This window comes from Xiphias gladius, chromosome 11 (genome assembly GCF_016859285.1).
Source record: "Xiphias gladius isolate SHS-SW01 ecotype Sanya breed wild chromosome 11, ASM1685928v1, whole genome shotgun sequence".
Lineage (NCBI taxonomy): Eukaryota > Metazoa > Chordata > Actinopteri > Istiophoriformes > Xiphiidae > Xiphias > Xiphias gladius.
In genome coordinates this window covers 12,434,650-12,677,851 of record NC_053410.1, presented here as the reverse complement: position 1 = coordinate 12,677,851, position 243,202 = coordinate 12,434,650, and the positions used below count along the sequence as shown (strand labels likewise).

The window sequence follows — 243,202 nt, the reverse complement described above, 5'->3', positions numbered from 1 at the left end:
AGGGAGCTGAGTCCCATTGTTTTCCACTGTGAGAACGGTGTCTTGTACTGACATGGAGAACATCCAAGCCATCAATGCCTCCATGCCAGTATAGTGCCAGGCAGTGCAGGAGGTCAAGAGGAGGGCTCATACTAAGTCCCACTATAGCGAAAAGTGGCATTCAGGAGGCCTGATAGGCTGCAGGGGCAGTTATCAAGACCAGACGCCTCTGCTGTGTGCTGGGTTACAGGTTATCAGGTTTTGTCATGTAGTGTAGTTGGATATGGATGACTGAAAGATGCACATAGAGGCCCATGCCTGTAACATCAAAAGTGTTGTTGTCCACTGAACAGATCAAAGACTATGATGCGTCATATGTCACTGTTACAGTATGTTGCATAATTTTTGTTAATCTATTTTATGCTGTCAAGGATGGATATAATAACTTATTTGCTGGGAATTATACTAGATAGATAATAAAATACTTATGGGGATGGGAGGTGGGTCTCAAGTCTTAATAATACATCAAAATTGCATTCAGCAATTTTTTTTTTTGTTTTTGTTTTTTTAAATAAAGTTGCAATATATGTTAATTTTTTTGGCTGCCTATCAGTTCAGGAAGAATTCAGGACATTGCTCTTGCGCATCACAGATAGGATTTGTTGGCACATTGTCATTGCGAGTTTGACATAGCAGTCTAATTAGTTTGGATGTGTTCTAGATATGATGGAAAAATTGATTATTTGATGGTGCTGAGTTGATCTACCTGACTCTGTCAAATATAATCTGCTGATAAATATACTGTCTTGTACAAAAAGTTTGTACATAGATTGTACATGGTTTCTTTTTGTATTTTCTCAAATTAAAATGGATGTATTTGTGTTCTAAAACTGGAAACTCTTTTTTTTATATTTTATTTATTTATTTTTTTTCCAGCTACAAAGAGAGGTTTACTTCTGTTATTCTAATCCCTCAGTCTCAGGAATAACTAGTGGCGGAAGGTGACTAAGAACATTTACTCAAGTAGTGTAATTAAGTACAAATTTGAGGTGTACTTTACTTGAGTATTTCAATTTTATGCTACCTCAGAGGGATGTATTATACTTTTTAGTTCACTAAATGTGTTTTACAACTATAGCTTCTAGCTGCAGATTAAGATTTTTAATCCAAAACTACTTGTCATACATGTAGCATTTTTAGAAATACCTGACATTATGTGAAGTAGTTACAGGTCGTACAACCCTGACCCTCCACAACAGCTGCAATTAAAATTTTTCTGAAATTTTATTAATAAGAGTAATTTTATTAATTGATTATTCATAATTATATGATAATTAATATAACTTTGAAAGAGCTGGTTCTTTTACTTCTGCTACTTAAGTTGATTTTACTGATATTACTTAAATTGCTTTTGATTAAGTAAGATTCTGAATCAAGGACTTAGTACTTGTAAAAGAGTATTTCTGCAGTGTGATATATGTTTACTTTTACTTGAAGCCCCTGAAAACTCAGTTTCAATAACAAGTCTTCCTCTATAACCTTAAACATTCAAGACTAAATAAGCAACAACTGACAGTAAAGTTCAGGAAAAAAAATCTTTAAGTATTATTTATTAAAGGGTTTAACAATCAAAAACTCCTACACAGGCAACATAAGCAAACAACCACACAACTGTCATCATGTTTTGATTCATGTGTTGCCAAATCTTGATTGGTGCAGGGACATACATGACATCACCTTTTTCCAACTGAGGCCTGCCCACTTTAAACTGGTGAACAGAGCACAGACAAAAGGGCACAGACAGAAATCTCTCAACTGAAATAACAATAACATGTTCTTATTTGGGAAGAAAATGGATGTCTATGAATTTACCCCAGTGTTCACAAGTAAGAAGCTGACTAAAAAAATATGTTTGCAAGGCCTTTCAGCAAAGAATCTGAGTACTTCTTCTTCTAAAGGGATTTAAGTTGATAATAGCTCACTATTTACTCAGTACTTTTGAAACACAACATCAAAAATCATGATAAACCTCTGTGCATTCCCTTGTCATGTCACCACTTTACAGTCTATATACAACAGACAAAATGCTCGACCTTGACTATCACCAGGGGAAACCTCAGATGAATATTGTATTTTACCAATTCCCATCCTGCGGAGGGGTTGGTGACCCCGTGGTCCAAGTCGCAACACCAATCCGCTTATCAATTGAGCCTGGCATTAGTCTTGATTTACGTTTACTGACATGCTATTAGCTGCTCCGTCACTTTCACCTGTCAGTGTGTCAATCAGTGGGGATCCACAGTGATGGGTGGGAATAGCATTCGAATCACATTCTGTCCACACTGGCTGGTTTATCTTCACGGAGACGGTGAAAGCGGATGAGCAAAGGACATCATACCAGGTATCCAGCTGTGCTGTCATGTCAGCGCTGTGAATGTTTGTGCATCACATCAGGATGTGTAGCATCTTAATGTGGATCGGGTTTACAGATACAGTTATTCCAGGGGCAAATGATATAGTGAGAAAGTAATCCTCTTTCCCCTGATGGAGCTTTAACATTTCTACGCAAAGCTGCCTGGACGGCGATAAGCATGTCATTAAACATTGCCGAAGTTAAAGGATTTTTAACCTTTATGTAACACAGCAATTTTCCAACTGAAATAATCGGCTGCTTGTTACACAGCACCTGTGTTGCCTGTGTCAAGGGTACTGAGATATCTCCTGAGAATCCTTCAAATATCATGAGCAGCACCAATTCTGAGGTGTTATGATGAGGCAGGATGACTTCTCAGACGACGACCCACTCCTCGATCATGGCAAGAAATCAGTGGACATCTCATAAGTCTCCGGGTCTCCTCCTCCCCCTCCTCCACGCTCCTCAGCTGAAGTGTGCAATTTCACACTCCAACGTCAAACAAGCTGGTCAGAAGGCGAATGTATGACCCACCCTGGCATTTGTCCTCATTTCTCTCTCAAATGTGCAAACACTATTACCCTTGGGTTATCCTAAGTGGTGTGGTGAAGATTCGCAGCCTCTCCTCTCTTCTCCTCGCCAGACACACCATCAAAACACGACAAGTAGTGGGGACTGAGCGGGGGTAAAAGACAGAGCGAGGCAGAGGGGGAAAGTGATGGAAATGGAGCAGATGTTTGTGTGGCTGTTGATTTGTGGCCTGATAAGGGTGCTACAGAGGCAGTTGGAATTGATGGCTTGTTAGTGAGGATGGGCCCCTCTGTGAGATGTTTTCAAAATGATTGATTTACAATAAAGTGGCTCCGGGTGTGTGCATGCAGGCAGAACTGATGCAGATCGATCCCAGTGAAATTGATTGATCAGCCATTTAGCTTGGCAGTGTGTTTACCGAACGAAACCGACCAGGACTCTCCTTTAAGCATCTCGCCCCCCATAAAGCAAAGGAGAAATGCCACCTCTGGGCCTGTCTCATTGCTCTGGCGGTGGCAGCAAAAACAAGCCATATCAGAATATGAACCATAAAAATGTAATCATACAGTGAGAAATACTGACATAAACGTTTACGATTGTGTACTTTATTCTGCTATCAACGTGTCCTTCTGTGCCTTGGAGATACTGTGCCTTTAAAAATAATGACTTACCTGCTCTAAGCAAGCAGGGGAATACTGTTTGCCTTATCACAGTGTCACATTGAGACTTTCAGGGGGAAGCATAGAAACAACTAATAACAGTGGATCTCAGTAAACAAGCAGCTTGTTTTCAGCCATACTTAAAGCTGATACCCCGACAACCTTTACCTGTTTTAGTATAGATGAGATGACTATCATACATAATGTAGGCTAGCCCTCAAGTGTTAAAGTGCCACGTCTATGGAAAGTGTCTTTGGCAATTTTTCCAAACAGTGCATACAAGGGTCTCCGTGTACATTTTACAAGGAGTTGTACAGATGGATAAAGCACAAGGACAATGTTTACCATGTGACTTCTGTGACTTTTCCTCGCTTCTTCCCTGCCAAAACACACCTCTCCACAACTCTGCTAAGGACGCAAATCACCTGTCCTCGGACGTCTCATCCTGTTATTTGGATAACTGCCAACAAGAGCCAGCTTTTCCTTTCTCGAGATGGCATGCAGTGGCCCCATCATGTTCCTTATTAACAATTTTACACACTTGGTCACAGCGAGAGGGTGTCAGAATGCCAATAATATTAACCGTCTGCTGTGCGGGCTATTCAGGGGAGGCTGAGTGTTTCTGATTGCCCTGACAGAAGCTGACAGCAGCCTGAACCTGAGATCCCTGCAAATCGACCCAGCGGAGTGTCGTCTTCTTAAGGCAGCAGGGTGTGCCTGTGGCCATGAACCAGGTGATGGAGCACCACACTGTTCATGCGCTAGTGACTGAACACAAACAAAGGCAATCTTTCCGTTAATCTTTAAAACATGCTCTGTCTGATATAAGATCATAATTCATATAAGAAATCCATGTCACTAAACTAAACTTCTAAGATTAGGGCTGACAACAGAAAGAGGACAATCATATAAAAAATATCATTTTATATAGAGACCTTTTTTCTAGAAGCTTAAAAATTGTTTTAATCTTCTTTAAATTACTGTATAGATATTTTTTGCTTCTTCATTTTTCCATTGAGAATAAAATGTCCATTCTAGATGTCAATATGGGTCATTTAGTAAATCAATGAGCTACAGCCTTTAAAATAATGTCCCGAAAGAGCTGGGAGGCAGGTAAATGAAATGGCTGTCATGGGATTATTGAGCCTTCTCAGTCAGTCCATCCAGTCTGTAAGGATTTCCATAACATTGATGTGAAAGATGTTGACACCAATTATAACATTTCCCTTTGACCCCTGACAATTTCGACTGGACGTTTTAAACATCACATTCAAGCACAAACACACACATACAGTAAACAGTGCACACAAACACATCTGGTTACACTGCCTCATATCAATACCAATACGTGTGGCTGCATGTGTGCGCAAGAGACAGTGTGTTTGTGTGTGTGTGTGACAGAGACGGAGAGAGACAGAGAGAGAAAAAGAGAGATCCGAAGACTGAGCCCCATCCGAATTCAGCCGTGATAATAGTTTCCATGACGATGAGGCATGCTCAGCGCATCAGTTGTGGCCCAGATAAACAGTGATCCTTTACGAAAACAAGAAGGTCATTACAGCAGCTTGTCAAATCAATGCCCAGTGTGTCCAAGTTGATTAAGACATCTCCCCTCAGCTCTGACACTCCGTCAATAGCAGCAGGCACACAATGCAGTGGCAGGTGGGGGGATGGTGATGTCTGTGGCGGAGGATTTGTGTGTGTGTGTGTCTGTGTGTGTTGGATGGTGGGGGGGGATGTACTCCCACTCTTTATCTCATTCTGCACGCACACATACACACACCTACGCAAACACACGCACAGTACTCAGATGATTGGAGTGAAATACCCATCAGTCAGGGAGCCGAGGTGGACTAATGATTCCCTGTGCTGCCTATTAGAACTACATGACAACTCAATCCTGCTCATGGAAAGAGAAATGGAGGAAAGAGGGGGGTGGGATGGGAGGGGGGCAGGCAAGGAGGGGTGAATAAAGAGACAGAGGAGGAGAGGAAGAAAAGAAAAAGTGACCTTGTAGCAGCATCATTTGAGGCTGAATTAAATTGGCAAGAGCAGCTAATCTTTACCTGGGGGCGATTAACAGAATTAAAGGAGAACAACAAAGGCACAGAGGTTGGCTTTTCTCTTTTTTTCTGCCTGCCACTGCCATTCGTAATTTGTGTCGAATGTCCTCTTCGGGAAAAGTTGGTGAGTCTTCCTCGCTAAGCTCGTTACTGACGGTTGGATTTTCTATCGGGCAAACAGCAGACTCCTCAATTTGTGGGAGGCTGTCATTGTTGGCTTATCATGAAATTAAGATAATGTTTCTCAAATCAGGCAGCTCGGGTTGCCAGGGTGCAAATCATCATTCTGATAGTACTAATAATACAGGGACATTCATTTCATCATTTGGTCCCAACCGGAAAATTTAGCTCTGCCATCTTCAAACTCATGTACAATGTCCTCAGAAATAAAAGTGTAAAACTTTTTTCCCTTATTGTGAAATAATGGGATGCTATTAGTAGGAAGTCAATTACTTCAAGTTTAGCCTCTGCACTCAGTCTCATAGCCCCTCTCTTCTCACAGGCTAATCAATATGTTTGGAAAAACAGACAAGGTTAGGCCTATCAGGCTGTCTGAGAGAGAAAAAAACATTACTAATACCCAAATGCAAAAGGTTCACGGCTGAACTTTACCCACACATAGAAGAGAAGAAGCATAACAACCAATAAACCTTTAGCTCAGGGACATTCAAACTAATTCTAGTGAGTAAATCAATATTTTGTGCTATTGGCATTAAATCACCATATGCATATTTGAAATGCTGAATGATTGGTATAGTTTGTTGTGAGAACTACTCTGCTTTGACTGAAGTAGCCTAATACTTAACTTCCAGAACATAAATTATTGTCCACACACAAAAACAAATAACTTTTCCCCCCAATTTCTGAAGAGGTTCACTGCTGTATTTGTTTAAACCATGTTAGCAGCGTGCCTCTTGGGATGGTACCATCGATCTGTCCTTCTGACACTTTGGTCTAGACTGAAACTACAACATCTCAACCACTGTCGAAGTCTCATGTAAAGTTTAACTGTCAAATTTTGGACAGACATTTATGGTCCTCAGAAGATGAACCCTAGTGACTTGGGTGTTATGTTTGATCCTTTCATTTTTTTTAGCTTCACATGTAGCCATGTTTATTCGACTTTTTTTTTGTTTGTTTAATGTGATGGTTGCTGGATTCCGTATTTACCTTTTTAGTTGCAGAAAGTCAACAGGCATAATGATGTGCTTTTCATCAATTCCATAAATTACTAATAGCCAAGTTGCTACACTACAGAACACAAATATAAGTCAGTAAGTTACCTTTAAATGCTATTCACAGAAGATGAAAACATACTTAAAACATGAGCTCCCTGCCATTGACCACCAGTATTACTTCCATAAAAGCAAGATCGGCTGAAGTAAATAGCTGCTCACCTGCCATCCTTGAATCACAAATACTGATAACTGCAGTATTCATGATTCAAGGATTTCATTTGTGCTAAGTTATAACCTTTGGAGATGGGCTGGATTTCCATGTCTTTAAGAATGGCCTCAGAACAGATCTCCCTCACCTTTTCCTCACCATTAGTCACTGTCGTGTGTCAAAAATCGACTGCTTCTGTATGTCACTGTCATCGGCCAAGGCCAGGCTGAGCTGTTTGAGAGGGCCCTCCAGACGACCCCAGAGATAGGATCAGAGCGCCACAGGAAATACCATCAAGTCTGACACGCAACACGACACACTCCTCCCTCAGGTCACACTGCGGTGGGGCCCATAATGTGTGTATTCATATGAAATGTATGAATATTGTCTGCAGTTCAAAGATGTTCATGGGAAATATTCCGTTCTGTTTTGAAGTGGGGAGTGTGATTTCTGCATCCACCAAGCTTCCCATGGTGATCCAGAAAGACAGTCACATATACTATAGCAGCCAGTTGCACGAAACAGTGTGATTACATGGGTACTGAAGGTGCTGGCTCTATGTACAGTACACTGTTTGTTCAAGTATTCTCTTGGGCCTCAATGGAGTAAAACAGAATTGCCCATGTGAGAAAACCATCCATCTCTCCTGAGGGCTTTTTCTGGTTCTTGTTCATGTCCAGTTGTAAGATAAACACACGCACACACACACACACATAATCAGCATCTCCACCCTAAGGGCCTTGTACTGTGGGGAAAAGTAGTAAATGCCAGTATTTCCAGGAATTTCCTTTGAAATGTTTGATTGTTCAAGTCAAGCATGTAAAATCAATGGCTGATGCCTTGTGTCATGTTAAGTATGGCTGTAGGGCCTGAGAGTGTGCACATTAAAATGCAAACATTACATGCCCTCTGCCATACCATGCTGTATAATTACTGTATGTTCTCTGCCAAATGAATGTGGTTGCTGTATAATGTTCCAGCTGAAGCAATAAAAGAGAAAGTGTCTGTTTTAATATTCATCTGATAACATGCAGCCATTGGAGAGTATTGTATTTTACATGTTTCTTCTATGTCAATGTGTTATTAAAAGAAAATTTAGAGAAAGTGATTGTAAATCAGGAACAAAGAGTCAAAATTTCACTCCAAAATTGCATCAAACAGTGTTTCACTTCAAAACAAAAACAAAACAAAAACGTGTTGCGTTGTTGTCGTACAATATTTAGCACTGACACTGACAATAATTAATATTCATGAGACTGAGACTTTGCAGCCCCTCAGGATGGTTAAATTAATTATGCTAACAGGGTCATTTAACTGCTTTATTCAAAGCAAGCAATTCTCGTGCAATAAATGACACAATAATTACGCACACAATCTAACAAGGGGACAGTGACAAGTGGAGGAGTGACACACTCATCTCCATAAAGTACAAAGAACACATTTACACGCATGCACACACAGAACAAACAAAAAAACTGAAGTAAAAGCTGTACAGGCAAGATGAAAGAATAACAAAAACCACTTAACGGCTCTACATCCGCTGCAGCTTTGCTCTCTGTGAGTAGTAAATATGATTTGTTACCACGTGTTATTATTTGGCGTTATTCATCTTCTCTGTCAGTACACACAGAGGGGTAATAGAAATGCCAGCAAGGTGGCTGATTTACTTAGTAAAATTTTCATCTCAAGGCTTGTGAGGCATGATTGGAGTCTAAGAGTAACGGGAAATCATGCATTATGTAGGCGAATCTGACACGACCTTGAGACTTCTCAGCACAGACCATATATTACCATCAGAGCGACCTTCCCATCCCGAAGATACATCTGATGTGTTTAAGGCTGTTTTACAATGCATTAGGAGGGCTTTACATGTGCTGAGCTCACTTTATTTGCTCATACATTTCACAGGAAGAGTTTAGTGTCAGGCTGATGGGGACCATTCACAGTGACTGAGTCACTTGTCGAGACAAATGAGCCCGTGAAAACAGGCAGAGGTGGTGGATAATAAGCATTTCAAAGCAAATTCCCACTTTTCCCTTTTTTATCCCTCCAATATAGAGCACATTTACTATTCAGTGAACCCTTGCTGGTTCCAGCTCATCAGGTATTCTCACCTGCCGCAATTGATTGACCTGCATCTTGAAGAAAGAGAATGGATGTAATTTTTCCCACCAAGTGATGGGGCGTCAGGATCAATATTCTCACTGTTGGTTAAGCTTTGGCAACCTTTAGAATATCATCTCCAATCGATCTCGCTCACATAATTGTCTGCATTTTCACATCAAAATTCTTTTTGGTTTTTTGTTCATACCAATGACATTTCAAATGTCTCACGGTCTTGCTATATGACCCACTGAAATACCCAAGGTAAAGGGCACAAAACACAGATTCATTAGCATATTATGTCTCCCACTTTCTACTTTTCACCCCTGTGCTACAAACATATGGAGAGAGTGAGGCCATGTTGTATTTCCATATAAAAAGCCCCATAATTATAGGGGGGATGAAGATGGTTGTTCCTCTTATCAGAGGAAATGATAAGGGAGTACCAGCCCCTGTGAAAGAACAGAGTCCATTTTGAAATAATTGGCAGAGGAATTATTTATGACATTAATTGCCACATTATCGACTGGCTGTCAGCTCCTGTGTCAGTCTGTCCATCTTTCCTAGCAGAAAGAGCCAGCTCAGCCTGGTGCCCACTGACAAGCTAATTACTACAGCACAACCCTGAATGACAAATGTTACTCATCTAAGACCGGGTCCGGAAATAAGGGCCAGCCCTCCCTTTGGGCTTCTCTGGATCTAGTGAGACAGCAGTGTGCTGCCAAATGTCTTCAGGTGCCGGAGCGAAAGACTTTGCATGTCACAGAGAGAGAGAGGGAGAGAAAGAGAGGGAGCGAGGGGGAGAGTTTTCTAGAGCCAGGGGGACAGTTAAATCTAAATCTCACCCCATCCTGTTTGCTGCTCTGCTATCAGTGGCCAGTTGTCACTCATAAAGACAAGTCCTTTTTTCCCTCCCTCTGCCTTCTTGTAAATTTGCATTAGCTCATGCCAATCAGTCATCGGGCTGTGGGCTGATATGTAGTGACGGGGAGATTGGTCCTTAGTTCTGCTGACAGTGACTCACAGGCTAGTGTGCCTTTTGGGGAGGTGAATTGTGGTGTGCCACCGATGTAATATAGAGCTCAGAGATTAAACAATGTGTAGATACATTTTAACAAACCCAAAATCTGAAATTGTTGCAATGTTGTGTCACATTACGGTACAAAATATAGTATGCATTATGTATAAATTTACATAGTATACTTTTCTACAGTTAGTATTAAAAACTCAGTGTACCTTATCATTGTGTACTAGCAAGAAATTAGTTAAAACTTTTATTTACAAACATAAAAGCAACATTTTTTTTAGATATCGCTAGTGCTGTGTCACATCATCATTTTTCAAAAGGTTTTTTATTTCATTTCCTTTACTCATTGCATTATCGGACAGCCGTGTCCATCACCAACAAGCTCAAAAATCAAGCACATTTAACATCTATACATCTCAAAATGTTCTTTCAACAATAACATCTATAAAATTATTGTTACTTTTCTTACTTTTCCAATGTGAGTGCGCTCAAAAACCTGATTATAATTAATATGCAGTATGAAATCAAAATACAATACGAGGTTTATGCAGGTTTTAAATGGTTAGTATTCTGTTTAGTATTTATGTTTACACTATCATAGTCACATTTAATTTCTAAGATATTACAAACAAATCAAAAGCAACAGCAAAAATTCACCACAGATACTGTGCACAGACATCCAGCTGTGGTTCACACAAGCATGGATACACGCTGAAAATATGCAGGTACAGAGTCGTACCTTGTTTTTGAGCGCACAAACACAGACACACACACTGTAGCTAGCAGAGGAGCCTGCAGGGCTACTATAGCAGAATGTCACTGATCTGCACTGATGAAGTGGCATGCCATTTGTTCAGCCAAGAAGTTCCCAAGGAGCAGCAGCAGTGACAGAGATGAGGGTCAAGGAAGGCATCGCCTACAGGTACATCTGTGGCTCATACCTTAATTAATCTACTATCCGTGATGCCAGGCATCCCATTCATCCCCTCGCATGCACAAAGGCGCATGTCAAGCATATGTCAACCTGCTCTGGCACTCCCCGCCCATCCCGTAATGCAGTTTGTGTTGGTGTGGCAGCCCGGGATGCGTCCCTGACGAGGATACGAAGTGACACACACCAAACTCGGTGTGTCCCCCAGCCAGCTCCGGTGGCTCGGGGCCTGTCAATTCCAGCTCCGTCAGTGGCACTGGCTCAATGGCAGTGCCTGTGACACATGTCACAAAGTTTTAAATGTCTGCTCTTTTCAGCAGGATGGCTGGGCGCGCGCCGCAGCCAGGGGAAGGATGACATTTTGTGTCGTGTGTGTGGGGGGGGGGGACTTGTTGTGGCTCCCCTCTTCCTGCCTCCTCCGGCTGTCAGCCCCAGTTTCCTCTGAGCATATCAAAACACAGACAAATAAACCTTGTCATTTTGAAACGCCGGCACTAGTGACCACGCTCCTGAATGGCATGTCAGCTGGAATATGGTGACACAGTCCTGTGGGAAGTGGTGGATAAGAACGTGCAAGCAAGCACGCATACTCTCACATTCACAGAGTCTTGTAAACTAGCACAAATGTTTAAAATAATAGAAATAAGAAATAAACAGATACAGACACAGTGAACAAACATTGCACGAGGCTATCTATGACCTTTCCTTCATCTGTTTGTGGATGATTGACGCACTTCACTGAAACTCATCATGGTTTATTTCAAATCCCAAATCCTCTTGATTTCATCACTGTTGTTTATTCAGCTACTCCACCTCTAAACAAGTAGCTGATGTAATCTTTGTGCCTCATGACTTGACATAGGACTTGTCAGGGAAATCTTTCTCAACCTGGTTGTAATGATGAGTAACACGGGGCTATTAAAATATTGTTTGGCTCTATACACTTAAAATGATAAAAATATTAATGTGATGGACGTTTGATTAGGAAACAGTGTATTGTGGTGGCAGAAGGAATTAATGTGAAAGCACCACAATACCTTAAGCGCTACATCAATCTGACTAGAGACACATGTTAAGTTAAACCCTTTTAATCACTTGAAGACATCCAGCTAATAGGATTTTACATCAGATCAGCTATATTATATCATTCGTTCAGCTCAGGATTTCAGATTGGAAAGTTGCCTGGAGAACCATGAAAAAGATATTAAAAAATGGCAGCACCTTACCTTAGGTTGTTGTGATAAGGTATTACAAATCACCATAAAAATACTACGAGTTCACCGTAAAACCAGGATGATTATAAAAGTATTATGAAAAATCTAAACATTTAAAAGACAGTGCATTTAAACACATTTGGGGCAATTGTATGGTCAATATTACACTGAATGCAATTTTCTGAAGATTATGCATTATAGTCAGTTTAAAATTCAACACAATGCAATGTAAATAATGAGGGGAATTCTCAGATTGAAGTAGTTCACTGGTTGAAGACACACAGTGGGACAGGTACAAACACATAGGCAAATGGCATCATAATACATAATGATATACCTGGTATGCACACCTGGTTACAATGCTAATTTTCATTAAAGCTGATATTGGAATGTTTTTGATTTTAAAAGTTGCTTTTCTAAGATAAAACAAATTGAATAAAATGAAAGAAGGAAAAGTACTCTGCACTCTGTCACAAGCTAAACAAGACTGATCATGCCTCATGTTTGGACTGAAAATCTTAGAGGAGTGTTTAACTAGGCTGTATGAACCTTGTTCTGTCAAACTCTTTCCAATGACTTAATATTTTAAACAGCAGTTATGTGTGTGTGTGTGTGTGTGTAAAAGGGAGAGCGAGAGAAAGAGAGAGAGAGAGATGAGCCCACGTCAGGCTCCAGGTGTGTGACCGTCACCCCTTTCACCCTTGATTAGTGGTGGTGGTGGACGGGTGATCCATCATAGCTGTCAAAGAAAAGGACGCAATTGGCTGGGTCTGTTTGTCACTTCCTGTATGTAAGAGAACAAGATGGAGAGAGAGAGACTGTCCTTTTGTGTGTGTGTGTGTGTGCGTGTCTGTAGTGTGCGGTTACTGATGTTTAGAGGCAATCATGTCAGTGGGAGTGTCATATCTGACTCTGACTCCGAGCTAGAAGCAGGGAGGCAGAAGCAGACCGAGCTCAGCAGAGGCGGCCGTAACTATGGCGCTGAAATATGATCTTGAAAAAAAAAACAAAAAACAAAAAACATTCACCTTACATACCCACAATACCTTTTGATAAAGTTTAAATCTTTTTCCAGTGGGAGATCCGGCGACTCAAATGTCACCAGTACTTTTAATAAATAAGAGATGGGTTTGATCATCTTTCCTTCTGTTAGCATCCATTGTCATTTGATGTCCCTCTTTATGTCTGACCAACTGTCCATCAGAGTTGGTCGTTTCGGATGAATCTGTTGCCTTCTGAGTGCTTGCCGTAGTAGACGTAGCGGCACTTGGCGAATACCCCTGTAAACATAATGAGGGAAGTCAGGTAAAGTGTAGGTCAAGCTTGTAGTTTTATAAATAAATAAGAAAAAAAATTCCTTTATCAAAAATTGAAGAAAAAAAAAACATTTAATGTATTCGCCTCCTTTTATAGCACTTAGCATTAGAGACTGAAGTATACTTAGACTGTCTGACTATGTTCACACGTGGCTATATTTATGTGCACGTAGCATCAATATGCAGTGACCCTTTGTGACAGAATTTATACTGTATCTCTTGGAATATTTCAGTGCCAGACAGACAAAACCCCATTTTGTCATTCGCCAATCAGTAATTACTGGATCATAAAAGTTTGGGCCATATCCGAAAATTTAATTGCAGTATTTGAGTTATAAATGAGCCGGAGTGGTTCCCAACCTGTGGGACAAGAACCTCACAATCATAAAAACCTTAAAAAAAAAAAAAACAGGAGGAGGAGAAGCAGAAGACCATAAATGGGTGTAAACACAGAATGAGTCAAAACAAGGCTTAACAGTTGTAGTTAGTGCATTCAATGTGTTCGTTAAACCTTTAGGATACACCCGATAAGTTTTATTGAGAAACACCGAACGTAAACAAAACCTTGTTTGTTTACTATCGAGCAAAAAGTCCACAGGAGGGCTTTAAATGGCAGGACCGAACAGGGTATGTATCTGCTCCTTGTTGGGGATGAGTGGTCATACTAGGAAGAATGAGCGTCTTGTTCCACAGAAAGGCAAGTGTGGCCTCGGGGCAAAGTCCTGACAGTAACAAGCTCACAGCCACCCACGTATACCCACACAGAAACAGACACACACACAGAACCATCACAGCAAGCAATTATTCAACTATCAGCAGGAAGGGGTATGGTACATCCGTGTGTATTTATTTATATGCATGTAATAGGCTAATGAAACACACCAGATAATGCAGATCAATTTTTGAGTTGAGAACTTGCTACTGTATACCATTTTTGCAATATCTTGCCATGGTACCACTGTTTCAATCAAATGTTTCATTAGATTTGCTCCCTGAAAAAGCCTGATCGAGAGCAGCCTGAAGCTTTGGAGAGGACTGGCGATAATAGGATTCTCCTATTATCGCCAGTCAATTGGGGGGAAACAAAGTCAAAACAGAATACTCTCCTCCTGATTTCAATTGAGATTAAACTGCTGAAAATAGTCATACTAGCCAGGAAGGTGACAGGAAAGTCAGTAAAAGTCCCTATGCTATTACAGTTGAACACAACAAAAAAAAACATCTTCAATTATTCGATCACAGATGTTTATATATGGCCTTTATCGATTTTACAGTATGAACAGTGTAAGTTCAGCAAAGGTAAGCTCTTTGAATTACATTTACAGAAATCATTTAACCAGAATTCTGAAAAAGGAGCCACATGCCATCTATGCATCTTGGAGGATGAATCCAAGATGGCCGGCAGTGCTCTCTTGTTATAACGAGAGGTGCTGCCATACAGGGAGAGGGCTGCCCAGAGCTCTGTTGCTTGTCTGCTCTGACTCTGATGTCACAGCGCTCCCTCTGCCACTTGATGAATGTGGCAGGCTGTGGCTAGGTGTCACCTCTCGCCAAATGAGGCAAGGACAAGTGGCATTAGTGCTGTCAATGATCCTCTGACAGGAGAACAGATACAGCTTTCGCCAGGCTTTTTAAATAGACATCAAGTGCATTATAGGAGGAGGGGGGCCAGGCCAGAGACTTATGGGAAAGGCGGTGTCGCAGAGGGATGAGGGATGCTCCGAGCGCTAAGTCCAATAACATAATCCAAAGAGACATTGTCACGGGCGGAGAGAGAATGGCAACTAAGTGACAGAAAGCAGAGACGGGGACAGAGATACTGGTGCCATATTAGTGCCAAGCATATTCTGATGCCACCCTCAATTCTAACCAAACCTGACACATCGCTCTCTTTACCCCACTCTCTCTGACTCTTCAAAGTAGGCTCTACCAAGTCTCACACACACACACACACACACACACACACACACACACACACACACACACACACACACACACACACACACACACACACACACACACACACACACAGACATACAGTACGAAGATGTACACACAAACGCACACATCAGTCCCTTGCAGCAGTAGTGGGTGTTCTGTCAGGCGGAGGAGCAGTATAGTAGCAGCAGCAGCATCAGCAGCAGCATTAGCAGCATTAGCAGCAGCAGCAGCAGCAGAAGCATCAGCAGCAGCATCAGCAGCATCAGCAGCATCAGCAGCAGCAGCCCACAGGCCCGAGGACAAGCACAGTCAATCTAAATCTGGACTTTGTAGCGGAGCAGTGCTCATTTCCCCTCATAGCCCAGCTACTTGAGGTGATCCAAACACTGAAGTGTGAGGAGCTGTCACCTCTGATAAAATCCGGGAACAGCTCCCTGCCTGCCTGCTCCCCTGGTGTGTGAGGGATACGTTTGTGTGTGTGCCTCTCTGACAGAGAGGAGGTTGGGGCAGGCGGGGGGGATGAATTCCAGCTGCTGTGATTTGCCTGGGGATATAGGTGCCACGGCTGGAGACTGGGCTTGACACCACAGGACTTGGGGTGTCTCACAGCGCTCTGATCACATGGATGCCGGGGCCTTTCACATATTCACAGCTTACCCGGCGAGAAACTCACTCTCTCCAGGAGTGGGGCCCTTAAAGAGATTACCCATTGAGGTACCAGTACCGAGGCTCCTATAAGACATTACCTAGAGGGGATATATTTGTCGGTTGCAACCAAAGCCTTTCAGAGATAACCTTCACAGATGAAGGAACTGAAGCTAAAGTCCTCCAAGCCTTCACACTCTGCTGAGCTTGTCACTAGCCCTTGGGGACTGAGAGGGATTGGAGGGAACACATTCTGTGATTCTACAGCACCAATCAGAAAGCTCTGGACGATGTGTGACTCGTGACTCTCCAACAGCGCTTAAAAAAAAAAAAAAAAAAAACTACATCTGTGATCAAGAGGAAGAGTAAATTAAGAAGGAGAGTATAACAAAGAGCAGGAAAGGGGATGTTTCCCAGGGGGTGAAAGAGTGTATGACTGTGTCTCTTCATTTTCTGTGCAATCTGGCTCAAGCTCCAGCTACATTCCAGTATTACATTAAGAAGTGTGTTTTATGCATAAACACATTCCAGTTTGCTGCCTTCCCTTCACAGCGAGAGCTTCCTCTTATTACGAGAGAAACCAGGAGAAAGATGGGGTGGTTGGAGACAGAGAAGGGAATCACTAAGCCAAACTTATTCTTACATAACGTGCTCCGAGGGCACGCTCATGACTGTGGGGATCCGCCTGATGAACTGATACTTAATAGCAAGTGGTACAGTGCCAAACCTAGTAGTCTACCATATCCTCTGTGTATCCTAAGCCATGGATGAGCACACTTGAATCAACACCCACACTCTCAACCATATAAAAATTGTCACCAACCCAAACACACTTTGATTTCAAGCACACAAACACAGCACACAGTGAGACCAATGGGAGCAAAGATTACAGTGGCAGATTAACAAAGTGATGTGGAGGCTAGGCCTTCCATCATGGCCTGGTGGAGGAACAATCAGGCCTCTATTCTGCAGAGGTCACGCAGCACCTTGTTGTTTTTAAGGGAAATAGCTAACCCTCTTGTCCTTATTAAGAGGCTGTGCAGTTGGACTTATCTTGTATCTTCCTCTTGGTGGATGTGGCAGTGTAGGTTCATTCTCAGACTGGTCTGGTTGTTTCTCCCGAGCTGATTACCCAAAGCATGTGACCTCTCTACAGGGGCTTAATGGGCCATTCTGCTACCGTACTTACTGTGAGTAAGCTAGCCATACAAAGCCTACTATGTACAGTGCTCCAGTTATCAAATCAACACATATGGTAACAAATTATTTGGCTACCGGTGTATTGTTTTTCCATATGAAGTATAATCAATAACGGTAGGACAGAAAACAGCTCTATAAATTAGACAACTAAACCAATACCTGCAGACAAACAACTGAGGACTCCTTACTGAAGTACTGTCAAAGTTGCCATCAGTTATACTTTATTGCCTTGTTGTACAAAATTACCATAGCATATATAAACAGAGGTTTACAAGTGCTGTTGATCAATACAGTATCAGTCACTCAGCAGTTCCTCAGATTTCAAGGTATCCAGCTGCAGCAGTCCAGCACATTCTCTTGGTTCTGGTGGGCAAGATCCTTTCCAAAGACATTTTGTTTTGTAAAAAAACGCCGGCCCTTGAACATGTTTCCACTGGATACTCTTTGACTCAATTTTCAAGGACACTTAATATTAAAATCATTTACAATTTAGTAGAAAGACTAATTTCATCCTACTGTATACACAGCAGAAGTCCTGTCCTTTTCCAAGCTAGCCTCTGTTTTACTAGCCACAGCTCCGCAGTGTATTTTTTTTTTAATAGAGGAATTCTTTCATTTGGTTATGGAAAGCTGAACTGATGTTGTGTATGTTCATACTAGGAGAAAACTCTAAGCCTCGATAGGGCTTAGAGTTCTGCCACCCGACTTGAAACTGACGGGTTCCAACAAATGATTAGGTTTCTGCTTCCATCTGTATTATGTGTTGCAAGTAAATTTGCAATGCTTAAAAGGCATTGCCCAAGAGAGTGTAGCCAATATGGTGCATTAGCCCGGTGAGTAAATGCCCAAACAGATGTTAGGCAAAATATACCTTTGGGTCTCAGGTCTGGTTTAAGTCTCCAATTTTGCAGTACTAGTCAGGTTCTGTTGGTGGGTATGAGTCGGGTTCAGCTCTCAGGTTTAGACCCATGTCAGGACCACACAGCAATATATATATATCATATGGCTACTATAATAATTTGGATTGGAGCTCTACGGCTCTAGCACTACTTCACCTGAAGTCCTTGCCTAAAAAGCTCATGACCCTAGCTATAACTCACTAGGCAATGTCTTTTTTTTGTATACATCATTTTACATCTTGATAATGCTAGGATTGTGGGTTGTGAGGATCCAGGTATTTTTTTCTACCTTAACATAAGTTTCACCTTGCAAGTAATAATAATAATGATCATGATAAAATGGTTGTGCATTCTGGGGTGTCAACACAAACATAGGACAGTGGCCTACTGCATTCTTTCACTAGTGGTGCCTAGGGGTACTAGTCAGGTGGTGACACTAAGATACTGTAAGCTCGTCAGTACTGTAGTTTATAATATTTACTTGTGAACATTATGGAGATCCTACAGTAAATTTTGTATATGTACTGCGCCTGTAAAAATAATTGAAAACATTTTTCTTTATCATTTCAATACCAGTTTTTTGGGTTATTTTTAAAAATTCCTCTCAACTACACTACACTACAACTAAGGCCTCTGTCTAAGTGTAGAGATTACTAGCCTACATTAACTCACATACTCTACTGCAAAACTCATTTAATCAGAACACACACAACTGTGTATGCATGCACGCACACACTTACAATGGAGAGAAAGAGAGAGAGTCAGAGAGAGGAGGGAGATGGAGTGGGTTTAATGATTGTTCCCTGCATACAATCAGCTTGACTCTTTTCAAGGGCCATCAATATGTCACAGAAAGACACATCCGACGGATGTAGCTTTTAACATCAAGGTTATCTATTCTCGGCATGAAATCACTCCCTCCACTTCTAGTTTCTCGTCCTTTCTCCTTTTCGCATATATCCTCCTCTCTCGTCTCAACTGCTTCCACTTTTTCTTTCCCCTTCTCTACACTCTTTACTCTTTGATTCCTCTCTTTCACCCTCTGATTCCTCGTTTGCTGTATTTTTTGCCCTCTCTCCTTCTCTGTCCCACCCTCTAGTTTCGCCACTTAGCCAACAATTCCGTCAGCGCTGCCATCCATTTGAGAAAAAATGCAATAAGAAGAGGCCAGTTAACAAGACAATTATACTTTCTGTATTATCTCCGAGCGTTGAAATAACACTACCTGGCAGGTGTGGGGGTGGGGTCAGATGGAGCTGGGGGCAGGCATCCAGAAGAGTTGGTGTGAGAGTGACTTATGAGCTTGGGGCATAGGCTGCTGTGAGCCAGGGCTATTATTGTGGACACGATCCATCTCCGACTGTCCTTTTATCAGTTCAGCCTAACGTCATGAGATGGAGTCGCCACCTCATCTCTATAGGGAAGCCTGTAGATCGATAACCCCCCTGCGTCCCATAAACCAACAGCCAGTGGACTGCGAATCTGAGTGTGCAGGCACACACAGCACAGTGCCATGGAGAGAACTGGAACTGTTTCAGTTAGGATTGGTATACTGCATATGTGTGTCAGTGTGTGAGCATTTTTCTAATTTGTATATTTTTTCTTAAGAGTATCTGATAAATGTTTCCAAAGATGAAAAGATTAAGAGTGATGGTACCAAACAAGTCAGGAGCCAGTATATCCAGTTGAAGCCTCTTATCTAATATGGGAATATACATTTGCTCTATGCTCGATTTCACAGAGTCAACATAGTGGAGGCCAATCAAATCTCCAATGAAATCAATTATGTAATTAAAGCTGGTCTCATTTTGGCCAAAAGATGCCAACAGGAATGGAATTGAAAGCTGTATTCTTGCCGGACTCGCTCCGGAACTGTATTTCTAAATGCCATCCAGCTGCTTCTCAACAGTAAAACGCACTATTGATTGCAGAAACACGGAAGTACACTGTAAAAAATGGCTGTATTTACTTTGTTCTCAGACAAAGCAACAACATCCAATGCTTCCCGAATGTTTTCTTTGTATAACAATGTTGACAGTTTATTGTACTTTTCCTCTTCTGGGATCAGCCAAATCAGTCAAAAAAAAAAAAGCCTCCTAATGTTTTTTGTTTCTTTTTTAAAAATATTTTTGACGTACTTCACTGTACTTTGCATGTAGCGAGCTGAGAAAAATCACACAAAGACAAAGTGAATTCATTGTTCAAAACTTATTAATAATTTCAAAAAACTGTAAGCACAAACTACAGATAAAATATGTTAACCAATAGAAACAAACGAGGACAGTATGCATGTATGTGTCTCTGTATGTGTGTGTCCGTGTGTGTGTGAATGAAGGAGCGTAATAGCAAGAACAATAAAGCAAGAGAGAGTGTCACTCAAGTAAAACATATTGATGACACTGACATGAGGATCATCATATTACCATTTTTATGTGCATTTCTCACAAAGAAGTGAAGGCTTAATATGACATGTTGAAACTAAATCTATCCTTACTCCATCTTTACTCTTATAATAGACTCTTTTGTCAATTAGTTAACCATTTTAACAGCTGAGTTGTCACTCATCTCTCACTCTCAAACAAAACTCCTGCATGTAACTTTGAGAATTAAAGTGACATTTGCCCTCTACCAATAAAAAAATATTTAGTCCATTAAACATAAATACCTGTCATTATGATGCATGCAATGGGATCAGGCCTTCCCTGTTCCCCTCCTGGCTGTTTATTGCAGCCAAACAACTGCAGTGCCTGCATGTTCTCAACTTCAGCGTATTGATTAAACTTTTAAATAGCTGCCATATAACCCTGGGACATCAGGAAGATTAATTTGCGTCAATGTTCATCTGTAATTCATTAGCCATTTATACTCTCCACATCCACACAGGCTATCAGGAAAATGCGCCCCATTTTTCACCCAGGCAGAGGCTGGGGAAAAGCCAGGGAGAACGAGGGATGGAGGGAGGGCAGGAGAGAAAGAAAGGAGGCGATTATACAGCCTATAACACGAGAAGTATTCTAACAAGCAAAGAGTGCAATGCAAGGCATGCAGGACTGTAAAACATCCAGCAGCTTTAAATGAAGAATAAAAAACACACATTTATAGACAGTACATGGTACCGTTTCATAGCAATATAAGGAAAGGTACCCACTATTAGCTATCAGTTGCTGAACTGAATATAATTTGCAGTAACAGTCTTGTCTTAACAAGCCCCCATAATGACACGCCTGTCTATCAAGCTGGAAAAATTAAGCATAACTGTTACTTTCTCTGTTGACATTTGATGAGGCTCTGCCGCAGCATTTCCAAACACTTCTAACCAGGCAGTGTGACATGTTGTATACTTTCTGTCAGTCAGTCAGTCAGTCAGTCAGTGGTTGATCTGTCAACCATTCAAAACATCACGTTTCTCCACCACGGTATATATATGCACAATGTATACAAACACACTCTTGACCTTGAATCCATTGTGAAGTATTGTATTTTTGCTTCCATTCTGCAGCACAAACTTTCATTAGGTGTGACCTGATAGTTACATGTGGAGAGTTCAACTATTGGGGGGGAAGAGTGCAAGACTGAAAAGAGACAAGAAAAGAGATTTAGGAACTGTGTGCATGACTCAGATAAAAACAACAGACACACAGAGGGCCAACAAAGCATAAAAAATAGGGAGTGTGTGTGTGTGTGCGTGTGCGTGTGTGTGTGTGTGTGTGTGTGTGTGTGTGTGTGTGTGTGTGTGTGTGTGTGTGTGTGTGTGCGGGAGATGGGGAGTTGAATGATTTGCTATTGCCACAGGCTGATAGGCTGTCAGGGGAAAGTTGCTCGGTCATGGCTCAACCAGCCCTAATCAATACCAGGTTGATTTTGCCACATGATTCTCCTTAAAGTGCAACAATAACATATTCTGTATATTTTCATATGCTTCAGGAACTGAGGGCTACTGTTATAGGAGATGCTGTGATTAGTTTCATTATTGACAAAATAAACAAAGGAATTTAATTAATATGTAGGATAAAACATAGTTTTTCAAAAATTGACATGTAATGCAGTGCACACTGTATGTATCAGTTATGTTCTGAGTTTATCGGCAACATTGGTTAATGTATGAAAAATTACACTCCATCACTGTCAGTTCACTAAATGGCTGTAATCAAACATTTTAAATTGGGGATGGCATTATTCATTGATGGGTGAATTACAGTTATAACCAGAGAAATGCCTATCAGTCTTTCTACTTACAACTTATGAGGATGAGAAGGAAATTGAATTCTGGGGCACATAAATTTTAACTGAAAACAGATTACCGTTGTGGGGGGTCTAATGAAAAAAAAATGGTGAAATTAATTTCAGTGACATTTATTCCACATAGAGCTAGGAGAGAACACTGGTTACAGTAGCTCTGGAGTCTGGAGATAAGAGGAGAGTGGTTTAAGGCAGGGGACTCAGCCAGTCCTAAGTCCTAAGTCCCCTTGGAGCGCCTTTCTCAAGGCACCTACTATCATCACACTGACACCACACACCTTGCATATGAAAAAACAAAAACTCTCCTGTAAGCATAAAAATGACAAGTTGGTTATTTACTGTTAGAGTTGTTGAAGGGGTTCGTCTACCCTTAAAGGTACATGAAACAACTAATGATCCCGGTAATTATAAGCGCTCATTTTCTCCATCAACATGTGGATCACAAATCACCACACATGCACAGCATGTGGCCTGACACTGATCGATTGTGTTCTTCATTACACCCAGGATTTCTAATTAAAAGAAAAGCACAGATAAGTGGTTCAAACCTCTGACCGAAATAGAAAGAAAAAGCGAAAATCGCAATTAGAGGTTTTGCTGTGTTCGGTAATGGTGCCGTTAATAAGACCGGCTGGTGAGTCACTCAATGAAGGTTTAATCACTGGGACAGGATTCAATAACAATAGAGCATAATATTAATCACCTGAGAGTGATAACTTCACTGTTCATCTCTTTGACATTGGAGGAAGGGATGAATTAATGATGCTCTCCATCCGAACACATTAAATAATAATTATCAGGCAAAACAGCATGAAAGGGACTGCATAATGAACCCCATTGTCAGGTCAATTACAACCACATAAAACTGTTCAAAGGGAAGTAGCTTGTTACTAGATAGGCAGACTAGAAAGGACAACGGTGGCTTTATTAGTGGAAGATGCTGGGCAACCTATTTCTTCTGATATCGGGGCTTTAAATGTGTTGAGCATTTGAATTACAGTTCACACTTAGAGGGCACTGAAACTATGTCTAGCTGCTGTAAAAAACTACTGTAAAAAACTAGAAGCGTTCAGCGAGGAACACGTCGAAAATTGGTTAGCAAAAGATAAATGACATGACAATGACAGTGTTTTTCTAGCTCTAAAGCAATGTCAGTCGCTAAGTGCCATGTTAACTAAACTCAACTGCACAGACAATGATGGACTTCACGCATCAGTGGACAAAATGGCACCTCGCTACCTGTCAGTGGCAATTTCCATCATATCAAAGATGGCCGAAAATTTAGCCAAGAGAGAAACTATGCTGGAGTTTTACACATGCTTATATGTTTATGTGCATGTGTAAAACTAGATAATATAGGCGCATTGTGCAGTAATTTCTTCGTTCATCACACCATTAAATTAACAATTGTTGTTTTATAAAGCTCTTGCCTTTAACTGCGCACAAGGCACATCAGGTTGTCCTCTAGCTTGTCTTTTTGAGCTAGACTTCAATTACCACATGGCTTCTACCACTCTGAGACCCTCTCTTAGACAAACAACCTGGCAACCTCCAGCTTGACACATATCAATACTAGTCTGACGTCCTGTTCCACAGTCGTCCCTCTAAAACCCATGCTGGACGCACCTGCCTGACCAGAGCGCCCAGGGTTGGCTGTACCCCTTCACACTTCTTTCCCCTGTACACATCAAACACTTATTACTCCCAATCCTGGCCCTGTTAACTGACTGGCCTGTCTGGGCCACACAGGGACCCCATTATTAGAGTCATTTCAGCGCCCATCCTGATGCCTGTTAGGCAGTTCTCTACCTGGGGCTCCTGCTCCCTGCCTGCCCGACTGAGTGCCTGGCCAGCCAAACAGTGATTGGACATGACATGGTGACAGAAAACAGGGGAGAAGGGCAATAGAAATAAAAGAACAGAGATGGCAGAGTGAGGCGGACAGAGATGGGGAGAGAGGAAGGTGGGTATGTTAGCTAGGGCCCTTGTGGCGTAGGGTGTGCCCATCAACACAGATGAGCGTTAGCCAAGAGCCGCATGTCACAATGATAGAGGGGCTAGATCACTCACATCTGAGCTTCATCTGACTGGAAGATATCAATCTCCAGGTCTAATCCAAAAGGACATGGTCAAATATCCTTTAATATTGCTCTCCCACCCTGCCTCTGTGTGTCCCTTGCTTCTATCTCTCTCACAGCTGAAAATGTGCATAACCTTCATTGTTGGACCTCAATCGACCACACTCATTTTCACATCCCATTTCCTCTGTCTCTAGCACTGACAGTCAAATTATGATGGATAAAATGGTACCTTGACATATGGCATTTAGCACAATTTGTCTTTATATGTGGCAAGAAAAAAGAAAAGAATCAAGTATAGATCACTACATCTGTGCACAGTCGAGGTCAGGGATTCTACCTTTATGTTGTGAAACAGGATACTGAGGAACATTTCTGTCTATACTGTGTGGTTGCTACTCGGTGGTCAAGCCAAGCAAAATCTATTTATGCCATTTTTTTTTACCTACCTAAACATAAGTGTGTCTTGTACTGTGGTAAGCTAAAATGGTCATCTGGAAATAAAGATTTTGTCTTCAAATCTTTAGAGTAAGGTGATATGATAGTTAATGTCTAGTATTTAAGACTCAACCCAAGTTTGGTTTCTTTTTAATAAAAAAAAAAACATGGTGGAGCATTTGGAAATTGTAAACATACACACACATATATATATATATATGTGTGTGTGTGTGTGTGTGTGTGTGTGTGTGTGTGTGTGTTTGTATGTGTATTTTATGTATACATATATATAGATTTATATATATAGAGATATATATAGATAGATAGATACTCAAAGGAATGCAGTTGAAAATTTGCCAATTGGCTAACAATGGCACATTTACAGAAATGTTGAGTAATGTGTACAGGTCTTATTAATATACAATATAATTTTTTTAATTACTATATTTTAGCTGAGCCTTATAAATAGTTCTAAATGATTTGTAGAAAAAGTCCTTAAAGCAATGTAATTGCTATAACAATTACAAAAGTGAGCATGCATTCACATTTAAACCAATAAATACTGTAAATATAAGGTTGAAGAAATAAAAAATTTATTGTTGGTGACATCACATGCTGCTCAAAATTATGGTTGTGTCAAATTACATGCCGTCATTTTCTGCCAGAATTTAAACTGATGAACCCACAGTAGCCAATCAGGTGTGTGGCAGAGGTGATGATAGGTTTGTGTTGTGTGGAATATTTCATGCCCCTCTGGCCTCCCCTGTGCCCCGTTCAGACGGATGGCTCCACTGAAACTCTACTCCTCTTAATTAATATGACATATCCCCTGTTCATATGCAGAGAGTGAGGGAGGGGACAGCGAGATGAAAGTATGAGGGAATGATTAAGTGTGGATCGGTCCCTCCTTGTAAGAAATGATCTCGCCGCTTCTGCTCTCCCCAGTCCTCCCTCCTTCTCTCTTCATTTCCGTCTCCCTCACTCTCCCTTTACCGTGTCTCTCTTTGGCCCACTTCATTTCTTTCTGCTCTTTCCCCTCTCTTTCTCCTCTCCCTTATCTCTGTCTCTCTCTCTCTTTCTCTCCCCTGCCCCTCTCTTCTCCTTTCCCCCTGACACTCTCGGACTGTCCTCAGCCCCCTGCACATCTCCTGACAGGTGGAATAATAACGCTCATACATCACTACCCTGAAAAGTCCAATAACCTAAATCTTCACTTGCCACACACCCCAGGACTCAATTACTTTATTGACATGTAATCTTCATAAGGGGAGAAATATTGAGCATGTAAGGTCAGGCGGTTATGAAGACATATTATCATATTATCTGCATGAGGGTTGTAGGGGCTAGGACCTGACAAAGCTAATTATAATGGTACATGTTTCAGAGCTCAGAGCGTATTATCTGCTTGGCTGCTTGGTTGAGCCACAGCTGAGGTATAGAGGAGAAGGGGATGAGATTTCAAACCTAATAGGGGCTGGATGTCATCTCAGGGCATAGAAATTAATGAAGCCAAATATTATCGACTGCACATCAGAGCACTAATATCCTTGATTTGTTCATTGTATTTGTCAGGATTACCTCACCATAGTCTAATGGCTAACAGCATATCAAAATACAAGATGACCAGCAGGGCAATTTCTAAAAGTGTACAATAACGAAAAAGCAGTTGCATCCTTTCAAGTACTGTATAAAAAGTGCAAATAAACTGTCATTGCTGTAGCTTGAGCCGTTCCTCGGCCAAAACGTCACAGTGGGTTAGTGATGGCAGGAAGGACAGATGCCCATGGCTGTGTTATCATTTCTCTCCCAAGGTTATCTTAATATCATCCTTTCAGCTCTGCTATTAACATCTACTGCCTGCTACATAAAGCAAAACAATAACACGGATGATGGTACAACATATTCTACAGTGGGTGTACTCTTACACAACAATGTATTTACTTCAAAATATATTTTTCTTGACCATGAAAGTACAATTCAAAGGAGAAAAAAATAGAACCAAGTTTGTTATTTTAGCCAGAACTACAAAGGGCACAAAAACAGTTGGCTAGCCCTGAGACACTGCATCTCAGGGTCACAGTGTGCAAACAAGAAATGGCACCCCCAGACATGAGAACATGTTCATTTCACTTTATCCAACTTTATGCCCTCTTCCCCTATCTCTGTTATCAAACTGTCCGAATCCTTAGCTCAGATTTGCAGCCGCAAAAGATGCCTAAAATGGTGCAGAGCTACCAAAGGTCATGTGTTAACACTTGTTAATGGTGTCAAATGGAGAGACATATTTAATCTTTCTTTCAAGGCTCTCCGGGCACTAGACACTCCACAAAATGGAAAATTTCTATTTATTTGCAGTAAAATAATTGTTTTTCAAGGTTTTCAATCTCTCAGTTTCTTAATGGAAATTTTACTGTACTGAGTCCTTATGTTCCCTTGCATTTTTTATGAAGCATGAATTACAGCAGCACATAACACTCATCACATGTGCTCAACAAATACCGCATTATACAAAGGTATAATCAAGGAATTACATCTTTTTGAACAAATATAATATGGTTTGATGGCTGCCAATTCTGAGGGTTTAGTTTTGAATGCATGTTTGTCCTGAGGGAGAGAAATGAAACAAACAGGCTTTTGAATCCCAACAATCTGGGATAATTCATGTGTTTGACCAAAAATGACTCAGTCAATCCAATCAGTTTGCGCTGCAGCGACAATACATGCCAGGAACTATCTACGATCAAATTATAATGGTGAAATAACTTGTCCACTCATATTATCATGTTTAAAGTGACTTAATCAGCAAATCAAAGTGACAGATTAGAAGTATCTTTTGGACTTACTAGCATTTCAGTGACCTCGATCATTTCATTCTGGTTGAGCTGGAATGTTGATGCCAATACAAACCATAAAAGACTCATAACCTCCTGTAAACAAGGCTCTCCATTATATTTTAATGGAGCTAAAATTCATGTCAGTTCAAAAAACAGCCCTGACACTCCTATCCAGTTGACCTTATGGACTTTAAGGCATGGCAAGACAGGCTGACCCACAAAATTTGCGACATTGATTCTGCATTTGGTTGAGCTCGGACACTGTTCATTTACTTGAATAGTGAATTTGCAGTAAACAGAAGCTCAGATCCATAGCACTGGAATCCCAGCCTATGGGATAATGGCCTTCACTTCTCTTTACATGCAGCAATTTCAAACGAGGCTTTCACACAGCCTGATGCAATGAATAATCTAAATGGCACTTAATGTGAGCTATGCTGAAACTCTGACAATAGTTTGTGTTCAGACATCACAGCTTAGTGTCTCCCAATTGTATATTGATGCCGAGGCAGTTGACAATAAATCACTGGATTCACCAGTGAGTGAGAAAACTGTTTAGACAATGGCCCAATGGAGCTTACCGTAATTGACAGATGGGTTCAGCTCTTTCCACCACAATAGCTTTGGAGCATTGAGGGTACCTGGGAATGAGTGTGTCAGTGTTTGTGTGTGTGTATGATATTTCAGGACCCACAATATTCTAGAGTAACACTGCCTGCAGTCATGCCCACTTTGCATGTTTGCACTATACTCTTGACATGTTCATATATTAGTAAATAGGCCCACATTGTAGTAATTTAGAAACATCTGCAGATTTGCATTGTTACCTTGAAAAAATAACTTCTGGTTTGATACTATGTGTTGTCAAACTCACTCGAGAAAATATTTATAGAGCTTATCAAGGCCCTCAGGAAATTTTCCAAGTATCCTAATTTCAACTGTTCTTTAAAAGAGTGAAGCAATATCAAAGAAAAATCCAGCACATTGGGCCCTGGGAATGCTGCAACAATGCCAAAAAGAAGTCAGATAGGGCAAGAAACACGAGCAGTCAGAATTTCAACCAGGTCTAGAAAAAAAACCTCCAGGTTACCCAAACTTATTTGGAGGGAAAAATGAGAGCAGCCAGTAAAATGATGAACCAAAGTACCCGTTGTAGACATCCATTACAGTTAAAAGACTGATTCCTGGTTCAGAATTCACCTACCATACTTGGCTTGGCTTTCCTGTACAGTGTTGTTAATGTTAATGTTAACAATGACCAACATTTTGGGAAAGTTCAATTTTGGTTTTATCTCCAGAAAAGGTGGTTTAGATTAGCTGGCTAAACTGTTGGTTTGTTTACAGGCTAAAATAAGACTAGGGTCTTATTTTTATTTTTATAATTCTTGAATGTATGTTAAATTCTGATCCAGGATCTGGAGTTGCTTATTTTTCCAAAGCAGATGTGTGCTGTCATTACTAAGCAGATAGTCATCACAGTGTGAAGATATCGTCTAATTCAAAAACACTAAATGGTGTCTTTGATAAGTCTATGTAAAAACAGCAGACCTTAGTATGTCATCATCACAGCTTTGGCACATGAATCTTGCATCTATGACTCTATAATGAGTTTCTACAAACTGTGGCATAAACCTTTTCTCAGTGTGATGCTATTTATAGATAAGAAGTGGTTCCACGTGGCATGCATACGTGGACGCATGTGTTCATGTCTGTCTATACAAACACATTCACCTGTATGTTTATCTTAATATTGTACTACATGGTTAACCAGGGAAGGTAGTTGTTTCAGTGTGTCATTACCACTTGGAGCCTGTCCTCTAAAAGGACTCTGGATCCCACTTTATGTTGCTGAGTAAATTATCACTATTGGCCCCTTTTCTCACTGCATATTAGTGATTCCATGGCATGTATAGCTCTGTTACGATCATGCCTGACAGAAAGGTTCAGTGATGTAGCACAGCTGTTAAGCCATACAGCATGTGTTGTCACATAGCATGATAAACTAGCCACCGAGTGAAGTGAAGTCTAATTTGTTGGAGCCATTAACCAGACTAGCATTAAGGCATGTTTTCATCTTGAATGATTACTGTGTGAGATAAGTTACCCTAGAATTACGATCTAAAGCTTACTCAAAATATAATTTATTAAAAACACCCTGATTAAGATATATGATCCTACATAAAACAAGACAAATATATTTAACAAGTACTGTGTCTAATTCTGTTAACTCACTGAATCACATAATGTAAAATATGAGACATTTTGTATCTGTGTAAACATCCTTGGTAATATACAATAATTACAAAGCTACAGTGAATTAATATGGTCTGATCCTGTCCCCTTTAGCGTGACAAGTTGTCCAGCATCTGCCAGCATGTTAGCAGCTATTCATCAGAATGAAGGGTAGCTAGCCCCCTCACACAGACCGACTCTGCCTGGCCACCAAGCAATTTGTTTCAAGGGGTACTGACACAGAAGAAAACTTGTGAACCCAACATCCATCCTGCTGTAAAAATATCCAAAACCATCTGGCAGCTAACCCCTATCCTAAATTACTATGATGGACTCCCACCTTTGGAAACCACGAAGGCTACAAAAAACCTGCTCCAACTTCAGACTGAAAGTACGACTGGAAAGCACAAACCGCATCTCAGTTGTCCCCAAACCACAACTACAAATCATGGTGGGAACGAATAATACTGTAGCTGCATTAGCAATACCAGAATATTAGAGCTGATTCTAGCAGTAAGACCAATCCATTTTGGGTGATTTATGTTCTGCTACTTTCCTGAGAATGACCAGTGCAAGTGGGAAGTAGACCAAGGTCCAGAGCACCAGCGGTATGTTTTTCCAAGAGGGCTGAGCCTGCTTGGCAGAAAGTCTAGTCCTTGTCTAACGGTCTGACACGATTGGAGAAGCAGCCAAGATATTGCTTCAAACTTATGTCTGTTTGTGCCGGAGCAAGTTTTAATGGGTGAGTCCATTTGGGTTTGTATCGTCATAAATAACAAAGGTTTGTCTGCAATGGTCACGGACGGTAAAGATTTAGGAGGCTAAATATTTTCCTGCTGCTGAGAAAAGTGGTCCAAAGTTTGTAATCATCATATTTCAGTGGTGATGGATGGAGGAGTTCAAAAGCATGAATGTAAGCTTTCAGGCTCAGTGTTCAAAATGCTAAATGTTCATCATATTGCATTAGTTTGTACAATGACTTTAGATTAATAATGTTCAGAGAGAAGATGTCTCATTTGATCTGTGAACTCTTTGTGGCATCGTAATGAAATTGCTTTGATCACTTCATTTGAAACAATTACAACATACTTTTAACTTGTCCCTTATCAAGGCAGAATATCACAGAAGAAAATATTTACTTTTATACCAACAGTCAGAAGAACTAACAAACAAATATCTTGGAAAATAACTCAGAAGCTGACGGTGCTATCTTTCTGGTTTAAGTTTTTGCTGTATACGTCCAACATCACTTTAGGAACTCAAGACAATCAGGAGACTCTCTCAGCAACATCAAACGGCAAGGTAAAAACAATAGTGTCACTGAAATTTCCCCAAACCCAGCACAAACAGAATTATTCACACACTGTGAGAGGAACGTCATCGGATAACGGAGAGATAATGACACTTGGTGGAAGGCAGCTTTCTCAAAGCAGTTTAGAGGTGGCATGTCAGGGTTTGGCAGTTAAGCCTGTCATGTAAGTTGAGGAGGTTATCCTGGCATTTTAATCTAGACTGCTACTGAAGGAGAAAACGTAGAGGTGATTTCCAGGGCTAGTAATAACAAGGACAGGGCTGCCTCCAAAAATGAGCTCTCATCACTTTGGATGCGGACAGCGCAGTTTTATGTGCAGCTGCGGTGAAGGATTGCAGGCCCAGTTTGCCTCGTCCCTTCTCCCTTCATCCATCTCCATAGGCTGGCTTTAATGGATATCCATGTTGCTGAGCCAATCCATTCCACGGAGGAATAATATCACATCATCTGACTCCGATAAAGGAAATAGAGCCTGTCCTCATACACCAGGAGTATATACCACTGTGATGTGCTGTGACATGCAGTAGGAGCTACCTCACCAAAGAATGGATCGATGTGACTGTTACTGAATTTTGAGGTTCTTGTTCATTCAATACAAGTCTGGCTTACAAAAATGTATTATGGAACAGGTAGCATTTAGTGTCCTGTTTTTGTCTGTAATGAGTACATTACACACACCTCATGTACAGGTGTGGGCACTGTCTACACTTGCACCCACACACAACAACATAATCCCCCCAAAAAAAAAAAAAAAAAAAAGCCAAATGATTGAACAGGGATCTCTGTATAATACTTTAACAAACCATGCTTACTCAGAGGATAGGGAAATATCTAAAACTGCTGCAAAGGACCTTAAAGTCTCAAAAGTAAAAGTACTTATCATGCAGTTAGGTCATCTTATTGGAATATTATTACTGATGCAATGACATGTAAGCAGCATTTTCATATTGTAAAACTGAGGCCAGTTTTAAATACTTTGGGTAGTTAGATCTAGAACTATGTTTCATATTCTATGAGCTTATCTTATGTTTAGATAAGCTATGTTTGTACATCAAATTGTAAGTACAGTACTCGAGTACATGTATATTGTTACTTTCCACCACTGAAATACATTAATTTAAACCCTGGAAAAATGTCTAAGTAGTGCCCTTCGGAGGAAAGTGTGTATGTTAATGCAAACAAAAAAAAAGACATCTTTTTGAGGTTTAAATTTCTGCGGTTGTATTGTGATTTACAGGACAATATCGGAGAGGGCAGCAAGACACTCAGTCATCAGAAACTGATCTTAAACACCTCATCAGCTCACAAACTGGCAAACACTGCAAAGAAATAAAACCTCCATGCAGTGACAAGTGCTTGGGAAACATTTTTATTAACTCAGTACCTGGGAAGAAAGCCATGTCTTTACTTTCTCAATTCACCTCATAGAGTTTGGTGCAGAGGCTCACTTAACACAAGCTCATGGTGTATAGCTGGCAGGGAGATCTGTATATATCATTCTCTGTGACAATATTTCATCTGTCATTTCTCAATGTTGAACACACGTATTGTATATAGTTTATTATTAAGGTTTACAGAAAGCAGCTCTGCCAAGGGGTATTCTGGACAAAGAGAAGGAAAAGCTTACACTCTGCCCTTTCCATATGCCTCATTTTAGTTGTGTGCGGGCCAGTGCAAGTCTTTGTGTTTAAGAGTGATGTTTATCAGGGGACAGATCCTGCTGGTATAATCATTACGAGGCTGAGTGAAATGTCTTGCAGAGCACGTACATGTGTCTGATGGGAAACGTCAAAGGTGCTCTGTCTTTTCTCACCGACTTCCAGAGAGGAAATTTCCATGCTCATGGAACATGCCAAGGCAGTCCAAAGCAGAATGGGAAGATTATCAGCCGAAAGATGAGAGTTTTCATTCTAACTACAGACTGACATCAAACAGAACTGAGGCATCACTCAAGATAAGCACGGAAAACAACTCGGGAGCAAAGAAACAGATGTCTGAGGTAATGTAGCAATTAATTTACCAAAGATATCCATAACCAATAGCACATGTGTTCACTTAAAATAACAGGGCTTCATGAAAAAGTTAATAATCATATTCACAACAGCATCTGAACCATGCAATTATAAATAATAAAATCAGCTCTGGTTATTATACAAGCAACAATAAACAGACATTGGGGAACTGTATATCTGTTTTGACGCATTAACATTTTTAAAGCCGTCAAACTCACTTTTAGTTTTGCTAAGTGCATTGTGCAAAGAACATTAAGTCATCAGTCAAACCAACAACCTTCCCCATCATAACGACAACAGCTAAGTTTCAACACTTGCAGTGTAGTCATTCATTAGTCATGTATCACATCCAGATGTCTTTTGGAGGAGAGGAGGGGAGGAGGAGATAGCAGCAGGTGTAGATCTCTCTGAGCCCAGCTGAGCTCTAAAAGACAGTGCTTAGCACCCACAGCTCCGTCATCTGGCCTCTCCCCTGTCTCCACCAGCCTCTCGACAGCCCATTCCTCATCATTTACCCCTTTTTGGCAAAGCCCAGAGCCCTTCTAATGGGCCGCTCTCAATGCTTCCAGATGTTTGCTTATTTGTTGTGCAGCAACTGTAAAACAGTTTACTCTTAGTTTGGATCTGTTCCCATTGCTCCATTTTGGGGGAGGATTGAGGGAGCTAGCGGGAGTGTAGTAAGAGTTGCAGTGCAGCTAACCCCAACGTGTAATGAAAGCGAACCGCCAAACAAATGTGTGGCGCCCCATGGGTGTCGTCAGGAGGGAGGAGGTTTTTTTTCTTTTCTTTGAAGGCTGCTTTCCTCCTGGGATTTTAATAACAGTTGTGCACCATTTAAGATACATACATACAAAGTAGCTGGAAGCAGGCCCAGAACAACAACATTAAAAGGGCCCAGGGCTCAAACTGTAAGGCAGATTTCAAGCATTCTTCCTTGTCTGTTTACTCTGCTTGTACAAAGATATCCCTTTCATTTACGGCTGTCACTGCTGAGGGATGGCCTACTCAAATTTAATCTGATGCTTGTTACTAGTGCCAGGCATATTTATTGAAATATACAGAGAAAATGAAAGGTATTTCATTAAAATGTCCTCTGTGCACACATGGATATATCAATCAAGTCTGAAGCATCTTTTCTTTTTTTTTTTTTTACATACTTCTGAACTACAGTTATAATTAGATCTATGAAATAAACTTGCGAATCTCACTTCAAAATGTGTCATCCTAAGAAAATGACAAGCTGGCAATAAATAACCCAGCACACTGTTTAGCATGCTGAAAGGATAAATTGTCATGGTAATGCATGAGACTGCAATATGTCATTGGTTGTGGCTTAATAGTGTGATATAGGCAGTCTTCATCAAAACACACAGTACTTTAGGCCAGGACTCCATTTTGGACTTTTCGATTTAGAGTTGAGTTGACACTGGACCAGCACTGAGAGTTAGAGCCAAGGTGACAGTACTGGAGGATCCTCAGGCCCCTCTGCCAGACTATATACTCCACTCGACTCTGTGTCACGCCTTCACCAAGACACAGTGGAGCCCCCACCACCCTCCTTCACTTTGTCTTTGTCTAGCTCTCTCTTATTTTTAGGTCTCATCTTCTTTCACTGTTTAATGCTGGTCCTCTTACTGTCTATTCCTCTCTCCTTTATCTTCCCCTCTGGTTCGGTCTATCTATCTGTTGTCAGATCGGGTCTATGGAATCTTGATTTAGATTTCACTACCACAACAGCACCTCTTTCCGCTTTCCTCCCTCTTCTCCCTCCTGCTCTTGTTTTCGCTCTATGTCCTCCAGGTTGACTCCCCCACCTACCAAGACAGAAACTTATCCTGGAGTTCTGTCCTTGGTTTCCATTGTTCACTCCCGGAGCAGTGACCTGCCAGCACTGCCCTCCTATGGGAGCTCCTAGCTGCTGTAATTACCTCTGGCACCCAGGCTCTGGGGCTTTCACACAGGTGACATGTTGGAGAGGGTGGGTGCAGAGGGCTGAAAGGGGGAAAAGGGAGGTTCTTTCTTTGCAGCCGACAGGGCTATGTCAGAACTGCTGCTGATCTGCCTTCTACCGCAGGAGTCAGGATAAAACTATACACCATCCCTTGTACCCCAATTAAAAAAGGCCACTTCATTAACCCTTACAACAAGTATTGTCACAATCACATACTATATAATGTGTACTCAAAAATGCATTAGCCATGTACTAAGGGTGTAACGATTCACTATGGTCTGGTTTTATATATTATGTCATAATTCAATATATTTTCGAGCTTTGAGTGGGTTTTCTCAACGCTCAACAATAGCACAAAACAAAAGCTGTACTTTACAGTACAGCAAAAACAAGCAGTTGTCATAACAAAAACAGGATATATAGTATCACCAAAACACTTCACTGTTAGAGCGCATGTTGAACAAAACGTGTTGTGAATTGTTTAAATTTACCATGCATACTGAAGCGAGACTGTTGCATTGAGCCACACAAAATCGTGCAGCCTATTGTTTCACTCCTATTGTTTACATCCTGAATTTAACTCAGTAAACACTCCGATGTTTGGAATTAATGTCTGAAAAAATTTGTTTGTTGTAGCACTGCTTTGCCACAGCTTTGTTCTCTGTGAATGAGGAGTTGCTGTGACTGTCTCCAGCACGTATAGAAAACTCAAGTATGTTTAAGAAGTATAAATAAAAGAAAAAACAAAAACAAAAAGCAGGGGTAGAGGCTGAAGGCAGAGACATGAAGAGGACATGAAGGGCGAAGATGAGGGCTGTGTTATCTAAGACTGCAGCGCGGCTTCATAAAAATAACAAATGGAGACTGTCACTGCTGCTCAGATCTTAGAGGGAGGAGAAGATATTTCATGTGTCAGATCCCCTCACCTTTAAATGGACTGTTCTTAGCTAGGTCTGATTTTGACAAAGCACGGGGCTCTTCCTGTCCTTACATTCAGTGAGAGTTGCCACTATCCAGGCTTTCATGACATAGATCTGTCCTTGGCACCATTAACGGAGGTCTGTGGGCCAGGGGTCTACACCACTGGATATACAGTGGAGGTGCTCATTGATGACTGGTTCAATTATCACAGTGGCGGTCACCCCATCCAACCTAACTGTTCTGCATTGTGAAGACAGTAATCAATGTCACATCCATAAGAACCGTTTGGGGGTTTGGCCATTTATTTCAGGACTGAGCATGAGAAAAGTGGGGCTTATTGTGAAAAGCCTGACTTCAGATACACTGTCAATTCAGGTTTGAGCCACTCCACAAGCCCAACTCAGTCAGTCAGGGTAAAAGAAGCCTAGTTACACTATAAAGTGCACATTTGAGTCAAAACAGACTCGAGATATCAAGCAATTTTAAATAGAGCACCCTGCTTAATGAATTTAGTTTTGCAAGATAGTATGTTAAAAGGCTCTACCGATTTGGTAATATGTGAAATTTGGTGAACTGTTTCATGAGTGAAATAATCTTTGTTAGCTTTATTTTTAATGCAATTCTAATTCTTAAGATAGCCAATAAAATGCATTTTGGTAGTCCAAAGACACAAAAGGTATAATAAAATGGAGTGCCAGGGCTTTTTACTAAAATCTCAGCTGAGAATCTGCTACTAATGCGGTAGGTGGCCTTCACAATTAATTTAGAACACTGTATCTTTTTAATGAATGTGATGAATTCCTCCTAGAGTGCAATGTTTGATGTGAAGAAGTTGCTACACAATTACATCAACTGACTAGATTGGGTCAATATGAGGCCTAATCAATGTCTAGTATCAACAGATCAAGGATGCCTCATCTTGTATATGTACTGTGTGCTCCCACGCATACATTCAGATCAGAGTTAACCTAGATTACTCAGATTTATCCCCACTATCAACACATCATACAGATGAGATGAGATCAGTAAGAATAGATAACATAACTTCAACTCACAAGTTCAATAGATTCCCACTCTCTGCAGATGTTAGGGTTATGACTTGTATTTACATAATCCATGGGCCTAGGTTTCGACTGAAAGTGTGATGATATATTGTGTTGCTTCTTGTTTATTTTGAGAATATCTGTACAGATGTACAAACCAACGGGGTGAGAAGATTATGAAGTGCAAAGGCTTTTCTATTTTACTTACCTTTGTGGTTCTTAGCATCTCTGGACCCTCGGGGTAGAGGAGTGTAGGGCAGTGGGTGACTCACAGATCCAGCCTCATTAGGTGGCTAGTAGAAATAAGACATACAAATAAAATTAAAATTCTGAGGAAAAAAAAGGTGTGACAAGTTTTAAAATGACAAACATCCCTGCAGCTGACTGTGAGTGTCATAAATCCTTTGGGATTGGTACAGGAAATGTTGGAAACGCTGCTCCAGTTTTATGACATAATGGGGCAGGTCATGTTTTATTACTTCTCCTGTATCAGTTCTGGCTTTGATGGTCTGATCTACAACCTGGTTAGGGAGGAGAAGTCTTAACCTTCACTCAGCCATGACCTCCTGCAGTGGTCAACTAAAGGGTAGATGTTAGTCACTCTTAACAGTCAAACATAGTGCAGCTATGTAAGGGAAGTCTGACAAATGGCACGAAATGACCTCTACACTGGTTTTTAACAAAGGAAACACAATTTGCAATTTAAATACTAATCTCTGTTTAACTGGCTATCTTATTTAATGTCACATAACTGAAAGGTGAGATGTGCATAGATACCTGGCTGTGCAACTATTATGAGCTACTGATTGTAAAAAGTCTGAGGTTCAGGTTAAACAAGTGTGACAAATACTGCTCTAAGGCGAAGAGAACAAAGAGGCCTGAATCTCAGAGCATGCTCCCAAACAGGTCAAGACTTTCTTGTGTTGTTGTTCTTCCATACACTTTCAAGGTCCTAAACATCCTCTTCCTTCCTTTAGCCTTTTAGCTAGCAGAGCAGGCAGTTTATCATGACACAGCGATATCTGATGCCTTTGCAGAAATACTTTCCTTTCCAGCAGGAAGGAATTCACTGGGCTTTTAATCATAGCGAGAGACTGAACTGACAAATACATATTAGAGATGGTTTGGAACAGCATTTTTCCCACTTTTATTGTTGTTCCTCTACATGCCCATGCATAACCTTGAGAAATGGAATGGTCTGCACTGTTAAATGGAACAATATTCTTCATGGGCAGAGAGAGCACAGTGAATTGAAAATGAACACATAATATGCTTTCAGATAGAATCTCTGAAAGGCATTAAGGTCTGGCCAGCATGTGTCTCATATTACACCAAGAAAAATGGCAAAATGAGCCAATTCTGAGACCTTACTACATACAGTTTGGTCCATAAGTATTTAGACAGTGACACAATTTTCCAAATTTTGCCTGTGTATACCACCACAATGGATTTGAAACAAAGCCATCAAGTTGTGGTTGAAGCGTAGACTCAGCTTTAATTCAAGGGGTTTAAAAAAAATATCGCATTAACCGTTTAGGAATTATAGCCATTTTTATACTTAGTACCACATTTTCTAAGGGTAATCAGTTTCATGGCCAGGTGTGGCCTGTTTCCTTGTTATTTCTTGACAAATTGAGCATATAAAAGGTCTGGAGTTGATTCGAGGTGTTGAACCTGCATTTGGTAGCTGTTCATGGGAATTCTCAATATGCGGTCCAGAGAGGTGTAAATGTAATTGAAGGAGGCCATTATTATGATGAAAAAACAAAACAAACCTATCAGAAAGTTGGCAGAAACTGAGTGGCCAAATCAACAATTTGGTACATTCTCAAAAAGAATGAATGCACTGGCGAGATCAGTAACACCAAAAGGCCTGGAAGACCATGGAAGACAACTAAAGTGGATAATCGCAGAATTCTTTGCTTGGTGAAAAAAAAACCTTCACACCATCTAGCCAGGTCATGACGCCTTCATGAAGGTAAAAACAGAGGATTTACCACAAGGTGCAAACCACTACTAACACTCAAGAACAGAAAGGCCCAATTAGACTTTGCCAGAAAACATCTAAAGAGGCCGCCCAGTTCTGAAACAAGATTCTTTGGACAGATGAAACCAAGATTGGCATGTACCAGAATGAATGGAAGAGAAGAGTATGGAGAAGGAAAGGAACGGCTCATGATCCAAAGCATAGCACATAACTGTCAAACATGGTAGAAGCAGTGTTTTGGCATGGGCATGTATGGCCGCCACTGGAACTGGGTCACTGGTGTTTATTGATGACGTGACTGCTGATAGAAGTAGCAGGATGAATTCTGAAGTGTATAGGGCTAGACTATCTGCTCAGATTCAGCCAAATGCTGCAAAACTGATAGGATAGTGCTTCACAGTACAGATGGATAATGACCCAAAACATAGCAACCCGAGGCAAAGAAATGAAATATTCTGCCAAATCATTCACCTTACCTTAACCCAATTGAGCATGCTTTTCACTTACGGAAGACAAAACTGAGGGCAGAAAGACCCACAAACAAGCAGCAACTGAAGGTGGCTGCAGTAAAGGCCTGACAAAGCATCTCAAGGGAGGAAACTCAGCATGTCCATGGGTTCCAGACTTCAGGCAGTCATAGACTGCAAAGGTTTTTCATCCAAGTTTTAAAAATAATCCTTATATTTATAATTATATTATATTATAATATAATTAATAATATTTATAATAAATAAACTTACTTTATAGCCTCTGAAAATGAGGGACTATGTAAATGGCTGTAATTCCTAAACGGTTAATGTGACATTTTTGTTAAAAAGATGTGCTTGAACTTCAATCACATCTTGATGGCTTTGTTTTAATATCCATTGTGGTGATATAAACAGGCAAAATTCAGAAAATTGTGTGACTGTGCAAATATTTATGGGCCTAACAGTATATGCTGAAGGAACACGCTTTTGAAAGAAACAGCTTGGAATAGAAATATTGTTTTGACAGCAAACCTGCTGCTCTCAGCCTCTGGAGTGGCTAAAACCTGTTAAAAATATCAAACATCACTCCCTGCTTATAAGCTGTACTTGTATGAAATATGTAATGCAAGAAGTAAAAAAACCCAAAATTAGAACATACTGTACTCAGTAAAAACTGCTACCCCCGTTTGATGAAAATCAAATATTTTTTTAATCTGAGTATCTCCAAATGGGATACTGAAATGGGCCAATGAGAGATCCTGAACCACAATTATGACCACCCATCCTATCTACAAATAACTCTCTCTACTCCATTAATTTGTATTTTGCAATTTGCTTTTGAGGTTATAATTGATATTGACTGTCATAACAAACACACAAAGAGTCAGTTTTTGACAATTATTATGAACTGACAGAGCAACTCGAGCATTAAAAAAGGAATAGTGAACCCTCTCTATTTGATTATCCTCCACGCTCTTCTGAGCCACCGTAGAGTTGCGCTCCTGCTTGCCTCATTTCCTGGCCTGCTTGAAAGATCACAAGCCTGGGCCTCTTCAGGCCTGCTTGGCCCCCCAAAAAGCCCCTTCTAATCCTGCTGCTTGCCTGCAATTAATCTTCCTAGTTGCCACATTATTAACAGCACCACCCACAAACTATGTTAGGGGGTTGTTGGAGGAGAAGAAGGAGAGGGAGGACTGCTGGGGCAAGCTTGATACTGGATAGAGCCTTTGGCTGCCTCCACACCCTGGATTTGGTCCTACGGGACATCATTCACCTTGCTTTGAGTATCACCGCCCACCCAGTCCATATGCAATGCATGATGCCATCACTTCACTTCCTCAGTACTATGCCTGCTGATCAAACACCCAACCCATTCACCATCTGTGGTTGTCACTTCCTGCCCTATCCAGCATAACCATTTTACCCCACCCACAGAACATCAATCAGCTTGCTTCCCAATGTCCTGATCCTCCCTTCTTTCCTCTCAGACCGTCCTCAATACCCCTCCACATCTGCACTCTTTCACTTTAGTCAATGACCCGTCCAGAAGAAGAGAAAGCAGCAATGCTTGTGATGAGAAAGCATGTGGAACAAATGAAGGAGAACATTAGGATTATCTCTTTTGTACTTGCTTTAAGATGACTAATGGAATGAAGACTTTTATTATTTTAATACTTTATAGAAACAATCAAAATCCAAAGGGGTGAGGCAAGTCTTGGATCAGTGTTTACAGACCAGCTATAAGACCAGTCCTCACTTTCAAAACATTACAACCACTAATACATGCATGACAGGCCTATTTGATTTTGCTGACATTTATGTTGTGAATTTTTAGAATAGGAGTTTAACTACTAGATAATAACTAGATAATACATTGTTGGGGACGCTGAATAGACACATGACACTGTATGATTACTCCTTGGACCTTGTAGGGCCTCAAATAATAAAAGTGAAACGAGTTCCTCCTTTCCTGCTTTAATGGCAGAATGTAGAGGCTTTATATTTGCTGAGCACAGTGCTTGTTCATACAAATATCAGCTCCCAGAGGTCTAGAATGACGAAAAAACTAAAATAAAACCAATGTTCATCTCATGATGTACTCACATATCATATCCCTTTCATGTTTTCAAAACAAGCACTACATCTATGCTCCTACTGTTTATTCCCCCCTTTCTGTATCCTTTCTTTCTCCCTCTGTGTCCCTCTCTTGTTTTCTCTGGTTGTACCTACACTGGACAGAGGGAGGTGCTGCTGTGTCGTCTATTTAAGATGCTCCTGAACCCCCTGTTTCGTCTCTCCCGCTCTCTCAGTCTCTCTGCTGTCCAGATTAGTCTGCTCATCAAGCTGAGCATTGTTTTAATTTGCTGGGCCCGGGGCATATGCTGAGTGTTCACATCATTATTGTCTCTGTGCAATGTGAGTTATCGCCACAGCTTATGATAATGTGGCACAAATTTACAGGCTGGAGAGCACCATGGATTCCGTGATAATAAAGGGTGGACATAGGGGAGTGGAAAGAGAGAGAGAGAAATGAATAAAGTGTGTATATGTCTGTGAGAGAGAGACAGAAAAATGGGTGGTGGCAGAGAGAGGAAGCTCTGTTGGATGTCATTATGAAAGATGATTCCCGTACAGGATAATGCATCAAACCAGTGCTGTCTGTCTTCTCCTTTTCTGTGTTGTTATGCGAATAAATGCTGATAAACCCAGAGGCAATAGTGATTATTACTTCCAACATATCACCATGAGAGAGGGGAGCTGGAAGAGAGGGACGAGGGAGGGATGGAAAGACAAGAAAAGCAAATCACAAAGAGAGCCACGTGGAGGACATAACCACCTCCACAGTGGGGTTTCTGAAAATGTGAGATACCAAAAAGTGAGTCGGGGAAGGTTGATGCATATCTAGGTATTTTTCCGATGCAACTGCAATAAAGTTTACAAAGTTTTGCAAGCTTGGCTGTAGCTTGCTGTGTGTTATACTACAGTACATTACGCTGACTGATCTAGATAGATTTCACTAGAATGTGACTATGATGTTGGGTGCCAAAGTATATAAACTATTTTGGACCATGTTATACACACTGCAGCCTGGCTCTGAGGTCTCGACCCTACCAGCTCATCCTGACACAGCTGGTTCCTGCCTTGCCTCACCTCACCTCCCTCCTTAAGACTGACCAGCAATACAATCTAATTACAGCCGCGCTACAGAGGGAGACCAGTGTAAACACCAGCGCTTTTTATCTCCTTATACATCTGGACAAGTAGACAAAGTGCTAAAAGGAAATAAATGTGGCCTGACAGCCACATCAAAGAGTTCAGCCAGAGGCTTACTGCTACTTAGGGCACAGGAATGTTGTTGCTAAGCATCAGCCCGCAACGTATCAGGGTGCAAAGAGGGTCCTGTCCTGCCTTAGAGAGGGAAAAGGGGAAAAGAGAGAAACGAAGAGGAGAGAGAGGGAGGAAGGGCGAGGGGAGGGGGGCTGACATTGAGGGGAAGCTAGGGACTCAAGGAGATTTTTGTAGCTTAAAGCAATTGTTGGAAGAAACAAGCCTTCTGTTTTGTTTTCTCATGACACCGTTTCTGCTTTTTGTGCTTCCAAAAGACATGTATAAAAATGTCTTTTGATATGTTTTCTCTTTGGGTCTATATCAAAATATTTCTTTTGTGTCTGTGCATGGAACTTTTTTCACGTCTTGTCTCTGTAAACTGGTGCTGCTTTCTGATCATGTTAGAGATCAGAGGAAACACAACTTGTGAACTTATTTGAGTCAACATTTAATGCTGGCATGACACGTTTATCTCTTCACTAGATAGAATTTTTTATGATTCATGTCTCATACTTCTGAAGTTAAGGGTTACGAACAATACAACACTTTTAGTATTAAACAATGAAAAACAAATAAGGAGCACCAGCTTGCAGTGTCTTGCAGCATGTAATGGGAACGATGAAATGAGAAATGCTCTAATTCACTACCAGAGATTGAATCCAGCTTTAATTTATATGCACACACACAACCTTTTTGCATAACTCAGGGTGTTTTCAAATAGAAGCCTAATATTATGGTGTACTAATATACAAAACATTATATTTAGATATTACTATATAGCCAGAGAAACTTAGTTTGGTTGAGGTGAAATCGCTTAAATGCATATTTTACCAGCAACAAACACAACTGGCATAGTGAAAGGTACAACACTGACGTATTAATTAAAATCTTTTCTTTTTTTTTTTAAAATGTCTGACTTTAATGATGGTGGCTTAGGGGAGCAGAGAAAAGACTATAATGTGTTATAAATCGCTTTTGTGTGCATGAAAAGTATTAATTCTGTTTTCTTAGGTAATGGCAGGGGGAAGAATGTTTGATGTAATGGTGCCTGTGACTGTGGGTAGTACAGCAGTCTTTTGCTCAGCAGGAAGACTGCTGAGCGTGTGTTTAATGATTTACCAGTTCTACTCCAATGAACTTGCTCTGAGTAAATGTATCATATGACCACTGATCACAAGAGCAACTGTTCTGATGTTTCGCTTGGGGCACGGGGCACACGGAGCGAACCAGCAACAGTGAACACCGCCGTTTTGTGTACGGCTAAGCGTTAGACAGGCAAAGGTTGAGTATTGCTGGACGTTAATCATCCATAGCGATGACTCAGAGATGATAATAAGGCTTTGTTTGTTTTTAGGTTGAAATTTAAAAAAGTCCTTCGACCTTTTCTTTGAGTGTCTTGCAGAATAAAGTATAGGTGATTTAAAGTGGAAATGTGAGCCTACATTACAGGTACGCAGTTAAATTAGCTTGAGGCTATTTCTTATTTTGGTCTAGTGTGACCTTTCCATGGCTACTGATTCTAAAGCTACAAAGTTACAAAGACTAAAAAAAAATAAAAAATAACAACTCAAAATAATATTTCAGTTAAAACAATGATTAAATGTGTTATTCAAACTTTTACACAAAAACATAACTGATTGTTTTATATATTTTCCTAAGTACACACAATTTCTTTTATCTCTAAAACAAGAGAAAAAAAAGGAAGATACGAATGTTCTGATCTACCTGTGACAAAAATAATTTTTTGTGTTTTGCCTTATTTAACTGATGTGAAAAGAAATATTTTCATCTTTCCTTGCTTAACCAAAACTACACAAACACACACACATACACAAAACCACAGCAGCTCAGGAGTGTGACATATCATGAGGTTTTCTGTTCCGATTAAGGGCTGTAGCTAACGTCAGGGCTGTTTTCTAGAGTGTAGGATGTTTAATAATTGAAGACTCTGGGAGCGGGCCTGTCACACCGGCTTGTCTAAAATGTTTCCTATGCAATTAGACGCCGAGAGACATTTGAAGAGGACCCACAAAAAGAGCCACAAAAAGTGACATGTGAACTTAAAGGAAATTAGCTCTTCACACGAGTGAAATGTGAAGGTTACTTAGCAATGCTTAACTCAGACTGCGGCTGTGTGAAGTGTGTGTTTGACTCAGCCTCGCTATGAAGACTGCGATTTTCTTTACTTTGAGCCAGCTTCAGTCAGTAAGATCACAGAGGGAATGAAAACTAATTTTGACTCAAGGCATACGGGAAGAAAAAAAGTAGGAAAAAAAACTGAGATGTGTCGAAATAATGAGATCTCTTGATGTTTTCTGGGAAGATATGGGATGATGCAGACAGATGCACAACTCACATCTTCACCCAAGGACACAGACACACACACACACACACCCATGGAACATTTAACCACAACTTCAAAACACACAAATTTGCATGTGTGCATGTACTCGCATTAAAAAGTGCACACATATCCTCTCACATTATTTGAATGCATAAAACACTAATGCACATGTACTTACGTGCTCACTTACATTCACACACAAACACAAACTGATTAGTTGATTAGTACAGATGCAGACTTGTATGATGTAAATACAGCACAACCTCAGTGATGTAAATTAAGGAACACTGACCTTAACTCAATGCAAAACAGTCAGAGGTATGAAATTTAAAAAAATAATTTTACTTATCTGTTTGTGTTTTTTATACCAGTTTTCAGTATGTTAAAGTAATTTTGATGTGCATACGCGTGTTATTTGGAATTTTGAACTGGTATTCAAATGTATTTCAAGACACATAAACAACAGTAAAAAAAACATATTAATGATAATCAGGCAATTGAAAATTAGATTCCTCTTTATTTCCATTTGAAAATATTACATGACAACCGGTAAACACAGATGATTAATATGCTTCCTATCCATCTCTACTCGCCTCCAATCCCTGACAGCCTTTTGCAAGAAATTTCCCCCATCCACATCTCTATGTTCCACGTCGCAATGATAACACTGTCATCTTCCACACCTATCATAAGTCACAGGCAAACGACCCCGATCCTCCGTCGTGAGACAGAACCCTCTGCAGGCCTGTAAGCTGTATCATTACACCATGTCATCTTTATGGCACGGAGCAAAGCCCAGCTCTCTAATTACACTCTGCCTTCTTCATTTACCCAGACAGGGACAGAGCAGCAGGCAAACATTGCATTAAAAATGAAGTGCTTTCCTCTGCTCTATGGATGCCCGTGTTGTTCTGCTGGTGGCCGTCATTGTCCCCTGGTTGTTGTTGTTGTTGTTACTCTAAAAGCTGTGGAGGAAAGATAGCAGAGGGCCCATGCCATGCCGTGCCTTCCTCTCCTTCCCTCCTTGACTTCCCCACCTCCTCTCTTCTTCAATCCTTCCCTCAGAAGGGCTTATGAAGGTGAGTGGCTGTGTGACAGGCCAGGAATAAAAAAGACAAACCAGGGATAAAAATTAAATAAAAAGTAGCTGTCTTAAACAGTAATTGCACTTCTTTGCTGAGCATGCTTTCAGATATATAAACCTGATTTACTGTCGGCGTTGCTGCCACAAATCAGAGGGCCCTCTGCGAAACACTCGTGCTATGAAATTGTTTAATCTCATCAAGTTCTGCTTTCACAGCAGGCCATAAATCACATGGTCTTTGTTATCATAGACCTCCATGAGCGCCTCTGAGGCAGGCAATGGATCGTGGGTATATATAATCTTGACTGCGCAAACAGCAGGGTCTGAGCAGCCTGAAATACTTTCATATTAGCCGCGGTGCAGCTGGCGGAACACAAGCACCCTGATGGATATCTCATTTCCTGCGCTCTGCATCTATTTCGAGCAAATTATTACTGCATAAATTTCTTGTCAACAGAAACGGCCAATTAATTAAGTTAAAAATGCACTCGTGATCACATTTACACACCAAACAGGAGAGCGGGGGCAATTTTCCACTAAGTGAATTTACCGCAGGGGTCACAGTAATGAATGATTTTAAACTTTGTCATAAAGTCGCAGACAGGCCAATATCTACACAGGAGCTGCGGTGCAGCCTAGCCCACGACATATTTGCATAAAGTATATTTATGCGAAAATGTTAGAGGACGACAGCTGGGGCAAGGAAATAAAGTTTACAACTACAAAACAAAATGTCCGCCAACCTCTGCCTCTCTAGTATTTCATCAAAGACATGCAAGAATGATTGGATAGAGATCATAGAAGCACCTTTGCCATTTAAGATACAAAATATACGCATTTAACGGAGGCCGCAATCTGAATGAATTATTCATAATGTATGAGGTTGGGTGTTGTGGGGTAGGGGGTTGATGGTGGTTGTTTATTCAGCTTGGGCCGTTTATCAGACGGCTAGGATCCCACGGCCAGGATGAGCTCGGAGATTTATCTGTGTTTGGGCTCCAAAGCAGATAAATCAAGGGGTGTAATCATGCTCTGAGTGGCCCAGCTATGACCCCGTAGTGAACTAATGACACAGGGATATCTAAGCCCCTTTTCCTGTTCCTGGGTTAGGCCCTTATGTTAGTCCCCTGTCAGACAAGAAGCTAAAGAAAGACACGGTTGCAGAGAAAAAACCAAGGGGAAACTTAAGGCCCTTCATGTCCCTTTGTCCTGTTTACACAACACCACCAAGCAGGATTGTTCACCCACTACTAAAAATAACAGTGTTGGAACAAAGCTAACAGCAGAGGGCTACTGTATAACAATGTTTGTTCAAACAATAGCGATGAGTATCGATTGCAAGTATACACATAGCAAGTTCCCAAGCTGCTATTCACAACAGTCCATGTAAAAGATACTGCTGTTTGGCTGAGGATGTCTCCCATTCCCTCCCAGAGCAAAGGCTTTCTCCTGGACTGAGCCTGCTCTGATTTATCATGTCTTCTGCTAGCAGGCTGTCCGCTGATTAAGCCAGTGGAACTTTGTTTCACTCTCCTCTCTCTTTAATCTGTCTCTCAGCGAGATAAATTAGCCAGTGCCATGCCAGCTCCTGCTCTCTTTACCTCCCTCCCTCTGTCTCTTCCTCTCTCTCTGCTTTTCTCTCTGTTTATCTTTTCTGTCTGTCACACATTGAGAAGAGAGCAGACACATCTGCTCCTATGCTGCTGCAGGAGATAGGGCTGGGCTACATCCCTGGTCAGACTTAGCTAAGAGTGTCTGTGGCTGAGAACGAGAGAATGAGTGTGTTTTTCCTCTCTCTTTCTCTCCTTGACAACATGCTGTCAAACAATCTCCCTCTCCTTGGCTGAGCTTATGCTCTTTGTTGTTAGCTAATAAATCAGAGAGTATTTATGATCTGCAATCCCTATTCTTAGTCTTTTAATGGTGACACGTTTGTGGGTGAATTAAAGCAGGGTTTTATTCACTAGGCTGTGGGCCAGAGTGAGGCCTGGATGCCTCTGCCTGTGAATGTTTTCCCTTCTCCGCTCTTGCTCGGTGGTAAATCACACTCATTGTCAGGCAGTGCTAAGTTAGTGTGCGTCATTGGGGAGAGCAGGAAGCACTGGGCATAATTCTGTCCATCAGTTTAATTTATTGTATCAGTAGCTTTGTAATCTCCGCCCCATAATTTATAGGGGCTGACAGACAAGAATTTGGTTTTAAAGGCGGTGTTCATAAGGATTTTGGCCAGCTATGGACCTTATTTCTCTCTTAGCTTTCCACTCTCATATCCAGCCATGAAAGAAATTAAAACCTCTCATTGCAAGGGTTAGGGTACTATGCTATCTCCTGTGCTATTTTCCCAATTAGACTGCAGATGTAATATTTTTGTCAGGTTATCATTTACATGAAAGATTATTAGGAATGTGAAAAAAAGTCAAAAAGTCAAAAGGCGGAAGAATCACAGAAAGAAAAAGAGAAAGACAGAGAAGAGGGGGTTGAGGACACGACCTTGCTCAGAGGTTTTATTTCAGGTGAAATATAAGGCCTTATACAAGGGCACTGCTGCAGCATCTGCTTTGCAGATAGTGCACTTGGCTCCCCTTCCATGCCACTGAATATAAATCAGATGAGGCATCTCAATGCTAGGTCTGACTTCTAGAGGCCAACAAATCTTTAACATGAGATTAAGGCCTCAGTGGAGTCATCTATCTTTGGGTGATGGCGGAAAATATCAGAGCTCTCTATGTGCAATATGGTTTCACTGAGTCAGGACTGATATGTACTAGAAATCTAGAGAATGCCATGTGTAATGGTCTAACAATTCATTATTCGAATACACAGTGAATTACTTTTTACAGCGAGGATGAATAGATGGTTACAGACAGAAAAAGCTGCCAAATCAAAAATGCCAAATCACCAATAGCTAATTATTCTGGAAATGCAACTAGAGATTTAATAACATTAAATAACCAAAAATCAACATGGAAATATAATAAATTTTCTTCATGGAAAATGAGGATAATACTCCTAGGAATAAAATTGCCCTCTTCTATTTTCTACAGTAAGCAAACAAGACAAAAAAACTGAACTCATAAGACGTGTTATGGGTATTTTCATTTAATTGTAGTAAATGTAAATGGTGTCAGCTGCTATGTGTCGACAACAAAGAAAGCAGACCAAAGCAAAGATGCCAATTACCCTATAAAACATGCATATCTTCCAAAGCATGGGTCTCCTTTGTGGGTTTAACCTACCAAAGGCAACGGGCGGTTTACAAGATGCTCACTCAGTGGATACAATTGTGCTTTACATAAAAGGGAACACAGACTGTGAAGACCTAACAATGAACCATATCTCCTTGTAGCCTTTTCAACGCGCCACATTTACATATCAAGCCACTAGCCTGATATGTAAACACATTCCATCAGATGCCGTCATCACAGCCAATGAGAGCCATTTCATTCCTCCTATAGCTCACACACTGTGTTGCATTAGACAAAGGAAAAGAGGCCTGAAAGAGACGTCTCATGTCATCACCCAAGAGAGATAATGGAATTGTTATACATCCTTTATCACAGACACTCTCACGGCATTTTGCTCTCTTTTTCACTCATTCTTTGTCTCTGTGCTCTTAAAGTCTCTCTATCGTTCTCCCTCTCTCACAGATTTGCGCGCAAACACACACACACACACACACACACACACACACACACACACACACACACACACACACACACACACACACACACACACACACACAGACATACACAGCACACGAGTAAAAATTCCAGCACACTTCAGTGCGATAGCTCCTCTTCTCTTTCAGGGTTTCATCTCAATAGCTTTTTATCTGAGCACTTCAATTTGCAATCCTAGCTGGAAGGCAGCTCCTCCTGATATGTTAATTGCAGGGTACTTAAGCGCTAAAAGATTAACATAAAACCCTTTGGAAACAAGCTAATAGTTTATGATAATTCGTGCATGGCCTTTGTCTGTCTATCATTACATTGCCTCTAGCGGTAATTTTATCAAGGGGCTGTAAAATATCATTTAAACAAGTTCACTTTCAGATAATTAATAGTAGAAACTGTATTATTCAATTGAGCCACAGTGGCACCATTAACAATATGGTAACTAAGCTATAATTAAAGTATTTTATTTTATTAACCTATTCATAACGTTGTGCAAATGATGACACAGAGACACAGAAAGGCTTTTTTCCTTGCCGAAGCACTGTCACCAGGGCAATTACAGGGACCCAGGGTTGTCTGCTCAGTTAGCCGAGCTGATTGTAGCTTTTCAATTAGCAGGTGGGTGCATGGCTAGCATGCTTGCTAAACAGAGAGACAGCACACATGCAGGAGACTTGCACACCAGCACGAGGAATCTGCTGAGCTGACAGGACCAAGAGATTTAGATTCAGACGAAGGTTTTAACCTGGATTTGAACCTGCACTGGGTGAGATGAAAAGATTCCAAGCGAAGAGAGGGAAAAGATCACAGCGGAATGATCCCACTCAAAAAACACCTTGCAGCTCAGAGACCGAAATAATGCCATGCTATAGGCCTATCAGTGGTGTGCACTGACAGTGGTTAGCTTGATGAAATAATAATAAAATAAATAATAATAATAATAATTTTAAAAAAAACAATCCAAAGCTGTGGCATCCCACCCCCCACCCCCACCCGAGTAGTTCACATCCATCACCGTCAGAAATTTTTAAGTATGACTTCGTAGGCATGCTTGTTCAATGCATGTACACTGTGAATGTATGTGTCTGTTAGCGACACATTGGCCCCTTCACACATTTGCGTGTGCTCGAACACACACAAAAACACACACAAAAACAAACACAAACACACACACACACACACACACACACACACACACACACACACACACACACACACACACACACACACACACACACACACACACACACACACACACTCTCACAGACACACCATCCCTCTCATGAATAATACAAAAAATCCTTTCACCAAACAGCTCAAATAGCTATTCATTCATCTGCATACCTGGAGCCTTGCAAAATGATTGGCCCGCCATTACCACTGGAAAAAAAAAAAAAAAAAAAGAAAAGGAGAGAGAGAAATGTTCCCCAAACAATTTGCCTCAAAATGAGACAGGAATGATTCTGTTCTTTTCAACGACAGAGACAGGCCCCTGTGCATAATGATGTTAGCGTAATGGGGTGACAGATAGACTGGGAGACCATGACATTAGCATGAGAAACGCACCAGTGAGTAGCCGCTCAACTGTGGTCTCAGAGGGCCCTCAGACATACACTATGAACATCGTTTGTCTCACAGCTCTACAAGCCTGACAAATGAAGACACACCACATTTTATGCCAGGCAATATACCATTCCACTTTAGCAAACAGATGACTTAATGACAGAGGGAAACCTGTCTCTGCATTATACAAACCCACTATCTCTTGTCTTATTAGTGAAGAATAACCTCATTCAAGGTTGGATGGAAAGCAGGGACACAGTCTCCGCCTTGAGGAGATGTGATGGCAATACTTGCAATCAAAAGATAAAGAGGATAGCCAAATTAAATAATGAGAAGAAATAAACATTAAGTATTATGTCTTTGGACAGAGCCTTTTCAATAGGTTACAAGCTGAGAGTAAAATAAAACCAAAGCTCACTCAGTAAAGATCTGACCTAAAGTAAAAGCTATTTCTAGGCCTAATAAACTTAAGGCAGGCGTGACAGTCAGGCAGAGAACACCACCGCAGGACTTTATATCTTTATCAATGTGACAAATTCACAATCTCACCTTTAGGGACTAAAATTACAATCACACATTTGTTTTACAGAGTGTGAAAAGACATAGGTAGACATTGGGGGGCCAATCAGCAGTACATGCGGACAAAAAGAGACCACGCTACTCCAAAATCTAATCTTAAAAACCGAAACATGCCAACATTTTTTTCACATGGCCTTTAGCAGTATAGCGATCTGTCAGAGTTTGTAAGGCTAACAATATCTTTTATCAAACTGTGGAAGTATCTCAAAGCTTGGGGAATATAATCATATGTTTATAAGAAGTGATATGCAACATATAACGTATTGTCAAAATCTAGATGCTACAGACATGAGCCACAGCCTAAAAATGGTCCAGCTCTGACAGCTCTGCCGTCCACAGCACGACACTGTCGAAGGGTGAATGCCTCCTGTAAACATTTATCTTCCCTGTGAGTGTGTGTCTGTGTGTGGTGCGGCCTGGCGACAGGAGCTTCTCTAAGGCTTTATCTGCGGCATGACAAGACAACCTGTAATATACGAGCATCTGGAGCTCCTCTTCAAACACAGTGTTATCTCACGCCAAACATTCCCCAAGGCCAGAGCGGAGCAAGAGTGGCCCAGACCAGACCAGACAAGACCTCACACTGTCTCACTGTATCCCACCCAACCCGTGAGCCGAGTGCTGGGCACACAAGCTGGGAACGGTTCATCAAAGTGCATGTGTGTGTTTACAGGGAGTGTTCAATGATCGCAGCCACGACAGCTGAGAACAACAGTGTGACATTACAGTGACGGAAATCATCTGCTCCGAGTTTTTCTTCCGTCCTGCTAATCGGGCTAGAGGTTAATGGTGTTGCACTCAACCCAAATGGACACAATCCCTCTTCATCCACTGACTAAAACATAACTGTTGAGACTAGAACTAAACACCCATCACTCTTGTTGCTGTTTGGGGGTATTTATTTTACACCAATCTTAAGATAAATAGCGAAGGCCATTACAGATCTTTCAGAGGGCGACTTGAATGCTATCACTTTCAAAGTGACTGATAGCACTGTTCATAGGTTGCTAGAAAATCTTTAAAACAACTTTATCAAACCACTGGGTTGTTAAAGAACCAGTAAAATCACACAGAACCACTCTCTAAAATCGTATATTATATCCTTAAAACATTGCAGACATTTAATGAAGTATGGTGAGTTTCATTGCCCTAAGCATGTTTTCTCTCAACAAAATCACTCTGGTGTGGATGAAGAAAGTGTGTGAAGAGAAAGCAGCTCAGTTAGGAAGCTCCATTCTTCTCTCTGTGTTGTGTGCTCCGCTCGGACCGCTGCCTTCAGCCAGCCTATGGGGGGGTGTAGACATGCCCCTCTCTGGGGCCTGCACATACGGCCTGTGCCTCACTTCAAAGAGAGGGCATAAGGGCACTGTACTCCCCCCAACTCAGATCCATTCAGCTCACAGCTGATTCTTCTATGTGTGTGTGAATGTTTGTGTGTGTGTGTCTCACTTTGACTCTCTCTAGGCCCCTCTAGCTTTCATTTCAGACTGATTTCTACCCTTTTGTTTTATTTTTTTCTTTTCTGGAAGATGGATAAAGGCATGGAAGTAGAATCCAAAGCTTGTGTGTGGGTGAGTGGGTCTTCCTTTTATGTCTGATAATGAAGTGCAATACTATGAAATCTCTAAAAATGCTGTCATACATGCCCTTATCATGATTCATGGCTAAATGCAAAGCATACTGATATTACTGTGAAACCGGAGCATTGAGCAAAAATCACAACAAAGGGCGAAACGCTGACCTCCAAATACCTTGTGAACAATGAAAAACACCAGTGAAAAAAGACTAAAAGAAACACGGAGGAAAAAGGAGTGCGTGAGAGAGAGGAAGTGCATTTGAAAAGGAGAATGAGTACTGGAGAGAGGAACTGAGCTCAGTGGCTGCGGCACAGGGAGGTCTGGCCTTTACAAATCCCTTCTTTTTTGATCTCTTCATCCAGATGAAAGAACAGCGGCAGGCAGGATTATGTGGGACAATTGCGCTTTCTCTCCAAACCCTGACTTGATCGGCTTTTACACGAGTCCTAATCATTTTCAATTAAGCACATTTTCTGACATCCTGTAATAGCTACAGTGCTGGTCTTAAACTCTCCAGCCGCCCCAGCGCTCCCCCGCAGCCTCTTTTTTTGCTAAGCCTCTCATTCCCAGACAACATGCCTGTAGTGTCTGCTGACAATCTGAATGGGCCTAAACTGCAATTTGTTGTTAAGGTACCAAGTAACCCATTTACCAGATGCTTGACAAGGATGTTATTTGGTGCTTTGACTGAATGTGCTTTTGTGTCAGTGAAGCGTTGAATTAGTGTTGTTTGTTTGTGGAAGCTCCTGGGATCCTCCTCAGTGTCAATGTTATTTTTGTGTTTTTCTCTTTTTTTGTTGGAGGGGGTTCCTTTTGGTATGATAATCAATAGCTAGTCCAACTAGTATTAGGCACACAAGGAATTATCCTATACTAACTTCCTTTTCACAAATTCACTGGTCTGCAAAATGATTAATCCTGACATTCAGTCTGGTAAAAGTGCAATGACAACATCTTCAAATACAGCCTCTAAAGACATAAACTGTATTTGTAATGTCACAATGATTTCATCCATGACAGCCTCTGCTCATTCACTAGGTGCTTAATTCCAGTCAAACTTTGGAGCTTGCTGTCTCTTGAGGGACTCAAGGTTTCAAGGACTTGACTGAGACAGAAAGCGCCATTAGTGGGCTCTGGACCAGCCCCAACCCTGACAACCACTCACAGCTGGCGATGGCAGACAGAGGAATGGGTCTCCTTTTCCTCAGTTTAGCCAGAGAAAAGTGAAACAAATGTCCATCACTCACTCGCTCAGTACCCAGCAGGATGGCTGGCTGTTTTTGAGGACGGACAAGTAGGGAGGAAGAGACGCAGGAAAAATGCCGTTCAGTCAGAAATGATAGGAAGATATAAAAAGTTAACAGACTTATGAGGATGATGCATGAATTCAGATGGAAGATAAAAATAATAGGCCAACCAAAATTATGTACATTTGAGTTTGTCACTTTTCCAGTGTGAACTCACTACATACTTAAAATCAGCGTACAATTAGTATGTACTATGCAACTGGGAATGCTACTGGCAAACTTGATAGATAGAAGGCAAATGTTTTCCAAAGATGTCGTACTTGATTAGGATCGACCACAATTAAATCATTTTTTCCACCTGTGAGGAGCTTCTCGTTGTTGTTTGGCATTGCATTATGGAACAACAGCACACTTAAAAATCAAGTGGATTTAGTGTACATACTGCCATTTTTGAATATATTGAATTTTATCTCTCTTTTAGTGGGAATGCACTCCATATTCAAAACCAGGGTTGTATTATATTATTATAATTATCTTTACTATTGGCACACAGCTTAAAACTTAGCCTAGCTATCCTATGTCAAAACTTACTCGTCCCTAATTTAAACTCCCCTGTCAGGACCAGCAAAAACATTTTTGGTTTTCCTTTACTGTTTATGAGTAAAGTTAATAAAAATGCACTCTCTCTCTTGCTTACTCTCTCTTTCTCTCTCTCTCTCTCTCACACACACACACACACACACACACACACACACACACACACACACACACACACACACACACACACACACACACAGACATCGATCTGGCATATTTTTGAGTCATGTCTGTCTGTCATCATCTGCTTTGATAATGTCTAACAGTGTCTTCAATAAAGAACCCCACCAGGATGAGTTTGTTTCCCCAGCTCTCTGCAACTCATTGGCTGGGGCCTCTTCTAATCACCTTTCATTACAGTCTTCTGATCCCCAGCTTTCCTTTGTTCACCGCACTTCATCGTCTTTATTTTCCGCTGTAATTGCATGTGAAAGATGCCCCCTTTGATTCTGCCTGCATGCCAAAGTGCTATCAGGGAGAGAGTGTCGAAAAGTATCATCTGTGTCTGTCTGCTTGGAAGATGAGGGGAGCCGCATATTCACCTGCTGAGGACAAACCCGTTTCTCTCCAAGATATGACGTATCTATCACCAGCTTAGAGATATCAGTGCTGTCTGTCAACATAATAGCAAAGGGCAGAGGGTAACAGGATTGGAGAAGGGAGGGGTGAAAGGAAAAACATGAAGATAGGTCCTTTGAATTGCACACTTCTAGCAAAGCACTCAGTTGTGTGTCCGTTTTATTTTCAGAGCAACGTGACCATGATGCACCAGCCAAGTGTGGCTTGTTTTTACCCATTTGCTTTTGATTCTTGTCTAAAATCAAAATAGAAAAACAAATGTTGAATTTTCTTACATTTCTTTCCTTTCTTTCTTTTTTTTTAATGCAATCATTTGCTGCTATTCAGCGGAGGTCGTGTACCCACCATGTTAGGCTTGTTCACTGTCACTGTTTAACCTTTTCAATATGATGTCTCTAAGACCTTTGGTGACCACTGTACGGTTATGGGAAGGCTTATTGTTGGCAGGTTTTATACCCTGATTCCTCTACAAGAACTTGTTAAATGCATGACCCCCTCAAAGCAAGAAAATATATAGCACACGTGGCACAATTAGATAATTTTATTGCTGACCCTTTGAAGAGGTAACACTCTAACAAGCTTCTTATTTTGGTAACAAATTCATGGAAGGGCTCTTGAGTGGCCTGATATCTGTTCATTGTTAAGCTAGTGTTCCAGGATTGTGATACCAGAGCAAGAGAGACACAGAGAGACCTCACTCTGACAGAATCTAATCAAGAGTTGTCCTACCATATTACAACTGACTTAAGCTCTATCTTTCCTCCCAGTTAAGTCTTACTCACTCAGAATCAAAATAACCAGGGAGACAGACACAAGGAGAGAAAGCGAGACAGAGAGGAAAGATTAGGAGATGGTGAGGAAAAAACCACACATCCCTGTCTGACTGAAATGGAAGACTACTTCCGGCTCCAATTTCGGCATATGCCAGGGCAAGCTGCAGAAAGATAAATGAGCTCTCCAGCACCAAGAGGAAACTGATTCTTTATCTGGCATGGCACTATTTACTGACATTAAGAATGATAATATCAATCAGCAAGCTGTCAGCAACCCAAGTGGGCTATGAGGAGAACAAAGGTGCCACTGTCGCTTTTTTGATAAGTTTACAAGGAGATGTTGATGTACCTGCCATTCAGGTGCAAATAATGTCATCACCACACACCCGGATTAGGGCCTGCAGCTCCACTTCAGTGATGAGTAAAACTGCCCAGGGCCCTTTCCCAAAGCTAGTGTTCATAGCCAGGAAAAATAAACCTGACGGGTTAATGACCTAGCAATCAACACAACAAGAAGAGCAGCAGAGCACCAACATGTCTGCACTCCTCATCTCCCTGTGAAATATAGCTGTGGGTAACAGATTTTTTTCTACCTTTATTGGTGATGAGCAGGAGAAAACACATGGCAACAGCATCAGGGAAGCGTCTGTGTAATTACTTTTGGCCATCTTTCAAACCTTTCTCTCTCAGGAGAGAGATGTGTGACAACATATGACAAGAAAGCCAACAGGCTTTCCATACAGAATAATGGAATCCATCATCACTGAGGCAGACACACCTGTCTGGCTTTGAGAACAATGCCACACTGCCTATTTATTAGGTGCCAGAAAAGTTTATGTTTGTGCGGTGACAGTGACAGCAACTTGATCCTTTTCATTTTTGGAAGGGGGATCTCAAGCTTTGGGAAAAGGAGGGAGGAGGGGAAAGTCTGACTCACATATTTTCTTCTCTCGGTGGTGCACCGTGAGTTCTCTTTCTTCCTGATAGCTGTCTGCTAAGGAGTCAGAAGACAAATAACAAAGACTGTCATTTTCCAGAAGGCTTTCACTAATTCTTTTTTCCCCATCACCACAAAAAGATACATATTATATCCTTTTGACACTTCAAGTCCAGCGCCATCTTATTCTTCCCTGGATCTGCAAGATATGGAATTGTGTAGCAAAGCAGGGAGTGATTGAATTATTCATGCTAGTTTGATACCTGTATCCAGCATGAACATAACTGATTAATAATAAGAAAACAGATTTCATGACTGGCAGCATCTGCCAGAACCATTCCATACAAGATTAGAAAGCACTGCCAATGAAATGTTGAGGTAACTCAACATTTTTTAAAAATTGAATTCTGCTACAAAATGATGCCTGCAATTTTCCTCAAAATCTAATCCAAATAATAATTTTGATTATATTAAAAAAGTGTATATATTTACTGCGAACATCTGATGGCTGTTTTGAGACAAATGCTTGATAGATGAAATGCTTGATAGATAATAGATGAAAAATTGTAGGTTTGTGCATATTGAAGAAAGACTTTGACATTTTCAGTGTTTCTTCATCAGGGAATTTTTATACAATGGGTAAAGATTAGTTGAAATATAAACATTTAAAAAAGGACAAAGGTGGGGACTGTTCACCAACTTTAATTCAAAGTGTCAGAACATACTTTTAAGATCAAGAAAACTAGATTGAGCCATACAGTGTTCTGTTGGTCCATGGCTGCGCAGTGGGCTATCACTTCAGTCTGACTGTCAGCCAGCCGTGTAGACGGAAAAGCGCTTGCTGTCATCTTAACAGTTAATAATTAGGCTTCCTCCTGCCACAAAACAGAGTGCCACAGTGACAAAAGCCAATGGCAACTGAGGTGGCGGCTTGGCTGCCACATTATAAATAGTCTGACCGGATGATTAATGAGAGGGGCCAGCGAGCTAAAGCAGCAATCTCACACACAGACAAAGGCTGCCTGCACAGCTGCCTGCACACAAAAAAAAATTAAACAAAACACAACAAGACAAGCCCTGTCCTCGGAAAGAAACAAGAATTGAGGCAGAGTGGCAGGGAAAGTGGAAACATGCCAAGTAAATAAATTATTGAATTTCGACTGACAGCTTATGAAGACTTTATTTAACCTCTAAGCGCTTTTAGGGGGATCCTCATTAACATTTTGACACACTCAGTTGAATGGTGGGGTCAGTCGGGTCCCAAATGCAGAGGAGGTTCAGGAGAGACATGCAAATTCTGTCAGCACGACAGAGAGCCTTCGATAATTCAATAATTTGCGAAGCGGGAGTTTTCGCCTATGCAAGCCATGCCAAAATCTCATTTGTTTAGAGGAGATATTTAGTAACCAAACAAAGGCTGGCCAAGGAAAGTTTCAGGAGCACCACAGGGGCTTCTCTACGCAGTCCTCAGATCCACATAGAAATAGTGGGAAGGGGCTACGTGTTTTCTACAGCATCCTATAAAAGCCCAAACACTGCACATATTATTTTTTTGGTAAAGTAGACACTTAATAATTAAATGTTAAATAATAGTAAAAGTTTAGTGCTGTTTGTTTAAATTAGGAAATTTTGTCTGCTTATTTCCCTTCTACATTTCACCTCTAAGTTTGGACAGTGAGTCATATTTTCCTCACTGTTTTCATCACCTACCTTTATGTCAACCCACAGTAATATGGGCTGAGCACTTCTACTGTTAATGTCACCCTTTACCATTTTCAAATTATACTTATCAACGCAGACATGTCAAACCAATCAAAGGATGACAGCAAATGGCTAACGACAGTGACAATAGTGACAAATATCAGTTTTTCTCTTGAAGGACAGTTCCACAAACAAACATGGATGTTGTATTTCTGCTACCAGTCAACAATTATCTTGAATATTTGGATGTACGGTTGCTCCAAGCAGGTTTTTCCATTTGAAGGGCCTTATTTTTCCCCTCCACTTTGCTGTGCTCAGCTGGCAGGGCTCTCAGTCGTCACAACATCTTCTTTTAATGCCCGTGACAGGGGGTTATTTGCTCCCATATATGTTTTCTCTCCAATTACACCATTGCAGGCTGGAGGCTGCCAAGTCACGCTGCTGAGATGCTGATGGTCACCTCTTTGACTAGTCCTTCCTGCCTCCTGCACTATATTTTTCATCTTTTTAGATTCTATTAGAGGAGGACTCTCACATTTGTCTGTCCTTGGTCCAAAGTGTTGTTTAACACCTGACACGCATCCGCACCACAATGCCAACTACTATTTGTTGAGAAAGGTAATATTGGACATCTATTCTCAATTTTCCTTCAAGCTGTATATCTGGTAAGAATACCGTATGAACATTTTAAAATAACAGTTCAGAAATATTCTAAAGAAAAAAAGATTCACTGCATTCAGTATGTGTGTAATATTTCATGAACAAATAATTGTCCAAACACACAAAGCAGCTGCAGTAGCCTGAGCAGTCATGGGGATTTGAATTACCACACACACTTTCTTAATTATCTCAAAACATTTCAACTTGAATATTTAATGCAAAGAACAATCCTAGTCTCCACCAAAACACATTAATTAGAATAATTTGCTTGATACTTTGTTGCTGTTTACTGCAATCAGGTTGATCAAAGAGTAAGTAAAATGATGCCAAGGGACTGATATCTCAAATATACAAGACGCAAACCCTCTGAATCAATAGAGCAAAACAGACAGCATTTGTGAGTATAGCTTTAAGCTAAGTGGGATGCCAAATGCAAAAGCTGCCATTGATACCACAATGAAAAATGCATGATTTCAGAGAGAGCACTCTTTTATCTACAAGGCAAGATCAATAGAGGGAAGGGGTTATGGAATCAAAGTTGTTTTTCTGGTGCAATAGTTAACTGACACTCTTAAAAACATCTGAACACAATTTGAGAGAACAAAACGTGCTAAAAGACAATTGGAGGAGAGTAAGGTGAAGTTCTGTGGGTTGATAAACTTTCTTTTCACATTCAGGAAGACAATATCAAACACTGAGTGTACAGGGCAACAGAAGTCAGATTTATTTACCACTGACAAGCTCTATGCAGGATCAGTGGTACATTTCTTTGTTTCTTGGCTTGAACAACAGTAAAATAAAAATCACAGTGGTTACAACAACAAATTCTAAATCACCAAGCGATGCATTTGTTTTTATCAGAGACAATGTGCTCCCCTTCTGTTCTTCTGAAACGCTGACCCTCTAATCATCCACATAGTTAGAGACTATTGTAGTACTCACAAAGAAATGCACCACAATCCAAAAAAAACCACGACAATTGCAAGTCCTTGCTTGTGCCCTAATTACAGTATATATGTTTTTTTTTTTTTTTTTTAAGGCAAGGCACTACAGGAAAAACCATTGTGTTTTCTTGCAATGGTCAATTTTGAGATTTTGAGCTATTTTGCTTCCATAACATTTCAGCCTAGTGGAAAGAAAATATCCCAAATTCACCAAGAGTTAGCATTCTAATGCCACATGCAGCACCTGATGTCTGCACCTTCATTACAGGTATCATTGCACAATGTTATCGGATCCAAACAGGGTCATATTCATTGTATCAGATACCAATTGTGAAAGTGAAAGCGACCTTCGTGAAATTTTGAAATTTTATAATACATATCTATAAAAGCCATTTTCTCAAAATGAGTTTTTTCTCATACCCTGAGCCAGAAATGTTCACGTCAATAGCCCTAACATGTACCAAACTTTCCAGCTTTATCCTTATCTGCTATGTATTCTGGTTGAGGTTGTTACAGAGGGGGTTTGTTCGTATATCATTCATAGCAAAAACTGATTTTTTAGGGCTGTTGACAGTATTTTCAGATTTATGGATTGATAAAAAGAGATATCCTGCATCCCCTCTATAAAAACCTTTGACTCTAATATGTCAACAAAATGAAACAAGAATTTTTAAACCTGGCTTTATTCAACGTTCAGATTTCTGTTCTGAAAATGTAGGCAAATTATTTATTTAATTATATAATGACTCATACATATCAGAAAACTTGTAATACCAAAAGTAACTGTCTTAATGTAAATAATCAACTGGGTAAGTTTGGTGGTGATATCTATCAGTTAAAATGTTTACACTATTCACCTGTAGTGTCTTTCCTTAAAAGTATAAAACACAAATCGTTTCTCAGTGTGTTAGTTCCAAATAAATCTAGCCTGTACTCTACTCAAAATAAATCCTCTGGCCCCCCCTCACACAACATCTGAACATTGATTTCGACATGATGCTGACATTGCTAATTATTCTGTAACTCAAGCCTTGCCTCTGTTCTGACCTTCGCCCTATGAGTGGACAGAGGAAGAGCCGGTAGCTTTCAGCAGAGGCTTGGGCCTGTCTGGCCCGAGAATGTGACAGGAGATAGACAGAGAGGAGGAAGACAGAGAAAAAAAGAAAAGATCGGAGAAGAGAAATAGAAACACAAGGTAGTGAGACAGAGGAGAGAAAAGGAGACACAAAGAGAGAGGGAAACATGAGAGAGAGAGGGGTAATGAAAGTGAGTGAGAAATACTGACAGACAGAGGATTCGTCACAGGCAAAGAGTGAATGCTCTGGCCACAGAGGGACCTGGTGAGAAAGCTAACAGATAGCAATCTGAGTTCTCACTCTGCACCACAGCTAACAGCTAGCAGCTACCCTGTCACTGCTGCCTAAACAAGCCCAGTGTTTTCATCTCCATATACACAACGCGGCACTCTGTCTTTTCTTCTGATGGAGATAAGATGTATAAATTATGAGCAGCTGACAAAGTCTACTCCAGCGCCCCCGGCGTCTCATCAATCACTAGCCTGTGTGTCAGCAGGCAACTGACGTGCCCCCCGGAGGCACAGTCCCCTCTTTAGGTGTGTGAGTGTTTTTTGTGTGCAAAAATGTGTGTTTGCTACTGTGCAATTGCTCTTTTGTACATGTCTGAGTACTGTGTCTATGTGTGTGCCCGTGTGTAAATGCTATGTGAGAAGGTTGTGTGAACAGCTGATTCAGTCTTAACTCCATGCTGTAAGAGACAAAAAAGAAAAATACTTACAACTTGCACACACCAGTCACACACATAAAATAAAATAAAAATAAAAAACTCCTGAGTTTGTGAGTGTTTGTGAACTCAAGGTTTTACTGTTATGTCTTGGGGTTATCTGATGTGCTGATATACTAAAACAGAAACGTAAATGCTAGAAAAATGGAGAAACACGAAGTACTGAAATAGGCTACAAAAAAAGAGTGAAACCATGAGTCAACTTTCTGGGTGGAGTCTTGGATGCCTAAGAAGGCCAGTGGTAGACCACCCAGTGTGATTATTGGTATTAACAATTTTCCATGAACCTCAGTTTCCCCTGTCTACAAACCAAACATGGTCTTGGCCTTTGGTTGTGAGTGTAGCCATGACAGATATATGTGCAAAAATACACTTACACTGCATTTTCAGGGCACTGAATTCCTATTTAATTCAGATATTATAAACGGGAACAACTGAGTGTTTAACACATCATTGCTAAAGTAAGCAACATAATTACACCGTGTGTCAGCAAAACAGCATAATTACAAGCTACACATTGTCAGTGTCTGATTTCACACTGTTCCTAATTTCAGGCCAATCATAGCCTTTTTACCATTTATTTTTACAAGAATTAATGCCTAATTTAATTGCAATAATTACAAGTGTTAAATTACAAATTACAATTACATAGTGTTAAATAAAATAGACAAGTATTTGATGATTTGGGATTTTGTACAATGGATTAGCTTTTACTGTGGTTTGTAAATTTTTGCCTCCAACACCCATATGATAATTCAAAAAGAGCTCTTTTTAGTTAATACTGACTTTCCATTCAAGGATAGTTTATGTGTGGAAAAATATACTAAGAAATAGGTGCATTCAATGAAACATTCATTGCTCTCGGACTGAACGGGCACATAACTTCGAACCACATCGCTGCAAAAATTACACAGTGTTTGTGTACAGGGCCCAAAGCAGGTAGCGTTTGCTTGCACACACCGTATCGATCTGCTGTCTTGAATTGTTCAAGAAGGACAGAGCGAAGCAGAAATTTTTGACTCCCCATGGGGAGAGGAGAAACAGCTCCTCTCAGCACCAAAGAGAAGGAGGGCTGTCATGTTCTGCGTGATGAGCTGAAGACTGGGTGCGGCCTGGAGCAGCAGGGTACTTCTTCCCCCCATAAACAAATCTCCAAAAACAAACAGTTCCACCCCACAGAGAAGGAGATGGGACAGTGAGACAAGAGGGAAGGGCAGACAGGTGTCAGGAAAGAATGACATCTGTGACAGAGGGCACTAAGAGAGAAGCTGGAGGAGATGAGAGGAAGAGATGAAGACAAGGGTGTTTTCATGAAAGGCGCATCAGACTTGCTGTCTACTTTGTTCTGGCCTGCTGATTTGACTTGGATTTTAGGCTAGGACTTCATATTTTGATCACCCTGATATCTCATGAATTATGTACCATACACCATCAGCATTAGTTAGAGCCATTGTGGTATCAATGATACTATTGTTTCGAGGGGGGTCAAGTCCTGAGACACATTATCTTTGGAAACCCTTCTAGAGAGAAAGAAAGAAGATGTCTGGAATTCAGCTGACAAAAGCACTCAGTCGTCCTGAAATCTGATGACTCTGACAGGATATGAGCCCATCTGATCCACTGTCGTCTCAATATTCTGTTACAGGAGGGAAAGATAGGATGGACAGGCTGCTCCTCACCGCGCTGTTAGCACAGGTGTGATGAAAGTCGGAGCCGCCGCAGCTTGACCCAACTCTCGGATTACCCCAAACACGTCTGGTGACGGACGCTGCCAGTTGGCAGGCAAAACGCTGGGAAGTGATGCCCGTTGTGCCCTATCCATCTGCCTGCTGCATGGAAACAGCATATCAGGTGCTCCCGGGGGATACCTATTATCATATCATATTAAATGTCTGGGTTATGGGTTACAGTCATAGGTCTTAACAAGATAAAAGATAGGTTTTACAGAATGGGACAAAATCATTTGGTGCTACAAGGTCAGTGCTGTCAGTTTGACCGTGAACATCTCGCGGTTTATCACCATGAAGTAAAAGAAAGCAGGAAAGACAAAACAACAGTAATAAAGAGAAACAGAGATCCATTGTCTGTCAGAGTAGCTTTGTTTGCCACCCACTACTACAGTACAGTACTTCCTGTATTCACTTAATCAGACTTGATAAAATGACAATGCTTTGTTCCACACTGCCTGGAGAAGTTATCCTTGAAATAAAATATGTGTTACTAATCATGACTTACAGTACATTTCACCGGATATCTTATTACAGACCTTTACAGCTCACTGGCTCTGATTCAATTTCTTAAGTATGGTACAGTGCATAGAAGTCAGACCTATTCTGGGAAGAGGCGTTATGAATCTGTCAGCTTGTGGCTGAACACCAACTGCAAATAGAAACTGAATGAAACTCTCAGAGGTCATAATGCCTTTGATAACCAATGAAAGATGCAAATGATTTGACACTGACAAATTAAAAAACAAAATGCCAGGCTGATAAAAAAAATTATGAGCTTAATACTCTTTGGTTTAGCATGTGAAGGATTCAGATATTGTACTTTAATCACATTTCAGAGGAGGGAAGCGTGCACCTTCACTACGCTATCATCAGAACAACAAATAAATAAATTCATAAATTCTTTCCATGTTGGTGACACTGAAACATTGTGGCATTCAGGATCTTTGCCCACTTCACTGCCCAGTTGTACCCTGTAGTCCAGTGCCAATCCTTCACAGCCCTCTCCAGCATGAATGTCAGAAGAATGCCGTTTGAGTGTCACTTGACCCCTCCGCCCCTGCAATGACCTCTAGTGCACCCTGGGCAGCCCTCACTCTTTCACATATTTCCACTGCTAAACAACAATGTCACATTCTCCTCCTCCTTCTCAACTTATTTTCCTCTCTACCACTGTCCAATTCTCCCATCGCCCTGCCTCTCTCATCATTTTTTCTCCCTCTATTCAAAAGTTGAGGGGGGGGGCGGAAGAAAAGAAAATGCATCTCCACCAGTAGAAAACACAGGGATGAGTAGCTATTCAGAGTGCAATTGTTGGAAAAAGGCAGCAGCTGTGTTTGTGAAATGCAGAGTGGGAGAGAGTGTGTGGATTTTGGAACGATGCATGTGAGAGGTACATGGTGTGAGGGTACACTTCAAACTTATAAATGAACAGAACAACTAAACATTGTCTGAAATCTTTCAAAAAGCAATGTGAGAGGCAGCACACCACAAAGAGTGAGACTGAATTCACATGATTGAGACTATTATGCAACCTTTTCACTAATTGAACATTTTGGTCCAGATGCAAAAAAGCCATGTCTTTATTCGCCTTTTCACAAGTTCAGGGCTCTATAAGACAAATACCTACTCACTATCAAACTTCCCGGAACAATTTGTCTCATAACATTAAGTGCCTTCCTTCGGCTAAATGCGTGTGGTGCTGACATTATTGAAACTGTATGTTCCCTCTCTGTCACTCAGATGTGAGGCTTCTGACAGGCTAAGCCCTTAATGCACCAGATTTGACTGGTTAATCCAGTGAAAAACCATCCTTTTTGTCTCTCAGGTGGAAAGGTCGCACAGCGTGGCCTGGCTTCCTTCAACCTACAGTATTCCTCCCGTCACAGCCTCCAACCTAAACATGCTCTAGCCCTCATCATTGGCCGCCTCGGCCGCCTACTCATCCGCATGCATAAGCTACAAAGCTGGAGGTGTCAAGACTACCTGTCTCAACAGCACCCCCCTTGTCTGACCTGCGGATAGCCCTCAGGGACATTAATTATAGAGTAGTCTGACTTGTTGAGAGGAGAGAGACAGACAGACAGGGAGAGAAAAACTGAGCGAGTGAGGGGGAGAGACACCGAGAGTGAAGGAGAGAGAGAGAGCAGAAAAAGATAAATGCAGAGATGTTGTTACAGAAGCTGTCACCTCGTAATCATGTCATCCTGCTGTACAGAGGTGATGCTTAGGCTTTACTCGATCAGGTTTCCCATTCATCACCAGAGCTGGTTGGTGGTGGAGGTGGAGGTGTTGGAAGATGAGGAGAAGTGGTGTAGAATGGTAACTATCGGTTTCCCACAGAGTTCAAATTTTAAACTTGTTATGTCCAAACCTGACTGTTTCTCTTGCTAAACTAACACAAAAGACATAATTAAGATTTTAGGAAAAAGATTATAACACTTCTGCATAAGTTTCTGTTCTGTCCTAGCTGTGGAGCTCAGGCTATCCCTGCCATTTAAAACTTTTAAATATCCATTATCTCTTAAATTCAGGTGTGAGTACTGAATCATAACGTGTACATGCAATGGATCTGTCTGTTTACACAGCCCAAAGATAAAATATTTCATTGCCAGTGTTTCTGTTTAAGGACCTCTTAAAAAGGAACATGCAACATAAAACCACTGCATCCATTTCTGAGTGTTCAATACTGTGCTTGTGTGCAAAAACAGAACTATGATAATATGACATTTCTATATTTGTTTTAAAGATATTGTTTGGAAAGCAATGTCTACTCTGTGAGCATGGATAGACACTGAACTGCCACCATGTGATCAGAGCAATCTGTCCAAACAAATGGAGGCTTCTCTCGGCATCACTGTGCTAGATTAGACGACTCTCGGTCATTTGATTCCCTACTGTCTCGACAGCTCCTGTTTCTAATGGACCAAATGGGATTTCACAAAACGCAAAATAGGGAGAGGTCAACGTGTTTGAAGGTTACCCCTGTCGGGGAATCAAAATAAATAACATTCAGGTGTGCTATTCTCTGTCAGGCGAGTGTCTTAATGATGCCAAGTTAACACATACTAAATAACAGTGTCTCCCTACGCACTGACAGCCTCAGAAATAATTGACCAGCATGCTCCAAACTGAGACGCAGTAGGCAGGGAATTCAATCCTGCAGCTGACAGAACCTATTGAGCATGTCACTAGATTTTGCATTATACACAAAGCAATGTCAGGTCAGGGATGCGGCCTCATGCTAGTTATTTGCGATTGCATCTCTGAGGGTAAATTACCTGGCTCTCCATAATATGGTCTAGTTAACTAATTTCTTGACAGCACACTGTCTCATAAGGAAACTCTCAGATTTACTGCCTGTCAAAAACATGACGAACTGTTTTTTTTCCCCTCTTTTCTTTTTTTTTCTTCTTTTCTCCAAATGCTTGGCAGGCTCTCAACTAAGAGCTCATATTCAATATCCTCTCTCGGTGTGCCGAGGACATCTCTAATTCCAGACAAAGACGTACTGCTGAAAATGAACAAAAAAGAAACATAACCTTATTATGTTTGAGTGCTACCAGCAGTGTGTCATTTCATCCACAAGTTCCCATGCAAAGAATTACTGCCAGGGGGCTTGTAAAGCAATGTAACATAGTTCTAAAGCTCTTAGTAAGTAAACAGTGAAATCCATTATCCTACCGACCTCTGCAAATTGACAAGTACACACACACACACACACACACAAGTACAGTAAATGGTGTCCTGTCATTTGGTTGTTATACATATGTAAATCATTCGCTTCCTGTCAGAAACGAGGCTTTGACAACAAAACCTCACCTCACCAACGGAGAAACTGAATCCCACCTCAGACAAAGCATAGTTTTACCTGTGAGAGCACGGCCTACCACTGATAGCAACAAAGATGACAATAGCTCAGTGATGATGTGAAGACTGCCTTTAAGCTATACCGTGCAGGACAAACAATACAGACTTGTAGAATAACCCCCCCCCCCGCTAACAACACTAAGCTCGACAGTGTCTGTTTTAAAGTTCACAATGCAGCGTCGACGTCTGCCTACCCTTTGTTTTCTCCCTGTTTCTTTTTGTATGTGTTCTCATTCAGCCGGACGGTGTGGCCTATCATCGTCTCGACAATGACAGTAGGTGGAAACGCTAGCTTTCATTACACAAAGTATAAATAGTGTAATCTATCAGCCCTGCCAATCAGGATGATTGATTATGGGCTGTCAGGGAGGAGAGTGACACATTAGAAAAGTTTGGTTAACAATGCCTGTAGCTGGTGCGGGGCTGCTGCCACCCAGCCCAGTGATTAATGTGTTGTCAGCCTGTAATCCCACACCCACGCTTAATGAGGCAAGAATTTATCATCTCGGCAGAGTGGCAGATGTCAGGGGGAAAGGAATCCAAGTGGCTGGAAACAATATACTTTTTTCTAGCCTGCGCTTGACATGTCTGACAAGCTCTAAAAAACCACAAATTAGGCCTATGTAAGCACAAACTTCAGTGGAGGGACTTTCAGCTCTGGCTCTGTCCTCTGTTGCATGCTCGGAAAGTCGCTGCTGCTGAAAGAAGTCTCCATCTCCATTAAAACTGTACTGAAGAACAGACACAACCGGCATAATGGATTAAAGCTCAAATGATCCAGCACACTGTGGGAGAGAAAAGTCCAATGCCAAAATGTTTGTGCATATTTAAGGAGAAAAGCAGTTACAGTTCCACAAATTAATTAAAACTTTTGGTCCATATGGTGAATCATAACCAAATGTGTCACTTTTGTATCCACCTCATCTGGCACAGATTTGAAGCTCTAACATTCATTAACTTTTTTTAATAGCATATCAAAATCTGCATGTCATAAACAACAACTTTACTTGAATTATCTGATAAAAATCTGAATGTGAATTAAAGCAAAGCTGCCTAGAGTTGATGCACATGACAATCAACTTCAAAGTAAACTATAAATGCGAGTGCTATAACAGTGATTAATGTGTACTCTCAACATCAACTAAAAGAGACAGGCCAAGAAATAACTGATCTCTTTGAGAGATTTAAAGTTTGCCACAATTCTGGGTAAACACCCGGTGGGGTAGGAGGTAGAAGAAAGAGAGATGGATTTTTTTTTTCAGAGCACAGAAAATACAAAGCCAGCTGTCTCTCATTAGGGTAGCAGTATCTTCCTGTCACCAAAGAGACCAACAGGGAGGATTAGCTCTGATTGGACAGATAGGCCAACGCACTGGGACACTGCACTATGTAATAGCTAAAAGCATCATTTGATAAGAAGTGCAATTGAAGGGATGCCTTAGTGGTTATAATATTGTTGCTACAGTGCAGGGACTGTGGAGTTTTGCAACCCCTTGGCATACAATGAAAGAAGGCTCAGTTTTATATAAGAACATAATGACTTTGAGATTTAGGGCTGTGTGTGCAGGATTTACTTTACATATGTCTAAAAAATTCTAAGTGTGTTATGAAGTGTGTTATTTCCCTGTAGTTTTCTGTGTCTAAATGGAACGTTGAACACTGAAATTACTGTAAAAACTTGGCCCTTCTCAAAGGCATATAAAGGATCTATTCGGAACAGTATGTGTAACAAGCAAAAGCTTTGTAGCTTGCCAATCCCGGTATTATTACACTAATAAAAACGTACTTAGTTAGGTGAATGATCGCATGATTTGTCAAGGTTTATGAAAACTTTATGTCAAAATGGGAGAGGGAGACATCTCATTATTGCTGGCCAGCCTTGGCCTGTTTTCTGACAGGCCTCAAACTCTACCGCTAAACACGAGAGACATCGAAACAACAAATGCTTCACCACAGAGGCTCTCCTTCTCTGTACTGGATGCCAGCAGAAGGAGAAGAAAATCAGTTAATGCAACAGGGCCACTTCAGCGCCTCATAAAAGCCCTTACAAAAACACATGTTTGTCTTTATGCTCTGTGTTAAGCCAAAAATGAATAATACATCTATCATTTTTGCTTGCGAGAATGACGCGACACTCAGGTCACGCACCCTGTGTCTCCAGCCTTTGAAAGAGGCAATAAATCAAACTTGGCACTATTACTTACAATTAATTGTGCTTAAAAGTTTTATAGTCTGTTTATGATATGTAGGGCCTGGATGATTTATGTGGACAGTGTGAGTCACTCCCTCTAATTGCTGTTGTTTTCCCAGCTTATAACCCCTGTGTGACCTCTCAGTTTAAGATGCCAGAGCGCTCAGAGCGCGGCCTGTTGCGCTGGTCTAAACACTGGACAGGCTCATACTTCAGCAGTCATTTGCAGAGAAATACAAACATGGAGGCATACACCACTCACAGATGCTGACGGACAAATACACATACCTGAAGGAATGATCACGTTGCTCCCTGGATGTTGCTCCCTGACACAAACACAAAGTGTATTTCATCTATCATACTGACTAAACACATCTTAACAATTATAAGCAGCTGTTTTCTGTTTTAACATTTAGGACATGATGCCATTAAAAGACAGAGAACAGCAGTGCCTCGACTGTTGTCATTAACAGATAACAAGACATTATGTAAGATGAGGGAAATAACATAATTTGAAAGCAAGCACATCACAGTCTATCAGTGAGTTTATTTGTCTGAACATAAAGCAGACAGGCACTAAGTGTGCTTACATTTTGCCCACAACGCCTACTCAATCCACAGTGCTGTCCTTAGTCGACCCACTGTATACGTACATATTGATTCAGGAATGTGTCATGAAGACAGGTGACAAATCAGGGTTCTGTATGTACAATAGCTGGTGCAAATACAGAATCTAGCAGAGAGCGAAGAGTGGTAATAAACTTGCTTCCACATCAATCTGTTGGGTTATATTTCCTTCCCCTGTTGTGAACCATACTCTTGAGTTTTCTCTGAGGACACATTTGTTCAGTAAAATGATTCAGCTAACCCACTGAAGGCACATTCACAAAGCGCTATATTGCATGCTGTTTGTTATGTTTGAGAGCTTCGGGGAACTCATGACTCTCTAGCACAGAGATGAACGTGGCAACATACTTTACAGGGTACATTTGAGACTTGAAAAGGAAGCACAACCACCAACCTATAGCAAAATGCCTCCTCTTTTTCCAGAGTTGCACTGCAAAAAAAAAAAAAAAAAAAAAGCCACAATCATGCGTCACATAATGCACAATCATGGGTCTAAAACCATGCAGTCTATCTTAAATTTGGACTGCTCCCTTCAGTGCAAACTTAAAATGAACCGCTGTCTGCTGCAGAGTAAAACAGGTTAGTGTCTGGGGAAGAAAAAACAGAACTGAAAAGATCCACTTGAGGACTTTCCTGGCTCTGTCACTGTCAATTCCCTTGAAGAACTGTTACCCTGTGTGCAGAGACTCATGGGACCCAGGAGTTGGCTCAAGCCACCCCGCAATGCAGTCTGCTTTACATTATATGCAGAAGGATATGGGGAAAAAAAACCTGTGTTCATGCTAGAAAATCAAGTCAAATACCTCGTCCAGGCAAAATCTAAGTGACATCCGAGGAGCATTTATACCCGCTGACGTAGCTACCAAGCTGTGCTTAGTGAGGTGGACCATGGAGTTACTTCATTCACTGTGCAACACTCTTAAACATGTGGCAAGGAGTAAATGTTATTCTAATGGTTAAATTTGCTACGGACTTTTTTTTTTTTTTAGCAGTGCTTCGGATCTGAAAACAGAATGTGCTGTCACAGTGTTTTGACAGACATGGCCAGTTTAACCCAAGGGTTCGACAGCATAATATGGGCTCCGTGGCAGAGTGGATGGAGGTGGAGGAACCGAGCCAAGATGTACCACATGTATTTTCCGAAAGCAGCCCAAAACAGTCCAAATGGCTCTACGTGGTTTAACGCCATTTCATTCCATGACCTCTAAGTCCTTAAAGAGAATTATCACATTATAGCATTCCAACAGTCCCAATTTCCCAAAATACAGCTCAAGGCTTTTCCACTCTGATTCTTCTTAGTGTTGTGGTTTTGGGGAAAAACATCAAAAGTACCCTATGTGTTTTTTTTGTTTACTTAAGATATTTATAATTTTTTTCTCTGTCTTGCCTTTTGTCTTTGTAATTTTGCCTCTGTTTCTGTCTAACTACATGTCCTTTCCACTCAGAAATGCAATATAACAAAAACCTAAAACAGAAAATTACCCCCTCACTGCTTGAGGCAAACACCAAACTATACAGACAAGTCAGAGACAGCTCATTGTCACCCACTTAGTGTCATGCCTACTAGCGCATAAAGGCAAACAGTAACAACTAAAGAAGCGACAAAATTGTTTTCAGTATTTGAACACACCTATTTTATTTGAGCACAATCCTTTGTCTTCTTCTTTGTCAGAATATTTGTCTTTGCAGTGAAGGTTTGACTCTATGACATGACGATATACATTTTTCTAAAGGCTGCAACTTTTTCTTAATTTTGCACTCGCAGATCTCACCACAGGCTTTTATGTGTTTGTGTGTGTGTTTTCCCTTTCCCTGCAAACGGCCATTGAGTGTCTGGTTGTGATTTAGGCAACATGGAAAATATTGGGAATGTATGAAAAGTTATGGTGTTCAGATTGTGCTAAAGACCATAACTGCTTTATCAGAACCATGTGGCGTCGCTCAGTGCCATGCCATAATGGCATGATTGAAAAGGAGTTTAAACTGTGGTCACAATCCACTCCGTTATGACTCAAGAGAGGTCTCAAAAGTTCAGAAATGTCTCTTTCATAGTGCACCCATGAACTATTCCAATACATACATCATGCAATGGGAATGATCCGATAGAGGAGCCTTTTCTTCAGATTTATGCTGTCACGAGTGGGAATGTCTCACTGTAACCCTGCTGCAGTTGCTTCTGTTACTATGGTTTCAATTTATCTACTGTAAACAGTAGGAAGGAGATTTGTCATTGAAGATCTTGTGGGAAAAAATAACTGTATGCAGAGCAAAAAAATTTAAAAGACACACCCAAAGTCAAATTATTTCATAAATAAATCTTTTACATCACATATGTGGTCCTGTATTCCCCTCCCCAGATACTTGCGCTAATTGAGACTCAAATGGTAGCACAAGCGACAGCGAGACAGCTAATTACCATCCTTTGTAATGAAACAAATGGCAGACACTGTACCATGAGCCACTGTTATGAGCAACACCCTGCTGTACCAGACATAATAGCAAACACAAATATCCAATTATGCCATCATCTCTCCCTGCTTTCCTGTTCTGTTGCTGGTGTTTCGCTAATTGGTGGCCCACACTATTGGTCAGCTAACAATCACTCTGATGATGTGGACAATTAGGGCCGGAAGTACTCATGGCTCATCAAGTCTGTGATAGTTGACACATCACGTTTCATCTAACTCAAAACAAATGTTATGGAAATGCTGCTGTGCTGTGACATTGCAGGGCCCAGACACGGGATATGTCCGGGCAAAAATTCTCTTCATTGTGTAGACGCACTCAAACGCTGCTAATAAGGAACCATGGATAGGACAGCATGTTCAGGCGAACAAAATACTGTGTGCAATGGGAGGTAGACGCATTTTCATCAAAGCTGTAACCTTTTACTTTGCATAGGGAATAAATAATCATATACAGCAGGTTCAAAGACACAAAGACACAAAGACACACACATCATGTCAGCTAGAATCAGTGATTATCTCTCCTTTCATCTAAGGCTTTGGCGACACAGGCAAACATTTCTTTTTCACTGACAAGCTATGTAAATAAAATCTTATAAAGTGACTTTACCCTGCCAAAAAGCATTGTAGAGGTCCTTAGTTTCTTTTTATATAAAGTGGATGAACAGTGTTTTCATTCCACTTTTTTCCATCTACCAAACATGCCAGACTGAGGTTAAATTATTTCAATGTTTTGCTTTCTCGCTTGCCACTTACATGAAGAATCAAGAACAAAGCATAGCATGAACTGACACTAAAAGAGTACACTATCTAAGCTGATTGTCTCAAACAATAAACTTTTTTTTCCTTGCACTTTTAAACCTGACATTGCCTCACATGCTTCCGATTTGTCACCGGATACCTTCGCTCTTGCTACTCTGGATCCATTTTTACCTCCCAGGCTCACTGTCAGAGCCCCAGAGACTTTGAAATGACAAAGCTTTGCTAATCCAAACAGTAAATATTTCATGACCTTACAATTACATGAAATCAAACCTAGGCTTAAGCCATTCATTTATATTGCATTATCAGAGGGGTACTAAAAAATGGGGAAAAAGGGGGTGAGAAAAGGGGTGAAGTGGGTATATCTATAAACCTCTCGGACTCTTAATTAGTCTGTGCGGCCCAAAACAAGAGAGGGGGGAATAAGTGCATGAGCTCAGGATAATTAAGCGATTGTGAGCGGCATGTACGTGAGCTGTCACTCCAATCGCCAGCCATGTCACACTTGGTAACACAACCGCGACTGGACAGCCGCCCGTCGTCTTTGATCTGGGCTCATGCATACGGAATCAGGTCAGGCCGTGGTCACACACATTTACACATATGCACTCGCATACAACAAACACGTACACTTTAAGTGATAGTGAAGAGAGACTCTTTTCAAAGGGCAACGGTAGCAGGACCTCTGTAAAGGGACACTGACAGTCAAGCTTGCATAGGAAGAAAGGAAGGATAGAGGAAAAGAATAGAAAAGAGAGGAAAGGGATGAATGTGACAAATCCACTCAAGACCTCAGAGGGACTACAACTTAAAACAGTGCAAGAAAAAAACAAAACAAACAACAACAAAAAACAAACCGAGCTTAACTTACAGCTTCTGGCTTTGGTTTGACCACTTTCATGAACGCTCCTCTTGCCTGTGCCTCCATTACTTCTTTTTTTGTTACTTTCCTTGTGTCCAGGAACTTCAGCTGGGGCAACTTGTGCAGAACAAAGTACCTGCGGGAAAATAACAATTCAGCTTCAACTCTACCATACTGCTGCCTTAAGAGGTCCCCTTGAAGGCCAGTTTCTTGACAGAGACAAACAGAGAATCTAAGGAAATGTGTAAACTGTGACGTACTAATCAAACAATACTAATATGTAAATGCACGCGTCAACAAAACTTGAAAAGAAGCCGTGTTTAGGGAGATTTAATGGTGATGCAGATTTAATGGTGATATTTTCTTGTATTTAATAACCTTCAAAGCTGATGAGAATAAGTACGAAATATAAATAGCACGAAAGGAGATACAACCCGTCTGCCAGAGCTGTCATTCTGGCAGCATCACAGATATCTCTCTAAGCTTTCAGACACACTCTGTCTTTCATTGGGAGGGAGAGAAACGTCAAAAGATAATGGTTGGAATACATAGATGACAACAGATCCTTTCACGGGCAGGCAGGGATAGAGGAAGTATGTCAGGGCTGAGCTGGAAGCCAAAAAGGACATGCATGCAGCACCTAAGTGGAGGGTGAGAAAGGACAGGGGATATGCGCACAGACAAGACCTGTGCGCAAAGAGCCGTGACAAATTGATGATGGCAATGGCGATGAGGGGAGATGGCAAAGCCTGTGTCAAGTTTTCAACACCTGAGGATTATAAGGAGGGGATGCATGGATCACATTTAGACTGATATGGAACAGTAAATATCTCTGTGGAAAATTATGGAAGAAAAACATCTGATAGGATTTGAAAGAAGCATAAAAGAAGAAAACTGCTTAACAGCAAAAAGAAAACAAATAATTAAAACACCTAATAAATCACTTAGGCCTAAATGACTTCTTATAGGAACATTATTATATGGTGAAATGACCTGCTCCTCGCAACAAATAAGAGCTCATTTTCCGATGAGAGCACCAGCACTCAAATACAAGAGGCACCATTCCAATCCTGTGCCTGCCTCCTTGTAAAAGGACTTTGTTCAGGGGATTTCCATGATGAAATGTGAAGATGCCCTTGGGACACATGCAGAGAGGTTATTCTCCGTAGGTAACCTACCATCACAGGGTCAGAACAGATGACAAGGCTCTGTCAGCCAGTAGGGATATTAATGATTCAACCCAACCATAGAGGGAGGATAAGAGAGCGGGGGGGGGAGGCTAGAAATGACTGGGGAAAAGAAAGACTCATACCCCCCCTCCTTTTTTTTTTTTTTTTTTTTTTAAGCAATACCAAATGTGTTGACATCAATATGATTTTTGCTGCCCTTGGAATTGGTTGTTGTTTTTTAGAAAGATCTATGTAATCGGTGTAATTTTACCGCAACAAAAAGATATTATATAGTAGTTACATAGCTGGGTAGAGTATATAAGTGATTGTCGATTTACAGAGGAATTTTTATGACTGAAAAAAACTGACAGAAATTAATTAAACCCAAGTAATTATTCATTTACTTGTTGGAAAGTTTACATTTTTGTTCAGCTGACCTGCTCCGTACTGAGTAAAAGGTGACTACACTGGTAAAAGAAGGTTACACTAATAGTTAACTGGAATTATTTGATGTTATATCAATTGAACACCATTTCCATTTTGCTTGTAATTAGTACCAAACTACGTAGTCTTTTCCAGGAACCTTCCTAAGAGATTACAGTTACACATCCATTCCTTTCTAAGAAGATATTAGGAAACAATGGGACCGATGAAATAAAGTGTTACAAAACAATCATTAGACTTAGTAAAACAGCTATGGAAGACAACATGAAAAACTTTAAAAATGAATATTTATAGATACTGAGGGTAATTACAATGCGGCTGCATTTATGGCATTTAGAAGAAAGGTTGAGTGAACAAAAAGTACAACTGGTGGCTGAGGCACCTCAGGCACAAGCTCTTTGATCTGACACAAAAGGAGATTGAACGAACTGATAATTTTCCTCAGGATAAGAAGTTAATATGTCACATAAAAAGATCTTAATCTTTATACATCACAAAGGCAGAGAGAAAAGACAGAGGTTGAGTTATAACCATTGACACAGCATTTTTGGGTTTCTCAAACAGACAAATCCCTGAGAAGACAGTGTCCTACAAGCACAATGCCTCATAATCAGTAACCACTGTAAACATATAATATTACAGCCTGGGACTCTTTTGTTTTTGTAGTACCACAAATGGCCACTGAGTGTATGCATGGTCGGCTAAGAACAGGACAACATTTAACCTCCCCGCAGACTACACAATACTGTGTGAATGAATACTATGTTTCTATGTCATTGCACTAATTGGGGCACCGATGCAACGCACAGGGGTATTTCACTTGAGAGACCAAGAGTTCCCGAGGCAATGGGCTGGATATTTATTGCCCAAGGCCAGTGCTGTCATGACCTGCATACAGCCTAACCTTGTCAGACATGAAATCTGCATCATGCTCAAATTGATGTTTTACTATGTGACACATTATGAATATTACATTACAGGACTGTAGACGCTGTCAGTCAAAATAGAACAGCTCTCCTCACCAGTAAGATAAGCATGTGAGGAGAGGGGAAAGGGGGAGAAGGGAAGAAAGGGAGAAAGGCAGGGAAAGTGAGAAGGATGTGTGTTAACGTGTGTGTGTGTGTGTGTGTGTGTGTGTGTGTGTGTGTGTGTGTGTGTGTGTGTGTGTGTGTGTGTGTGTGTGGTTGGGGTAGTTGGGGTGGGGGTTGGGGGGCAGAAAAAGATTATTCAAGAAAGGCAAGGTTGGTAAATGATTAATAGGCAACACAGAGTCAGAAACAAGCACTTAGGGCTAAAACAGACAAAAGAGAGTGTGCTTTTCGCCTTTTATCGCATTTCATGTAAAGGACCCTGACAAATGGTGGTCATATTGCATGGCTTAAGGCCTAGCTTGATGTTTAATGCATCATCTGCTCTGCTAAGGCAGGGTAGTAAACACTCATTTGTGGTGGTGACTAGTCACACATGAAATCCATTTTGCAAACTGTGTAGAGGGGCCAGTTGTCCCTCTACACAGCTGGCCACAAAGCTTTTAGAGTGATGTGGTTGAATCCACAGTCTGCTTGTGAAATACAGGGTTCTTGATGTACCAAAAAAAAAAGAACATCTCCAAATCCATTAATTACAAAAAGCTATCACTACGAATAGTGTCAAAACTGTCTGACTGAAATGTAAACAGGCAGAACATTATCCATCCATCCATCCAGTTTAGAGTAATGTCTGTTCCTTATTTATGTGTACCTTATTATCTATGTAATAACTGACCTGTATCTCTGGTAGTCGTCCTCATCCTTATCCAGGCTGACCAGCTGGTTGGGGCAAGCCTCATTTCCCAGCAGGCTTAGGTACTCCAGTGACGGGGTTACATCGGCCAAGTGTTCCAGCAGGGCCTCGATATCAGTCAGGTGTCAAAGGGCGGATGTCAAGGACCTAGCGCTGTTAATTACATTAGCATTTACTACCCGCACAGCCCCTCCCTGGCCTGTCTGCACTAAAACACGTCACTGTCAAATTTACAGAGGTGCTCAAAGGGGCTAGTCACTGGCTTTGTGAGAGTGGGCAGACAGAGGGGCAATTTAAGGTGCAGGCTTTGGCATATAGCAGTGACACAATTTGGCTGCTGCCCTCTCTCTCTCTTTCTCTCGATCTCTTTCATTTCCTAGGTGGCCGGGTGCAGAACAGTGACAAAATGATGGATGCCCTGTGGTTCAAACAGTCCGTGCTTCCCAGAGCCGTGCTGTGGAAAACTTTTGCAAAACGTGGAAAAAACAAACAGCCCCTAAGCAGACACATTCATCACTAATACATTCACTTGGAAAATTGAGCCCCAAAGTGTCAAAATACAACTGCACTAATGCAGTGCTCGAGCTTTAAAATGGCACTGTGCCACGACAGGATGTACATAATTGGCCTATTAGCATGTGCCGACCACTTCACAACCAAACTCAGCACACAGTCCCAGACGCACACTTCAAGGAGCCCCAGTTTTAATGTTGACTCTGGAAGTGTGTATGTGTGTGTGTGTGTGTGTGTGTGCGTGTGTGAGAATGTGAGAGTAGGCATCGTTACCCAGTAGGATCTGCATAACCAGAGGAAAACAGGACACATTGCTAAACCTGTTCTGAAGCTTAGAGGGGAAGTTCACACATCTTTGACTGATCATAAACAGCCTCGCAGTGTGCCAGTGTCTTCAATTTACGGTGGCTGTGCAGAGCTCTGGTTTTAACATGTTTACGTTGGGCGGGAAGTAGAATACACGGGGCTGTTATAATCAATGAGCCAAAATTTGAGCATGTCGTAGTTATTAAATAACTGATTAATTCTATTTCAGTGATGTAAAATCAGTATAGTTAAGCATAATGCATGTGATGCAAATTTGAAAAACCTTGATCAGATGAATTTTCCCAACCATTTAAAATAACTGATATTATCAAACAGCAAATATATTTACATTAGATTATTTGGGGATGTAATTTTAATCCAACACAATGTATTATCTTTGAAAATAAAAACATCTGTTATGTTGACTCTAAAATCTGATACCACTAGAGGTCCCTGTGGTTCAAAAACTAGTCCTGCGTGGAGCTCTGTGACAGCCAAGTTCTTCTGCTCTCTTTTGCAACACATAGTGCTCCCTGCAAAGCCAAAAGCAGGTTGTATTAACATAGCAATTTAAGCAAAACAGATTTGATGCTGATACTGATGCCTGTAATCTATGTCTGCATAGCAGACTGCAAATCAAAATGAAAGAGGGACTCGGTGATTTGTTTGAAAGGATATTTGGTTCTTATTGAGTGTCAGGGTGTGGAGTTTGGGTAGCCCGGGCAACTCGAGGTCATTTCCGAGCAGATTGTTGTCGACGACCAGCTCTTCCAGTTCAGTGAACATTTTGAGGCCTGCCAGTGACCTGCAATGATAAGGCAACAGGAAAACTGTTATGGCTCTAAATCTGGTCAGACGTTTTGTGCAGAAATAAATATTTCGGCCTCCCTCTTTCATACGCCGGGAGAGTATGGGTCTGGGCCTGTCAGGGAAGTGAATGACAAGAATTAGTGGTGCTGAGCTCCCTTGGCATGGTGAGGCATCCTTCAGCGGCTGGCAGGATGAGGGATGGGGGTCACTTGTGAGTAGCCAGGATTCAAAACAAAAGGCTTCAGAAATGCGGCGGGCAGGATGAATTTGTCAATGTCTTGTGCCTTGAGGCGCCCAGTTTCGCCTGACCCTAACCCTCCATTCCCAAGACAAATCACTCTGTCACAGTTCACCTTCACTCCCCAGACACAAATTTAACTTGTCATCCATCATTTTCACAGAGGAACCGGAATACGCTTGCAATCACAGATGGAATGGAAGGGAAACTTTTTTTTTGCAACTGTGCCAAAATAGGGGTTAGTGTTGGGATTTTAACATCAAAGGGATTTCTTTCTTTTTTTTTAAAAGAAGGAATTCTGCTTTTCCGCTCCGTTTTATGACACATTGCAAACAGAGGTGAAGGGTCACCTCAACTCTATCCCTCTCTGTCTCTCTCACGCACATGCACATTCACACAGGCATGAAAATGATGGAGGGTGGTGTTAGGGGTAATGTTAGGTCCCCGCAAAGTTCAAGTTATAGAAGGTGCATAAAGGCAATGTGTGTGTTGTCTAATCCTTCACACTGTCAGCATGCCATGTTAAAGTGTCCTGGGTGACTTCATTGACATTTACATCTGCCAGAATTTGACGCAGACAGTGTATCTTTCAAGAACTGATTCTCACAGTTCACACAACAGTTTTTTTTTCAAGCACAGTATTTCGAATTATTACATATATATGACTATATTAACTATTTAACTCCAAGCTCAATTTTTTCACAATTCACAAGTATAGTATATGTTTCTAGGTTTCAAAGCAGACAGATTACCTTGACATTAAGTGACGTAAATACAAACTCCAATGAACAGTGTCACATTGCAACATGACAAACTCAAGGCACTATGAGGTCTAAACAGCTGCAGCATGAACTATTGCTCTTCCCTGGATCTGCCTAGTGTCAATGGCTGCCATAATACACACCAGCTTAGAGCTATGTAAATATAATACCTTTATCATGACAATCTGCAAATGGATAGCAACGAGCAGTATACAGTGCGGGGGCAATGTATAACATACAGCACACACAGCGTAAACCCTATATTGGCAAAGCAAGGAAGTAAAAACGTTAAGAAGATGCTGAGTACTTGGAATATGATGTAGTGTACCAAAATACACTTTGAGCTATCAAGATGTTGACTTGTCCAACTAATTGGTCACTGAGTAGCCATGCATTTAATTTTATTTAACACCTTTAGTGAGACAGACCAACTGTTTTCTTGCTTTGTTCATTCTGTTTCTTATGTGCTTTTTGCGACTGATCGGCTTGGACTTCACCCACACATACCTCTTGATCCAGAAACTCACACATATGCACGCAGCGGACAGACTGGCAGCGACTTTGAACTACAAAGCAAAATGTTGCAACTGTCTTCTCGGGTGGAAAATGACAATTCAGCAACTCATTGTGGAATTGTGAGTGAGGCGGGCTGAACTGCCTTATTTCAAAAGACATCAACATTTTGCAAACACACACATTTGATACCCACAACAACAGCTGACAGCACCTAGCCAGTGTGCTGGCAAAGTCGCTAGTTGACAACCTCTTATCAGGTCTGATTAATGCACTAGCAAGATGGATGAACAGAGAGATGTGCCAGTTTTATGAAATCCTACTCTGTTTGCTTGTTTTCCCCCCATGTTGCTTCACATTTATAAACCAAGAAGGCCCATTATGCTACAGTATACTTAACTTAACTATAGAGCCAATGAGAAATATAAATTTCAGATTTCCTTTTTTTTCAATCTATGATAAATTTACTGTTGTTTTCTATCTTTGTTAATGTGTAATTAGGAACAACTGTGTACCACATTGGATTAACATTATTTTATTTGTTGTGAACAGAGGTTTGCTAACTAACTATTGCCACCTGTAAGTGCATGTGTGTGTGTGTGTGTGTGTGTGTGTGTGTGTGTGTGTGTGTGTGTGTGTGTGTGTGTGTGTGTGTGTGTGTGTGTGTGTGTGTGTGTGTGTGTGTGTATGATGGGCTGCAGTCCTGTGGGTGATGTTATTAGCTGCTCGGTTAAAGGGAGCCGCTTGGCACAGGAGGGAGCCTTATTAATTGTTGTTTTCATGTCACCACTGCTGCGTGCACTGGCTGATTTAATCAGTTAAATTCACAGCCAGGGGAGAGCCACTGAGTCCCATCCAGCATTAACTACAGTGCAGGGATTGAACTTCTAATACTCTCCAGCTTTCTGTGCTCCCTCTGCAGATTTCCATAGCTGGTTTCATTACTTTTTATAAGCTTTCCTGTTTTAATGTGCGGCTTGGAAAACTAACTAAGTTTTTAAGCACTGCAGTAAAAGTACTTCACTTCTAAAAGAAAAAAAAAAGAGAGCAGCTTTTGCTTTTAACAAAACTAATGAGTATAATTTACTTGAGTCCCAATGCTATAGAGATTTGCTAACATAGGCAAAAACACACAGAAAACACACTCCATATTTTAAAGTTAATATACGTAAACTCCTGTTTTTCTAATGTTAACGCTATTTTATGTAATTCACCACCTTCAAAATGTCACAGATTTACTGCTACTACTACAACTACTACCATTTTGCTATGTTTCATACATCTGCTAATGTGATTTCCACAGATGTCACTTTTGTTCATGTATATCATTAACTATGAAAAAATAAGTAGAATCTGTTTTGGAATAAGCTTTTATCAAAACCTGACCTTTTATTAAAAAGGATACAGAAAATAATTTACTCTCACATCATATTGCATCACGTCATTGTCCGTATTTAGAAAAATTTGATTTCTATGGTAATGTGTGATCAAATGGCATCTACTTAAACCTCTAACTAGCAAGAGAGAGAGGGGCAGAGATGGAGAGAGATAGCTTTAACGAGGTGAGGCGATGAATCCTCTCCTTGTTAAGATAATTATGATCAGCCACATTGTCAGAGCTAATACTTCACATGGGCTGACTTTGACTACCACTTAGCCTGTGTAAGTTTACCATCATACATCATACAGCCCTGTGTGCATCAGTGTGTGCGCTTTTTTTTTTTGCTTGTGTAAGAGATGCATGTATATGCTGAAACCTCTTTTATCTACTAAGATCCTGTCTACTGAATACACAGAGTACATGCACTAATATTTAGCTGGAGCAGCAACTCAGCACAGGAAGCAGGGGAGGATGTGAGAAAGCAGACAAGGACACTGGAGAGGTGACACTGACCCAGAGAGCAGCCCTGCCAGATCAATACACTAATACTAATGCAGACATAGTGATTGATAAACCACTGCTGACAACAGAGGGAAGAAAACTCTCGACCATTATTGGCTGAAATGTCAGTCACTCCTGCCAATGGTGTGCGCTAGTGTCATGTCAGATATCCTCGGGCAACAAATGAAAACGGCAGCCTTGGCTCTTTTACATGTGTTACACAGTCTCCCCACTTACGCCTGCTGCTTTTGAATCTGTTGCCTAAATAGTTGGCAATTTTTAGAAATTCTGAAGATGACAGGTCAGATGTGGAGATTGTCTAAGCTGTACAATATAGAGCGATAATGTAAAACAACCTCAAAGCCTTCTCTACTGCTGAAATGGTGATAGAGATCACAGAGGCAACATCCCTCCAGCATCCACTGCAGTACTAGAAAAGTTCCTGAGACTATATACTGTATATTAAAACACACACACACACACACACGATCACACACAAACACTTTTAAAAGCTGGAGAGCCCTCGCAGCTGCAATCATAGTTAAAGGGCTGATGTCCTCTCAAAGGTCGCAGTGATGCAGAAAGGCAATGCGCTGTTATTTTAAACGGGGGGCCACAGCTGCAGAGTGACAGGCATACTGACGTCCTGTTCACAGGGCAACAGATAAATGTTTGATGAATTGACCAATACTGTGGCCATGATAGCCTTCATATGTGCATAATGGACTATTCAGAGCACACTTCAGATTGCCTGCCAGAATAAGGTACTGTAATGAATGAGAAAGGATCTGGACCTGGGAAACCCAGTATGTGGACGGGCTTTAATAAACTTAATAAGAAAGGTGAATGGAAGAGGGCTAGCTGGAGAGGGAGGAAGGAGGCTGGAGAGCCTCAGACAAACAAATCAAAGTAATTTCCCAGTGAGAAGACATTCTATTATCAGTTTCCAATACAAATCAACTTATTTTAAGAGTCAACACTAGATATCATTATACAACTGCAAAAAATTACATTTACGTTTACCGATACTCTGTCAAGTTTTCTTTAACTACCGAAAACACATTTGAAAGACACATATTTAGTTCAGCTACTTTTTGAAAGTTTATCTCTTTTGATTAAAATAAAAAGTTCTCAAAATGTTAAATATAATACTAAATGACTTGACAGAATTGATGTCTTTGTAGTTTAATAAAGTCATGGTGAGTGTGAAAGGTGCAGTATGATAACAGTTATTCAGTTTGGTGACAATAATGTGAAAATTGAAGATAAAATATAACCACTCAGTCTCCATTAGTTCAACACAGTTGTATGTCATCACTCTAACCCACAACAAAGACACAAATAAACATCAAAAAATACCAAAATACAGCATCAAAACACTATCAGGATTAGCTCATGGTGAATAAAATGACATTATCTGTAAAGCAAATTAATGCCCTGCAACCCCTCAAGCCCCCAACATCCCTCCTACCACCTCCACACAGTGCCGATCAGGTCTGTTCCAACATTCTTCCCTCCAGCTACAGTTTATGGCTATACACGTCTCTCTACATGCATCTCTGATGGCAACGGTGAATTAGACTGTCATTATCCATCTCTATCTCCCCCACAGCTTTTCCTTTTCTCACCCCCTACCTCCCTCACATGTAGACAGTCACTGCTCAGCGTGGCACTCCTCTCTCTGTATTGCCAGGCCTCAGGTGGCAGTCATTTAAAGATCACACGTCCAGGACATACATAGCCCACCCTGAACGCATGTCAATTCACACATGGGAAGGGGATTACATGTCTCCTCCTAAGCAGCTGCAAATTACTATTAATGGCAATGCAAATCATTAGAGTACGTTTGGCGCCGCCAGCAAATCTCTTCTTTATGTGGGTTCACTCTTAATCTGTTTTGAATATTGCGCTATGCTTGCTCCTGATAGTCTATGTGTAAAAGCATCACTTGCAATTGACAAAGCCGTCAATTGGAGGTGGCATGTCAGAATGAACTTTATAGTTAGAGTTACGTCTTTTGTAAAACAAAAAAAAAATCTTTTAAGAAAGCATAAACAAATTCAAGCAAGAAGAAATCTGTGAAACATAATTAGCAAAGTTCTCTGTTGATGAAGAAGTTAAATATCACCGCTCATTACTTCATGCTATATGAGGTTATTATGTAAGAAGTACAGATTAAATTGTTGGAATTTCTACACCATGGCGCATCTGTCAAGCAATTAAAGAAAGCTTCTGTGTGTTTGAATGATAATACCATTGTGGATCCTGCAGTGTCTGAGTTATAGACAACCCCTGTGGATATTCCTGCTGAGTGTGTGAGGTTAATATTCTCTCTCAATGTCATCAGCGCTGGCAGAGGGGCTGAGAGTCCTGTGAATCAGACAGGGACTGATCCTATCAATTCACACACCCACACCCACACACACACACACACACACACACACACACACACACACCCACACACACACACACACACACACACACACACACACACACACACAAAGAACCAGCGCCAGACAAAATCAAAGCCACTGTACTGAGGTCAACATCACCTGGCCTCATGCTTCCCCTTGCACCTCCAATCCCTGTCTGATTAATGACCTCGGATCAACCCTAGCCAGGGGATAAGAACTTGACAGACATTCCTGTCAGGTCCGACCTCATAAGCCTTGCTTGACCCCGGTTTGGCCTGGGATGGAGTCTAGGCTTCAACAGTGACCCGATTGAAAGGTAGGAGAGAGTCACCTTTTTCCCAGTGAAGAAAGAAATAAAGAGATCACTGCTCAAAGGTGGATGCTTCTTTACAAGTTTCAGCAAGTGAGGTTTGTTACATGGCCAGACAGAATGACAGCTGCTTCTCTTGTACAACACTAAACTGTACGCTGCGAAATGCATCATCAGACAAGGGGGGGCAAGCGGTATGCTGGTGAAGCCAAGCTCCTTCAGAGCCCATACAACACTTCCCTCCTCATAGTGCCTTGATTGTGCTCAGAGTATGGCCATGCGTCTTGTGAATGTTTGTATTGAAAGATTAGTTGTCTATCCACATGACAAACACCCTCCTCCCTCAGCGAGCGGGAGCTGAAAATCAATTCACTGATGGCATCTCAGCCAGTGAGGACATCACTGCAGCACAAATAAGCACACACATAAGCTCTCATGCATGCTACAAAGGCTCACACATTTTTAAGTGTATGTAATACTGTAAAATTACAGTGACAGGATCAATCAGCCAAGGCATATTGCAATAAACATGTTTTCACATTAAACAATTAGTTTGTCATGAATAAACGAATGCACAAATATATAGTATGTACACTGAATATGCAACTGGAAATAAACTCATGTACTCTTGCAATAAAATAAAATGAAAAAAAACATTTAATAATACATGTGGTCTGTGAGGAAGAATCCCTCAGTCCCTTTCTGCCTGTACACTCCGTCATTACCGTGTTCAGGCTCAGTGCTTGTCAACATTTCCCTGAGAGGGGGAGCCATCCCGCATTACGTTTGAGTGAGTTCAACTGTCAACTGCCAGCCATTTGTATGCCTCAGCATCCACCTAATAGCAAATAATCACTACCCTGCCCTCTCTTCATGGCAAATGATCGATGTTGTCTTGAAGTCTGATGGATGACCCTGCCACAGTGATGTCCAGGCATGCATTAAAAACCACCTCTATGAAATGCCTGTCAGTCTGATGAAGCGGCGTGCACAAAAATCACACGCGTGTACACATGCTGACTCTGAGGAATTCATACACACGGATAAAGGAGAAAATGAATAAAGTGAGGGAAAGCTATGATTTGATTCAACAATCTGCAAAACAAAACAAAAAAGATAAGTTAATTTCTTTATATGAGTGGAAAATTTTATAATGTGACGGGACCTGCGGTGTGATTGGTAGGCAGCATTACTAGAAGTAGACTACTCAAGTACCACCTGGGATGCTTCTTTTCCTTCTCTCACCCTCTCTCCCTCCTTCCTCCTCTCTAACACACAAACAGCTCCCTATTACCCCTCAGTGTTCAGATTAAAATGCACAGCACCAAAGTCTTTGATCTCCCACTTGCTGACACAAATCCTTTCAAGCCTCAACATTTTCCTGCAAAGGTAATTAGTGCTAATTAAAAAGTTTCGAAAGCAGTCTATGGCTGCTGTTGATGCTGCCGCTGCTGGTGCTCGGGCGCGCTCTCCGTCAGATTACCCATCTACCCCCTCCCCAGGTCCTGCGGATGTATGTGTCAGCCGTGTTCCTGCCTCCTTTTTGCAAAGGATCCCATAACTAGATGACACCAGTCATCCAAGAATGTTTGTAGAAGCAGGATGAAATCTGGTAGCCCAGTAAGGGGTCTAACTGCTGGTTCTTCCCCCCTGACAAACCTGTGCTCTGCAGGAGAACATGTAATGGCAAATGTAACAAATACAAATCCCACAAACAGAACAGGTGTAGTTTTTAATTGGGATATCCTAGCTTGGGGGGGGGGCTTGTAAACACGAAGTAATTAACTTGTTAAGGGATTCAATTTGCTGAAAATATCACTGCAGAGAAACATATTACTTAGTATGGGCTGTGATTTGCATAATGATAACAAATGCAAAGACACCAAATTCTTGTGGCATAATGAATAAACACATTAGTAATTAAAAGAACTTCCTGTTTAGTTTAATTCTAATAATGTGGAATAAAGATACAACTGGAGCAGTCTCACAGTGCTATGATTGATTCACCGGCCTGCCTTATTGCTTTCATCAAGCCATTATTATGATATAATTAGCTGCCTTTCTAGCATATTATTAAGTGGCTTGCTGAGTGTCAGGTACATAGGCGTCTCAGAAATGACACACAAGAAAGGAATATCGTTCCACAATGTTTCAGAAAGATAATTACATAATCTTAGCATGGAGAACAAGCAGAAAAGTGATAATTAGACAAGTATTCCTGCCAATTAAAGTATCAAGCCTGGTATTTTTCTTCCAAGTGATATAGAGCTTGCTGCATTTCCATGCACAACATGATATGATTATATTGCTCATGTAAAATCATCATAACGAAATCAATAAAACTTTAGTAATACCAACATCGGCCTATCACAGTGTTAGAAGCTGAAAGGTTTTTTGGGCCTTTGAAGGCTTGTAAGGTAATGAGAATGTTGAGTTTTTTACAAGATGACAATAAAAGCCAGGAGTATGTTTTGGCTCTAACAAGCCTATTAATAGGCTTAATGACTGACATGTAGATGTGCCAACAAGAAAAAGCAGTGAAACAACGAAGTTATTGATTTGACCTTTCGGATAGTTCCTTCTTTCATTGTTGTTGTTTTTGCCTTGTCTTACACCACGGAAGGAGATAATAGAACATGTCACCGCACAAGGCAGTTTGAAACTGAATGCCATCATTTTAATTTAAATGTTACATTCCCGGTGACATCTCTGTCAATGCATAATTGGCACTGAATCCCAGTTTGGATGTACATATTTATCATTCAGCGTGAGACACTCAAAGACACCGACAGATATGTTACTTTGATGGGATGACAGTCAGATGTGGGGAAAAAAATAGAACTGCAAATCAACTGTCGCGCTGTCAGTTAGGCTTTTTGTCACAAACTTGCACATAAACATGCATGATTAGAAATAGCAAATGAGCTGTACGCTGGAATCAGTGTCCTTGCTCCAGAAGCGTGTAAATAGTCTTATTTGATCCAAGCAGATAGAAAAAAATTCAGAAGACAGAATTAGAAGAAAATCATAGTAAATGATTGACACATATTGGGACTTTACACTATGACAAACTTCACAGTGTGATAATGCAATTATTTACCATTCTATACAATATCTGAAAGCAAGTTACACACCTTCCAAGAGTTACTTATATGTAATATACACCTGTCATATTGCAAAAGCATGTAGATGTTATACTTTAACACTCTATAAAGATAGAAACAAAGCTGTAATGTGAGATCTAGTGATCCATACGCACACATCCTTGAAAACACATCTTTAATAATGGAGATCAAACAACCTCGTTGCACTAGCAGTCTCTCTTTACTGAAGATGGCCTCTCTGTCTCTGTAGTTCCCTGACATGACAGCTTAAAGGGAGGTACGTGATAGCCTATCTGCCCAGTGTAAACCACGGGCAGCAGTGCAGCTCCCAGAGAAGAAAAAAAAAAGTCCCCCCCACTCTCTCGCGCCCTCTCCCCACTGTCTCCCTTCCCAGCCTCTCTCCTTGTCTTACCGCTGGCCCATTACCTTTACAGAGTGAGGCTCATTAAAGAAGGCAAGTTGAGTCAAATCTTTCTGTAATTCAGCAGAGGTGAATTGCTGTCAACATCATTAACCGTCATTTCTCCAACTCACTTCAGTACTTATGAAGTGTTCTTTATTGTGTAATGATCCAAATCTCTTCTCTAAATCAGCCCTCTTCAAAGGCCCTGGAGGACATACCACCCATGCAGCCGCCTGACATGCTAGAGGGCCAGATTAAACCTGGCTCCATCATTACGTTCCTCTTTGTGCTTAAACAGATCCAGCATTTCACCTTGCACTTCAGCTAGCAGATACCGCTCCTCAGAAGGAACAGAGCGGAAGAGAGATCAGCAAGCCCAAAGAGTTCAGCGGAGAGAGGAAGATTGGTTTCAAACGTAGCTGTCTTATCTATCTAGAGCCATATCTTCTACTAATCATGCATCATTTTCATTTAGCTTGCTGCATCACAAGACCAAATTTCTGCCAATAACCTTCTTCCATCCCTTTCTGTTGTTTAACACTGTTTACTAATAGTTCACTGATCTCATAAGGCCATTGATCATGCTAGCTCCATGGCTAATTACAGTGAGAGCTGCCCTGCTTGTCATGCTAGATGTCCTCTGAGTCCTGTCTTAAGAGAAGCCTCCTTTGTGCCTCTGCCATTGTGTGTCCCCCAGTGCTCAGTGTCATGCTAGGAGATGTCCTCCAGGCCTTGTGTTGGGAAAAGCCTCTTTTGTGCAGGCACCATTGTGTGTCCCCAGTGCTGAACCCCCTGCTAGGTAGGAACACAGACAAAGTGCAGCAGGGGGATGCTTCTCAGGGCCCTAAGACCTACAGTAAATCTTCAAACAATTTAGACAAACAAAAACGGCTGCTGTGCTGCAGCGAGAGTAGACAAGGAAAAGCAGATGAATAAGCAACATCAATTACTGGGGCTTTGACCTGCAAGCCCCCACACCATGGCACACATTTCACACCAAATCGCCCCAGATTGAAGTTGACACTGCTGGAGTGGAAACACTGACCCCTCACAAGGCTAGAGCTTCGAACTTAAGAGCAGAGAAAGGCGGGGGGACTGACAAACTACATAGACCAAGGCCAACGTGGAAGGGAGACAAGAGGGAGGGGTATGAAAAGAAAACACGCATAATAGATCCTAGTTTGTTTCAAAGTGAAACAAAATGGCTCAATTTGAGCATTTAGGCCATCGAATTGGCCAACCTGAGGTACAAGAGGAACATATGAGGGGACAACCGCATCAGGCCACTGATAAGGAGCCTATAAGAGGAACAAAGCTGGATGTCCAACAGGCTTACCAGTGAACCTGAGTGGGACTGGACCCTCTTTAAAGCTTGTTTTAGCCTCCCAGCTTTATCCCTAAAAAGTGCCGCTTCCCCTGAAGCCTTTTTACTCAGGCAGATAAAGCCCCTCTCTACTTTGTAAGCTCAGACAAAGGCAAAATAAACACATGGGTCACATTTGTTCAACACACAGTACACTGCTCTGATAAAAAGTTCCTCAAAGACCCTTTTCAAGAAAAGAGATACCACTTTAAATGTTATCTCTTACTTTCCAATTGTGCACATTTAAAAAGAGAAATCCTATCACAGTTTGTCAATATAGTGTTAATTAATCTAATAACAAACTGCTCGGAAAAACATGCCCCAAACTGACAAGAAGACATGTTGTCTAGCAGCAGCATAGCAGCACATTGACACATTTGGGGGCATCAGACTCTGGATAGAGACAGTCCTAACAATCTCCCAATTAGCCAGGGGGAAAGCAGAAAATATGTCTCGGGTTCACGGAGTAAGCGTGAAACTTAATAATGTGACATGGCATACAAAAACAGAGCATGTCTTTTTATAGCCACATGTGAAAATGTAGCACAAATAAAAGAAAATGAACTAGAAGAAAAAGGTATTTGTCCCTTTAATCGAACAAAAAAAGATTTGAGGGTATTTTGATTTGACTGTGGATTCACGTGACATGATAATGTGACAGACAGTGTAGTAATAAAAATCATGAGGGGAAACAGATGCAACAATTATAAAGAGACAGGAAAGGGGACAATCTAGCGTTTATTCTCAGGAACAATACATTTAAATGAGCTTGACACCAGTTAAATGTTTGTGATAGTCTATTTAAAACACTACATATGTGCACATAACAGAACACCTTATTCTGTATATTTTTGAGATGTAATTTTTAGGCCAATGCACATTCTTCTTTTGCAGAGTAACAGAGAATTGTCACTAGTAAGCAGAAACAATACTCAAAGGTTAAAATGTACATTACATTCCCATTCTCAATCATTTCCAGTTTAATAATATGAACATTATGGAGGTCATTAGCAAATTTAATGGGAGCCTAAAACCAATTTTGTTTCCATGAAGCCATGACACATTGACAGACAGATTAGGCGGTCTGTCAGAGAGAGCGAAGCATTATTTACAAAGAATATCAAATCCCAACATTATCACAAACTATTTAACACAGCTAAAAGCCCCACATGCTCGACTAGTGTATAAGACTTAAGTGTGAGCACCTGTTTCAAACAATAGATCCATTTGCATAATTTACCCCCCCCCCCATCACAGAAATTCCAACAGAATGATAATGGAGCCTACGTCAGTCAGTCAGTCAGTCAGTAAGTCAGCCGTCTTTGCAACTGGAAATCCACAGAAAGGTGGAGATGGAAATCATTTTATCTAGTTGACACACATTACAACGGAGAATTTCAAAAGAGTAAGATGGAAGCTCTCAGGTCAATTATGGTGTCAAGGCTGTCAGCTTGCAATGAAATATATACCTTTGAAGAACACTTTACTCGAGGGATGGGGTAAAAAGGATGGGAAGATGCACTGTTTAACCCAGAGACCATAGAGGAATATCAAAGATGATGGAGTAAAACGTGGCATGATAATGGACCATTTTCACTGAGCACACTTTGTCAGGAGGGACAGACTACACTCACTTTTTGAAGGGTAGTATCAAGGAATATTATTTCGGTGACCGAAGATGATTAATGGCATCAGCTGAAACAAGGTGCTTTGTCATTAACAAAGTCATTGAGATAATGGGGAAAGGTGATTTACACTATGTATTTTAAGTAACACTGTAGTTCAACCAGACACCATTCTGTTATTTAGGATTTCATATTTAGAAAATCAAGTTTACTAAATAGCCAAAGTACGCATTTGAAAAACCACACATCCTGTTTTAATTAGCCATTTTAAATAAGGAAAGGGTTTCAAAAACACAGTGATACAAACACACACACACACACACACACACACACACACACACACACACACACACACACACACACACACACACACACACACACACACACACACACACACACACACACACACGCACAGTTTTTCTCCAGTCCCTTTTTTATTTTAGCCTCCAATGTAAATGTCCTCGCCCTCTGTTCAAGATATAAAATACTAACCTTGAGACAGTGAATGACAGAGGGAATTATGGGTAATTGTAGTGTCAGAAAGGGAGACAGCTGTATGATGAGATTCTGTGTCATTTAGACAATCAGAAACTTAAGAGGCAGTGTGACACTTTTTTCCCCCTCCATCCGACAGGGCTCCTGACATGGCTGGTGATAATTTCCAGGAGAGAGAAAGAGAGAGACAGAAAAGACTGAGTGGAGAGAGCACAAATGAAAATGGAAGTCACAGAAAGAAAGGTGTGATTTCTCCTCTTCCATATGCAGCGTTGGCCAAGTGATAGCCTGTGTGCTGCATTCATTGCTGGAATCAAGACGAAATATCCCCTTACATGTCAAACTGCCAGCCAGATAAGAGGTGTCTGAAGCTCTGTATGAGATTAATACTTCCCAGCTAGAAATGACACAGGATGTGAAGGAGGACTTTTGATCTCTGTGTGGTGAAGCCACTTTAACGACAGCACAAGACTTACCTCTGAAGGTACATACTCTCTACTGAGGTCAAGCATGTACATGGGTAAGCATGAACACAAAAAATAAATTGTGCCTTAGAGTATATCTAAAGCCACAAATGGAGAATAACAACATTAAGTGTAGTTGTCAGTTTACACACGTTCACTCAGGCCATAACGAATAGGAGATAAATGAAAGGATGAAGTGCCTGTCAACATAATAAATTCAATGAAAGCAACATTATCTGCTTTGTCACATTTCAAAAGCACTGACATGTAATTACTGTTATTTGTAGAAATAGCCTTCATTATCATTGGTGAGGGCCCTTCCGTTCTAACCACTGGAAAGAAGCTCAACAACCTTCTAATTGAAATATGCTATGATATGGTAGTCTTGTGTAAGCAGTAACGTTATTAGGTCTTGCTATGTAGAATTACACAATGTAAAATAGTTCAAGAATACAAAGTTAGTATGGCTCTATTTCGCTCAATGTTAATTAGTAGTAAACTGTCAGATGAGCATGCATTCATCCATTCGCATGGTTGATGTTTTATAAGGTCTTTGAACGGTATGAATGGTAAAGCAGTGTGAGACGTGCAATTAAAGTAGAACTGTTGCTTTCTGCTGCTAATACATTTTCATTTCCCCTCCAGAATGGATTTGTTAATTGTTTGTTAGTCTACAGTAGCAGAAGCAATTAGAGCAGCAATAACTCGAAACTGAAAACAACATAACTGAGGCAGGCAGCACAAACCCTTTGCCAATATCTTTGTTGAACTTTAAGTATACATTCGTTTTATTTGTAAAGCAGCAAACAGCAGCAATACCCTCGTAAAAACAATGACAAAAAAGGAACACTAAGTAACACCAAAACACAGAAACAGAAAGCTCAGCAAAAGTCCTGTACCTGTATTCAACTAGGACAAATGAGTGGGTAGATGAAATACGAGAAATAATGAGTTATGCTAAAAAGGTTAAAAAAGAGCTAAACAGTCTATTAATATTTAGTAGTTTAGACTGACAGGGATTTCCGATCCTAACCATGTTATCAAATAACCAAGCCAGACACCTGGCTTAAGCTGAATTTTAGCATCTCCATCAGGGTTTTGCAGAGGCTACATAAGGAGGCTTTGTGGCTCCCCAAGAAGTACAGTAATTACATTTACAGTACTTACACATCTGGCCTATGGGCGGTTATGGAAACACTGCATAAAGAAAAGAGGTGTGATTGGTCATCTTGAGGTGCTCGTGTTTCATTATTGTTCAGAAAGAAAACAACAACTAAGATAGAAAAAGTAATCACCCATCAAATAGACGAATTCATGTTTTGTGATCAAGCAAAGTCTTTTGCAGAGAAAATCTCATTCTGTGCATTCATTGTCCCCTCTATCATGAAGCAAGTAAAATTGGTATTTTCAAGTACGTAATAATTGCCAAAGGTCAGTAGCCTACAACAGCTACGTAGGTAGCATGTAGGTAAAATTTGCTAGCAGGACTAAACATGTTTACTTCAGATACATAATGAATGCACAACATGAACTGATTCTTTATGACGTATTCATCTGGTATAGCAGTGGCGCTGAGACAATCAGAAGGTTACATCATATGCTGAACAAAAAATTCCCATGCCATGGGCATCAACATAGAGACTTGCCAGAATACCTGAACAAAACTAAAGCATACAAGACTTTTTGCATTAAGATGGCTTCAGTGCCATTTAAGGTACATACTGTACATATATCATCTTCTTTGCACAGATTGTCAGACTCTATCCCAAACCACAGCCGTAACCTGAAACCGTTGGAGGCTTTGCACAGCCTGAGAGGCTGAATTCAGGGCTACAAAGTCCTTCTGCATATAACACAGGTGAGAATTTTAACCTCTTATTCCTTTCATTTTTTGTTTTGCTCTGTGCACACTTGAACAGGTACATTTTAATGCTGACAAAAACCATTACCATTATTACTGGGACCATCTTAATTTCTTTCACTTGTATTTCAAGCGACTACAGTAACTATTTAGGACACACTGGAGACATACACACATGTACTGTGTGTGGTAGACTATTGTATGTACCAGTATTAAACCACAGGTAGACAGGAATACAAACACAGAGGGTAACAAATGTGGATATAACAGTTTCACCAACCTATTGGGCGGTTATTTCCATAAATATATTATTAAGCAGTTATAACTAAGTTATTGACTTACAATTGATCTTATAATGGCCATTTCAGTATAAAATTGCAGTGTTTACACCATGCAAAGGGCTACAAAATATATTTTGACAATGTGATCAGATTATAAGACATTAATAGTTAGCTTCCTCAATATTATAATCATCATCAACATTGTTAAAATTACCAAATTATCTATAAAAAATAGGCTATAGGGTTAACTTCACTGTCAAAACCAAAATGCCTGAAGCCCAACATGAAGAACTGCTGTGGTGAGAAGACAGATAATGCTCTGAGTAGCGAGAAAGAGAGGGAAAGAGCGAGTCCTTCTTTCTTTTCTCCCTGTTTCATTCCCTCCTATTTTTTCTTCCTGCCGTTCTGCAGTTGTGTGTCCTGACCTTGCAGCTTCTATGGCCCATCCATCTTGGGCTGCTTAGCCATTTCGCTGGCTTCATACTGCGCAGATTAACACAATTCATCACCACAATCATCCACCATTCATCACCCTTTCCAATGAATGTTTTGACATCCAGTTAATTTTCTGCTGATGATTTATCAAATTATAATTACCATGCTCTGAAGGGCTCATTTATTATGTTGATACATGATAATGATGCCAAAGTGGATTGAATTTTAAGTAAGTTCTCCCTGCGATTATAACATATGCGTTATTGCGAATAATGCCGTGCGATTTGATTCTTTATGGCCTGGAAATTCCTGAGACAGTCCTAATGTTATAAAAAATCAATGCCAAAAAAAAAGGAGACAAAGTGAGACTGTTAATTCAATTTTTTTACAGAACAAATTGTTTGGCTGGGGTGCGGCAAGCATGAAAAAGTTCAATTAGATTCAGAGCTCCCATCTCTGATGCTCAGTAATTAAAGAGTGCACTAATTCAATCAGGGGGAAGGACTTGGGCAGAGGGAGTTAGGCTGTTCCTTAATAGGTTATAGGTTATTTCTCACACACTGCCCACATAGGCACTTCATTAGCCTTCTGCTTTACAATTCACTCAGCTTTTCAGCCTCATTATTATCCATGTTTATTAAAATCCAATGGCTGCCTATCTGTTTCTATTACTGAGGAGCTGACCAGCCTAATGCACAGGGTCACTGTTAAGGGCAAAAACACCAACTGCTGTTTATGAACAGTGAAAGAGGAGTAGTAATGGCTAATGAAAATGTGCTTTTTTCCTCTTTCGGTATTAGCAAACAATGGTGGGAGCATAACTACGCTAGCATGATCTTAGAAAGGCTCAAACACATAACCAGTTGCCCTCAACAATAACCTGTCTCCATATGATAGATGATTAAATCTTTTCAACACAGCAGTGAATTGAAGAGGGCAAAAATTGGATTTCATTTGGTCAGATTTTTTTTCCTTTTGTCACTGCTATTTTTTTTTAACAAGTTTTACACAGGCGTTGGCATTTGATCCTTCGACCCAAGCTTAGACACCGAGCTAAATCACTGGTCAAAAGATGGAGGCGGTTTGTGTGGAGCTGCAGTGCATTCTGGGGCACGGGCAACCAGCTCAGGGAGATGAGGGTTTAGGAGGTGTTAAAGGTTATTGAGTGCTGGAGAATTCTCCTGACGGTGGAAGCATTGTTTACAGCTATCTATTTTTTTGACTCTTTGCCCTTGGGCTGCGGCCCATAAACAGAGCTGCTATCCCCCACACCCCAGCTAGTGGAGAGTGCAGAGCATAATTGTGAGTCCCCCTTGGATGTCCCAAAAGTGAAAGATGTGTCTGGTAAGTGAGAGAGGTCAAACACGAGCATGGATATTTATTACATGCACTGCAACCAGATGGAGGCGGCCCATCCATCAAGCGGAGCTGTCATGCTGGTCACAAACGTTTCCCATAAAGACATCCCCCCCCCTCACTGCCTCTCGCTCTTGCTCTGTGATAGCAGGAGGTCCTTCCGCATGGGAGGAAAGAGAAAAAAGTGAGTGCAAAAGCACAACGAGACTTGTTTTGCACAGTTATGAACTCCAAGACCAGTATACCACATCCCCAATTTGACAGCCTTTCCATGACTCCATTGGCTTCACCATTTTAATTAGTGCTTTCACTCTCTTTCTCGGAGGTCGACCTTTCCTATTTTTAGCTATAACTTTATCGATGCTGCTGTGACTGACCGTGTGGACAGTCAGAAAGGGAAGGATAGGAAGGCATGCAGCTAGGCAGTTTAGGGAGATATTAAAGGAGTAGAGGGGGGAGCAGCGGAAAGGCGTTTCTGACACTTGCTCCCTCATTCATCAGGCCCTCATAGGCCCGTCGGTGACAATGAAAAGATTTCACAATACAGCCGCAGCAGAAACTCATTCTGGCCCTCATCCATCATGCTCAGCCCGCTAGCCGTTCCACTGACCTAATCTGTGATGCCTCGCTGCCTGCGCCCGGTTCCTTAAAGGCAGGCTTCATTACTGTGAGGGAGAGCAGGAGATAGAGGCCAGGGGCCAAGGGCCTGGAGAAAAGGGCTGTGGTAGTCAGATACACACAGAGACTTAAGGTACATAAAGCACTGAGACAGCCAACTGTCATGATCACCCATTTCCTACAGCAAAGAGCACTGCAGTACAAGTTGTCATTGATGATAGAGGTCTTTGGAGAAAAAATATAAATATAGCAGAGAAGTAGGGTGGAACTGATGGTCAATTTAGTCTGATTAACTTTGAAAACACAGTCTCACTGTCATGGAAATGTCCATCTAACAATCTAACAGCCTTCCTCCCATCCATCAATCAAGTAATTAGGCAGCTTGTTACTGTCACAAACAATTTCCACATCAATGACTGATAGAACTTCAATCAGATATGCCGAACTCACAGAGGCAGTTAAGCAGAGTTTGCTTGAGATACAATCAGTGTGCTAGCCCTTTTCCATAGTAACCTTTGTTATCCCTCCCTCCATCCACAGTCTACTGTGCTCCAGGCTGCCAAAAGTTACTTAACCAAAAAGGGTCGGACAGAGGGAGGCTGTCTACCTGACCCAGGACCAGCTATTATGGCGCTTTATTCCCTAAACCCCTGCTCTGGGTCTTAGGCCAGACTACACTGGCAGCTCCCCCTCTTATCTCTCTAACTGGTCTGTCCCCAGACCCTGTTGCCCGCTGCCTAATGGAGCCTGTCTCTGCACCGAGGGGCAAATTTAATCAAGCCCCTCGCTAAACATCTTCAAATAACATTGCTTCAGCTCTGTGGAAAAGTGAACTCTGTTGCTATTGAAAGTCAGCTGTCTAGGCAGCCATGCTATTACTGCTTAGCCAACACCAGACAAGAAGACTCCTTGGTCTTTGAAGCAGCAAGTGGGAATGGTAACTTTTATGGTATTTGTTTGTTGAACGATGTTTAAAAGACATTCAATTCCATGCTACCCTAGCTTAAAGCAGAAAGAATGCGATAATTGAACAAAGTAATTCAATATGAATGCATCAATTTTACATAGATTCATTATCAATGCTACTCCATGTTTTACTTTTTGAACTACACTGCCATGACATGAGGGCATATATAATAATAATAATAACAATAAAAATACCACTACTACTTCTACTACTACTACCACCACCACTAATACTAATAATATAATATAATAATAAAACTTTGAACTTGCTCAAAGTAATGCTGTAAACATACACCTATTAATATGGTTCTTTGCTGGTATGTTGGTATGCTGGTATAATGGTGCAGTTCTTTTGCAGTTGTAGTACCAACAATTGCCATGAACAAAAAGTTGAAAAGAAAAACAATCCAGAAAGCTGAGGTGCTTTTTGGTGCAGAACACGTGTTTATCCGAGCTAGGTTACTTCTTTCCCCATTAATTCTGAAACATTGAACAGCTGTACCATCAATACTAAGTGTAAGTTTTCCAGTTCTACAGCCATTATAATAAGTATTTTGCAATAAAAGGAAAGTCTGTACACTGAATAGTAGCTTAAAGAGCTGTAACACTGAACATAATTTGGGTCTGGAATCAGGGAACAATAAAGTGAAATGTAATTGGGTTAGTATGATGTATTCATCATTCAAATACATTATAAACTAATTAAATCTGAAATGTTGAACCAGTGTGTAACAAAGTACTGTAGTACCACATTTTAACATAGTTCTAAAATATCTAATACATACAGTACATCAATACATTCCTGCTGTTGTCTATCTCTTTACACCGGTAACAACCTTATTTTTACATGTTTGACATACAGCATGATGTCCAACATAATCCTAATGAAATAGTAATCTCCAACCCCTCCCAAATTATTATCACCATTCACTCAACGATCATTTTACCATCAGATCACTTATTGCATCACACACCCTCCCGTGTTGGGGGCTGGAGATTAAAGAGACAGCTAATTGACAGGCAAGGCTGCCCAGGAAACACCAACAAGACAGATCAAACTGATGGGAAATGTTTACAAGCCTTACATCAGCACAGATAGCATCTGAGGAAGGGATTTTCTTTAAAGCTCCCCTAAATCACAGACATATCAAAATGTATACTATTGTGTATTTTTTAAACAAATTCAAACCAAGTTGCAGCATGCTGTAGGCGTTTACACTGTAGATCGTATATAAAAAAAACAGTACTATGTCTAAGATTCTATAACTGCCTGTTCATTCCAATATTAATTCCTACTTAAAACTACAATATACATAAAGGAGTTACTCCTTGTTAGCCTTTAGCTTACTTTTAGTATTCACCCTTTGTTATGCTACTGATGATATCAAATCTAAACCTATGGTTAGCTATTGTACAACACATAATGTGTCTATGCTATTCCCATGTCATCCTTCTGCATTTTCTGTCATTCTGTGCTATTTGTATGTCTGCAATTTAAAAAAAAAAAAAAGGAAGCATTTAGTATCATATTAGGTACACAGCCTGTTCGAACAAATGCAGAACAAGAAGTCAATAAAGAGCACTGTAATTCAGTGAAGATGGGAGCATTTCCTGTCTGAGGGAGATGCTTTTATAGAAAGCCGTTAAGAAGAGCAAAGTCCTCAAGTGATTTTTTGACAATTTAACTGGTTCTCCTGACACATTAAATGACTATGCTGACAACTTAACTGCACTGCCAATCAATATTTCCTATTACTATCATTGTCAGAGAGAAAATAAATATATGATGCTGAGGTCAGCCCAGGAGTGACAAGGTATTAAGACCCCATCAGTGCTGCTCATTAATGCAGGTGGCCCATCAAAATAGACAGGATATACAGTATGCCCAATAATGCCCATTCAAGGTTTTGCTTGAGAAACACAATTATACAACAAACAATTATATCAACAAATATCAAAATGATCTGAGATATAGATACAAGTTTTAGATAGCTGACACTGAAAATAATGCAAAGTATAGTTGCTAACAAGTGTCTGTGTTTTCCTGTTCAAAGCACTGTGAAGAAAAAAAACAAACAAATGATCTTAAATGTAACAGTGCTATCCCAACTAAGCTGCTTAATTCCACCCACAGCATTACAACCCAGCAGAATTCACATCAATGTGAGGAGGAGAAGACAATTAACCAGGGGTTTAACCTGTCAGTCATGTCCTGTCAACCTATCACACTTGCACTCTCAGGTCCGCCTACTACTTAACTCTCTCTGTGATATGCTGCTGGCAGTTTGGATGGCTTGACTGACGGCAGTCCTGATCCCAGCACTGGGAGGCGCCTCTGTGGATGTCCTGGATATGAGACACAGAGATTAGGGCGGACATGTGAGGGTGGAGTGAATGGGCCTAAAGGATAGAGGGAGTCCCAGACATTTGCTGTTCTGTCCTAATTAGATGTGCTAAGCAGCATAGGGGCCCAGCCACTGCAATGAGAGCGCGGGGAGGTCTGGAGGAAAGACAGACAGACCCACAGACAGATTCACCCTCCTTTTATTGACGCGACCGTGACTTCTTTTTTTGCACTTGCGCACTAAGCTCAGTTTTTACAACAACCAATCACACAGACCTATAAAGGACAAGAGAGACAAAATTTACAAGATTAAGCTACGATACACAGAGAAAAATCATCTCACAGCATCTCCTGCTACTGAGTCTAAACATGTCTGTAAAATGTAACTTTTCCAAAACATCAAGCCCAAAATGATGACATTTAAAACAAAAGACTGTCTTTCGTTGGTTCGCAATTGTCAACCTTCATTCTAGCTCTAAGCTATTAAACTAGACTATTAAAAATATTTAATGGTAGTTTAGAGTGAAAGGGTAAAGGGAGAGAGACAGAGTGTGTGTTAGATTAGGTGAATGTAGGCAGAAATATGGGCTGAATCTGTTGGCTGTGTATCCTATTACTTTGCTCTCTGCGTCCAACCCTTTGGATTCCATACTGTTCTGTTAACCATCAGCAATTATCTCCCTGTCAGAGCTAAAGGTAACAAATTTCCCCCCATCCAGCCAGCCGCTATCATCCTCTGGACACCAGCATCAACTGACAGCAGCTAAATCACGCCAGCCAGCCAAGACTCCTGACAGACAAATGCACTACCTTGGAAAACCTGGGCCCATCAGTCTAAGAGAGGAGAGGTGGAGGAAAGGAGGGGCGAATGGAAGAGGGAGTCTCTCCCCGCTGACCTTATACTTCTTTCTTTTTTCCTCTACACCCCCCTTCTTGCTGTAAGAGATGGACTGCCCTGCATTCTGTAAGCACAGGGCCTTGTTCCCAAATAAGAGAATTATTAATGGAGCTTTCCTTGCTGCTGGTTTATCTTGTACAATCACAGGTCCAGGTTTCCCCCTTTTACAGATGGACAGAGTCAGCCAGGGCTATGAGTTATCCTCACAGCACCCAGCAACCACAAAACAACACCAAGGCTCCAACTACAAACACCATATTTCTGCTACACGGGAAACTTTCAAACACCTGTTTTCTAGAAAGAGGAGAAGCATAAAATTTATGTAAAGTGTCCCCTGAATCATGAGCAATTATATTAACATAGCCATGTGAACAGTCAAGAGTTTTGAAGCAAAAAAAGCAAAAAGCAAATAGATGTAGTGCCTAATAATTGTAAGGCTCAGCTTTGCACAAATAATGACATCTAAGCTTTTAAAACTTTCCTGTTGATAACTTATTTTATTTTAGAATCACTTTTATGAGATATTAGAGCTGAAACCATTAGTAGATTAATGGATTGCTACGGACAGAAAATTAATCTACATATATTTTGACAACTGATTAATTGTTCAAGTCATTTATAAATGGGTCTTGCTTCTTGAATCTGAGGATTTTTGCTGCTTTTCTCTGTTTCATAATTTAAACTGAATATCTGTGGGTTTTGGACTTTTTTTCGGCTAAAACAACCATTTAAAGACGTCACCTTGGGCTTTGGGACATTGCAATGAGGACTTTTTCACAGTTATCTTACATTTTACCTCTCCCCTAATTTTGTAGCCCTGTAAGGAATGGCTGGTAACGTCTTGAACTGACGACTGTAAACTGATGCCGTTGAGTATATAAAGCATACAAAACCAACAAAATAACAGCAGTACACATGTTGACAAATGACCTGTGCAAAATGTGGATGATCCGAGGTGAGGCAGTGGAAATCATACTTGAGCAGATTAGTGTGATTAATGTAAGAGACCGGCGAGTGAGGTTAGGGTGACAAGCTGATTCCTATTCTAAATGACGTAACCTTTTTTTTTGATAGTCAAACACATTCACAATAAAAGTCATTGGCACGTCACTGCTGACCAGCATATCAATTTTCCCTTGCCTGCTGCCATTCATTGTTTTTATTATTTTATATTTTAGAACTTCGCATTGAGCTATTCTGGATGCTCCAGCTGTGTCACTGTGCAAATTTGGTAAAATTAGTGGGTGTAAATCAACTTTTCTCTGCATTACTGTGAGTGGTTCACAGTTTTAACAGCTCTTCCCATCAGATCACATTAGCATCCTGGTACAGGTAGATTTCTGTGTTTGGCACCCTGTATCAGTGGGGGGGGGCGTACCTGACAGTGACCTGTCAAGCCAGATAGGATGTGTACAACGATAAGCTGTGTGCCTGGATCACACTCACACTCACACTCACACACACACACACACACACACACACACACACACACACACACACACACACACACACACACACACACACACACACACACACACAGACTAGTCCACCACCTAGCTTAAGGAGAGCTCAATGACATTTCAAAACCTCAAAGGTCAGATGTAAGAAGCTAAGCACATGTGATCTGATTACTGTTTTCTAAATATCAACAGTCATTACTTACAACAGGTAATTTAATCAAGTATATATATAATGCCACAAAAATATATCAGCACTAATCATATATTGAAATTTTGTTATTTAAAAGTGGTTTAAGGATGTATCTAATGAATCATTATTGATTAAATTGTTGATTCGTTTTTGATTCAATGATTAATTGTTAAGTCTATAAAATACAAAAATACAAATAATTCCAAAGTTTGTAGTTGTAAATCAATCTCTGTAAACCTGTAAAATAAATCTGCATGAGAAATTAAAGTTTGTCATGTAAAAAAAAATGTGCATGTGTAGAAAAGATTTGTATTTGTAAAAAAAGAAAGAAAAAGAAAAAAAAACCTGAATAAAATCTGTGAGAAAATGATATCAGTGGTGAAGTTAAACAAAGACATTGCGAAAAAGTGTTGTTGTGAGCATCTGTGTACAGATACAAAACAGTGAGACTCTTTAAATCTCAAAGTTCCCACAGTGTGTGTGACACTGAAGTTACAGGTATGAATTTTGACCCTGTTTTTACACCTGAATCTGATTGGACAATGAAAGTCCATTCACAAAGCAGGGTCCAATCAGAGGGCAGGTGGTTGTTTTACCTTCATCTCTGCCGCAGGTCCTGAAAGGTCTGGTAGATTTTCAAGTTGGACGATGAAACAGGCTCTTCCGCGACCAAAGTGGGTTTGCATACATACATGGCAAGTTAACTGTTGGCCATTATGTTCTACAGCATCATCAAATATATTTTAACCCACCAAGGTTGTTGGTCTACAAATACAAATCTATTTTACACATGTACAATTATAATTGAACTTCTTATGCAGATTTATTTTACAAGTTTACAGTGGTTGATTTACATCTATAAACTTCGGAATTATTTGGGAACATCCCTTTACAAGCTAAAAATCTTGTTGACCCTAATAACTTTGTGATGATGACTGAGAGAAGCAGCAACTCCTCACACTTGAGACGCTTGAACCAAAAACTACTTTCCTTGATGAAAAACCAGTGCTTCCTTATCAATATTGTGGATTTATTTTCTGTAAATCGACTGATTAATTATTTCAGCACTACATTGGTTTGTTATTATTAACAGAAGTCAATGTAGTAGTAGTAGTAGTAGTAGCAATAGTATCACAAAAACAGTGTAATTTCAAATGCCATCTATAATATATACATCATACTGTAAAAATGAATCAATGGAGAAAATGTAGAAGCAAAATACTCATCCAGTTGTTGCGGCAAAATCCATAAATAATGCAACAGCTACATCCATCAGAGTTCACTGAGTTACCTGCATTTACTTTTCAGCCAGAACACTTAATGTCAAAAACTACATACAACGGACTTAAGAACAGAAAAACACAGCTGGTGAGGCAGCGACAATCTTGCTCGAAAATAAGCTCAGCAGTTTAACAACAGGGGCCAAATCTAAGGTAATGACAAGGATGCAATTGTGCTGTAGTACTAGCCTACCAGGGTGTACTGGTTAGACTATACACAGCACGTGCACGCACACACACACACACACACACACACACACACACACACACACACACACACACACACACACACACACACACACACACACACACACACACACACACACGCACACACACACACACACAGCAGGCCCCTAGGCAGGATCAATATTTGTTGGGATTGCACCTTGTTCCAACAATGTAAGATTTACGACAGGCGTGGGGGATTTACACTTTGTCTTCGAAGCAACTCATCAGTGCAACCCAATTACTAACCCCAGATAGACAGCATTAACATGGGCCCCGCTGCTGCTTTATGGCCCCTCAGCCCGTCTCATTCCAGCCTCTTCAGGCGCTGCCACCATAACGGATACTACACTTAAAATGTACTCACAGGAATGAATTCTCAGTCTTTCATTACTCCTACCTTGATTTACCTCATATCATTTCACAGCTATAGACAAAGATAACACATAGTAAATTACCCCCGTCCTGTCTGCTTGTTTCAGCACTGGGGGAGAGCAGTCTGGTGGGGGGGGGTGCGCAAGAAGGGGCTCAGGTGTTGGTGCGTCTTGTCCCAACAGAGATTCATCTCTGTCACTGAAAACTGTTTTGTCCTTGTCAAACGTCTTCCATGGACTGAATAGTACAGTTATGAATGCCCCGAGAGATAAAATCCTCACTTTAGGATGAGCCTAAAATTAATATGATAAAATTAAATTCCACAAATATGCACTAAGAATATAATACTATGGCTGTTAACTGTCGTGATCTCTAACTTAAATACTTAGAGCATCTGAGTGACAGCTGCTCGCTATAAAAAAATAAAATAAAATAACAGTGGCGAGTATTATAGTAACAGCAACCATTAAAAAACTATTGTTTTTTTGAGCAGGTGTCATTTTTAGCCCTCTGGCCATTGGCAGAGACGTGCAAGTCACTAAGACTCCTCTGGCTACTTCTTTCGCTACTGTGTGAGTTTTGGGAAGACCATGACACTGGCCCCAGTTCCCCCTTAAACACACAAAGTCACCCCCACAGGGCCACCATTTCTACCAAAAGCACTTCACAGGCTGTCAATCAAAGTGGACTGCATGAAAAACTGCTGCATCATACACTTTCACAACACACTACATTACTGACAAATGAAGGATTTCTCTACAAAAAAATAAAATATACATTTTTTTCAAAAGACAAAAAACACCTTAAATCTCTTACTCAGTGTTTTCAGAGTTTTCCCATATTTTAATAGTAGTCTGTCATATTTGCTTTACCTTCAGGGCAGCAATTATTGTGTAAGAATGGGTACAGTAGATTGTTAATACCTCAGTTTTGAAGGAGAAAAAAACTTGAAAAATAACATAAAATAATTGCAACAAAACATTTTTCCTGAGGTTTGCATAAGAAAAAAAAATCATTCATTATGTAAACACTCAAATTATTCAGATGACTACAAATGTTACCACTCCATCTGTTCTTCAGTAACATAAATGTGTGTGTGTGTGTGTGTGTGTGTGTGTGTGTGGTGTCACTGAGAAAAAACACTGATGTGGGCAGTAGGAAACCCCCCTTGTCCTCCCTGTAATTTCCTCCACACTCCATCCTATTTCAGTGGTTGATAACTAAGAACATTAGTTTTATGCCACTTGCCAAGCTCAAATGAAAAGAGAGCTAACTTTAATGACACCGCAATTAATCGGCCCAATAGACAGACAGCTAAAAGACGAGATATTGACTTCATTAAGGATAATGTATTATGTCATTAAGTCAGTAGGGTCACCTTGTGTATCATACAAGCCGGTTAATATATTGGCATTTTCCATGAATTAGATAAATTCAGATGTGAGAGATAAAGCTGATTAGAAAATGTTTCATCCAGGGAGGCGGGGATGCCTGCTAGTGAGGGCTGGTGATGGAGACTAAGAGACCTCCAGAGGGAAAGAAAAGAGATAATGTGCTACCAATCATACTTTATCAGAACCCAGATTGATTGGCTGTGGCAATTTAATCATTATTGTTTAGTTCTAATCTACAAAGAGGAACACTCCAGGCATGAATGTCTTCGTAGGAGCACGTCAGCAGCCTCATTTATTTTCCAGTGTTAGTGTTGTTTTAAGGATTCAAACACCACATTACATAGATTCATAGTACCTTTTAGTCATTCACTTTGTAATGCATAAAAATCACTACTGGTATTTCCATATATCACTAACTGTGTCAGTCTCTTTTCCCAGAACATCTCCCTCAGGAGTATTGAGAGATATCGGAGTTCCACTGCACTCTACTGCGACCTTGATGGTTTCTTTTTTGGGGCTCTGTGTGATTATCGGCAGTTTCTCAACGGGTGGCGGCTCCCCTCATTTGTCATGATTATTGCTGAGTTCTGGTCTGTCATTGGCTGCAAGAGATCAATGGTTTTGGACTCTCCCTCTGTTGTATGGGCAGGCCAAACAGCCTTTTCTTCACTAAATGAGGCTCTCCCTCTATCCATCCATCCATTCTATCCATACTGCCTTCTTTCTCTCAACGTCTTTCTCTTTCTCCCTCCTAAGTCAGTTCATCAATTTAGTAGTCTATATATCTTTTTTTTCCAATCGGTGCTGACAGAGTGTCTGTTTTTCGGGTATTCAAAATACGAAGCTGTGGAGTCACAGCTACCCATTCTTGATTTGTAAAGTAGCTTTCCTGCTCCGTTCAACTTGACATACTCATCATTAAGGACAAAAAGTCATCAAGTAAACAAAACCTATTTCACAAGGCGCAGTATTTTACGAACAGACAGTGTGCTGATTCTACAGACTAAAAGGCAACTGTAGGGTCCACATTCACGGATGATCTTTTCTAAGCATAACAGACAGTGTTGCAGTTGTTATATTGCATCTTTGGAAAGACAAATCATCCAAACCTTGCAGTATGGATGCATGTAAAAACAGTCAGAATTAACTAAGGAATAGTTTGACACCCTGGGAAGCTACAGCCAGGAGCCTGTTAACTTAGCTTAGCACAAAAATTGATAACAGGAGAAACAGCTAGCGGAGTCTTAATAGTGGTGTGAGGTTGCCAGGCAACCAGTGGATAATTTACTGCGACTAACCAAGAAATAGTCCATCATATGACCGCCCCAACCCCAAAACTTGTCGTTTTTACTTTTTCGGTTTTTGTAGGGACAAGCCATGGCCACAGCCAGGCTAACTGTTTCCAGTCTTTATGCTAAGCTAACAACCTCCAGGCTGTAGCTTCATATTTGCTGTACACATGAGGTGTATGGTTACATATGTAGAGCTGAAGTCATGTGTTTTCACAAAGGCCCCAGGTCAAAGCTCCTCAGAGGGTGCCTTTCAGTTTGAATAGGAGGAGATGCTTTTTGACGTAAAGCCATATGTTAGTGACGTTTTTCAGGAAAAACAACTGCCTTATTTAAGACTAGGTGGGTAAGGCTGATTTTCAGAGTGGTTCATTGGCTTTACACCCTCTCACAAGCAGATCTGCAGATGCTTGATTTTGACGCTGTACTGATTTAACTGAACATGAGTCAGTGCATATTATTATACTTGCAACACTTTAACTAAATGAGCACTCATTCTCCTGTTTTCTTCATGGGCCGGATAAGAAATAAAAGAAAATGCGACCAGCTTACTTGATAAACAATATTTGCAGTGACACATTTATCTAAGAGAGAAGCCCTGGCTTAATCTGTGTCTCATAAACTCAACCTTTATGCCCAAACATGAGCAAAGGATTGCATGAATGTCACATGCCTTAGGTAATAACTTCAAACCCTTTGGAAGATTTTTAACCTCTACAAAATAAAATGAACCTCTAACGCCCTCATTTAAATCCATACACAGACCCTCAATCAATTGCTTCTTCTGTATACTGTATCGGCCTGACAGAGTATAAAGTTCACTAGTGAACATATCATTATATCATGAATTGTAATGATAAGTTCTCTGAAAAACTGTGTTTTGGTTTGGCGAGTCAGAGGTTAGTGGCCCTTTAAATATCACGGCTTATATTTGTAGAAAATGAGAGTGTAATTTAATGTTCAAAGAAGCTACAGAGAACTTTAATTATGTGCCCTTAATGAGGAATAAATTATGGCAAGACTAATTGCTTATGAATGTGAAGACACAGATCATGGCTCCTGCTGTACCACACATACACACATACCACGGACCACTTCTGCAAAGGAAAAACGAAGAGCTGATTTTACTACGTGGTTTCTAGATCATGCTTATACTGCTTTGTTGCCCAGTGTGCATTTACTAACCATTATGTGTGGCTATAAAATACAACACCCAGTGAATGTATAAATAAAAGCACATCATGAAAATGTCATGAAAATTGGTGTTCATAAAACGGGGCCAAAACCGTAATGTAACACAGAGACAATGTTAGAAAAGTGACACTGTCATCATTGAATCTTGACATGCTGCATCAATCATATGCCATATCAACATAAACATGAAGCCCTATCACTGAAGCCCTGCAAAACAAAAGCAATAGCTCAAGTGTGAAAAGCCATTGAACATACATTCATGTCAGTAATCAACACAAGAGTCTCTCACCTTCTCCGTATGGGTCACAGAATTAAAGTGCCTTTCACGCAAGGTCAAGACAGAACAGACAAGCTTTATTAAATACATTCCAGCACTTCAGCTTGCCTTTGTCTTTGTTCCAGGCGCATCAATGGGCTCAAGATACTACAAAAGCACCTTTTTATTGTATGTCCCTCAGTTTGCATACGTAGCAGGTGGATGTAGAGAGATCTAAATGGTTGATGAAGAAGTAGCGATACAGGAAATCTAGGACACAGTAGGAGATGTCGTATAGTCAAACTGACTATAGTTAAACACAGAGGTACCTCTGCAGACTTTTAAAGGCAGCCCAGAGTGAGTCCAGTGCCACCTGGAAAGTGAGTAGGAGAGCTGATGAGTTTTATCACCTCGCAAAAGCCTTCCTCAGGAACTTCTAATTGACGGCTGGGCCTGTTCCTCTGTCCCACACAATTTCCCATCATGCCTCTCCTGCTGCCACACAGCTCTCACTTCTCGTACCCTGGCTCTCCACCTCCCTCCTCCTTCAGTCTCTCCCTCACTCTTTCTCTCTCTCTACCTTTGTTTTCACCCGTATCCGTTCCCCATCTCCTCTGTTGCTGCCTCGCCTTGGCTTGGCTGAGCAGGCCTGACAGGCGGATTCCTTTGCTTTTCGCCGTATTAAAGCCACTTTCTTGCTCTGACAGCATGCTCTCTCCTGCCACCTCATAGCTCTGGCTTCACACTTCTCTGGGCAGCCACTGCCTCTTGACAGACCACTGTCACTTCCCATCATGCTCTCTGCTGATTGCGCCTCCCTTCTCTGCCGCTCTGACACCCCCCATACCCACCCAACCCCTCCTTGGCAAGCTCGCACGAGCCCACTTCCATACCAGTGCAATTATTTTTTTGACAAGCCATCCATCAGCCTTAACTTTAAAAGCACTCTCCAATGATATCCATTGTTAAGCCCCCCTTTGCAGTTCCTGCCTTCTCCCTCCAGATAGAGCTTGCATGAGAGAGTATGATATCAGACATCACCAAACCTACCAAACCATGTAAATTTACTTTGTTCTTGGCTATGTTTCCAATTTCACATCCAATTTTTCGGTACATTATGCGTAGTTGTTGTGCCTAATACAATGTTGTCAAAAGCCATTAGAGTTTGCTCCTTTAGTCGCTTCTGAAAACAGGTTACAATTGGTATTCTATATGTGTAAGGCAGGCACATCGCACCATCTGCAGTTGAATCCTATTAAAATTATCTGTTCAATTCTCACGTTCTTCGGTCAGAGCAATTTGCAGGCATTAGCAAAGACACATATGAAAATGTCAGCATGTCAACCAATAACAACGAAAGCAAAGGGAGTGCATCGCTGTGAGTCAATAACGCTGCCTTGCTGGTGACACAAATTTGATGGTAATCTAAGAAAATGAATAAGGAGGAAAAGCTCTGCGCTGTTTGAATGGGAATCTTGTCCTGTGTTGAATCATTTGGCGCTCTTCCACTTGGCCTACATCTTAGCCTCGCAGTGGAAAAAGGGGGGCATGACAACAAAGTGCTCTCCCATCACTGCCGTCTGGTGCGCTCAAACAGCACACATTACATGTGCATGATGAATTGGCTGCATTATGCACAGCTCAAATGACTGTTCTCTTCATCTGACCAATGCTGCCATTTGAATAATATGATGCTCTGAGTAGATACTGAATATGGCTGCTGAAGCCAAAAATGTACAATTAAAAAAACTCTGTGATGTAATTTGTCATGACGAAGAGTTTATGAATCAACTCCTACAATAATGCCAATTGATGACTGTACTTTAACTTGTAGAAGCACTAGTGTGGCAAACTTAAAAATAATAATTAATATGCAGTGTAGCTCATTTCAATCTGTTAGCTTGTTAAGCTCATTAGACAGAATGAGCACACGTGGCAACAAAAAAGGCACAAAAAGTCTATGATGTCAGTGAGGGGAAAACTTGATAGTGAAATATTAGTGGTTGTCCACCCCAAACAAAAGTAAAATGAGTTTTGCCAAAGGACTGTGCAGTTTCAGCAGTAGTTCATAAAGAATATTGAAGACAGGAAAATAAGAAGTGACAAAATTGCTATAGCAGCACAATGGAGCTTGGCTGCCACGCAACAGAATCACTCAGCCAAGTGAGTTTGTAAACTTTAAGCCAATTGCATTCAAAAGCCTGCCTTCACCAAAAAGGAAACAATTAACAAGCTGATACCAGCATGTGTCTGGCTGACTTCATGAATATCAAATTATACACAAACACTTATAAATCATCATTACCCCCTAAATTTTAATTGATCCCACAATTAAACATGACAAATGCTATGTATGCTAAGTCTTGACTTTATTCTTTCCTGATAAGGAACTATTTATCTTTCTCTTTTCCTAGTACGTCAAAGCTAATTTCACATTGTGTGTGCTGCTAATTAACAGGGACAGACAGATAATTTTAGTGCAGGGTAATTTCTTTTGCTTACAGCGGGGAGCCTTCTGTTTTCGAATAATTTCCAAGGCTCTTAGGAGCTCTGTTTTGCTCCTAATGGCATTTAAACCTGCCCTTCAGTTTGGGACTGACAATTTCCTTACTGTCTAATAATTCTAATTGCGTAATTCTGTAGCATTTAACCTGTATGTTCCAAATCAATAATGATAGTTTGCTTTTAAGGCCTGTTAAGAAAGCCAAAGTCTGATATTAATATAAAGAGATTGTTCTTTTAACAGGGATGGAATAAAGTGAGCATTCTTTTAAAGTAAATATTTTTAATCTGACAACAATTAATTACATGCTTGCAAGAGCGTAGGCATGTGTTTGATTGTTCATGCATTTTAATGTTTGTGTACGAGAATGTATGCACACTGACATGTTTATTTGAGTTGTGTTGTGTTTACACCTTGGGCAGATGCTGAACCTATACACAGTAGACACCTGCCACTGTCGGTGGCCCTGACAGCTTTGGTCACAGCAAAGCAAATCAAGGCACCAGCATATGGTTATCAATGATCCAGATGGCTCCTGCTTGTCTCCAGACTGACAACTTCGCTCCTCCATTATCAAACACTAGTAATTAACCATAATCAAGTCGGTGTTAATTAGACATAATGAAACAATTTCTGTTTGGTCAGAGCCTACTATTTGCCAATTACTTGTAATTATATGCACTAAGCACTTCAGTGTAATCTCTGTTGGTGGTGGAACGGGCAGCCAGTCAAGCAGCAGGGCTTGTGCTTGTTTGCTAGAAGAGACGTCTGTTTTGTCTAAAAAAAAAAATTTTTTGGCAGATTTAAACCTGCAGCCCTCTGATTGGCCAGCCTGTCACAGCTGCCTGAGGGGGGAACAAAAGGAGTGTCATACTTCTTGGTGACAGCGCCAGGGACGTTTGTCATTCCCGAGAGAGGGGGGCTGTTAATCAGAGTGACCCCTGACCCCAATCCACGGGTCGCAGCACCACTGCTGGTTGTACACACCTGGAAGCAATGCATGTTTCGGGGGAAATTAAAGCTGTAAATTTGCTTAGTGGCTATCAGAGAAGAGATACAGCTTGCAGAAGTGAAGGGACAAGCAAAGAAGATAAAAGCTGGGAAGGAGGAAGAGAAAAGGGAGACAAAACTGGAGAAATTCAGAATGAGAAGTGGATATAAGTGGCAGAGTGCCCATCAAAGATGACTGAGGGAGTAAGGCACTTTTGGCATACTAGCAGTAGGCACTGCACCTGGCGTGACTGTACGTCTTTGTATGCAGTAGGAGAACGATGAAACTATTCTGAGAGACGAGAGTTCAACTTAGACAAAGCAGTAATGACAGGAAGATGGAGGGATATACTGACATGTATGAAAATGGGAACACAAGCAAAAAACAATGTTTGTCTATTGTTTTGGACCAGGGATTATGAGTATAAGCAGCATGAAAGCCTTGTACCCATAAAACTCCCCATCTGAAGCTTTACTGTGCTGATGTGGGAATTCTGTAGGGCTGGGCATTGTTTGACATTTTTAAAAACCGGTGCCAACATCATACCTGATCTTTGGCACCTATACAAAGAAGATGCGTTTACACTACATTCATTTGAGGAACATTAAGCTTTTAAATCACACCAGAGATTAAAATTCTCTTGAAGTAAATATTAAGTAGGCTTTAATAAGTTCTCTAATAATGCACCAAGCAAAAGTCACTTACAATTAAATGCCATTAGTAGTTCAGAATTTAGGCCTTGCATCCAATCTAACTATGTGACAGATATAAGCAGTGAATAACTCAAGTTCACAAAGCATTTAATGTAGCACCTATATTAACATAAAATACAACAGACAATTTTGTTCAGTCTTCGTATAACAAAGATCTGTGTGACAGCTTCATCAAAACCAGTACAAGTGAGAGCACCAATATGGTTGTTATACAAACTGATGACGGAAACAGAGGGAGAAAAATCCTGCCATGACACTACCGGACATGGCCATGTAATTCATTATCAGATAAAATCCTTTATGAAGACAAGATATGACATTCCTGTTATTATTTGCCTGATAGAGGAATGGGTTTTCACCTTTATTCTTCTCAGATGGGGGAATAACTGCTTTTCTCCTAAGGCTAGTGTAGGAATCTTAAGATACAAGACAGATTGGAAAATAATAATAATGCAAATACAATAATATAATAATAATACTAATGATAGTGTGCTCAATCAACATATCTACTCTTTCACATAAATACTGTAATACGGAAAACCAAATTCGTTTTTAGACTCAGTGCAGGCTGTAAAGTTATCTATGAAAGCAATGTTGGTCTTAAAAGTTTAGATAACATCTTTCTGAGACATGTTCGAGAGACAACATTTAAAAGATACAGTCGCAGCCGATTTTGCTTGTAAGTGATTATCTCCACCAACAAAACATTTACCTTGGAACAGGGATGTTGATTACTGTATAAACTATCCGGGTAAATTTCACGTGAGTGACAGCAAGATAGCCCTGCCTTGCCCTGTTAGGGTCTGTAGTATAGACAATTTGCTGTTGACATGGCCATGCAGTTGTCTTAAACAAGACCACCCCTATGACTCTCAAATCTATTTAGCAAGCTGCAGAATACAGATCCCGACTTAAAGAAAGACTGGTATGTAAGCTGATGGTAACACAAACTCCACACTGTAAAGCCATCCATGCTCAAGGATCATATGGTATGTTTTTGAACTAATCTATCATCTATCATCATCAGGTCCGCTGTAAACGTGAGTGTCACCAAAGTTGTCCTAATTAAAGAGGACCATAGCTGTAAAAGAGCCTGTTTGTGTTTGGAGTTACTCATTTCTCTGAAGAGGCATCAACAACACTGTAAATAAGTCATTTACAGTGCATCTGTAATCACAGAGGCCATAACCCAGGACCAGCCCTCAGCCATAATTACTGGGGTCCAGCGTAATCAACAGCACATCATCTGCTATGAGCTGGAAAACTACTCACATTTACTCCACCCTGCAACATAACAATGTCTCCCATGACTAAGGACACAGCCTCCCAGTGTATGCGTGATAAATATATTAATTAATGTGTTTCTTTCAGAGTTAATGTGCTATACTTGGACAACCAACTTCACCTAACACAATGTTGTCAATAGCTGTGCTGACACTGATGATAGAAAGATCAAATGAATCTGAACTGGGTTTAAGAGACAAATCCACCTTTGATCTAATATGGATGAGAAAAATACAGTTTTATATAATATTGCTGTTATGTTCAGTGTCTTAGCCTTAATCCATGTACATGTTTGCTCTATTCGCTGAAGAAGGCCACAAGAAGTGGTTGAAAGTTTCAGAGACAGTAAGGAAATTATATCTTGGGTTGGGAAGATTTTCACAAAGCTGTTCCAAAGTCAATTGTCCCCAACAACAAGTCAAGCCTATGTGGACAGAAATGCAGGACATACTGTCTCCCAATCAATTTTTTTTTTCTAACAGTGTCAACCGCATAGCTTTTCTTTTAATTTGCTGTATATTAATTTTACCAAGGCATCAAACCTTAGGGGCATAGAGATAAATAACATGTCTTGCAATATCTGAGGAATGGAGTCAACCTAAATTGTGGGCTGAAGCCTCTTTCTGCTCCCCCTTTGTAATGACATAGAGTCATGAGGAGGAGTCGATGGAGGGTTGCTGAGGTGCTGAGGCCTGAGCTGCTTGTCAGTGGCATGACTGATCACCGAGGCCAACTCTAAAAGGATTGCTGGTGGAAATAAAGACACCAGCATGTCAGCTGTAAGCTCCTCAGAAGAACCCATCAGACAAGTGGATGCGTATTGACAGGCCAGAGACAGAAAGAGAGAGACATGGAGAGATGAAGGGGAAGACAGAGAGAGAGGAAGTGGCCTGAAGTCACTCACCTTGGCATGGGCTGCAATGTCAGCGGACCCGGTGGCCATCACTCTCAGGCCCTATCTCGGGTATTATTTAAAGCCAAACAAATATCAGGGACTGAATGTCACGACAAGGACACCCAGGCCTCATCTCCACCAATCAGTGTCCAGGGTTTCAAATCACCCTTTCTCCTTCCCTTGCCGACAAATCCATCTTCCGCATTCCTATACCCTGCTTCACACCCCCATTCGACCCCTGACTACCACACTGAGGGGCGGCACTGTGCAACAGATTTACGATCCCCCCATTTCAGGCCGAGCACGATTTATTGACATTAGTTGTCAGCTTTCTTTTTGAGAAATTGCACGTAGAATTAATTTTAACTACGTCTTAATGTTAAATACCCTGGAAACACTAAATTTCATGGTAGGTGATGCTCAGATCCACATTAGCATATATCAAGTTCTTGGGCTTCACTGAAAGACCCTTTTTTAGTCTTTAATCTAATAAGAAGCAGCTCATAACCGCTTCATCTCTGCTGTTAATTACACATACTTTATGCTGAGGAATGATCTTGGGACACTATTTAATGCATCAAAAGTTTAAGTAATTTAATTTAATTGTTTTTATTACTTAATCATGTCCAAGGCCACATAACTTGATGGAGAACAAGGTATCTGAACAAGGAATCTCAGAGTGTCATACTGAAAGAAGAAAAAATGGACTGCTCTTAAACAATTTTGCCCTTCAAACTACATGAGAAAAAAATCTTTGAAACTAAAAAAAAGCTCACTGATCATGTTTTTGTGTAGAAGATCTTTTACTGCGAATATAGTGCAAACTTCCAAATGGAACTCCAACTGACCATATAGTCTAGGGGAAAATTCACATGTATAATGGAATTTTAATTTGAATTACTAACCTAGACATAGGTGTTGTCTTGATGTAACAATCTTGGGTTGCCGTTTTTGGTTAGGTGACCATCTTGTTTACATATGGATGTGGACTGAGCATTTAAAATATCATGTAAAATTTATATCTCATTGTCAGTTTTTGTATAGCATAAATTCAAATTTTTGCTTACACAATACATTAATAAATATACAACATGAAAAAATTGTGTAACCTAATACACAGAGTAAAATATAAGGGCTATGAAAATATTTTACATCAGGTTTCTCAGTGCTTTTGACAACTGACTGAAAAGCAGCGCGACCCAAACAAGAAAACACAGTAAAATAAATCACAATCTTGGCAATAAACATGTAAAACTTGATCGATATGTACTTGCCTTTTTCTCTTTTTCAATAACAGCTGCCGTAAAGGCCTGCTGAGCACAAGCGGCCATAAAAGTATGTAAAATAAATTAGGAGAGCATAATGAGAGGCTCCAGCAATTCCCCCATAAATATAACATAACGACCACAACTAAAATGTCAGGGAATCCAATAAATCAATTTCTCAGGGACAGGCCGGCCTTTATGTGCAGAACACACGGTCATATTTATAATTCTTTTTTTTTCTTTTTTTCTTTTTTTTGTCGTCAATGGATCTCATTTTTTGGAGAGAGGGCAGCTGGGGAAAGGGTGCAGCTCAACACAGGTCCTTCTCACATGAGGAAGGTTTAATATGTGTTCTATGTGATTCATCACCATGACATGGACACCTGAGGCCTGGGCCCGCTCCATTTCTACTGCCTAAATGGTTTCTTGGGGACTTTCCTGCACACAAACACACACACAAGCACACATACACAGAGTAGAGAGCTGAGAGAGATAGAGGGGGAGAGAAACAGAGATGGGTAATGGATTGACAGAGCAGGCCTCATTTAAAAAGAGAGAGCTATTTTGCCCTAGCCATGTAATAGATTGTAGGTCCAGAGTTGCCCAGTGTCAACAGTGCAGGAACTAATTCACTCATGATTTAAAGAGAGAAAAGAGTGGGAAAATCCAGGGGAAAATGAGATGATTGAGATTACAAGCCTATTTCAGATAACCAAACACGCTAAGAGAGGGGTATCCATAGAGGCACAGGGGTTACAGAACCATTACACCTGGTGAGAGTTACTTCAAACTAAATAACACTATTATTTACCCTGCAGACTCTTCAGTTTCCAAACTTCACAAGTTCACAGGGAGCAAAAGTACACTCGGCAGTTCAGCCTGGTGACACTAAAGCAAAATATATGTAATCCTGGAAAGACTATACAGTCTTATCCTTTGTAGCACTGGTGCATTACATTACAGACATCTACACAGACATTTACTGGCTGCATCGCAGGTTGTTTTTTGACCCCATAAGAGCTCTGTCTTGTAAAAACAAATAAATCTAGCAGAACAGCGAACTGCATAGGAATGCAATTATTCTAATAGCGTACCTAGCAAAACAAGACCAGTCATTTATAGACAACCTAATAAGGAATGTGTGATTGATGGTGGGATCATGGAGCCTTTACAGAGGACGTGCCTCTTTTTCCATTGGAAAAGATTAGTGCTCCATATTTACAACTTCAAGAAATTTGATACTTTTGAAGAACTGGCTGGATGTTGAGGGAACCACTGTGGTAAAGATGTCAAAGAATGAACTGCATCAATAAGGCAAAAGTCAGATCAGAGATGTAGACAGGAAAGAACTGACCTGATGAATTATAAAATCTGTTGCTGGAATTGAGATTCTCTTTGAATATCTAACTGTTGATATTTTTACATGCAGTGGTCTGAACAAGATTCAAAACTGTTTGTTGGCAACGTTTATTAAAATCAAATTTAATGTTTACTTATAATTGGATGATTCATACTTAAGAGTACATTATTTTGAACTAATAAAGTCTAAACTTTTGATCTTTAACAAATGGTTTTAATTAATGTAACCGAAATTTAGGTTAACACGCCAATTTGTAAGACTTTGAATGAAATACAGTATATGATATGACAGTAATATAACAAATATACACACATGTACTCTTTTTATGTTACAGCCAAAACAGACAAACAGCTAAACCCAAGTACTGACTAAATTAATATAGTCTTTTACTAATAGTACTGCCACTACAAATACTTTAAGTTGAAAAAGGACTTGTTGGCCAAAGCAAACTGGGAAAGGTTTTTCTGCTCCACTTGATTTTATCAGTTGTTTGATCATAAAATGATTTTAAAAGTTTAGCAAAGGCCAAACGATGCCAAAAACGTCACTGTTGAAGAATTGGATGAAAGATTTTTACAAATGGGGAGTTCACATGAACTTCACTGAGCATCTTTGGAAACACCTAAAAACACCAAATTTAAAAAATACTGAAGCATCACTAGACAGTTTTTGGGATGCTCTTAAAGAGTGCTGGCATAATTCTGACACCCAAATTCTGCAAGAACATAGCCGTGATAAAAGTACCAAGAATTGAGAAACTCTGGATTTCAGGGGGAAAAAATAGTTTAAGCTGTATTAGAGAAACATTATGTTATGTTGGAATTGAAAATGAACTTTATGTTATTTTTTAATAAATGATGAAACAAAAGAGTTCTTGGTTGTGGACTCGGACTTATGGACTTTAATGTAACTGTGCAAACTATACACAGTGAAACCTTCTCCCACATTTCAATTCTATTCATAAACTCTGTCCATCAGCCTCTGCTTCAGCCTCTAGAGGTGGCTTGTTTAAGAAACAATTAGGGGGGTATACAGAGCCATTTGCAGGCAGCAGGCCTTGCTGGGTAAGCCAGCCGGCTGGAGTACCTTTCACAACTGATTTATAACATTGTCGCCTTGGCAAGGCAACATAATTAATAGGAGCATGGACTTCTAATTCCAGTGACTTCCACACCAAGTGGTTTTCATTTGATTTATGATGGTCGGCAACTTTGCATTTTATCAGTTCATTCAGTCATTATTTATGCTGATGACCAGTTTCAATGGGTCGCTATCATCTAACTTGCCACTAATCAAAGAGAATTAGGGTTCACTGCATTATTTAGAAGCTGTTAATTTATCTTTGAAACAGGCAAGAGGAATAGTTGTTGGAGCACTCACTGCAATACACCACAGTGATTCTAAAGACATTCAGTGATCATTGCCCTGTGAATGAATGTGTTAATGACCAAATGAAATATAGTGCATAGCTGTTTGTAGAGAGGGTTTCCTGGAACAATGCCAATGTAACTGAATGAGAGGAATGGTATAGTCATGATATGTTTGTATGCTATTTGGATACAAAAACAAAAACAGTCCTGATACAGAAAAAAGATGACAGGGATTAACTGGAAGCATAATGCATATGTTCAGAATCTTGATTGGAGCTGACATTTTTGAGGCAGTTGGCTATTCATTAAGTGCAGTTAATGACTGACTGTGTTTGTAACATGCATTGACATAGCAAAAACATTTTCAGAAGAGGCTGTTAACAGCACCACATATAAAAGAACCTGGCCTACTGTCAACACTGAGCCAACCTTTGCCTTTGTAAAATAGCAGGTCAATCTGTTGGTTATCTATTAAGCTTTACTTGTCTACATAGTCAAGAGAAATTTGGCGTGGAATAGTGAAATAGTGAATTCACCAAATCCACCTCCTCCGCATGCACTGTAATTGCACTTCAAAGGTGACAGATTCCCAATTTATGAATGATGAATCTAAAGCAGGCTCAATTTTGGGGAATCAGTGGGCATCATGTTGACCAGCCTCAGCCCAAAGGCATAGATGGACTTATCAAAGCAAGACGTCTCTCAAAGTGTCAATATCTGTGCAAATCATACCAACACACACCCAATCTTGGTTAAGATGATGCACAGCATTTTTGATGACTGCCCGGTGACTGAGAAACTCAATATACATGAGATCAGTTGATTTATAAGTAAATTTTCCTTTACTTCAAAGCCAGTTAATGTAATTCAGTAAGCTGGCATGAAAAATACAACATATAATTCATAGCAGGCTGACTGATGCAGCTCAAGATGGATGGTCAAGCACTTTAAGAATACGGTATGACCCTTTTTGTTTTTGTTTTTACTTTAAGGGAACATATTGGCACAAAATAATATGCTAAAATCAAAGGTGTACTAAGGTATAACACATAAAATGGTTTTAATTTCACACATTTCAGTATAATAAAATAGAATTCTCTAATTACCCTACTGTGTGGCAATCTATTGTATGTATGATTTGGGAATTGCAGTAAACAACATAGTGCAGTTCATAAAAGCGCAGGTTTCAATATATAAAATGCAATAAGAAGGGACTCTACTAGTCCCTTTGAAACAAGCACACAACCAAGTGCAATTCACTGTACAGAAAATGAAAAATGCACTCTTCAAGTATTTGACAACAGGTCCAACACAAATGATCAGACTCCATTTGTTAGCCCATTCCCTTACCCTGATTCCCTGAGTGATAAATTGCATTTAGCAAACCGCAGGAGGCTAAGTATTCTTGACATGTTTTTATTGATTTGCATGAGCTATATGCATGTAATCCTGTTCGTAGGTAAATCATGGCATGGGCAAATTCACTGTGGGTTTACTTTGGGGAGAGAAAATTGGAGACTCCGCATGAAAGGTGGAATAGAGCTGGGCAGGGTGGGAAAGAGATGTGGTCGCCCGTTGGAATCTGGGAACCTCTATTAAGATTTATAGGTGTTGGGATTCTACAGACCTGAGGCATTAGTCATGGTAAAGCTTCTCTGTCTGGGCCTGTTTATAAGATGAGACAAGGCTGACAAAGATGGAGGCCCTCTACAACAGGGCCAAGCTACTTGAACATGGGGCTCAGTCACCTGACATACCCATGACATCAGCTGCAACCATTCAGTATCTCACAGAAGAACACACGAGCCAGCTAAAGATTGACATAGTATTGTACAACACCAAGCTTGGCTGTCCATTCTATCACAGAACCAGCTGCATGTTCTCAGTGTTGTACAGCCTTGCAGATATATGCACATTTTCTTATCCCCAAACACAACCAAAAAACACAACTTTTCCTTTCAGGTTTGACATAGTATAACCCTCAGCTTTTTCTCTTGAAATCTACTCTTTTGAGGACTTCATAAGCATGCGCTGACTAATACACTCTTCAATTCTCCCAATTACACTGTCATGTACCCAAGACTTACTTAAAAACAGACATAGTACCATGGGTCCTTGTTTAAGAAGCCATGGCAATATTTAGTTTATTCAGCAATTTCCTGAGTCCCCACCATACTTTATTTGGTCTTATTAGATGAAAACACGAGGATCACCTTCAACTTTATTAATGATGGTACTCTGGATGAAAGATGCTGGTGAAAATCTGGAACATCTGTTTGCTGCATTCACTTCTCAGTGGGCTCCACCTATTCCTCATGCCTAATGATGCTGATCCACTCGGCAAGTTTTACGGACAAATGTGTATCTGGCTACATTCATCATCCTGAATGAGTGTTCCTGATGAGCCATCCCCTGGCCTGTTTCGCTCTTTCTACCATACGTTAACAAATGACAACTCCTGCCTGTTTTCCATTTGGGAGACACAGAGAGGCAAGAAAAAAGGGTAGAGGGATTCTGAGGGCTAAAAGCTGGGCAGCTTCAAGGGAAAAGAGTCAATGATGCCTGCTCTTAACAGAATCACCCCGTGTGCCATCAACCAACCACAGCACCATGAAAATACATCAATTATGTAAGGCTTTCAAGGAACAGTTGCAGAACTGATCCATGTCACTGCTGTGGCCCAAACCCAAATCCTTCATGAGTGACATTAGCAGCCGTCATACTTTTTCGGTAGGTGGACTATAACCCCAGCAGCCAGTGGATTTAGTCCTTCAAAACCACATGAGAGGGCAAACAGAAAAATTTATGGATATGGCCAAGAATGTTAACTTGGATAAACAAGTTGATGGTCATTCAAAGTCCTGGGGAGTTGCACCCCTAATAAATGATATTCCTTTTGATGTGCCGCTGGTTACAAGTTTGGGGGGTGCGGGGCCAGGGATGGGTGGTTAGAACAGACATGAGTCAGGCACCAGGACACAGTGCCTGCTTTTCTCAAAGCCTGGGAATCCAAGCTTAGTGAAACTCTCACAAATGTGACCCAAACAGTGCAAATTAAAAACCTGCACAACACATACCTCTTATTAAATGGCTTACATTTAGAGTTTTTACCAATACAATATTAATATGATGTGAAAGGATTTAGAATGATTATTGGGTGACTGTCTTGTATTCTGCACTTCATTAACATAATGCATTCAGACCAACAAGACTATCCAAAAACATTATCTAAATCTTACTTTTTGGTTTTTAAATGCTCTGGGCTGTTAGTATTTACATCCATGGAGACAAGAATATGGATGTTCATAACTTATCTATCAAACTATGTTGTATTAATTCTTTAAGGGGGACAGGGGTGTAGAGTGGTGTAGAGTGGTGTAGAGAGGCCTGAGCTTGAAAACACAAGCATTTGTGCCCACATGTTCTGGGGATCAGGATAAGCCAAAGGGTTGTGCAGCAGTGGAGATGGATGCTCTCGAAGAGCAAAGTATATTCAGCATGAGCCAGTGTAAAAGTATCCGTCACACAAACAGCTGGAGAACCTCAGCTGGACTGATGGGGATAAATCATATCCCAGAAGCCAAAACAGACCCAGCTTGATGCCGAGCCCAAGGCTAAAACTCTTGACGAATGTATAGTAAATGTGGACAAGCTAGTAATTGTTAGCTGCTACCACCTGCTACTCTAGGATCCTACCCTCTCCACCCCATCCTACCTTTGTCTTCAAGACTGGAGCAAGTCAACTGATCACAGATTTGTTTGCAGCTACATCATGAGTGTGATTGTACCCAGTTACAACATATTTCACTGAGCAGTGGTGTCAAAAACTACAAAGAGACACTGTGTAACATCATGACAAATTTTCATCATTGGTCTTAGTTTACACTGTTTGTGGGATCAAAGAGCGGGTATGATCAAGATGACAGACTGCAGCACCATTTCTTTCCAGTTTAAAAGAACCACAGTTCGTTTCTGTTTTTTGTTGTTTTGGTAATCTAACCCCGTGGGGCATTTTTCAGCCTGTGCTACACCTTAAAGCCAAGCATAAAAAGCATTTCATCTAATGACCCCTGGATGCTGGCTCCATGAAAAGGGACAACACTGAAGTTTGGGTATTGGTAGCAATGTTGAAAGTTTTCTGTCTCATAGAGGGGATGTAAAAGCTCAAAGACAATTATGTTTTGAGACAGGTTGGCCATGACTAATAGGTGTACTTGTACAGAAAGTTTAAATTCTGTTAATTTATTAATATAAGCCACTGTGGTAACAAAGATGGCAGACACTGCTGGTGCGATTATCAAAAAACATCGGAGCTGATTAGAGGTTTCATTCTTCTTAAAGTAATTATACTGAAATGATTACTGTTGCAAAAAAAAAAACAAAAACTGAAAATGCGCACTCAGCTGACCTCCACCAAAACCTTCTGCATCTTGAAGAAAACCCCAATCTGCCTGTGACGTCTGAAAGAAGCTTATGTCATCCATGCTGGGTATCTGAACTTGTAGCCCCTTTATGACAGAGTAGTTCTCATGCATACATATTAAAACCAACTTTATGACAGTAAAATCATTAATGGTAAAACAAGCACAATCTCAAAGTAATGCATGAAGGTGGAGATGTTTATTATGGCATATTCTGCATTATGAGCTGTGAATTATCAATCACAGAGAGAGCATATTACCCCAATTTTCTCTGGCCCTTGTAATAACAAAGTTCATAGACACCAAATCAGTTTCAAGGGAAACCGGGGGCTACAAGTGCAAGACTGCTATATGAGACATTCATAATTTATGTGCATTTGATGTAGTGATATGTATAAAACTTCAGAAGAATTTTAATGGGCTTGAGGCTGAGAAGGGATGGTTTGAGATGGTTGTTTGGCCCCTTTTTCAGTAAATCACTTCTACACCAAAAGGAAAATAAAAAGTTTTTGAAATCTAACAAATTCAGCCATTGAGCCTGTAATCACTCCGAAAAAGGGAATTTCATCTTCTTATTTCAATGCTGTATTGATCTGGTGGCTTGGTTCTCATAGGCTCCATTACAAGGCCCGAACAGTGGCCAGCAGCACTGTCCAATACAGTCAACAAAGGAAAGCTATTTCCATTGATCAATGTCCTTCCACACAAAACAGATAGAGATTGATAATACTCTTCAGCAAAATCCTACAGTCAATTAGGGCTTGATGAAAAAAACTGTCCTGTGCAGGGACAACGCAGGGTGTTAATAAGCAAGAGCAAAATAATCTGGCAAATCTATCCCTTCTCTTTGAACGAAAACATAATTTATTAATCTTTCAGACAGATGGGTTGCGTTTGTGTAGGCTATTGATCAGCAGTAACCTTTTATTATTGTTTTCTCCATTACAAGCACAGATTAAAACAGATGAGAGTTGTTTGACTCACTAACGCCCAGTATTAGGGTGCACTCTTGTTACTGTGGAAGACTAAACGTTTTCACTGATGCTCCTATAGAAGAAATCATTGCAGAGAAGCTTGAGGCTGCACATTAATTTGTCAACCCATTAGGAAAAACCCTCTGCTGTCGCTGATCCAATCGAGATGGTGGGAGTGTCCATGCCCAATGAGCAGCCTTATTTGAATCTACTCAGTGCCAGGTCTCATCGGGAGCATGGACACCAGGGCCAGATTAAAAGGAAAAGACAGGCAAGACAAGATGGAGAAGAAATCGAGGAGAGGTATGTGATGAGATGCCTCTGTGGTGCAAACACAAGTATGGAACCCCAGTACTTGTAAACTGACCTCTTTAAAACCTGAATCTACAGTATTTATCCTACTAATAAATGGAGAAATGTCTGTCTGTCCATCTGTCCATCCATCTGTCAGTTTTCTCGACAACCACTCATCCAATTGATTTCAAATTTCACATGTGTATTGTTGAGGACCCAAGGAAGTGCAGTGTCGACTGTGAAGTTTTTTCATCCATGTAACGGATGTCATCGATCAGACAACGGGGCATCGCAAATATGTCTGCACACAGTTGAAGCATGGATTCCCCAGAGAACAACCTGCAGCTACAAAACCTCGCACAGGATCATTTAAAGTGTGGGAGTTTTTTAGATGGAGTCCCAAGCTCTGCAAACTGGAAATGGCTTATCACAGCAGTACAACTGCTATGCATGGTCACCTGAAGCGAAAGCATACTGAAGCACTTTGTTTAAGACTAAGCAACACAAAGACCACACCATTTTGTTTTTTTGTTTTCAGCCCCAGCCAAGCAAGATAATATTAACAGGTGGAACAACTCATTTATGCACTGCAGCTATTATAGTAACGTAACGTTACACCATGCATCATCTAATGTTTTATTTGGCCGTTGTATATTTTTTGTTTCCTTTAACAGCCATGTATGAGTGAGAAAATGGCTTAAACTAATGTTAAATATTTTCCTTGCTGATGCAGAAATACATTTGCCAGTGATTTTTCATATTATTCCAGTGATGAAAAAATCGATGTAATACCCATTTTATGTTTTACATCAAGTTCCTTAGTAAAAATATTTATTCTCCAGTTCAGGAAAAGGGTTGCTATGGCACACTGATTAAAATAATCTACACTCACCTACCAATTTATTAGGTACACCTATATAAAGCTAATACAGTATAATACAACAGCCCTGCAATAAATATAATATAAAATATAATGTTCAATTTTTATTGAATCTGTTGGAAAGAGGTGTTGATTTATTTTAATGGTCATTTTGGAGGCTGTAATTTGTGACCCAGTTGAACTGTACTGGGTTATACTCAGAGGTGTTCCTAATATTTTGTCAACGTTAATTCATATAAACAGGATGGACAAAATATTAGAAAAAAAGACTGAACATTATAATCCTCATGGGACTGAGGAATTCTCCCTTCAGGAGGATTTACTGCAGGCCTGTTGACTACATTAGTTTTGGCTAGGTGTACTTAATAAATTGGCAAGTGAGCGTTTGTGTCACAGCAGTCCATTTGAATTTGTGGTCCATTATTTTCTGGTATCTGACAAATAGAGTTTATTATCATTATTAATATCATAACTCTGCTGTGCTGTGGAAATTAGATGATGATTAGATGACTGAATAAAGTATTTAACAATTAAACAGATAACAAGCACATTTTGATCAGGCACTGCACTAGTGAATAGAGGACCTATGAAAGATATAGCTTCACATTTTACATCCTTTCATTTTTATTTATTTTATTTATTTTTCATTCTATTTTCTCTATTTATAGAAAGTTAATAAGACCACAGACAAAAAGACAACTGCAGCCAAGCTGTTGACACATAAGATTTAATTCTGTGCAACCAAACAAAGTGAATTGAAGTGAAGCATATAAGCGCTAGGCAACCTACAACAGTATATTTAAAGTTTATTGAATGTTAAACTATATAAAAGTAGTTGTCTTTGTGATCTGCATGACAAGATATACTGCTGTATCTTCAGCTAACTGGACTGCCCTTCTTACTGTACTGTACAGCAGGGCCTGCAAAATCCCATAGCCAATATCCACAAAAATTGGTCTACAAAGACACAAGGGACTATACTTCAAAAATAGGCCTTGATTGTGCCATGTGGGACAAAAAGCATCACTCAAGCTAACCATTTCTCCATCTTTCACTGATAAAATCCACTTTCCATTCATTACACTTTATCATAAACACAAGTCTATGGGGAAACAGGGCTTAGAAGTGGTTAAGCCTGTCCCTGGTTTCCTATTTCTGGGGAGCATTTATCTGATGATATATATTCCTTTTGGTAAGTGAAAGGAGTTATTCTGTTTCCAACAGGAAGGACATTGATAGGGCATTAGGGATTTGTTTATTTCAACTCAAAGCCATAGCATTTATCCAAGTATATATTTCGCTGCGGGCTCAGACCAAATTATGTCTCAAGGCAAGATAAATCATGAGGCACAAGTCAAAATGCCAAGCGTTTTATGATCCTTCACAGAGCCCTGATGGCAAGCTACACTTTACTGAAAGCTATGTTGCACTGTGAATTTTCAGACACAGCAGCCTACGTGTTCCTGCTTGTTTGTGACTTGACTGTGATGAATGTGACAGCTGTCATATGCCCGTCAACTGTCTAGGTTTTAGACACTCAACAGAATGATGGGATTTGAAATGAAGTTCGTCTGTCTCCCTAATAAATCCATTGTCTTGTCTTTCTTGAACAAGAAATTTAGTGATGGACACATCCAACATTGCCAAAAAGGCTGATTGAAATATTGTAGATGCAGAAAGCTCATTCAGTTTAAGTGAGAGTGAAAAGTGAGTTGATGTGCTTGAGTAAACAACTCAGCATCACTCTAGCAAAAAATTGACAGACAGGACAGGGTGTGCAGACAATTTAGAGGATATAAATTACCTATAAATATTCTAAAACAAGTTCGGAAAAAAATATATTTTTTAATTTGTTTCATTTATGACAAGCCAGTCTACAGTTGTACAAACATCAAGGACATCTTTCCTCAGATGGATATTTTGTGTTTGTTGGCAGGCGAAAATATATTCCTGCATGTTGCCACATAAAGTGTTGTTGTTGTGGCCTGGTGTCTTTCACATGATCTGTCAAGAGACTGAGGCAGAGCCAGTTAGAAAGGCCTTCTTACGTAAACTCCTGAACTTAGCATCCCACTGCTGTGACCCAGGCAACAATGCCTCCTTATATGCCCAAACAGAAGCTGTTGAACAAAACTCAACAGCTTGTGTAGAGAGGAGTTGAAGGGTCATGTAAACTTGCAGCGGACTAGAAGGCTCCAGAGTGAAAAGAGGAAGAATCCTCTTTTCAAACTCAACATTGTTTTTGAAGAGGGATCCTTGCCATCACAAACATCAACCCAAATTTCTTTACAGACAGGGCAAAGAGAGGGGACAAAGGGGGTCCACAACAACATGACACTGTTTTAACATTGTGTGTGTGTGTGTGTGTGTGTGTGTGTGTGTGTGTGTGTGTGTGTGTGTGTGTGTGTGTGTGTGTGTGTGTGTGTGTGTATGTTAAAGAGGTCCTCTTTGCAGCCTAAAGCTCAGTAACCGCTGTGAGCCCCCTGGGGTTTTTGGAAGGATTTTCTTTCTGTCAAAGAGCTGGATCCCCACAGAGGGATGAAAACAGTGGTGAACACCTTTTAACAACCCAGTGCAAAGGAGGCATTTGACCCTGATAAGCTTTAGTAAAGTATAAAATAAATGTCTCAGAACATCCCGGTAACTCATTTGGCTAAGGTACATGTCATGTAGAGTAACTATGATGTCACATGTCATCTCCTTGTCCAAACATTTATGGACTTATCACATCAAGGGTAAGGGCTTTATTTTTCTGGTGGTACAAGGACTGCTGTGATTTGAAACTGGCTTTGTGCATTCAAAGTTGTGTGAGGAGAAAAGTTGGTAAACCGCTGTCATAATAGGGGCAAAGGCTGTGTGTGTTTTTGCCTTTGTTTAAACTAATCTGGCATTTTCAAATTTTAAAACAAATACTTTGCATCTTTAATTTCAATATGATGAAACAGAAAAAAATGAAAGTAAAACAACAGTAAAACGAAAGACAAACATTATTTTGATCATTATAATTTTGTTGGGCTACAGTTACTTGATCATTTTCTTTAAACTTTAACTGCACTGCAATATTTACAAGTGAAAAATTAGACTTTTCTCCAGAAACATGCAACTCAATTTATAAAGGCACCTCAGCACATTCTGCACCTCCTGGACAACTATATTCATTTTACTACTTAGAAAAGCAGGTCTGCAATTTAACCCCACTCTTCTATTTTCATCAACCATCACTGTGACTGGTGTTTGAAAGGTCTGAGCCAGGTAACGACCTGGATGAAAAAACAATGATAATCACCACACCTGTCCTACACTACTTATATTCCTCTTCATCCAACCTTCTGTATATTGTGTATATACAGTATACATTTATATATTATAAATGAATATATATTATAAATATAATATATTATGCATTATATAATATATACTATATTTGTTAATAGTATATACACAAACACACACAGTATATTTTTTTGTCATTATTCTTAAAAGGCAAAGCTGTGAATGATCTGAACACTATGATTACAATCTTTTAAAACTGGCACAGCCGCCACACAGGGGTTTATGCATGAAAATGGGCAGATAGAATGAAAGCTTGAAAATTGTAATTATTTCTGCCAGGTTTTAAAGCCTCTGACTTTCAAACAATCTAAACAAGGTTTTCTGGCAAAAGTTTGCGCTGAAAAGGGCTGGATAATACCTTGAAGCACATAATATCTTGTTTGAAGAGATTTCATGTTAAGTTTTTTCAGAACTTGAATCTATCTGAAGAAGTTTTAAGTTGGATGTCTGACATGCGGTGCATGCTTGTGGTCAAATCTATACTTGCATTTTCAATTCTCACAAGTATTAGAAATACCCATGGCTGACTTAAAATTGTATGGCATTACATGACATTGTAACCCATGTAAGAGGTCATAAAGAAAATGAGGATTGGAGCAACTTAAAAAACCTTCCGCCCACTTCTCTCTGCCATATGTTACAAAGTTCCCGGTGCCCACAGAGAGCTAGACATCTCGCTCCTCTGATCACTAACTAGCCAGCCAATCAAAGCCTTCTGGCCATGGAGCAATTATCAGCTCTCCATAGCATAGGTGGAGAATGAACCAGCGGCCCCTGCAGCTCTCTCTCTCTCTCTCTCTCTGTCTCCTGAAATAACAACAAATGCCTTACATACTCACTTGTATGTAAAACAGAGGGAAAAAAGGATTTGTTTTCCTCAGACTCAACTGAGATCACATTACATGCCATGCCAAGTGCAAAGCCTGAAATTGCAGGGGTGGATTTTCACCTCTCAATGTTGCAAGGCATGAATTCTTGTCATTACATCAATTTATTTCAATGTCATTTGTGTGGGCTAGAGTTTGTCTAATTGAATGAAAGACAACATGAGTCACATTGGACATGACTTTATTGCCCTTTCCAAGCCACCTACTGTACAGATGAAAAACAGCACAGTCTGGAGCTCAGATGGTTCTCTTCACAGATAATCTGAGGGCTGAAATCATTTCGAAGATTGAAGGAACAATTCGGACAGGCAACAATTTGTCATATACTGTCGAGAGGTGGGACTTTCAAACGTGTGCTTCCAGTTTGTCACAAGTGGCAGTTAACAGCTCGATACCTCACTAAACTGATCTCAGCAGCAAATAAAGGTGTGGTAGACAGGAAATATGTCACAACTCTCACAATGCTGTTTAATGTACTGTGCATTTGGATTTCTTTACGGTACGTTGTGTCCAGTTGTGACATAGTGAGATAAGAAAATGAGGATAGTGCCTTGGTGCTTGTACATGGCTGTTTTGGGGCGCTGACATCACCCTCACAGTCATGCTCTCTCTGGTGGATGAGTGAGCAGGTTATGCAGCCAGTATTATGCTATTCAAAGGAAATATACAGATTCAAAAAGTGAATCGTTTGTGTCTAGTCAACATGCCTGCTTAGTCTTTTCTATGTTTCTGCCAGTGTAAATTACATCCACCAGCTTTAAACTCCTACATTTGCTGCTGTGATTGGATAGTTTTGAAAAAAGTAATATTGACAAGTGCCTCCTCTGAAATGCTGAAAAAGTTTTAAAGACTTTGGCACTCAGACACCTGGTGGACATTAAGATACACAGTTCACAGTATCTATATACTCTACTGTGTGAGGATTCATCATCTTAAGAGGGGGATATGAATCATTTAGGTACAATAACAAGTATCAAAGAAGCATCATACCACTTTGCAATACGCAACAGAGAACAAATGATTTGCAAGAACAATTTGAATAATTGTGCAGACAAGGTATACATAAACTGTTCGGTGAAAAAGATGCAAATAGATTAATTAACAATAATAACTCATTATTTGAATGAGCAGTACACTCCAACTTTACATTTCTAGTTTTTGTTCAACCAATAAGGATGAAAGATATAACAATTGTCTATGTTTTCTGATTGGATATTAAGAGTTTTACTTTTTATAATCCCACTGGGAGGAAAGAGGTGTTTGCCCTGTTTCCTAGGGAACAAGGTGTCCAGGGGCCCTTGGCTGCACTGGGCCTGATCGTGGGGCCTGTGTGAAATCCAAACTGACTGATCCAGGACAGAGCCAGGATTACACCACTTCCCCCCTGAATTCTGTCCTTCCCAACAATGTGCTTCCTGTAACCACAGTCAAGTAAGCCGTTAGCTGGCCAGTGGAGCCGCAGAGTGGTGGTTCAGGGCCACTGTGGGAAAAGGCAGTGGACTCCAGCATCATGTTACTATTCGCCCAACATACATTAAAGCCCAAAAGCCCCCACCATCAGCATCACCACCCACCACTTTGCTCCCAGTGCCTCCGGGAGGTGTCAGGTTCTGGCACCTGCCAGCGGCTCTGGCAGGCTCACGCCCCTGGCAGGTTTAGATGTCATTCCAGCAAAGAGCCTGTCAGTGTCATAGTGGTCAACAGGGGTGACTTGCAGTAGTTTATTTCTGCCATTGGAGGCATCACCCTCAACTAGAAAAACTCATATTGTAAACTTCACAGGATACAGTGACAAATAAGCAGTTGACAAATTTGTAGGAGTTCAATATAATACATGATTATGACATGAATACTCAATAATAATAATGACATGTTACTAAAACTAGTAAACCCTTTACTTGAAGGAAAAAGGTTAAGGCAATGATTTATTTCTAATAAATTCTTCACCCAGGTCCCTATTAATAGTGGGACAGGAGATTTATTGATAGTATAAATCACTTGAGCAAGAGGTCAATATCAAGTCACTGAAATATCTCAATTTGCATTTGATAAAATTACTTCTGTAGCAAAAACTTTTTTCATGCATGAGCAAAATGGAAAAGAGGGAAGAAGACGGGGAGATGGAAAGAATGAGAGAAGGACAAAAAGGGTGGTGGGCTATTGAGTTGAAGGAGGAGTAAAAAAATCCCTCAGCACAAAGGCCATCAACAACATAGCTCTCTTCTTTAGTGATATCTTTAGCAGTCTCAGAGTAGTCCATACCAGGTTTAATTATGCCACACAAAAAGGAATGTTCTTTGTTACGTCCTAAATCACAATGCAGTGACACCCAGCTCAATAAGTCTTCTAGAACAATGCACCCTGCGTCATCGACATCCTCTCACAGAATACAAAGGTGTATCATTTGGCAAGGAATGATAATTAGATGCAGACTTTACTGAAACTGTCAATGGTAACATCAATAGAAGAGCTCTTAGCATCTGTCATCCTGCAAATCAATGACAATTTTCGGCTATGTATTTAAGAAAATGATAGCTTTCAAATAAATTGCACAAGAGGAAATCTGAGACACTTAAGAGCCATCTTCTCTTAACATCTTTTTTCATCCTTTTCGAAATTTTATAACCACTTTATTATTTAACTTGGTGTAATACTATTTCTTTCTGTTATGTTAATGTCACCTGTTCTTGTTTAAAGTCTTTTGGTAAAGTATCACAGGATTACCAGTTAGAGAAGCAGAACTCAGATTAGGTTAGTAGTAGTAGGGAAAAAAACACTAACAAGAGAACTGTTTCAATGAAAACATTACAGTCAGTAAATATATGTTACATATAATTTCCTGTCATTAATTTCATAAACACTGAGTATGCATTTAAAGTGGTCACAAAAATCAAACACTGATTGATGTTTTCTAAGAAATAAAAGCTATACTAACACACTGTCTTTTTAGGATTATTTATATTTCATAGATGAATAAAAAAAATAATAAAATATTTTTAGCTAACTACTACTAATTCAACAGTAGTGTCAATAAGATTTGCCCACTACAATGATGATACTCAACTTTAATTGTCAGTAATACCTTATGTAGTATACATAATACTACGATGTTTAAATATGCGGTTTACCTTTAAATTGACTGACTTTATGTAAAACTTTTGTGAAAAACACACATACATATATATATATATATATATATATATATATATATATACTCACACACATTTACAGATATATACATATATACATACATATATATATATAAATACATTTATACAAATACACACATATATAAATAATCCTAATGGAATTTTTGTTTTGTTTTGTGGACAAAACTATTAATCTATTAATCCAGAAAATAATAGGTTGATCAGTTAATGATGAAACTAATCGTTATTTGCAGGCATAGTGCTGTCAATATTGTTGTTGAAGGACTGACTTGAAAAAGAAAAGGTCCGGAAATTTTATTGGTAGAGTACATAAAACAAGATATAAAACTTTTCTGAACCTTGGGCTGAGCTGGGAAGAGGCAGCTCTAAGGGCCCATATTTATCTCTATCCTGACAAATTTAGGGCTGGGTTCAGCAAGTGTTGGACTGAGCAGGAATTGAAGGTCAATGACACGAATGACACGGATTTGGACACTGAAAATAACTGTATGACTGTATAACTGTTGGTCACATCACAAGGAACAAATTAACGCTGCAGCAATGCAACACTGTAATCTTCAGAGAGGTATAAAGACCAGTTAGTCAGGCCTGGAATCTCACAGAGAAAATGAGAGCCACTTATCCAATAACGAGAGCTTAATGAGGGTCCTTTTAACTAGCTACAATGTCTCTTTTTCCCTTGGAGAAACATTTGTCTTACAGTACAAATGTGATTCATGCATCATTTCTATTGTGAGAGAGAGTACTGTAATAATGGTATAAATCACAAAGGGCCTAGGTTGGGGTAATGAGACTTAAATCTCTTAAAACAACACCATGAACTCAGCTGAATGATAAAATGATGTGGTGGAGGAAAATACTACCTTCTTCGGGTAAAGCTACACCACTCTCCGCATAGGCACTTATGGCTTTTGGCAGCGCGGAAGCCCTTCTTCATTTAGCTCTGACAGGCAATTTAATACCACAAAATTACTAACCTTAGCTTTGCAATTACTTTTCCAGCTCTGAACATTTGCAACCCCTCTGTAGATGTAATCTTAAGGTTATGGCCCTTGGATAGGGCAAACCCCAAGGTCTGAACTTAAACTTTTACAGGGGATCTGATCAGACAAAAAATGGAGAACACAGGAAGTCTACAGAGATAATAGTTTACCCGTTTATGGGGCAATATCATGTTAGATTTTGTTATCTAAACCTACCATGTTCCTCTGCAGCCAGCCAACATAATTGGAAATGAAACGTACAGATAATGATTATGTATCTAATAGCTAAGGCACGACTAACCAAGCTCTAATCTCATCATAAAGAGGTTGGCAACTGTGACTGTGATGTTAGCTTGATACACTATCATTATTCTGCTGTTAATTCACTCTTTATTCGTTCAGTCAAGACAGGGGATTAACTTTTTTTGATTGTACCCACAAAGGTACACAGAAAAAAAAGAGTGAAGAGAGATTGCAATACATCAACTCATGTACTTTTCCTCAGTATTTGTTCCTTAAAACGAGCCCCTTTACCTTTACCTGAGGTTCTGTGTAGCTAATATGCCTCATCCAAAACAAGGAATTATATAATTACATCCAAACATGCGTAATGTATTCTCCTATCAGCCTTGAGTAAACATCCTGACTTTATCATCTTAGTATCCTACAGATATCATATTTAATTTGCTTGTGGCGTTTTCGCATTTAGGCCTGTTTTGTCACTGGGGCAAAAGGGGGAATGATTTGTTCTGATCAGTGTCTGCTCTCCTTGGCTAAAAACTGCGGCTTTACTCAGCTTCTGACAGATGTGTATCCTGCTGTCTGATTAAAAATGGTCATTTCTCCAGCACACAATGTGGCACAGTAACCTTTCATTTGAAGGTTGATTGATACACAGTGACAGGCACTCCTCCATTTTTTCATTTTGTCTGTCAACAGTGAGGATATTGACATTCAGATTTTGCCTATGCTTTCATCTTAGAACAGATGTCACAGTTGGCAAGTTGTCTAGACAGTAACAGCAGGTAGGACAGAGCTCAAGGGGCAACGAGAGACAAGAGGCGAACGTGACAACGTGCAAAACAAGTGTATGTTTTACATCAGTCTGTCCTCTTTTTCTTGTTGCAACTCACAATGACCCTCATAGAACATCTGCCTGCTGTGCTGAGCAGGTATTTGTGCCCTCCCCTCTCCTTGGCCTGTTTCTCACAGGCTCGTCTAGTGCGACAGGGAACACCAGCCAAATTATGGAAACCCTCACTAATCTACGACAGGCAGAAACACAAACCTCAAACCCCTGCGGTGGACCAAATCCCTTTGCTCGCACAAATGAGGATATTCTAATGTCGGGCCTGTTTGCAGGGGTGTAAACTTGTGGAAGTGCTGGTGTCAGATAGGATATCAAAGTCAACAAGCCTGTTGCTTTAAGCTGATCCTTCTGTCCCCTGGAAAACTGCTGCTCTGTGAAAGCCCAGAGGAGCCTTCAAATGTTTCCCCAAGTGCAACCTGATCCATAACAGACAGAGTCATGCAGTTCCCTCTGCTATCAACACTCCATGCACAGCAGGGTCACTCTAATACACCATTCCACCCTGGCAGTCAGGAAGCACTTGAAAAAACCCACAGCCAAGCAGTAGAAGCCTATGCCACACATCTGCTGAATATAGGAGTCACAAGTTTTTAGCACCTCTTGAACTACAGTTAAAACTACCCTGACTATTAAAAAAAAACATCTAGTGCAATGAAATTTGTTTATGGAAAAAGCGACTTGTAGGGGTCGTTTATTTGGCCAATATTTTCAATTTTTTGTTTTGTTTTCCACAGTAGGTGAGTTTTATAGGTCTAACATGTTTGTGTCTACATCTCAAAGAACTTGCTTACATGGCACCTTACTATAATCCAGTTTCTCAGGGACATATTTCAAGTGAAAGACAAGGCTTTCAGTATATCTTAAAAAACTTAAAGCAAATATCCTGGTTCAAGTTTTGTGTTTACATACATCTTCAGATGCACATACTTGGACACATCATCAGTGTTGTATCCTGGAGTCATTTGGTGTTTTGGGTCTTACAACAGACACCCTCATCCAGGTGACGTGACCGAGGTTGATCGAACCATGGCTTGTTTCCAAGTGGCATTTTATAGACCCCACTGGTCACCCCTTTTCAGCCAGAACCATCTACATGCTTTCTCTACCTCCTCTACATTGCTGTTGAGGCTCTTCTATTGCTTGCTCCCGTGGTGTCCAAGGTTCTGTAGGGCCTTGCTAAGGGAACAACTTGCAAACCCCTCGACAGCCTACCTCCACTTCCATGCACTCAGTACTCAACCCGTTCCTGCGGCAGTCTTCACAAGCTCCTGGTACATTGCCCTCATCCTTTTTGGCTCCTCCTCTAACCTCTCCCCCCAGGGTACAGTTAGCTCCAGTAAGATGAGCTGTCTTGTGGCTTAGGAAACCAAGATGATGTCTGGTCTCAATGAGGACTGGATGTTATGTGGTGGAATTTTTCAGTTGCTCCAGGTCAACTGTCGTCAACCAGTCTTGTGCCGTGGAAAGCAAACTAACAGAGCAGTTCTTAGGTCTTTTCTCCAGGCTGGTTTCCCTTCTTGACAAACATGATCAAGCTGGCTATAGCATGGGCGTATCTGCTGTTGCTGATCCCTTTGCTGATTGCCTCAGCGATGGTCTTGAAGACCTGGTCGTGTCTCCAGTGATAGTGCCCCTTGCCTTGGAGCTGCTGCTCAGGATGTGTTCAAGGGTCCCTGTCATGAAACACAGGGGTACATGCAGTTGTTTTTTTCATTTGCCCCATATGAACAGGTTGGATGGGATGGGGAGGACGTGGGACCCCTTCCAGAAGTCCTGGCAGGTGACATTCCGCACCATCGCCAATTCCCTATTCCTCCAGGCAGCCCCTTGTCACATTGCCATTATTCTACTTACTCGCTCTTCCTCCACTGAGGCAGGCAACTCCTGCTGAAGCAGCTTCTGCCTCTCATCCATGCTGGCAGTGTCATATTGGGTCAACATTGAGCTCCGCAGTCAAGCCTTGCCCTGTGCCACACCTGCAAGAAGGGCCTTTTGCTTAAGCTGGGCTTCTGCCTGGTGGACTTCTGCGACTGCCATCCACTTCCTCCCCGTCCTCACAGCGATCCCTGCAATGGACACCTTGGTTTCCGTCGATCTGGTGTACTGAAGGTGTTCTCGTGCCTGTGTCATGATATATTCCTCCCTAACAGAGCTGAAAGGGAGCCTGAGCTTATTGCTGTACCTGTGCAGCACAACGCTGCTCAAGCTGCATGGCAAGCCAAGGAGATAGCTACTTACCTTGCAATCAAAGCCTTCCACTACAGTCAGGAGGACTTAGTAGATGAGCAGGGGCGAGAAGATTCTTGGGAGGAACCGACGCTGGTAGACCTAGGCCTTGACCTTGAATCCTCTGCCAACCAGGTACTGGTTGTAAGATGCCAAAGATATACAATTATCTTGTAAATTTCTTATTTCTGTAAGTAGACTTGTGATGGCATTATCTGCACTGTATTTTGGTGTGTTCTTAGGTGTTTCGGTTTGCAGGTGGCCGGCCGTATGATCTTGATAGTGTTCCCTTAATTGCTATAACAAATGTCTCCCTTTCTATGCTGAAATCAAGTAGAAAAAGCAGAAAGGAGAAATACATAATGATGCCTGGCTAAAGTTTTTTTTTTTTTTTTAATTCCAGTCCTGATATGACTTTTTCAAGACAAAGTTCAATTCAATATTGATATTTTCCTACATGACCAACGGTTACTAAAGCAGGGCCACATTAAAATTTATAAAGCCAGTCCAGGAAATACAGTATAGTCTGTGTAACAGCTTTTCTTTTATGGTTTCCTATAATATTTTATGAAGCGTCCTATATTATTTTGTGGTCAGAGGAGTGTCAGTCTAACTTTTTTGGAAAGAAGGCTTTGGACAGGATTTGGACAGCCTCTCCTTATCCTGATGCTCGCTATCAGTGTGGATATCATCACTGAAACTGCTGACTGCTGCTGTTTATTTGTTTGTGCCATGCTTTGTATGAAGAGCACATTTCACTTTTTTAACATTGTGCAGTGAAGCCTTTTTCACAGCTGGTTTAGATAAGGTGCAAATTATTGATACACTGTATGTGGATAACATAAAGCTTACATGTCCAAACAGGAACATAAAATCATTCTCATCATGCAGATCAGCTGATCATCTCTGATATACATACTGCACACCTATTCATATGACAGTGTGGTCTATATAAATGACCTAATCCACGGCATTACTATACACTGGCCAGAAACCATTACTGCACCTTTTACCTATACTTGTCATATACCTATAAAGTCACTCTGTTCACTCTCCTCCTCTACTTTTTCCCGGCTTAAATCTGAGATGACTGATTGTGTGGAAAAAAACTGATTTGGTTTCCTATCACAGCAAATTTCTGTCATTCAAACTCAACAAGGGAGTTGTCACACCATCTCATCACTGTCCATCAACACAGTGACAACTCGGCAGCTCTTTGGATTGTAGTGTCCACAAAGAGGAAGCTCTCAGTTCAGAAACACCCACCAGAGCATATCAGGCCACATCATGTGGAAAAGCTCCTTGGGTGATAAAGGTACTTATAAGCCTACATATATTTATGGATACCATTAAAAACAAAACTGCTATAAAGAAAATAGCTGACTGCAGAGCAAAAAGCCCGAAGGACCCAATTTCCTCCTGAAGCACCTGATGGACACACTGACAAGCAGATTGCTTTCCAGTACCAATTTTTGGAGCACGTGAAAAATGGTCTGTGCAGCTGGTATGTGGTCTGAGATGAGTCATAAATCTTGTTTTATCTCCTCCGTGGTGGTAGCAGAAAAGGATGAGTTGCTTTTTTTTCATCTCATTCACACGTCTATCTGTCTGTTATCGGTGCCCTTGAGCAAAGATTACTGATGCCCTGTCTTTGATATATGACACATCACACAGAGCAGCTTTTCATCGTGTGAATTAACCCAGAGAGAGAGAGAAAAAAAATGCAAACCTGACTGACATCAGCCAGGGGGGCTCTCTCACTGTTCCTTTGTGCTGCTCTGCCCCCCCCCCCACACTTTCCTCACATGATCCTTCCCACCTTCCTTCCCTTAGAGCTGTGGATCCCCTCCTCTTCCCTCCCTCATGATATTCAGAAGACAGGGAGCAGAGAGCATCATGGGTAGGCTAGTTTGGTGGCAAATTGTTTATCTGACCTCTGCACGTCTCTGCATTTTATAATCTAGTGTGTGTCACCCCTGTCTCATCCCCATAAAAAATAGCCCCTGTCAGTTCCTGCTTCCTTTATCAGAAGCAAGAGGTGAGGAGAGGGCCACTGTAAGTAACTGCACACAAGGAAAACTCCTACAGAAAAACAAAAATGGGATTTCAAGTGAGTGATGAGAACAGAGATTCCCATAATCATGCCTCAAGAGCAGAAAAAAGGATAAAAGGCAGAGATTAAAGAAACAAATGGTGGCATATTATGTGTTAACAGCTTATGTATGTCATGGAGGAAGAAATAGACTTTGATAGGCTTTCAGGAGAATATTACAGCTGTGTTACTGTCCCTGATTAAGAATATTTTATTATTCAGTAACCAGGAAGGCAAGCAGCATTGAGTGCAGCCTAATGTATCATCTCCTAATACATCTGAATAATGGCAATTTAAATGAGTAAGACAAATAGCAGTGACCACTTTGTGCAATCTAAAGCAGAATGTAAAATAACACATTAGGCCTGACTGCCACAGTTGAAATTAAAAGACTCCACATTACAGAGTAATAACCATTTCTCTCCTGACTCCAGACTTCATTAACCCAAAGCTAATCTCCCACTCGAACTCCCTGATCTTCACATGCCACGGGGGGAAAAATGTGTTCCGTAAATACTGTTTTTTTTTTGTGTGTTTGGAAAAAGGCCATAGAGCAGAACATTGTCTACATTTTATTTTTTTATTTTTTTCATCTAAGTAATCCAAAAAATCATAAATAAAATATTACGCCACAAGGAAAGTGCTGTAATCCATTATCATAATGGCAATGTTCATGATCTATTTCATTAACATGCAGTCTTTAACCCAAACAAATGTGTTCCTCACCCTAGTGTTTCATGCCCATTTACAAGACACAAATGTGCTCATGTGTCTTAACCTAGAGAACGGCAGGTGTGATGCATCACTAGCAAACAACCAGAATGAGGCACATTTGCCATATTGTGCACTGTTATGCTTAACATTAAATAATACACTTTATTTCTGGGAAACATGGTTTCATACAACAAGTCTATTAATACATAATAAGGTTTATATCATGCTATTTTTACAGTATACAATGGGAAAACTTTATTTTCTTTATAGTTCACATGGGGTGCTGCATGCTGCCATTTGTGAATGATATGATCAAAGAAAGCTCAAGACAAGGTCAGACAACAACTGAATAAAAGCGTGTCAGTTGACAGTGGGATTCTAGCCATGTGCTGACAATATGCCCTATCTCAGAGACACTGAGAGCAGCACCAACAATGTTTATTTCTCACACTGACATTTACACAGCACCATTTAAAAGATGATGTGGACAGCAGTGTCCATATGTGTGAATAACTGCAACATAAAGCTGGAGGGCATAGACGCCTACTTTCTGCCTCCTGTAAGTGCTAATATAACCTTTTCATCTGCTCACCCAGTGGCTCTCCTGAATCAATTCTCCCTCAGTGTCCCTCAGCGTCTGTACAACTGGCACCTCCACAACTTGTTCCATTTGTTATATTGAGCTCCATCTGGCCTCGGTCATTTGGCTTTTTAATTTAGTTGTCTCCTGCTCTCTAATTTGTCTCACATTTACAAATGGCATTGGCCGCCCGTTCCAAGCTGCCCCTCGTCAGCGGCAGAAATACATTTTCACCAGCCGTCGGGCCGGCCGTAAATCTGTAATGCCAGGTTATTAATAGATAGTAACAGATGTTTACTGATTGTTGATTACCAGTCTTGTTGACCAGTGAAATCTGTTCATAAATGGAATGGAATTTATAGCAGAGCAGAATATGCACCTCTCCCGGGGAAAATGGAGAAACGGTGCCAGCCTTTTAACTAAGAGACAGAGAACTGAGCTCTCTCCTAGTCTCTCCTTGTAAATTTTCTTCTAAATCTGCCAAAAAACAAACTCAGCTAAAGTGTATGCGTTCAAATTAAGATCTAATGAATGCAATGAGGTTTATTTTAATGACTTCTGGTATTTTTAGGAGGAGTTAACACATTTTAAGACTCTAAGAATCCGAAGACGCCCTCTTTCAGTCTTAATTCATCTTTCTTTTTAATGCTTATTACTTTACAGGTAGAAAGAAACTGTTTGGCGAAAAGCATCCCCCTGACAAACACATTGCTGGAAAGCGACATGACACATTTCCCTTGTCACTCATCAGCAGTCGCATTTGGCAGGCTGGTAATCCTTCTTTCATTAAGTAGGTGACATGACTGACTTCCAACAGTTTGCACATCACTTTGGAGAAAAGTTCCCACAAAACTATGATTAAATGTCACCAAGGGAAGGTGGCATAAATGGATGACCAATAATGTTCAACTTGTTTCATATATTTCTACAAAACTGAAAAATTATTTCAAGTATTACGTTTTGTTTACTTACATCAAATTTTAGCACAATTCTTTTCTAAAGAAGTTTTTTTTGGGAAATCAGGTAGAGTCAATCAACTAGTGGATTCTTCCTCCATTAACTGTGCTTTTCTGTTATTGGTTTCGGTTTTCTCTGCTTATCCTCTTAAAAGGGTAATAATTTCTATGATTTTTCTATTTACAGAAACTGTGGCCGGAAACTGAGGAGGCACAGACAACAAGTTGCAAACTGTGACAAGTTATAAAACTTTAAAGCAGGCAGTAAATAGCTCTGTCACTCTGTCCCCAGTGTTATATTACCTGGACACATTTATCTCACGGGTGGTAAATCTCAATTCCCCTTACCTCCCAAAAATGGCAAGAGGAGGCACAAGAAAATAAATTCCAGATAGAGGGACAAAAACATATGACTAGTTAATCAAATGAACATAATGTTTTGAAAGGGAACATCATTAATAATGTCAGCTAGGAGTGACAGCAGTTGTTGGGAATAGAAGCAAGATTCGAAAAAAATAAATTAAATAATGCTTTCCTCCTGCTGTACAGTTTATAACAGTCCCTGGAAACAGTTTGTATTCCCTAATATTTTTTTACAGTTGCTTCACCTGCCTGATATCCCTCAGCCCTTTCCTTCAGAACCTGTCAAAGCCGCCAAGTATAATATATGGCCTCTCCAATGAGAACAGCTGTAGCCACTCTCTCTGCTGCTGCTGCTACCCTGCCCTGCATGAAATAATACATCAAGATTAATTGATTTCCCGTCACACTCTTAGAGAAAAGAAAATTAATTTTCATGTATCTTTTCCCCCCAACCTCCAGCATATGAATTTTGTACATGGCAAGTAATTTAAGTTTTTAATTATTCATGAGGACTAAAAACATGATAAAGTGTTCTACAAAAAGGCCCCAAGGCTGTAGCCAAAGCCCCAATGTGTTCTGAAACAACAATAGCAGTCCCCAATGCCTATATAAATAATAAATGTATTTACATATATCTCAGTGCATCTTAGGTCGACCCCCACCCTCTCTCCCTCTTTCTCTCGTGCCTCAAGGAGAGTAAATGTTGGCTTATACAACAATGAGTGTGATGAGTCATCAGACCAGATTTACATGAAAGCATCAATCTTCATCATCAAATATCAACATCAATGTTAATGTTGCCACGATTATTATCTTTTTGTATACATATTTATCATTATTTCACCCAGCAACCGTTCACTGCTAATCCCACAGTGTCTTGTGTCTGCACTACTGAGGCACCGCCCACAAGGATTGAAAATAATTTAAATTTTTGATTCTTATTTGAATGATCCAATGTTGATTGTTAAAATCCCAAGACTGAGCTTTGCATTTGTGTCTTTTCTCTTAAATGTTTACTGTACATCTGCGCCAAATTTTATGTGTAGGCAGTGTTTACTTGTTGTGAGTGGTTCAGTTAGGGCTGCATGATGCATAAAATGTTCACTTTGTGGAAATCGAGTTATTACAATGTGAACAAAAATGTTATTTTTATTGAACAAGTAACGTAGATAATAGCTGGCAATATGAGCCGCCTTGAGTCTTGACAGTCCAGTAGACTGTGTCGTGAAATAGTTACAGTTTACGGGACTTTTGTGACTCAGGATGGTTAGTTAACTCTGGCTATCTCATAGAGAATCAAGAGATTACATGAGAGGGCCAGACTGAAAAAAGACTCCTCACTCTGATCTTACCTCTGTGTGTGTTTGTTGAAGAGATATTTTCTCTGGCTACGAGATGTGAAGCCAAGGAAGTCGAATGAGCAGTGTGTAGATTCTACTTTATTCAGTTTGTCCCTGGCAGGGAGCTAATACTAGATAACAGCGTTTTACGTAACATCTGTATTTTTTTGATGTAACCGAATCATCAAGAATCGAATCGAATTGAAATGAATCGATTCTGGACTGTGTGAATCGAAATCAAATCAAGAGATTCATGCCCATATCCAGCCTTACTGTCCACTACCAACAAACAATAAGAGTGTGACATTCAAACGCTTTTATACTGTATGCTAGCTTCAAGAACACCAATTCTACCAACACCCATAAGCTAGAGAAATTACGATGATGATGTTGTTGTTTTTCCAGATTTATTATTAGTGCTAGTATTGTATAATTGTGTGTAAAAAATGCTCAAACATGATACAGCATGTGTGCACTATTATTTGTTGCACCTTTTAACACTACAGGTGGTGGGAAAAAGTACATTTACTCAAGTAGTAGAAAAAATCTGAGCTAAATGTACTTCACTTGAATATTTCTATTTTGTGTTAATTCATATTTCTTTTCCTCTAAATTTAAAGATAACATTGTACTTTTTTCTCCACTAGATTTATCTGTCAGCTATGTTTACTAGTTACGTTGCAGATTCAAATATTACATGTAAAATAATAAAATAATAATATAATTATTAAGATATTTATATTTTTCAAACAAATATTTTACGATTAAACAACCAAACAGCATGTAAATTGGTTTATATCAGCTCCACGTTAAACAGCTACAACATTAAAATGCTGCTTACACATAAACGCATCTGTAATAATAATCGAATAAATGTGATAATATAACACAATGAAAACAGCCATTCTGTAGACTGAGTATTTTTCCTTTTGATAAATAAGTACTCTTTGCTGATGATTCTTCAGTATTTTCACTGAAATAAAACCTTGTTTGCTGGACTTGTACTTGTAATGGAGTATTTTCAGTACAGTACATATGTGAATACTTGTTCGATCACTGGGTAATTGTCATAGCAATGACACTGCTTGATAACACTTACCTTATTCTTTCTCAGCTGTTTGTGGCCATTTTAGATATAATCTCATAGACATTTCTTCGAAAAGAAAATATACAATTACGATTTGTTTTAATAATGAAGAGTAAATCAAACTGTAAGAAAGTCATCTTTGGCGTGAGCAGAAATAGTTACAACCCACTGGAGCCTGTTTGCTCAGCTATGTTTTTAAACATTGTCCAACTGCCTGTCAGTGGATGATTGAGAAGTATGCTGTGAGAGGCAAGAGCGCTGCCCATAGCCACTGGTTTAACGTGCAAGCCAAAGGAGGATGCCATGCCACTGACGCCATGGCAACATGCAGGCCTGACTGGCAGGCAAGGCTGCAGACTGATGTTCTTGCTGCACTCTGACCCTCCATATCATGAGAGACAGCAGCAGTGATTAATATTAGGCAATTACATTGTCTGAAAGTGATATTCTTTTACAAGCCTCTGTGCGTATGTTTGCACATTTGCATCCAAGTGCCAGAGTTTGTTGAGGAAAAGCATGTACCATATGACCAGCACCAAGGGTATTTTTCAAAGTGCAGACCTCCAAAAACTAGCTGAACAAAATGTGCCATGTCATAGCAACTCCTACCTGAATTTATCTGTGTTACAGTCTTGTAATAAAATAAAATACCCATTAAGACCACACACACTTTTTCTAAAAGCTCACAAGAACAAAGAGATGATTAACGTATTAGGGGAAAAGAGCCTCTGCAACCCCCACATTTGTCTTGGCTGAAAGTTAGAAAGGGTGTAATTATAAGGTGAGATGTTTGTGTATGCATGTGTGATATCACATGTGTGTGTCAGTGCATGATGGTGTGAGTATGTGTGTGTTAATCTTCTTGATGCTCTTTCTGTTGTACTAATCAAATTGGTCTGTCTAGAGAAAGGTTCTAATTATGGTTGTAGAGCCTAATTAGCATTTAATATAAAACCACAACGAATGCTTGAAAATCACACTTATTCCGCAATAAACGGCCTCAGTGCTACACCATCAAGCTGCTTTGCTGTACAATAAGAACTAATCACAGCACACTGCAATGGGCCAAGCCTGAACTCCTGCTGAGCATGTTAAATCATTTTTTAACTCCTTCCAGATTGTTCCTATCAACAACTATTACCAGGAACCCTAATAAGCACATATCCTCATTAATATCATAAAGCCTAAATGGTCTGCAATCTCAAAACATGCTTTAGCAAATTATTGGGCCATTGACCACAGGTATACTGGTGTGAAACTTTTCCACAGGGGACAACGTCTCATTCAACATCTTCACGATGGGGATGGGAATCTTTGGGGATTTTCTCTTTCAAATTTGATTCCAATTCTTAGGATCATGATTAAATTCTCAATTCAGTGAAGCTGCAATGAGTTTTATCTGTGGTTTGTTTTTTTAGAAAGAGACATTTCCATTTGTCTCAGGGCAGCATTGTTCACATTGATGTAGAAAAATGCCAGTAAATGACTGAAGTTATAAAAACCATTACCTTTTCAAATTAAAAAATGCATGGTCCCATAAACTTGTCATGGCTTTATTTGTCAAACTGATCTACAGGACTGCTAACATAGTGGCAGTGTAACTACTATTTATGTTTTGTATTGCAGTGGATTCAAAGCAGGAGTAAACTCATCCTATATTTGCATTCAGCATTCATTTTTGCACAGTGGAGGAAGTGGAGAGGCATTGTCCACCTTTATATACAGTCCTTGGATTTACCATAAAGCATCTCACTGGGAAACATGTATTGCTTCTTCTCACAACAAATTTTGTCATTTAACACAGCAGCGACAGAAGTCTAACTCCTGCATGATACACCCTTCCCCACAAAATTAGTCAAATACAATTCCCTAAACATTAATGAATAACCAGAATGGGCTGCTAATGGTAAACCTTTGTCCCTTTAACCTATGTTAAAAGGCAACTCTGTCTAAATAAATTTTATGGTGTAAGGCGATAAATTTACACTAATAACCAGATGCACAGGGCCCATCTGTTCTGAAATGGTAAGACACACAGATGTGATCTGAAGACCAGGCGGGAATACAGATAATGTTTTATATGGATGGTTGGTTACATGTTCGTGGATATGGACAATGAAGATTGGTGGAAAAATGCAGATATTGATAGGTGACCGTTATAGGGAATAAAAATATCCAGTTGGTTCTTCAGCACATTGCATTTACTGCAGCCAACTGATATTATTTACTTTCTTTGACATCTGGAGTTAATGTTCCTTATCTTTGTAACAAAAACAATTTAGAAAGGCAACTTCCACAAGTCAAATTATGCCATTTCCCAGGCTCCTCTGTGCTATCTGTCTCCATTGAAATATTCTCTATTTATTTTGGAAAACTTAAACAACTGCTGTTATGTCTGCCTAGAGCTGGCATAAGCCAGAGTAAGAGATTCATCATTATAATACTTAGCACTGAGAGTGAAAAAATGCAGAGCTGCACTATATCATAAGCATGATTTAGGCCCTACAGAGGCCACAGGAATTCAAGCTGTCAGAGGCTGAAGTAAATTCAGTTCCTGTAAATAAATTGGGATGTCCAATGCGCACACATCCTATCTGGTTCTATAAACCAAAGAGAGGCTCCTGGACTGTATTTGTTTTCCGGTGTATTAGTGACTGTGTGAGGCAGAATAAAACAGAGAGTGAGCAATTATGGCCATGTTTTCACTCTGTAACAGATTACAGTAAGGGGAAGTAAAGAGAGGTTACAGTAGATTTACAAGCAGCCAAAACAAAACACCTGTCATGCTCCACATTTATTCAGTCCTCTTGAAACAAGCTTTCTTTTCACCAGAATGACATCCAACTTATTTAGGTACATCTAAACTGACAAACATTGACAACTACCTTGTTACTATGCAACAAAGGAAAAATGGTGCTCCATTGGGTTATGATGGCAAGGTTTCATCAAATACAGTGTTTCCATAACTGAGGTGACACACTTGCTAACTACCAATACTGACATTGTGAGGACATGTATGAGAAAGCACTCATGTGGACAGTATTCCAGTGGCTAACATTGCTATAAACACTTGGTTTTATGATTCATCACCTGCGGGAAGTCCAAGGGCTAGAACATAAAACTGTTCAGCTCAGAGAGGTCCAGTAGTGACATACACAGAGGTTACACTGCAATCTACAAGCTTGACTGAATCCTTGAGCACAAGGTCACAAGACTGATACCACAGTTAATAGCAATATCAAAGCCAAACAAGGGTGTTATTCCAAAGTGATGCACTTTGATGTCAACAGGCAGACCCTACAGCAATCCTGACATAAAACTAGGTTAATGTTTTCTGATTATAATTACATTAATTTGAACATTGCATTTATTGGAGAATAAGAACATTTAACTTAATTCCACAGGAAGACTAAAGATTTACCTTGCCAAACATAATCAATAAACTGTATATAATGTTGAAATTTCCGCACGCAAACTGATAACCAAACCATACAGCCTCAACATATTGTAAAAGGAACGGAAACGGACCCAAGACACTTCCCTGTGGGATGCCAAACTCCACTTGGACCAGGAAATTGTTTACAATTTAGGTAAGACTTGAGCTTCTTCACTGCAGCATCGCTAAAAAACCATGGTGCCATTTAATTTTAGAAGAACAAATTCCAGTTGCCCACATTCAACTACACAAAATTTGAGTGCATAACAATAGGCCACCTTAACACAATTTAAATCCCGCTAGGCATCCTATTTAATCCAAGCATTCTCGTAGACATGCACCCTATGTCAAACTTAACATTTTATCAAGAATGTCATGGATTTAGATGGATTTTATATATTTACTCACAGATATAGCGCACACTTAGGATACATTTAGCCCACATAAACCATCCCATCCAGGTATACAGTATATATTACTGTGTATAACCTGAACTTAATAACCTGTCTGCATGTTTTGGTATGGAGAAAAAAAATGTTCTCTGTTAGCTATACAGTTATACCTCAGAGGGTAAGTAAAAACTGTTCATAAACCACAATACTATTAGGTTCCATTTTACTTCAACATAACGTACAATAACTACATCAATACACATAGACTGTTGAAAGAACACCAACCAATCAAACATTGTTTGCATACTGTTAGTTATAGTAAAAAAAGAACCCTGTCACAATGTGGTAACAGAACTGTGAATTGAGTGCTTCAGAACAATGTACATACTGCATCGAGGAGACATATCATGGAAATTGAGCTTATATGTGGGAGCTGTACTCAATATATTGGAATAAAGTATAAGATTTCAAGTAGAAGAAATAAGGAAATAATAAAGCTTCCCTTTCCGCCATCTCATCACAATGATTTACAGTGTACTCAATGCAAACATGTTATCATTTCATTTCTCATCGTGAAACAAATAGCCACTAAACCCTCCCTCTGCTTTACTCAGGTCCCTTAAAAAAGCAGATTTGAAAAATGTACGGCTGCAAGCTAGCCTTCTTCTCACTACCAGACGACGAAGGCATTTATAACCTTAAAAATGACTTCTGGGTACCAGGTATCCAATTATTCCTTACCCAGGAAGCAGTGCTAAATGGAGCAATGCAATGATTTACTTGCAACCTCTCCTTTTATTAAAACACTTTGTCTTATTGTTTTATTGATTTACAATCCGTCCTACTTTTTTGGCATCTGAAAACAATCAAGGCACAGGGCAGCAGAATGTTTGGACATTAATCGTTAAAAGACAGTGTTTTATTCCTGGCCTGGGGTTTGCTGCACCAGCTGCTGTGCATTCTGGTAAGAGGCAGTGATTTATGACCCAGCAGCAATAACGATGAGGCGTGCTCATTAACATATCGACAGGCTCCAAGATGGATCATCAGCATTGATTATTTCATGGCCTGTTGATGCCCATTTGTTAAAAGAGAGAGAGAAAGGGAGAGTGGGAAACCAGGGAAAAAAAGAAGAGGGAAGTGATGGGCTGACTTAGAAGGTGTGAGGATTTCTCGCTTGAATCCTTGCAGCACAGGGGAGAAAGACAAAACCCTGACTCCTTCAATCACCACAGCCATCACTCTAGTGTCAGAGGGAAAAATCAATGATTGACAGCATTTAACCAGTCCTCCGCATTCGGCAGATCCATACAGAAGAAAGGTGCTCGGTAGGGAGGGCCATACAGATCCGTCTTTACACATGCTGTAAAACATTACTTCACAGCGAGAATTACAATATCAATCGGTCAATGCCACTCTCTATTCAAACAGGGAGAGAGCATACACTGGGTGTAATTTCTGTTCAGCATGCTGGGTGGTAGAAAAGTCTTGCCCTGGTTGTAAAACATCATGGCAAGTAAAAATGGCGACCAATCTATGTTTACGTTAACAACAGTTATATAAAATTATTGTTTAAGAAATAATACAAAATAATATCTAAAACAAGCTTCATCCCAAACTATATTCAATTCAGTTATGTAACTTGAACAAACTCCATATTACTATAAAAACACTTAGGGACGAGCATTTTCCTTTTTTTCCCCCACAAATCAGATGGTGGCATAAATTTTGCAGTCAAATTAAAATCTGAAATTAATGTTTTACCCGTAACAGTAACACCAATGTCAGCAAATCATATGCTGCTCTTTAAAGGGCCACTAAGATTTGACAGCACCTATCTTAAAGTAATTAGTCGGGTAAGATGGAAGCGGAGAGAAATGGAGAAATATCACAACATATTTGATCTAGTTGAAAAAAATAATATAAATCTAAATAATCTGGCACACAGCATGTAATGAGTCAGCTGAAGGGCCTATCATTCATTATTGAATGACAGCCACCCTAGAGCTGGCCCAGAATGGCATTCTTCTGGGCAACTGTCACAAAGGCACTCAAAGCAGCTGCAACCTTACTGTGGAGGTGAATCAAAAACACATAATCACACATGCACAAAATCATTCACACACACACACACAGGCATTCACACAGGAACAAAGACAAGCATGCACAGACTTGCACAGGCACACCCACGGGCTCTCAAAGCTCACACAGATGTGCCCATGTATAGTCAACAAGACTTTCCTTGAAACAGCTACAAGCACCGAGCCACAAACTCGCACTCGCACGTGCACACAGAACACACTCACTCAATCAGTCTCAATGACAAGCGACTGACACATATTGACCATCTAATCTTTATCAGGGTCTGTGGTAGTGTGAAAGCACCTCCCACACACACTTCTCCTTACTCAACATTATCGTACTCTCTTCTGTACAACACATGTCCAAGAGAGACCTACCAATATCAGGCTTCTGTATTTTTCAGACATTGAGGTAACATACAAACTGAAGTAGTGTGCCCCATTGTCTTTTCTTCACAGGTTAAATAAATTAAAAGCTCTGAAGGAAAGAGAGTCAGTCAATTAAGTCACTGAGGGCCTGGCCTTCAAGTGTCCTTGGAGGACAGAAAGAGGGAGCAGTGCAGTTGTATTACTGTGTGTTGATGTGTGTGTGTGTGTGTGTGTGTGTGTGCGGAGGGTAGTGTCTCCCCTCCTTTGACAGTGGGGGCTTGCCCTGCCTCTTGTACTGTAAAGACGAGGGCTCTAAATTGCTTCCGTCACCGGCCCCTGAGTAATGAGTGTGATTCTAATCGCAGTTCCTGGGGCCATCGGCATTAGTCTTAATCTGAGCGGGGCACTCCAACACCACTGACAAGTAATGCAGAGCAGGTAGGGGCATATTGAGAGGACACATGCACACACGCACGGATGCACAGACACAGGTTATCCCACCCAAGATGCAGAGGAAGGCTTTTGTGTAACAACACAGTTACTAGAACCCCACTCCCATCTTTCTCCTCCAGGGCTGGTTAGGTATGCAGGGGCTGTGAAAAATGTCTGAAACCTCCTGCACACCATTAGTACACACTACAGCAGGGAGATTTGGTTGAGTCTCGGGGCATACACAGATGAAAAGCCAATTCAAATTTTGCCTGGCTGTTATTCAATAATAAAAACTTCAGTACAAATATCAAATATCTAAATTCTAGCACTGTTAAATGATTTATCCAAACTACTTCACTTTATGTGTTTTCAGAAAAAACAGGTCAAGTAAATGATGATATGATGGTAAATTGATGGTAAGGTCACAAAAATGTGTTTTGTTTTGTTTGTTTGTATTAGTGTGCAGTGCGTTTCTATGCTTAAAATACATGCAGGATTGTGTATTTTGTTCTTTGTGGGCAATAAATTCCTTTAGCCTCTGCTCGCTGTCACAGTTGTTCATATGCACAGTGACTGAACAGGTAGCAAGGCTGAGAGTCCGCTGGCACTGGGTTAGTGGAGGGCTAAATTGCTGTGGGGCTGTGAGTGGCTGCATAGCCGAACAGGTCGTTCCTCTCTGTCTCTCTGTGTTTGCCTGTGTTAAACTCCCTCCTCTGCCCTCATCCATCCTCTCATCCAGTCTCCAGCTCTGTCCATCTATCAATCCCGGCACTTTGTCAGAGCCCACTCGATCCTTACCGCTGCAATAACAAAGGAGAGAGTACTAGGGAAAGAGAGAGAGAGAATGAAGAGGGCTATATGCAATAAAGCTAGAGACAGATTCGGAGAGAGCAGGGGAAGAAAGAGCAGTGGGCAGCCACTGCCTCTGAGCCTCATCACCAGGGTGCTTTTCATCTGCCATCTGCATCGGTGCTGATCTGCTGATAGAGGCCCTGACGTGCGTCGCCTTCTATTGCACAGGCAAGCAGAAACCCTAATGCCGCGGCCAAACCCTACCTAGACCACTCACCTCAGCTCAGACAGCCAAGACAGGCAGCTGGCAAAGAGGAGTTGGAAGCAGGCAGGAGCGGTGACAGAGGTGAGGACAAGTAGCAGAAAACACAGGAGCAGAGGCTAGGGAAATATAGGGGAAAGTTGTCGATAGAGGAAGTTATGCGATAAACTGGGAGCAGACTTAGAGAAAGATATAGTTGGGGAGACTACTGACAGCTTATAGAGGTTGGAAAGACTCGAATACTCAATCGTCCTGCAGTCTACTAGGAAAGTGGCTTAGTTTGTTTGGTTTTTTTTCTTCACTGTGCATCGATACAAATCACAGGGAGAAAATGTCTCCTTAATTAAGGCTTGATCAGCTGCGCGTCAGTGGTGGTTTGGAGGCCAAGCAGAGCAGTGGGGCTTCACTGACCTAGCCGCTAAGTCTAGCTGAGACACAATTGAGAAGAAGTTGCTTACACTCCAGCTCCACCAGCACAAACAGAGAAGTTCAATGGAACAGAGCACAAGCAACTCATTATATTTTGATAAGAAATAGGAACATGCGAACTTAGCCTACATTAAAATTAGTAAAGCTGTGTAAAAATCCCTGACAGCTAAGAAAGTATAGCCTGCATTACAATTTTCCTAGATGGTTTCCCATATTGTGTATAATGTGTATAGTGTTTTGTATAATTTCCAAAGAGAGATGACTGTCAGCGGAGTGGATCTAATGTGGCAGGAGGTTTTGGACAGGACTTGATCAGCCCACGCATTAATAAAATACTATAAAGTTCAAATGCAGATCGAATTGAAAAACAGCACTTTAGACATGTGGTGCAGAAACAAAAAAACGACTGGAAACTAATCAATATACAACTAATTCAAATCTATAAACTCAGCATGTTTGGATCGGTCCGGACCCCAATCCTTGAGTTTGGCTCGGGGAAACCCACAGTAAGAAACAATCAAACCATCTATTTTCAATAGTCCGTAGGGAAATACAACATTCTCTGAACATAGCAAAGCACAGCCGGCTATGAAGTTTAGGACTCAACTCATACAGCAAAGTAAGTACGTGTGGTTGTAATTCATACAAGCATCTAAGCCTAATTTTGGTGAACAGGTTGTTACTGTTAATGAAAACAGCCTCATCACAGGCTAAGCTCCGTGAGAAATGATCAACCTTGAGTCTGAGCATCTTCAAAGGCAGAATCTGACGATGCTGATGAAGCTGTAATAGCTGATCAAAGCGGAATTACACCACGAGTTTATGATGAGATTACTAGTAACAAACAGATAAGGGAATGTGTTGAATGTAGACACGACACTGGGTGTATATGCAAAAAGGTTAAATGTGAAGGAAACAAAAAGGTCAAATGGAACTAAATATTAGGGATGGTTGGAGGATTTAGCCTTGTGTTTTCAGACATTAACAAAAAAAACACACAGCCTTTTTACTGCAGCCAACATTACTCACTTTCATGAACTACAAATTCTGCTGAATTTAGCCTTTGTGAATTTGCCTCCAAGTGCTCCACACACTAAAACAAAGCAAGCAAGCCTCTCTCCCTCTCACTTCTGATGCAGTTTCCAATCAGCCGACACTAATTAGACAGCAATAAACTGTTATTAATCGGCTGGACAGCATACAACGAGCCAAATATAAATGGTGGCTGTCAAGGCTTTATTCAGGAACCAAATGAGTATTCTCAGTTCACTGCCTATGTGAGGCATCACCACCAATGTCCTCTAACAAATGATCACTATTCACTGTACTGTTAACAGTGTTGGCCCTGCACACACACACAAACACTCTATATAGCTGTAATATGCTGCCTCTGAATGGAGTGTCATTGTGAATACTGTGTCCGAACTCTTTCAGAGGACCCAGAAAGCGAAACCATCATACTCACAGCTTTACAGGCAGTGAAAACAGGTCCTACTATTAATCAGCTCAACAAAATAAATGTCTGGTAATTATCCTCCTTCTTCCTCTGTCTGGGTGATGTGGGCTGAGCATCCTCTTTGAGACCTCTCCCAGTCCAGCTTGCACATAAAGGCCCTAATAAATGAGAGCCCTATTTACAAAGTCAGCTCTACTTTAGCCAATCTGTGCCTGGGGAGGGGAGTAAAAGCTGGAGAAATGAAAATGTGTATCGACAGAAAGGAGTGGGACAAACTCCTCTAAGGCCCCCAAGACAATCTATTAAGGCCATGTTTTTCAACGTCTTGATTTCTATCAGTTTATCAGGTCTTTGAATAGCCTCACAAGAGGGGCATTTATGATGGAATGTGATTGGATTACACTGAGCGCTAACCATGCGTGATTGGTTTAGCTGAAAAATATTAAATTCCTGTCTAAATGGACTGGGGGTCGATATTATGTCTTCTGCTCTGGAGGACAGGGTAACGGGGGGTGAAGTTAGAGGATTTGATATTTCATCACTCATTTCATGCTTTAGTGCAGCATGGAGACTGACACTAATGCACTGGAAGGACGTGGTGCTGACAGCACACCAACATATTCATGTCCAATCACCGCTGGCTCAAGAGTCTTCCAGACTTAGAATAATCCATTCTAAAAAGTTAAAGTGGAAGTGGGTGTGTTCAGCTTCTCTTCTCATAAGCGGTTTTGAGAGTCATGGCCAAAAGGAACGAAAATGACAATGAAACCAGAGGAGGAGGGGAAAAACTGCAAGGGCGTGGGCTTTCCGAGCTGTTAAAGACCATACTTTCAGAAAATCCCTTTATGTGGAAAACAAAGACAACACCTAATTTTAAACAGAGGGAGGGAGAAAAAGAGAGAAAAAAAGAGAAATCCATGAATAAATTCAAACTTTGTGTCCTGTGAAGAGCAAATATGAAAAAAGGCTTAGGAGTAATGAAAGATTGTTTATGTATTCTGGCATGAAATGGGGCGTTGTTGTGAGGGCGGCAGGCACGAGGAGACGGATGGACGGGAGTGACAGGCCGGTATTCATCCTGCACGCCCCAGCAGCCGGACTGCTACTGGCGCTCGACAGAGCAATAAATCACTAGCTCTCCAGTCTGTACCTACAGCTTATTACATCCAAGATGACAAATAAATAATAATCCCTGTCACGCCAGGCCTTTGCTCAAGGATTGAGCCAGAAACCTTTTGCTCATCACTCCTGATCTTAAGTGAAAACACTAGAACAAGGGAATTGAAGGCCATGCTTTACTGAGCTTATAAAAGTTGGAGTGAAAGAGAGAGGGAAAAAAGGAAAGGGAGACAAAAGTGAAGGGAGAGAAAAAGCCAGGCCAGGAGAATGATGCTGCCACTACAAAGCCTTTCTGGCTGTGAAGGGAAATGATCCAGTAAAGAGGGGGAGAGAAAGTGGAAGAAGAAGGGGGGAAGAAAGAGAGAGAAAGAAAGTGAATCACCCTTGAGCTCTGCCGGATGAGTGTCGCTCATTCAGCTGAACAGGGCTCTGGAGGATAAAGCAAATCAAAAGCCTTCATCACTAAACAGGACCAGCGAAGTGGCCACAAACAGCATTTGCCATTTAAGGCTGGAAGAGCTTACCATACCATTACAATCCCCGCCAGCTGGTGAGGAGCAATGCTCTTACTGCTATTATTGTGACTTACAATTTAGATGTGAGTTTAATTGAAAAGTACATGTTTACAAGGCAAGTAAGCAAATTACCTCTAAACAGAGTCTATTATGAATGCCTGAGACCTGACTAAGTATGGTATAAATCCATGAGTAAAAATAATCTTACATAACCAGGTAAGAGCTAGTTCACTGTGTCAATGTGCAAGAAATGTCTGCCTTTTTTGTCACAGGCATGTTCCCAGACATTAACGATACACTGGTTAATTGTACACTAGGCAAGAAAATGGCTGCACGGGTGTGATATACTTCATACTAGATGACTCTTTTTTTTTTTTTTTTTTAAATAGTCCGAGTAGAATAGTCTGATTGTTCAGTGCCTTCCTCTACTACCCTTTTAAAAACAAGCCTTCTTCTTAAACAAGACACAATTTACTTAGTGCTGTCCCCCCATAAAAATTAAAAGCCTTCAACAACATCAAATGAAACAGCAGCGGGGTATTGTAAATCAGATACCTCACTTTCACCAGCCCACCCAGCCTGGGTATTTCATGGGCCTCTACACCCCTCTCGATGTGTATGCGTGTGTGGCAGCGTGCGTCCTTGTGCGTATGTGTGCTTCTGTGTGTATGCGAGTGTGTGTGTGCTACTCTACAAAGGAAATAGGGGCCTCTGATTAAAGAGTGCACTGTCATAAAGGTTACTGAATTGCAAATGGTCCTCTCCATCTTCCCTGTAATGGAGAATGGTTAAGAGGGAGAAAGAGAGCAAGTGAGTGTGAGAGAGAGGCAGAGAGAGGGGAGAGAGGGGAGCGAGAGAGAGGTGCGACCATGATAGGAATATAAACACGGAGTCTCAGCCCGTCGCCCAGTCTCAGGCTAAGTCCCAGTCCCTTCACAACCGCCACAAGAGACATTAATCACTGGATCACCAAGCCATGCTTAATTGCGAGTTGTATATCATGGTGCATACAGTGGCTAAAGGGGGAAGGAAACTCATTATTTCAGTTTGCTGGATGCAGGGCTAGGTGCACCTCATCTGGACTCCACCAACTCTCCCTCTCTGTCACAGTACACCTGGGACCAAGCTCAATGTGACAAGGAAAAATGGAGTATGCAGTCACCTCCTAATTAATATAGCTCTGCCACTATTGTTGTACCGCTAAGGACATTCACGACTGATCATAAACGTACTCAGCAAACCACACATGGGCACATCACATCGGTGGGGCTGTAGAAGTGTGACTGACATATGAGGAATCATTCCATGAGCCACCTACATGCAGTGTTTTTGCTTATCACCTATGGTGACACCAAGATCTCTGGCTTGCAAGCGCTAGCGTTTGCACTGTCAATAGTGGGAGGCCACACTAAAGTGAAGGTCGCAAAGACTTCCAGGAGAGGCTTTTTCAGCTGGAAGAAAAATGGAACTAATTCCCGATCGGCTGCTTTTATTTAGATTTCTGCTAGTGCTTCTGTATGCAATATGCTAATGAGAGGGACTTGATAAATGACTCGTAATATTTCCCAGACATTTTGCTTTCCCTCAGAAGTTTGCCAATCTGATGTAGCTTGAAGATAATAAGGCACACTCCGTCATTATATCAATTTTTGTTACCCAGATATTTCAACCCATGTTAGTAATGATGAGCAAAAAGCAAACGAACCAAGGGCAGAGCCTGACACCATTGATCAAACACTGTCATTTAAGCACCGCTAATCCCAGAGACACACAGAGAGGGACACACATACATGCACGCACACACACACACACACACACGACACCCCCTCTTATAACAAACCCACACAATGTATGCACAAAGCTGTGCATACATGTATACACATGCATGAATGCACCAAAACACATGCATAAGTGCACATATTACACAGAGAGAAGCACATAGGCAAAGAAACAAAACATAATGGGGTGTGATTATGGAAAATTAGGCTATATTCGCCATGTACACTGGGTGGAAGAAAGACGTTGAAATATTTCCCAGAAATACATCATTGGTTTATATGGTTTCATAGCAAGCAAAATGTACAGTATCTCACTGTTATGACTTTCAGTGACATTAAGTCTATTCAGATCTAGTTAATAGTCCATATATAGGCTACTATTCAAGGCTGCCAGATCATGACTTGCTCCTCTTGTTCGCTGTATACTGTATTCAGGCATTTGGGAATATGCTGTGGAGTTTAATGAATGCACACCCTACTTTAATGAACACTGTATTGTTTTATTCAATGTCTTCTTTGATTTAGTGAATATATTTCTTATACTTATCAGCATGGTCTTTTTATGTAAGCCCTTATTCAAGCGGTCAACAGAGAACAACAATACAAAGTATAAAAGCTCCTTATTTTTTTCAAGTAATTAGAAAATAGCACAAATGGGATGTTGTAATGTCTAATATTTATTCACTCCCTAACCATCACTATCTTTAGAGGCCGTCAGGAAAATCCTCACACCAATGCACTCGGCTGTGGTCACATGTGGTCAGGACTTCCTGACTCCAAAAGCTTTGGCTGACCGCTCCCCAAGTTTAGCTCTTTGCTCTTAGTTGTAAATCTCCAGGACCTGGGAGGGAAGAGGACGCTGAGTGAATGAATAGAGGCTCAAACAACTGCCTCATGTTTAGGCAAGAGGTGAGGGACAGGTTCCATATAGATGAAAAAAAAAAAAGAAAAAAAGTAAAGGTCAAAATCCCTGAGAAGTAGTCACTGAGGGGTCGAAGTGCACACAGAGTTCACTGGGCCGGCAAAGGGCACAGAGGGGAGGAGTGAAACAGGCACAAAGGAGAAACGACAAAGAATGCAAAACTGACAGAGAAGGCTTCCTTCACCTCAGTTTTCCTGCAATTAGGGATGCTGGGATGGGAGGTGAGGATAAGATTAAAAGGAATAAGGTGGAAGTTTTTGCCCCCCCTTCCACACATGCTCTTTGATCTGCACAGACAGAGATCCTGTTGTTGAGACCATGCTGCCCGTTGCTAACTAAATGTGGACAAACCAAACTCCAAGCCCAGGCATATCTGCTGCAGCTTAAAACGACAACATGTTTTCTCCAGAGATCCAACATATTCATAATAGCCTTTCAACACTTGTCAAACAAAACTGACCAAAGGCAACCGCAAACATAAAGTCAGAAATTAAACACAATGGATTTTAAGTAAAAAGAGGTGGACAAAAATAAGATTAAGAACAGGAAGAATGCAATACAACCCAAGGAAGCTGCAGTACATATTCCCAGTGACCAAATACAATGTTATTTCAACAAAACAAAACATTCTGCTCTCCAAGAGAACATGATCTAAAAGCACCATCATAACTGACGAGTTGGAAAAGTACAGGGCAATAAAGCGCAGTTTTTGCATAACTCTTACCATCTCTTTATCCAAAATATAATAATAACAAAAAAAATCTACAACAACACAGGGAAGACATTAAAGTGAGCTTAAATAGTACAAAAACAAATGAGGCTGTGTAAATATATTTTAAAGATGACATCAGACACTGTATTTCCATTATAGTCTCATAATTTTTGATATTTCAAGGGTTCACAGCGCAGAATGTCAAGTAAAACAATGCAAGGGCCTTTTGTACAGATTTAGGTCCCAGTTCTTAGTAATGCAACTGATAGCTCATCATGTCCTTTTAAATTAAAGAAGCAACTTAACAAGCTAAGTATATCTCCTTGAACAGGAAGCAGCGAACTAAATATTTTTTCAGCATATTATTAAAAGAAATGCATCAACAGAGCAGGAGTACAATTGGTAATTAAATAAGCTCCAAGAAGCCATAAATCCTTCATTAACAAACAATCATGTCACACGCTGCTGTGGTTGGAAGCAAGGCCCAAATTCCTCACCAGGCAGCCAGGCTTATTTTGTTAACACCAGTATATGTTAGGAGCCTAGAAGCGAATGTAAACACCATTCTATGAGATCTCTGAGCTGTCATTTACAGGAGAGATCGCCTCTTCTGATTAGAACTGGAGCAATACTGGCTTAGCTGAACTAATATTTGTGCGGCCAAGATAAATCACTCAAGCTTTGTTTTACCACATGCTAGTCACTTAGGAGTAACAGACAAAGCTATGCCTCTCAGCCTGCCAGGCCTAATGTCCTCTCTGACAAAGAATACTACATGTACAAAGTAATGAGCACGGATCCCAGAGTGGATTAACCAGATCCGTTGAGATAATAACCCAAAATGTATAGTTTAGAAAAAGTAGAGACTTTGTGCTGGATTTGCATGTCATTTTCAAATCAAGGTGTTTCTTCTACACCATTCTGCAACTTTAAAATTCAAAAAAAGCTTTCTTTACATTTTTTTTTTTTTTTTTATGAAAACATGCAGCAGTTTGGCACTCACAAAAAAAATAAGATTTACAAAAATTTACAGCAATGACAGCCCTCTCAACAAGTCTGCAGTGTTGCTGTAGAGCTGATGCTGTATTACAAAAAACACTCACAAACTTTGGCAGGTAGTAAATCAGTCAACAGTAAATGCCATCTTTTATCAGATCATAAAATCTGCTTGTAGGCATTTAATTTTCCCCTCTCTTGTTTTAACAGGGAAACAGGCAGCCTAGAGAAACCATGTTTTGTTTTTTATAGAGGTTACAGGAAAAGTAGAGTGTGTGTAAACAGGGCTAAGCCAAGCATTTCTTATGGATTTGTTTTTGCCTGCAAGCGACAACAACATGGGAAACTGCCACTCTTGTGAAAGCAGGTATGAGTGTTCTGCAGATTTTACTTGACAGATGAATAAGCAAAGACTGCAAATGAATGTTTGTTTTCAGACCATTACTATGCTAATGCTGCAAGGCAATATCTATACTGCTATGAAGACGCCTCTCTTAAAAACTTCAGACAGAAAATTAGGCTTAAAGCTTAGTCACAGAGCATTACATTAACCCTCATATTTAACCCTCTTTATGTTACTACAAAATGCCAAAACACTATTCTCTGTGTGAGTGACCTTGTCTTGCAGACGGTTTGATCTGTGTTACTAAGAAAGCAATGTGCTAATAGAAGCATCAGTCAAACTACCTCTGATCTCAGCCAGTGCCATACTCTCACTTGGCCTTAAGGGGCAGTCTTTACTAACTTCACTTCTATTAAAGGCCTCTGTGTCTGCGGTAAGTTGGCTAAAGAGTGGGCCTTGCCCCGGCCACTGCATCACCTTACCCTTTACTAAACCCCTCTGGCCTCTCAGAATGGCAGCCCTTATAAACACCATTCACTGTGCTCCCTTTTACACTAGGTGAGGTCAGAAGTTCAGCCCCCAGGTTTTAATAGTTAAGGCCAAGCAGTGAACTTGTGACCTCCTGTAGTGAGTAGGGAAGGGGGAGAGGACTAGAGGGAAGAAAAGAATGGGGGGGGGGGGGGGTCATCTCTCTTCAATGCAGAATGGCTGGATTTACAGCTGCATGCTGACTGCATTGCAAGCACAGCAGAAAACACCTGATAGCATCTCCTTGGGGGAGGAACCACCCGACCCCTTTGTTGTCTCACTAACAGTCAACCCAGCACCATAAATCATGTTAATTACTTGACTGATGGAATAAATCTCAAAAAAAGTCAGTCTATGGTAGAGAGGCTTGGAACAGGAGGTTCCCGCACCACAGTTCTGCTTGCTCTGCGCTATCTGTCATCCCATAGTCACTGTGTAATCTGTCCATTTGTTGCTGTCTGAGTGGGACTTTTGAAGATGCGGACAAGCTGAGGGAGGGCTGGGTGTGTGTGACACAGACATCTTCCAGCAATCCATCTTCCATTGGGTGGTCTCTGAGGGTACATTTCATAAAGCAAAGCTAATGTTAAGCTCAGGATCAGTCGGCTGATGCATTGTAATGCAAATGACGTGTGTGTCTTTATTGAAATCATGAGCCAGAGAGTCAGAGAAAGTACATTAAGATTATGCTTTTGACAACAGTATTTCTGTCTGCTTTTGAGAGAATGATCACTCTACAGAACATTATTATTGTATGAAAAAGAGGATAAAGTTATTTTTGAAAGCCATCTGGTGTGAAAGCATCAATAAATGACATATTCATTTCCTATTGCTACACACTTCCAGATTACATGGAACTGCAACAGTCTGACTCACAGCCACAGAGCAGCATGCCAAAGACATGAAAGGTCATTCACACACAATAACAATCCCTCTAAGAGTGCACTCATAGGCTTGTGGGTAATTACAGTTCTTTTGCTGGAGTGTTTTGTGTTTCGCTTTGCTTGTTCTGTCTCAAAAGCTAACAACCACTCATTATTCACGGTTTGAGTTGGGGGTTTTTTTCCTTCAGCAGGGCAAATTACACACAAGAGTGACAGCTCTCAGAGAAAGAGAGGACCAACAGCCTCGCTGGGTTCTGGTAAGTGCAGTCTTAAATCAAGGGGGCAGGAACGCTGACTACAGCCCTGCAGTCTGTTGACTTTGTGGCAAGGGCAGCAAAGGGTTGAAGACATGGATATACTGTACTCTTACAGTGCCCACTACAATAAACTGCCTTCCATAGCAGCCATAAAGTCTGCATACTATACTATTCTAAGATACTTTTCCGAGACTTCATATCGTAAAAACTCTGCAGTCTATCCACTGCAGGAGCTTCTGGTCCAAGCACAGAGAAGGCTGTCCTAACTCTAAGATAGAGAGCTTATTGAGGCGTGTATCTCTGTGTGTGTGTGTGTGTGTGTGTGTGTGTGTGTGTGTGTGTGTGTGTGTGTGTGTGTGTGTGTGTGTGTGTGTGTGTGTGTGTGTGTGTGTGTTTGTGTGTGTGTGTGTGTGCCAAAACTTCGAGCCCTTCAGGCCCTCACTAGCACCACACAGGGAGGCTAGCAGAGACAACCAGACCTAACACACAAATGTACCTGCACACACGCCTAGCCACGCACACGCAAGCACACACTAGAGCTACCTGCATGGGTAGTTTGGGGAATGTTTTCTCCTTTGGAAGGATTTATGATGGCAAACAGAGGGTAATGAAACCCAGAGAGATATTTACTGTCAGTGTCAGAGCTTATTATCCCGGGGAGGAAAATGGGGTCAACTGAAAATACTTGCTGAAAACTGCGTGTTGTCTCTTGTCTGAAAGGAAAAAAACAGTCTTCCCTCTGTGTCACCAGAGTTCTAACATCTCAAACAGTGAGGTCAGTGTTGAGGCATCAAACATCAACAAGGCAAAAATAAATGAGCAATTCACTGAGAACGTCTGGTGTTCTGATTATTTTACCGCAGCATTTTGCCCATGGTGCAATGTTTAATTACTTTGCTATGGTCCATAACTTTCTTTGTGCAGCTGATGTGGCATCTCCCTCTATTTAAAGTATACACAAGACCACCATGTGAACATCAAGATGATAACCTCACCATACAGAAGTAGGGGCTTTGTCTGATGCACATGCCACTGTTTGGTGTCAAATTCAATGACAGAACATTTATTAGAAAACAGTCATGTCATGGTTTACGCAGTGCTTTCATTTGACCGCCTGCGTTACATGGGCCTGCTGCCCCTAACATAAAAAAATGGGATATCATTCTAAAAACCATCTACTAAAACATTATTCTCGGTTTGCTGAGTTTCAAACAGCCATTGATCTCCAGTTGTAACTTTATAGCAGATGGTCTTTTGTCTTATATGAACACTGATCACAAGTTGCAGATAAAGCCGACAGGCAAATGTAAATCTCTCGGACAGAGGAGAGTTCTGAACTATATAAATATTTGGAGGAAAAAATATCATATTACCAAAATTTATTTTCAACTATATGATCTTCAAATGGACATTTCAATGTTACAAAGTGACTATGATCCTGCTGTCCTTTAGTGTCTTTTGCCATTTTCACATACACGGATTATCTTGATAATGCAAGCCAATACCGCAGTATTGATCATGGCATTTACCTTGACTGCTTAAGAAAGGCTTGTCAATACAATCAAGCAAAAATGAATGAGCTGTCCAAACAAGCTTCTCCGCAGATAATGAATACATCTAGAACATCATAAAAGCATGGAACTGGATTGGATCCGTTCACAGTGCTACGGCTAACATTCCTGTGATGCTCAGTTTGAAGAGGAATTACAGTGGTATAATATTAAAACCAGACGAGTGTTGATGCATTCCCATTCACACACAACTCCGCTGAACCAGAGCCCAAGAGCACATTCAATTATACTTCTCCTAAGCCATTACAGGGAGAATGGCTAATATTATCCCTGCCTAATGGCAGATAATACACAATATTCAGGAGTTCAGTGTACTGAGCATTTGCACAAGCCTTCGTAAAGTCCCTTACTTAATCATCCATCTGGTACTCTGGGGAGTAGGTTGGAAAAACCAGAGGCAACATTTCTGTTGATACTGTGGGCAAGCGACGGTAGAAATGCACACGTTCATCGAAGAAGCATGAGGAGGCAGGGATAGAGCTGTAGTTTCTGTCGTTGCAAAACTTTCACGATTATAAATTGAGATAATGTGTTTTGTTGTGATGGGTTGTATATTCTGCATTAGTAAAATCCTTTAACTTAAAGGACAATAAAAGCTGAAGAGCAGAATTAAGGCAGCATGATGTGACAGATAATAAACAATGTTCACGTCAACAAACTGACCCAAGTTAAGCGAAGCGTTTTATGAATATCAAACAGCTCCTCTAGAACTTGTATCCTTAATTCTGCACCATGATTTCCTCTGGGGAACAAACTTAAATAGATCACATGGGTTGAGATCCATTATCCATCACAGCATCCCCATTCATCTCAAATTCATAATTTCAATGGGTGATGTGTTGCAGTTCCCATTGCATCAACATTATTTATGGTTTGACATTATAAAAGTAAGTGCATAATTTATGGGCCTAAATTAATGCACTACCTTCCGTGTGCTGTCTGTTTTTCAGAGATCCAAAGCCAGATTGCCGCATGCCAAAACTATGGAGCAATCCCATTTGCAGCGGAGAGCCCACAGCAGCCTTGATTTATGGCAGTAAATTAAAAAGAATGAAAAATTTATGACAGCTATTTGTGGGCAGTCATAAAACTATTATAGAACTTTGAAGTGGTGTTTTGTCCTTTTGCATCTAAGTGTTTCAAGATGATCCAGTGTACAGAAATATCACAACTCCTCTTATTTGAAAAAGATCACCACTGACTAGTTGTGTTAAGTATCAAAGTTGAGATGTTAACTGGCAGACAATTTTAATGAACTTAATAAATTCTAATGAACCCAGGTTTTTTAGAAATCACCACATCACGACAGCCAGTACATGCCTGCTAAGTGTGTATTCAACTTCTCTTTTGCATGAAATCGAAGCCCCAGCTGGCATTTGGAGTGGATGCCAGGCCATGATTGAATGAAAGCACATCCTTGACTGACAAATGATATATTAAGCTTTCAGTCAGCAGGGGGGAGAAGCCAGGCATGTCAGTTACCTGCTACAGCAGAAACTCCACTTGTCAATCTGCCATTGGCAGGGCTAAACAAGATCTGAAATGTTAAAAGCCCTGCACACCGTAGTTTTTCACTTCCTTGTGCGTCCCAGGCACTTAGACATATCAGCCATGTGACAGCTATGAATCAGCGTCTGCCATGAATGTCAGAGTATCACATTTATAAGTGAAATACCATTTGTTAGGCCCATGGGCATGCTCCTCCAGCTTCATGCAGGATACGAGAGAACATCGAAATGACAGACAATTGACTCCTGAATATTAATGGAAAAGTGACCTTCATGAGGGAGACTACGTCATCGGGTATATCGCCATGACACTTTTCCTATAGGCAAATTCAACATACCTATTTAAATGGCAGTGTTAAAGTTAGTGTGCAGTTATGTTTGTGTCTAGTCCATGTGTGGGCCATTAATAAAGAGCTGAGCGTGCATGTGACGGAGGTCTGTGGGCAGTGTTGGGCAGCTCTGAGTGGCCCTCTCCTTGACTCTGACGGTGTTGATTATGGATGATTAATGGCGTAAAGGAACAGGGAAAGAAAGGTCATCTCCTGGGTTCTAGAGGGAGCAGCTACATTGGGAGTAATTAAGACACTTGTGCGAGCATGATTAATACGCACACACTGACACTGTGCACGGTAAACAAGGCAACCAGATGGCTGAGCTATGGACTTCAAATTCTATTTCTGTAAGTACAGCAAGATATAATAGTGACTGTATGACATGATTTTTGCCATTTCATGCTAGATTTTAAGTCAGGATAAATCGTTAATAGCTTACCTATTTCGAAGAAAATTCACCCAATCCAGATCAAGCAAAACAGGCAGACATGGAAAAGAGAAAGTAATATTCAGGATGAACATTCACTGCAGTATATTGCATACAATCTTAAGTTACACAAGTTATTAGCATGTTTGTATATTTTTAGCGTGTGTTTGAATTGCTGACATGTTCCCATTTACTTGATTGATGCAGCGGATAGGCTTAGCCTGCATTATATGGCTATAGTAGTTCAGAGTAGCATCCGAAAATGAAGACGAGATGAAGACGAACCTAAGATGACACAATGTTGCACGAAATCAATCAACATCAATGTGCTCTCCCCACAGTCTCCACCAAGATAGAACACATCAGCACATCGTGTAACCAGCTTTTACTCATATTACACCAGCCTTCCTGTTTCATATAGCCTGTACTCATGGGCAACACCACACATCAGGTTGCACTTATGCTTCAGTAAAGCAGTGATAATTATCATCCAAATATCTTGATTGATGATAACATTAACCACAGACCTTTATCTGAAATTACAGCCCCGGCTTCTAATACCAAATTATATTGTTGCTTCAAACTTATGCAAGCAATTGGAAAAACTGAAGCCCGCTCAGGCCTCTCTCACCCTGTGGTCTTCTCTGTCTTGTGACAGGCTTCTATGGAAGGATTAACTTCACAGTGCACATGAGTGAGGCCAGTGTGGGAGACAGGTGTCACTTCACTCCACTAAGCAAAGCTAACTCCCGCTCATTCTGCCGTCTCATGTCTCCATGGCTGATTTGCAAGTCCCCATCTTGCAGGACACTGGCTTACTGCAGGGGTTGTCAGACAGACAACGACATGACTGTGTGTGACCTTAGGTTTAGTTTACTAAGAGAAACAGAGAAGCATTCTGGCGCACCAAACCAAGAAAGATGTCACTTTATGTGTGCAACTGACAATTACACTATTCACAATGATGTTGATACAGGAAAATACACTGCATTGGTTAACGTTACACTATCTATGTGCACTACACGATTAGGTTTATGATGACTGATGAAGGTGATGGTCACCAAGGACTCATACTAATAGCGCTATTAAAATAATAGCTGACAAAGGTCTTCAGCTTTAGCCCTTGTCTAATAATCACTGACAGTAGAATAGTACAGCTATAATCACTCTGACTAAACTCATTATGAAGGCATGGGGGCTTGGGGGCAGTAGTTGTTGAGAAGTTAGAGCAGAGCGTGGGGAAGCGGGGACGCAGGGACGCTGAGGAGAAGCAGAGCCATGTGGAGGGGAGTGTTGATACATGCCCAGCGAGACAGTGAGTGTGCCGCTGGGAGAGACGCTATCATTCTCCACACTGTTTGTACATCGCCTCAGTGTCCTTCACTTCCTGTTACTCATCTGTATTCTGCTCACACAGAAAAAAAGATATATATTTTTAAGTTCATCCACTCTTGCAAAGTTAGGTCAACATCCATATAATGTCCTCTTAAATAGTCACAGTAATAACGGATTTATGCTCTGTGGCATAACACACAGCAGTCTACCCCCGATACTTGTCGAGACAGAAGGCTCCATGTCAGTGTCTTCTCACGTTAATTGTAAGTGAGTTCCAACATCAGGCCTACAGTATGCTGCCTGGCTTCACACGTCAACTAACAGAAGACTACCAGGGCTGACAGTCACCAAGCAGCTCCACACGCTAACCCGGCCTCTACCAGAGGCCCCTGCGATGTGATAGCACCACAGAAGACAAAGGGATGGGCTCCATATGGCCAGGAATCACAGCCTTCAAAAAGAAAAAGAATGGAACCGTGAAGAGAATCTGCATGACAGCGCCAAGAAGCAAGCAGCATGGAGACGGGATCCCGGCCAAAACAACACTGATTTGGTGCTAAAGCTGTTTGTAATATAAAGAGTGCAGGGAAGATCAAACCGTTTGAATAATTTAAGTTTAGTTTAAAATCTAGGGCAATACATTCTGAGTGTATGTTGTGTTCGCAGTTTTTTTGGGGGTTTTTTTTTTGTTATCATACTTTGTCGGTCAAAGTTTTATTTGGGTTTCCAGTATGACTGGGGGTTTGAATTCATGTAGAAACAGTTTTAACCACTCATTCATCAAGAGCAGTCCTGTTCAGTGCATATTTGGACAATCTGGAAAACTCTTATTCCTGAGTAAGATAGAAAGCAGGACTTTTCACTTCCTAACAAAAAGTGCACACAAATGTTGGCAGCATATTTCCTGTTGGAACCCTGCGTCTCCTTTGTCCCATCCAAGTTTGTTAAACCGCTGTCATTTCAATTGTTCTGCTAAAGAAAAATTATAATCCACCTGTCAACAATGACATGGTGTTGGAAAACTTGGATAATGGATAGTGTAAGGCAGTGAAATTCCAACCCGGCCACTTACTGCCAACTAAAACCATTACAGAATGACAATTCTTTTTCAGTTTATTTGAAAATTGCACTGAATCACCACTGCCTCCCTGACCACAATCAATTTCCACAGCAAGACCCAGATATGAATGAGAGAGGGAAAATGAAATATTGACTTGTTTAGTATGGGGTTTTATCTCCTTCCATTGTTGACAACACCATAAAAACTCCATTCCGCACACTTAACTATTTCAACATAGTGTAAATAGCAGAGTGCGCGACTCAGAGGTAGTGGCCTTATGTTTAGGTTTACACTGACACTGATTTAATAGTTTGATTCATGAGGCCACTCGAGCCATTTCCATAGGTATTCAACCTTACAAGGGAAACAGTATCGTCCACAATTAGAGATTAACGCTGTCTTTGGCCAACTCGCTCGCTGGCGACATCAAGGTAATTAAGGCAAGATAAATTTTCATAGTTTAACATTACAATGAAAGTCAAGTAAAAGACTTAAAATGGTTTCTGCTGGGGAGGGTCGCATTAAGTTGCACAAAAAATGTAAAGGGAAAGAATAAAAATGTGAAAATAATGAAATTATTTCATGTAAAATCCTCTTGTGACCTCTGCACAGTTAGCATGCTGTTAGTTCACCAGTGTGTAGAATTGGTTGTGTTCACACTCGGGGCCTATACACCAACTGCCCGCTGACAAAAGCCGAGAGGGATCGCTTTGATCTCTGTGCCTCACTAAATCAACACCAGACAAGGTTCATGCAAAGGTCGGCAAAGTCATCTGATCGTCACATTCCAAAACCAAGTATTTCATGACAGCTATGCACTGGTACAGGTTAAATGTCACCGAAAGTTCAGGCATGACGACAAAAGATGGACAAATTTAACATGTTCCCAACCCAAAAAGAGAAATAGATCAGCCAAAGCAAATAAGTAGGGTAGAAATGTGGTTTTGTCACTGCAGTCATGGCATTTATTAATTAATGATACTGACCACCATACTAAATATTTTATTCAGAAATTGTTACGTACAAAAATTGACAATAAGAGTACGACAGCGACAAAGAAACGGCATTTTTCCTTTTAAAATACCTTTGCTCCATATATACTATGGAAATAAAAAGCTAGGCTAAAATGGACCTGGCTTTACTTCACTTCACACCATTTAAACAAACTATATACACATTTTCCAAGCTATGATACTGAGCAGAGACAAGGATAGCAACAGTAATACAGTCCATGTTTAGATCACACAAACACAGCGGTTCCCTGTACTATACAGCCATTTACACAGGGTCACTAGTCTTCACAGGAGACCAAACCTATCATAACACAGCTGTGAGCACAGACCTCTTTTGTGTTCTGAGAAAAAGAAAGGGGGGGTAAAAAGATGATCCAATTAAAGTTGTATATCATTCTGCTCTCCTCTGTCAGTGCATATTCCTCTAGCTCTATTAGAAGCCAGCTCCTCCCAGGCAGGCCAGTGTAGCTCTGTAATTACACCTCTTCCTCTGACAACCTGCATGATTGTTTTCCTAACACTGTATTACTTCGTTAGTACTTTCCAGTGCGCGTTATTTTTAAACTGTCAGTCTGGCCCGACTCATCCCCCCGGATCTGCACTCGTCTGTTTATCATAACAATCATTAATAACTGTCACTTGCCAGCATCCATAGAACAAACTCATTGCCTCATTACCATGTTGCAGCGTTTGTTCCGGCGCAGCGCCTGTGTATCGCTCACAACAGGGCTAAGCCAATTACTTTGTTGAAATGGAATCGCATTAATCAAATCTTAACAAGGTGGCAAATTTAAAGATATCACATTGCAAAGGACAGCATAACTAATATGTCACTGTCATGGTTGCTGTGGAGGTATGCAGGAGCCAGGGACTAAATATATCGACTTCCAAGGTCCATATGAATTTTGACGTTTCATACAATCCGAGAAAGATGAGAGACAGATTGGGCTATGCGGGACTCAGAATGATTCCCTCATACATGCTTTATGGTATTGTGAGGAAATTAGAAAGACTTGAGAGAACATTGTAAGATGGATTTCAAGAACTTGCAATTATAATGTTGCATTTTCACCAATGATTTGTCTCCTTCAAAATGTTGGGAAAATAAGATCCCCAACTGGAGGGCAAATTCTTTTTTCGTCATTAGTCTAGAGGCAGCTCATATTGCAATAAGGAAGCAGCTACACCTCAGAAATGGAAGACATTAATGAAGTATTACTTGAGTGTTGAAAGGACAATGTCGGAGGACAGGAACAAAGATATGGAGTTCAATTTACAAAGCTCTGTAGATTGAATGGAGCCGCAAAACCACCCAGCACTCGTAAATTTAAGGGACCCTTAAAACAGGAACCCTGTTTCGTCTTATCTTGTCTTGTTTGTTGTGTGTGTGTGTATGTGTGTGTACATGTGGGTGTGTGTGCGCTCGTGCGTGATAAGTACTTATATGTTGGTGTGGGTGGGACGCAATAAAACCTGTGATGGGAACTGTATGTGAGATACTTGTGGATGAGCTACTCAAACAGGGTCAAATCATGAAATTTCTTGACGAAAGGACTTTGATTAAAATTTTGAAATATTGAATGTATTGTTTTCAGACCCTTACTCACTCAAATGAAAAAATGTTTTTTAAAATGAGCACTGGCCGCTTCTAAGGACTTTGTTGTCTTTCTAACTAAGCAAATAGACATATAGAGGGCAGGAACTCTGGAAGAGTGCAAGGGATTGAAAGACAGAGATACAGACATACGCACAGAAGAGTGACACAACAAAAGTGAGTTAAATAAAGCTGAGTCAAAGAGGGAGGACCGAAGTGGAAATCATGGGGGCAGCAGAGAGACAGGAAGCGAGTGCAAGGGGAGAAAAGTGAGAGGAACAGAGAAGAAGAGGAGACGGCAAGGGGGGCGCTTAAAGTCTCTGAGAAATTGTAAAGGAGAAAAGGAGGTAAAGAAAAAGACGCATTTCATAGGAGAAACGGATAGAGGGATGGACAGGGGAGCAGCGAAGTAGAAACGAGGAGAGGGAGAGGGAAAAGGGAGAGGGAGGAGGAAGTGCCGAGCGTGTCTCTGAGAGCGCCGGCAGGCGGCAGTTCATCATGTCTCCCTTCACAGAGACGTTTTCTTTTACACTTTAAATGATGATACTCATCAATCACGGGCTGACAGTTGCATCAAGCCAGCTGCAAACATGCAAAGGCCAGCAGTGTGAAACCTGCTGACGCCACCCATCGCTGCATACAGGAGGAATCAGTCAGCCACTCAGCCTCCGCCCAGGATTTATCTGCTCTCACAACACACCAGCTTGCTTTTCTCTCTGGCAAACCTAGAGTAAATACAATCCATTTTAACAAATATACCTCAGGTGGGTTTGAGAAGTGACAGGTGGCCTTACTTTCATTTAGCGTGCAATTTGCGATGGTTTTAAATGAACATATACTTATATTAAACATTGTATTTTTATTATGTACTGTGTGCATTAAAATTATTAGGAGTAGCAGCCACAAGTTAAAGACTGTTTGTTCTGTTTATATTATTTAAGACAAATATTAAAGAGCATGGAGTAAAGAGAAAGTTTATGGTGTTTGCAAATAAGAAGTCAAAGATATATTTGACTGCCTGGACACGACTGGAGCTCACTGGCTCGGCCTTTGCTCTATCATCAGAAAACTACAGTGGCAGGCTTTAACCCCCGTGTCACAACACATAGCTACAGCTCTTGGGAGATTGTACTCGCACTATCAACCGCTACAAGTCAGAGATGCTGATTCTCCGTAGGATCTTTGACAGGAACACCTATTTAGATCAAGGTATGTGTTGACAGACAGGAATAAATAAATTAAAAACATTACTAGTTGTTCAAAGTGTTAGCGGTCCTGGGAGTAGAGGAGAATAGAAAATTTAAAAATATGTTGTGTAATCCAACTGACTTTCCCATGAACGATTAGGAATACAAACAGGGTTAATGTATCTGCAATTCATCTGCATTATGAATCTATCATTCACGAAGACAAAAGGCAGTCCCTGGTGCCAGAGGTTATCCATACACTACTCGTGCACACTACTGGTCTTAGATTACTCCCTTCAGCCATCTTTCACTTTCTCCTCCTCCTCCCTTTTATTTAGCGTTCTTAGTGACTGCTCATTTCTAGCACTCAGACAGAGGGGGGCTGAGCCGAACAGAGCCAAGCAGATGGATGCGAATTCAAAGTTTCCTGATCTTTAGCAGAAGTTATGGAGGGTTATCTTTGGCTGTATATCTGGGCCCTGGCAGCTCTCCCCTGGTGATGAAGGATTAAGCAGCACAGCTGTCTCTTCCCAGAATGATGCAGTGCAGTGCTCCCCGACACGACAGCATCACTTAATCTTAATGTCCGCTCCTCCAGCGCAGACGCACAGGACAAAGCCAATCAGCATCACATGCCACGGGGATGGACCCTGCTGCCTGGCCCGGGAGTCTCTCACCCTCACAGGCCGATTAATCAACTTCAGACAGCCCCGTTCAATCCCAGTCAAAGCTCCCCCTGCTCTGATCTGCTCACTCTCTCGCTCATACACGCACACACACATACACACACAAACATATACACACTCTCTCTAACTGTCGTGATGTATAGAGCAGGGGAGGGCTACCATGCAGGAACACTTATCAGATTGCAGTCCACATTATGCATGTCTTTGTGATACACAGAGAAAAAAGGTCTTGAGCAAAGAGGGAGGGAGTGGAAACCAGAGTAGGGGGGTGGGATATTGAATGCTTACACCTTATTTCTGTCACAGGCCACCTATTTGTTGTGAGATCCATGAGATCCAATAAGGGATTTATAGATTAATGACTAATGCTCATTTGGACAAATGACTCGCTGGGAGGTCCTGAGCAAGGATTTAAACCTGATATGATACCAAAGCCTTTACAAGCAGACAACACGCTCCTTTGCAATGCTGTCTTAACTTTTCATTTCACATGATAGCATAACAACCTGGATCCAGATCGCAGGATTGCATTGATGCAAGTTGCACACAGACAAACAATAGAAAACGGCTTACACTGCCTGAAGAAAGGAAATCCTCAGAGAATCTGCTCTGACATATCAAATGCAATTCATCAAGTCACCCAACAATTACAACACCGCCGTGAAGACAGACAGGGAAACAATATGCATGGCAGAGTGATGTTTGGGAAACACACCCAAGTGTATGTTTATGACATTCTGTAGAGCCCTGGTTATGTGCAGATATAGAATATTAGCTCCATAAGTTATTCTCAATTGCAGTCAGTCTCATTACCCACAGGCATTCCCCTGTTTCATGGCGTGATGAAGAGCATTTCTGCTCCAAGTAGAATAGTGGGGTGTATACAACATTAGCACACGCAGGACTCTCAGGCGTTCTATCTGAAAGGCCGCTATGATTTAGGGGAGCTAATTTAGAGCAATAAGCATTGAACACCATGAAAGCATCACTGCGCTACTAGTATACGGTATGACCTTGAATAAGTAGTAAACCAACTTAATGGGGTTCTCTATCTGAAGAATACTCTAGTCTTTCTTTCACACAGTGCCACTGTATCTAATGTATTGTATGTGTGCTTATATAGTGCCTTAATAAAAGACATAAAAAAGGCGATGTTTACATTATTGTATCTGTTTCACTGCTGAGCTGCAATTCATTCAACAGAAAACCACTCTTAGGTTTTGCAATAAAGGCCCATTTTTATCACAATGTTCATGGTTATAAACAAAAAAAGAATTCATCTTATTAGTCAAGTGATGTTATGAAACAACTATCTGGTCAGATATAGAGCAATCTGGGCTTGATTTCTTTATCTGTCATTTTCAATCTCTTCACAGTGCAGCCTCTTAATCTAATAAGTTATTCAGGAAATATGATATTCACCAGGCAGCAGTGGTCATTTAAACATAGTTAAGTCGTTTCTATCAAGGTAATTGCTGTTGGCAACAACACAGCGTACCGAATTGGGCAGTTTACGATGGCGTCTAAGAGTGATTTTGTAGCGTTATTGTTCAGGCTAGGGGGAGCATTTTGGCCCAAAAGAACAGAGCCCTCGGGAGATTCTAATCAGAGCTTTTCCATGAAGACCTCACTGAGTGAAACAGTGCAAAGACCAGAACAAGACTCGAAAAAATAAATCTCTACAATGGGTCACTCCTCTGCCAAACTGGGAATAGCCAGTTTTCTGTGCATTATTACAATTTCATGAACGGAGATACTTATTTGTGGATTGGAAAAATAAAAGGTAGAAATAGCGACAATGTGATCGAGGATGTTGTGGTCTTTTCCATCACAAGGCTTGGGTGATGATCCAAAGAGGCACATGCTGAATAAGAGAGAACAGTAGTGAGTCTACCAAATGTTATACCTACTCCTATGATAACTAGGGACGGTAATTGATAAGATTTTATTGATACCATTGCCATTATCGATTCTGCCTATTGGTCCCGATCAGTTTTCTGTGTGGAAAAAATAGTAGGCCTAAACAGGTTTTCAGCGTCAACACAACCTCCACTGCTTAACCTCCCTGTTTTCATTTAGGTTATGTTAATCAAAGAAAAAATCTGCTACGCCTGCCTGCATGTTATTATAACAGAGGAAATTTACCCTCTGTAACGGACTCACTGCTCGGATGGGAAGCAGCAGTAATTGTGCGTAGAGCGTTCCTGGAATTTAACCCCATGTTGCGTGATGTTTCAGCATATTGCTGGTGTTTCCACCATTGCTTGAAATTACCATTCTTCCGACGTTACAACTAGCACTGTCGTCATCTTTCTTCGTGAAATTAAGCCACGCTTTGGACCACTTCCTCCTCTCCGCCATGAATCCCTCTTGTTGCAAAGTTTGCAGCAGCACAGACGCATGAGTTTGACGTTAGTACTTTGCAATGCGCAACTGTCAGAAAAACATGTCGACATCGATAAAAGGAATCGTAAGCTCGGAGGCATACGATTCTGATGGCTCGGACAATTTGGAACCGGTTCTCAATTCCCATCCCTAATGATAACTGTGGAGGAAATGGACATTTCTAAGAAAGTCTTAACCACTAAAACAGAGGGCTGAACTGGATATTTGTATATAAACTTCTCTGCCATTTTTCCTCATCACAGCTTGTTGTCCTCTAACCTTTGTTCAAAACGGCTGTTCTTCGTGAGCAGCTCTCGGTTGGAGCAGTTGTCCCCAACCGAGTTACCTGAAACCCTAATTCATCGAAAGCCATCTAGTGTTTAGTAAATGTGCTCTGTTTCACTCTATGACAAGTCCATATTATAAACAGATGAAGATGATTGCTAAGCTAATACCAGAAAGAAATTAAGTCAATAAAACTGGCAGTAGAGTATATGTAGTGTAGTATATATTATAGTATATCTCTTTAAAAAACATACATACACATTGATAGATAGATAAACACTCACAGACAGATTACTCATGATCAAAATAAGGGCCACAGTCTGGAGCCATGTTTGTGTGCCATGAAAAATGTTGAAACAAGTCTCGTCCACGATTCAAAAAATCCAGGTTCACTTGCACCTGACTGCTCGTGGAGAATATGAACCACACACTGCACCAATGATATAGTGCAGATACTATAAGCTGCTGCCTAAATATTACTGCCCCATTACACTGTTATAGATTTCTACCTGTAGTGTGAAACCATCAATGGTCTTCTAATGATATGATGATAGAGCCAGGACATAGTTCCATTAATTCAGCATTCTCTCTATATCCTCCTCCACAGCTTCCAGAGACCCTGCTAATACAGACATCATCTCCTGTCTCACGCACATAATAAAGGCCTGTCAGATCCACACTGTTATTAATTAGCACTTCTCTGAGGTGAAATTCAATCAATTGCAGGCCCTCTGATAGCTTTTTAGCAGGTTATGCAAATCGAATGGGACATAGTCCTGTCGCTGCCATGGTGGCTGCCGAGGAGAAAATCTAGCTGCGCTGTACAGTCACCCCTCGAACGCCTTCTCCTCTTACTCCTGTCACCGTGCTTACACATTCATTACTTTAACAGTTGAGCTCTGCTATCTCTGATAGCATCAGGGAGGGTGAGAGGGAGAAAGGCAAGGAAGGAGAAAAGGGGGGTCTTAATGTTCATTTAATTAGAATTAGACATATGGGATATGGAGCAGAGAGGGTGACAGCCCCTGCAATGACTCACCTGAGGGGAATGGAGAGGCAGCACTCAGACACCATGAGATCATAGGAGTACAATAATGGATGGACAGAGGTATTTGATCTGAGTGGGTTGACTCCAACTACTTGGTTTGAATTAGTGTGGATTTCTGTATAACGAAAGGTTTACTGAAGTATATTTAATACTAAAGCACTTACAGGGTCATAATATGTTACAGTTACAGTTTGACATGCAGGTTGGCAGGAGTAGGAGGCCTATTCCTGCCCTTTAATTTTCGTTTGACAACATTTACACTCTGTGTAATGCTGCGCCAAGAGAAAAAGATTCAAAAAGAATGTCACGGTTCTCTGATTATAAAGACAGACTTTAGCTTTGGCCACTGTACAGTCATACATCACTGCAAATGCACACTTACATGAAAACATGCAAGGATGAGGACAGCTAATGGCTCCAAAATCTCTTCTAGGAGCCCATGCATTTTTCATGCCGCCGTAAAAGGACTGTCTGTGGAAAAGCTAACTGCGTCGGAAGCTAATTGATCTGCGCCTTTAATGCGTGTGAAACAAGGGAGTGTCGAGCAATGCTGCAAAACTGTCATCTCAGCCTTTTTCCTCTAATGCAGCCATAAATCCTGTAGCCGTCGCCCCCTCAGTCAGATGTTTTCATTACTACCATATCAGTTTTATTGAAATTACTGACATCTGCATGTTTCAATAATTGTAGGTCCTGCAAAGCTGTTGTAGCAATTTTAAAGGGGGGGGCGCGCTCTGCATTCTGGATCAATTTTCTGCTCTCGAGGGACAAGAGAGGGAATGTGGTATTGGAAAAGACACAGAGGCCCTGATAGATTGTGTGGTTACTCCGTGACGGAGACAAACAGTTTAATCCGGTGTAAATCTGCAGGCGCAGTGTGAGATTGTTTTATACAGAGATGTAAATTGCATTGTCAAAATCAGTCATCTTCCAGGTACGGGGCTTAACAGGAGCCACTTTAGAATGGGAAAGACAAACGCTTATCTCACTCCCCAAACCCTGGGGGGAGGCACAGAGCCACCTGGAGCTAGCTCTCTCTTTGTGAGGACAAAACACCATCAAATGAGAGGAAGCACAAATACCTGCTGAATAAGGTGTTTGGGATTTATCAAAGCTGAAAACTATGACACAAATTTGTACATGTAGCCGGCTGCACTGTAGGTTCTTATCATTTCACTGTAATGGGATCCCGGTGCAGCGCAAAATAAACAACACCACAACCTAATATAATAGACAGTATGAGACTGGGAGGTTATGGCACCGAGGTAATGCATGTGTTCCTCCAGTTTGAATTATCTATGGTCTATCTATGCATAATGCATACCAGGATGGGTCCCATTATTATGGCGTAGTCAGGCAAATGAAATATCCCTGGAGTTTTCTCGGAGACACAGTGCACTAAATCAATGCAGCAGTTTGATAAAGCTGTGTGTCTAGATAATAAGTCAGCAATAACTACTTGCAATCATTTCATTAGGTACAGTATGGATGATACAGTTAGGGAAATGAGAAAAAGAGGGTTGAGTCTCTAATGTGGAAAGTGCTGGCTCTGTGCCTGTGTGTGTGTGTGTGTGTGTGTGTGTGTTTGAGAGAGAGAGAGAGAGCAATTAGATATTTGGACTGTGACTGCAGCAGGTCTGTACTGCTTTGCCTGCTAGGCCTGTGTGCGTGTGTATGTTCCTGTATGACGCACAAGCATGTGTGTGGTTAGTGTGCGTGTGTTTGTGTGTGTGTTTGGTGTGACTGGGACTAGACTGATGAGGCTTTAGTATATCTGTCAGGCACAGTTTGGGGATTGGAGGAGTAGGCGTGCAGGAGCCGGTGGCCATACATCTCTATTACACTAGATGGTCACCACAGTGGCCAGCTGTTTATTCTCATTAGCTCACATGTTGGCCATCCAAACAGACTCTCTACAGCTTGCACAAAGCCGAGTCCATAGTGGTCCTGTTCAAATGAGTCCAAAAGAGATGTAGTCACATTCGAAGTGTGTTGCTTTTTTTTATTGTTTAGTCAATGTGTATTTTGGAGTCAGTATATTGGGAAAAAAAAGATAAAATACTAACAAAGGTACAGAGAGCAGAAAGAGAGAAAGTATATGGGCAAAAATCAATATTGACGATCAATTCCACCTTACAGCCCCTCAATAATTCCTCCCATATTTCCCTCCCTGTGAGGTGAAGAATCACAGGTTTTTGGATATAATATCCATTTTCTACATTACAATAGTTGCCTGCCGTGTGCTGAAAATGCAGCCATGTGACAGTGAGGCACAAGTATTAGCAGTCTCTCTTGTTGTGGGATATGAGAGAGAAAAAGGCTTCTTTTTCATAGCAGTGCACAGACAAGGCTGCAGTGAGAAAAGCTAATGGCTATGATTAATGACAAAGGGCCAGAGGAGAGCCGGGACACAGACGCTACATATATCATCCTCTGCCATCAGTCTGTGCACCTCCCAGGACCCTCTCGGCAGAGGGGGGGGTTGGTTTGAAAGTGAGCATGACAGAGGGAGAAACAGAGAGAAAGAGGAGAGAGAGAGTGTTATCTAGTCCCAGTCCTTTACACTCAGGAATTGCTTCTCTGTTTCTTCTTGGGGGAAAGTGGAAAAAAACAAGTGACAAAGAGGTGATAAGGTGAACAAGAAAATGGCGTGTAAAATAACTAGGAGATATTCTGTGAGAGGGGAAGAGAGGGGGAAAGGAAGAGAGCAGTCTGTGATCGTTCCTGATTTCAAGCAACTTGACTCTTTGCATGCCGAAGCCACATTTCCAAGGTCTTCTCTGCCATATGGTCTGCCCTGTTTAGATGATTTATTAGGTGAGGAAAAGAGCACTGATAAATTTTACTGTGTTTCCCTGCATACGCAACCTGTGGTGTCAATAACAAAACTCAGGCGCCTTTAATGAAAACTTTTAGTACCGAAAGAGGAACCATCTATTTATGAGTCACTATAATATTACACCGGCAAAAAGAAATTATCTGTGCTTCTCACGCACTCTGCAAAATAAGGCCTGAATTGGAGCAGGGGAGGGAGCACAGATCATATCCATATGTCAGCAGCTCCCAAGCACCCTGTATTCAACATGGTGCAGGTATATTTCTGCTTAATTGAAGCATTCAGCTGTTTACAGCTCACACAAAAACAGCAAGGGTTTATTTATGGCCAATTATAGAGTAGTGTTTTGAGTGAAGGAGGCCCATTATGGATTCTAGCCCTTTTGATTCTAATTAGTCACTGTGTTCAGGTTTTTGGTTTACATGCCTGATTTATTGGGGGGGTGGCGGCAGGGGTGAGAATTAATTTCCAATAAACAACATATGCCTGTTACTAAATCAGACAAAAGCTTGCTGAGAAACAAGACATAAAAACAATAACTACAGAACAAAGTGCTCTGTGCAGTGTTTACCTCGCAACTTTTTATGTGCAGAAATTACGAAACAAACAGACAGGGCTATATGAACAACACCAATCTGGCTCTTTGCTCTGATCTAACTTTATTCAGTCTAAAATGAAATGATTTCATATCTTAAAGTCATAGATAGGTTTTGGGTGCACTGCTTATAAATATAATAATACGACTATAACGGATGTAATAGAATAATATGATCGCAAGGGGATTGAACAGACTTTAAACTTGTTTCACAACTTGTTAAGGAAGATACTACAAACAAAGAAGTATTGACTCCTGTTACATTACTAACTACACCAAAGTCATCCAATAAATTTGCAGTGTAAGTAACTTATAAAATGAGTATTATTTTATTATTTTGTGATTGTAAATGTAAAGACTAAATGGTTTTCTTTTAACTATCCTGGCCTTATAGACTAATGACATGTGTAAGCTATTCATTACATGAAAATGGTTTGCCAAACATGTGCCAACAGCTTCCTACCAATGAACTCTTAATTTGCAACTAAATGGGAGTCCAGAGCACCTTTAATATTTAATTTGCCAACCAAAAGTACAAATATCCTACGTTTAACAAGTTAGAGTCACAAAGGTCACAGAGGACATAAGGACTGATTCACAGGATCAATGTCAATATGTTACTGCAACTCTTAGACAGTCACCAGTTTTCATAGTAAAACAATAACCCACAGTGAGGCAAGTTAAATATAATGGCACAGCACAAACATAAAAATTGTATCTAAAATCTAATAACTAAGAAAAGTAATTTAAGTAAGAAATTAATAAAAAATAATTGATGAATAAGTTAATAATTAAGTCGATCTTATTCTGTTGTTGCATGATCAATGGATAACCAGCACTGTTCTACTCTGTTCCTCTCTTAAAGCTTTTTGACTTATTTATGGTGACTGTGTAGCAATTAATATTGCACAGGCTGCACTGTCATTTTTCAAGCCATTTCCCAGGAAATGTTCTACACCCCGTAATGGCCCCTCGAACGCTGTAGCTGTCATGTCCTGGACAGCTGCATTTTTACAAGACAAACTCAGACACGTCAAACTCATCTCTCTGTGGACTAACTTGCTGCTCATTGCCACACAATAAACACACACACACACACACACACACACACACACACACACACACACACACACACACACACACACACACACACACACACACACACACCCACACCCACACAGAGGCCAAGGCCAGCAGCTGTTAATAACTGCATGGAAAACTTTGATTAATATTTCACCCCTTGTTGCAGGGCTGTTGAGCAAGTGTCACCTTCCAAACAGTGTCCCATGAAACCCTTTCTTTCAGGGACCCCGCTTTGCCAGGCGGAGATGATAAATCTGTTAGGATTATCCCCCAAAACCTCATCAGGCTAATTACAGTGTAGCCATGCAGCTCTGATGCATGTCTATGTCTGTGCCTGTGTACACACATGTTTAGGTGGAGGTTTGGACTGAAGCCAGGTTAGCAGTGCTGGATGCTATGTAATGAAATAGAGACCTCAGCTTTCAAATTAACCAGCTCTCAAGCAGAATTCAAATCACTCCCCTCATGTTCAGTCTGGGGCTCCCTGCTCTTTGAAACTTCAAGTTTTGGTAAAACATTTAAATCAGATTCAGCGGGCCATACTTGGTCCATCTTAGGGGAGCGAGTTTGGCTGTGATACATAACAAACACAGGCATGAAGGGTGTGAAAACAAACTCACCTGAATGTAAACAGTTTTGTTCAGCTGAGAATGTTTTTGGTTTTTTTTTTAATGTTGTTGTCATTAAATTGGAGGGGCAAGGTGACAAAAACCTTGAATATCAACATCATGTTCTGTTTCACAACTGCAAAATGCTGGCAACAAATGTGACAACATCATTAAGTTGAAACACAGCCTGTGCATACAAAGGTTTCAGTGTTTATTGAGAAAGAAAAAAACATGTTTACAGAAAAAAGAGATGTGTGACACATTTTGTATGTGTTTTACAATGAATATGTATGTATCAAGATACATACAAAAACAATAATTTGACCTATATATGACCATTTGTCACACATATAAATGAATACAGGTACACTAAAAAATGTTTAAACATATACTTTTGTTATGAATTACTATATTTTTATACAGGTAATTAAAATGACAAAATGATTATGGACTTCAAATCACAGACCTGAATGTGTGTGCTAATAATATGTAATCAATAATAACCTATTTGCCTCCATCTGCTCCCACAGACTGAATCTGACAACAGCCCCAATAGCGCCACAAAGACGTGTATGAGCGAAATATGAGCATATTTGTGTCATCCCACACCTCGGCGTGTATGCTGCCGCATGGCACAGCTTCTCTGTCAGCTGTTGTCTTTTGTTTCCACACACCTCACACTGGTTGCAGCACCTGTCTTTCCCATTCCTCTGTGAAGACTGTGTAGAACGATAGAGGATGGAGAAGGTGTGTGTCACCTGGGGTCCTCTGACTGAGAGAGGCTGTCATGCCCATCACTCCCCCAGCAGGCCCGCCAATCACACACAGGCAGGCCCACGCAGGGACAAGGCCAGAGAAAACAGGCACACAACACAACAATTGACAACAATCTTTAAACACGCTTGTCATTCTCCTCTGAGAGATTTCCATTTCAGCTACTTAAGCAGCACATAAAAAGACAGTCATTGCCAAGAATCTCTAAACACAACTCTGGTGTTCTCCCTCCTCAGAGAGATTACAGATTTCCAGCCATTTAGTAGAGAACGAGAGGCGTCTGCAGATTGAGGGGACGGGCACAGCACGCGTTGTTGTGTCGCAGCCTGACTGGGTTGAGCACGGTGTGGCGTGTCATTTTTGGGCGCGCTGTTGCTCAACATCAAGAGAAATCGATGGCGTCTCCACAGGGGCAGGGAGGCCTGTGGAAGAGAGGAGCTTCTCAGGTCTGTTTGAACTCATTTTCTTTTCTGGGCGGTTGCCCCCTCGCTCAGCCCCCTAAGGCATCTCCCTCACAGCAGGCCCTGACAGCTTGACACATTGACAGCTGCCACTGAATGACAACTGATTTGTACAAATTTCAAGCCTTATAAATCTACCTGTCACAACAAGAGCATAAAAGAGCTCGGACCCAGCAGGTAATTCGGAAGTGGTGGGGGAAGAAGAAAGAAGGCCTGCTTCCTCATCCTCCTCTTCCTCACTCCTGACAGCCCAGTCTGAGAGGGAGAGAGAAAAAGATAGGGAATAGAGGGTAAAGAAAGACAATATGGCCCTTTTTCCCTTTCATGCCAGTATACCATCATCCTCTCCTCAGGTCCACTTTGAATTAGAGCAGGTGATACCATTTTCTTGCCAACAGGCGATCAATCGTCTCATTTAGAGATTAAACGGAGTCGACTGAAAATGGAAAATAGAAACAATTTTGTTTTACACCAACATTAAAGCAGTGCCACCTGCTACTCACAGGATTATCACATCAGTCTTCTTCTCAAGGCTCTCACTGTGTAAATGAGCGGGCTCTTTTGACGGTATTTAAACAATATCCAATACCACACTGCTGTAGTGCCTCTACTTCCCTGCCCCCCCAAACACCTTTCATCTGTTGGTAATAGCAGCCCTGCTGGGCAAGGCCTATAGCGACAATAAATCCTTTTCAGGAGTATATCTTATAGCTAGATATAAACTACGAGGGACGGGGGCAGAGGAAAATCAATAGATGTGACAAACAGAGAATGGGGTTTATAATTCTAAACGAGTTGTCTTTCTCATTTTTACAGGGATGATGGCTTCTCTGTCATGACTGGTAAAAAGCATGACCAATCCTTCACAAAAGTAAACATAACTGTGATGATTACTCTTCTGTAAATTTACCTGTTTCACTGTTAGCCCATTCTCTACATTCAGAAATGTAACGTGACATGCTGCCGACATATAGCTCTTATAGCCGCTAAAGCCCCCCTGCTCCCATGCTTTCTGTAAACAATTCATTAAGATAAAACGCAGTGATCTAACACTACACACAAACACTCTTCTCATTGTCACTGCGTTTGGTTTCACTTTAAGGAACAATGAGAAGCAGATCAGGCGATAACAGCAAAGAGGTCATCCCGTCTCTCCATTACAACTGATCCATGCTAGGCTCGGCATACTCCCACTGTTAAACAGGAATCACATAACTGACCGATGACACTTCTTGTGCTTGTTTACCGCTGGGTTGTGACTGTGTCGGATTGCTATAGGCCAAACTGAATCTGCAGAGCAGGCTGTTTTATGTGAAACTGCACTGTTTGCACGCAATCTGACAGCTGGTAATATGTGTTTTTGCGGACGGGCACGGGTCATTAAACTAAGATTGACTGCCACAATTATCAGAAAGTCCGTGTACAACTGCACTGAGTAGATACACATTTTCGTTGGCAGCGCAGATCATGACTGGCTCGCAAAGTGGCTTTACGAACTCAGGTCTGTGGGGAAGAGAACAACTCCCTGCTTTCTTAAACTCACTGACTTACTCTTTCAATATTGGAAAACTGCCTGCTAAACCTCTTCTTTTTGCAAGAAGGCAAAACACTCTAATCCTCCATTTGTGTGTATTCATCCCTGTCCTAAATGTGCCCTTCCGCACTCTAACCCTGAAAGACCCTTCCCTTCATGCAGCCACCGACCCTGCTGTTTGATTAAGACTTAGCCCACTGCTTTATCCCTGGACAGGACCCCGGCTGGGCCAAAAAGCACGAGTTAAGCAAAGGGATTATCAGTGCCACTCCCATCGAGGTAGTCAAACTGTCACACAGATCAAAGTGGTTCCCAGCTGACCCTCAGTCATTTAAGGCAGGTGTCCTCTCATTCTAATGCCGGGACAAGTGCACGAACTCAGCTATTGAAAGAGGTACCACGGGATTGTTTGCCTGCCATAATTGGAGCTGCTGCCGTACATCATCTGAGGACTTCTGTTAAGCAAGTCAAGTTCAATGAACTGCAATGTGTAGAGCTGAATAGGATTTTTATTTATCCTTCATTAAACTTTTGTACATTTTTTCAGTAGGCCATATAATCTATGTGGGTGCCTTCATTGAATACATTCATTTTAAGATCAAGTATATCACACCACAGTCTATATAATAGTCTCTAAAACCTGAAATTTTAATTATTTGCATTACAAAATGAGAATCTTGATGCTTACACAAAATGCTGACAACTTGGTGGCACCTAATATTTATAGTGAGATTCATCTTACCAGTGTTAAAGGAAAATCTTAGTAAATAGCTGACTTATTTGCATGCTTTATTTTACTAATATGCAGAATTGAAATTTACAGTCGATTAACTGATTATAATTTTTTCATCTTTAAATGAACACCAAACATGTATAATTCACTCCAGTATACAATGAAAAAAATGTAAAATGAATGCTACAATATGTTTCTAACTGCTGTTATTTACCCAAACTGCAATAGAGCAATAGTCAGATATTTTTACTGTGAGATCACAGTTGATGACAAGAGTCCTGTTATGTCTTGATAATTTGGGAACATTGGCATGACAAGCATTGGTGCTGTAAATAAGTGAACATAGTGACATTGCTCCAGCGGGACGCCTAAACTCAACATGTCCCTCAAGACCTCCCAAATAACGCTGACACAAATCCTTTCCCTCAGCAACCCAAAACATCAGAGAAATCAAAGGTGTGAGCAAGAAGGAGAGAGCAACAAAAATTAAGAGCAAATGAGAAAGAAATACTGATTAAGAAAAAAGATAACCAGAGAGATAGAAAGAAAGGCTTGCCCAATAGTCACACAATCATTAAAGGCACTGAAAAGTCCTTATTATGGCATTTGAAGCCCAGCTGGCCTTGGATCCAGCAGGTCGGCTGTAGTTCAGCTGAGGGTCTTGTGATCCAGGGTGTGGGGTGGGGGAGGAACTTGGCTCAAGGAGGAGGAGTTGGGACCGATGGGCTTGGTAGAGCAAAGGGATGACGGATGGGCCTAGGGGTAAATGCCAAAACCATAAATCCAACCTCAGCCTGACCCCAAGTTCCTATAAAGTTTATTTACATTTTCACATTGCGTCCACCTCTAAAACATCTATGTTTAGACATTTCAAAGCAGCGTGACGCACACATCTATCTTGCCCCCCAGCTCTCACAGAAGACAGGGAGCTGAGACCAGTTTATCCTGCCCTGACCTGACTGACTGCTTGCTCATATCATCCCTTGTTCATGGATCGCTCATAGGATCTTTTATTAATTGCAGGGAAGTGTAAGGAGTTTCTATTTATATTACCCGGCAGCCACCTTTGCAGCTCGCCTGCTGAGCTGTGAGTATGCTTTGAGGCATTAAGGGACTTTTAACATTCTTCACATTGTGTTTGATATCTTACCCACATGTTATTCCCAGACTCATTTACTTATGTTTATTTGCACTGATTTAAACCTTTATTTAAAGATTAAATTAGATTAACCGGCTAACACTGGCAGTAAAGTACTAACCACAGTATCACATTTCCTACTGCAGGGTGTCATGGGGATCGTGTCTATTTACACTTCAATTCCTTTAATGATTTTCATTCAGACATCAGTTCAGTGTTTACACTCATCAGTCCTGCCTGGGATGATTTCTGACGACTTTGAACACAAAACTACTCAATTGTAATTAGCAGTAGCAAGAATGCACCATTTTACTGCCAAAACATTAAACAAAAACAATACAAAACAAAAACCTTACCACGCCAAAGAGCTCACAAGCTTTTAACTCTTTTCTGCTGTTTGTGAAAAGCCAGATAAATAAATAACTAAAGGCAACATCCTGCCGTTTCACTTTCCTGCAGCCCCCATACAATGCTCTTTTTGATGTGGGCGCCTGTTGAGAAACCTTGTTTGGACAGCCATGGGGTGGAGCTGCCAGGCGTATAAGTCTGCCACAGAACACAGGCGCTCACAGGGCAGCCCGCAGGGGTCCTCTCATCGGCAGAGGGAGGGGATTCTACCACCTTAGCGGGTGAGAAAGGCACAGTATTATTACACCCCATCAAGGAAACTCCAGCTGACAATAAATCCCTGAGTGCTTTACAGTGCAGACAGTGAGCATGGAAGAGTGCCACTGAGAGCAAGAGGGGAGGAGGGAGAGGAGACAGGGAGATGAGGGAAGGGAAGGGGGAAGAGGACTATCCCTCAAAAGGCCATAAAGCCTTCAGGCTGTCATTCAGGGCAAGAATCATGGCAACGGAAAGTGTTTGGAAATTCCTCTTTTTTTTTTTTTTTTTTTTTTAACCAAAAGATTTTGGAGCACAGTTGATCGGTCACAGATATTACATTCCTTTTAAGGCTAATAAATGTCTGATTTCACGAGGCAATTATAAATAAAAGAACTCTGTAACATCAATTTGTTTTTCACAAGCTCCACTGAATGCTTTCCATCTTGCAAAAGCAAGTTAACATGTGCACAGTACTAATTTTATTACCAATAATTTCATTCTGAAAAAAACAAACAAAAAAAATCATCACAGTGGAAAACAATGTACGGGGCAGCTGGCTACAGGCAAAACCATAACTCGAAGAGTGTCCTTTCAGAAAAATCTGCCAAGAGCTAAAAGAAAAATACACATCTAAAATAATCACTGATGATTCTGGGCTAGTTCTGTGGTAGAGACCGCACTGTATGGCCTTGTGTGAGAAAACAGGGAACATGCCTAAGTTATTACTGCAGGAAGGCAATCTGTCAAAGCCAGGCTGTTCTGGCATAGCCAATACCACTGGTGAGATCAGAGAGTCAGATTCTGCTTGCAATTACTGCTAAAGGACCTTGGATGCAGGCAGCCTGCTATCAATTATTTCCCTGGCCCTAGACACTTGGAGCTGTCAAAGCCCTACTGTCTTCTGTTTTGTAACAGAGGGCCGTCTGAGGCTCGGAGGAAGCCTAGCCTCTCTCCGACAGCAAGGGAAGATAGTTTGTGTCATTAAGTTGCACTATTATGGATTCACACACACTTCAGAGTATGTTTTTCTCCTACTTTTCTTGCTCTTTCCAATCTGTTGCTGTACTATAGCATGCCGCCTCTGCCTGTATCTGTTTCTCTCTCTCACTCACCCCATGATGAGTGGATTAAAACTAAAAAGAGAAAACAGACTATGAGGAGAAGTGTTCTGGCTGACAGCTCTGACCTGGGTATTTATGGTGAGGCTCTCAGCTCTGATATTCACCCTGGATACTTTATGTTCACTGCACATGGCCCCTCAAAGGGTTCCATACGAATTGGTACTCTGACAAAACTGTCTATAAAAAATGATATATCACAAATAAAATGTGTTTACTTCACATTATTTTACAAAATTTTCAATTACACCTAAATTATAATGATGAGGCAGTTTAGCAATATCGTAATGTGATATAAAGAAATTTACATATGCACCAGTGAGCCACTTATTCGACTTCATTTTGCTGTGCATCCTTCCTTCCTTGTGGAATAAAGGATAGACAGGGATAGATTAATCATTTTTCTGCAGGATGACCTTACTTTGGCCCACTCAGCTCTGAGCTGTCCCTCAGGGCAAGCCCCTGGATCATCCATGACCGGAGCTTTGGCACAAAACGACAGATTTCCCCCCCCCACACACACACACACACACACACACAGCCCCTGCCAAGTTCCAGGACCTTATCACTGAAAATTACATTCTTATGGTAAGCAAATGTGCTCTAAAGCAATACTGCAGTTGCCAGTTGCATGAAACTGTCAGGGAAAGGAGGAGAGGTCATTTGCTGTGTGGGTTTCAGCAAGTAAAATACAGTGTGCGTTTATGCATCTGAAATTGTGTGTGTGTGTGTGTGTGTGTGTGTGTGTGTGTGTGTGTGTGTGTGTGTGTGTGTGTGTGTGTGTGTGCAGGGGTGGGCGTGTAAGTGTATACATGTGCACGTAGCTGGGAGAACTGGGGTTCAAGGGATGATAGCAAGGGTTTTGTCATCTAAGCTCTTCAAGGTCAGCCGCCATCATCAGCACAGGTATTATCACCTCACAGAGACAGCTAATGTATTGCAGCTTTGTCCTTGAAACGAAAGGCAGTCCAGCCAATTTTTTATGTGCTTGGCTTAGAATGAAATTGGACTGATGACTTTTACATATGTATGTTACATAGTTTGGAATTAAAAAAAACTTGGTCATATGAATGAGATGTATGTGCTAAATTAAACCAGAGAAACCTTGATAGAAGACAAGAATTCTAAAGTGTTGGATAAATGTTAACATGTTACCAGCCTTTGAGATGGAGACAATACAAAAGGGAAAATTGTTTAACCCCGCAAGATGCTTAACAGGTTAATGGCTGATCGGCTCCATTGTCTCCTTCATCTTTGTCAACGGGAGACAATGAAAACGTACAGCACAGCAAAGAGATGTGCCCCACTTCACTTACTAAAGTCTCCTGCCTTACCTAGTATGGAGAACATCTCTGTATATTAACTCTAAGAAAAAAATGAGCTGAATCAAGTATTTCCATGGTATATGCATACAAATCTTCGGTTAATTTCATTATCCTCTTGGAATAAGATGCCAAAAACTCCAACAATACCAACAATTGATGTTGACAAAACTATGAGAAAGGAGTGTCAGTCAAACTCAGGTAGCTATTTACATCATCCAGGGGAATTTTGACAAACATGGAGCAGGTGAGAGGATTCAATCCACCTCGTTGATTGATACCAGATATTTGTTTTCGTAGGGAAATTAAACTTTTGCTTTTAAGCCAGTGAGTTCCCTTATCTGTCTATTCTTCAGTAGGTTTAGTCATGCAAGGAGAAGGTGCTCAGAAGTTTCCAAATACACTCAGAGAGATTGGGAGGAACTCACTCTGTCAGAACCTTTTGTGAAGGGTTTACAGCTTAAACCCATTGCCCTATACACCGGTGACCCCTTTTCCCCTCCGACTCAAAGTTTCTCCTAACATCAAACTTGGGATTATCTTTTGATTTCCTTTTAGGTGAAAAGAGTCCTTAAGTTCACAGCTGTGGGGTCTGACAGACAAAGGAGGAGGAGGAGAAGCTGTTAAGTCACCATATTTATCATGACTGGGTTACCACTCCTGTCAGAACCTTTTTTCATCCACATGCTAATTGGCAATATCTTCCACACTCCCCAAAACCTCCTCCATCACCCCCCTCCAACCAAATCCACCCGCCAATACGCCCCTTTTTTTTTTTTTTAACCCACTTTCCCTTTTCTCTTCCCTCTCCCCCTCCTTTTCCCTGCTTACCCCTATACAGACATACAGAACCCCTCTCCCTGGCTTGAGGCTGTCCCTCTCCGGGGGGAAGCAAGCTCTGTCAAACCAAGTCGAAAGCCTATTAACATGCTAATCCACAATAAAAGCTCAAGATCTCCTGGGCTATATTTGTCACTTCCCCTAGGTCCAATCAGACATATAAGGAGGTGCTGATAACTGATATCCAAATTTGCTATAACGCTAGACTCTATGTATAAACTTGGTGATCAGACACACAACAAATCCAATCAGGAGGTGGAAGTGAAGACTCCTAAAATGCTCAGTGAAAATAAATTAGTAATGTACTGTGCGTGTCAGTTGAAAGGATGGTTGCTCCAAATACAGTGACATCCATAGCAGGCTTACGGAAAGAGAGAAGGGTCAAATGAAGCCAAGAAGAGACACTGTAATTCTTATGCAGACCCAAAGCCCAGGGGAGCTCTTTATTGACAGCACCCGTCTTGCATCAATGCTGAAAGCCATAACTACATCCACATCTGTAGCTCCATAAATCCTAAAAAAGGCCAGCTTTGCTGGCATCAAAGCCTGTGGAAAAAAGTGGTTGGACGCAAAACTTTAAAAACAGTCAGTTGCTATTCTGTAGTACTGCATGAAGTGTGAAACGTACAATTATGTGATTTGGGCTATATCCTGTAAATCATTCAGCTTACATCTACAAACCTTGACATGAAAATAAAACCAAATACTTATTAATCAATGTTTGCCAACAGAATTATGATTACAATATTAATCCAAGTCAAAAATAAATACTAGATATACAGTACATTATCTGTGCCACAGTAACCAAGATTTTGATGATCGCATCAATATTTTTTCCATTTTTCTTCCAAGGCCAGCTCATCATCTTCTCAAATGATAAACATTTCATGCATCCCAATTCATCATCTATTTTCTGAAACACTGACACAGATATGATGAGAAATTTAATGCAATGTGTCTGGCAGCAGCAATAACTTTTTAAAAAACTTCTCCTGTTTCTCTGAGCGCGCCAGGCATGGCTTGCACACAGGGAGATCAGAGAACATGGCTGCTGTGGTTCGCCTGCTACCATCAATCAGACCCCAAATGGCTTCCCTGACACCACCACCACTCATTTTCCAGCGTGCCTTATGTGGCCACCATCTTGAAAAGAGCTGTAGAGAAAAAAATTGGTGAAGAGGAAGGGTGCTTTTAGAAGGAGAGGGGCAGTGAAGGTTGGCTAAAATCACTGCCAAACATTCTCCTAACAATAGGTTTCCAAACACATTACTGGGAGAGGTGGGCTTTAGATGTAATCCAGGTGCACACCAGCAGAGAGTGAGTGAGTTCTCTTGTCAATATTACATGTCTGAAATTTTTGACAGGCGCTCACCCCTACCCTACCCCTCCCTCGTTAATGCCATCCTCCCTCTTCACACTCCTCTCCATATCTTTACTTGCCTCTCCCTTCTACCCCCCTCCATTCCTCCCCTCTCTTCCGTGTGCAGAGGCCAGAGTCAAATTTACAACAACTGTCAAAGTCAGGGATGACAGATAAATTAATCTTCTCTTCATGAGTTTACATCCCAGGCATCTGGGCTGCTGATCTGGCCCCTAACAAGCGCAGGGTCTCAGCGAGCTGTCTTTTAAAGCTGATGTTTTCATGGCCAGAGATGAATTACCCTGTCACGAGAATCTATTTATACAGCAGTTAGAGGGTGGGGCTCTGGATGCAGGACAGCGTGATTTCATGGGTTAAGGTCCCCTTGAAGCATCTGTTAAAGCTGGTTCTGTCAGACACACGTCAGCACCAGGACCATTTTGGAGTAGTTTTTGTTATAGATTTTCTTCACATATGCAGACATGTTTTTAGAAGACTTTTCTGCTATCCGCAGTTTCTGGCTGGCTCGTCCTTTAAACATTCCTCACTACATAGATCCAAAAGTAAACTTCTTTTGATAGTGGCTCCATTAGTGAAATTAGATTACTGTAGAGTGTAAAAGCACACAGTATAGTGCAAATGTAAATTCACATTCATCATCCCAAAGTCAGAGAGGAGATGGAGGGGATCGGGTTGACCCTGTGGATCATGGACCCATTATTCAACTCAAACAAATCCAGTGGCTGTAAATGCTCTGAGTCCCACAGTCACTAAATGAGCCTTAACTGACAGACAGGTATAGTTTGACAAGGTATGCGAGCTTTTTCATTTGCTGCTTACATTCATAGGGTACATTTTAGGGGGCTATTTTAGTCATCAGCATAAAAGCATCAATATTGGGAATTCAGAGCAATACACGTGTTGTTTTATTTAGTATAAACACATCCGTATCGACCTATATTGTTTATTTTTTAAAACTTAAAATGTTGCAAAATGGTCAGTCATAATATTTGCTTTAGCAAAAATACAAAGTACACTTTTGTAAAAATACTTAAACTGGTTTTAACTGCATTATAGGGCTTCATAATTGGCAAAGCTTTTTTTTAAGGTTGGAGATGATTTATAATTCAATTTTTTCTCCTGCAAAATGCAGGAAGACACATGAAGGAAGACTGAAACATAATTGAAACAAATTTTATAGGACTTCATGTGCAAGACAGTTGGGCAAAAATAATAAAAGACCTGCACCACCTGTAAGGCTGTCCTTATTGCTCTTATTTTGAAAATACAAATAATCCCATATAGTAAGCACTAGATGCTTAATCTAAATAAAGCATGGACATCCACACCAATTCATCTGCCAATAACTGCAGATAGCTTTAGCTACCCTGGTAGTCACGTGACTCAATACAGCTAATGTAGTCCGGTTTTATCTATGTTACTTTTTGACCTTGCTATGCACTTTGTAATAACTCGATTATTACGATGCAGACATTTTACACATTGTGCAAAAATAAGGCGTTTTTCAAGTGGCAAAAATCTGAAGAATCAACTTACTGTCTTACTGTAGCCAGTGCAAATAATGCAGTTTTTATTGCAGTACCATTGTTGGCCACTGGGACAAGCCTGTTCAATTTGTGGTACACTGTAGTTACCGTATCTCAGTTTCTTCCGTAATCAGTGATAGGTCACCTTCTTCTCTGATTTTCTACAGTAGGTGTTGCACTGAACGAGGACAAACAGTTCCACAGTCTTATTACTGAGTCCTCAGGAGACGAATGAGGGAATCGAGCGGAGGAATATGATAAGGCACATTGTTTTCTTATTGGCAACAAAAAAATGGCCAATTATACAATGCAACACTCAATGGTTGTTGTTGACATTCAGCACTGTGGCGCTTGGTACTGGTGCAAAAATTGTCACACAACTCACATTAACTGAAGCGGGATAGCAGTGTGTGTGTATTCCACTTGAAAGCCTGTGATCATGGAACCAGAGTTACAAATACACAACTCTTTCCTGAAAGTGCTGATGACTTTCCTGTTTCTGTCTCTCTCTCTCCCTCTCTTTCACTCTCTCACTCTCTCTCATTCATCTTAAAATGGATTGCTCTGTCACCTGGACTAACACTTTACTGAGAGCAGCCATCAATACTTTTTGTCAAAAACTGCAGGCTGTGCCAGACATGTCATCAATCACCATTTACATAAAACAAAGCGCTTTCTATGACTGCCAGTCAGAGGCAGGACTGCTCTGACTTTGCTGAAGATAAAAGGAGCTGTTTCATAGGTCCATAGAGACACTGTCTGCACTGCAGGTCTACATGTGTTGTCAATCCCAAACCAATTGCTATTGGTTTGCAAGCAGCAAGCAATAAATCAATGGACCAGAGCTGTTTGATCTCATCCATAAGAATCGAGGTGAGGCTGCAGCTTTAAATGAATAGACAGGTTATCGTTTAAATCGATGAAAACAGCACTAGCGGGAAAATTACTGTTGTAATGTTACTAGCAAATTCCATAATGAGAGAATGTCAAATGTATAACAATCAAATCGGAGGCTTAATGACTAAATGCTACTGTAACATTTGATTGTTTCACCAGTGTCTGTGGCTTGTCAATGTCCACCTGTGTTTGGACAAGTTCATAAGTCAAGAGATATGACCGGCATCCTCTCCCCCACCTCCCATCCATCCCCAGCAGATGAAAATAAGTGAGCTTTGATATGAAACACACACTGGCCTCAGAGGCCTGGTTCATATATTCACAGCTTCTGACACTCAGAGGAAAGCAAGATTTCGTATCATTTATTTAACAGAAGAAATATGGTAATCTTCCTTGTAATTGCTCTCACCCCAATCCATATTTTCCAGACAAATACAGTAAGCAGGCCAAAAATTCTGAGATAATCTATTCAGCTGATATGGTTTGTTATTTTGGAAATAATGTATTGCATAAGCACTAAAAACTGATTCACAAGGAACTAACAAGATTTTTCTGTTTTCCTCTCACCTCAGGTTTAGCAAAGACGCACACATGCACACAATGTGACTGTGCATGCAAACATACACAAGCATGCACACATAAAGAATTCAATTTGGAAACCATCATTGGAGCGCAGAGGAGAACTGGAAAGTCATATTGCTATAATGCTCAGATTATCAATCATTCTGACATTTTATTGGCTTTATCACTGTACATACCATTAAAAATGATGTCTGGCCCAGATTGTCAGGGGGCAAACATTAAACAGGCCAGGATTAAAATGCAGATCCCAAAAACCTTCCCTTCTGCTGCTGAAATTGCACAGGACTAGGCAGCTGACTTTGGATGTGCTGTCAGAGGAGACATCGCATCAACACGTAGCTGGGCTGACGAGTAAATAGATAGTGTCACACTCAGGAAATGCAGAGGCTTCCCTCTATTTATCACATGCTGTAGTCGGTCAATGTACTAAAAGAGTGATAACAAATGAGGGGAAGAAACATCTATTTATCTCCCCTTGCACTCCTAATCAGACATCATTGGCAAACTCCTTTGCAATAGAATGACATTCAGCTAGCCTACTGCTCATGTAGGAACATATTAATACCAACACTTGTGCTATTAAAAGTAATTCTGGTGGCTCTGAAGCAGCGAGGAATAGCAAATATCCATATTTCAAAAGATCTTGACAGTTAAACGGTTGTTAATGGGCATTTAAATGCTAGTGCTGCTGCCAAGCTGGCAAAAAGAGCCATAAAGCAAAAGAAATGTCTCCTCTCTCTCAAAACCTTTAATCAAATCCATGTAAAGCAAATACACCACTCTGCCAACTGTGTACAGCAAAGAAGGTTTTCCAAAAATGTATCTTTTACTTTCTCTTAACTTTATGTAGTCATGAAACATGAAGGTCTATTAATGTTAGTATGTTTTTTTTCTCTTTATCACAAAATGGAAGGTTTCCCATTGGAGTTCGGTTTTGTGAAGTTTTCATGAAGTTGGTTCCACCAAACGTGAAGTGAAAAACAGTTGATATTGAGAAGGCATTTCGAGTAATTCATTACATCTGTCACAGTTTGGGAATTTTTTTTTCCTAGTGAGAAGCATAGGCCAGGAACGATTAGTGAAATTCTAAAAAGATATGATTACATGCCCGGAAAATGCAACACACTGTTTTAGGCTTGTAGTGTGGATGATAATGTGCCATTTTACCATTTACAAGAGACGTGTGGTTCATAACCAGATCTGTCTTAATTTTCTGGTTCTGTCTGTGGAAGAGGTCTGTCAGAAGTCAGAATGTCTCTTACATCTAGTCTGACAACTTATGTGATCAGGTCAGAATGAACAAATGAATTATGAAAATGAATGGCAGGATATATGGTGCTGATATTTGGATATGCAATTCTCTACAAGCTTACACTTTAAAATTAGCACATTGAGAGAGCAATGAGTGACAGTCAGTGCATTTACATGCACTAGAGCAACCAGTTTAATGTCAGCTTTCACAGACACCTGATTTTTTTTTTTAAACATAGAAGAAAAAAAAGGCTTTTCTCATTCGCAACAATGGACTGGAGACACACAGTTAGCAAAGCTAGATTTCAGCTGAGGTTTTTGTGCTCTATGCACTTAATTTCTAGTCCTTATCCTAGAATCCAGCAATTTTAGGTACCTCTACACAGATTAAAAATAGGGACTTAATGGCCCGAATAAGTAGCCTACAACATGTCTTGGAGGCAAAAGCCAGTTTTGCTTAAGATGTAAGATAAAAATGTGTAGATGATGCATTAACAGGGTCAACCTTACAGTAAAGGAGCTCTCAAGCAGAAAGAGATTACAGTTGCGATGACTGTTATATTGTTTGTGGTGTCATTCATATGATTAGAAATTGGCAGAGTTCATTCTGTCACATGAGTTTTTATTGGTATTTCATAGACTGCATGGGGTTTGATCAGCAGTAGAACAGCTGCAAGACCCAATACTCAATTTCAAGATTTTATATGTAGTTAGATTTATAGTTATGAAGCTTCATTATACATACAATACTGTGTGTAGAGGTCCTGCTGAGGTTGTTCACCTTCTCTCCATTTCCATTTTTTTCAGGACACATATTACATACTGTGTTGCTGTGTTCAAGATGAAATTGACCATTGCACATGTGACAACACGTTTGGTCTCTATATAATAAGATGCGTTGTTAACATATAAAATATCATTGAAAAAGTCTAAATGATAAGCAATATAGAAAAGGGTTGGATGGATTGAAAGTATATCCAATGCCTGAGTGATAGACATGAGTAAAAATGTGAAATTCTCTTGACAATGAATGTCTCCTTGTGTTCTAGATCAGAAAGGGGAGTTAATGGTCTAACCCACAGGTCTCATGACTAAACACAAGATTTTTCTATCTACGTCATTTCCTCATTAGTGTCACCCCCCACCAGAGTTACAGTCAGTCCACGAAGCTTTCACTTCATGCAGTCAAACTCCCATCAAACAACATTTGGTGTTCCGGTCTGATGTTGTAAACACTTAAATCACTTGCTGAGGGAGTTAAATCCCACAACAGCCTGAATCAGCTCATATCTAAAATATCATATCTGATCCCTTCATCAGTGTTAAACAAAATGGGCAACAAATGTGGGGATAATTGTAACAAATAGTTTTGATCATGTGCTAGCCTCCCTAATCAACTACCACAGTGTACACACAAATGAATGCCAGCCTGTGTGAACTCCACAGACGAACAGACAAGAGTCCCCCTGTACAGGGACTTTGAAGCCTGTCACAAAAAGCTTGAGACAGTACTGTTCCTCTCATTAATCTCCCAACAGAGGAAATGAATAGACTGACTGGGCTTGACATTTTTTGTTCTCTCATAAAGAGAAACACAGAAGAGCTTGGAGTGAAACTCCACACATTATGAAAGCTATTATCTGCAGCTGCCAGTCTCAGTGAGAAAGAGAAAGCTGGTAATCCAAAACTAATAGGCAGAATGAGAGGTGCAAAAAAGTAGGGGACTGGGTCAGATCATCCCCCTCTCTCTCTCTACTCCAATTACTGACAGACAGTTGAGAATATGAAATGAGACTGAGGAATGAGAAATATTCATATTTTCTCTGAATGGTATTAAACCCTGACAAAGAAAATGGATGGTGGTTTCAATTTTGACAGTGTATCAAATCTGACGAGATATTAAATGGATCTCAAAACACAGACTGTTTGCATCATTATCAAGACAAAATAGGATGTTCTCATCTTGGGCAATAAAAAAAGATTTATTACTAAAAAGACACAAATTGACATTTTCAAAATGACTGTTCCAATCCCTCCCTCTCATCAAATTATCAGACAAACAGCATAGCCTGATGTTTATACCAACACTCAACGAGCACTGATCCTCAGCCACCGAACCAGAGAAAACAGCAAGCATGACATAACTCAGACTACTTGATCTGCTGTCAGTCACTGCAAACAAAATCTCTTCAAATCCTTGATGACTGCAGGACACTCATCCACCACACACACATCAATCATCACAGAGGTTGCCAGAAGGTCACTGATAGCTCTAATATTACAGTCACTACCTATCCCCCATCCAGAAGATGATTATCAACAGAAAGTTACCACTGCAAGATAGATTTTGTGGGGGTGTTATGCTCTAAAAAAATATACAATACGGTTTCATTCAATAAGGTTTCTATATGGACTTCACTTCAAATTTATACAACTCACATTTTCTGACAGCATGAGCTCTCTCCAAGATCTCATCTATTTTCAGTTAAAATAATGCACAAATACCACACACTTGCATCACCAACCCTCCATGAGAAATGTGGTCATACAAGCTTTTTCTCGCTTCCGGATATTCTTTTCAATTCTGGGTACCTCAAGCATCCTCCACTGGCTCCACTACTTCAAAAACACACCTCATGAAAAAATCAGGAGGCCTTTCTGACATGTGTCCCCGTGCCCTGATGGCATGCCAACACCAAAGACCAGCATTGATTTTGTGTAACGCGGGGTCGGATTAACTGTCTGCAGGGATTAGCTGCCTGTGCAAGGCCTCAGGGTTCGCTATAAAACTAATAATTAATTTAAACAGCCGGGCCCATGGAAGGATACACTCCCTACACATTCTCAGCGTGAGGGGGTGAGTATGAGTGAGGTACTGTCTGACACTCAGTGAAAGGAATAGCTGTTTGTATATAAACAGTATAGCCCTACTGTATGTTCAACTTGGGTCTGATGATTCGTAGTTCCACCTCTGCCTTTCTTAGGCACCCAGATGGCCACCACTACAAATTCGTAAAGGTTCATGCTACAGATTAATATGTGGTATTAATTAGACGTATTTAACCATTTGACTTGGTTTTGTACTTAAACTGTCATATAGCCTCATCAGTAGCCAATTAAGATTGACAGGGAGGTGTTAAGATGATAAGCTCGAGCTGACAAGAACAAATGCTCCCACAGTCAAACCATTCTGAAATCATAACAAAAGGTCATAAAGATACAGTATGTAGTCAAGAACAGCCATAAATAGACAGTAACCATGCCGCTCCTGGTCACGCTGTGTGAGGAAAACAGGATGGATAATCTAATTGCAAACAAAGCCAGTAGTTGTCACTGGGCCATTAACAAAACCACCTGACTCCGAGGTGATTGTGTATCAACACTTGTCAGCCACTAATTAAGTTTTTTTTTTTTCATATGCTGTAATATAAAGCCACAATATGCAGAGAGGAAAACTCTATGTATGCAGCCACACAGACAGCAGCTGTGTGTAACTATCGCCCCCACACCTGAGAAAAAATTATAATGAAAAACACTGCACTGCTACTAGGTTGGGGCTTTCATTTATCCAAAATACAAAAAAATATCAACAGCATAATCAGGGTCATTTATGTTTTTTACTTTGTTTTTAAGAGAAATGTGTTTTTGTTCTGTATTTTTTAGTTGCACCTTCATACTCTGCGCTGATCACACTTTAAGAGGACCTTGTGTACTGTAAACTGTAAACGTCTTCTTGCAGGAAGAGATCACAGCAACGTTCTGAGGTGTGAAAACACAAAATCCAGGTAACATTCTGTTTAAAATAATCTCCTCGTATATTTTTCTTGTATCAAATACGTGTTTAAATATTAGCAAAGCGAAGCATAGCCTTTGTGCCATATAGCAGCACAGTGGTTTGTATAAAATTACTCCTCAAATAGGCAATTAATTGGCTTCTTTACATTTGGTATATTTATGAATCCAAATGCCTTAAAATGAATGTGGTAGTATTTATTGACAATGAAATTCCACATGTATACATTTAATACTATCCAAAACAATAAGCCTAGAGCTGTTTGAACAAAAATGCCTTAAGACCAATGTCTGTTTTATTTGAAGTGTAAAAAAAACAGTGAAAACCATCTCATGCTGAAGTGTTTCAATGTAGCCCTGTTATCATCCCCCTCCTTTTACCTAGCTGCCAATAAGGGGCTGCTATAGTCAGAGAAGGTAAAGGGATTTCTCCTTTTCTTCAAAAGACTTTGATCTGACTGACACACAAACGGCCCTCAGATCACAAGTCTACAGACCCTGTTGGGCCTCTCTGCCTGGTCTGCGTGCACATGTACACTTCGTCCCTATGAGGATTCCTTACCCTCCTCCCATTTCCCTTCGTCTCTCCTTTATCCCTTCTTCTTCCTCCTCCTCCTCTGCCTCCTCCTTCTCCTTCTCTTCCTCTGCTGTTTGGTGTTTTGAAACATCTGAGTACAGACATGTTCTGAGCTTTGGAGGACCCAGGGGCCTGAGATCCAGACAGAGGAAGAAAATAAAGAAACTCTACAGTGCCCCCGGTACAAAAGCTATCTCACCATTACCACTGGGGAAAAACTCTTAAACATCACCAAATGTCTGGACAGACAGAGAAGATCAGAAGGCTGTTTGGTCTGTTGTTCACATAATCATGCTGTCAGCTAATGGTGCAGTCAGCAGCTCACAGTGGAACCACTATGATGGGAGTCAATGCATTTATCCTAATGGATAGACAGTGTTTTATGAGGGAAAACAGAGAATAAGAATACTGCACTACACAGACTGCTGGCCCCAAAATGGAAGGGTTGTTCCTTGTAGTTTTCCAGCACAGACGTGTCAGCTGCATGAACATGAAACATGCCGTCACTGTTTCTTATCTCAATATGTCCCTGGGTGGAAAAGTGAGGCAAGAGCTTACTGATGTCTTGCAGCCTGCCTGACCATTAAAACATATTTCCATGCTGATGGATGTCAGATGTAGCCTCAAAAAAAGCCATAGCTTGCCCTTGATTTCTGAGCGCATTCCCAAGTACAGTTTTCTAAACTTATTATTCATGCTTCGCAAATGGAACAAGTAAATACAGACTGTAAACAAGTTCAAATAATAGAGGAAAAAGGAGAACAAGAGTCCAGCAGGGTGAGAGCACAGGGACCATTATCTCCCACAAATCTTCCTGTTTGACCAATATTAAGTTCTTGGGATGGCGACTTGGAAGGACAGCCAGTGGTTTTTATAAGTGAAAGCTGTGAAAGATGTGAGTAAGTTTATCCGAAATGGAAACAGGAAATGAGTTACAGCTGTGCCGAGAATGTGGCACAGCTGTCCAGGACCAGAGATGGTTTAAGCATTCTACAAGTGCAGAAAAAAAAAAAAAGAAAAAAAAAAAAGAGTATTCACCCATGAAGGCTGTCAGGGGCCTAAAATTGCAGAGCAAGCAAATAAGATAACCTGCGTGAACTGTAGTTTATCACTTCACTCACTAAGAGTGGCAAACTATGATTAAACCTGACTCAGATCTTAGATGTTAAAAGATTATTATATTACACCCTCGTCTTCACCAAAATGTAACAGCAAATTCTTTTAGCAATCATGAGTCCTTCAAAAGCTGCTACCTCTAATAACAGCTTCCAACTGCATTTTATGGTCATAGGATTTATTCATCCACTGAAAACATTTATCAGGCAGCCCTCTTAAAAAATCATTCCCTAAAATTCAAAACATGGCAAAAACTGCAATCATCCTCCAAAATCTTGGCATGAATACACCCATGTATCTGTCTTCACTTTTCACCCCTGGGCCCTCTAGGAAAGACTGTGGGAGATTGAAAGCCATGAAGCGACCAAAACTGCCAAGACCATACCAAAGGAAGCTCCTTTGTTCCTCTTCCAAAACAGGCTCCAAACCTCTCTCTTTCCTTTTTTTTCCATTTGGGACTCAGCCAAGGGAAGTAGCAGTATGGCTGCCCCTCTTCATGCTCTATCCTCTATCCATGTTCCAAGCCTTCCAGTTGCTTACATCATCAATCCGGGAGATGGGTAAGTGTGATCCAGTGAACATAAACAGTGCTTGAGTTATGGGCTTAAACAGACGCAGGCTGTGTTTAAAACATAAATTTGCGACCCCCCCCCCCCCTTTTTTTTTTTTTTTTTAAAATGAGAAAATGCTCACATGGACAGGCCTTAATTGTTTGGGGGTATCCTAAATAACTTTGTGTAATGTACTTAAAATCAGTGCGGCAGAGGGAGACGACCAAAGACAAGGAAGCGGCTTTAAAATATCGAAATTCACCCACATCATCAACATCTAGCAGCAAGCTTGTTATTGACAGCCAAGTGCCAGTCCTAATCATTTCCCTTTTAATACTCGCTTAAAAATACACACCCTCATGTCGAAACCTGAGTACACATTAACTCTCCCCAAATCGTCTACTTACTAAACATGTCACTAATGAATTATACATCAGACTTTTTCCCTCTCTCATATTTACTTGGTGTTTCAGCAGAATTTGTGTAGTAGTTGTAAAGTATTTAATAAGTGTTTAAATATGTACGAGAGTCAAGATCTTAGCCAGTGCATGCACTGTATAGTAGATGTTTACACAATATCAAAAGACTCTGCCATGCCTATCAAAATGAGTAAGACATATGGATAGTTTGTTTTTCACTTGCCGAAATAGAAAAGGGAGTATGTCCACTTGGGCCCCATCAGGTCAAATCATAAAGATCCATCACTGGCTTTGCACTCTGCTAAAACGCTAAGGAAACATATTGTAGATTTTAAGACCCTTTTTATTCAGCCAGACTGTGTACTAAAACTAATTGGATTTCTGTCAATGGAAAAAATATATTCCTAGGACAGCTTTGAACTCAATACCTCTGACTATCCAACTGCGCATGAGGGAGTGGGACCTTGCCACATGCCAGGCACCAGGGAGGAAAATTAAAATCGGCGGTCAACATAAAATATTAAAATAGCATGGTATCGAATTTTAGAAAAATGATGTCAGGGCGGCTCATTATGGCCACTAAGGCAGTGAATTAAGCTATATTTAGTGGGTGATAATTGAAATCATAGCTGTAGTCATTACCACTGACAAGTTTCTAAATAATACCCAATAAATCCCCTCTTTTTAGCAAGGTCCCCATGACAGCTGGCAGTGCTGAAAAATATAAAGTAGAGAAACAGAATCTTTCTTCCTTTCTTCCCTCTCTCCCTTCCTCTGTGTCCCCCCAACTCTTCACTCTCTCCCTCTCTCTTAAAGCCAATAAAATGTCAGCTTTTATTCTCCTCCTCCAAAGTGTTGGCTAGATGTCAGCAGGCCCTTCTAAAGCTCTGCCACTGCAAGCTGAAGGCCTGTAAATCTCTGTGTCAGTGGCACGCCATCCGTCTTGGGATATACAATAAAAAATGTGACGCAGTCATAAAAGGAATGGCATCACTGCCCAGTATATTGTATATAACGTGAACAAAAGGAACATAAAGATGTTCCATTCCATTCAGAATCCTTAACCACAAGATGGCCTTAGACTGAAGAAGAGAGGAGATTGTGGGATGCTCTAGAAGACTGATGGAAGCTCCGGAAAGTGATTAACAAACGGTTAAGATGGCTTTTGTTGTGTTTTAACAGAGAGAAAAAAAATTTACACTGTATATGTTATACTCGGTGTCAAGGAACTGATGGACTAGCTGCTCGTCTGTCTTAAGAGGATAAGGCTTGCAATTTTATCTGTCAAAAATGCCATAAAAACCAACCCAAGGAACTAAAAGCAGTAATATACTGATCCTACTAACAAGTGCTCCTTTTGCAGCCAAAGCCTGATATATCTTATTCTTCTCTGCTATAGACCTCAATCGTTGTCAAAAACTGTTAAAAACACATCAGTGATTCCCACCGGTGCAGTGGGTGACATATTCCTTCATTATGATTAACATGGGCACTGTAGTTTATTTTGGGTCAGTTCTCCCTTCATTGTTCTGTTGCTGTAAATGCTCACTAGAGCACCAAATATGTATTAATCCACTGCTGAAAATAGTCCCTTACAAACACACTATTTATTCTAATTCTGGAGCCTTATTTTAAAGATAAATCTATATATAAGCAACACGCTTTTAAAGACTTACATCTTTAGTCCTCTGTGGACTGAGTGCCACAGGCAGGGTAGGGAAGTTGGAAGGTATAAATGGATTAACAATCCTAAACAGAATGAATGAAGGACAATTTTATTATTGTGTCATGCATAGAACTACACGCAGGGGCTTATAAAACACCACAAATTCATACAAGCCAACACAAGAATTCTGCGTAAACATTTCCGAACAACAAAGAAAGGCCAAAAACAGAGAAGCAACTTAAGTGTCTCACAATCGAATCTTCAGACCCACTTTGTCTAAAACAAAATTATAAATCAATGATTATGCATTATGCTATTCCAGTGAATTGGGTCAGCCAAGTGAATATCTGCAAACACACAAGAGTCTACCAAGTTCATCTTTATGTTTTGTTGGTTGACACGCTTGACAGCTGTTTCCTGAGAGAACTGATGTATAACTCACTGTTGCATACATGTACACTTCTGCAATGCTGTGGGCAACATCAAGGACTGTTGTGCAGTGTCACTGCATAGTTTGCTGCCACAGTGACATTCACAACTTCCAAAAACAAGGCTGGCAGAAGTAGTAAGAAAATATTTTCACTTACATGGCATAATCATGAGTGAAACCACAGCAACTTTGCAAAAACCAGCATGGTGGAAGACCTTGATTGTGTGCTTGCTCAACTTAGCCTATTAGTTAAACTGTGAATGTACAGCTTTCAGATGTGAATCAGAATATAACATACTGTTCTATTTGAGTGGGGTTTCCCTTTAAAACCAACTTATATACTGTAAATTTCCATTCAGGGGAAAGACTGAAGATTGAAGTCAGTCTATCCAGTTTATGCATATACAGAAGTTTAGTGTTTTATATGTGGTCAAAATGTTTTTTTTATTCATAGTCCAAATGCAGGTGGAGTTAAACACAATGCCAGATGTACAGAAACAAAAGAAACTGTAGATTTTAAAAAATACTCGCCCTTCCAGCACATGTACTACAGTTGAGATGAGATGAGATCCATTAGTGAGAATACGAGGATAAAATATGCAGTTCATCTGAAAACATCATCTGCCCTCCAGGCAAATTTATATTAAAGAAAATTAAGCTTCAGTGAAGATACACTGCTTGAAAAAGAAAACGCAAAAACAATGGGCCATTTACAGTTAAGACATAATGAAGGCCACAATATTGCGGTATGGTTAAATCTTATAATCCCATACAAGTTACTCACCTTGCTTATAAGTAAAAGAAGAAAACAGATTAAACAGATTTTGGCTGGCTTTCTAGATACACTGGAAGATGGTTGTCTTAATTATCTTAATGCAGCAAGAGGTTTTGTGTCAGATGTCATTAAACCTTTAGAAGACATTACAACTGAGACTGTCAAAAGTGTCCAAAATATAACCCCATCTAGATGAATAGAGCCATCACATACAACACATATGATTTTGATAAATAGAAAAAAAAAAGTTCTTTACTACTTCACTATAGGACTCAGCGACTCCATCTCTCTGTTTGCACTGTTTTTTGAGAGAAGTGTTTGCTGCAATCACATGAAGGAAAATTGTGATATGACCTCAAATTGGGGAGATAGAGGAACAAGACAAGCCATCCATTAAGCATAACATCCTTAGCTCTAAGTCATTCCATCACTTTCCCAGGAGTAGTACATCATTTAAAAAAAACATCCCAGTGAAAATTAAAAAGGTTGTTTTTCTTTCCTCAATACCACAGAATGATACAAAATATCAATGTCCTTGATATGAATAAGTTATTTCCTGCCAGACCTTGTCCCTCTCATCCCTCTGGTTTAAATCTCTTAGGGCTGGAAGAGTTCTGCATTCTCCTTAATTTATGAGACACAGATCAGGTTATCCGAGTATATCGGCCTAAACAGGCCTGATAGATCAGATATGGAATGTATTTCCTAGGCAGAGCAGAGTACGCCACCACTATTACCAGACACACACACACACACACACACACACACACACACACACACACACACACACAATGCTACCAGTTAAGTGGTTGAGGACTTCATACTGCCAATGTTTCATATCCTCTCCTCCTAACTGACACTTTATCTACATACTGGCATCTCTGCAGATTGAACACTTGCGCAAGACAATGACAGGCTCTCTTCCCGTTGTCACTTCTCATTCTAAGACCAGTCTAATGCCTCTTACTGGGCTTCTGCCAATAACAGAGACCCCCCCCACCCCCTTACCATCAAACAACCAGAGTCTACCTATCTTGGATTAAAAAAAAGGAGCACTTGATGTCTGTGAAAATCATTTGTCAATTAGCAGGCCCCTTCCAGTGTTGACATACAGCAACTTGAAAGACAGAGCGGTGCCTGTGACGAATTAAGAGAGACAGATGAGTGAGGCATGAGCTGTGGAGTAATACTATAATGTTCTTTAGATATGAATATAAAACGACACAGCTGACAGGCCATACAAGGTTTTATTTCATTTCTCAGTGTACCAGGCCTCCCTACTTTGTCTTCTTTGTTCTCTTTTCATCAGACTACTTACATCTCATTTTGACAGCCGGGCGACATTTAGAGCACTTTCGTTTTAAAACGCGAGTTAGCATACTTGATTTGTCATTAAAATGCAAAACGCCTGCCATCACCGACATAGCCTGGGTGAGCACATACTCCCTCAGATACACACAGACACACACATACTGTACATGCACACACATACACAGGTAGGTGAGGTTCATCTGCAATGCTGAAGTCCAATATGGATTCTTAACTGCAGTCTGAATTTCAACTCAAGTCTAATATCAGGAATTCATCTGTTACATAAAATTCTGATATTCAAAGTATATCAAAGAGTAATGTCCCTGTTTCACTGGTCTTCAGATCATATAGTGAGTAGTATTGGATATGACCCTAGTTAGGTTAACAACTGCATCGAATGTCTTAAATTTAAAGGTAGCTGCCTTGCTCCAATTTTATACCAACACTACCAAAACCTGACCATGTCTGCAATAATACAATGTATTATTACATCACTTCTAACTGTAACTGCAAAAGTGAAAACACTCCAGTTTGGCATTGGGTAAAAAGACAACAAAGCAGGATGATACGCAAGCTAATTAAGGCTTTTCATTAAAATCATTATTTGTGTTACTATACCATATTTTTTCAGGTTTGACAGTAGATGAAGGAGGAAGCTATCAATGATGGAGGGCAGAGTTAAGCACCAGTGTTACAGATTAACTGGTTTCCCTGTTAATTTTTACTTTCCTCTGGATGCATCAAGGGTTTCTTGAAGTGGCTGCAATAAAATATCAGAACATACCCATCTGGAGTCTTAAATTTAAGTGAAACTGTGACACCAATAAGAACTGTTCATTCCCATACAGGATTTGACATGACACTGTTGTACAAAAACAATTTCTAGTCAAATAACGAAGTTCACCACCAAATTCCTTCTCATTCTAGGTGTGCATATGAGTGAGCATACAGTGAATATACAGTAGAAGTCATACAGCCACCTGTCTATTACAAATAGTACAGCCAGATCACCTTTTGAACAGTCTCAATTTGCACAAGATCAGTTTAGACTTGTACAACCTTTCATACTTATTTCTCCAATATTTTGCCACATGGAACAAATCAGTACAAATATGTTTATCATTATGTAATTCAATACGACACTTACACAAAATAAAGCAACAAAAATGATCACAGAGTTGAATCAACACCTCTCTGACATAATCACAACAAAAACTGAATATGCTAAAGATGGGAATTATTGTAAAGCTTTTGTATTGTAATAGTTTCTATTTTGGTGTAGATTTTAAGCACCATACTTAAATATAGATCTGCTAAACATGGCATCTGTGTAACACATGATGTGGTCGGTAAAAATACCAATCAACTGGAATGACAAACATCATTATCAACTATAACAAATATTTCCCGGTTGCTTTAGAATATTTTAAAAGCATTTTTACATTACATGTTCAGTATACAGTATCACATGTGTTGAGAGGACATTTGAGTTGCACATCTAACTAGTGAAAACAGACGTCAGTAAAATAGTACAGGCTTAACTTTCAGGTTAGGTCTAAGGTTTCACAAATGCTGGCATTGCACAGATGTCATTTGTTTATCAAGCTGCCATGTCAGATCTCAGAAGGAAGGTATCACTGTTCTAACGATGTTAGGGATTCTTCCTGTGACTCATAGACATGTGTCCTCCTCAAACCCTGTGTGTCCAGGGTGATAGCGCCGCATGTAACAGATGCAGGCACCCAAAGTGCATCCCAGTCACAGAGCAGAATCGTGTCACCACAGCACATGCCCACTCACTGCACTGTGTACAAACCTGACCTGGAACAAAGTGGACAACACAATACTATCCAAGCCTGTCCTGAGACAGAAATCTCACTGTGAGCCCGACATCTCAACACACTGATGAGACAGGCCGACACCGCAGCACACAGAGGGAGAGGTGTGGGTGTGACAGCCCGCTACCATAATTTCATCCTGCCATTACCTGCCCAGCCAGTCACAGAGAAAAGATGCACAAACACCGCATGCAAGCGAACGTGCACAAGCATGCGCACAAACATAAACATATTTACAACACACACACACACAAAAAAAAAAAAAAAACACACAGGACTCAGTTAAAGGTGATGCCAGTGCCTTGCTTCTCATTGTGACTCATTGTCAGGTTGCTGGACGAGTGTTGTCAATTCAGCTGACAGAAATAAGCATATTAGCTACAACAAACTCTGGCAATGTCTCTCTCTCGATTTGAGTCAAGCAGCATGAAGAAGTGCATGATGCTGAAGGCAGTCCACTGAGTTTCACTAAAATGTGCATCTGTTTACACCTCCAGCTGACACTGAAATGGGGTCATGGTGTCAAGACACAAATGTCTCTACTATCTGACATATAATGTGAAATGATGGCTAACAAAACTTCTACATTCCTGAATGCTAGAGCTGAAAAATATATTAATATAATACTGTAATATAAGAATAAATATAAATGTGTTGGATATAGTAATACATCAAAATTGCTCAAATGTTGTCTTTATTCCTGATCTCAAAGCCTGCATTGCAATCCAACAAGGGAGCATGATATATCATTCAGTTTATAAGTTCTGGGCAATAATTGCTTAAAAATAAAGTATGTTGTCAACATACCAAAATTATCACACGTACTTGATATGGGGATGTTGTATTTCATTACTACAAGGGCAAAAGTGTGTCTTTACATTTATTTTAGCCACAATAAGCCATCGCTGTTCAAATATGGAATTTACTACCCATCTAGTTTTCTTTGCATTCCTCAAAAATGTTTGCAATGATTTACTCTATTTAAACTGTTTTCAACTTGCAGGGAAGCTTTAACATATGCACAAGTTAGTAAACAACCCAGGAAAACATATGTTGAAAACACATCAGTACAGACTGAAATGACCATGGAAATTACTGGCTATTGGATATTGGTAGATATGTCAATATCACACTTCAATTCCATGACTCAACATTTTCTTTACTTATTTATATGTTAAAAATGAGTGAAATAAGCACAGCACACCTCTGCCTGCTTCACAATCATTTCAAAGCTACTAATAATATTTTCTCAAACCGTATAATTCTCTATACATTAAGTATACATTCTACAAGTATTGTTGCTGAAAATATTAGTATTTTTTTTATATCAAATATTGTGTCAAAAAAGGAGTGGTATTTGATTTTGTCCTCGTCACCAACCTCTACTCAAAGAGCTACACACAAGTACAGCAGCACCAAGAGTTCAGGGGCAGAAAAACAATTCTTTACAGGAAAAGCTTTCCACCATTAAGCTGTGAGTGAGGGGCCTCTGTCTATTAGGTGCATTCTTATGGGGATCAAAACTACTCAGGGGAGTTTCTTTGCCTTAGTTAGCATATAAAATTATCACATGTTGAGCTGCTTATTGAGTTTCACAGCTCCACCCACCCATGACCTTCCAACGCTGTCATGTGAGCGCCTATAGAAACCAATCGCAACAGAGAAGGGGTTTGAGAGAAAATGGTGGATATATAAGTCTGGACTCCTGGGTATGTATAAGGTGGAAAAACAAACACAACCATACTAGCAGGTCAGTAACATATACTTTATAGCTATGAATAGAGATACAGTGCTCAGACAGCTCACACTGGGAGTTAATATTACCAAGGGAATCACATTTAGCACATTTTACAATTGTCTGTATATGTGTATTCACAGCAAGCAATATACATGAAACGTTTACAATAAAGGAAAATTACCTCAAGATATGTTTGATTTTAACTCTGAATACCAGCTTTCAATGTGAACCATTTAAACACACCATCTATAGAAGAGAAAAAGATGAAGCACTATGTAACAAATCACTCTGCCCGCTAGCAAACCATCAATCAATAGTCCACTGATATGAGCCCCAAATGGTTCAAGTAGCACCTCATTACTCCTGCACCGCTTCTCTGCCCATACCACCCTTTGAAGTTCAGTAATGATATCTGACATCTGAGATTAGCTGAACTGAAAATTAATAATGAATTAGTAATATCTGAGTCATAAATATTTGATTCTAAACATCAAGTCCTTAATGTGACAGGTTCAAGGGCAAAAAACATAATGCCAGCCTTGATCTCCCTGAAACCAACACACATAAGGGTTGTTCAAGTCAGATTTCATAAAGCTGTTTGCTAGACAAAACAGACTTCCTCTTCCTCTGAGGTAACACCAAGACATGTACCATTCAGCTGTCCAAGCATGTTGTACCATGGAGATAGCAGTTATGATCTAATGGCAATCATCCTGTGTAAAGAATAAAGATTCCCTAAAGCACATGTTCACATTTAAAACTTCTTTTTATTTGTTTTTGGAAATCCAGATTTGGGCAGTTACTCAAAACATTACAGCAAGTTAACTATAACTTGAACATCTTGCTTACTGTTAGCTGTTTATTAACACTAATATGGAAAGGCTTCTGTCAACCAACTCTGACATTAATTGAATGTGGGTGCAGATAGATTACACAGTTACCTGTTAATCCCGCAAGTGGCTGGTTACATTTGAAATACAAAGTGCTGTAAAATGTTCCAGTCAGCAAAGTGCGGTTTTTAGATCGCAGAGCTTCGAGTGAAACATTTTCCTGCACACCTCAATGTGTGACAGGCACGTCTGAGGGAGGCATGACTTTAATAAAACTGAAAACTAACACACACCATCTCCCCCACTGATGGTAAACACTGCAAGTCCACATGACTTTCATCAGATAAATGGAAAAAGCGTCACAACACAGATACTGAGTAAATTATCCACTGACCGATTTTTTTGTGATCCTCTGTTCATACACCCGACGAATGTTGTGCAGACCAAAATAATGGCAATACAGAAAATATACCAGCAGTGAGGGCGACAATGAGCTAGACTTTTCTCACTTTTATTCATATAGTGATTCAATAAATACATTTTTAAAATATTAATAACGTTTTTTACAACCTGTGTCTTATTGTCAAAGCATCTGGACAGCATGTCTGTTATTTATGATGAGATTTTACTCAGCGGCCTCATTGCAGATTGTGACCAAGGTGACAAGGTTTGCTTTTATGCTGTGTCACTGGCACTTCACCAGTGGGTTCATTCATTCATTAATTTATCTATTAACCCCAAACATATTTTTCCGGCTAGTCTGAACACTGTGAGCAAATGAGGGATTTTTCAATTTGACACGATGTTAATCAGTGAAATTGAGGATTCAACAACTCCAGCACAGACAACCACCTCATGACAACAATTTTGAACAAAAAAACTCCCTTGACTGAGACAGCTCCATGGTCTGGCAGTCATGGAAAGGGTACAGAAACAAAAGCAACTTATAACCATCATCTCCTTCCTTTTACTTGCCAGATCAACTATACTAGGCCTGCTGTTGATATGGCAGCCCCCTTGAAGCAGCTGCCATGAGGTGTTCCTTCATGTCCTGACAGAGGAATCTTTTCTTCTATTTGCCCCGAATTAGCATGTCATATTTATCGATCACACCTTTCATCTTGCCCCAGGGTGACACCAGCCCAGCACTATCACTCATTCAGCTCTTTGTCGGCCAGAGTGTTTTGACCACCTACAGACCGAGGGCACACATTCAATTGCACCTGATGTTCCAGATGCATGTCTCCTAGTAACAGACTGAGAGAGAGAGAGAGAGAGAGAGAGACAGAGACAGACAGCATAGGCATCCAGGTGATTACATATGTCACCTACCTGAGCTGATTGAAGCTCAGATCAAGCCTTCTCGCAATGTGGCCATACGTGTCTCCAAGGAAGTCTGGAATGTCCTTACAGTCATGTCCGATGTAGGAAATCTTTAAGAATAACAAGAATAATAACAATAATAAAACAGAGATAACCGCGAGATAAGTAGCAATGATACAATAGCAGCCCTGATCTGAGCACAGCAAAATATTATTGATTCACACCCCAACTTTAAAACAATATTGATTTGGCACCATCATTTGATTTGACTTTGAATGATATAGGGTGCTACATAATGTAGCGGCTAACCCCGAAGTGAGGACATATCACTGTTGCCAACAAGAGCCCATGCTATTAATTTTGCAAGGAGATAATAATTTCTTTATACTGCATACTACTTCAACCGGTTTCCCTGCACTAAGTACACGTTATGACATGATGGTACTCTATTATTTTCTCCAGGGAAGTTGTAGGAGGAACTGCGGGGCTGAAAGTCACGACTGTAACTTTAGCTAGTGTCACATGACACCGGTGATAGCGAAGAAATAAGCAAAAGCCGTCCACATGCAGCACCGGTACACAACGGCCACGGGATAAAGAACCGCTTGAGTCCGCGGCGGGCAAAGTCCGACCGAAGCAGTTTCCAAAACAAACTTACTTGAGTCCCATTCAAAGCGACCAACGACTCGTTGTGTGCCATAACTTTCTCCTGAGGTTGACAGCCAAGTGTTTCTTGGTTTGTTTTGTTTGTTTTGTTTTTTTTGTTTTGTTTTGTTTTTTTTAAGATAAGCTATCTGAGTTGATAGCCCGGGTCCTGCTCACGTAGGGAAGCCGTCGCGGTCAACATTAAACGGCGCCGTTGGGAGGATGCAGCGTCAGTCCGGCTACCTTGGAGATCTTCTGGCGCTTTCCAATTGACTTTACAGTTTCCGCGTGCCGTTTTGAATCAGCTGACCCGCTGATATGCGGAAGCACGCGGTCACTGTTTGTTACGGATCAAATCTCGGCGCTGCCGAGTGTCTCCTGGTGAACGGGGCAGTTTCACGTTTCCCCCCCCCTTTCCCTTCAGCGTCTGTCTTCGTCCGGGTGAAAACAGCTCCACGTTTTCGAGGAAGTCCAAATTAAGTCGTTCAAACAAAGTGGACGGCTGACGGGTAGGGCAACCCGCAGCGGTTCAAAGGCGTCAAGAACAAGAACGACACCTGTTTTTACACGGGGGGGGGGGGGGTAGGAGGAGTCGTGATAAAAATGCCTTGTATCTTTGATAAATTCTAAGATTAATCAAGATTCAATTAGGATAAATTCAGTGCCCCCAAATGACCCATGTTGGTGTAAGTAGCTACCTTGGCCCAGTTAGCAGAGTTAAGCGCTGCTGCTTTTTACTTGGGGGTTTACCTGAGACATACTTGCCAAACTGATCCGGCGATGCAAATTTTCGGTGCGGCTTGTTGAACTAGACCTGCCTGTACGCGTGCACAAACAGCCTCTTCCTAGCTTCGTTCTACCGCTAGGACACGATGGTCCCGGTGCTGCCCCTCTTGAGACCATGTCTGTAAAACGACGCCTACATTAGCTCGGTTTAGAAGGTCGGTTCGGTCAAATCACAAAAAAACTAACAGGCTTCTCCCTTACTCTTGTTGTAGAGCTAGCCATGGCGACAGCTCTGGGTTTTATTTACCCAGGTTTTCGAGATTCCCCGTCTTGTCTCTTTTGGCACCACGATGCTGTGAACTTTTACTGGAACTACTTTTTACTAAAGAAGTACTCCCTATTAAAACTGCTGTGACAACTGTTATGTGGCTTACTCAGTGTAGCCTGGGGCATTTTATCTCTGGAGGCCTGTGTTCAGCCATCATGGTTACACTGCAATTAACACTTGTTGGCTCCACTTAACACTTAACCGTGATGTGTAACATACATCATCTTGCTTACTAGTTCTAAGGTTAACATAATACCAAAGGTTTGTGACTTCATGTTTGTGATCGTTTTTGGCCCAGACCCCATCACAAGAACAAATAGAGGCGATAGTTTTGGTTTAATGCTACAACGCAAGGGTGTGAGACAAAACGATACGTGTAGTCATCTGCAGTGCAGTTAACTGTGGAAGTAAGAGTAAAATCCTTATTGCCTATGAACTCATGTTCCTGGACTGAGACCTTTCAATCTGTCCATAGTTTGGGATTATAAAATTTAAGCCTTAATCGCCCCGAGAGGCATTTCAATTTTGAATGCAAAATGAAATGATGTATATGGGTAGATACACACACGGGGACACAAACTGCCTCATTAATGGTGGAAGACATTGGCAGGCGTGATCTAGGCTTTAACCTTACCTTGGCTACTCCTCAGCACAATAATGATGGTTTTATATCACTATGGTGCATGGGCAACAGGTAGGATTAACCCACAGTAATCTAATCATCCATAGGCTGACGCATACCGTGGAACTACTGCAGGTAAACGTCGGTGGTTTACCTGCCGTAGTTTACCTGTTGCTTCTGACTACCATTGCTGGCTTGTAATATACACACTTGTGCAACAGTGTAACATAAAGAAAAAGATTATGACTTTTCAAACACTGTAAAGAAGAGGTGATGGTATATAAATATCTAAGCATGTTTATCGATACAGTTTGCACTTTCTATAATCTTGCTTCAACTTGTGTGTCTTGGTCTCCTAAGATTATACTAATTGATAGTATAGACTGGGTTTTTGTGAGCCTTCTTGTCCTGAATGTAAATTTTGTTAATAATATCATGTATCCGTATGTCTGTATGTATAAAAATAAAAAATTAAAAAAAATTCCTAATAACCCGAATTCAAATGAAGTATGTGTCTCTAAATTCCTGACTTTAGAGCAAACTGGATAAAGATATAATGGCACTGGGTGATCATTAAATCACTTATATGGGGTTGAGGGCAATAGCCAAATTGTAATTGAAACATTATTACATCCACTGGACTCTAACTTATCTTTCTATCCAGATTTTGACCCTGCTGCCATATCCAGTGAGGCAAGGCAAATCTTCATTTATGAAGGTTTTGTATGCTGAAGGTCTGCCAATTGACATAAAAACATGAGAGGTGGTGACAGTATCGTTTTATTAAACCTTTGAAATAAAATGAATTTTGGGCTCAGATAAAATATGAAAACCACCGCTTTCCTTTTCCACACTGAATTAGCGTCGAAGGTGGGACTTTTTTGCATACAAACATTTATATTTCTTTTACTAGAGCAATATAAGTGTAAACAAACCTTCACAACTTCCCATTAACCATATGGCTCATGTTTATTTCCCAGTGAGTAGCAACTGTGTGTAGCTTTGTGGGTCAGCTAGGAGCGCTTTGTACCGTAGGCCTGTGATGTGCCACTTTCTTATGTGTTCGCCTGCTTGATTCTCAGTCGTGTCTGCTACCGGTTCTAACACTGCCTACCGACTTTGATTTTTGCTGTCGTTATTGAGGATGGATGCATTGGGGGTTACTCTCCCCACCGACAGGACAGGGACTATGCAATCCTGTCATAGCTATTTCATTATGACACATATCAGGTAATGTATGTTTTGCGACAAAGCCCAACAAACCAACCACTGTGTGATGATTAAATGACTGAGAGAGAGATCTGATGGTGACAAGAATACCATTACTTTTTTCATAACTGAAGTACGGGCCTCAGTCCCCAAACTGTTACGCTCATTGCTTCGTTTCTGTACGTGTCACTCTCCCCTGAAAGCATGCGCCCAGGCGGACGCCGCAGCCGAGCACTGAAGCAGCTCGCGCCCCCGCTAAGCTCGTCCCTCTCCATTTGAGAGCTGCGCTAATGAGTTAAAAAAAAAAAAAAAAAGAAAGAAAGAAAAAGAGCTGCCTGCGTGGGGCACAACCTGCCCACTCTGACGGGCCGACCGAGGCGCCAAGTTGAGGGGGTCTGAGAGCCCGGGAGCGCCGAGCCGCTCCGCTGCCTCGCTGCGTCTCACGTGACGTCACGTGGGACCTCCCATACGCGGAACCGCCCGCGCGCTCCCGGCTGCCCGCTCCGGGGAGGGAGCGACAGGGTCTGCGTGGCTCCGGTCTCCACCGTGCCGCTTGCGGTGCTTCACTGTTGACAGAATGCAATAGGCGGCTGTGTTTGAGTGATGCAAAATAGATTCTTTTAGACAGAAGGACTACGCTGTTGTTGTTAATGTTGTTACAGTGTTATTGTTTTTTTTATTATTATTCTTTTAACTCTCATGTTTTGCATCGGAGCTTATTAGGCAATGCTTCCAGGTAATGTCGCGCCACGGACTTTCCTGTAAACCTGTCCTTCCTCCAGGGAGTTTTAAAACAATCTTTTCTACTTAATGCATGCGATTGAATGGTTTTAATACTCTCCTGTGCAGCCTGCATCTTCTGTTTTTTTTCTATTTCTGCGACTTGGAGACTATGTGCGTCTATTAAAAAAAAAAAAAAAAAGCACACGCTCATTGCTGGAATATAACCTCAAAGTAAATAATAGAGTGGAAATGGACTAAAATAAAATTAATAACTTAATGTTAACATTGAGAATAGCCTCAGAAATGTGTGTGTGTAAGAAATATGCAGTTTCTTTAGATTTAGGTAAAAAGTGAGAGTGCGATCAGAAAAGTTGTTTAATTGTATATTTTCTGTTTTATACGGCTACATAAATTACCCCATAGGATTGAATTTTTTTTGTTCTTCGTGGCATAACAAGAAGTCGGCCCAGCACATGGCTCACAGTAATCCTGCAAGTCTAACATATTTCCTCACGAGATGTAAATAGTTGTATTTGCATGCGGACAGTTATTCACAAACATGTCAGTGTTATGAAATATATATAGGGATATTAAAACTTTCTATTTAAATATCATGAATTATGGTCGCAAAAAAGTCTTCCCATTTAAGGGGAATGCCGAGTATTTTGGTGTCTGGTGCAGAAGCCCATTCGTCATACGGACAATAAAGAGGGATTTCGCCTGACAGTGAAAATTTATGGTTGCCCTTCTTTGCCCTAATAACTCACATATTGTGTCACGGACAGACAGCCCTTGCAGAAAACAGCAAGCCTGTTATCAATCACACATCTTTGCATATTGTGAAACGTCCCCCCCACCGCCCCCGCCCCCCAACCCCCCTTTTTTTTTTTTTCTATTTCTGCGACTTGGAGACTATGTGCGTCTATTAAAAAAAAAAAAAAAAAGCACACGCTCATTGCTGGAATATAACCTCAAAGTAAATAATAGAGTGGAAATGGACTAAAATAAAATTAATAACTTAATGTTAACATTGAGAATAGCCTCAGAAATGTGTGTGTGTAAGAAATATGCAGTTTCTTTAGATTTAGGTAAAAAGTGAGAGTGCGATCAGAAAAGTTGTTTAATTGTATATTTTCTGTTTTATACGGCTACATAAATTACCCCATAGGATTGAATTTTTTTTGTTCTTCGTGGCATAACAAGAAGTCGGCCCAGCACATGGCTCACAGTAATCCTGCAAGTCTAACATATTTCCTCACGAGATGTAAATAGTTGTATTTGCATGCGGACAGTTATTCACAAACATGTCAGTGTTATGAAATATATATAGGGATATTAAAACTTTCTATTTAAATATCATGAATTATGGTCGCAAAAAAGTCTTCCCATTTAAGGGGAATGCCGAGTATTTTGGTGTCTGGTGCAGAAGCCCATTCGTCATACGGACAATAAAGAGGGATTTCGCCTGACAGTGAAAATTTATGGTTGCCCTTCTTTGCCCTAATAACTCACATATTGTGTCACGGACAGACAGCCCTTGCAGAAAACAGCAAGCCTGTTATCAATCACACATCTTTGCATATTGTGAAACGTCCCCCCCACCGCCCCCGCCCCCCAACCCCCTTTTTTTTTTTCTACCAGAGAAAAACACTGAAAACATTTGGAGGCATAGTGGCTCCGCTCATTTGGACTTTCTCCCATTAAACCATGAGAAAAACGGTTGGCTTTTTTTTTTTTAAAGTTACTGTTTATATTACGAGACATCTCAAGATAATGACTTGTGCCTTCATAAAGAATACAAGTATTGCTTGTTTTTATTGATTCATACACAGTTTACTAAGCTTTAAGTCATGCTGACCACTGTGGGCCTATAAGCTGATTCAAGGTCTCAACTATGAGATGAAACTGGTCTCTCTCTTTTTCTTTTTTTTTTAACTGTTTGCTGAGAAGTGTGTTTTTACTCTTGTGTGTTGGATTTAATTGTCAAAATGTTTCCGTGCATTCTGCTTTTTACCATGTGGAGAAGATGTTTCTTTTTCTTTTCTTTTATTCACTCTAGCCTTCGTCCCAGATTGTATTTGCAGCAGATTGTGGACTCCAACACACTTCGCGTTTGTAGTTAGTTCTTATATTTTTCAGGGAAAACATATTTTTTGCCCCCTTGGCTGTCCACTCCAGGTTTTCTTGCTCTCCAAGTTGACCTGTCAAGCAGATTACCACAGAAAGAGATTAATGGCAGAGGCGGGTTGCAATAATAATCGTTTTGTTTGATGTGACAACTTTGATAGGCGTTGATTTACTTACAAACTGATAGGCTTTTAATTGAGCGCCCCAATCCCGATTGAGATGAAAGGAAAACCGCATTGAAAAGCTGCCCGATTGCCCTGGAGCCTCAATACTGATTAGCCATCTCAGCGGTGAATAGTTCAAGGCATTTTAAACTTCTTTTCTCAGCGGCCTGACAGACCATTTCTCTTCTTTTCTTTCTCCCAGTCCGCTTTTCTACATCTTAAAGAAAATAAATCATTTTCATTGTATGTAAATAAAATCGAGCTGACATCAATACAACATGTCTGGATTTCTTTTTTGTACCCTCTCTTTGTTATTGCTGTTGCCGATGACAGTGTGCCCGAGGCAGATGACAGGTCTTAACAGCACAATGGCAGATGCGTTTAGCCAAAATGGACAGGGCTCTGTTTTGAAAGACCGTGGCGTTTCACCGGGTTGTTGCACATCGTAATTTTTTGATTGAATGTTTACCCATGCAGATTGTTTAACCTTAAACTTATTCCGGAAGGATGGGCTACATCAAATATAGTAGATAATGAAAATATAAATTATTAATTTGTCCCTTTTGACTTTCTCTTTTTTCCCCTCGATTTTTAATTTTTTTTAATTTGAAAACTTCTTTTTTAATTTGTTGACGACGTGCGTTTTTTTTGTTTTTTTTCTGGCACCGGTGTTTTTCCTAAGGCTTCTCGCTAACACCATAATCGGCCGACTATAGCCGGAGCACTTTAGCACCTTTGAGCACAGGCAGCCCACTCCATGGAATATGGGAGCTGGACTGTCTGCGGGCGATTATAAAGTCTCGTCCTGCGCGCCGGCCAACCTCGAGGTGTTTGCTGAGGAACTCCAAAAGTTACAGACTTACTAAACCGAGAGAGTGGATATGTAGTTCAATCCACGGCTCTCCTATACACCCCCCCCCACACACACACACACACACACCCCCACATTGTCCGGACTGGGGATGTCGGCGATTGTCGATGCGTCTAAAAAATTAAATCGTAACTCGCGGATCGATTTATTCCCTCTGAAAACTTGGTGTCTCTCGCAGAACGTCTCTCTCTCCCCATTTGTTCTCTCCCCGCAGTCACACTGGCATGTAATCAGCCACAATAGCTGACATAAATCAAGCGGCGGATTGACAGCGTCTGACAAACAACTGATTGATTGCGGTGGAGCAGAATTGACACTTGACGGAGGGGTGGAGATAGAAATAGAAGGGCGGTGTATATTATACTGAAAACATGTGACATTCACATCCCTCCATCACTACATTGGTCTATTCCTGTCAACGCTTGTCTGTTAAGGGAATTCAAGCCGAAGCGGTTGGTTTTATGTTTGCCAGTGGAGACCCAAAAAAAAAAAAAAGTCCCAGTGGTGGATTCGCGCACACTCTTGCGAGTCTCCCGGGTCACACGCCGCTGGAGAGTAACGAGACACTTGTTAAAGTGACGGCAGAGTTCTGAATAACATATTTCCGCTCAAATACGTTAAAAATAAGTATCCTCGTAGGTATTTTAATGGCAATCAAGCCACGCGAGATATGTGACGGTAAGCACAGAAAACGGTACAGGACCGTGCCACCACGACGTACGTGTTTTAATACGAGACTCGGGTGAACATTTATGTGCTATTGATGAGAGAAATGTGATTGTCATGAGTGTCGTCCGACTTGCCGTCCCGCACACACAACTCGGTGATCTCTTTCATAATGGATCAAATGAAAGTGTTAAAGTGAGGAAATTGTGTCTTAGAATCTGAAGACCGGAGCTATATGCTTCATCTATCCTATTTTTTTTATTTTTATTTAATGACATTATTGCATTTATTAGCCATTAGAGCCCCCGTCGCCCCGCATCTCGAATAGTGTAAGCGTTCACGGTAACCAAAACATTAAAGCCTGTCTCCTCCCCCCCGAGCTGTCAAAATAGAGGCGCTTACAAAGAGGAGAACGTCACATCCCCTTGACCCTCCAATCACCTCGGGGTCCCATTTGATTGGAAGGCGGCAAAGGCTTTAATCTCGGACTAATTCAGCTGCTTTTGAAGTGAAAATTTTCTACCAGTTCGTACTTCGGGAGTACAGAGCGAGGAGCTGCAGACAGACGCACGCAAGGCGCAGCGCTCATGGTGCAAGACGCAGCCACGGATCTGCGATAACCTCGCACGGTCTCCTTCCAGCTGCCGCGCCTTGCTCCTTTTACTACCAGGATTACATATTATTGAACCATTTTACGATTCTTTTTTTTTTCTTTTTTTTCCCCGAGAGTGAGAGAGAGAGAGGGGGCTCGATGCTTTTGTGATATTCTTAATGAATCTGATGAAAGCATCGCCGTTTCATTTCCTGACAATTGGGACATGATCACGTCGCCCTCGGCGTCTGCCCTGAAAAATAGTGATATTTGTGTAGCCTGGGAAAGCAGCAGTTCTCGGAGTAGCAGCTCAGCGAGCACCAACAAGCCCGTTCTCCACTCCGCGCCTCCGTCTGATCCACTACGGCAAGCAAACCGACTTCCCATCAAGGTTTTGAAAATGCTTACCGCGCGGTCGGGACACATTTTGCACCCGGAGTACCTGCAGCCTCTGCCTTCTACCCCGGTCAGTCCCATAGAGGTAAGGAGGACCTTTGAAATACTCGTGTCAGTGTGATTACGATGTGATGTACTTTGGTTAGTGGTGTTTTTTTTGTTTTTTTTTTTGCGTGAAAAACGTTTGGGAGCCTACTGCTGTTGCCCCGTAAGATGTGCCGCCCAACTGTGATCCCAGTGCTTAAACCAGTTGTGTGTAGTATAAAGCCTCGCAGCTTGTTTTTAGAATCAGCCGTGGTAACGGAAGAGCCGTGCGTAATTGCCACACAGCCTGTACGTTTCCGCTTGGAAAATGTCAGGAAATATCAACATTAGACGGCTGTGCGTTTTGTAATCATATAAGAAAGCGATCGATGTGCGTTTAAGAATAATTTATCAACAGCTATTTAATCTTTTTTTTTTTTTTTTTTTTTTTGTTGCAGCTAGATGCCAAGAAAAGTCCGTTGGCTCTGCTGGCGCAGACCTGCTCCCAAATCGGCAAACCGGACCCACCGCCCTCCTCCAAATTATCCTCCGTGACACCGAACGGATCTAGTGAGAAGGAATCTAAATCCGGTCCTTTGAAGCTGAGTGACATCGGCGTGGATGACAAATCGAGCTTCAAACCTTATTCTAAACCTTCAGACAAGAAGGACTCGTCCTCGGGCGTCTCGGGCGGGGAGAAGTCCGGTTTCCGAGTGCCGAGCGCCACCTGCCAGCCGTTCACGCCGAGGACGGGCAGCCCCAACTCCAGCACTTCGGCCTCCCCTATGCCGTCAGAGGGGAAATGTGGGGACAGGGATGAAAAGAAAGATTCTGATTGTAGTAAAAATGGCACTACGGACGGGTCTGGCACCACTAGCCACAGTAGGATAAGCGTGAGTTGTGGTGGAATTAACGTGGAGGTCAACCAACACCAGGAGACGACGCCTGGCACTAAAACCACCTCCTCGTCGGAGTCCTCATCTGTCACTTCCGTATCCTCCGCATCCGTTCTCGGGTCAGGACTCGTGGCGCCGGTTTCTCCCTACAAACCGGGGCAGACAGTTTTCCCTTTGCCTCCTGCTGGCATGACCTACCCCGGTAGCCTGGCTGGGGCCTATGCCGGTTACCCTCAACACTTCCTGCCCCACGGAGGGAGCTTGGTAAACGCACAGCTGGCTAGTTCACTGGGCTGCAGCAAGGCCGGATCCAGTCCTCTGGCTGGGGCTTCGCCACCGTCCATCATGTCAGCCAGCCTGTGCAGAGACCCTTACTGCCTCAGTTACCATTGTGCCAGTCACTTAGCGGGCGCAGCCAGTGCTTCCTGCACGCACGACTCTGCAGCTGCAGCGGCCGCTAACGCCCTCAAGTCCAGCTACCCACTAATGTACCCGACACACCCCATACACAGCGTTCATTCCTCGGCGCCCTCATTTAGCGGACACCCCCTCTACCCATACGGTTTCATGCTCCCCAACGACCCTCTCCCCCACGTTTGTAATTGGGTGTCGGCAAATGGACCGTGCGACAAGCGTTTCTCCACCTCGGAAGAACTCCTGAATCACCTGAGGACACACACTGCTTTTACCGGGGCCGAGAAGTTGATATCCGGTTATCCCGGGTCCTCGTCGCTGGCCAGCGCCGCGGCAGCGGCCATGGCTTGCCATATGCACATGCCACCGTCAGGAGCCCCCGGGAGCCCCGGGACTTTGGCTCTACGGAGCCCGCATCACGCGTTAGGACTCAGCAGCCGCTACCATCCGTACTCCAAAAGTCCCCTGCCGACCCCCGGCGCCCCCGTTCCCGTCCCCGCAGCCACCGGCCCTTACTACTCCCCTTACGCACTGTATGGCCAGAGACTCACCACAGCATCGGCGCTTGGATACCAGTGAGGAAAGAGCGGACTCTGAGAAGTTTATAGTACTAAGAATGCAAATATAAAGACTTTTATATTAACAGCGCTAAACTTATGGGCGGGATCCGTGGAACTTCAACTGTATTTATTTATATGTCGGCTTAAAAGCAGGCGTTAATAGCTGCAAATGGAAAAATATTTGAGCAACTCAAAAAGTGCATTATGTTGAAACTGAACTCTATAGGTAAAGTGAAAACACACACATGTTAGAGTACTAATTCAAGTAGGGATCTTCATTTCGATGTTAATTTGAAAATTGCTATGATTGTATTTGTTCTTATTTAATGTCTGATTGAGAAGAAAATAATTTACATGCATGTTTGTTTCTTAAAACTTCAAAAATTGTCCACATTTTAAATTGCCGTTATTTTTCAGGTGTACACCTTGGAAAGAGAATTGGTATTTTTTTGTATGTATTCTGGAAAAAAAAATAAGAAACAATTCTGTTCCATATCTCTGTGTGCCTCATTTTCTCAAGTGTTAACATTATTCACTGTGAAACAATACGCAAATTTATTTTCCACTGGCATTTTTTTTTTTTTTTTAAACTGGCCTGTTAAATTCTAAGAAAATCGCATTCGATCATTTCAGCGCCACAGGCCTATAGCTTTTCCAGGCTGTCATACTTTTTTTTTTTTTTTTAAGTGAATTGCTGTCAACTGAGGACACATTTAGACTATTTGCTCATATAATCTTTCTTTTCCTTCCATCTTTCTTTCTATTTGTGCCAAATGATCGAGAAGCTTTAAAAGTTTACTTTAATCAGAGCACACTTTAAAAGTTTAAATGAAATGCAACTTGAATGAGGGAGGTAATATTGTGAGTGTGTGTGTGTGTGTGTGTGTGTGTGTGTGTGTGTGTGTGTGTGTGTGTGTGTGTGCACAGAGTTAAACGGGCTTTATAAAGTGAATTTGTATGAGAGAATTTAATTTGCTGGTGTTTGAGATTGAGATGGATTTTTTTTTTTTTTTTTTTTACAAGCCTTGTAGATTTAGATGCTACTTTGCTACTAATCTGCGTCAGGAGTAAATTTGTGAAATATGTCAGGAAAAAAAATGTTCGGCGAGGAAAGCTGATTTTCTTTTTCTGTGGTTTTTAAAATCACGGGCGCAGTTACGTATTTTAACTTGCTAAATTAAAAAAAAAAAAAAAAAAAATCAATTTTACAACCCCACGAGAAAGACGGACGTTGGGTTGAATATTTGCTGGCTTCCAGGTGTAATGCACTAGAATTTTTACGAGCGTTTTCGACTAGTGTGTCTTTGTGTTGTGTTTTGTTTTAACTTATTTATGACTCAGCTGTGGGCTGAGGGCAAGACTCCGCCGCCGCAGCGGGTCGAGATTTCGACGTGGAGGCCATTAACTGGTTTATGTATAAAGTTAGTATGGGCTACTTTTGATTGGATGATCATTACCTGGATGCCATTATTTCATTTGCATTTGATAATCTCATCCACCTGTAAATCTAATGTACAAAGCACTCCATTTGTTATTAAAAAAAAAAAAGAAAAAGAAAAAAGATCTGACTTGTGGAAAGTTGTGGGATTTTCATGCAGATACAAACACTCACAACTCGTGGTTTGAATTTGCAAAGACCAGGCGCATATTGAAATCCTAGTCATATTTTTAAAAAATACAACTGACATGCCACGTGAATAATTCAGAAATTTTCAATGATGTATTTTTAAAAATATTTTTTTTCTTGCACTGACAATGAAACGAACCCGGATTGCTGTAGCTGATTTCGTTTACGACCCTCGTGAACAAAATCAGCTGCGTGTTCGAGCTTTATCGCCTTTTAATATATAGAAAAGTTGACAGATCAGAGGCGGTGCGTGCGTAGATAATTGAGCTCACACAGCCACAATTAATTATCCATAGGGGTTTTAAGTCAGCATAACTGTATCTTTCCCTATACCTTTGCTGTCATCGACTCTGAACAGCATTGACGTTTGTCTTTCAGTTCTTTCGGGCATACTTTTGACCCAGCTGTTTTACAGTTATTAATATTTACTCAGAACACCTCCTCAGCTATGCTGTCCCTTGTCTATCGCAGTCAGACGAAACAAGCTCCTCCCATGGCATGTATAAGGCCCACACGCGCTCTAAACTGATGTAATGACGGTGAAAGGGAGCAATTTCCATTTTTACCCACATCATGGTGGCTGTGCTCGGAGGTCCCCGGTGGAAAGCAATTTATCATGTGCCCCCCCCCCCCCCCTCCCCGGCCCTGTCACTGGAGGAACAGGCAGGCACATGTGTGCATGAATTACCAACCCTCCCACCTACCCAGCCCTCCCCCTCACCGAGGAGATTTGACACAGAGGAGAGAGAACATGGGGGATTAGCGTATGCAAAGAGTATTAAAGTGCATATTCACTTTGTCCATCAGGACCTGAAAGTCCTTATGCGCGCATGGAGCTCTGCAGAACAGACGTGTACATCAAACCACATCATAATGTTACATTTAGGGATTCGATCATTTACATAGTTTTAGATAAACAGTGACATTAAGTGGACCCTGCTTATAAACCTGCTCATTATGATTTTATGGATTCAACGGGGATCTTACTTACCATATTAGGTAATGGTCTGGTGAGGGTCCCGAGGGGCCACACAGGTCAGCGAGCTGAAGTTTAAGGGAGGTGTGGTGCCTGGTCTGGCAAAGTGAACATTAACAGTGTCAGGTCAAGGATTTTTACATGGGTTCAGAGCCTTTCCGCATTAAAACTGGTCTGAATTTGAAACTGCAAATATTGCGCTGTGGAGGCAAAAACTTTACTCTATGACTTTAAGGGTTTAGGGAGTTGTCACTTTAAAGACAATTTTGGAGAGGTTGTAACTCATAGTCTTATTAAAGAAGATATTAAGTTATACATATTCTTAACATTATAAAGGGAATCTTTCCATTCCTTAATGAAGACAATTGCTCATTCCTCTGCCTCAGAGTTTTGCTCTTGCCTGTTTTGCTGAATGGATGTTCTCAAAAATGTACATCACTGTTAACCAGCTAATCTGCATCAAACAGCACAAAACACATTCACTAAATAATTTTAAAAAATGTAAAAGGTATTTTAAAAAACACATTGTTCTTCTTTAGATTCCTGGTCATGACCTAAAGCGGCCATTTTGGATTCTTGGGACATACTTTCATCCTCAGAGAGAGAGAGAGACAGACATTGCAGGAAACCTCGCAAGACATCTGGCAAAGTGGGGAGTCCAGGACGTGACTCACGCACCTAACCCCATATTCAGCCCAACCGAATTACCACCACTGAAGCTGTCATTAGTGGGTGTGTGGCACAATATAAAGACATGCCGTCGTCTGCAGTGGCAAGTCTATAGTTTAGGTAACAGCTGTGTCAATAAGGGGAAGCTGCTATAATGTTCAACCCCATGCCAGACATAAGTCAAAGAGCGATTATAATCTTTTATGTATGCGTGGTTGTTTTTATCAGGCTGCAGTTACAATATTATAGCTCTCAGTGATGGGAAAAAGAGACCTATCAATACTGGCATTGTTTGCAGTGTTTACTTAATGGGCACTTGATATTTCTTACTTGCAATTATGTTTTACAAGTATAGATTGCTACTTTTCAAATACATTTTGATTATACATCTATTTCTCAGATACCACGGAGAATGGCCTCTGTTTGGGACCATATCAGCCTTCATGTGTATCTACGACTGTACATTACATATACCAATTTCTCAAATATGCCTCCGCACTCCAGTTGTAGTAAAAGGTGTCATCGTTGCCGGAATGCCCGACTGTCATTATCTCAGTGTGTGATTTATGGTAATACGGGCTGTTGAGGTGCCCACAGCTTTGTGACTGTAGTAATGAAGCCATAAAGTGAGCAGCATGAAACAAAGCAGGTACTCCGTGGTCGTAAACAGATCCACTGCTTCAGGCAAATCGGTACTAAATCTGCCTGTTATCCAGGAGATTAAAAAAATCAACATTGTTGCTGGTCACGTGTCTTATCCATCAACGTTAAAGCACCCTTTTCTGACAAATTGATCCTAGAATGCAGTCCCCAACTGAGAGCTGTAATAGAGGTAATTTGGTTCTCAAAATCTGTGCCAATGCAGACAGGAATCCCTCCCAGCTCTTCTACATGTGGTTACCCTCCTCATTGATTTACAAATGTAAAGTGCTCATCCAGGTGATGCGAGAGAAGTGGCAGTGTTGATCTATCTGTGCCACTCAGATCTCTAACCAGTGAGACACTTTCTTGTGCTTAGACAGCCTAATTGAGGTCATTTCTGCCTGCTTTGGGATCTACGGTGCGCTGGGGTGTTTTAGTGTTCAGATAATTTGCCCATTTTCTGATCCTGACAAAGAATATTTTATGGAAATGCACCCTTATTCCAGGCACCTTAATGGAGTATGTTGGAGTAGTATGCAAGCTGATGAGGTTGTTGTCTGTCACTGATAAATGTAAAAAGCAGAGAAAATGTCAGGGATGGGCTTGGCTCCAAAGGGCTCTTCGACTTCGTTTGAAATCAGCAATTCCTAAGCACTGTGTCTTCAGGGTGTTACGACACACAATCAGGAGGGTATTCTAATTGTTTGAAGCTGTGTGAATACAGTACAGGACATCTTAGAGCATGTGTCTTTGTGTGTAGCCACCCAGTGGACTATTAAAGACAGAGTCATCCAACTTAATTTGAGATAAAGGCATTTTCTTTCCAAGTTTTTTTTTGACAGGTTGAGGTTTCAGTCCACCACATAATTGCTGTCTTCTGCTGTCCTCTCCCTTCTTTGGGTAAATCCTGATGGCGTGTCACCGGCCCTACATGACAGTATGAGTACACGATGTCATTTCCATGGGTGTGGGCCACCAATTACCATGAGTCCCATGCTTACTAACTACATAAACCCAGGTCTGGATGCAGATATAATGATAAGCAATACTCTTGCTTTTGATGTCTCTTCCAAGGAATGGCCACAACTTACACTCCTGGGAAAAAAACATCAACTAACTATGTGATTACTTTATATAAAACAAAGGTAAAGTTGTTTATGTTATTGGATAGACAGGTCTGGTCATTCCAGGTGGAGTCATTCAGCCAGTCATTCCCAGATAATACTGATGGAATGATCATTCCGTTCTGTTTAAATGTTCAATTTTCTTACCTAGCGATTGATACAATGCAAACAAAAAGCTCAAGAATAACATCTTTTACAAAATGTATCTTATTTTCTTTATTTTCATTATCTGTCAACTGGTAAGATGTACCATACTGTATCCCACCTGACTGTTTGAAATATTAAGCTCATGCAGTAAAAAAAAAAAGAATAAATAACCTGATGATGATAAATCAATAAAACTGGTTTTGAAATAAAATATTGCACTTGCACAAATGGCATTAAAAATTACCACATGAAAATGAAATGATGCAAATTACAATGAACATACATTGAAATATAGAGTTAATGTAAGGAACAATTATTTAATTATAAATAATTTATAATGAATAAATAACACTGAGATGGTTGCAAGTAAGATGTGAAACGAGTGTCGTTTCCATTTGTTAAGGGAAACTAATTTTTACCTGGCATCATCTGACAGGACTTGTCTTTCACACTTAAGCAGAAATAACAAACACATGAAATATACCCAGAGCCTTCTTGCTAATATCTCAAAATCTTTGCATACTAGTACAATAATAGTTAGCTTGAGGACAAAATGAGCATCTTAGTGACTGTGCTCTGCATGAAAGCTAATGAAATGCAGATTTGTACATGTTGTTTTATGACACTTGCTATACTGAATGTTATGAGTTCTCCGCAAACACTAAAACAGTTCACACCGCCCTCAAGGAAACCCAGTAATATTTTTGAAACATTAGCCAACAGCTAATAGTCTACATGCTATCACATAACTTTTAAAGGAAAAATCTACTCCTAAATGTATTATTACTGGTGTGCCATGTATTGCTTGGGGTATGTTTCGATGGAGAATTTTTTTCTGAGATAAATACATTCTAAATACTATTTACGCCACCACCAGTGAATAACAGTGCCACAACATGTGGTGGCTTTGAGTGAGGGTGTTTAGTATTTGGCTTTTTGACCTTTTTCTGTAGTGGAAAATCTTGCTCCGTAGCTGTTGTCGTTGCTTTATCCACCTACGCATAAAAACTAAAGGCTGGATGCAGAAAACGCAGGAACATTCTAAAAAGGATTTTCAGGGAAAATCACAAACTGAAGTGGGCTTAGATTGAGTCAAGTTGAAGGGAAGTGGATACAACCAAAACTTACGTTACACAACTGCATCACATTTCTGGCACTGGTGCCCATTGGGTCCAGCACATAGGGGGGTGGGCTGAGCTGCTAACTTTCCCTCCCCTTTTATGTTGTCAAAATTTCCTCATCAGACTGCAAATCAAAATCTTTTGCTTTCTGACACACTGCTCTTATTTATCATTTTGTCTTGAGAGTTGATCTACCCAACCTGAGCCTGATGGATCCTGACAAAACATTGTGTGTTAATCTGTCATATTGACTTGCCATGGCAGGAAAAGGTCAGGCCATGAGAGTGAGCCAGCGTTGCACATTACCTGGACCCTGGAATCAGCTCACCTAAATGGGATGCAGTCTTTTTTTAAATGTTATCAATTACACCTGTGGATTTCCTCCTACGACATGCCCAAATTTCTGCTGTGAAAAAAGGTCTATTATCAACATTAAATGATAGGCTAACTCAGCTTACGTTAGGATATTTGCTAGCTAGCTAACACCACTATCCAGTGGAGGTACATGGCAAATATAACCGAGTAAGACAGTCAGCTTGGTACAGATATCATATCAAAGTCGACAAAAGCTTGCACTAGCTCCACATAGTTCCCTTTATTGACAAAGCTGCTAGTCGACTCGCTGTGGCCCCTGGAATGCCTACCCCTTGCAGCCGAGATACAGAACAGCAACAATCAGTCTCTTTAGTATTGCACAGTTATTGTCCACCTGTTTTTTACGCCTTGTCATGCTTATTGCAGCCGCTTCATCCAGTGCCTCGTTTATCCTTACTCATCCAAAAAGTTTGAGTTTGAGTTCAGGTGAAATATTACTTTTGAACTTTGAATGCCTCTCTATCGCCCGTGAGAGGTTTGTGAGATCAACGACTCCTGTTGTTCTCCATGGGTTGCTCAAGAAACTTGAGAGGCAAGGTCAGCAGAAAAGAAAGTTTTGCTTTGCACTTGCTGTTAGCCTTTCAGTTCTAGTATAGTTCCCATCATAAAAAAAACCTAGCTTTTTCCCATAGGTCTCCCCTGAGTCAGGTCCAGTTTCGGGGTAGGTCTACCGTTCAACTCAAAAGCAATTTTAGTAATCTAATTTTTTTTACAAGAAACTCCAATACCAGATCTCCATCCAGTCTGCAAACTTGCTAACTGCCAGCCAGTGCTACGTGTAGTTGGCCAGCTGGTTGGAGATCAGTGCAGGCAGTTTTTTTATGATGACGATAGGGATTTAGTTGGTGAGAAGGCAGGTTCATCCTGGCCTCCCTTGTTTTTTTTGTTTTTTTTTAATGATGAATTGAACATTCAGTGTTGAGATCGGTCAAGCCTGGCCTCAATCTGATTGGCTAAAACTTTTACTTTTAATTTTAATTTTTCTCTAAGGGAGGACAGTCAAAGGTGGCCTCCTTTGAGCGGGAGCATTTCACTGATGTGGACAGAGCAGAGGACATCAGCTACACGTCGTAATGCACCGTGCACGCAGTGGAAGAGGGTTGCGGTTTTGCTTGCTACACCAGCTAAGGAAAAAAAGTAGAATGGAATATTTCGATAAGAAGGGAAATGGCAAAACCCAGTAAAAGACACAGCTGTGGGAATAATACATTTTGTTTTCTTTATTAGAATATATTTATGGGGATGCCAGGCTTCCTTTGGCCTCAGAGAGAAACCGCCACTGCCACTATCTTAAACACATCAAGGTAAGATCAGTTCTTGATTATGCTAGATGACCTTGCTGAAATTCCTCCCTCTAGATACAAAAGGCGACTACATTTGGAACAAAGAAACACAATATCTGTATTATAACAATACTTATATGGAATAAGTTAAAGAAGGACACACAGTAAGTAAACATGGTTATATTTTGCCTCCACTTTACCACTGAGCAGAATGCCCCACCTCAGAAGACATTTTCGGAGAGACAGAATCAGTTGCAAACCTGTAAAGCACCATGTGGGGGCATTAATAGTTCTTTGTATAATGGTGGTACTCCATAGAACTATTATCCAATTTAAGGAACCACTGAAGACCCAGAACTTTCTGTATATAAAAAAAGGAAGTGCACAATCCACTGTGATATTCTCCAGAGTTTCCTGGTTGGAGCCAAGTGTGAAAAACAGCAATATATAACACTTACGTGATTTATGAGAGCTATATTTATCACGTTGATATAAACTATTCAACTATTACCAGCCTCCACATTACTCCAGCAATTCATTCATGTCAGTGAACCAAACAATTCCCTCCCCTCTACACCGGCAACCCCAAACCAAACTACTTCTCCCTGCCTATGCCCAGATGACTTTGAATAGAGACTTCTCCAAGGAAATAATAGGAGAAGGGGACATTTCTCAGCTCATCCACATGCAGTAAGTGATGATGCTGCGATGTATCACACATTGATCTGAGGCATTCGAAGGAGCCGAGCGTATTAAGAAGGGAGCACAGTAGACTAATGGGCCTGACTGGGAGACAAATTGGACCAGACATACAGCAACACAGCCCCAGGAAATATGGTGGCTCACATCACTTTTATTGCTTTAATGCATTTTAGTGTTAACTGTGAAACTGAACCTCAAATTACCTACGATCCATTTGTTTTTTCCCTTTTTTGTCGTCCTCCACCCTGCAGAAGGTATAGTGAAAACATTATAGGTGGCCATATGCTGAACAAGCAGGTTTCTCTATTTTTCTTTTGAAGTAAGACTTTTATTGAAAATAGTAAGCCATTTTACTGTGTAAAACGTGAAGTCTTAGAAAAATCAAGAAAGGCTCTTTTGTATTTCTTTCCAGATATTATGAATATAGGGACATTATGCCACTGCAAAAAGGAAAAATGTAGCAGATTAAACAATATAACAACCACATATTTTTTAGGTGATTACATTTGCAAGAAACTAAACAAGTTAAAGAATAAACAATAAAAAAATAGCTATTAATCATATTTTAGTACTAGTAGTAGCTCTAGTACATGTTCTCATGTTTTATTTAGAGCTAACCAATTTCGTCATTAAAATATGTTACTCCATTACGTTAACAGACTTTTACAGTGCTGCAATGTACAAGTTAAGTCATGCAGTTGTGGGCACACACCAGAGCCCTGATGCTGAGGGGTCTCAAGCTGGTAATAAGACTGTATGTGGAAAATATCCCCTTGTAAGAGCACCATCTACATCTGTCCGAATGTGCCATGCCCTGAGACAGATAAAGAAGACCTTTGGTGTCTATCTTCATTTCCTGTGGCTGGTCAGATATTCTGAGAGTGAGCTGGACATTGCAGCTCAGCTGCAGACCACATGGCACAGAGTCTATCTGTAAGAAGTTACCTGTGTTGTCTGAAGCAGTGTACATAGTAACACGTTGTGAAGTGAAGTTGATGGGAGCAAAGCTGCTGCAATGGAAGGCCAGGAAACACCTCTTTGTTATTTCTGATTATTTATTTTTGACTTAATTTGGTTGTAACTGACTGCAGGGAGGGGACTCAAAATAACAAGCTTAAAAACTAATCCACATATACTGTATAATGCACAGAATTTAAACAGCAAAGATTTATGTGTGATTCTTGACATACCCCAGAGTTTATATTAAGTTCAACTGTTTCATGTGACAAGAAATTCTCCCTACTCTGTGACTTGAGGTTACAGAGCTTTTTGAGAGCCATCAGTGTTGTGACAGTCATATGCTGAATAGTCGGACAGTGCATGAGTAAGCTGGAAGTCACACAAAACACAGGAGCCTGCAGAGTGTTTCTGATGTGGAAGTCTGTAATAGTTAATTTTCTTTAAGATGGAAGCTGGCAAATGCAAGTTATCAACCTTTAGGGCTTTAAATATGATGAGAGAAGAAGCACACATTACGTACACATGCACACATGCCGCACACCCAAGGAGTCAATCAAAAAATAAACAGATGAAATCTACTGAAAATTTGAAGATAGAAAAACTGTCACAAAGATGATTCTCACCACAAAGAAAGCAGGAAAGACAAGTGAAGGGATCTTTTGAAACCTTAGGTAAATAAGAGTAGTCAGGCGTTGAACATCCAGGTAATAACTGATGTTATGACTTGGCATTTGCTCTGACACGCATTTGAGACAGGAACATTAAAAGATATCCACCATTTGACAGGTATCACAGTTCCCCCAGGCAAGAAGGATTCTCATTTTGATGAGTGTGTCAGTCACAGTGAAGCCTGTCAACAAGCCAGATCTCAAGCACTGACGTTCAGGAATAACTCTTGCCTCAGAAATTACAAATGGAATATTTGAATAACTGTGTGAAGGAAGACTGATTATGGCTAAACTACAAAATGTTAGTTTGGGGTGTTGAGGCTTTAGCATTTCTGAAAATACAAATTTCGGCAAAGCTTTCCTAACGTAACAATTTCTGCAACAAAATGCTTTAAGTCAGTATTCTGTTCATCATATGTTTCAGACTGAAAATAGTTTTCCATTTACGATGCACTGGAGAGTTTTTCTGCTTGTCTTGTCCCTTGAAATAACAACGCAGATAAGCACTGATTTGAAACATAACATAACTCACCGCTTCCAGTGTACAGAAGCTCAATAGTCAGCAGAGTCCAATTGTACAAATTCCCAAAATGGATCATTTCATAATCAACCTCAATGAATTAGTCGTGACTGAAGTTGACGGGGCTGTGGAGAGATGGTAGACGACACGGGGTTTTAAATACCATTCTCAGCGCCATGTGTGAATAGTTGCTCTGTATGCATTTTTCACTCCAGCAAGTGCCATGTTCACTATATGACACTCACACTGATTTACTACCCTCTCCCAGCTAAATAATTTAGAGGATATGGCTCTCTGTGCTTTTAATGGTTGTTGTATAGACCTGCTTGCCTTTAAAATGTTCCACAGGCAAGCAGCCATGTGTGTGGATGGATGTGAGACCTCTCAGCACTGATTAATAAGCTGCTCAGTACTTCACTGCAAACAGGGCGCCATGAAACACTGTATAACGAGAAGCAGCCAAAGTACAGCTGAATGTCTTATGTGCGTTGTAGGCGTTTGTGAATAGGCCTCGATCCAGGACTCAACAGGTAACACGAATGATCTGATGTAATGCTTGTAAGAGAAATAGATGTTTCAGATTTTGACCTGTTATTTAGCCTCAGTTCACGTGGGAGCCCTATTATGAAACATGAGTGGGTCTGTATTTTGGCAAATATTTGTGTTTGTCGGTCTAAATGCCAGTTCAAAGAAACACACCGTCAGCACTTTGTGGGTGACCAGTCTGCAAACAAAGCCGAAGGGTATTATTCATTGGCATGTCATTTAAACTTGATTTCGTGGATGACGCCAATCAAAAGGCATTGTTCTTTTAAATATTATTCTCTGTTAATGTTTAATGTCTCTGGCAGTCAGTTGAATTTTGAGCATATTCTTGTGGAAAGGAGACTTGATATCCAAACGATTAATCATCCGAGCGTTTACCTTAGAGCACCTGTTGATTATGTGCTCTGATAAGAATTGAGCCACCCAGTTTTTTAATGACTGTACACGTGTTCCACTCACAACTGCTAATGGCATTAATTTCATCTACCTTTAAACCAGTGTGCTTTCGCTTAAGAGTAAGTTATAGGTGTTTTGGGGCGTCTGGTGAAAATTAATTTTACTGCATTTAAAATTCTCCAAAATTATCTAATGTACAGGGCGTATCAGAATGATGGTTGTAGCACACAGACTGCAGACTTTTATACTATTCAGCAGTAAATCAGTGGCAGAGATTTTACCTTTTGGGAGTCGGGGAGAAGAAACTTCACTTGCTGCAAAGTCTATGGCCTAATGTGTGTCTACCTGGGGTTCTGTGACATGAAAATGTTTGAGAACCACTGCTTTAGACAGTCCAAAACTGCAGGGAGGCAGCCAGCATTTTCCAGTTCAGAGCTCAACGCAGCCCGGCATGGTTTCGACAGGTTGAGTGCCTGCATGCTTTCACTCTGAAACGATAGAACAATATCCCCTTGTTCCTGGCAAAAAGAAAGGGAATCAACGTGACAGCTGTGAACAAATATGAAGATGATGGGGCAGTCAGCCATGTGAGATGCAAAATGCTTTTCTTTCTCCTTAAATCTCGAGAACTTAAAAGCTGTGATTGCTAATTTGATCCACGAGCTGTGTGATACACTGTCTCATGGCGAAGTGCTCCAATGACTGTCAGTGTGTTGTTAGGAGTTAGAGATGATCACATTCGTGGACAGAGACTACATAACTCATCACTACTACTAACTTCCCTGTAAGCTTCCTCTCAGATATGAAGACAACCAGAAAACGACTTTTAATTAATAACAATTATCATTACAACACCCAATCATCCATTCAATCATATGTGGATCACTCCTGCATGGGCACAGTCACTAATGGGGAAACAAGCTCTTTATTTCTATCCATAACATAAATGTCAACAAACAGTAATTGTGTACATCGCTTTGACTCTATTTGGCTGAAATACACATGAAAACCCAAGAGAAAGCTGCAGCCTTTCTACACATCGCAGAGCCAGCACACAGTTGTCCCCGTATTTTCTGTGTGCTATTTAATGGTTCATCCATCTCATCTGTTCAGCTAAACGTGCTTGTTGAAAACTATCTGAGCCCAGGCTCTGCTACAGATTTAATTACTATACACACTGTATACTGTGAGCTTTTAGCCGTTCTGGTAGCGGAGTCTCTTTGGAGTGAAACCTGGCTGTTGGCCACAAAAAGTCTATCGTTTGAGAATCACATGGTTAGTGGTGCTTCCTACGGCTATATTTATGTACTCTAACTGTATCCCCTTTCATCGAAACCCTAAGCAGTGGGTTATTTGTCTCCATAAGAGAGTGCCATTTACAAGCAGCCATGCTGGGGTGGGACCCTAACCAGAGGACTTGTTAATAGCACACATCCACTTCTCACCCAATGCTGTCCAGAACAAACCAACATACACTGAGAGAGATGTCAGAATCCATTTGCTATGAAAGCTCGACCACAGTGTTAAACTTTAAAAGAATTTTAAATGAACTTGCATGTTTTCTTTTCATTTTTTCCTCTGGTACCATCATACAGTAATCTAAGAAGTATCTGTGAAGTGCTGTATGATATGTGCGACTCATAATCCTTTTGTGTTTAAAAGGTGAACAAGAGAATTACAGCATGTTATTACCTTATTATAAATAAGAAATATGACAGACAGATGAATTATGTTTGTAACTTTGTACATGTGGTGCAGATGAAAAATAAGCTGACGAGGATCTCTTTAGACTTTCCAAAAATCTGATCACTGATGAGAGCAAAAATAATATTGAATAAAATAATAATGCCTTTATCCAGATTTCGATTTAAGTTTTAATTAGATTTTTTAATTGGCCCATTGTAGTTCAACATTAACAACACTTTAATGAATACAAAAATAATCAAAAATAAACACACCACTAACATACAAAATAACACACAGTAGCTTCTGAATATATTCTTCATGGTCTACTGGTCTACTGACCAACGGAGTAGTTTGTCTCTGAGTTTTACTCTGCCTTGCCCAAAACATTAAATTTGAAGTCCAGGAATTCTCTCTTTGTGCTTCAGCCAAACACCTCTGGGTCTTAAAGACTCTGGCCCAAGATAGCTTACTTCAATGTTTACTTACATTCAAATGTCCAAAGTATTTTCCTGTCAACTATAAAATGAGTTAAGTCATGGATGACCTTTTGACTTTGTAAATTTCGAACTGCTGTTATACTGTGTCAGTTGTACATGCAGTATTTCACCCTTGTATATTTATGTCTGACAACTCATTGTATTTACATTTCACAGAACTGATTTTTGTATCTTAATCATATTGCCTTCTTTTAAATAATTACTTTCTTCCTTGTTAAATTTGGTATTGTATATTTCAAATGTGTATGTTGTTATTTTTATATGTCTTGATCACTCTGCACCTGATTGGAGTATTATTGCAACTGCAATCTCCTCATTGGAAACAATGACGGTAAAGCTCTCTTGTCACTGGGTAAACAGCAAAATAAACTACCTGACAGTCACAGAGCCCTTCAGTGATTATATTTGGCTTTGCGATCGCAGTGTTGTGGCTTTGCTGTAATGTATGTTTATTGGTATTTGCAAACTGTGGTAGCAGGAGTTTACATGACATCTGATGGCAATTTCGGACTCGATTTTGTTTACTCCTGTTGTTTGAGTTGTTTGTCACTCTTTCACTTTATTTGTCATGCATTGATCACATTTCTGGCATTGTAGTCTTTATCCAATACTTCCTATGTGAGTTTATGTTATTCTGTGTAAACATTCTTTGTTACCTTCACCCTCAGTAGATCAGTTCCTGTCCCATTAAGAGATAATACTCCATTTTCTCAAATATGTGGGGCACGATATGTATTGGAAGCTTTTTAGATTCACCAAGGCCACTCAGGGCAATCTTAGATAGACACTATACATGCCACTCTTCAATACTCGGATCAATTTGGAAAGTCTCCCTCTCTTGATGTAATTGCCCTCCATTTAATAAAAATAAAAAAAAAGATTTATTGAAAATCAGATCTTAGCCACGATGACAGCAAAAGAAAAATGCTGAATTTACTGTCTGCTTTTACAACCTGATTTCAGAAATAATTGTTGCGGGACATGATGGTGAGTTAGATGTTATAAACCTGTCCTCCATATAAATTACCTAATCAGGAGATCCCAGTGGTTATATAAATTGAGCCACTCATTCGTCTTCAATGGCCTGTGTGTGCATATAAAACCACAACGACCATCATATACTTCACAGGAAAGGGGGTAGCCATTGCTGTTTACAGGGTTAGGGGGAAATGGATGACTTTTTGCATGTTCAATCAACTGTGAAATGTCCATTTAATCATCCCCAGAAACCCCCCTGGTTTATTTGTACGGCAGCATAGATTTACATTTCCAAACATCCCCCATATTAATCATTACTTCATCACGCCCTCCAACTGACAAGAAGCATAAACCACCTCAGTGTACTGCCCTGTCGACTAATGTGTGTATGTTTCTGTCTAGGAGCATGTGTGTATCCGTACTTGTGTGTATGCAAGCACTTTAAATGTGTGTGAGTGTGTGTGTGTGTGTGTGTGTGTGTGTGTGTGTGTGTGTGTGTGTGTGTGTGTGTGTGTGTGTGTGTGTGTGTGTGTGTGTGTGTGTTTGTGATGGTGGGTGGGTAGGTTGGTGTGAGGGAAAGACCTGCCCTTTGATTCACTCACCACTCACTGTGTCCAGCAGAAATATTGAGTTTTAGTGGCATGATTGCATTTTTTTGTCCTCTGAGGTTTTTGAAATACAACTTTTCAGGCTGGGGAAGCCAAATTGGAGTCGCTCGCATGTACTTTTTCTCCTAGAGAGGAAATCAGAATGATTGATGTTATTTTTCAGGAAACGACATCAAAGAAAAACACATGAAGTAAAAATGTCACATGCTATCTTGTTTTTTTTTTTAAGGGTGAAATGGCTGTAAATATTGAGCATTCAGTGTGATTTTTGGATTAAATGCTGTGAGCAAAAAATGTTGAGGTCCGATTTTAGTTTGTTGGAAAAAAAACTGCATCCTGGTCTGTCCTCAGCATAACACAGCTTCGGTGATTTACACATGCTGTACTGCAACAGGAGTACCTTGACAGAGCCTCTCTACCTGCTGCTGTAATGAAATTCAGGACGTTTCACCATCAACAATGAATCCTTCATAAAAGAGTGAAATATGAGTTTATCACCCGGGATGAGAAGCATGTTACATTTGCCACTTTAAACAAGATGAATGGGTCACTCAGCCATTTACATTCTCATACATTTTAATGACTCTGCCATGAAGTGAATTTGATCTATTGGTAACAAGATAAATGATGGGCATAAAGCTTTGGCAGTTCTGACTTTAAACAATCTTTCATTTGATGCCGGTCTTTTGCTTTTACATGACGCACCATCTGTCTTCACAACCTTGTGCTAAAATAGTTAAAGAGTAAGGAAGAAATTGCAACCTTTCTTGGTTCCTGACAAGAGTGGGTGCATCCAGCACAAAACAGTTCACTTAACACCTTTACGTGTTGCATGTGTGTGTAATTCATGATGGGAAACACCTCCAAGGTGCACAGAGGGATATTGTGTTCCACCTGGTTGATGGAAACGTTCAGCCAACCATGGGAGTTTGTCATGCAGTAGCATGAAAAGCAACTGAAAGCTTCACTTTGCAGTTGCCAGTTCCTTTCAGATATTTTTCTTTAGAATGATGCTCGTATGTGTACATTCTCTCTGCTCTCGCTCTCTCTGTGTTAGTGTTCTTCATCTCCTTCCCCCTTCTCGTTCCTGTTGTCCTCATATTTTGCGCATAGTGTTGGCCGGTTAGATGTAATCACTGGAAACATTTTAACAGAGCAATCTGTCTCGGACTGTCACGTAGATGTGGATGAACCTTTCAGTGGTATGGACGGCAGATTAAAAATGTTGCCGTCAGAGCAGCATGGATGGATCCTTGTGGAGACCTCAGCACCTCTGTGTTGTAATTTGAAAACAGCCCTGGCCCATTTAGTCACTGGTGAGCGAGGGTGTTGCAGCGCAGACAGAATGATGTATCACCTGGTCTGACTAAATGACAATTTTATTTCTCACCTCCACTTTCACTGCGAAATATTACCAGCGCACTTTTCTCCACGGCAACTTTTGATTGAACCTAACGTCAGTCAAGCTAACTTGCAAGTGAGTTTGCCACGAAAACACTGACATCATCATGCAGCGTCAATTTGTTGATTGACAAGACATGCCAACAAGGACAGACAAATGCAGCACGTTTTGGCATGCGCACATGCATTTCGCTGTGAGTTTTGTTTAAGTAATGCTGAAGTCATCTTTTGTAAGAGAGGCATAGGGAAGGCCTCTGAGAAGAGAAACAGGAAGTACAACAGATGGCCTTTGTTTGGGTATCTATGACGAGGCCTGTGATTTACACCCTAATGGGCGATACCATTGCTGCTGGAGGCATCGCCGCTCTGAAGGAGACAGGGAGAGAAGGAGAGAGAGGGAAAGAGCTCCATCATGGAAAAGGGAGCTCCTGTCTGCTGCAGTGGTCCGGGACAAAGCTGAGAGCTCCCAGACGCCCTGTATGATTAATGACTTATGGCCACGCTGTGTGGAAGCCTGGTAATTAGCTACAGGCTGATTAAAGACAAGTAAACTTCTGCTGATAACCCGATTCTGTTTATCCCCAGCGCCGACACTGGCATGTGGAAGCTCTTACTGCCAGATTTGCAAGAAACAGACCAACGTTGAGTATGATGAATGTAGTCTCCAACAGGCGCATACAGGCTCTAATTTAAAACTATTTAGCGTGTGACATATTGGCATTGTGCTCTCTCCGTCTCCCTCCGTTCATGTTGGTGGTTATGCGGCGCCATTCGAGTTTCAGGGGGCTGTTGTTTTGAGCTTGCGCCTGGCATATTCATGAATAAAGTTTTGTGCTGGCGCCCTCCCTTTAAGCCCCCTGGTCATTTCCCTGTTCATAGATTTTCCTCCAAACATTTGCATTTTTTTATATATAGCAAACAAAGAGAGTGGCACCCTGCCACAAGAGTTCGTCAACTACCAGATTTTACAGTTCTGCCTGTCCAGTAAAAGCCATAGCTCGACTAGAAAGTGGACAGTATTACAC

General features: G+C 40.7%; 2 protein-coding genes and 1 long non-coding RNA gene across 7 annotated transcripts; 1 reads left to right on the top strand and 2 right to left on the bottom strand.

The window, feature by feature from the left end:
- Positions 1-11,474: 11,474 nt before the first annotated feature.
- Positions 11,475-216,193, bottom strand: lrmda (leucine rich melanocyte differentiation associated). 5 transcript variants are annotated; one of them, XM_040139947.1, is made up of 7 exons: positions 215,921-216,193; positions 214,298-214,398; positions 80,607-80,733; positions 79,092-79,231; positions 75,724-75,850; positions 37,576-37,660; positions 11,475-13,586 (listed from the first exon to the last, which is right to left on the bottom strand). In XM_040139947.1, the coding sequence occupies exons 1-7, from the start codon at positions 215,939-215,941 to the stop codon at positions 13,507-13,509; spliced, it is 681 nt and encodes a 226-aa protein (XP_039995881.1). In that variant the 5' UTR covers positions 215,942-216,193; the 3' UTR covers positions 11,475-13,506. The 5 variants fall into 5 exon arrangements, with proteins under 5 accessions (XP_039995881.1, XP_039995876.1, XP_039995879.1 ...); XM_040139942.1 differs by lacking the exon at positions 215,921-216,193 and adding an exon at positions 215,684-215,811; XM_040139945.1 differs by lacking the exon at positions 215,921-216,193 and adding an exon at positions 214,947-215,459 and having other exon boundaries at positions 11,476-13,586.
- A 4,090-nt stretch (positions 216,194-220,283) lies between these two features.
- On the bottom strand, positions 220,284-221,971 carry LOC120796818. Its single transcript, XR_005708424.1, has 3 exons — positions 221,773-221,971; positions 220,846-221,049; positions 220,284-220,742 (listed from the first exon to the last, which is right to left on the bottom strand). It is a non-coding gene; the product is annotated as an uncharacterized LOC120796818 (long non-coding RNA).
- Positions 221,972-223,099: 1,128 nt separating this feature from the next.
- On the top strand, positions 223,100-225,795 carry LOC120796096 (zinc finger protein 503). Its single transcript, XM_040138458.1, has 2 exons — positions 223,100-223,442; positions 223,840-225,795. The coding sequence occupies exons 1-2, from the start codon at positions 223,188-223,190 to the stop codon at positions 225,268-225,270; spliced, it is 1,686 nt and encodes a 561-aa protein (XP_039994392.1). The 5' UTR covers positions 223,100-223,187; the 3' UTR covers positions 225,271-225,795.
- The last annotated feature ends 17,407 nt before the right edge of the window (positions 225,796-243,202 follow it).

Excerpts from the sequence above, each read along its gene's own strand:
- lrmda (XM_040139945.1), bottom strand. The coding sequence starts at position 214,988 with ATGGCACACAACGAGTCGTTGGTCGCTTTGAATGGGACTCAA. Across the intron at positions 80,734-214,297 it reads CTGAGCTTCAATCAGCTCAG|GTCACTGGCAGGCCTCAAAA; the intron begins GTAGGTGACATA and ends TTATCATTGCAG. Across the intron at positions 37,661-75,723 it reads TCAAACCAAAGCCAGAAGCT|CCACCTAATGAGGCTGGATC; the intron begins GTAAGTTAAGCT and ends TATTTCTACTAG.
- LOC120796096 (XM_040138458.1), top strand. The coding sequence starts at position 223,188 with ATGATCACGTCGCCCTCGGCGTCTGCCCTGAAAAATAGTGATATTTGT. Across the intron at positions 223,443-223,839 it reads CCCCGGTCAGTCCCATAGAG|CTAGATGCCAAGAAAAGTCC; the intron begins GTAAGGAGGACC and ends TTTTTGTTGCAG.